Below are 261502 nucleotides of genomic sequence, written 5' to 3'. Positions count from 1 at the left end.
GCACGGCCCTGTAGTTCTGATATGTGGGAGGACCTATCCTTTCCGCCGTTTTAAGGATGAGTAAACTGAGGCACAGGGATGTTCAGGCGCTTACCTAGGGGTCTCCATGGGATGTGCCCCAGTCTGGGGTGAGGGCAGAGGAGTCCAATTGGGCTCCGAGGCGCTAGGAGATGTGACACAGGACCCGGTGGTGGGACCTGAGTGAGCCAGTCTGGGAGGCTGGACCAGCCCAGCCGCCTCCAGTGCAAGGAGGATGTGCGGATGTCTTGGCCAGTATGTGGTCTCAAATTTCTCCCCAATGGTTCCTCTCCCAGCCCCAAGGCAGCAGTCTTAGTGGATTCTGCAGCTCCAGAATCCAACTGGGGCTGCAGAATCCACTAAGCATCTGCATATGCCAACTTCTTGCTCACGTCCCAGGCTTTGCATGCCCAGGCGCCTCCTCCTGATGGCCCTTCTAGCCCTGGTTAGAAAAGGTCCTAGGAACTGGGGGCTGAATAATGCTAGGGCTCAGCTCTACCTCAGGGCCTTTGCATGTGCTGTTCCCATTCCTGTGTATGGGTGCTGTCATTATCCCCCCCTTTTACAGATGAGGAAACAGAGGCCCAGGACTTCCCTGGTGGTCCAGTGGTTACAACTTCACCTTCCAATGCAGGGGGTGAGGGTTCGATCCCTGGTCAGGGAGCTATGATCCCACATGCCTCAGCCAAAACACCAAAACATAAAACAGAAGCAATATTGTAACAAATTCGGACTTCCCTGGTGGCGCAGTGGTTAAGAATCCGCCTGCCAATGCAGGAAACATGGCCGGGCCCTGGTCCGGAAAACTCCCACACGCCGGTGGACTAACTAAGACTGTGCGCCACAACTACTGAGGCTGCACTCTAGAGCCCCCGAGCCACAACTCCTGAGCCCGCGTGCCACAACTACTGAAGTCTGTGCTCCTAGAACCTGTGCTCCGCAACAAGAGAAGCCACCCCAATGAGAAGCCCACACACCGCGACGAAGAGTAGCCCCTCCTCACCACAGCTAGAGAAAGCCCATGCACGGCAACGAAGACCCAACATGGCCCAAAATTAAAATAAATAAGTAAAATTTTAAAAATATGTATTGTAACAAATTCAATAAAGACTTTAAAAATGGTCCACACTAGGCTTCCCTGGTGGCGCAGTGGTTGAGAGTCCGTCTGCCGATGCAGGGGACACGGGTTCGTGCCCCGGTCTGGGAAGATCCCACATGCCGCGGAGCGGCTGGGCCCGTGAGCCATGGCCACTGAGCCTGCGCGTCTGGAGCCTGTGCTCCTCAACAAGAGAGGCCACAACAGTGAGAGGCTCATGTACCGCCAAAAAAAAAAGGTCCACACTAAAAAAGATCTTTAAAAAAGAAAAAGAAAGAAAAACCGAGGCCCAGAGAAGCAGCGTGACTTGCCCCAGTTGCCCAGTGGATCAGTGTCAGATCCTGAGCCCACAGGAGGGAGGCTCCCAGGCTGGCATGTGACACGTGCACACGTGTGTCAGCAGCCCACGCACCTTCCCAAGTGGTCCAGCCACTTTGGCCTGGGAGATGCCAGGTGTAACCCTGGACATCACTCCCTGGTGTGCCCCACCCACCCTGGGTCACCCTTGCTGCAACCTGCAGCCTCCCAGGCTAAAGTCCTTTGCCTCGCCTTTCAGGCTGCTGGTAGCTGCTGGGCAGGAAACGTGAAGATGAGCAAAGACTGGCCGGTTTTTCCACTCCTCTTTGCCTATTTCCAGTCCAGCCCCCATCACACCTGGTCCCCCAGCTCCCGCCCTCACCCCTCACAGTTTGTTTTCCCCTCGATGGTTAGAAGGAGCCTGGCAACACCCAAATCAGATCCGCTCCCTCCTCTGCTTAGACTCCTGCATGGCTCCCACCTCATTCAGAGTAAAAGCCAAAGTCCTCACTGTGGCCCACAAGGCCCTTCATGATCTGACCTTGTCACCTCCCTGCCATCCCCTCCTCCCATTGTCTTCCTTAATCTCCAGCTGCGCACCCCTTCCATGTGGCTCTAAAGACTAGGGCGCAAGTCCAACTCAGGGCCTTTGTACACGCTATTCTCCTTCTCACATGTGGCTGCCATCACCATACCCCTTGTACAGATGAGGAAACTGAGGCTCCGGGATGCAGAGTGACTTGTGCCATTTTACCCAATGGATCTGTGTCAGATCTATCATTCCGGATCTGTGGCCCAGGGAGCCTGACTCCAAAGTGTTTGTCTCTAAATGCCAGCTGGGGGACTTCCCTGGTGGTCCAGTAGTTGAGAGTCCGCCTTCCAATGCAGGAGACGTGAGTTCAATCCCTGGTCGGGGAACTAAGATCCCACATGCCGCGGGGCAACTAAGCCTGTAGGCCACAACTAGAGGGCCCACATGCTGCAACTACCGAGCCCACATGCTCTGGAGCCCACCCGCCACAGCTAGAGAGAAGTCCGCACGCTGCGACGAAAGATCCCACATGCCACAACAATGATTCCTGTGTGCCTTAACTAAGACCCAATGCAGCCAAATAAATAAATAAATAAATACTAGTTGGGGGACTTCCCTGGCAGTCTAGTGGTTAAGACTCTGCACTTCCAGTGCAGGGGGCACCAGTTCGATCCCTGGCTGAGGAATTAAGATCCCAAGTGATGCTCAGGAATGGCCAAAAATAAAAAATAAAATAATAAAATAATAAAATAAAATAAAATAAATACCAGTTGGATCCCAATCCAGGTCAGGCTGTGTGACCCAGAGTAAATCTCTCAACCTCTCTGAGCCTCTGTTTCCTCATCTGCTCAGTGAGGGGTGTGGTCAGCACTAAGCTCCAGGCCCTTGTGGGAGCTGATTCCACACAGGAGCCAGTGGGGGCTATGAGCCCTGTCTTAGTGGAAAAACTTCTTCCAAGATCCCTCCAAATAAAGGTCCTGCTCCAGCTACCTGCCCACCCTGGTGCCCGCCAGACTTGATTAACAAGGCAGTTCCTCTCCAGGGTACGACCAAGCCTGACTCAGCCAGGCGGGGCTGGGGTAACCCTGGCAGCTGCTCAAACAGAGGCTGAGCTTGGTGGGGACTTTGGCCTCCTCTGGCTGGTGTGGGAGAATAGCCTGTGGGGTCTGATGGCAACAGCTTGCAGACCTGGGAGGAGAGACTGCACTGGTCCAGGTGGTGAGTTCAGAGTAGGAATGATCACAGGCAGGGCTTGGAGTCCTAAAAGACCTGGATTCCAACCCTGGCTTGGCCACAGCCAGGCTAAGTGACCTGGATGGGGTGGGGGTGGGGCTCTCTGGACCTCAGTTTCCTCACCTGTGAAATGGGGATGTTATCTTCAGAGCCGACCCTGTGGGCCCATGTTGGGTGCCCATGAGATATTGTCAGGAGAGCACAGGACCTGGGAGATGCTGCCTTGTCTGATTGTTTTTCCTGCTGCTTCCGGAGCCAGGGGAGGAAGCTGGGAGCTGGCTCAGGGTGTCCAGGCCTGCCTTTGGGAGTTTAAGTCACAAAGACAAAGGCTGGGTCCAGAGAGGCCAGAAGGGCAGGCCACAGGCTTCCTGTTTTTCTTTGAACAGATGGTCAAGCCTCCAGACGCTTGTCTGTGTGGATGCTAATCCATGGTCCCTGGTAATCACTTCTTATCCCCCCTGGTGACACTTCTGTCCAGTTTGCTCATTTCCAGTGCTCTTGTCACATTCCAACGTCTGGGAATTTTTCTCCAGGGGTCCCAGACACCCAAGGGGTCCACAAATAGAAGTCAAGGGGGTCCATGAATTTGGAGGGGAAAAACTTGCATCACTCACGCCTGCCCCTGCTTCTAAGGTTAACAGTCATTAGAGCTGCTACCGGGCCTCGCTATTTAAGTGTGAGGTAAGTTGTACAAATTCCATCACAATTAAAGCATATTTTGATAACTGTATCCCATGTAATAGGTTTGTAATGGGTTTCCTTTACCATCTGAGGGGTTTTATTTTAGGCACTTACAAACTTCCACTGATAAGGGCCCACGGCACAAAAAGGCCCCCCTACAACATGCCTTTCCTTTCCTAAAGCCTGCTGTGGCTCCCTATTGCTGCAGGAAGGAGCCATGCTCCTCCCAGTGGCCTACAGACTCCCTCATTTGCCCCATAAGACTGCTCCCCCTTCCTTTTCCCACCTCATTCATTCACTCCAGCAGCATTTTTTTTTTTTTTTTTTGCGGTACGCGGACCTCTCGCTGCTGTGGTCTCTCCCGCTGCGGAGCACAGGCTCCGGACGCGCAGGCTCAGCGGCCGTGGCTCACGGGCCCAGCCGCTCTGCAGCACGTGGGTTCTTCCCGGACCGGGGCACGAACCAGTGTCCCCTGCATCGGCAGGTGGACTCGCAACCACTGTGCCACTAGGGAAGCCCCAGCAGCATTTATTGAGCGCCTCCTGTATGCCGAGCATAGGAAGGAGGTAATGTCAGTGCTGAGACCTGAAGTTCAGGCTGAGTTGGGGTGGGAGGGAGTTCTAGGCAGGGACCAGCAAGGCAAAGATGGAGAGGAGAAGTAGAAGTCACCCGTGTGGAGGGCAGGGAGGAGAGGATGAGACTCAAGGGTGGTGAGTTCCAACACGACCTCCCAGTGGGGGCCTGGGCATAGCCCAGTGGGCAGTGGGGAGCCCTGGAGGGGTGCAGAGCAAGGCAGGGGCACCCTCTGGTTTGTTTCAGGAAGATCTGATTCTTCTATCCGCACTGGCCCCTACAGTGACCTTTTCTCCTCTCGAGTTCCCTGTGTCACCTGTCCCACCATTGAAGCACAAGTGTAAATTGATTGTAGGCAGCTGGGGCACACGTTGCAAGAACTTTCTCACCGACCGACCAGGGCTCCGGGGGACATCTTGCCTCTGTGAGATGGAACCTCTGAGGCACATTCACCAGATGAGCCAACTAGGCTCAGAAAGACTCCGGCGGGCCTTCCCTGGTGGCTTCCCTGGTGGCTTCCCTGGTTGAGAGTCCGCCTGCCGATGCAGGGGACACGGGTTCGTGCCCCGGTCCGGGAATATCCCACATGCCGCGGAGCAGCTGGGCCCGTGAGCCATGGCCGCTGAACCTGCGCATCCGGAGCCTGTGCTCGCAACGGGAGAGGCCACAACGGTGAGAGGCCCGTGTACCGCAAAAAAAAAAAAAAAAAGAAAAGAAAGACTCCGGCGACCCAGCTGAGAAGTGGTGGAGTTAGGACTTGAACCCAGAGCCACCTCTTGCATGAAAGCCCTGCCCTCCATCCTGTGGCATTTCCTCCTTAGCACAACTTTTTGGAGCAGGCGGCAATGACTTCCACAAAATTCTATCTTCTAGATGGAACAAGTTTTCTCAGGCCAGCAACTTCCTGTATCTCTACCACTGCACCTTGCAGTGGTTACATGCTCCGATGCTCAGGTTCAAATCCTGCACCTTGGCTATGATGCCAGCCTTAAAAGACTCATTTCACGCTTATTAGAACAGCTAAACTAAAAATATCGACAATACCAAGTGCAGATGAGGATGCAGAGAACCTGGGCCTCTCAGATGCTGCTGGGGTGAGACAGGCCGGGACCTGGGACCCTTTGTTGCCGTGCTTGCACCTGGACAAACGCCTCCTCCAGCAACAAAATACAAAGAAACTATAAGGGACTAAAAATAACTGCATGCATGCACAGCTGGGGCAAATTATGGACAAGATACAAAAAGACCAAAAACCCACACAGCACCACCGTGGGAGTGGACAGACGGCCTAAGCCACCCCTCCAGGAAACCTGTTACTTGTTTTTGCTCCCTCCTGCTGCAACAGGGGCCCCAGCAAAGCCTTGCCTGAATTTCTTGTCTGGCCTCTTATCAATTTCTATTGATTAAGGAGGCCAAGAACCCTGGCTGGGAATAGTGGGAATGCAAAATGGTGAGCCACTCTGGAAAACAGTTTGGTGGTTCTTAAAACACTAAACATGCAACCACTGTACGGCCCAGCAATCCCACTGCTGTGAATTTAGAAATGAAAATTTATGTTCACATAAAAACCTGTACGTGATTATTTACAGTAGTTTTATTCATAATCACCAATAGCTGGAAACACTCAATTGTCCTTCAGTGGGTGAATATAAAACAAACTTGGGTCCATTCATACAATGGAATATTCTTCAGCAACAAAAAGGAACAAACTACTGATACAGGCAGCAAAGCTTTACGCCCAAATGTTTTATGTTGCAGTGAAAGAGGCCAGGCTCAAAAGGCTGCGTGTCGTATGATTCCAAATATATAACATTCTCAGGAAACAGATGTCTAGCATGAGAGAGCAGATCAGTATTTACCTGGGGCTGACTGCAAAAGGCCAGCATGAGGGAATTTGAGGGATTGTTTTGGAGTTTGGGAGCTCACTGTCAGGACAGCGGATGATGATGACCCAGTAATCAGAGCTGTCGTGGGGGGAATCCCAGGCACTGAGGCACCGAGGGGGCCCTGATGCAATATTTGACCCAGCCGGAGGGCTTCTCAGAGGAGGGGGCATCTGAGCTGAGACTTACAGGCTGTGCTGGAGTCCGGCAGGTGAAGAGCCTTCCAGGCCATGGGAACGGCATGAACAGAGGCCCAGAGGAGAGACATTCAGGAAAGTGGGTGGCATTTATTTGACTGAGTATAGAGATTTTTTTTTTCTTTGAGATTCATCCTTTTTTTTTCTTTTTTCTTTTGGCTGCTCAGCATGACTGGGGGGATCTTAGTTCCCCAACCAGGGATTGAACTGGCACCCTTGGCAGTGAAAGCACAGAGTCCTAACCACTGGACCACCAGGGAATTCCCTCCAAAATTCATATGTTGAAGCCCTACTTCCCAGGACCTCAGAATGGGACTGTATTTGGAGACAGGCGTTGGTTGGTTTGTTTTTTTAAATTAATTTTTATTGAAGTATAGTTGATTTACAATGTTGTGTTAGTTTCTGCTGTACAGCAAAGTGAATCAGTTACACATATACATACATCCACTCTTTTTTAGATTCTATTCCCATATAGGTCATTACAGAGTATTGAGTAGAGCTCCCTGTGCTATACAGAAGGTTCTTATTAATTAACTATTTTATATACAGTAGTGCGTATGTGTCAATCAGAGATAGGGTCTTTAAAGAAGTCGTTAAGTTAAAAAGAGGTCCAGTTAAGACAAAGCCACCCCAGGTTACAGAGGTGTCATGGGTAAAGAGGAGAATCTCAGAGGACTGGGATTACCAGGTCACCTGGAGCGATGCAGAGAGGAGACGGGGTGGGGGTGTCTCCAGGGGGGCAGGGCCAGAACTCAGAGCGACAGAAGCCACTGTGCTTCCTCCAAAAACCCATGAGGAGAAACTTCCGATGTGGGAGGGAAGGGCCCGTGACAAGAACCTGCTCCAAGGGTTCAAGCCACAAAGCAAGGTCTCAGCCTGTTTTCTTTAAGGCCACAGAGGAAATAGTTACTAGATCAGGGATGGGCTGACCTGACCTCAGCCTTTCGGACTGAGCTGTGGGCATCTTCTCTCTCCTTCATCTTTCGTATTTACTCCCGTGGATGGACAGCTGAACTCGGGCTACCCTCAGCCTGCAGTTTCTCCTTACCTCCAGCTCAGAAGCAAAAACTATACTTTAAAAAAAAAACAGCTTTGGGACTTCCCTGGTGGTGCAGTGGTCAAGACTCCATGCTCCCAATGCAGGGGACCTGGGTTCGATCCCTGGTCAGGGAACTAGTACCTGCATGCCACAACTAAGACCCAGAGCAGCCAAATAAATAAATAAGTAGCTATACTGTGGGGGAGGGATAAATTAGGAGTTTGGGATTAACATATACACACTACTGAGTAGATATATGTGTATGTATAACTGATTCACTTTGCTGTACACCTGAAACTAACACAACAATGTAAATCAACTATACTCCAATAAAAATTTAAAAAAACCAAATACGCTACTGTATATAAAACAGATAACCAGTAAGGAGCTACTGTATAGCACAAGGAACTATACTCAATATTTTGTAATACCCTATAAGGGAAAAGAATCTGTAAAAGTATATATATATATATATATATATATATATATATATATATATATATATAACTGAATCACTTTGCTGTACACCTGAAGCTAACACAACTTTGTAAATCAATTATACTTCAATAAATTTAAAAAATAAATTTAAAAATAGCTGTATTGAGATATAATTCACATACCACACAATGCCCCATGTAAAGTGTACTCCAGTGGTTTTTAGTATTTTCACACATGTGTGCAAACTTCATCATGGTCAGTTGTAAAATATTTTCATTACTCAGAAACTCCTGTACCCTTAGCTCTCACCCTCTTGTCTCCTGTCCTCTGTCCCCATCCCCTGAGCCCTGTGCAACCACTAACCTACCTTCCTGGACTTCCTATGACGGGAATAAAATAACATGTGGTCTTTTGCATCTGGCTTCTTTCACTTAGCATAATGTTTTCAAGGTTCATCCTTGTTGTAGCGTGTGTCGAAACTTCGCCATTCCTTATGTGGCTGAATAATAAATATTTCACTGTATAGATATACCCGGATTTGTTCATCCATTCATCAGTGGGTGAACTTTGGGGTTGTTTCCACCATTTGGCTATTGTGAATAACGAACGCTTCTCTGGATATCTGAGTACAAGGTACTTGTGTGTGGTTAGGATTCTGAGCTCTCACTGCCGAGGACCCGGGTTCGATCCCTGGTCTGGGGAACTAAAATCCCACAAGTTGCGAGACGTGCCCCCCCCCCAAAAAAGGAAAAGTCAGCAAAGTACTCGTGTGGACGTATGTTTTCATGTCTCTTGGGTGCATATCTAAATGGGCCAGATGGTAATTCTGTGTTTAACCTTTTGAGGAACTGCCAGACTGTTTTCCAAGGTGACTGTGCCATTGTACATTCCCACCAGCAGTGTATGAGGGCATCTATTCCTCCACATCCTCACGTGAAAACTCTCCTTGAGCCCATTTTGTAGATAAGACTCAGGTATACTGAGGCCAAGCATGGATCAGGATCCCACAGTCAGTGAGGGGCAGTGCCAGGTCTGGCACCCAGATCTTTAGACCCCAGACACAAGGGTTTTCTCATTTCACTGAAGCTTGAATAAAGAGTTGATGGGTCTTTATTGAGCTCCTACCGTGTACCAGGCACTGAAGATATCCAGTGAACAAAGCAGACAGGAATCCTTGCAACTGTGAGGAGTAGGGGCATGGAGAGGACCTAGATTATTTAAAATAATGTTACTAAGGTTAATATAAGGTAGAAAAATTTGGAGGAATATATGGGATTAAAAGGAACTCTTTGGGGACTTCCCTGGCGGTCCAGTGATTAGAAGCACTTTCACGGCCAAAAAAATAAGTTGGGGGGACTCTCTTTTTCTAGGTGGCTATCAATTTTTACAATGTTTGGATGTTTTTACACTAAGCATAGGTTATTTTTTTATGCTCTTTTAAAATTGTGGTAGGATATATATAACACAGAATTTGCCATTTTAACTATTTTTAAGTGCAGTTCAGTCGTGTTAATTACATTCACAATGTCATGCGACCATCACCACTATTTAATTCCAAAATTTTTTATCACCCCAAGCAGACATTCTGCACCCATTAGGAATAACCTCCCTGGTGCCACCCCTGGTAACTTTTATTCTCTCTTCTGTCTCTGTCAGCTTGCCTATTCTAGGTATTTCTCTTTAAAAAAAATTTTATTGGAGTATAATTGATTTATAATTTTGTGTTAGTTTCAGGTGTACAGTAAAATGAATCAGCTATACATATATCCCCTCTTTTTCAGATTCTTTTCCCATAAAGGTCATTACAGAGTACTGAGTAGAGTTCCCTGTGCTATATAGCAGGTCCTTATTAGTTTCTTTCTTTTTTTTGCGGTACGCGGGCCTCTCACTGTTGTGGCCTCTCCCGTTGCGGAGCACAGGCTCCGGACGCGCAGGCTCAGCGGCCATGGCTCACGGGCCCAGCCGCTCCGCGGCACGTGGGGTCTTCCCGGACCGGGGCACGAACCCGCGTCCCCCGCATCGGCAGGCGGACTCTCAACCACTGCGCCACCAGGGAAGCCCCTCTTTCTTTTTTTAAAAATTTATTTTATGCAAGTGTAGTTGATTTACAATGTTGCGTTAATTCCTGGTATACAGCAAAGTGATTCAGTTATACACATATATACATTCTTTTTCTGTTCTTTTCCATTACAATTTATCACAGGATATTGACTATAGTTCCCTGTGCTATACCGTGGGACCTTGTTTATCCATCCTGTATATAATAGTTTGCATCTGCTTATCCCAAACTCCCAATCCATCCCTCCCACCCCCCAGATATTTCACATAAGTGGCATCATAAGCACAGACAGTTTTTGTGATGAAAAATAGCCAGACCTCATTTTGTTTTTAAATAATTGATGCCAGCAGTCACACCTGCCCATGTTAAACACAAAAAAGGTGTCAAGGGATGCCTGTTGGGTCTTCGGGTGTTAGAAGGGCTGCAGATGAGGGGCCAGAGGCTACCCCTGGCAGACTCTGAAAGCCAGGCCCAGGAACAGGAGGTGAGGAGGCAGATGTAAGGCTGGACTTCCAAAGGAGACAGCTGTGGGCTCAGAGTCTCCTTTGCCTCATGGAAGCCTGAGAGTTTCCTGGCCCGAGGAATAAGGGGGTCAGACCGGAGTCCACGAATAACTGACCAAGTTGCTTTGTCAGGTAGTGATATCCCCGTCACCCGATGTTCTCAGAAAGAAGCCAGGTCCAGGGAATTCCCTGGTGAACCAGTGGTTAGGACTCTGTGCTTCCACCGTTGGGGACCCAGGTTTGAGCCACGCGGCACGGCCAAAAAAAAAAAAAAAAAAAACAAAGAAGCCAGATCCAATGTTGTAATTGTCTGTTTACACATCTGGATCCCCAAAATATCTGAGTTTGGGATGACAGGGACTGCATCTGTCTTGTTTGACACAATGGTGGGCATATACTGGGTGCTCAATGGATGCTCTTTGAATAAAAAATTGAATGAGGGCTTCCCCTGGGGGCACAGTGCTTGAGAGTCCGCCTGCCGATGCAGGGGATACGGGTTCATGCCCCGGTCCGGGAAGATCCCGCATGCCGCGGAGCGGCTGGGCCCGTGAGCCACGGCCGCTGAGCCTGCGCGTCCGGAGCCTGTGCTCCACAACGGGAGAGGCCACGACAGTGAGAGGCCCGCGTACCACAAAAAAAAAGAAAAAAAAAAAATGAATGAATTAGAGAGTGAGGAGATGCCACCCATCAGAAAGGAGACTTGATTTTGGACTCAAGAGACAGGCCTTCACATCTCATCTTTGTGGGCTGGGGCACAGGGCTTCTGCCACTGTGCCTCTGGTTTCTTATCTGTAAAATGGGTGTAGTAAGAGCACCTACCTCCAAGGAGGGGAGGGAAGAATCCAGACCATTTGTCAAGCACCTGGCATGGAGTAAGGACTACGGGAAATGTCTACACCAACTCTCTCAGATCTTTTAAGAGAGAACCACAGAAAACAGTCTGAACCCAGACTGAAAAGGAAATTCCTGTGCTGGGCGGGACTGTTTTCCATGACCCCTGAGGTCCTGGCTAAGTTTCGGGTCAGAGCTGTCTTTTGTTTCTGCAGATCATCTCTCTCTCGCATGGTCCAAGATGAAGTCGTGGTTTCCAACATCCCCGCCAGGCTCAGCAAGGAGCATCCGCTGAGATGGTGAGAAAACCCTCCCAGGAATGCAGAGGCCTCGGCCGAAGAGGTCGCCTGTCCTCCACTGCCACGGCCCCCCCGCCCCGCCCAGGCACATTTTACAAACAATCAAAACATCCCTCAAGTTTCTGAACAATTTCTTCTGTATGCCAAAGGAATCCATGTTCACTCTAGACAACTTGGGAACATTTTTCAGAAAAGACTACATAGGAAAAAAAAAGTTGCCCAAAAGCCCACCAATGCTGGCATTTTGGTGAATTTCCTTCTGGTCATTTTTCTCTACAGAACAGTTATCTGTGTGAAGTTTTCAAAAGTTGGGATTGTTCTGAACGCACGATTTTGGAAACTGCTGTGTCCTCTTGGCAACATGACAGGATTTTTCTATGTGGGTTTTCCCCACCATTGACCCTCCAAGGCCTTGGTGGATTCTGTACTTTAAGATAAGAAACACTGGGGACTTCCCTGGTGGTCCAGTGGTTAAGACTCCATGCTTCCATTGCAGGGGACCCGTGTTCTATCCCTGGTCAGGGAACTAAGATCCCACATGCCACGTATGGTGTGGACAAAAAGAAAAAAAGATAAGAAAGACTGTATATTTGTGGGCAGATGGGTGGACGACAAAACATCTATGTGGTGGTTAAGACTGAGGTCCTGGGGTCAGATTCTGGCTACCACCACTGTTGGACTCTGTGGGACAGTTTTTTTGTGTGTTTGTTTGTTTGTTTTTGCGGTATGTGGGCCTCTCACTGTTGTGGCCTCTCCCGCTGCGGAGCACAGGCTCCGGACGCGCAGGCTCAGCGGCCATGGCTCACGGGCCCAGCCGCTCCGCGGCACGTGGGATCTTCCCGGACCGGGGCACGAACCCGTGTCCCCTGCATCGGCAGGTGGACTCTCAACCACTGCGCCATCAGAGAAGCCCTCTGTGGGACAGTTTTAAGCTTTGTGCCTCAGTTTCCTCATCTGTAAAACAGGGATATATTACTCCACTTAATCTCGCAACAACCCTGGCCCCCACAGTGAGTCAACAGCAGAGAAAGGATGTGCTTAAGGATGACACCGCACTGCCTTCCCAGCAAGTTATAAATATCACACCTTCAATGCTACGTTATTTATATAAAATCACAAAACACTCATTAAACGTTGTCTGCTTTGCCATGATTCATTATATCCAGCATACATGCTTTATGGAGCTTTCTGTATTTGTGTTCTATGTCCTCATTAAAAAAAGATTTTTAAAATAAATTAAACGTCAAATAGCACAAATGAGTTTGGAGCAAAAAACAGATGCCATTACCAGATATTTTTAAAAATTAATTAATTAATTATATTTATTTTTTGACTGCATTGGGTCTTCATTGCTGCACGAGGGCTTTCTCTAGTTGCGGCAAGCGGGGGCTACTCCTTGTTGACGCGGGCTTCTCATTGCGGTGGCTTCTTTTGTTGCGGAGCACGGGCTCTAGGCATGCAGCCTCAGTAGTTGTGGCTCACGGGCTCTAGGCACCCAGGCTCAGTAGTTGTGGCACACGGGCTTAGTTGCTCTGTGGCATGTGGGATCTTCCCAGACGAGGGCTTGAACCCATGTCCCCTGCATTGGCAGGGGGATTCTTAGCCTCTGAACCACCAGGGAAGTCCCATTACCAGATTTTTTATTTTTTTAAGTTTCTCACTGATTTTATTTTATTTTGGGGGGTATTTTTTAAAGTATTTTAATTTAATTTAATTTATTTGGCTGCATCAGGTCTTAGTTGCGACAGGAAGGATCTTCGTTGCAATATGTGGGATCTTTCATTACAGTGCTTGGGCTCTTCATTGTGGCACACGGGCTTCTCTAGTTGTGGCATGTGGGCTCACTAGTTGCGGTGCGTGGGCTTAGTTGCCCCGTGGCATGTGGGATCTTAGTTCCCAGTATTTCTTTTCTTATTGAAGTATAACTGATTTACAATATTATATTAGTTTCAGGTGTATGACATAGTGATTCAATATTTTTATAGGTTATATTCCATTTGAAGTGATTACCAAATAATGAACTTTTGTTTTTTTTAATTAATAGAATTTAGTTTTTCGAAGTTTTAGGCTTACAGAAAAATTAAATGGAAAGTACAATTCTCACATATCTCCTCTTTCCCTGCTCACCGTTTGCTTTATTATTAACATCTAGCATTAGTGTGGTAAATTTGTTAAAACTGATGAACCAATATTGATACATTATTATCAACTAAAGTCCATAGTTCACATTAAGTTCACTCTTGGTGTTGTACATTCAATGGGTTTTGACAAAGGCACAATGTCTTGTATCCGCCAGTACAGCGTCGTCGTTCAGAACAATTTCACTGCCCTAAAAATCCTTTGTGCTCCCCGTATGCCTCCCCCCAACCCCTACCCCTACCCCCACCCTGAATCCCTGCTACCCAATGATCTTTTCTTTTTTTTGAGCCTTGGAACATGCGGGATCTTAGTTCTCTCACCAGGGATCAAACCCGTGTCCCCTGCAGTGGAAGCATGGAGTCCTAACCACTGGACCACCAAGAAAGTTCCCCAATGATTTTTTTTCGTTTTTTTGCGGTACACGGGCCTCTCACTGTTGTGGCCTCTCCCGTTGTGGAGCACAGGCTCCGGACGTGCAGGCTCAACAGCCATGGCTCATGGGCCCAGCCGCTCCGCAGCATGTGGGATCATCCCGGACCGGGGCACGAACCCGTGTCCCCTGCATCGGCAGGTGGACTCTCGATCACTGCGCCACCAGGGAAGCCCAATGATTTTTTTTTAATTAAAAAAAATATTTATTTATTTATTTATTTGGTTGGTTGCACCAGGTCTTAGTTGCGGCTCGCTGGCTCCTTAGTTGCATCATGAGGGCTTCTTAGTTATGGCATGTGAACTCTTAGTTGTAACATGCATGTGGGATCTAGTTCCCTGACCAGGGATCAAACCCAGGCCCCCCGCATGGGAGTTTGGAGTCTTATCCACCACGGCACTAGGGAAGTCCCTCACCCAATGATTTTTACAGTTTGTATAGTTTTGCCTTTTCCAGAATGTCACATGGTTGGAATCACACAGTACATAGCCTTTTCAGACTGGCTTCCTTTCACTTAGCAATATGCATTTAAGCTTCCTCTTCAATCAATTCTGTTCCCCAGAAATACTGTCTGAATTAACATATAGCCTCTTTCTTTAACCATCAGTCACAACCAATCCCCTGTGGATGGAATTTAGGTTGCTTCTCCCTTTTCACATTTATAAATAATGGCGTGGTGGACATCTCTAGAGCCACAATTTGGGGCTTCCTTAGGAGAGATGGAATCGGGAAGGTGAATTGCTGGCAGCTGCTGATTTCAATACCCAGTGTCAAACTACCCTTCTGCTAGATGTACCAACTTACACCCTGCTTGACCTTATATCTTAATTCCCCTTGGATAGGTTTCCAGGGACTTATTTGGCCTGGAGTGCTTCCCAAATCTGCTGTAAAATGACCAAGATTCTATTTATTTATTTATTTATATTGGGGTACAGTTGTTTTACAATATGGTGTTAGTTTCTACTGTACAGTGAAGTGGAGTTCCCTGTGCTACACAGCAGGTTCTCATTAGTTATCTATTTTATACATATTATTGTATATATGTCAATCCCAATCTCCCAATTCATCACACCCCTCTCCCTCCCCTCTTGGTGTCCATATGTTTGTTCTCTATGTCTGTGTCTCTATTTCTGCCTTGCAAACAGGTTCATCTGTACCATTTTTCTAGATTCCACATATATACGTTAATATACAATATTTGTTTTTCACTTTCTGACTTACTTCACTGTGTATGACAGTCTCTAGGTCCAACCACGTCTCTACAAACGACCCAATTTCGTTCCTTTTTATGGATGAGTAATATTCCATTGTATATATATGTGCCACATCTTCTTTATCTATTCAGCTGTCGATGGACATGTAGGTTGCTTCCATGTCCTGGCTATTGTAAATAGTGCTGCAATGAACATTGGAGTACATGTGTCTTTTTGAATTACGGTTTTCTCTGGGTATATGCCCGGTAGTGGGATTGCTGGGTCATATGGTAATTCCATTTTTAGTTTTTTAAAGAACCTCTATACTGTTCTCCACAGCGACTGTATCAATTTACATTCCACCCCACGCAGCTTGTGAGACTTTAATTCCCTGACCAGGGATGGAAACCGGGCCCTTGGCAGTGAAAGCGAGGAGTCCCAGCCACTAGGCCGCCAGGGAATTCCTGTGAGAGTGTTCTCGTGGGGGGGTTCTTTAAGCTTTGTGGCTTGTTTCCTTCGCAGCAAGAAGAAAAGGCAGCCCCACCCACTGCCATGAGAGGGCAGTGTCTGGAGGAAGGCCTGACACAGACAGAAGCAATGGTATGTATCCCTAAGATGAGAACTGCTGTGCTAGAAAGCTCTAGGAGGTGCCATTTATATGCTTTTAATGGGAGCAGCGGCCCCTAGAGTTGTACAAGGAGGCAGCTCCAGAATCGACACCATCAGCTGCTGAATCATTCCAGGGCAACATGGCAGTTCAAGTTCACTAGTAAATCTTCCTCCATTTTAGACGAAATTCAACAGCTATGCTGATCGTAATGACTTTGCATTCTTCCCAGAAGGTACAAACATATCCCTTGGCCTGTACAGGCTGGAGCAGGGTCCTGCAATATCTCAGAGACTGATAATAAAAAGAAGTGGAGTGAGTATGCCTTGTTGCTGCCTAACTTCCCTGCCTGGCTGATGAATGACCCTCGGTCTTGAATCTCAGCACGCTGGCTTGGCTGTGGGTCTGTCTCCTGGTGACTGGCTTGCTAGAACCAACAACACAATGACAGGTAGATAGAACCCAGCAAACCATGAGGAGACGTGTGTCAGACAATAAATGATAGCCTGGAAGGCGTGTCAGCAAATCTACTTGAGGAATTCAAATTATAACCGAAGTGAAATGATGAGGAAGAGACACACTTGGTTCAAATCCCAGATCTCCCATTTATTCCCTGGATGAGCTTGTGGAGGTCAGGCACCCCCCTCTGGCCTCAGGTTTCACATCTATAAAATGGGCATAAAAGTAATTCCAGCCTCACAGCTGAATGTCCAATAGCTTGGCTGGACAATGATTTCTCATCGTGAGGCAGAAGTTTTGCCATAATAATCAGATGATGTGGAAGACTGGTCATTGCATTAGTTTGCTCGCTCAAGAAGCATTTATTGAGCACCTACTGTGTGCTAGGCACTTCTCTGGGCTCTGAGGACACAGCAGCTCTTTGTAGGGCATGAGGAAGACTTGGCTTTGCTCTGAGTAAAGTGGGAGCCACGGGGGAGTGGTTCTAAACAGAGGATGAACCCAAACGACTCGGGTGCTCACAGGCGCCCTCTGGCGGCCGTCGGGGAAACACACTGTGGGGGAAGGGGAGGAGCCCGGAGACGAGGGAGGAGGCTACTGCACTGGTCCAGGTGAGCGAGGCCAGGGGATGGACCCGGAAAGGGGTGGAAAGCGGTCGCGTTTCGAAGGATCTTAATGGTGAGTGGACCCCGCCCTCCATTTCCTCTCGAGGAAGAGGAATTCCAGACACTTAGATATCTAACCATCGTCCTTTCTGACCCTTTCTTTCTGCCAGAGGCTGCAGCCAGGTCCTACCTGCGGGGACACCTTTTGGATATCTCAGTCAGATGGCTGTCTTGGCTGAGGGGCCACAACTCAGATGCCCACCTGACGGACAGGTTGCTGGAGGGAGGTGGAGGCACGCCGGCAAACTGGAAATTGACCCTATGCCCCGTCCAGGAAGGGGAGAGCAGGTACTCAGCTCAGCCGCAAGGGGCCACCGGGCCACGGGGCGGGGCGTGGAGGAGCGGAGGAGGGCACTTCCAGCATGATCACATCTCTGGATTTTCCAAGAGAAACTCCAAATCGAGATGTTCAATTGAAAATGTTTAAAATTTTTTTTAAAGCCCAAGTCACCAGCAAGACCTGAACAGCATCCCTATTCTTAGAAAAAGACCCCTCCCCGGACCCTGGACGTGGCCCCTTTTCCCAAACCTTTTGCTTCCCCCCCCCCGCCCCCCTCCCCGCACAGGCAGCTGAAATACATGCTGTCGGCTACCCACTGTTTTTTGCTTCTGTTAGTTTCCTATGGCTGCCATAAATTAACATAAGTTTGGTGGCTTAAAACAATAGAAAGGTATTCTCGCACCTTTCTGGAGGCCAGAGTGTGAAATCAAGGTATCAGCAGGGCCGTACTCCCTCCCGGGACTGAGTCCTTCCTTACCTCCTCCAGCTCCTGGTGGCTCCTGGCATTCCAAGCTTGTCTTCACGTGGCGTTCTCCTCTCTGTGTCTGTGTCCAAATCTCCCTCTTTTTTTGCTTTTTTAAAAAATTAGAACACTATAACCCTAAGCCATTGGGTTTAGGGCCCAAACCCACCCTAAATCCAGAATGATTTTTTTTTTTTTTTTTTTTTTTTTTTTGCGGTATGCGGGCCTCTCACTGTTGTGGCCTCTCCCGTTGCGGAGCACAGGCCCCGGACGCGCAGGCTCAGCACAGGCTGCGGACGCGCAGGCTCAGCACAGGCTGCGGACGCGCAGGCTCAGCGGCCATGGCTCACGGGCCCAGCCGCTCCGCGGCATGTGGGATCTTCCCGGACCAGGGCACGAACCTGTGTCTCCTGCATCGGCAGGCGGATTCTCAACCACTGCGCCACCAGGGAAGCCCCAATCCAGAATGATTTTATCTCAAGATCCCTAACTAGTTACATCTGCGATGATCCTCAAATAAGGTCACATTCGAGGCTCCAGGTCATATGAATTGAATTCGGGGTGGTGGGGAGGTCACTATCCCACCCACTACATTGTCCAAGGTGATCAGCAGGGGATGAAATTCCACAGGAGCTGCAGGAAATGTGTGTTGACATCATTCGCTTCCCTCTTTCCCACATGGAGGCCTCTATTCCTCCTCCATTTATTTATTTCATTATTATTTTTTACTGTGGTAAAATACCCACGACAAAAAATTTACCATCTCTAACCATTTTAAAATGTCCAGCTCAGGGGCATGAACTACAATTCACATTGTTGTGCAACCATCCCCAACACCCATCTCCAGAATTTTTTCATCACCCCAAACTGAACTCTGTCCCCATTAAACACTCACTCCCCATTCTCCCCTCCCCCCAGCCTCTGACACCCACCATACTACTTTCTATGTCTAGAAATTTGCTCACTCTAGGGACACCCTGTAAATAGAATCATAGAGTATTTGTCTTTTTGTGACCGGCTGAGTTGTGTCTTCAAATTCTTATGTTGAAGTTTGAATCCCTAGCATCTTAGAATGTGACTGTATTTGGAGATAGAGCCTGTAAAGAGATAATTAAGATGAAATGAGGTCACTGGGGTGGGCCCTGATCCAGTATGACTGGTGGCCTTATAAGAAGAGGACACACACAGAGGAAAGACCGTATGAGGACACAGGAAGAAGACAGCCAGCCGCAAGCCAAGGAGAGAGGCTTCAGAAGGAGTCAGCCCTGCCCAACACCTTGATCTCAGAGTTTTAGCCTCCAGAATTGGGAGAAAATGAAAGTGTGTTGGTACTTTGCTAAGGCAGCCCTGGCTGACTAATGCACTTGCTTATTTCACCCAGCAAATTTCCAAAGTTCACCTCTGTTGTGGCATGTGTCAGAATTTCCTTCCTTTTTAAGCCTGAGTAAAACTCCATTGTATACATACACATTCTTTTTTTTTTTTTTTTTTTTGCCGTACGCGGGCCTCTCACTGTTGTGGCCTCTCCCGTTGCGGAGCACAGGCTGCGGACGCGAAGGCTCAGCACAGGCTGCGGACGCGCAGGCTCAGCAGCCATGGCTCACGGGCCCAGCCGCTCCGCGGCACGTGGGATCTTCCCGGACCGGGGCACGAACCCGTGTCCCCTGCATCGGCAGGCCGACTCTCAACCACTGCGCCACCAGGGAAGCCCACATACACATTCTGATATTCATTCATCCACTGATGGACACTTGGATTGTTGCTACCTTTTGGCTATTGTGAATAGTGCTGCTATGAACATGGGTGTACAAATATCTGAAGCCCTGCTTCCAATTCTTTTGGGTGTATATACCCTAGGAGTGGAATGGCTGGATCGTATAGTAATTCTACATTTAACTTTTCTATTTTTATTTTTAAAATTGTATTCATTTATTTATTTTGGCTCCACCGTGTGGCATTCAGGATCCTGATTCCCCAACTAGGGATCGAACCTGTGTCCCCTGCAGTGGAAGGGCTGAGACTGAACCACTGGACCCCCAGGGAAGTCCCACGTTTGACTTTTTATTTATTATTTATTCATTGCTGTGCGTGGGCTTTCTCTAGTTGCGCCAGCAGGGGCTACTCTTCGTTGCGGTACACGGGCTTCTCATTCTGGTGGCTTCTCTTGTTGCGGAGCATGGGCTCTAGGTGCACGGGCTCAGAAGTTTGGCATGCGGCTCAGTAGTTGTGGCTTACGGTCTCTAGAGCCTGCGTTCTAGAGCCCGCGCTCTGCAACAAGAGAAGCCACCACAATGAGAAGCCCTCGCACCGCAACGAAGAGTAGCCCCGGCTCCCCGCAACTAGAGAAAGCCCGCGCGCAGCCACGAAGACCCCATGCAGCCAAAAATAAATAAATAAATAAATTTTAAAAATTTCCAAATATATTGGAGTATAGTTGATTTACAATGTTGTGTTAGTTTCAGGTGTACAGCAAAGTGATTCAGTTATATATATACATATATCCATTCTTTTTCAGATTCTTTTCCCCTACAGGTTATTACAGAATATTGATTAGAGGGACTTCCCTGGTGGTCCAGTGGTTAAGACTCCATACTCCCAATGCAGGGGGCCCGGGTTTGATCCCTGGTCAGGAAACTAGATCCTGCATGCTGCAACTAAAAAGATCCCGCATGCCACAACTAAAGATCCCACATGCCAGAACCTTAAAAAAAAAAAAAGAAAAGATCCTGCACACTGTCTTGAAGATCCTGCACGCGGCAACCAAGATCCCGTGTGCTGCAACTAAGTCCTGGTGCAGCCAAATAAATAAATAAATATTTTTTAAAAAAGAATATTGAGTAGAGTTCCCTGTACTATACAGTCCGTCCTTGTTGATTATCTTTTGTGTGTGTGTATATGTGAATCCCAAACACCTAATTTATCCCTCCCCCAACCTTTCCCCTTTGGTAATCATAAGTTTGTTTTCTATGTCTGTGAGTCTGTTTCTGTTTTGTAAATAAGTTCATATGTATCATTTCTTTTGATTCTACATATAAGTGATATCATATATTTGTCTTTCTCTGTCTGACTTCACTTAGTATGATAATCTCTAGGTCCATCCATGTTGCTGCAAATGGCATTATTTCATTCCTTTTTATGGCTGAGTAATATTCCATTGTATACATGTACCACATTTTCTGTATCTATCCATCTGTTGATGGACATTTAGGTGGCTTCCATGTCTTAGCCATTGTATATGTTTGACTTTTTTGAGGATCTGTTTCTTTCTAAGTCTGGAGCTAAACCTGTGTCTAGAATAGGCCTTGAGAGGATATTCACAGTTTTCAAAAGACGACAATTCTGGGTAACAGTGCCTGAGGGCTTGTGCATTGCATGGAAAGCTTTACAATGACTCTGGGAAGCAGATGTTATCATTATCACTGTTTGGCAGGTGAGGAAATCGAGGCCTGGTCATGTGAGTGCCAAGGCTTAAGTCATTTGGCCAACGAGGAGGGACATTAGGATCTGAACAAACCAAGTGTTAGGGCCCAATCTCCTGACCATAAGGCCTCCCTTAAGAATTCCCAACAAGTTCCATCTATGTATCATTGTTTGGGGAAGATCAAAATGTTTCTGCTTTAATCCCACTCCTGGGCATATACCCATAGAAAACCATGATTCGAAAAGATACATGCACCCCAATGTTCATTGCAGCACTATTCACAATAGCTAAGACACGGAAGCAACCTAAAAGTCCACTGACAGATGAATGGCTGAAGAAGATGCAGTACATATGTACAACAGAATATTACTCAGCCATAAAAAAGAACGAACTAATGCCATTTGCAGCAACATGGATGGATCTAGAGATTGTCATACTGAGTGAAGTAAGTCAGACAGAGAAAGACAGATATCATATGATATCGCTTATATGTGGAATCTAAAAGAAATGGTACACATGAACTTATTAACTTATTATAAGAAATAGAGTCACAGATGTAGAAGACATCTACAAACGTATGGTTATGGGGGGGGAGGTGGGGAGAAGCATAAATTGGGAGATTGGGATTGATATATACACACTAATATATTTTAAATAGATAACTAATAAGGACCCACTCTATAGCACAGGGAACTCTACTCAATACTCCGTAATGACCTATATGGGAAAAGAATCTAAAAAAGAGTGGATATGGGCTTCCCTGGTGGCGCAGCGGTTGAGAGTCAGCCTGCTGATGCAGGGGTCACGGGTTCGTGCCCCGGTTCAGGAAGATCCCACGTGCCGCGGAGCGGCTGGGCCCATGAGCCATGGCCGCTGAGCCTGCGCGTCCGGAGCCTGTGCTCTGCAACGCGAGAGGCCACAACAGTGAGAGGCCCGCGTACCGCAAAAAAAAAAAAAAAAAAAAAAGAGTGGATATATGTATGTGTATAACTGATTCACTTTGCTGTACACCTGAAACCAACACAACATTGTAAATCAACTATATCCCAATAAAAATTATGTAAAAACCCTGTTTCTGCTTTTATGGAGCTCAGTGGCTGATTTCTTTCTTTTTAAAATTAGGGTGAGGGCTTCCCTGGTGGCGCAGTGGTTGAGAGTCCACCTGCCGATGCAGGAGACACGGGTTCGTGCCCTGGTCCGGGAAGATCCCACATGCCGCGGAGCGGCTGGGCCCGTGAGCCATGGCCCTGAGCCTGCGCGTCCGGAGCCTGTGCTCCGCAACGGGAGAGGCCGCAACAGTGAGAGGCCCGCATACCACAAAAAAAAAAAAAAAAAAAAAAAAAAAAAAAAAAAATTAGGGTGAAATTCACATAACATCAAATTAACCACTTTAAAGTGTACAATTCTCTGCCATTTAGGACGTTCACCATGCTGGGCAGCCCAAACCCTATCTAGTTCCAAAACATTTTCATCACCCCAAAAGGAAACCCTGTCCCCAGAAAGTGTTCATTCCCATTCCCTCCTCCCCCAGCCCCCAGCAATGACAAATCTGCTTTGTCTCTTTGGATTTGCCTATTCTGGACATTTCATATAAACAATATCAGATAATACATGGCCTTTGGGGTCTGGTTTCTTTCATTCAGCATGAGGTTTTGAGGGTTTATCCATGTTGTAGCATGTATCACAGCCTCATTCCTTTTTACGACTGAATAATATTACACTGTATGGATAGATCACACTGTTTGTTTAAATATTCATTCTGTCCATAGACACGGCTCTGTACTTTATTTCTTCACTTAAGAGACCATCACTTGGAGCTCTTCTCATTTTGATACCAAATTACCTTTGGTACTTCTGCCTTCATTTTCTCAGCTGCAGAATATACCTTCATCTTAGCTCAGGCTACCATAATGAAATAGCACAGTCTGGGTGGCTTAAAACAATTGACATTTATTTTCTCACAGGTCTAGAGGCTGGAATCCAAAAGCAACCTGCCAGGGTTGGTTTCTGGTGAGGTCGCTCTCTCCCTGGATTGTAGATCAATATGAATTTCCGGGGGCGGGGGGTGGCACAGCGCAATTCACCCTGTAACACCTTCCTATGGTTAGACCATGCCGTATTTAACCAGTCCCCTTGGGAAGGGCATGTAGGTTGTTCCTAATCATTCGCCAACTCAAAATAGGCTTTAGAGCAAGTGCTGGCAAAACTACAGCCCACTACCGTTTTTGTAAATAACATTTTGGTGATGTGGCCACACCCATTCATTTACATATATTTACATGTTGCTCATTTACATACTGTGTATGCTACAACAGCAGAGTGATGACTGAGAAATATTTATTCTCTGGCCCTTTCCAGAAAAGGTTGGTTAACTCCTGGTCTATAGCTGTTTGAATACATCTGTAGCAGAAATTCCTAGAGGGGGAAATCTCCCCCATCAAGCCATATACTTTAAAAAGTCCCATTTGCAGTTGTTACAGTCTCCCCTTGAGACATTACACAAAATCTCTGAAAGCCATTTACGAACTTTTCAGTAGAATGGGGACAACAGTCTTGGCCACCGTGCTGGGACCAGCCACCAGGTTAAGAAAGGAAATTATAACCCAAGACCCATATACTAAAAGCAGGAGGCCCTTGAGTGCCACCTGCACCCACTGGCCTGGTGGCCATTTGTGCCTGAACTCTCACCAGGACCCCCAGTCCTCCCAGTCCTATGGGGTCAACATTCCTGACACACTCTGCTCTGTCTGGATCATTGCTTCCTGGGTGGTACTTTCTGGTTGAGTATTTTGAATATCAGCCAGAATCTTTTGGTGCTCCTTCATTTACTCCTCTCCTTTCATGAAGCTAAGACTTTGCTGGGCTTAAGGAGTAAAAATTCCAGATTTTTAGGTAGAGAGAAAGAGAACCTGGGAGAGCAGTGAGTCTCCCCTGTAGGACGGGGGCCTGTCACATCCCAACCCACAGGGCCTCAGCACTCAGAGTGAGCACAAAGGCTCCAAAATAAATCAGAATGGGCTTCCCTGGTGGCGCAGTGGTTGAGAGTCTGCCTGCCAATGCAGGGGACACAGGTTCGTGCCCCGGTCCGGGAAGATCCCACGTGCCGAGGAGCAGCGGCTGGGCCCGTGAGCCATGGCCTCTGAGCCTGCGCGTCCAGAACCTGTGCTCTGCAATGGGAGAGGCCGCACCAGTGAGAGGCCCGCGTACTGCAAAAAAAAAAAAAAAAAAAAAAATCAGAATGTGAAAAAGATTAAACAAATGGAATTATAAAAACAGTTAGGCCAAACAAAAAAATCTCTGACAGTGAAAATGCTGTCTGCCTCCTTTTCAGTTGGCAGCAATGATTGTCACTAGGATCCTCTACTGTCTTGTCAAAGATTTCAGCCCATGATGCTATAACCTGGTGACACCCATACACCCATCCCTGCTGAGGGCTGAGGTCCATGGACTGGGAGGCCCAGAGCAAGTGAATGATGTCAAGGAAGTCGACCAGCCTCAGCATGAACAGGCACCTTTCTTTCCTGTGCTCCAGACTTTTCTGTTGAATGGTGGATTCTGATTTGTCACCTCCTCCCTCAATGATTGTTACTAAAATAACTTAAACCATAAAATGCCTCTTTGTCAGTGGTGGATCCAGGTTTTGTGGGGCCTACACATACAAATACATCAGTGCTACAAATTTTACATGAACAATAGACCTGCTGAAACTATCTCCTGAGTCCTTTGTTGTTGCTATTGATGACAAATACATCATTTTAGGGACAGTTCGAAGACAATTATGGGCTATTGATATAAATATTGTGTGTGTGTTTAAGACTCTGTTTTCCTTTGTTTTTGATTTTTAAATTTATTTTTTATTTTTTATTTGACACTCCATTTTCTTGGAGATCGTGCTTTTAAAAAACTTCTCCTAGGGCTTCCCTGGTGGCGCAGTAGTTGAGAGTCTGCCTGGCGATGCAGGGGACGCGGGTTCGTGCCCCGGTCTGGGAAGATCCCACATGCCGGAGAGCGGCTGGGCCCGTGCCCCATGGCCGCTGAGCCTGTGCCCTGCAGCGGGAGAGGCCACAACAGTGAGAGGCCTGCGTACCGCAAAACAACAACAACAACAAACAAACAAACAAACACTTCTCCTAAAACACACGGAAGGAGACCAAGCATGTAGAGAAACACATTAGGGCTCTCGACACACCCTAATCCCTGTAACTAAGGAAATACTGGAGTGACGCTTCTTTTATTCTACAATGGTATTCCTTTTTTAAAAAAATTAATTTATTTTATTATTTTTTGGCTGTATTGGGTCTTCGTTGCTGTGCTCGGGCTTTCTCTCTAGTTGCAGTGAGCAGGGTCTACTCTTCATTGTGGTGTGCACGCTTCTCACTGTGGTGGCCTCTTTTGTTGGGAAGCACGGGCTTCAGCAGTTGTAGCATGCGGGCTCAGTAGTTGTGGCTTGAGGGCTCTAGAGCACAGGCTCAGTAGTTGTGGCACACAGGCTTAGTTGCTCCGCGGCATGTGGGATCCTCCCAGACCAGGGCTCAAACCCGTGTCCCCTGCATTGGCAGGCGGATACTTAACCACTGCACCACCAGGGAAGCCCTACAACGGTATTTCAATGTCCTCCTAATCACTCTGTGGAGCCCCTTCGAGAGGTACTTTTCACTGTTTTCTAGAACCTTTGAACAGTTACTGATAAATTGCACTGGTTTTCTGCATGCTTTTTTTTTTTTTCCAAATGTCTTGAATTTGCCATACGCCAGATCCCTGCACTATTCTGTCTCTCTGTATCAATTCAGTGGGTGCGTAATGGGGGGGGGGGTGCTGGGGGTGGTTCTTGCCCCTCCATTTCCCCACACGCGAGGGCTGACCAGCGGCTCCGGGGGACGGAGACACATTTGGGTGTGTCTGACGGAGACGCCAGGGTCTGGGTGCACTGCTTCCGCTGATGGACGCCAGGGGGCGCGAGAGGCCGGGACCTGGGCCTCTGCCTTGCCTCGAAGCCGAGACGAGGCTGCCGCGGGGCGGGGCTTCGGAGGGGCTCCTGCCGCCTCCGTCATTGGCTCCTCCTTTGCACAGTTCCGCAAGGGCTGCTAACCTTTGGTGGCAGGCGCTCCACCGCGCCGCTACGTCCACATCACTCTCTGCCTCCCAGTATCCCCGCCCTTATCCGTCCTTCATTTTCCCGTCTTCCTTTATGCCACCCCTCCTGTCCTGCTTTGCTCCCGTTTTCTCGAATTCCTTTGCGCCCCCATTTTTGGGCCCTCAGCCTCTAGCTCTGGGGCTCCTTATTCCAAGTGACCTTTTAGAGAAAGATGTGGAAGGACACACTCCTAGCTGTGAACGTTACCTGTGGTCCCGGGAGGAGACAGCCACGCCTCCATGAACATCTTGCTCAGTTCTACATGTTCCAAGAAGCAGGTAGTTTTACAAACATTCATTAAATTAATTCAAGTGGAAAGTAATGTTTTTTCTTTGAGTTGTTCCCTGGGGATCACAGAAGATCGTGAAAACCCTGAGCCCTCAAGGACCTGGCCACAGACATGCTCCAACCCGGGGCTGGACAGAGGAGCCCAGAGTTGGACCTGGGCGGGTGGGGGCAGGGAGACAATGAGGGCTAGTGGCTGCAGGAGTTGGGCCTGGAGACCCTCAGTGCCCGCATGCATATGTTTTTGCCCTGAAATGCCCTCTGTGCCTCTGTTATCATCAAGAAAGGCCCAGTGATTAATGACACATGAGCGCAAGGACTGTATCTTCATCAGCTGTGGCCAAGCAGGCCTCAGATGCAGAAAGTACAGGCTTTCAGGTGGGAAGGGGTCGGAGGGTCCTACCTCTGTGTCACTCTTGGAGCTCCAAAGGCCAGCCTTGGCCCTGCTTCCTGTGTGGCCTCGGGCAGTTACTCTGGCCTCTCTGAGCCCTGTGAGAAGGGTGAGCCAAGTGAGCTAATGTGTAGGCAGGCACTTGGGGAACATGATGGCTTGTAGCTAGATCCCTGCTTCATGGAACCTCTTCATTCACTCCACAGCGGTTTCTTGAGCACCACTGTGTACAAGGCTTTGGGAACAAAGCCATGAGTAAGATAGTCCAGGCTCCTGTCCACTCGGAGCCTCCAGTCTGGCGGCCGCATCAACCACACGGTGGTCATTGCTGAGCACTGTGCCCACAGGGCCCGGGTGGCATCTGGAGGGGTACCAGGGTGGCACACTGTGCCTCCTCTCCACCCCTGGTGTGGCTTATTTGGAGGATGGCGGATGAGGAACCAGCAGGGCGCAGTTTGGGGCACCTGCTTCCCTGGCACTGGGAACCTTGCTCCAGCATCTGATTGTGATAGGATAAAGGCTGTGACAGCAGAGGGGCAGCCGCTGGGACCCCTCCCCGGCAGAGGATCAGGCAGCCAGGAGAGAGAGGGGCAGAGCAAGGCAGCTTTGGTGCCCTCGACCCCAGACCTCTACCGTCTTGGGAAACAGTATCCCAGAGGTTTAGGAAGATGCTGACTTAAATGGGCTCCCCGGTCTGGCTGACATGGCTGAAACGCACACTCCATATTATTCCTTGAAGAAACTTATCTTTCTTCCACGCTGTTATGGCTGTAAGTATGTCACAACCTGGGCCCTGGGGATTTGCAGCCCTTCCTCCACAACTGGCTCGTTCAAAGACGGAAATAAGTTGATCCAAATTCACTGGCATCCGGATCTGTGGTCCCCAGGGAAGCAGGAGGGATGTAGGGCAGACTGAAAAGGAGCAGGATGCACTGGGAACAGGCATAGCCTCCATCGACCCAGAGCTGCTGAAATCAAGCAGAAGAGTGTGATCTGGGGGACCTGGGGTCCACGGTGGAAGAACTTGGCTCTAAAGAAAATCCTGGAGAAAGCTAAGTTGTTAAGGAAGGCAGGAGGGAATGGTTCTTCTCTTGGTCCTTTACAGTTTTCAAACCATTTTTTTCTTACTATAAAAGTAACCCAGGGCTTCCCTGGTGGCGCAGTGGTTGCGAATCCGCCTGCCGATGCAGGAGACACAGGTTCGTGCCCTGGTCCGGGAGGATCCCACATGCCGCGGAGCAACTAAGCCCGTGAGCCATGGCCGCTAGGCCTGCGCGTCCGGAGCCTGTGCTCCGCAACGGGAGAGGCCACAACAGTGAGAGGCCCGCATACCGCAAAAAAAAAAAAAAAAAAAAAAGTAACCCAAAATAGGCACAGCTAAAAAAGTAATTGCTTTTAATAGTAAAACAGTATAAGAAAAGGCCGCCAGGAAAGAGAAGGAAATTAACTATCACTCTTTACCTGTGGCTGTGTCATTTTGAAGGGAATTAAACAAGATGATGCATTTAAAGGGCTGATGCTTGTCGTCGGAACATGGCTCAATAAATATCATCATTATATCCTTCCAGACTTTTCTATGTAACTTTTAAAAACAGCAAAACAAACATGGGATGCTAATGCTTTACAATCCTCATTTTTTTCTCTTTTAAAAAATTGTAGGGGCTTCCCTGGTGGCGCAGTGGTTGAGAATCCGCCTGCCGATGCAGGGGACACGGGTTCGTGCCCCGGTCCGGGAAGATCCCACATGCCGCGGAGCGGCTGGGCCCGTGAGCCATGGCCGCTGAGCCTGCGCGTCCGGAGCCTGCGCTCCGCAATGGGAGAGGCCACAACAGTGAGAGGCCCGCGTATCAAAAAAAAAAAAAAAATTGTAAGTTTTTCATCCTTTTAAATAGACTTTTTAAAGAGCAGTTTTAGGTTCATGGCAAAATTGAGCAGAGGTACAGAGATGTCCCCTATAAGCCCTGCCCCTGTGCACACAGCCTCCCCTACTGTCAACATTCCCCATCAGAGTGGTACATTTGTTATAATGAACCTACACTGATATCATTAGAACCTAAAGTCTATAGTTTATATGAAGGTTCACTCTTGTTGTTGTACTTTATTTATTTTTTTGGCTGGGGTGCGTGGCTCGTGGGATCTTAGTTCCCTGACCAGGGATGGAACCCGTGTCCCCAGCAATGGAAGAGCGGAGTCCTAACCACTGGACTGCCAGGGAATTCTTGGTGTACATTCCGTGGTTTTTTTTGTTTTGTTTTATGTTTTTTGCGGTACGCGGGCCTCTCGCTGCTGTGGCCTCTCCCGTTGCGGAGCACAGGCTCCGGACGCGCAGGCTCAGCGGCCATGGCTCACGGGCCCAGCCGCTCCGCGGCAAGTGGGATCTTCCCGGACCGGGGCACGAACCCGTGTCCCCTGCATCGGCAGGCGGACTCTCAACCACTGCGCCACCAGGGAAACCCCAAGGGACATTTTTGAAGCGAGTGTTTTCAGCGCCTGTGTGCTTCCCAAGCTGTATGTGAACCTGCATTACTGCATCGTTGTGCCATTCACAGCTAGGTAGTCAGGAATCGTTCTTGGGAAGCCCGGAAGCACCGAACACCTCCACCCTGATTTAGACCTGCTGGTGCTGCCCCAAGACCTCCACTCCAAAGCCCATGTAAGGAGCTAAGTCCTTAAAGACTAAAGAAATACTGTTCCCTGGAAAGACAATAAAGTGGAAATTATACTTAAAAAAAAAAAGATATTGTGAACTCACTCTTAGCTCTTTAGCCTTTTGTCCTGTTTTTTCGTGTGTGTGGTGTGAGGTAGGGGTCTGATTTGATTTTTTTTTTTTTTCCCATTTGGTGACATACTGTTGCACTTACCAACTGGTCCATCCAGTCCTCCTCTGTTTTTGCTAGTTTCCATTATGCTCAAGTCTGTTCTGTGTACACTGCTTTGTTCCATTGGCCCATGTGTATATCCCCCACTACACAACACTATTGTAATTGCCATGCAGCACAAGTACATGTTCAGATACATGGGGTATGAATATTTCGAGTATGATCATGCAAATAGCACGTCACAGATTTTGCATGTCTTACTCATTCTCACATATAGCCTTGGCCAAATATGTCCCCAGAGTCCAGCTCTGAGAGTCCCCATTCCCACTTCCCTAAAAATCTTGTCTGAGCTCATCATCCCACCCAAAGTTGAATCTGTGTCCAGCATCTTTTGTTTTCCTTCCTCCACTGTGTTGCTGCTAAACTACAGCAATTTCAGTTTGGGGGTTTCAGGGAGATACTTGCTCTAGCCATCTCCCAGAGCATAAACAGCCCTGACTGTTAAAGCACCCACCCTCACTTTCCTCCTCCCTGAATCTCCATCATCTCTCATTTTCTTTCTTTCTTTTTTATAAATTTATTTATTTTTGGTGGCATTGGGTCTTTGTTGATGCGCGTGGGCTTTCTCTAGTTGCAGCGAGTGGGGGCTACTCTTCATTGCAGTGCTTGGGCTTCTCATTGTGGTAGCTTCTCTTGTTGTGGAGCACGGGCTCTAGGCTTGTGGGCTTCAGTAGTTGTGGCACGCAGGCTCAGTAGTTGTGGCTCGCAGGCTCTAGAGCTCAGGCTCAGTAGTTGTGGCTAACGGGCTTAGTTGCTCTGCGACATGTGGGATCTTCCCGAACTGGGGATTGAACCCTTGTTCCCTGTATCGGCAGGCGGATTCTTAACCACTGCACCACCAGGGAAGTCCTCGTTTTCTTTCTTAATTACTTCATTCGGCAAAGATTTACTGAACAGGTGCTGTGTCTGCAAGATATCGTTTTCTCTTCAGTAGAATGTGGACACTATTTTATCCATGTTTTAACTCGGAGGAATCAAAGAGTACTCTCTCTCGCAACCCACTGGCAAATCCGATCGACTTTACCTTCAGCGTCTGGTCCATCCAAAGCTGATGGCGTTGGGAGCCACGAAGGGTTCTGAGCAGAATCATGCCCTGACTCAGGTGCTCACACGCGCCCTCTGGCGGCCATGGAGGGAACAGAGTGTAGGGGGGACCAGGGGGGAGGGACTGTATTGATCCAGATGGGAGATGGTGGGGGCTGGACTCGGCGGGGCCAGGAGGGGGTGAGAAGTGGGCAGATTCTAGACAGACTCTGAAGATGGAGCCAATAGGGCTTGCGAACGCCTGGAGATCTGTCCTCTGGACGCTCCAGTCACCCAGAGGTTGGGAAATATTATTTTTCTTTTTAAAAAATATTTATTTACTTGGTTGCGCCGGGTCTTAGTTGCTGGTGGGCTCTTTAGTTGCAGCAGGCAGGCTCCTTAGTTGCAGCATGTGGGCTCCTTAGTAGTGGCATGCAAACTCTAAGTTGTGGCACGCATGTGGGAGCTAGTTCTCTGACCAGGGATGAACCCAGGCCCCCTGCATTGGGAGTGCGGAGTCTCAACCACTGAACCACCAGGGAAGTCCCGGGAAATATTATTTTTAATTATTTTTTATTTTTGGTCACGCAGTGGCGGCTTGCGAGATCTTAGTTCCCCGAACAGGGATCGAACCCAGGCCCCCAGCAGTGGAAGCACGGATTCCTAAACACTGGACCGCCAGGGAATTCCTAGGAAATACTAATATTAATAGGAATTCTCAGAATCTGATACAGGAGCCACATGTCTGCGGTCTCACAACTGCCTTCTTGTTTCTCCCGGTTGACTGTGGGGACCCCTCATGTGTATCCACTGTGCTTTCCTGTCTCTGTGTCAAGGCCAGATAAGCCCAGCCATCGGCGGATCTGGCAACTCAAAGCCTGAATTATCAAAGAGATTTTAATGATAATGATAATAATAATAGGCATAGATAGAAATAGATGAAAGGGGAGACAGAAGCTGACCTTCCTTTGCCCAGGGAAGCAGCTTTTCCTCGATGGATAACTTGAAGTCCCCCCACCCCCGCTTACAGCATTTCCCACTGTTTCCCACCAGGCATGTGAATTTCGTCGGAAACATGAGGCTTCTCTCCTGGCACCCATCCTCCTGTCGTCCGGTATCTCCCCTTCAGTCTGGTCACCCCTCCCCGCAAGTTGTGTTTCTGAGGTTTCTTGGCTCTTCCTGTTTTTTTTTTTTTCGGTACTCGGACCTCTCACTGCTGTGGCCTCTCCCGTTGCGGAGCACAGGCTCTGGAGGCGCAGGCTCAGCGGCCATGGCTCACGGGCCCAGCCGCTCCGCGGCACGTGGGATCTTCCCGGACCGGGGCACGAACCCGTGTCCCCTGCATCGGCAGGCGGACTCTCAACCACTGCGCCAACGCGGGAGCCCCCTTCCTCTGTTTTTTGTTTTGCTTTGTTTTGTTTTTCTTGGCCTTGTAGCACGGCTTTAGGGATCTTAGTGTCCTGACCAGGGATCGAACCGGGCCCTCGGCAGTGAAAGCACTGAGTTCGAACCGCTGGACCACCAGGGAATTCCCTCCTGCCTCTGCTTGGTGCCCCCCACTGTCCCTCCTGCCTTTCCATTGGCCCCTGCTGTCTGCACACACCGCTGGAAGTTGCCTCTTAGGCCTCCCAGACTCTCAGAGAGTGCTGGCTGTGAAATGGGGTTCCAGCTATTATTATTATTTTTTAATGAATTTATTTATTCATTTTTTGGCTGCGTTGGGTCTTCGTTGCTATGCGGGCTTTGTCTAGTTGCAGCGAGCGAGGGCTACTCTTCGTTGCGGTGCGCAGGCTTCTCACTGCGGTGGCTTCTCTTGTTGCAGAGCACGGGCTCTAAGCACGTGGGCTTCAGTCCTTGGGGCACGCAGACTCAGTAGTTGTGGCGCACAGGCTTAGTTGTTCTGTGGCACGTGAGATCCTCCCGGACCAGGGCTCGAACCCGTGTTCCCTGCATTAGCAGTCAGATTCTTAACCACTGCGCCACCAGGGAAGTCCCTCCAGCTATTACTGATAGCTCCTAAGAATATCCCACTGCCAGCATACAGGACAGCATTCAGGAATGGGACACCTGGAAGAAATAAAATAACCACCCCCCACCCCCACCCCCGCCTCCAGGAGTGTTTTCTTTCAAAATGGAGAGGCCACGGTGGCCTGGGGATGGGGTGCAAGGACTCCCAGCAGGCTCCCACCCCCCCACGCCCCACCCTGTGTCTTCCAGTGTTTCTCGGTCATGGTCATCATTCTCATCGTGGAAATCACTGTCGCCGCAGTGGTCCTTGCCTTCTTCCCGATGGTAAGTACAGCTCGGCTTCTCTCGCTCTGCATTAGAGATAAACGGAATCAATAGAAGCCCCGCCCCTCCCCCGGGAGGCTCCCACGCTCGCCAGGATCCGGTCTCCAGAGATAGGGCGAAAAGCCGGAAACCTCAGCCCTGCCTTCAGAGGCTCCCCTCAAGAAACTGCGGAGAGAATTGGACCACCTCTCATCTGGGGGAGTAATGGGGAAAGCTGTGAAGTTTCTTGGGGTTTTGAAATGAGTTCACAATAGAGGGCTAGTTAGCAATATCCATCAAAAGGACGAAGCACGGGCACTTTGACCCAACCATCTGGTCCCTAGGAATTATCCAAGGATATGCTTGTTTGTGTGCAGCATGACATACACACCAGGGTGTGAAAAAGATTGCTGCTGGCCTAGTGAGCATCAGTTTGGGGCGGGGGGAGTTTATAATGTATGATAATCCACACAAGGGAGTCTGATGCAGCTGGAAAGAAGGGAGGAAGAGGCCCTATATGCAGGAGATGGTACATTCTCCAGGACATAGTGCTGTCCCCGTTTGCGTCCCCCCTGAGGCTCACCCTGAGAAAAGGATTTGAAGGCTTATGGTTTCTTTGAGAGGTGATCCCAAGAAGCACCTGCAGGGGACAGGGGCAGTGAGGCAGGGAAGGGAATGTAGCCCCTAAAAGCTGACACTGTGTGCAACTGGGCTCAGTCCTGGTGGGGGATGTCGGGGACGCGGCAAGGAGCACGCCTTCTATGTTCTCCACCCAAGCGACTAGAGAGCTGCATGCAGTATTAATCCAACACCTCTCACCAGTCATTGCCTAAGGGCTGCTCCCAGGGCGCATGCATGCTGAGAGGCCACTGCAAGAACCTCGGCTGCTGGGGGTTTCCCTGGGGGTCCAGTGGTTAAGACACGGAGCTTCGACTGCAGGGGGCGCGGGTTCCGTTACTGCTCAGGGAACGAAGATCTTGAATGCCGCAAGGCGTGGCCAAAAAGTTAAAAAAAAAAAGAACCTCGGTTGCTGGGATTTGAGCAGGTCACCGAGAGCCACTGCTACTCGTGTTGCAAACAGCCGGATGCAGGACAATGAGAATAGAATAAAGCAAGGGGAACAATAATGAGGATATACTTTGCTTTGACACACATAGCATATGTCTTTGGAGACACTGGAAACCGTAACAGTCGAGGTGGTGAAGTGGGAGAAACTTGTCGACTGGGAGAAAAAAGTGGGAGGGAGACTTTTCCTGGCTTACCCTTCTGTGCTTTGTGAATTTTGAGCCGTGTGTGACTATTTCACCTCTTTGGGGAAAAAAATGGTTTTAATTTAGACCTCTATTTAAAAAATAGAAAATTAAAGTAGCCCCTTTTGTGCAGAGAGAAATTCAGTTGCTGAAGATGATATTCGAGTCCCTCATCGAGTTGCAGCCATAATGGGGGCGCAGCAGGCGTGTGGGCGATTCAAAAGAGCAGATGATTCAAAGCCGGGTGTGAGTTTGGATACAACCAGATGTGCTGGGCTCGAGACCTATGCTCTTCCCTGTGCCCCTCTCTCGGGGGCGATGGTAGCCTGAGTTCGTCCTCCTCCGGCGCGGACCCACGGCTGGGGGAGGGGCCATGAAGGAAGCAGAAGGGAAGCCCCCGCCTCCCTCCTGAGTCCCCAAGAAACCTCACCAAATGGGGCACCTTGCTGTTTTCTGTGCTCACCGCTCCCTGTTTCACCTCTGAGGTTAGAGAAGCCGCCTTGGAACACAACTTTGTGACCCTGAGAATTAGAGGTTACAACGAGCCGTATGACTATTCCCTGGAATGGAATTTGGTCATGGAGAAGGTGAGAGTCACATCCTTTTTTGGTTTAATTTCTTTTTATTGTAGTAAAAGATATATAACAGGGCTTCCCTGGTGGCGCAGTGGTTGAGAGTCCGCCTGCCGATGCAGGGGACACGGGTTCGTGCCCCGGTCCGGGAGGATCCCACGTGCCGCGGAGCGGCTGGGCCCGTGAGCCGTGGCCGCTGCGCCTGCGCGTCCGGAGCCTGTGCTCTGCAACGGGAGAGGCTACGGCAGTGAGAGACCCGTGTACCGAAAAAAAAAAAAAAAAAAAGATATATAACATAAGTTTATCATCTTACCATTTTTAAGTGTCCAGTTCAGTGGCATTAAGCACTTTCCAATGGTTGTGCAGCCATCACCACCCTGCGTCCCCAGACTGAAACTGTCCCCATTGAACACGAAGCCTCCTTCCCCCACCCCACCCCACCCCACCCCGTACCCACCATCCTACATTCGACCATTCTCTAGGAATTTGACTCCTCTAGGGACCTCATATAAGTGGAATCATACAGTATTTGTCTTTTTGTGTCTGGCTTATTTCACTGAGCATCCTCAAGGTTCATTCATGTTGTAGCATGAATTTCCTTCCTTTTTTTTTTTTTTTGCGGTACGCGGGCCTCTCACTGTCGTGGCCTCTCCCGTTGCGGAGCACAGGCTCCGGACGCGCAGGCTCAGCGGCCGTGGCTCACGGGCCCAGCCGCTCCGCGGCATGTGGGATCTTCCCGGACCGGGGCACGAACCCCTGTCCCCCGCATAGGCAGGCGGACCCTCAACCACCGCGCCACCAGGGAAGCCCGGGAGTGACAATTTTTTAAAAACATACTTATTTATTTGGCTATGCCAGGTCTTAGTTGCAGCCCACGGGATCTTTGCTGTGGCGTGCAGGATCTTTAGTTGCGGCATGCAGGCTCTTCATTGCAGCATGCATGTGGGATCTAGTTCTCTAACCAGGGATTAAACCCGGCCCCCCTGCATCAGGAGCTCGGAGTCTTAACCACTGCACCACCAGGGAAGTCCCAACAATTTGTTATTAACTCAATCTCCAGCCCCTCATTCCTCCCCGGAGCTCCAACCCAGGGGTTGGGGCTGATGGTCTCAACCTTCTAATCATGGCTTTGTCTTTCTGGCAATCAGCCCCATCCTGAAGCTACCTAGGGGTCCCCAGCCTAGCTTATCTTCTCATTAGTATACAAAAGATGCTCTTATCACTCTGGATATTCCAAGGGTTTTAGGAGCTCTTTGCCAAGAACCAGGGGCAAAGACCAAATATTTTTTTCTTTCTTTTTTTTTTTTTTTTTTGTATCAGACAGGAAAGAGCTGGGTGCGGTAGTAAAAAATTAAAAAATCCCTGCCTTTGAGGTGCAGATATTACAGTGGAGACACTTCTTTAAGTTAAATGAGTAAATTATATAGTATTTTAGATTCTAGGGGCTGTAGAGAGGAGAACACCAGGAAAGGGGCAACAGAAATGCTGCGGGAGGGTTTACAGTCCTAGCCCTGGTGTTGGGGAGGGAGGTGGGTCAACAAGAAGGTGAAATTTATGCAAAGACCTGAAAGAGGGGGTAAGTGAGGGGAGCCATGTGACTCCAGAGGGAACAGCCAGTGCAAAGGCCCTGAGGCAGGGGCCTAGTGTGTTCAAATAGCAGCAAGGAGGGGCAGAGCAAGTTTTGGGGGCAAGTGGGAAGAGGGACAGGGCAGGTGACAGGGCAGGTAACAGGTCAGATCACGCAGGGCCTCGTGGACCCCGGGGAGGACTTAGGCATTTACTCTGAGTCAGGTGGGAGCCATGGAGGGCTCCCACCAGAGGGGCGTGACCTGACTCAGGTACTCACTGGCGCCCTCTGGCTGCTATGGGGAGGACAGACCTTCTTACTAGAATTAGTTGAGGCAACATCATCCTCTTTGCCCTCCATGCAGTGGAACTTTCCAGGGCCAAGGTGGTGACCACGAGGCCCAGCTAGAGCCAGCCCCAGACCTGAGCCTCCCTGTCCTGATTCGGGTTCTGCAGCATCACACATGGCCCTTGCCCAGCTATCTACTTGATTGTGATTTAATTGTCCTCTTCCTGGAGGACATTTCACTAATGGCAATAAAAGAACAACCACATCTGGGCATAACAACTTTAATTTTTTTTTCTTGTGGAGAAAAGAGCACATCCTTATAAGTGGACATCAAAGAATGGCTTACACAGGAGAACCACACCCAGAATATAAATGATCAGGTCCAGAGCTCTCTCTATAGTGTGTTTTGGGATCATTGGGGAGAAGTCAGGTAGCAGAATCAGCACTTCAACACTGAGATCAAATTTCACCACTTACTTGTTTTTTTGTTTTTCAGTGGAGTAGGAGAGAAAGATACAAGAACATGATCCCCAGAGAAGCCAAAGAAAGAAAAAGAAAAAAAGCATAACCCCAGATGGCAGTCATGGCAATTTCCCACTGAAATTGCCTGTGGAAGGACAAGTTGCTGAAAGCAAATGGTAAGAAGGCATAGCACAGATGCAGGATACAGCCTCAAGTGACCTCCCCAGATGCCAGCCTCCCTGGAGTTGGGAAGCTGTTTTCCCACGGCCTTTGGCTTAATTTTTGTTTGTAAACTCAGCAAACTCCCATTCTCTCCTAGTGATCTTTGAGGACATCAGTTTCAGTTCCTCAGAGACCATCAGGAGTTAAAGCTCCCCCCAAAACATCACAAAATAAAAACTTACATTATTTTTAGAAGAAACAAGAAAAATTCTCCTACATCATTCCCAGTCTTAAGAGAACCCAGAGGCAGCTGTCTCAGTTGCTACTTGAAGCTGAACTGTTGAAAAATCTTGTGTAAACAGAAAGCTGAGGCCAGGTCAGGTACAAGATACAGCCAAAGCTGTTCTTTATCACACGGGAGATGACAAAGAAGCTGGTCCCTCAGACAGTGACGCTCTGAACCACCATCTTTTTTCTGGCAGCAGTTTAAGGAAAATGAACTGCCCAACAGGGTCTTGACAGGCCATGATGCATCTTAAGAAGCCATTTTCTAGCTGCTTTCTCTTTTATGTTAAAGCAATTAACATTTTTGACTCCCACCCCAAACCTCCAGATACTCTCTCATGGTGTGTTTCCAAGAACGTGTCCTTTTCATCACAGTCCAGATGTTGGTATACAAAGATATCCCCACTTTGAAGCTCCAAGGACAGCCCGTGGTTTGGGGTGAACAGGGCCCTCTAGAAATAAATTCAATCTCCAGCGTCTATAAAAGTAAGAACTACATTAAACTGGAACCAGACCTTCCCCACTCTTGGAAGGAAGCAGCAAGAGATCCTTAAGACTACGGGAAGTCATCTTGGCGCCAGGGGCTGCGAGACTGGACAAACCATATGCTCGGCCATTCTCACAGCGTCTGTCAAGTTCTGGAGTCTCAGTGTTCCATGGTAGAAGGTCGTATCATGTCACCAGGTTTGGACTCTGGGGGGGCAGGAAGGGCCACTGACCTGAGGATGGGGCTGGGGGTGTGTGTGTGTCAAGATGTAGATCGCCAAAGTGCACACCATCTCTCAGCAGGAGCCCCTAGTAGCTGGGGGCCCCAACCTGGTGGGCTCCCCACCTAGTGCCTCAACCGGGGAGACTGGTTCCCCGCCCATCCCCCATCAGCATGCCACCCCCCAAGCTGCACCTGGGAAATGCGAGCGGCCACAGCGGTTACCCAACCCTGCCTTCTCGCCCCTCCAGCCCAACCCCAAAGCATTCTTTCGAGTGACTCTTCCATTAGCAGAGGACGTCACTGGACCCTAGCAATGACATGGCTCGGGAAGCCAGCGCTGCGTCTTCAAGCTTCTTCAAGTGGAAGGAGCTAAAGTCCTTACATGGAGAGCAACCAGCCAGCACAGGAAAACAGGAACATTGCTCAATTTCCTTTTCTAGCAGGATGTCAGATGTGGAAAGAACCTTGCTAAAACATTACCAGCCAAACAGGGCCCGGGGGAGGCAGGTCTGGGCAAGAGAGCCCAGGCTCCTGACTCTGAGTTAACTTCTGGTAGAAAGTCCCCAGCAGGAACGCCAAGGGTTGGGTGATTCTCTGCCCGGCCCCATGCGGCCCATAGCTCCAGAATTCAATTCTGGATCAGGGATGCAGTGAATAAGCCTAAACAGTGGCAGGGTCGTGGGTGATGTGGAATTCTGGGAAGCTCAGAAGGCACTTCCGGGGTCCTGAAGCCAGGCTGGGGAACAGGGTGTGTGTGTGTGGGGGGGGGGGTCTGACTCCCTCTTCTCTTACAACGGGAAAAGCTGCTTTAATACTGCTTTCACAGGCAGAGGATGTGCAGGCCTGAAAGGAGGGTTCTGGGGGGACGAAATCACCACCCTGCCTTGGAGCCTCGAGGTCTGAGAAGGTTCACAAGCAGACCGGGTGATCCTGAGAAAGGAGCCGCCTTCCACTTCGCCAGGGGTGAAGTCTGAGAATCCCCGCTGCACGAGGGAGAAGAACCGTCTTTGGCCAGCACGTGAGCTCCAAGCAATGCCCGCCAAAGAAACGTTATGTGGATAAGTGGTTCTAACCCAGAAGGCACTGTGGATGCCTTTCCACCAGGCGGGGTGGGACACGCTGCCCGCACTACCCCCATGAAGACGCCTGAAAGCAGCAAGCTCGTGCACGCCCCTATCCCCAGACTCTGCCTGCAGTGTGGAGTCCTCAGGGTCTGGAGCCTGTGAAAGGGGCTGCTGGGGCAGACTGGTGGCCATGGCCAGAGGATGCGCCATGCGGGAGTTGGCAGGGGGCGGGGGGGATGCGGCTGATGGGAGGGGAGGGGGCGCCCTGAGCTTGGAAACAGCCCTTGTGGCTAATGCCTCAGTCACTGCTCCTGCCGAGGCAGGAGGGGGTGGGCGGGGCTGAGGGATCATCTCTAGCAGGGGCAGCTGCTGGTATGCGGCAGCGGGGTGTCCCCCAAGGCCGGGCCTTTCCCATTGCTGCCCGGGCTGGAGCTGGGTTCCAGGGACTCATTCATCTTCTCGCAGATGATGTCCACCAGGCTCTCGAAGACCTGCTTCACGTTGATGTTCTCCTTGGCGCTGGCCTCAAAGAACTTGAAACCTGCAGGGGGACATTAGATGGGAAGAGCTGTGAGACCCTGGGGGGCAGAGCCTGGACTGTAGCATCACCCAAACCTGGGTTCCAAGCCCAGTTCTGCCCTTGGGGCAGCTGTGGGACCTTGACTGAGGGCCTTAGTCTCTCTGAGGCTCAGTTTGCTCTTCGGTAAAGTCGGAACAATGCTGCTGCTGCGACCGCTGATAGAAATCTGTGACAGCGGCCCTTGCCGGTACCACCTTGTGTATCTCTTTGTCACAGGGCAGTGGCAGCAACAGTCCAGGTGGTAACATTCTGGTGTCCAGCGGGTATGGGGGTGCCCCTGTGTAAGTGGAGCTCATCTTCTATTCACTTTCTGCTGCACAGGAAGGCACAGCCAGGGCACCCACAGAGCCAGATATTTATGTGGACCTTTTAAACGGAGCCAAGTATTTCACATGTTCTGGAACATATGTTCCAGGTCCAATAAAACAGAGGACTGAGCACTGGCTGAGGACTACCAGGGGCTACCAGTTTGCAACCTCTGTCAGCCAGATAATGGCAGGCTTCACAGAGTTTGTAGAGAGCATACAGTGCACACGGTTCCTGGCCTACAGAATGCACTAAAAATGATAATAACAATAATAATAGGCAGTGCTTACATCTTGCTTACTACGCAGCAGGCGACTTGTCTAAGCGCTTTACGTAAAGTAACTCATTCAAGGATGCTCTAAGTTTTATACTTCTTTTTTTGGCCACACCGCACAGCTTGCAGGATCTTAGTTCCCCAAGCAGGGACTGAACCCATGCTTCCTGCAGTGGAAGCGTGGAGTCCTAACCACTGGACTGCCCGGGAAGTACCTATACTATTATAGCCCATTTTACAGATGGGAAGACTGAGGCACACGGAAGGAAAGTCCCTCATGTAAATTCATACAGGGAACACAACCAGGCTGCCTGGTTGGAATACTAACAGATTAAACATTTCTAGTGTATCACCTGGGGCCTCGGGAGGGAGGGCAGGCTGGCTGATTCCCTTTGGGGAGGGGGATGCCGAGGTAGCTTTGAATATATTCTTAGCATCATAGTGACCATCATAACTTTTTCTCATTAAAAAAAAAGTTTATCCCCCCTGGAAAAGGTGAGAGGTGGTACAAATGCTTTGGGGAACTGCCCAGGGTCCCTAGGCTATAAGAAGTGGCCCACCAACCTGCAATTAAGGGAATGCATGAGAGACCTTCCTGCACCCTTAAAAGGTCGGTTCAGGCTCTGCTTGCTGGGAGCTGTCCCTGAACGGTCCCCAATGTGTCCCCATCTGCCATCCCCAAGGCAGGCCAGAAATTCAGACAAACGTCCACCATATTACACACATCACAGGGTAAACAGTCCTCTATCCCAGCACTTGTCATTATCATGCAGCACCATAAAAATGTCATTGTAATTAGTTACGTGTGTAATTATCCATTTACTATGTCTCTGCTGCTGGAACACCAGCGCCAAGAGGGCGGGATTTCTGTCTGCCTTGTCCACAACTGCAGCCCAGTGCCTGGCATAGAGCAGACGCTTGGAAACCACTGACTGAATGATTGATTGAACAGATGGGCGGATGTATGTACAGATGGACGGATGGATAGCTGGATGGATAGATGAATGACACAGGCAGGGCACAAACACAGATCTCTATTCTCAGCCTGGCGATCATCACCATCACCCCTCTTGTCTTCCTAGGCAAAGTTGGCATTTCCTTAATTGTGTCTGGCTCTGCCGCTAATAATCTGCGTTCTGTTTTCTTTTTGAATACTTTTTTTCCTGGTTATAAATACTCACTGGAGAAATTCACTGGAGAAACTAGAAACTACTGAAAAATATCAAGAAATATAGAAAAGCTGTGTGTAATCTCATCACCCAGAAACAATTACTATTGGTGTTTTGATATTTAGTTTTCCACTCTTTTTAAAAAATATAAATACGTAGTCGTTGGGGTTCGGTTTGTAGGGGGTATGTGTGTGTGTGCACACGTATGTGCGTTTTTTCTTACAAAATTGGGATCGAATTCTATCTCCCACTTTGTCCTCTAATGTTTTAAATTTAATGCCCGAGTGGGAATCTCCCCTCACCCCCAGGCACTAGATGTTTTCCGTAAGAAGGTGCGGGCAGGGGACTTCTCTGGCAGTCCAGTGGTTAAGACACCGTGCTTCCACTGCAGGGGGTGCGGGCTTGATCCCTGGTTGGGGAACTAAGATCCCACTTGCTGTGCGGCCAGAAAAAAAAAAAAGGAAGGTGTGAGCAGCATCCTCAAGTATTCTAGCCCACGGCCAGGCACCAAAAGCTGACTCCCCAGCACACCTGTTAATGAGACCCAGGCTGAGGTTCCCAGAAGACACAGGGGACAAGGGAGCAGAGTGAAACCCCAAATGGAGACATTCCACAGAACAAAGACCCAGTTTCTCCAACAAACGATGGCAAGAAAAAAAAAAAGAGAAAGAGGACTGTTATGGTCCAGGGGTCTGCAAACTTTTTCTGTAAAGGGTCAGATAGTAAACCTCTTAGGTTTTATGTACAAGCATCAGCAATAGTTCACAATCATGCTAGCTAATGCTTAGATGCAAGCTACGTGTATGCCGGACTCTGATAGAACTGCTTCACACGTCATAACCCATTTAACCCTCCTGACAACCTGATGAGGTGGGGCTGTTATTATCTGCATTTCACACATGAGGAAGTGCAAGCCCAGAGAGCTGTAGTCACCGGTGCAAGATCACAAAGTGATCGAGAAATAACAGGAGTTAATGTTCAATCATGGCCAGCATTTGCTTATTTAATCTTTCTAACAGCCCTATGAAGTAGATGTGGTTTTCACCTGTTTCCTAGATGGGGAAATGGAAGCACAGAGAGGGTAGGTGAGGTGCCCAAGGTCACACAGCTAGTGGGTTGCAGAAGGGGATTCTAGCTCCAGAGTCTGGGTCCTTAACCTGCCCTCCCCCATAGAGGTTACAATGCCTCCCGCCAGGAAAGTCCTGGGGAGGGCCTAGAATACTAGAATACTCCAAGATAAGATTTTCTTTTAGCTTAAACTTTGAATTGATAATCCATTTACCTGATTCAGAAAGGTAGACTGAAAAGTCCCCCTCCCACTCTGGTGCCCTGGCCTGCCAGGTCTCAGACACCCAGGTCACCACTGTTACTAGATCCTTCTGTATCCTTCCAGAGTTCCTTTAAGCAAACATAAGTATAATATCCTTATTCTCACCCTTTTTATACACTAATGCAGGGGTTGGCAAATTTTGAGCTGCAGGCCAAATCTGGCCTGTCACCTTTTTTTTTTTTTTTTTTTAACTGAAATACAGTTGATTTACAGTATCATGTTATCGTGTTAGTTTCAGGTGCTGTTGCCTATTTTTGTAAATAAAGTTTTATTGGCAGACAGTCATGCTCATTCATTGATGTATTATCTATGGCTGCTTTCAGGCAGAGCTGAGTGGTCGTGACACAGACCCTAGGACTGAAAACATTTCCTATTTAGCCCTTAAAGAGAATGTTTGCTGGGGAATTCCCTGGTAGTGCAGTGGTTAGGGCTCCACGCGTCCACTGAAGGGGGCAAGGGTTCAATTCCTGGTCGGGGAATTAAGATCCCACAAGGAGCAAAAAAAAAAAAAAAGAGAGAGAAGAAAAGAAAAGAAAAGAAAAAGTTTGCTGACCACTGGACTAAAGGAAGAAGCCATGCCCACCTTTCTGCAGTTTGCTTTTTCTGCTTAACCATATACCCGGAGACCCCAGAACATAAAGAAGGCCCTCATCCTTTCTTACAGCTGCGTAGTATTCCGCCATGTGACTATAGTTTATGTGTAGCTGCTTTCCCCACTGTGAAACACTTGGGAGGTTGCCAAGGTTTCCCTCCACTAACGGTGCTGCAGTTTGATTTGCCCGCCACTTCCCACATGAGAAGTTGGATGTCTGTAGGATAAATTCCCAGAAATGATTTTGCTGAGTCTGGGTTCCCAGGGCAGTGGGGCAGTAAAGGGTATCTGTTGGGTGAATCCTCTGAAATGAAATGCAGCAGGTGGTATACACGTGGGTATCTTTCTGGGCAGATCTTCAAAGGGCAAAGGGTTGGTGACTGAGGTTGGACCTGGGACTCAAGCACAGGGTTGGAGGTTTGGTTCTGGGAGGTCCCAGGCCTGTGATCCAGGCTGGGCACTAACCAAGGTCGTCAGCGAGCCTCTGGCCTTCCTCAGTGGGCACGACACGCTCGTCCTCCAGGTCACACTTGTTCCCCACGAGGATGACTTGAGCGTTGTCCCAGGAGTAGGTCTTGATCTGCGTGGCCCTGTGGAGTTTGGGGGACTGTGTTAGGCCAGAGATTAGGGTCAGGCGGAGAGGGCGAAGGTCAGGGGGTCAGTGGTCAGCAAGCACTCACCAGTCCTGCACTGCGGCAAAGGACTCCTGGTTGGCGACGTCATACATGAGCAGGAAGCCCATGGCTCCGCGGTAGTAGGCTGTGGTGATTGTACGGTAGCGCTCCTGGCCTGCCGTGTCCTGGGCACACAGTGGGGTCAGGCGTCTAGAAGCCACTCTATTCCCCACCCCACCCCTGCAGGCCCCTGCCTGAGGCTTCTGTCTCCCAGCCTCATAGCCCCAGTTTGATGAGCAAGACATGGATCTGCCCTCACAGTCCCCAGGTCTAATGGGAGAAACATGGGCCTGCCCGTATAATCTCTCTTCTATTGGTGGAGACATGTCCCCTGTCCTTGAGGGGTTCCCGGTCAGAGGGGTCAGTGGCCTTTCAAAGACTTATAAGCCCTTCTGACCTCATCTCCAAGAACCAGCTTCATGACCACAAATAAGATCCACATGGGCCAGGGGCTGCCACCTTGATGCAGAGAGCCTGATGTTCGTTACCATGACAATGATTACCAGCAGGCACTTTGGGAGCAAGGGCATGGCTCTGAAGAGGCTCAGTGGGGGCCTCTGGGCTTGCCCCGAGAGGGTACCCAAACCTCTTCTCCATTGGTCACCAGGTCTTCTAACCCAACTTGGGTGGGTTAGTACTGTCTCCCCCTCAGACCCTACAGGGCTGGGCCTATCCCCCTCATCCTGATGAATTCACCTCGTAGATAATAACCCCTGCTACTCTTCACACCTACTCCAAGCCCCCTCCTCGACTCTGGACACTTGTCCTCACCCAGACCCTCCCCACAGCCCTACACCCTCGCCTGGACTTCCCTGGAGGAAGCCCAGCCCCTGCCTGGCCAGCAGACCCACAGAAAGCCGCCTGGCCCACCCAGATCTGCAGCTTGATCCTCTTGTCGTGGCGGTAGACGGTCTTGACCTTGAAGTCGATGCCCACGGTGCTGACAAAGGCGGGCGTGAAGGAGTCGTCGGCGTAGCGGAACAGAAAGGACGTCTTGCCCACGCTGCTGTTGCCGATGAGCAGCAGCTTGAACATGTAGTCGAAGTTCTGGTCTGCTGCATCGCGCTGGCCCGTCGGGGGATCTCCAGCTGACGCCATCTTGGCAGGGAGCCTCCTGGGAGGGGAGGGCTGGAGCCCTGTAGGGAAAACAACCCACCAGGGATGGCTCCAGTGTCTACACCAGACCTGGGCTCAAATCCCGGCTCTGCCACTTGTAAGCCAACAGACCCTGGATGTATCACTTGCCCTCTCTGGGCCTCAGTGTCCTCTTCTGGAAAATGGGGATGTTTGTCAAATGCAAGGGCCCAGGTTGGGGGTGCCCCGTCTGGCCACTGAGGAACCAGACCCTGCGGAAGGTGCAGGTGTGGACTTTGCCCCGGGGTGAGCAGCTGGTGTGGCCCAGGTGTGAGCTGGGGGGAGGGCGGGTTGCCAGCTGGATAGAGTCCTCCTCAGGGCCTGGGTGTTGACTTTGGCAGGTGTTGGCCACCTGCCTGCCCCCACCCAAGCCAACTTTAACTCCTTCCCTGACCCCCATGGGGAGGGGGCTTTAAGTGGATACACCCCAGGTTTAAAGCCCAGCTCTACCACCACATGGGTACTGCCACCTCCTGCTTGTCCAAGGGGCCGGGCCCATCTCCCTCCCAGTCGGGCTGACTCACCCTAGCCCCCGCTTCAGCCCACGGAGGCCAGGATGACGGTCCTCAAATGCAAGGAGATCGCCCTCAGCCACCACCACGACCACCTGGTCCTGCCTTTCCTGGCAACCTGTCCCCACGGCTGGGCTGCTTCATCTGGATCCAGCTCACCCCCTCAGCCCTCATGGCCTCAGTTTCCCCAGCTGTTTGTGGCTGCTCCCTGAGCCTCACAGGGAGGCTCCAGAAGGCCTGGCTGAATGGGGAAAACCAGCATAGGAATCCCTGGCAAAGCCATTTCTCAACTGCCCCGCGGGGCTTTTTTCCACTTTAAAGGAGGACCCAACTAGCCCCCCTTTCCTGCCCAGCCCTCCGCCCCACCCCGTGTTCCGGGAGAACGAGTTTGAGGAGGGGAAGAGAAAGGCAGGAAGCCTTTCCCCATGCAGGGCAGGGCCACCGGTATGGGGGCCCCCCGCCCCGGGGGCCCCCCGCCCCGCCCCATCCCCCAGCCCCAGCCCACCTGTCAGCCGGTCCCACCTCTTTCTGACCATCTGCCGACTCTCCCTCAAGCCTGGCACTAGGTAAGGGACCCTGGAGGGCTCGGCACTGTCCCCCGTCACTAGATGTGGGGCGCCCCAGCAGGTGCAGGGGAGCTCAGGAGCTTCCTCCCATCACCATATGGTCCCATCTCTTGTCCCCAGCTGGGCTGTCTGCCCCGCCCGCGCCCCATTTACCCTCCCCGATGAGCCCAGCTGGGTGGGGGCGAGGGAGGAGGCGTCCCCCGCTGCCTGCCTTTGTTCCCCAGGCCCCGGGCCTCCCCCTAAGCCCCTGTTCCCCCCAAGACCTGCTGGGACGCGGAGGCGCAGGTTGGGGTGCGCTCCCTCCGACGGGGTCACCTCGCGTGGGGACGCCGCCCTCAGGCGTTCCGCCTCCGAACTCGCTGCGACCTGGCACTGGTTGCGACACGGACCCCGCAGCCGCAGCCACCACCGCTGCCCGCAGCCACCCGGATCCCGCGCCGGCCCCGCCCAGGCGTGGGAGGAGGGGCCCCTCTCGGGGAAGGGCGGGGCGGGACAGGGGCGGGGCCTGTGGAGACAGCGGATTGGGGGGCGGGGGAGGGGTTGGAAGTCGCACCGCGCGCGCAGCTGTCAGTTCCCTGACAATAAATATTTCATTTTCACTAACCATACGTGGAGCTTCTACTACGTGAACAGCAGCTAAGAGCACGGACTCTGGGGCCGGGTTCGCATTTCAACTCCACCACTTTCTAGCCTTGTTGCTTTGGACATGTTAACCTCCCTGGCCTCATTTTCCCCATCCGTCACGTCACGTGGTCGATAATGAGGGTACCCACTTCACAGGGTTGTGTAAGGGTTCTGATCTGGGTTAGTGTTTGTAACGTGCAGCGCCTGACCTAAACTGGGCTAGAGCCCTTTTCCAAATACCCTTAAGGGCCCTTAGAATTAACCACCGCCCGCCCCCCCCCACCTCTTACAGATAAAGAAACTGGAGAGCAGAGAGGGGAAGACGCTTTCCTGAGGCCACACAATTTGGCACCCAGGCCCAGCTGAGGTCCCAGACTTTTCTTCAAGCCAACAGAAGAGAATCTGCAGTTATAACAGTTCAGGCTTGGGACTTCCCTGGCGGCCCAGCGGTTACGATTCTGTAATTCCACTGCAGGGGGCACAGGTTCTATCCCCTGGTTGGGGAACTAAAATCCCACATGCCATGCGGCGTGGCCAAAAATTTAAAACAAAACAAAATACAGTTCAGGCTTTGTTGGGGTTCAAATCCCAGCAACTGCACCTGAAGCCACTTGCTGAACTTCTCTGAGCTCCCATTGCTTCATGGAACAATGTTAGCCACCTCTAAGGGCTGTTGCGGACAAACTGAGATGATGCGCATCAGTCAGGAAGGGTTGTCATATGCTCAGTAACAAGCAGTCCTATAGTCATCATGGCATCTAACAACCAAGGTTCATTTCTCACTCACACCGGTCACTGCAGTGAGGGGAAGATGTGGCGAATCACAAACTGGCTTGTATACTTCTCTTTGGAAGTGACTTTGCTCACATTTCCCTGGCCAGAGCAAGTCACATTGCCACCCCCGATGTCAATGGGGTGAAAAATATGATTGTCCTCTAGGGATCAGAACCAGCTGTTGTTACAATAATACATGATCTGTGCAGTGGTTAGCGCCACACCTGGCACACAGTGGGTACTCGACAAATGGGCACCATTATAGGAAGAGCTTAAGGGCTGCAACAGCTAACTCTCCAAATCATCATGCCACAGGAATGGGGAAACGGAATCCCTCAGCTCTACCCTTGCCTGCCCCTCCCCCTGCTTCCCAGTTGGAGAAAAATGACAGCAGTCATTTCCAAAGAAGTGTTTATTGACATTTGGGGCCCCAGCAGAGACAGAGAGTCAGTGGGGGCTAGAGGCTCCTGAGGCCCAGGGCGAGGCCTACAAGATGAAGCCCATTGCTCAGGAGGCAGCCCAGATTGCAAATGGAGGATAGGCCATGGTAGCGGAAGAAGATCTGGCGGAGGGCACTGTACTTGGGTTCCTGCTCCCGCAGCTGGCGATAGGGGTCTGAGCCCTGGTGGCTGCCCAGTACCTCCCCGCCCAGGCCCCGCTCCTTCTCCATGGTCTGCAGGGCCCACATGGTGGCCGTGGTGCGGGGCTCCAGCCAGCGGGCGTTGATGGTGGCCAGCATGAGGCTCAGAAGCAGCAAGCAGAGCTGGTGGGGCGGCAGGAGGACAAGGTGAGCCATGCCTGGGAGGCAGCAGGGGCTCTAGGGAGGGTCGTTCTGCATCCTCAAAGCCCAGAGAGGAATGGGGGACAGGATTGGGTCAAAGCCAGGCCTCCCTGCTCCAACCTCAAACCCAAACAGAGCTCCAGCTCTCATACCCTGAAACCTGCAGCTCCTAAGAAAAGGCTCCACCACTATCTCCTCTCTCTACCACTGTCTCCTCTCTCTCCCCCAAACCTCCTGAGCCTCCTCTACTCTGATACCCTGACTGGAACTTTCCAGAACACAGCCTGTCTCCTACTTTCCTCTGTTCCCCCAAACTGCGGGTATCTCAGGGCAGAGCCTCTCTTCCCTGAATTGGGACAGAGCACCATAACTGTCCCCTCATTTCCCCAAAATAGAGAGCCTAAGAGAGGGCCCATCTCCTCTGTGGCCCCAGACTAGACCCTAGAAGCTGACATTGGGCCCACAGGAAGTGAATTAAAAGTCCTCGAAGTTCCAATTACCCATAATCCCTCCTGTGTCTGTGGGATTATTGAAACCCCTGTCAGGCCTCACCTGCCCACATCTGAGGGACATAATGGGGACAAGGGGAGGGCAGGATAGAGAAATATGAGATGCACAGATGGTTCCTTGCCTTGTGGCTGGGAAAAATGTGTGGATGAGGGTGGGAGACTGTAAATTCCCAGTCAGGCTGGTTTTTAAACACTGAGCTGGGGTCAGTGCCCCAGCCCAGCTGAGTCACCACAGCTTGGCTGCAGGCCCAGTCAGGGGGAGGAGAGGGAGCAACAGCCAGCAGAGAGACACTGGAGAATAGTCGGGGCTGCTGGGGATGGTTGTGCAGGCTGTGCACTGCTCAAGGGTATCAGGAACCCATCTTTGTATACACCAGGAAGAAGGGGCAGTTTGGGGGGTTTAGTTTTAATTCTCACAAAGGTGTAGCCATAGGTGCTCAGTGTGGTCCTGGGAATAAATCTCCAGAGGGTGGTGGAGCTCAAGCCCGCATACCTGGCTGGCCTCCCAGAATGTGAGCTGAGCCCCAGCATGCTGTGAGGCCAAGATGCAGAGGTTGACGAAGGCACAGCCCATGGAGATGTGAAAGTAGAAAGGGAAGAGTTTGCTCTGCACCAGGCCGAAGGTATGTCGGGGAAGGCCTCGGAAAAGCAGGAAGCCTGTGGGGTGCAGGGTACCACATGTCTGTTACGACACTTCCAAGTCCCCCTCTCATCCCTGTCCCCACCTTAGGCACTCATGATATCCAGGCCGAGGGTCCCTACCTGAGACGAAGGTCACCCACATTTGCATGCCCCAGGCCCCTGACAAGACCAGTAGATGAACCACCTTAGTCAGGCTTTCCGGGTTCCCACCTTCCTCCATCTTGCAGGCCTAGAAGGAGGCACCAGGTGGTCAGAGTTTCACTTTTGCCCTGTGGCCTTCAGACCCTGTGAGCCTGCACAAGGCCAGAGTCATGGTCTGTCCAGCAGAGATCCAGGGATAGTAGCCCAGGAATGGCGGTGGGGAAGACCCATAGCACTTCTGTGACGTCCCCCGACTCCATCTCTCCAAATGTCAGCCCTCAATATCTCTGGACCCCAACATCCATGCCACCTCTGAGACCCCCAAATTTCAGTCCCAGCAGCTCAAGCTCGAAGTCCTAGATCCTCAAAGGTCACCCCAGTGACTCCCAAATATCACCCCAGGGACCGAGTTCTGATATCAAAGACCACTCCTTTCATGACAGGATCCCAGATATCACTATGAAGATTCCCAAAGCACCTCCTGGAGACTCCATCTAATCCTGAGAAACCCTAAATCTCATCCCGAGGACACCGACCCCACCAGTGGACCCGGACATCGACCTGCAGCACCCAAGAGTCCGGGCCCGTATCTAAGGGGGTCACGCGGGCCCGAGGACACCGACCCTACCACTGGACCCGGACCTCGACCTGCAGCACTCAAGAGTCCGGGGCCGGATCTAAGGGGGTCAGGCGGGCTGGGCTCGGTACCTCACTCTCGCGCTCCGGGGTGGCCGCGGACCTCCTCGGCCACCTCCCCTCGTGGGACCAAGAATTCGTCCCGCCTCCCAGCTAAGCCAGAAGCCAATCGGATCGGAGATCTGTACCTCCTGTACCGCCCTCTTAGATATTGACTAATCGATGAACGGAAACCAGCCTGGAATCCCGTCCACTCCTCGGGATTTCACCCAATTACACCACGGCTCCTAAGATCTGCGGAAGCGGAAAGGCGCTAATGAGGTCTTCGGCTGCATCGGCGGGGGAGGAGCTAAAATGCCAGCCACACCTCTCTCTGTGACTCTACCTTTGGGCTGCGCGCGTTTTAATAGGATGGTGTCTCCACGGGATCAAATTTCAGCGTCACAGCTGGGGACTGGCTTCGCGGTCCCTGATGGGAGAGCAGGAGCAGGTTGTATGTGGTAGGTGGGGGTGGAAGGGAGTCGGGAGCCCGGCGAGCGCAGGATTCAAGGCCCCGGCGGGCGGGGCCCAGGCAAATGACCACGCCCCGTTCCTCCGAGAATTCTATCGGGAAGGACTGAGGGAAAACAGGTGATGGGGGAGGGGGAAGGGGAGGGGAAGGGGAGGGGAGGGGGAGGGGAGGGGGAGGGGAGGGGAGGGGGAGGGGGAGGGGGAAGGGGAGGGGAGGGGGAGGGGAGGGGAGGGGAGGGGAGGGGAGGGGAGGGGAGGGGAGGGGGAGGGGAGGGGAGGGGAGGGGAGGGGAGGGGAGGGGGAGGGGAGGGGAGGGGAGGGGAGGGGGAGGGGAGGGGAGGGGAGGGGAGGGGAGGGGAGGGGGAGGGGGAGGGGAGGGGGGGGGGAGGGGGAGGGGAGGGGAGGGGAGGGGAGCTCGACTCGGGGCCTGCCTGCAATTGACACTCAGAAATGCATCTTGCCTTTCCCCCTCCAAGTCTCCCAGGGCTCCTGTGATTCCCAAGTACCAAGTTCTCAGTGTGATGTTCAAGGACAGACACTGAGCTTCCCACTACTGTATATCAGGCACTGGCATGGATTAATATCCTTAATCACAACAACCCAGTAAGGTGGATAGTATGACATCCCATTTTTATAGTTGGGGACAATGAGGCATGGAGAGGTTTAGTAACTCCTCCAACGTCGCACAGCTGGGAAGGGGCAAAGCTAGGATTTGAACCTGGACCATCTAGCTGGAGGGTCTCCTTGCTTAATCAACATGCTGTACTGCCTCTGGAAGTGAGGACCTCCCTGAGGCAGTGACTTTTGAAGTGGTAGCTTAGAACAGTTCAGGCAGAATAATAACTCCTACATTACAGGGTGGGTGTGAGCACCCAGTGAGGGCTTAGGGTGGTGCTCAGCACTCAGCAAGATGCTCAGAAAATGTGAGCTTAAAAAGGGCTTAAGGAAGATTTTACAGAGGCAATGCTGAGTAGGGTTTTGAAGGGTATATAGGAGTCTTCCAGGAGGACTGGGTTAGGGGAAAGATACCAGAGGGCCCAGCAAGGACAAAAGAAGAGAAAGGCGTATACTGTGGCCTTTCTGGCTGAGTGGGACCCATGGCGAGTTGCCCTTCACCTGGAAGTTTTTCCAGACAGGCCTCCCCCAGGTTTCTCCAGCTATGCCAGTCCTGACTACACTGGAAGGGCAGGGGGTGTGGATGTGAGACCCAGAACTGAGTTCTTTCCTGTTTCCAGCTTCACTTAGTACCGGCCTGGGACCCCATTCAGCTACCATATATTAAATAGATATGCTCTGCCTCTCCTGCTCACATTCTATGTCTCCCATTCACTTGGGGAGCCAGTTCCCAACTCCCCGGCTTGGCTTGCCCTGCCTTGCTTGAACTGCCCTGCTAACCTCCTGCTGCTTCCTTCTGGACCCTGCCTCCAGCCACCCTGACTTGACCCGCAAAGAGCACCTGGTTGCAGACTTCCAAGTTTTTGCACACGCTGTTTCCTGCCAGGGATGTCCTTCCTTTAGGGCCCAATGTTAAGATCTTTTTTTCTTTTAGGCTCGTCTCAGACCTCACTGACTCCTGTGGGATCTTCTAGGTCTTTCTCACTGCCCATCCTAAGCCCTGGGGCTGGGATTCTCTTTCACCCAGCTTTGGCTCCTATCATAAATAAGAGGCCTGTGTTCAGGGCTGAGGCCTCTCTGGGGTGTCAGAGAGGGCATGAGAGTGTCAGGACCTGGGATCCGGTCTCAGTGCAGCCCTGTGAACCCCCTCCTCAAAGCAACCCTCTTCTGGCCGGCCCACCCCTGGACCCTGACTCCTGCGTGCCTGGCCAATGCTCATCTCCATCACCCTCCAACGTGTGTCTGCCTGCTAATGAGAAGTGTGACAAGTGCTGCGGCTCGTTGAGGGGCTGCCCTGGGGCTGGGGAGCAGGAGGGGCTGGCGTGCTCTGGGCTGGCTCTCAGGAAACCTTCACCACACACCCCCCTCCCAGGCCCTTCCTCAGAAAAGACCTTGGAATATACATTTCACTGGTCCAGGACCCCAGAGCCAGAGACCTGGCAGCTGGTTGCACCCGAAAACACAGTGACATTTGGAACCTGGAGGTGAGGGAGAGACTCGGGGCCTCAGTCACATGGGTCCCTCCCCAACTCAGACTCACAGGAGCACTGTAATGACCAGGACCCTCCAAAGAGGCATCACAGCAACACTAAGGTCATCCCCACCCGGGAAACCCCTTCCTGCCGCACTGCTATCCACAGCTACAGCCCTTAGGGAGGGAGCTGTGGGGGCAGAGTTCTCCTCGAGACCCCTCACACCCTCTGTCTTCAGCACCCCGAACAGCGCCCAGTGCTCTGCAGGCCTGCACTAAAAATGTCTTGAATTGTGTGTCTTAATGAGGTCCTGTCTGTGATTGTCTCTGGATGTGACTGCCTGTGTGTCTGTGGTTGTGTGTCTGAGATGGGCATGAGTGCATGCCCTGGGTCTTATGACTTAGTGTGCACGGCTGTGTCTGAGGCTGCGAGTCTGTGGTCGTGTTTTGATGCCATGTGTGGCATCAGTGGCTACTGGTGCTCCTTGCAGACATTGTTGATGCCCCTAAGGAGGAGGACCATTACCTGAGCGTGACCAGAGACGTGGCTCTGAAGGCACATGCTCTCAGGGGCAGCCCATGGGCCTGCCACACAAATGCACTTCTGAGCGTGTTCAGGCTGGGGCAGAGGTGGGGGTGGGATGCATGCATATGCCTGGAGGCAGCTTTGCCTGCACTTGGGGGTCTAGGACACCCAGAACTCAGCAGACCCAAATCATGTCTGGCCCCCACACACTGGGTTGGGGTGAGCAAGGAGGCAGACCAGGGGTAAATTATTACTGCTCTCATGCCCACCTTTCATAGAAGCCCTTGGAGACCAGCTCTTCCAAAACCAAAGGTGAGAACCTTCCTGCTCAACAAGACTGTGGGTGGGAGACCTGCCAGTTCCTACCTCCACCCTCTGCCCCAGCCTCAGTGGACCCCCACCTTTGCTGCCCACTCACCCCTGCCTCATTGTCAGCTGACTCTTGCCCCTGACCTCGCCCACCATCCCTGTCCCTGACCTTGACCCCTACTCCTACCTCTACCTCTGCCTCAGCCTACCCCAGCTTCTTGCCCTGTCCCCCCTCAACCAGACCCTGAGCCTCTACTGACCTCTGCCCTGACCTTGCCTCTGCCCCCACCCCTCCCAGCCTCGGCTGACCCTCACCTCTGCTCACAGTTAAGTCCACCGTGATGATTCCCGAATCCCAGAAGCTTCTGAGATGTGAACTGGAGTCACTCAGGTGTCAGCTACAGGCCCAGACCAAGGTGAGCCACCTCAGCCCCGCCCCCAGCAATTGTTCCCCCGCCCCCCCCACTCCACCCCTGCTCTCACCCCCAGGCCTGGCCTCTTCCTCCAGGCTTTCGAGTTCCTAAACCACTCAGTGACCATGTTAGAGAAGGAGAGCTGCCTGCAGCAAATCAAGATCCAACAGCTTGAAGGTGAGAACTGGCCAAAGGTCAAGGTCAGGCTGGAGGCTGCTCCTATCAGGGTCAGCTGAGTCAGGCCAGGGTGAGAGAAGTTGGCTGCGTCTGGGTTCAGGACCAGAGTCTGGTCAGGGTGAGGGCAATCTGGGTTCAAAGCTGGGCTCAGGGTGTGGGTGGGGCTCAGCCAAGGTCCCACCATCTCTGTAGAGGTGCTGGGCCCCACGAGCCGCCAGGCAGACAAGGAGAGACACAAGTGGGACGTGGAGGAGGGACGGCAGGAGCTATAGGAGGCCCTGGCTAAAGGCCTGCAGGGGCTGCAGAAGACCCTGCATGATGAGGAGGTGCAGTGGGCCTGTACCACCCGCTGTCTACAGCTGTTGGCTCAGGAGATCCGGGACGGTGGGTGTTGCCAGGAGGGAGCCTGCGGGAGGGAAGGGAGGCCAGGGAGAGGGAACCACAGGTGGGATGGGGGAAATGGGAGGGGCCTGAGTAAGGGAGTCTGGGGAGCCTTGGAAATCTTGGGGGACAAGAGGAGGGGATGGGGGAGGCAGGAGGCAGTGGGGGGTGTGTGGGAGACTGGGAGGCCAGAAATAGGGGAGACAGGAGGTGGGATGGAAAGGGAGACTGGAGGATCAGAAAGCCGGTGGGGGTGGCATGGGAAGCTGGAGGGTAGAGGAGGTCGAGGGGGGCAGAGGCTGGGGGTATTGGAGGTCTGGGGGGGCAGAAGGTGGGGAGCTGGAAGCCAGGCAATGGGGGGCTGAGGGGATGGGAGGCTGGAGGTCAGAAGGAGAGGACACGGGGCTAGGGAGGGGTAGGAGGTGGGGGAATAGTAGTAGGAGTGGACAGGTGGGTAGGCAGGTATGGGGAGGGAACAGAGCCTGGGGGATGGTAGTTGAACAGATAGAAACATGGGAGGTGGAGGAGGCTTCGGGGAGGCAGGTGGGCAAATGGGAAGCCAGGAGGTCAGGAAATGGGAGGCCAGAGGCTGCACTGTCCCCTCAGCAAGAAGTTCTTGTGGGAGGAGCTGGAGCTGGTACGGGAGGAGGTGACCTTCATTTATCAAAAGCTACGTGAGTGCCCAAAGCCCATGACCAGGAGGGCGGGGGGTCCTTCTGCAGCTCTGGCCCACCTGAGTCCCCTCCCCCTACAGAGGCGCAGGAAGAGGAGCTCACGGAGAACCTGGTGAACATCCAGAAGATGCAAAAGACACAGGTGAAGTGCCGCAAGGTGAGCAGAGAGCACGGGGACCTGGCGTGAGTTGGGGTTATGGGGATCTCTGCTGGCCTCCACCATCAGACTGGAGCCAGAAGGCCTGGGTTCAAATCTCAGCTCTGCTACTTACTGCTGTGTGACTGTGGGCAAGTCACTTCCCCTCTCCGGGCCTCAGTTTCCTCATCTGAATAATGGGTGTAACAACACAGCCCTACCTGACCGAGTAGCTTCATTAACTGAGTGATAAGCACTTTGAAGGCAGCCTGGAGTGTGATAAATGCTATATTATACGTTTCACCATCATCATCATTATTATTATTATCCTCCCATCTCCCCGGCCTCAGGTCCTGACAAAAATGAAGCAGCATGGGTATGAGACATCCAACTGGCCAGAGACTGAGGAGTTGCCACCAGGAGGCAGTGGCTCCTGGAGGGATGACCTCCAGAAGGAGCTGGGTGACATATGGTGATGGCCAGCTCCCACTCTAACCTCTGACCCTCATCTGCCCTGTGCTCCTCCCAATCAGATCAAGCAGCGACCACCAGAACCTGCAACCCACCTGAGTCCAGATCTCCCTCTCCTCCCAGGACTCATCTCCGCCCCTGCCCCCACCATGGCCTCCCTGCCCCAGCTTTGAGCAGTCCAGTGTCCCCCGGGGCCCCCAGATCCCCATCTCCCCACAGGTCCGCTGTGCACCTGCTGCAGAACTCCTTTGGTGGCCTTGCCATATACTCAGGGGGCCGCCCCAGGGCTGCGAGCCTTAGGGGTGAGTGGGGTTGAGCAGTACTCCAGGCTTGGGGGAGGTTCATTCTCCAGCTTCACACATAGAGGTCATGTTCAGAGGCCATATTTGGGGGTGGTTGGGTCTGTTGGGTCTTATTCTGGGGTCACATTAAATAATGTTCTGGGGTGACATTAAAGAGTCCCTGGAGGTTTCATCCAGGGGTCACTCAGGGTCACTGTGATCTTTTTTAAGGGTCAGTGGGGTAAAATTCAGGTGTCATCGAGGTCATACTTTGGTGTCACGTTGGGTCACATTCAAGGGACATAATCAAGGATCGCATAATATCAAGGGCACTAGGCCCATATTAAAAGGCCAATCGAGGGTCACACTCAGGGTTTATGCCAGAATTGCACCTGTCCCTCCTGCAGGCTATAAGGGGCACCGATGCCTGAGCCCTCCACTCACCTCCTGGGACTCGGACTCGGACTCAGACCAAGACCCTTCCCAGCCACCACTCAGCAAGAGCTGCTCCTTCCCTCCTGGTGTGGATCCTCCCCTGCCCCAACCTACCTTTCCCCTCCTGGCCTGCCGTGGAATCCCAAAGTACAGGCCCTTCCAACTCCCAGCCTGGGCATCTGCTCCCTGACCTCCAGCCCTGGGGTGCCCTGGACCAGGCCAGCCTCTGACCCACCCTCTTTCTCCACAGCCTGAGCAGCTGGGACTGCTCTCCCTGAAGACCCCTCCAGAGAGAAAATAAACTAGCTGAGACCCTCCTGTACCTGTGGACTGCTGCTTCCTGTGCTTGAGAGTGACCCCCACAGTTTACTACCCAGTATTGGGGAGGGTGTGGAAACCCCAGGGACTGTTTGGGATATGTGGGCCTAGGGTCAGGGGACAGTGTGAGGCTGGATTTAGTATATGACAAGGTCAGGGGTAACTCTGTCTAGATACGAGTGGCCAGATAGGCCCTTGGTGATCTGGCCTGCTGTCCCTACTGCCCAAATGGGGAAATTGAGGCCCCTGACTCTCACCTGCCCTGCGTTCCTCCTAATAAGATCAAGCAGCGACCACCAGAACCTGGAACCCACCTGAGTCCCTCTCCTCCCAGGACTCATCTCTGCCCCTGCCCCCACCATGGCTTCCCTGCCCCAGCTCTGAGCAGTCCAGAGTCCCCCGGGGCCCCCAGATCCCCATCTCCCCCCAGGTCTGCTGTGCACCTGCTGCAGAACTCCTTTGATGGCCTCGCCATATCCTCAGGGGGCCACCCTAGGGCCCTGAGCCTCAGGGGTGAGGGGGGTTGAGCAGCACTCCAGGGTGTGTGTGGGGAAATCATTCTCATCTCCGCCCAGGGTTTCGGCCCGGGGTCACGCTCTGACACCCCACCCTCCTCTTCCTCTCAGCACCCACCAGGGTCCTGCCTCTCAACCTCCAACCTTCGTTCTCTCCCAAATCTATTCTAAAACGCCCTGCCCCAAAGAGCAAAAGAGGCCCCGCCTCGGATCACGCTAATGAGACTCCGCGAGGCCCCGCCTCACGGGTTATGCAAATAATGCTCCCGGAGGCCCCGCCCCTCTCCCCGCCGCGGAGTCTGCGCTGCGCGGCGCGGCGCGGCCGGCCGACGGCGTCTCCATCTCTGCGTTCGCTCGCTGGCCGGCCGTCTGTCTGTCAGTCCCGCCGCGCCGGGGCCGTCTAGGTGGAGCCGGGGCTCAGGCGGCGGCAGTCTAGACCCGGTGAGGGGGAGGGCCTTGGGGAGCCCCCTGTACCCCTTCTCGCCTGCTTCCGACCCTCGGTCTGTCTGGCCAGGGTTCGGTTCCTGTGGGTCGGGTCCCCTGCGGGTCCAGCGCGGGGAGGGGGAGGGGAGTCTGCGAGCTGAGGCTTGGGGACCGGGCTGGGGGAGGGGAAGATGGGGAGGGGACCCTGGTGAGGCTGACGGTGATTGTGTGGTTGTCGTTATGTGTCAGTGTGTGGCCGTATGAGTGATTGTGTGGCTTCAGGGGTGTCTGTGTGGTGTCTCTGTGACTGTGTCTCCTGTGGCTGTCATTTGCGGCTGTCGCCGTGGGTATCATTCTGATGGTGAGTGTGTGGTGGCCGTGTTGTTGGGGTCGCCTTTGAGTGGCCGTGTGACTGCTGTCACAGTGATTGTGTGGCTGGCTCAGTGTCTGTATGGTTGTGTGCATGTGACTGTCATTGTGTGGCTGCTGTTGTGTGTTCCTTCTGATGGTGGGTGGGGGGCCGTTATTGTGTTCCAGTGTGTGGCTGTGATCATGTGCCTTTCCTGTGTGGCTCTGTGTGCGAGTCTGTGCCGTGGTCCATGTCTGTGCCCTCGTGTGGCCATGTGGCTGCAGTTGTGGACGGCACAGGGCGCTCCTAGGACTGTCAGTGTGGACGAGAGACTGTTAATGTGTGTCATCCTGTGCCTTGTAATTGGGGGTGTGACGCTGTGACCAGTTCTGTGACACCCCCCCCACTGTGTGTGGTGACTTTTTTTGACATGGCTCTTAAGTGTGTTGGCAGCCTTGAGTCTGCCCCTGACGGTGGTGGAGTGAGGGCTGTGTGTGGGGCCGTGAGGTGTGTGAAGGACCTCCTGTTGTGTCCCAGTGACCGTGGCGGGGGGGCATTTGTTTGATCTGTGTGGGTGTCTGTGACAGGCCGTGTGCACACTGTGCTGTGTGTGTGTGTGTGTGCAGTTATGTGTGTAGTGGGTGTTGGGCACCTGTCTGAATGAGCGAGCCTGTCTTGTTCACCACAAGGCTGGCACCCAGCACAGGGCCTGGAACCCAGCAGGCCCTTGATCCTTGTTGGTGGGATGAATGAGTGCTGTGCGATGGTGTGTGTGTGTGTGTGGTGTTTGGGATGGAAGCTCTGGCTGACTTGTGTACTCTGGGGGTGCCGGTGTGTGTTTGTGTCTCTAAGAAGGTGAGGGGGCCATGGCCAGGTGGGCATCTTGGACATCTGGGCTCTCCGGTGACCCTCACCCTCACATGTCACATTGCAGAGCAAGCCACGTGGATGGGGCACTGGACCCAGAGTGCCTACCCTTACCTGCCTGGGCCTCAGTTTCCAAATCTGTGCAATGGGGGTGACCATCCCTGCCCTGCTGGCCGCCAGGAGTGGCTGTGAGTCTGTGGGCGTGGCAGCGGCCTTCAGGAAGTCATAGGGCCCTTTCACAGGTGAGGTTAGGCTGGGAGAATGGGTCAAGCAGGTGTGACTGCGTTGGCCTCTCAGTGCTGGGGACTGAGGTTAGACTGGGGGGAGGGGAGAGCACATTTAGGGGGAGATAGCCCTCTCGTGATACAGGAAGGCAGACGGGCTGGGAGGAGGGGGAAGGAGGGAGAGAGGGAGAGGCAGCTGGGAGAGAAGGAGGGCCTGGCCATCAGCCCGAACCAGTCAGGCACAGCCCATGGGGACAGGAGAGGGAGGCCCCTGAGGGCCATGGGGGAAGTGGTATAGGGAGAGGGGCTGGGTGGGGGTGGGGGACAGGGAACATGGGGTCTCCTGTAAAGCATGTGGGGAAAGAGTATGGGGTCTCCTAAAAACTAGTGGGGGTGAGGACCCTTCTTTGTGGGGGAGGGGTCCACATTAGCTGGAGAAGGCTCTGCTAAAGGCCAAGGGCATGGGTCCCACATGCTAAGGAGGCCAGGCCCTCCTAAAAGGTTTGGGGTCAGAATCTCCTGTGTAGGCTGTTGGGGGAGAAGACCACTATACAATCTGTGGGGACCCCAGCAGAGGCTGAGCTGAGCAGGTTGTGTCAGGGAAGGCTGGTGCCTCCAATGGGCAGGGGCAGGGGCAGGGGCAGGGCAAGACCTGCATATGCAGAGGCGTGGCCAGAAGGCTCAGGGGGCAGAGCCAGGGCTCCTTGGCTGTAGTCCGAGGGGCCAGGGATGGGGGCCAGGTTGTGGCCAGAAGACTCCACAAGCAGGTGACCTGAGCCTCCCCTTAGGCCTCACCCTGGCAGTGCCACTCCCTCCCCTCCTCCACAGGCCCGGCCTTCACCATGGCGGGAGGGAGACCTCAGCTGAAGAGGAGTTTCTCCATCATTCCCTGCTTTGTCTTTGTGGAGGTGAGGAGAACAGTACCTCCCCTGCCCAGACCCTCAAGGGGGAGGAGGCACTTTCGGAAGTGGCAATCCGGGGTGCAACCCAGCTCTGCCCATTCTTACTGTGGGACTCTGGGCACCTCACTTACCCTCCCAAGCCTCAGTTTCCTCATCTGTCAAATGGGCATAATTACAATCCCTCTCTCTTAGGACTGTTATGAAAGTAAAATGGATTAATTCATGGAAGAGGTTTAGTATGATGCCCTGCCCACAATAAGAGTTAAACCTGTGGTAACTCTAGTATTTCTATCAGTAGTATTTTTTCTTTCTCTGTTGGTCTGTTCCTCCACTACCCACTCTCTCTCTCTCTCTGAGCTCTGGCCCTGTCCTCTCGCCCTCTTCCCAGTCCCATCTCCTCTTTCCTCTTCATCTCTCTCTCTATCTCTCCCCCTTGTCTCTGTCTCCATCTGTGTGTCTCCATCTCCATGGCCCAGCTCAGGCCTGACCCTCTCTGTTCTTACTCTGTCTCTCTCCCCACCCTGGCTGGGCGGCAGTCGGTGCTGCTGGGCATCGTGGTCCTGCTTGCTTACCGCCTGGAGTTCACGGACACCTTCCCCGTGCACACCCAGGGCTTCTTCTGCTATGACAGTACCTATGCCAAGCCCTACCCAGGGCCTGAGGCTGCCAGCAGAGCACCCCCGGCCCTCATCTACGCCCTGGTCACCGCTGGGCCCACCCTCACGGTGAGACTGGGGGTAACCTGGCTCAGACTGTGGGAGGGGCCTTCCAGGAGGCAGGAGGGCCAGGTGGAGATGGGTGGAGGGCTGGGCTTGAAGGCCAGGAAGACCACGCCTCGGTCTTGCTCACAGATCCTGCTTGGGGAGCTGGCACGTGCCTTTTTCCCTGCACCACCGTCAGCCATCCCAGTCATTGGGGAGAGCACCATTGTGTCCGGGGCCTGCTGCCGCTTCAGCCCCCCGCTGCGGAGGCTGGTTCGCTTCCTGGGTGAGTGACTCGGTCAGGGGTCAGCCATGCAAAAGGGCTATGGGCCAGGCTCAGATACAATAAGAATTCCAGGGGGGGACGGCCTAGAATTGCCATGATGGTGACTTCATGGGGAAAGAGGGATGTGTGCTGAGGTCAGTCATGGTGGAGGTTCTAGAGACATGGGTGGGGCCTAAGTCAACCATGATGACAACTATAAGAGGAGGGCCCCAAATTGCCACAAGGAGAGTCTCAGGCAGAAAAAGCACAGGACAGACACCAGGGGGCCCTGGGGGCAGGGAGATTAGAATTCTGGCTGCACTTTGAATATGGTCTGAGCCATAGTTGGTGGCCTTGGGGTAGGGCAGAGCTCATCCAAAATGGTGGTCCCTGTGGCAGAGGGCTGGAGATCCAGCCCTGGCTGAGTGGTGCTCCGGGAGAAAAGTGATCAGCTCAGTAATAGCGAGTCCAGGGGCAGGTATAGGAGCCCCAGAAATGCCATCACAGTGGTCCTAGGAGGTCCCTGGCATGGGCCCAATCCTGATGTAATGCTGTTGAGGGGTCCCAGCCCAGCTATCATGGATTCCAGAGGAGGGCACACTCCTGGCATATTGGTAATCCCAGAGGGACAGAGGCCAGAGGCCCAGAATGCCATCATGGTGGTCCCAAGGGAAGAGGAACATGGCCCAGCTATTATGGGGTATGGTGTTAGGGGGAGTCCCAGTTATGCTTTAATGTCAGTCACAGGAACAAGGAGACAGGGGCCTATATGAGCCGTAAGGGGGCTCACAGGAGGACGGCTGCTGGGCCCTGGCATGAACCCCCTTTCCTACCCCACCCCAGGGGTCTACTCTTTCGGCCTCTTCACCACGACCATCTTCGCCAACGCAGGGCAGGTGGTGACCGGCAACCCGACGCCGCACTTCCTGTCCGTGTGCCGCCCCAACTACACGGCCCTGGGCTGCCTGCCACCCTCACCGGACCGGCCAGGGCCCGACCGTTTCGTCACTGACAAGGGTGCCTGTGCTGGCAGCCCCAGCCTTGTGGCCGCTGCGCGCCGCGCTTTTCCCTGCAAGGACGCTGCCCTTTGCGCCTACGCCGTCGCCTACACAGCGGTGAGCCCCGAAACGGGGGCACGGCAGTAGGGGGGCGGCCAGCGGGCAGGAGACCGTCTGGGCTGGAGCCTCCAATCCCTCCCCGAGTGAGGCCACGCATTACTGTGACACCGTCCCTAGGGCAGAGGCTCCCACTCCTCCCCTTGGACCCTGACCACGCCCCCTTGGTGTCTGGCCACGCCTCCTGACCCACTAATGCCACACCCAAAGGAGGCTATTGGCTCAGCACTCTGAAGCCTAGCCAAGTCTCCGCCATGCTACAGGTCCTGGATATTGGCTGGGTGACTCGGTAATGGGCTTTCAACTCCCTCCCCTGGAGCCCTTGCCCTCCAGTTTGCCCTCGCCCTTTATTGGCCTGGCCATGCTCCTGACTCGACTTCACTGGAACTTCCTGACTCTGTCCCCTGTCTTTCCCTGGGTCGTACCCTCTGTTGCTTTGACTCCTTTTTCTGGCATTGGGGACTGTGCTTCTAACCCTGTCAGTGGTCCCCAGGGGTTTGGGACGCCACCTCCTGGAGCTCCTGGACCTGTCACTTGAGCCCTGACTCCACCCTCTGACTTTGTGGCCACACCCTAAGCCAGCAAGCATCCTTCCCTATCCCACCTGGACCTGGGGCCCAGGTCCCCCAGAGACCTGGGCCCCAGACCCTATCCACTGCTCTTTGGTGCTCAGGCCACACACACCCCCATCCCTGCAAAGGCCCACTGGGGGTCCATGACTCCATCCCCTGAACTCCTGTCCCCTGGGCTCTGTTCCCTGGAGCCCCTGGCCGGTGCCTCCAGTCCCATTGCGGCTTCTCAGGATTCTGGCCACACCCCCTATCCCTGAATGCAGTGTCCGCTTGGGTTTGGGAACTGCTGCTGCCATGTCTCCTCTGACCCATCCGGCTCCTGCAGATGTACGTGACGCTCGTGTTCCGCGTGAAGGGCTCCCGCCTGGTCAAACCCTCACTCTGCCTGGCCCTGCTGTGCCCCGCCTTCCTGGTGGGCGTGGTCCGCGTGGCTGAGTACCGCAACCACTGGTCTGACGTGCTGGCCGGCTTCCTGACAGGGGCGGCGATCGCCACCTTTCTGGTGAGCCCCCTTGCCATCCATCCCTGACCCAAGAGGCAGGACTGCATGATGGTGAAGGGTGTGGACTCTGTACCTCGGGCAAGTCCCTTAACCTTACCTAGCTTGGACATTCTCATCTGTGAACTGGGATATCGGGACTGGGACCAAGGTAAGGCGAGTGAGGCATTAGCTTTGAGCACAAAATTTAAGGAGGAGCCAAAACACTCAGTAAACAAGATAAATAATACTTTAATGAAACATTTTTAAAAATCAAAATTAATGCAAAACCTATAATGTCCAAAATACCAAAGGTTTAAATAAGGACCGGATCAGATCCTCTTACACAACTCGGCCTTATTTGCCTCCCCGTGTGGAATAAGTAATAATAGTACCTATCTCTTAGTAAAGTGGAAAGAGCAGTGTTTGGCACATAGTAAGCCCCATAAAAGTGTTAGCTATTTTTGAAATCCTGAGCCTCAGTAGCCTTATCTGAAAAATGGGGATGGTAATTTACCTTATTGGCCTCAGGCCTCAGCATGCCCCCTCCCCCTGTCACAGGTCACCTGTGTCGTGCACAACTTCCAGAGCCGGCCACGCTCTGGCCGAAGGCTCTCCCCTTGGGAGGACCTGGGCCAAACCCCCACCACGGACAGCCGCCTCGAAAAGTTAAGTGTGGCCCAGGTAAGGGGGGCCGGGGGCTGCTCCCGGCTGGAGAGGGTGGTGGGTGGAGGAGGACAAAGGAGGCAGGAAGTTAGGCAGGCAGTGGGGGTCTCAGGGCCATGGAGAGGTAGAAGAATCACTCATCTCTGTGGACCTAGGTCCCGGGGGGACCGTCCCACAGGATGCAAGGGCGGGCCCCCCCTCTCCCTCCCCCCCTCCCTCCCAAGGGAACATGGTTAATCCTGAAAACTTGTTGTCTGTTCCCTTGGGCTCTCTGCCCGATGAGCCCCTTGTGGCTCTGGCCAGTGGGGCCCAGGGGGCCGCTAGCCCCTTCCCTCTGCCTCTTTGTCTCAGGAACCCGAGGCCTGCAGGCCGCATTCGACACCGGCACGGCTCACCCCATCCAGTGAGTGTCGAGGGACTGGGAGGATAAACGGGGGGACTTCCAGATGGCGGTCACTGCCACAGAGGTCTCACCTGTGCTCTCCTGACCCCTCCCAAGCTTCCTAACCCCTTGACTTCTGATCCCTAGAGCCGCAGAACTGCGCCCACCGTGGCCACCTGATCCCCAGCTGCGTGTCCTCCAGGGCTCCAGCCATGTGTTCGTCACCCCGTGTGCCCCGCCCTCGGTTGAGGTCTGAGCCAACGCCCTTGCCTCTGCCCCTGCCCCTGCCCCTGCCCGCACCAACCCCCAGCCAGGGCCCCTCGCCCTCCTCCCCTGGGCTTGGGGGGCTGGGCGGGGGTGGTGGCCGTGGCCGGAAGCTGCTGCTGCCCACACCCCTGCTGCGGGACCTGTACACCCTTAGTGGACTCTACCCCTCCCCCTTCCACCGGGACAACTTCAGCCCTTACCTGTTTGCCAGCCGTGACCACCTGCTGTGAGGCCCAGCACCCACCCAGAATCTGCCCAGTCCCCATTTCTTCCCTGCCACGCGTGTGTGTGCGTGTGCTGTGTGAGTGCCAAAGCCCTTGTCCCCAAACCAGCCAGGCCCAGACATCAGAGGATGGCTGGAAGGACATCCAGGGGACCCCCTGCCTCTCTTGCCCTCTGGGACATCCAAGTGGGCATAATTGGGAGATGGGTCCTTGCCTCCTAGGTTGGCCCTTTTAAGGGCCAAAGCCTGACTCCACTGGCCATTGCCCAGCCAATGGGAGCCCCCCAGTTCTCAGAATTCTGGCCAAAAGGAGTTTACTCCAGCTGATAGGAGCTTCCCCATCATTTCTTAGAATCCTCAGGCAAGAGGGCAACTCTAGCCAGTGTTCAGCGTCTGAACAGTGAATAGGAGTCCTTGGTTCTCAGAATGTCTAGGGTGGGTGGGTATGATTCCAGTCACTGGGGGACCGCCCATGTCTAAGCATGTGCAAAGGAGAGGAGGGAGATGGGGTCAGCTTTTGTCATCGGGTCCTCTCTCCTCAGAATCAGAGAGTCCAACTGGAGGGTGGGGGGCAGGCTCCCCCGTGGCAGGGTCCTTGGGGTACCCCTTCCTCTCTCAGCCCCTCCCTCATGTGCAATCTCTCACCCAGTCCCTCCTAACTCCCAAGTTATGCAGGGCTTGCCCCATATCAGAGGTTTTGGGGTTCAGGGTGCTGCATCCTTCCTTGCCTGTGCCCAGGTCACCTCAAACCCTTCTGTTATTTATTAGGGCTGTGGGGAAGGAGTTTTTTTTTTTCTTAGAACCCACCCCCATTCTTCACACTGCCCCCCATGCCTCAGCCTCATACACATGTGCCATGATAGGGCCACAGGTGGAGCAAAGAGGGCTCCCAACCCCAGGCAGCCAAAGGCAGTGGGCAGGGGAGACACTGCCCCCTTTTCCTGCCCCCTCCTCATCTTTAATAAAGACCTGTTTGTAACAGAAGTTTGGCCACCTGCCTTCCTCCCCCAGGTGGCAGGGTGTGGAGGACTTTCATTTTGGGTCTAGGTGTCAGTGAGGCTGGGTGTGAGTGTATTGTCACAGGGCGATCGTGGAGAGGCAGCACGGGGCTGTGGGGTCCGTGACTTGGCTTTAAATCCTGGCTCAGCATTTCCTGGTTGTGTGGCCTCAGGAAAGTTAATTAACCTCTCTGTGCCCTTGTTTCTTCATGTCAAATTCGAACAGCCCTACAAGCTGCATGTAAGGCACACAGACACACGGTGAGGGGCCTCATAATGACTGCCTTCCCCAGGCGGCTGGCCTGTTTCTGACCATGGCCAGGGTGCAGAGGGCACAGGGGATCGGGCGCGGGGACCCTAAGGGTTCTAATAGAATGGGACGCTGGATGCTGTGGGAACCTCCAAGTTGAATCCCTGACTACATGGATTTGAGCAGAGGTTCTGATTATGAGGTTCTGCTGAGAGCCAATCCCTGAGGACCCAGCAGAGACCAGGGAAGGTAGGAGGGACACGGAGCCACAGACCACCTTCCCCCCCACACACACACACGCTGTGGCTCTTAGGGACTTCAGACAGGCCATTCAGGGCACGGAGTGATCCAGAAACCAGGAAAGGGGAGTCTGCTTTCCTTCTTTCTTGTTTATTCATTCATCCATCCATTCATTCAGCAAACACTATGGAGCACCCCCCACCCCCCGAGTGCCAGGTGCTGTTTAGTTAGGCACAGGGGCTGCAGCAGTGAGCAGAACAGACACAAAATCCTGCCCTCATGGAGCCCACTTTCTAACACCTGAGAGACAATAAACAAGATAAATAAGCTATACACAAAACCACAATTCCAAATTTCACGAAGGTCTGGAAACCAAAATTTGTTTCTCATTTGTGGCAAAACCTGACCCGAACTGACATAGGTTATTATAGCTTTTCTTTATTTAACTTTATGTGACTATTCTTACGTTTTGCTGCAGATAAAGTGTTCGACTTAGAATGTTATCCCAGGTCCAACTCGGGGTGTTATTCAGTGCATAGTATTTACACCGTAGTACCTTTCGAAAATCTGAAAAATTCTGAATTCTAAACTGTCGGGTCAAGGATTTAGGTCAGGGATTGAGATCGCTGATGTGTTAGATTGATAAGTGATAGAGAAAACTCAAGCTAGAGAAGACAAATGGGACAGCTCTGGGATGGGGACACAGCCTGCAATTTAAAGAGGGTGGTCAGGGAAGTTCTTTCTGAGGAGTTGGCACTGGAGATGAGGTGTGAAGGAGGGAGGGAAGGGAGCCATGCAAGTATCCGCAGTGTGGAGCGGGGGCAGCGTTCCAGGCAGAGGGAACAGCAAGAATGAAGGCCCTGAAGTGGCAACGTGCCGGCTGTGTTCGGGGAACAGTGAGGACACCTGTGCGGTTGGAGCTGAGCAAGCGACAGGGAGACGGAGGGGGAGGAGGCGGCGGGGTGGATTGAGGGCTGCGGGGAATGAGATGGACGCATGAGAGGGCTTCAGGCAGAGGAGGAACAGAATCATGGAGCCCCCTGCTTCACCGCCCAGAGCGTCTATTTCCAGGGCTTGCACCCCTGAGGCCCGTGGTCCCTCCAGACGCACAGCGGCCTCCACGCGGGCAGGAAAGAAGCAAAACTTCAGCACAATGGACAGCGCCCTATCGCAACCCAGTTGGCTCTGTCCGTGGTCCTGATGTTAAGCGGAGCCCAAGAAAGGGTAAAGGCGGGGCGGGGCTGCCAGACACAAAGAAGTGTCTGGGCCCGCTACAGAGGGTGGAGACAGCAGCCCTGGCCTTGCACACACCCCCATCCAAGGGTGGACAATTTTAGGTAGAAAACTCAGACTAAGGGACTTCCCTGATGGTCCAGTGGGTAAGTCGCCATGCTCCCAATGCAGGGAGGTCGAGTTCTATCCCTGGTCGGGGAGCGAGATCCTGCATGCATGCCGCAACTAAGAAGTCCACATGCCGCAACTAAAGATCCCACATGCCACAACGAAGATCCCGCGTGCTGCAACTAAGACCCAGTACAGCCCAAATAAATAAATAAATAAACATTTTTTTTAAAAAAAGAAGGAAAATCCAGACTAAGATGTGCTTGCTTATTCAAAAGGCTTCTTGAGGGCTTCCCCGGTGGTCCAGTGGTTAAGACTCCGTGCTTCCACTGCAGGCGGCGCGGGTTCAAGCCCTGGTCCGGGAAGATCCCACATGCCGCGGAGCAACTAAGCCCGTGTGCCACAACTACTACGCTTGTGCTCTAGAGCTTGTGACCCAGAACTACTGAGCCCGTGTGCCACAACTACTGAAGCCTGCGCACCTAGAGCCTGTGCTCTGCAACGAGAAGCCACCACAGTGAGAAGCCTGCGAAGTGCAATGAAGAGTAGTCCCCGCTCGCCACAACTAGAGAAAGCCCGTATGCAGCAACGAAGATCCAATGCAGCCAAAAATAAATAAATAAAATAAATAAATTTATTTTTAAAAAGATCCTCTAATTTTAAAAAAAGCCTTCTCAACATGCCCCAGTAAGTCTTACAACCTCTCAAGCTCAACTCGATCAAAACTGAGCTCCGGGCTTTCCCTGGTGGCTCACTGGTTAAGAATCCACCTGCCAGTACAGGGGACATGTGTTCAAGCCCTGGTCCAGGAAGATCCCACGTGCCGCGGAGCAACTAAGCCCGTTTACCACAACTACGGAGCCTGTACTCTAGAGCCCACGCGCTGCAACTACTGACCCCACGTGCCTAAAGCCCGTGCTCCGCAACAAGAGAAGCCACTGCAGTGAGAACCCCACTCACTGCAACAGAGTGGCCGCTGCTCACCAAAGCTAGAGAAAGCCCACGCACAGCAAAGAAGATCCAATGCAGCCAAAAATAAATAAATGTATTTTTAAAACTGAGCTCTGACTTATAATGTAAGTTAGACCATGACCCTCCTGTGCTCAAACCCTCTGTTGGCTTTCATGGCACACTGTGTAAAAACCAAAGTTCTCCCAGTGCCCCCAGGCCTTTGCACTTGAAGGTGCCTCCACCTGGAATGCTCTTCCCCTACATAACTCCACAGTTCCCCCTCTCAACTCCTTCAAGCCTTCCCTCAAGTATTACCTTCTCAGGGAGGCCTGCCCCTACCACCCTATTCAAAATTGCAAAAACCAAACAAACAATTGGCCCTTCCCTTCCCTGTGCAAACTTTTTTTTTTCTTTTTTTGCACACACTTATCATCTGCCCATAGACTATTTAAACTCTTCATTATCTCCTCCCTCGCTAGAATGTCAGTTCCACCAGGACAGAGATTTTTGTTGTCTGTTCACTGCTGAACACCTGTGCCTCCTAGGCCAGGGCCAGGCACACAGTAGGTGCTCGATGAGTGTTTGCCAAATGAATGAACTAATCACTTGAGGATGCTGATAAACCAGGGAGGAACACAGACTGACCCTGAGCTCTCCACCTCCCTGTCCCCTCACCCTGCGGTCCTGCCTCCTCCAGGGAGTGCCTCTAAGGTAAGAGTCCTTCTGTCAGGACATGAAGATGGGATCCTGAGAAGGGAGGGAAAGAAGTACCATGTGCATGAGATACACCTAATGTCTGCATCTCTGCCAATATACTCACTCAGCTACATTTAGGGGCACCTACTCTGCGCCAGGTACTGTTCTAGGAGCTGGGGACCCAGTAGTGAAAGAAAGAGGGACCCTACCCTGGTGGAGCTGACATACTAGTGGGGAGAGAGGCAATAAAATAAACACATAAGGTTGGAAGTGATAAGTTATTTGAAGAGAAATAAAGATGAATAAGCAATTAAAGAGTGAAGGGTATGTGACTTTACACAAGTGGTCAGGGAAAGCCTAAGTAGGTGATATTTGAGCAGAGATCTGAATGGAATGAAAACAGTTAGGGATGGACGTGTGGGAGCTGAGTGCTCTAGGCAATGGAACAGCAAGTGCAAAGGACTTGAAATGGGACTGTGTTGGGCATACTCCCATGTATTTAACTGTGTGGAACTGTGTGATATGGGTGTCACTACTGGGTGCTGTGTATTTAGAGTGTTGCAAAGTGAGGTCAACCATGGGGCTGAGGTTGTGCATTTGACAGGGGAACGTAACAGCATGTCTCGTGTGTGTGTGTGTGTGGTGACAATGGTATGATTGTATCAGAGTGTGTTTTTGTATGCGTGCAAGGGAAAGGGTGTGGGGGCATGAATGTGGGAAAGAGTGTGTATGGGATGCGTTGTGTCAGGATAGGATATGGCTGTGAGCATGTGAGTGATGGGGATTCTGGAAGTGAAATATATGCAGAGATGCCGTGTGTGTGTGTGTGTCTATGTATTTGTAGAGGGATGTGGGGGTACCTGGCTTTGTGAGTGGGTGTATTGGGGGATGTTGTGGAGCTGTGTTCTGGCCCCAGAGGGAGAGAGAAAGCCCTGGAAATCTCAGTTCGGCCCTGCCCCTGGGTCTCCTGGCAACAGCACCACTTTGAAGTTACCAGGAGACAGAGTTGCCAGGGCAACAGGGGCGTGAGTGGCAGCTCTGGGGAGAAGTCTGGGTGAAGAGACCCAACCAGTGATCACTTGATCATTCACCTTGTTCCTCCTTCTCTCCCAGTTTCTCAACAGTTCTACCTTCCTTTCTTCATTCATTCCTTTAACAAACCTGTATTGAGAATCTGCAATGCCCTAGGCACTGACTGGGCACTGGAGATACCGAAGCGAACGTGACAGACAAGGTCGTGCTGTGGCTCTCCCTCAGTCTCCCAGCCCCTTCATCTTTGCCTCTTCTCTCCTGGCCCTTTTTTTATTCTATGGTCCTGCCTCCCATTGTACCCCAAGCAGGACTCCAGAAGCCCCCAGGCCAATGAGGAGGCCAGCTGAGACTCTTCTTCTTATAGACCTTCAAAGACAGCTGCTTTGCTGTCTGACGGATGTTTTGCACACGAATGTCCTCAAGCCTGCAGCCCTCCCCCGCCCCCATTTGTGCAAGTACTCAGGTACAGAAAGAGACACAAGCACATAGCTCCTCCATCTCTCCCCTTCTTCATTGTCACTGGGTAACATCAGCAGAAATACACACATACACATCACAATATTCCTCTGAGATACCATGTGCTCCATTTTACAGGTGAGCAAACTGAGGTTAGGAGACTTAATGTGTCAGTGATTAGGGCCTACTCCCTCCAACTCTCAACCCTTGTATTGTCTGATTAGCTTATTAGCTCAGAATAATAGTATTCATGCTGCTTCCGCCAGCGGACTCACCCAGGGAAGGGCCTTATCTCCCTCAAAGGCCTCCATTCCTTCCTCAGACTAGGTTATTTGCCCCTTCACCGGGGGAGGAGCTGGGAAACGTCGATCTAGCTTTGATGAACAGATCATTTGGACCAATGGAGAAGCAAAGTGCACTGTAACCAATGCGACCCCGTCCTGGGAGGGATCAAGGGCAGGAACGGGCCGCCGATTGGACAGAAGTACGCTGCGAATGGCGGAGACGCTGAGGCGGGTGCTAAACTCGGGCAGCGCGGCTGGCCCCGGGGAGAACACAGCTGAGGCCGAACCGCCTTTGCTGCTACTTGGCGGTCCCAGCTCTGGAAAGACAGCGCTGCTATTCGCGGCGGCCCTGGAGGCGGCAGGGGAAGGCCGAGGCCCCGTCCTCTTCCTGACTCGGAGGCCTCTGCAAAGCCTGCCCCGCGGGACTGGAGCTGCGCTCGAACCCTTGCGGTTACAGGTGGGGCTGAGCGGGACCAGAGGCGGACCAGCCAGTAGCGAGGCGGATGGAGGATTGAGTGACAGGCAGAGACAGACCAATGGCGGAGACGAAGGGAGGGCAAGCCGGAGCAGCCATTATGGGACGGAGTGTGGAATGAGTTGGGGGTGGGACTATGCGAAGCTTTGTTAAGATTGAGTGAGAAACCATCCAATGAGGGGGCGGAATTAGCAAAGGGTGGTGCCCAAAGAGTGGAGTCAGGGGCGAGTAGGGGCGGGGCTAAACACGGGTCGGGTCTGGACAAGAGTTTCTGGGCCGCTGGAGTCAATGCTGGGGTCGGACGCTATGGACAGGTTTTCCGTGGAAAGATTGCCCTAGAGATTTTACAAAACGATATACCTTGTTGTTAACTAATACTGGGAAGTGATGAGTGCAGAATTAGAAAAACAAAAAATAAAACGGGGTGGGGGGCGGGCGTGGCGAACCGAAGAATATTCGACCACTCTGAGCTAGCTGCTTCACTCTGGAACCAGCGGTCTGGGGAGTGAGAACCACGTCCAGGAAAGTATGCAAGGACGCAGGGCTGCTATAGCTGAGAGCCTGGCTTCCTGTGATGAATCTGGCCGTTTCCTTTTTTTCCTCTCTCTAGAAGATCCGCTTCCAGTACCCACCCTCGACCCGTGAGCTCCTCCGGCTCCTGTGCTCTGCCCATGAGACCCGGGGGCCAGTCCCCTCCCTCCTGCTGCTGGATGGCCTGGAGGAGTACCTAGCGGAAGACCCCCGGTCCCAAGAAACCGCCTACCTGGCCGCCCTGCTTCTGGACACAGCTGCCCACTTCAGTCACCGGGTTGGGTCTGGCCGGGGCTGTGGGCTCATTGTGGCCCTCCAGACCCAGGAGGAGGGAGACAGTGCGACTGCCCTGCAGTTGGCACTGCTTCAGAGGTATTTCCCTGCCCAGTGCTGGCTGCAGCCCGATGCACCAGGCCCAGGACAGCACTGCCTCCGAGCCTGCCTGGAGCCAGGTGGGCTGGGTCCCAGGGCAGAGTGGCGAGTGACTTTCCGACAAGATGGAGAGATGGCAGTCACCCCGTGGCCCACACAGGCTGGTGACACCAGCTTGCACAAGGATTCAAGCTCTGGAGGCCAACCTTGAGGTTTGGAGTGTGACAACCTCTCTATGCTTCAGTTTCCATGGCTGGAATACCTACCTCAGGGACAGATGCAAATTCAGAGACCTAAAGATTATAAAGTGCTTTTTCTCTCATAAATATAGCATTATCCTGTACATATTGTTTAATTTTGCTGTTTTGAACTTTGTAAAGAGTTTCATGATAAATATAATCCGAGACTTCCTTCTTCTCCCGCTCAACATTGTTACTAAGATTCGGCCGTGGGACTTCCCTGGTGGTCCAGTGGTTAAAACTCCATGCTTCCAGTGCAGGGGACACGGGTTTGATCCCTGGTCCGGGAACTAAGATCCCACATGCCATGCAGCACAGCCAGAAATCAAAAAACATTTGGCCACATTTTTTCATTCATTCCTTTTCCCATACTTTGTATAATTCCTTGGGTGACTATACCCCAATTTACTCATCAGATTGACTTATTTACTGCTATTAACACTCTTGTACACATATCCTGGTTCATGTGTGTGAGGGTTTTTAGGGTACATACCCTAGAAGTGGCATTGCTGGAGTAGAAGGTATGCATACGTTCAGCTTTCCTAGGTTATGTCAAACTGTTTAAAAGTGGTTAAACCAGAACTCCCATTGAGCCGCTTGATGACATTTGGCGTCATCAGAGTGCTGTCTTAGGACAGGGCCTGATTCAGAGTAAAGCCCTAGGAATGAATATTATTGGTATTATTATTAGTGGCAGAGACTAGCTAGCAGCTCATTAAACAGCTTTTCTCTCTTGGGTACACAGTTAAACTACATTTCCCAGCTGTCCATGGTGCTTGCTAGGGTCACATGACCATTTCTGGCCTGTAGAATTTGTGAAGAAGAGATGGCGCCCACCTCTAGGCTAGGTCCCTAAAGGCCACAGAATCTTCTGCTGTCTCTCTTGTTGGCTGGCAGGATTCAGAGGATCCATCTAAAGACCCCAGGGGATAGTAAAGCTACAGTCTGGGCTTCTGACTCATCCCAGGGATAGCTGCCCACCTGTTTGAATTGAGAAATGAGAGAGAAAATATTTAATGTGTTAAGCCACTCAGTTTCAGGGCAGCTTTGTTAGGGCAGCTAGCATAACATACTAACTAATTCATTTTATTATTCTTATTCAGATTGCCAGGCCAGAACTTCAGACTGAACTCAAGGCCTTTTACTGCTGCTCCTATGGCCTGCGCCCAGGGAAAAGATGGGGCTTACAGGTATTTATAGAAGTCATGACAGAAAACTTATATATATTTATATATCTACACAAAAGACTGTGCATTTAAAAATACTGCAAGGTTGTGACTTTCTGACCAGGATGAACTGAGCAGAAAGCCAAGGTCAGCAGGCCTCACTGACCCTGCCGGATAAATCTTGGGCCTGGAGTAGCACTTGAGGTCATTCTGGGTCCCCGTGCATCTGACGGCTGGAGTCCTAGGAGCAGGCCACGTAGCTCGGGGGTGAAGGGTCGGGGGCTGGGATGAGGCTGTTCTCATAAGGGTTGGAGTAGGGGCCATTGGATGAGCCCCTCTGGGCTTCCTGGGAACCCCCAGAGCTGTAGTCAGTTGAGATGCCAGAGTCAGACACCACGAGGTACAGGTACTTTAGGTGGGGTGGGGTAGGGGGCAGCTCAGGGGGAAGTGCCCTCGGGCGCAAGAGCTGGGAGCTGGGATCCAGGATGGTGTACTCAAAGCTGGCAGCCGAGGCGCCCTCTGGCCCAGGCTTCAGGGCCAAAGCGGATGAGCAGGAGGATGCTTCTGAGGCTTCATCCACGGCTGCTATGTCCAAATCGCCACCAGGCTGTGGGAGGTCCTCGCTGGGTGGGCTCCGGGGCAGCAAGCACTTGTCCAGCACCAGGTAGCTGTCTTGGGCATGCTCGCTGCCCACCGGCTCCAACAGGGGCCCCTCATCATCTGCCCCTGGCTCCACTGCCTGTGTTACCCCCCAGCAGCGCTCAGAGAGGACCTCCAGGGGGGCAGGTGGGTCCTCTGTGAAGGGGGTGCAGGGGCTCCACCACAGACAGCCATCAGTTTGGTACAGCCACAGCTGGGGAAACAGCAGCAGCCTGCTCAGAGACCGGGGATTCGGCCTCAGGAGCAGGGAAACCCCAGGCCCTGACAGGACAACCAGGCCACCTACCTGGAAGTTACCCTTGTGGGTGGTGAAGAGGCCCTCAAACTCGCTCTCGGGGCTTGGGATGCCAGGCCATATCTTCTGCTTCAGAGTCCTAGTGAAGCCAAAAGAAACGAATACCTGGGCGTGTGTCACTGAACATTCACCAGCACCCCCTCAGCACCAGTCACAGGGCAAAGATACTCCTAGCCCCTTGTGATCATGATGAAGGCAGAGGAGTGCGTGGGGCTGAGGAACAGGGGCTCGGCCAAAGCATCTGCCAGGCTCTACAGAAGGGCAACTGGAACAGTTTTGAAGGATGCATAGGAGTTCAATATGCTCCCTCTAAAACCCACCCAGTCTTGTCTGAAGGTCCATTATGTTACTTCCCTCCACACTCCTTTCCATAGTTCCCCAATGCATTCAGAATAAAATCCCAATTCCTTCCCACAGCCCTGCAGAAGACCCTGCATGGGCTGACCTCTGTCACTTCCTTCATCTCATCATCCACCACTTACCCCCTTACCCCCTTTTCTCTAGCCATACAGCTCTTCTTGCAGCTGCTTCGATGTTCCAAGCTCATTCCCACTGCAGGGCCTTTGCACTTGCTGGTTTTTCTCCCTGCTTTTCATGTGGCTGCCTCCTACCAGACTTCAGGTTTCTGCTCTGATGTCACCTCCCAGAGGCCTTCCCTGACTATCCTGTAATGGCCCCATACCCCATTTATTTCTGTGATATCACTCATCACAATTTATAATCAAATACCTGTTGATTCCCTTATTTGTTGTGTGACTCAGCTATGAGATCCACAAGGTCAGGGATACGTCTGGTTGGTTCTACACTTTCTCCCCAGTGCCTAGCACATAGCTGGCATTCAGTATGTATTTTCCAACCAAGTAAATGAACAGGGCCTTGAAAGACAACTAGGAGATTGCTTGGCAGACATGGCAAGAAGGACATTTCCTGGCAGAAGGAACCGTATGTGCCAAGTCTTGGGGGTGTGAAAACACATGGTTTGTACTTGGAATCACAAAAACCTCAGGATGGCTGGTCATATCGTAAAGCATCTAAGGAGCTTGACAACAGGGGTGGGAGGCACTTGGGGTTAAATCGTTTCAGTAAGCCCATCTGGTTGATTTCGCAGAAGTTGATGAAACTGGGAAAAAGTACTCACAAAGGAATCCAAGAAGGGGCAGTCACTGAGGTAGGAGGGAAACCAGGTGAAAGTATGCCCAAGAGCAGAGAATTTTAAGTAAGAGTCTGCGTCTGACCTGGCTTGCATCCCAGTCCTGCCACTGACTCCTCATTGTGTGACCCTGGGCAAGTGCCTGCCCCACTTTGAGCCTAGGTCTCCACAGGGAAAGGAGAACGTTGGTGGGCGGGAGTCTGAGCCAGGTGCCGAGTGGGGAGCTCACCGGCGGTGGGAGAGCAGGGTTAGCACGGCCAGCAGCAGCAGAATGAGCACGAGGACGAGGGAGAGCGTCAGGATGAGGGGGTCCAAGTCTGGGGAGCAGGCAGGAGGTCAGGGCGGTGAGCTTGCCCCATGCTCCGCCCAGCCCCTTCTACACCCCTGCTTGGGGCCTCACCACTAGCCGTCAGCAGCGACACAGCCTCGGACCAGGCGCTCCAGAAGCCGCCGAAGCTCGGCTCGGCCATACGCGCGCGGACCCTGAAGGTGTAGCGCGTTCCGCCCCGCAGGTTGCTCAGCACGCACTCAGTGCGGCCGTCGAGGATCTCCACCTGGAGGCGGGGCCCAGGTGAGAGGTGGCGCCAATAGGGGCGGGGCGGGCAAAGGGGGGCATGTGAGGGTGGGCCCTGAGGGACCGAGCCAATCAGAGAAAGGAAAGACCGAGCCCAAGCATGGGGAGGCGGGCAATGAAAGCAGGAGGCCAGGCCCAGGAAGGGTCGGGGCCAATCAGGATGGGGCCCCAGGTCGAAGAGGGCGGGCTCGGGCTATTTAACTGCGGGGCCAGAGCGCAGAGGGGGCGGGCCCTGAAGAAGTCTAGGGTTTGGGACAAGGGTTAAGTGGGATTGAGTCCAGGTGGGCTGGGGAAAGGGGACATTGGGAAAAGGGACAAGTCAGTGGACGTGGAGCTGTCTTGGGCCGGAGGTGGAGGGGCGAGGCCATGGGGGCTGGGCCGTGGTGACCGTCTGGGTGGGACCTAGAGGGCCTGTCGACTCTGGAGCCCTTGGGGCTAGGCCTAGGAGCGAGCCTCACCCTCTGCGCGCCACCAGCGGCGTTCTCTGCCGAGATGTTCACCTCATAGCGGATGAGGCTTGCCATGGGTGCCCCAGGAGGTGGGAGCCAGCGCAGTACCACATGGCCGCCCTCATCTGCCCGCCGCGCCAGCAGCCCAGCGGGAGGGTCTAGGAGCACTGTGGAGAGGGGTTGCTCAGGTGGGCGGAGACTGGGACTCCCTCCCGACCACTCTCCCGTTCCCAGCGCTCTTACCCACTTCGTTGATGTGGATGATACGGCGGTAGCGTGAAGCGCCCGAGGAGGCCGCAGTGACGCGCAGCTCTAGGGGCACGAAGCTCGACGTGTCGGCTGTAGGCAGCGAGCACCAGAAACGCACCAAGCCGCGGGTGGTGGGCGCCTGATGCAGGCGGCACGGCTTCCACGGCTCACCCCTGTTCGCCCAGGAACCAGCGAGGGTAGGGAGCAAGTTGGGAGGCATTGCCGGGACGGAGGGAGCGTTCTGGACACTACCACCAGGGGGCGTCCCAGCCCCGACGTACGCGACGCCTTAGTCCTGCTTTGGAGCGGTGTTGTCCCAGCCCTGAAGTTTGGGGTCGCACTCCAGCAGTGATCACGGGAGTGTTCCAGCCCCGACCACTAGGCAGCGTGTCAGCCCTGACCCCGTGGGCTTCGCAGTAGTGACTACCAGCGGAGGTGCCATCCGGCCCCTGGCACCAGAAGTCCCAAGGTGCGAGCTCCGGGGAGCGCTGCTCGGCCCGCCCGCCCCCTCCACCTGTGGGGCGCTCCAACTGCCCCGTCGGACTCACTCGAGCTGGTAGGAGAAGCTGTAGTTGTCCGGGCCGACCCCGGCGCTTGCCGCTTCCTCCCAGAAACACACCAAATCCTCCAACCTCTCGGTGAAGCACAGAAACTCTTCAGGCTCGCGGGCTGTCAGCAGGGCCGCTGGGGATGGGGGCCGGGGGAGGGGGTCAGGAGACCCGAGCCCCGTCCTCGGGCCACAGCATCCTCCCCTCCCTCCTGCCGCCTGTGCGGACCGATAAGAAAAAAGCCCCGCCCCTCTGTCTACCCCAGCGGGGCCCTTCGAGGGTCTGCAGAAGTGCTGCCCCCTGAACTCCCACGCGTAGGTTGAATGTCTTATTGTCTCCCCAGACACGCCCGCCCACCCCGCAACCGGCTGAGCTGAGCGCAGCATTCAAGGCCTCCGCCTCCCGCTGTCGGCCCCGCCCCAGCCCAGGACGTGCGTGTGGGTGAGTGTGTGTGCAGGAGGCGGGGTCCCCTATCAGCCCCGGCAGGCTCCCGGCTGCCCGATAGCGCCAACCGTGCCCCCCGCCCCCGCTCCCTCAACCCCGCGGACCCAGGGATATGGCGTCCGCATGCAAACAGTGTTTACAGACGCCTGCGGCCCGGCCCCTCTGACTCGGACCCTGGTTTTAGCCTCCCTCCCCCACTGGAGGGTCGGCTAGGTCCCCTCCCCTTGGGGACTCTAGACTACAGGGCCTAGAACCAGCACCACCCCTGCCCCATTTAGTGTTTAGCATGTCCCAGACTCCTTGAGAAGATAAAACAGGACTCTTACGCCCCTCTCTAGCTTCTCCCGCAGGACGCAGTCTGGGGATACAGACCCGCAGTATGCCATATCAGGTCCCAGTCTAGGGTTCAGATGCCAGCTTGGGCTCCAGAATACAGACTTGGGTTCAGAACCTGGCATAGGACCCAGGCTGGAAGTTCAGGCCCCAGCATTGCCCTCCAGGACCTAGTGCAGGGGTCCACACTCAGCTCCACCCTTACCTTTGCTTTCAAACTTGGGGTCCGGTGGGTTGGGTGGGGGAGCCCAGGTTGCCCCAGTGAGTAGGAGACAGAGGAAGCCAACTCCAGGCCAGAGGGGTGCCCCGAGATGATACATGATGCAGCCCCTGCCACGGGAGGCCCAGGGCTCCTGCCCCCCCTTCCTCCGCCCCAGGCACAGTCCACAGCTGGGTCAGCAGCTGCCTCCGCCGGACACAGCTGGCCAGGCCTTCCCGGCCAGGCGCCTCCAAGTGGCAGCTCCCCCGAGGGGGCGGGACCAGCAGGCAGCCTGGGCTGAGATAAGAGGGAGGCAGCCAGCCCTGCCGGGCCTGGCTAGAGAGGGCAGAGGCCCTCCAGGGCCTGGGGGCCCCTTGAGGGGTGGGGTTGGGGGGGTGGCGGGAGCAGCTCTGGTTTCTGTGTAGGACCCACTTTCTTGCTGTGTGACCCTGGACAGGTGACTTACCTTATCTGAGCTTCAGCCTTTTCATCTGTAAAATCCGACTTGGCACATAGCAAACATTCCAAAAATGTAAGCTACTGATATTATCGTGCTAATCAACATCTCTTCCCAGTCTGGGTAGGAAAATAATAATCGTAATAGTGAGTAGCGGTTGAGTGTTTGCACAGTGTTGGGCAGTGCTGCCAGCCAGTATGTGAGACAGGCTGCATTTGTAAAACTACATATATTCTGCAGTGTGAGGTTTCATTTGTGATATTTTTTCTGCTTACCTTTGTATACTATTGGGATTTTATTTTACAAAGAGTGTGCAGTTCTTTTTTTTTTCTTTTTTTTTGCGGTATGCGGGCCTCTCACTGTTGTGGTGTCTCCCGTTGGGGAGCACAGGCTCCGGACGCGCAGGCTCAGCGGCCATGGCTCACGGGCCCAGCCGCTCCGCGGCATGTGGGACCTTCCCGGACCGGGACACGAACCCGTGTCCCCTGCATCGGCAGGCGAACTCTCAACCACTGCGCCACCAGGGAAGCCCAAGTGCAGTTCTTTTAATAATCTGGAAAGTATAGAACAAACTATAAGAGCTTTTCACCTGGGCTGAGCTTAAACTGGGTAAACACCCTCCCCACAGAGGTACATGCCTGGGGAAGGCGCAGCGGGTGTTGCTGATACCTACCTCATTGCGGCAGCCCGCCCCAGATTAGCCAATCAGAGAGCTCCATTTCGGGACTTCCCTGGTGGCGCAGTGGTTAAGAATCCACGTGCCAGTGCAGTAAACACAGGTTCGAGCCCTGGTCTGGGAAGATCCCGTATGCCGCGGAGCAACTAAGCCCGTGCGCCACATCTACTGAACCTGCGCTCTAAAGCCCGCGACCACAGCTATTGAGCCCGTGTGCCACAACTACTGAAGCCCACGCGCCTAGAGCCTGTGCTCCACAACAAGAGAAGCCACTGCAATGAGAAGCCCGCCCACTGCAACAAAGAGTAGCCCCCACTTGCCTTAACTAGAGAAAGCCCGCGCCCAGCAACGAAGACCCATAAATAAATAAATTTATTAATAAAAAAAAAGAGAGAGAGATCTCCATTCCCTGGAGCACAGTGATTGGTTCAGGGATGGCATGTGACCGAAAAGGATCCAGTGAGCTTTCATCATAGGACTTTCCCTGGAGTTACTGGGAAATGGGGTGCCGCTTTCTGTTGGATGATGAGGTGAGCAGATGAGTAGCCAGAGACATCTTTGCCATTAGGAGGGAAAAAATTGCCTGATGATGAAGCTAATGTGGGCTTCTGAATTGTCTGTTACCTCCACCCATAGACTCTTCCTCTAAATAGACATGGGGCTCACTCCTTCACTTTACTCAGGCTTCTGCCTAAATGTCACCTCCTCAATGAAGCCCTCCCTGATCACCGTATTTAAAATAGCAAGCCTCGGGCTTCCCTGGTGGTGCAGTGCATAAGAATCGGCCTGCCAAGGCAGAGGACACGGGTTCGATTCCTGGTCGGGGAAGATCCCACATGCCGCGGAGCAACTAAGCCTGTGCGCCACAACTACTGAGCCCATGTGCCACAACTACTGAAGCCCATGCGCCTAGAGCCCGTGCTCTGCAACAAGAGAAGCCACTGCAATGCGAAGCCTGCACACCGCAATGAAGAGTAGCCCCCGCTCACCGCAAGTAGAGAAAGCCCGCGTGCAGCAACGAAGACCCAACACAGCCAAAAGTAAAAATAAATAAATAAATAAATAAATAAATAAAATAGCAACCCTCTAGCCCCACACTTCCCATCAGCCCTTAAACGGCTTAGTATTAGTAGTAGTAGCATTTTGCATTCCCTGTATTTATTATATCTAATATGTATTTGATGCTTTGTTATTGATTCACCACCTTCACTAGTCTGTTTTGTTCATTTCTGTATCCCCAGCACCTAGAACAGGGCCTGCCATACAGTAGGAGGTCAGGAAATATTTGTGGAGTAAAATATTAGTGAAAAACCAAGCTGAGAGATGTAGAGAAACAGTTGACTTTGTGTTAGCCACTGGATAGAGCTGTTCCTGAGTACTTCTGCACTTAAAAAAAATTTATTTATGTATTTTTGGCTGTGTTGGGTCTTTGTTGATGCACGCAGGCTTTCTCTCCTTGCGGCGAGCGGGGGCTACTCTTTGTTGCGGTGCATGGGCTTCTCATTGTGGTGGCTTCTCTAATTGCGGAGCACGGGCTCTAGGCGCGCAGGCTTCAGTAGTTGTGCCATTTGGGCTCAGTAGTTATGGCTCGGGGGCTTAGTTGCTCTGCGGCACGTGGGATCTTCCCGGTCCAGGGCTCAAACCTGTGTCCCCTGCATTGGCGGGCGGATTCTTAACTACTGCACCACCAGGGAAGTCCTGTCCTGCACTTTTAAAGTCGGAGAATTCCCTGGTGGTCCAGTGGTTAGGACTCCATGCTTCCCCTGCAGGCGGTACGGGTTCCGTTGCTGGTGGGGGAACTCAGATCCCACAAGCTGGGCAGTGTGGACAAAAACCAAACAAAAACAGAAGTCAGTGAGAATCTCTTCCTCGGGAAATTGGCATTTGGATTGAGTGTGTGTGTGAGAGAGAGAAAGAGGGAGAGAGAGGGAGAGAAACTGTAAACTGTGATTGTGAGAGGCCAACTAGCCCTGTTGGTAAGTGCATGTGTTCTGATGTATTGCAGACCGTTCAGGTTTGAACCCCAACCTTGCCATTTACCATGCCACCTTGGATAAGTTACTTAACCCTCCCTAGTCTCAGTTTTTCATGTATAAAATGGGCATAATAATAGTGCACCCCTCCCCACCCCACATAAGGCTATTGTGAGGATTATGAGATAGATTATGTCAACTTCTGAGAACATGCCTGGTGCATTGAAAGTGCTCAGTAAGGATAGCAATTATTTGCTTAAGCTAACTTAAGAAGGATGCTGTTACTTACATCTGTTTGGTCTTTTTTTTAATTAAAAAATTTTAAATTTTATTTATTTATTTGTTATTATATTTTTGGCTGCGTTGGGTCTTGGTTGCTGCACGCAGGCTTTCTCTAGTTGCAGCGAGTGAGGGCTGCTCTTCGTTGCAGTGCGCTGGCTTCTCATTGTGGTGGTTTCTCTTGTTGTGGAGCACGGGCTCTAGGCACGCGGGCTTCAGTAGTTGCAGCATGCAGGCTCAGTAGTTGTGGCTCACGGGCTTAGTTGCTCCGTGCCATGTGGGATCTTCCCGGACCAGGGCTCACACCCATGTCCCCTGCATTGGCAGGCGGATTCTTAACCACTGTGCCACCAGGGAAGTCCCAATTGGTCTTTATGTCTTAATACTTAGAGACAAAAAAATCCTGTAAAGTAGCGTGGTGTGTGCTTAATGGAAATGTGCTTTTTACTCTGGGTAGCCAGCTAAAAATCAGTGTTTCCATTACCATAGAAGAAAGTGAATGGATTTAGGGAGACAATGGACAGTCTCATTCTCAGAGCAAATCAGAGGCAAGAGATTTTGTTACAAAGTCCTGGTGACATCTTTTGGGTCCCTGGATCCAACTGTGCCTGAAGCTGGACCCATGGAACTTTTCAATTACATGGGCATTCATTTCCTTTTTTGCACATACCTGTTTGATTTGGGTTTTTGACCACTTGACACAGAAAGAACCCTGATTAATACAGTTAGATATAAAGCCCCTAGTTGATGTCTGAGTGGGAGTTCATGAGTCAGTATCATTATTGTTGTTGCTGTTGTTGTTATGATTGTTTTGCAGGTGGCCCTACAGCTCACTTTGTCTGTGCCTTCTCTACCTGTTTCTTCATCCTACTCCAGTACCGCTAGCTCACCCCTCTCATCCTCACAGCCCCTAATGACTCATGGGTGATGATGTTATTTGTCTCTGATTCCAATGAAATTTCTTCTTCACTCTCCCATATACATGGCAGAAAAGAATCATACCACCCCAACAATGTTGAGGGAGGGGATCCTGAACCCTCTGTTTGTGACAGAGACCCCCCTGGATTCAAGTCATGCCTCACCCAACCCCTTTCTTAGGGCTCTTAAGTTTTTCTCCCTTTCTTTCTCCTTTCTTCCTTCCTTCCTTCCTTCTTTCTTTCTTTCTTTTCTTCTTTCTTTCTTTCTTTCTACTGTCTCTTTCTTTCAATTCTTATCTTGATGAAAAGTGAACATGGAGCACAGGCGCAGAACAAACAAGACTGACTCCTGTTTCATAACTTTGATCACTATTTTCATCCACTTCTGTCGCTTCCGATGTGTCTCCAACAGTTACAAGATTTCTCTGGGGGAGGGTCTGACCCCGCACCCCTTTCTATGTTTATGGGATGAAGCTCTCCACCAGCCACCCATGGGCTGATGTCTTTGGAGTAGGGGTCTGGTGCCAAAAGGGTCACAGGGAGGAGGTCCAATCAAGTTGGGGGGGTAGTTTACAGGGTATGGAGGACAATGGCCTCTACTGGGGAATGAGAGATTTCCAGAGAAGAGCTCCCTCCCCGCCCCCTGGTGAGAGAAGCCAGGCCCCTTGCTGCCCATGGGGCCCATGTCCTGGAGGAGGGGGAGGACCACCTCAACTTGGGGAGACTGAGGTTGTGTGCTGGGCCCCCTCCTTCCGCCGCAGCACGAAGTCTCCAGGGGCGGCTGGGCTCATTGCGTAGAAGACATTGGCATTGTCAGGAATCAGGAGCTCTGACCAGGTGCGGAGATGATGGTGAAAGTCCCACACAACCTCATACTTCCCTCACAAAGGACCTGGGTAACCTTCCACCATTCACCTTGGAGCCTGAACAACCTTGGGTCCCTTCAGCTAGTGCTAAGCCAACCTCATTCTCCTCCCTTTGTGAACCTAGACCACTTCCCACTCAAAGCCTGCACAACCTCACGTCTCCCCCCACGTCCAACCCCACGAACCTGGCAAACTCCTGCTATTTCCCCCTGGAGTCTAGACAACCTGCACTACAAGCTTGAACAGTCAGGCCACCCAGCCCAATCAACTTCCTGCCCACCCCACCCGTCCCCAGCAGCCAACTCCCAGCCATTTTCATGCTGCTCTCACCATGAACTTGGGCAACTTCCGACCTCCCACTTCCAGCCTGTACAAGCCTCACACTTGACACGTGAACAACCTCATGTATCCTTCCTAATGTCCAGCCAACCTCACGACATGCCCTTTCATATGTCGTTCTCTCTCTGGTTTTTTTTGGCCACACTGTGGGGCTTGTGGGATCTTAGTTCCCCGACTAGGGACGGAACCCATGCCCCCTGCAGTGGAAGCCCAGAGTCCTAACCACTGGACTGCCAGGCAATTCCCTAGCATGTCAATCTCTTGCCTCTCTCTCTCTTTCTTCCCTACATTTTTTTTCTCCATTTAAAAAACTTTTTAATTGAAGTATAGTTGATTTACAATGTTGTGTTAATTTCTGCTGTACAGCAAAGTGACTCAGTGATACATATGTACATGTATTCTTTTTCATATTCTTTTCGATTATGGTTTGTCACAGGATACTGAATATGGTTCCCTGTTGCCTCTCCCTCTTGAAAACCGGACAACCTCCTACTCACCTGTACACTGAACGAGCTCGTGCTTCCCTACCCTGAATTTCAGCACCATGTGGCCCTCGCCTGCCAAGTTCAGGTAAATTCAGAGTCCCCGTGCTGAGCCCGGACAAACTCATTTCCCCTCAGATCCAAGCCCAGACCCTGCTTCAGTCTTGTGCTCCACCAGGTTGAGCCCGAATAACCTCATGATTCTACAGATTTAAGCCCGGATGACCTTCTACACTCCCTCTCCACTGGACCCCGGACAATCTCATTTCCCCATAAATCCTAGGAAGTCACCTTTGGTGCCCGCTTCCCTCACACAGAGCCAGGACAACCTCATGACCCCACCTAACGGAGGCACCGATATCTTTCTGCCTCTTTCCCCCAACCCTGCTTCATCTCACCCCTACTCTGTGCCAGAACCATCCCCCTCAGCCTGCCGCCCCCCTCCTGAAGCTGCCCCCCAGCTCTGGCTCCAAACTGTCCCTGCTCACCCCTGTCCCCAGGAAGGACTTGGAAGAGCTGATAGTCCCGGGCCCAGGGCTGAGCCACATTGTGCTTTTCCAAGGCTCGCTGTACCACGCTGGGGGCCTTGTCCTGACTAGTGAGCTGGGAAGAGAGGGCAGGAGGTGAGGGGTGACAGGCCAGGCCCCAAGGGCAGGGCTGCCACCAGCAGGTCCCAGGCACAGCCCCTCACCAGGATGCTCCGATACAGATTTCCATGGTCGTTGTCGATGCTGACTCGGATGACACAGGCCTCTGAGCCCTGCTGCCCCGGGAGGGCGATGTGAGGGCCACTCGAGGGCAAGGCCAGGGTCCGGGGGCCTGACAGGTCTGGACTCAGTGGCAGCTGTAGGCAGTGGGGTGGGGGCTGAGCGGTGAGAGCACGAGGCCCCTCCCTCATTGTATTCAACACGTCTTCCTGCACATCCCAAGCCTGGGACGTGCGATTAGGGTACATGCACAAGCCCACATCTATGCAATCCCATCCCATACAGACTTTCACGCCCTGTTACATGAATTCACACATGACTCATGTTCACACACAAGAATCCCTGTGTAACCAGAGAGCAGCGACTGCACCCATTTGCTCACAATTGTTGGATCTGCACAAGCCCATGACCATGAAAAACCCTGCACGTGGTCCTGTGGATATTGTGGATGTTCATGTCCGTGTTTCCCCTCCAGGTATGCAAATTCCTAGGAAAGTGCATATCTGTGCAAAAGTGGGTGATTGCACCCCACAGCGCCTTGTGGGTAAGCGGAAGCTCTGGTCCAGATCTGAGCATAACTGATGGACAGTCCCTCAAATGGGGCCATGGAAATGCACATGGCTTCCTGGACATATCCCTAGAGTGTTCAGCCAACTGTGTGCATAGTCTCCTGTGTACATACCTAGCCCCCAAATCCTGTACACACACACACACACACACACACACACACACACACACACACACACACACACACACACACACACACACCCTGGGTGCCTGCAGTCCCACACGTACACGTAGTCCTGGTACCTTGGTGCTGGGGCCCTGGGGCCCTGGAGAGGCCGGAGGACTGCCGGGAGGAGGGTCCCTCGTTCTAGGACTGGATGGGGGGGACGCTGGGGACAGACTGGGGGAGACACAGAGTCTGAAGTGGGGTGGCTGCCCTGATCTCTGATCCTGTCCTCTCCAGCCTTTACCAAATGGGGTGCTCACCTGGAGGTGGAGGATGAGGGATCCCTGGGACTCCCACCAGGGGAGGAGCCTCTCTCTCTTCTCTCTCGGGACAGCTTCCTGAAAATAGAGACAGGGGATGAGGCTGAGACCAGACTCAGTCCCAGGAGCGGATACCATCTCTGCCCACGTCACTCCCCACATACTCCCTGAGACTCACGCGCTGAGGCACTTGGTGAGGCTGATTCGCCGCCGGACGCGTGGGGAGCTGGGGCAGGAGGCGGCCGGTGGCTCAATGACCCGGGAGATGCGGTAGCTGAGGGGTCAAGATGCAGATGGGATGGGGGGGTTGGGAAATGAGTTAGAATCGGTCGGGAGCTGGGTTTTGGGGGAGTGTGTGGGGGGGTGCCCAACCCCTGGCAGGGGTTGGGCACCCAATGGTGGGGTCAGGGTCATTACAGCTGTGGGGTCTTATCAGGCATGAGATGAGATGGCTTGGTTGGCAGGTCACACAGGGGTTTACAGAGTGGGACTGAGGAGTCAAATTGGGTCAAGGATAGAGTTCAAGGTCAGATAATCACTGAGGTCAATTGTTAGGATCATGGATTCAGTAGAACGAAAAGAAACCATTGGGACAGTTGAGTTGGATGCTCTGACATAAGAGTCAGTTGCTCAGAATTGGGGGTCAGTGATTGGGTTCAGAGAGTCAGATGGGGGTTATGAATGGGGTCATGGGTCAGATAGGGCCAGAGGTGGGGGAAAAGAAAAGATGGGGGGGATGGTTGAATGGAATGGCCAGCTGCATGTTAAAGGTTGAAGTCAGAAAGTCAGATGGGTCAAAGTTTGGGGTCAGAGGTCAACTAGGGCCCTCAACTGGGCCACAGACAATGCCAGGTGACAGGCTGGGTGGGGGGGTGTCAGGGTTCAGGAGGGGGGTCTTAGGAGGAGCTGGAGAGGTGCATGGGGGAGGTGGATCCAGTGTGTGACTCAGGGTCAGCGGGTGGGGATTGGTCAGGCAAGGCCGTATGTTGGTCACCTCTGTTCCTCGCTGAGCTGGCGCTGGGTACGCAGGGCAGCCAGGATGGGCAGGTGGGAACTCAGGCAGTAGCTCTGACAGCGCCTCTGCAGCTGCTGGATGTGAGCCAGGATCTCCCACTCCTGAGGGCGTGGCCTCTGAGACCCCGCCCCTGCTCAACCCCCATCCTGGACCCCCCCCCCCGCATGCCCACCCCAGTGCCCACTTACCTTCCTCCTCTTCTCAAAGTTGATGAGATCCCCCTGGGGGCAAATATTGTCTGAACTGGAGCCTCCAGGGTCAAGGATCAAGGGTCAAGGTCAGGGGTTGGGATGTCAGGAGCCCCACTGCACTAAGGGGGCTGGGGTCAGGAGCGCTAGGCAGGGTCACGGGTGTGCGGTCAGGAGGCCCTCTGTGCTGAGGGTGAGTGAGGCTGGGGTCAGGAGTCAAGGGTCAGGGCTCAGACCTCCAGCATGTCCGGCAGGGCTGTATCCAGCATAACCAGGTCCGTGAGAAAGGTGCCAAGGTAGGGGATGGGGCCTGGGGGCAGTTTCTGTGGCCCCCAGAGCTCCAGTCACTCTCAGCCATCACCGACCCCACCAGGCTCCACCCCCCACCCAGGATCCTGTCTGTCCCTCATCCCAAACCACCTCACTCACTGAGGGCAGGCTTCCTGGGGGGGCATTCTCCTCGGTAGCCTCCTCCTGGGGGAAGGGGAAGAACTGAGCAGTCCTGGGGTCTCTTTGACCCCTCCCTCGGGGAAGGTGCCTCCATCACAAGCAGTTGTAGAGGCCATACCCAAGGGAAAGTGAACAGGGAGGGGGAGAGAACAGATAAGCAGCAGCGGGCAGGGCTCACTGGGGATGATGGGAGGTGGGGCTAGTGGGTGCCTTGGCCTCCAAGGCTGGCCTTAACACAGGTGAGAATCCTTGTACCTGGAGATCCCCCAGAAATGCCCTGAACCTTGTTGGCACTTTTTTTTTTTTTTTTTTCAGTTTTTCTTATGAAAGTCAAGTCCGTGGCAGAATTTTTTTTTCTTTTTTCACTCTTTGCTGACTCTGGCCTTCAGTGACCTTTTCCCTGTAACCTCTGTTATTTGTTGAATGAATAAATAAGGCAGCCACCAAGTGTGAGCTATAATGAGGGCTGCAGGGGGGGTAAAAACGCAGGGCTGCCCACGAACAAGAGGAAGGTCATTCTCGAGGCCACTGAATGTTATGACAATGACAAACAATGCCCTGCCCGGCCCCGGGTCCCCTTCCTGGGCCTGGGATCTGAGCGCTCCTCACCCATCTGTACCTGGGAGAGAATCTCTCTGCTGCTGAGGTGATTGTTCTCATCGGAAAAAATCTGCGAAAGCTTCCTGAAAGTGGATAACGGTTCCCTGGGGGGACAGGAGAGGGGTGAGGGGTGGCCGCGGGGAGAGTCAGAGCTGGGATGAGGTGGCCAAGGAGTCCCGCGCCAGCACCCCGCCCCTTGCTCACCGGCTCACGGCACCCCAGCTGTGCTTGAGCCGGTAGATGGGGTTAGACTGCAGGGCGGACAGGATGGCGCGCAGGGAGGAGAAGTTCCGTAGTTGCCGGCAGCGCTGGGGAGCGGGGTGGGGGACCGCTGGTCACACCCCCAAGCCTGAACCCCAAGTATGATCCACCTTTGATGCCGTGACTTGTGACCCCAGGTTAGATCCTTACAGCTCGCCCCATATCTGACGAGCTACCCAGATTCAGCCTCCTCCCCCAGGGGCCCCCTCCCCCTCCCCAACCTGCAGTCCCAGCCCCTCCCCCAGCTGCCCCTCCATTCCCTTCCTCTGACCTTGGCTTCCCGTGTCCCCACTCCTTACTTCTCCCTGGGCCGCAGACGGACCCGTAGCATCTCTCCTAGACCCAGACCCCTCCTCCCCAGCCCAAGTCTCACCCCAGGTGTCAACCTTCTTCCCCCTTCGCCTCGCCACGCCCCCACTCTCTTTCCTGGCCCCCGCCCCGCTTCCATCCAGTCTCTTTCAGGACCTCTGCCTCCGTCTCTTGGCTTTGGGCCCTCCTCCAAGCCTATCCCCTCCCCAGAGCCCCCATCCCATCCTTACTCCTAGACCAGCCCTGCGTCCTTCTGCGGTCCCAGGCGCCAGACCCGCCCAGCCACGTCCTAGGCTTTCTCTTAGGCCCCTCCCAGCCCCAATCCGAGTATCCCCAGACCCCAGTCCTCGGCCTTCCGCCCGCCCCCGACCTCTCTCTGGCCTCGGTGCCCCATGCCCCCTTCCACCCGCCCCCCGACAGGCACCTGCGCGATGCGAATCCACTTCTCCAACCGCTGCGCCCTCTGCGGGGCGGCCAGGCCCGGCGACCCGAGCACCGAGCCCAGCACGCAGCCGGTCACCGTGTTGAACTGGGTCACAGTGGCGCGCACAGTGGAGGCGGTGCCTGTGGCCCCCGGCCGGTCCCGCTGCGACCACACGGAGCCCAGGCACTCGAAGGGCCGCACGCGCGAGAAGAGCTCCTGCGCGCAGGGGTTGGGGGTGGGTAGGATCTGTGCTCGGCTGGGCCTCTCCCCCTTCCCCATCCCCTACGCCCCGCCCCCTCCCGGCCGCGCGCAGCCGGGATCCTCACCGCATCCATCAGGGTCAGCTGCTCGGCCACGTCGTCTACACTGAAGTCCAGGAGCTCAGGACCTTCCCGCACGAGTCCTTCCACCTCTTCCAAGCAGCCTACCGGGGAGTCTGGACGGGGTATCTGGGCACCCCTTGGATGTCCTGAGGGAGCATTAGAGGGGGTTAAAAACTCTGAAGTTTGAATCCAGGACTGGCTGCGTGACCCTTGGGCATCTGTGAAACAGAGATCTCCTTGAGTGTTTTTAAGAACGTCAGAGCAGCAGTAACTGTTCATTGAGCATCTTGGGTGGATTAACGGGGAAATCTATACACTAACCCTGCGAGGGAGGTACTATTATGCACCTTCTTAAGGGGGAAACGGAGGCAGGAATTTGCTCTAACTCACATCTTCAGTAAATGGCAGGGATCTGAAGCCAGGTGCTCAAAGGCTAGAATAGAAAATAGAACTTTTTGACTGTGAACCTGTATTAGGATAGGATCCATCTGGCCTTTTCTGGTGGTTAGAGGTGGTATAACCCTGTGGTTAAGGAAAGGTTATCGTCTTAACGTCCCAAGTTCAAATCCAAACTGGTCCACCGGGGTGCTGTGCGAAGTAAGCAAGATTTTAAACCTCTCTGTACCTTGGTTTCTTCACCTGGATTTTTTTTAATCAAATGAAATCATACATACCAGATGGCTATAAAGTACTCAATAAATAAATTTTTCCGAGGTGGCGGTCAATGGTGGCGCCCCCTAGGGGACATTTTGGAAGTTGAAATCTTGCCACATGAGGGGCTAGGCACGCATAGTGAAGAATTGTGCCACCAGCCTCCAAACGTCCCTCCAAGAAACTTGTGTCCTTGAAAAACCTGTTTACAATACTTGGCACCTAGAACTCAACCATCTTGCTCATAAACACTAATTATTTTGGCTCTAGAAAGGCAAGGACTGTGAAAGTGTGGACTTTGTTTTGTATGGAAATGGCAAGTGTTGTTCACCATTTTGGAAATTGATGTCACCAACATCTATGCTGCTGCGTCTGTGTCGCGAGTGCACTCGCCTGCATTAGTTTCTGGCTGCCATATTCACCATGATGCTATGGCAGGTGAAGGCACTGAACAACTTTATCATGTCTCCTGGTGAGGCATGTCCGGACATTGACATACCAACAAGTATAGTTGACTGTTGTGTAAATTGCTTTTGTTTTATTTCTCCTTCCTATTACAATTCCAGCATCGTATTAGTATTTTAAAATTATCTGTGTAAGTCTGTTTAATTATCTGTCTTTCATTTCGTATTAGGACAGGTAGCATTGCAAAATATTACTTTATTTTTATTTTTTTGGCTGTGCCATGCTGCATGCAGGATCTTAGTTCCTGGAACAGGAATCGAACCTGTTCCCCCTGCAGTGGGAGCACAGAGTCTTAACCACTGGACCACCAGGGAAGTCCTGCAAAATATTAATTTTTAAAAGTGTGCATAGGGGGAAAATTAGCCATAAAAAGGAACGAAACTGGGTCATTTGTAGAGATGTGGATGGACCTAGAGACTGTCATACAGAGTGAAGTAAATCAGAAAGAGAAAAATAAATATCATATATTAACACATATATGTGGAATCTAGAAAAATGGTACAGATGAACCTGTTTGCAAGGCAGAAATGGAGACACAGATGTAGCGAACAAACGTATGGACACCAAGGGTGGAAAGGGCGGGGTGGGATGAATTGGGAGATTGGGATTGACATATATACACATATATACATATAATACATATAATATGTATAAAATAGACAACTAATAAGAACCTGCTGTATAAAAAAATAAAATAAAATTTTTAAAAATCCCATAACTTGAGCACCAAAAAATAATAAAATAAAAGTGAGCACAGGGGAAAAAATTGCACATAAATCTAATCAAACCTTTAGCTCTAACAGCAAATATGGTGAATAGAGGAACATGCTTCAAGTCACCATGAGAAAGCTAACAGGTAAATGGAGAAGAATGTGAGACATTCCTCAGGACAAATGACCCATTACTTTTTCCTAATGCCATTAATCAAAAGCCAAAGAGGAACTGTCATAGAAAAAAAGAGATCTAAGAAATGAACACTTGGGACTTCCCTGGTGGCGTAGTGGTAACAATGCAGGGGACACGGGTTTGAGCTCTGGTCCAAGAAGATCTCACACGCCGTGGAACAACTAAGCCCATGCGCCACAACTACTGAGCCTGTGCTCTAGAGCCACAACTACTGAGCCCGTGTGCCACAACTACTGAAGCCTGCACACCTACAACCCATGCTCCGCAACAAGAGAAGCCACCGCAATGAGAAGCCTGCGCACTGCAACGAAGGGTAGGCCCCGCTCGCCGCAATTAGAGAAAGCCCATGTGCAGCAACGAAGACCCAACACAGCCAAAAGTAAATAAATAAAATATATAAATTTATTTTTTTAAAAAAGAACACTTTAAATGGATCTTTGGTTTTGGAAGAAACAGCTATAAAGAAGACAACTTAGGAACAATGGGATTTGAATATGAGTATTTTTTGATATTGAGTAATTATTGCTGATTTCGTTGGAAAAGATTGTGGGCACGAAGGTCATATATATTTTAAAGTCCTTGTCAATTACCAGTGAGAACCGAACTATTTGTGTATGAAGGGATGTAAGTCTGGGATTTGCCTTCAAATCATCCTGAAAAAAAAATTTGGGGGGGGGTCAAATTGATAATTGTTGAAGATGAGTGATGGGTGTTTCAGTGTTCTTTACATTACTTCTCTCTACTTTTCTATATGTCTGAAATTTTCCACGGTAAAACGTAACCCCCAAACAAGGATGTTAAGGTTCCCAGATCCTGGCATAAAGTCAGTGTTCAATAAATGTTCATTTTCTCCTCTTACCTCAAGAACTCATAGCTTAGGGCAGCACTTTCAATAGAATTTTCTGCAGTGGTGGAAATCTTTTCTACCTGTGCTGCCCGATGTGGTTACTGAGCACTAGAAATGTGGCCATTGTGACCAAAGAACTGATTTTAATTTTTATTTAATGTTAATTAAGTTCAATTTTAATAGCCACATGGGGCTAGTGGCTACCCCACTGCCCTGCATAGCTCTGATGACTTGGAATCAGCTGGTGAAATCTTGAAGGCAGAGGAAGAAAGATACTTGGTAACCAGGAGGAAAGATGAAGGGATAAAATGTATATAAATAACTCTCACCAGGGGAGAGAAGTGGTTGCTACTTTGTAAAGCAGAGAGGAATGTGGCCAGTTTAAGGATTAAAGAATGGATTAGGGATATAAAGCTCTTGTGACAGGGATCAGATCAAACACAGATGGGTGAAAGATGATACTTTATAAGCAGGATGCAATTATTCAGTAGACAAATCCGTGTTGTAACTGACCCTGGGGATAGAGTTGGGGACAAGACCAATGGGTTCTATGCAGAAAAATAAGGCAGGTAATAGGACTCAGCCTGGGAGGCTGTATTTGTTGGGAGAGGATTTGAGAAGGCATGTCTGAGGAGATGACAACTGGAAAAAGATCTCAATGAAGTATGTGGATAATTTTCCTTCCCCCCAAAGCTCTCTACAACAGAGGTTGGCCAACGTGGCATGTGGGATCTTAGTTGTCTGACCAGGGATTGAACCCATGCCCCCTGCAATGGAAACGCAGCATCTTAACCACTGGACCACCAGGGAAGTCCCAGCAAACTTTTCTACAAAGGGCTAGATAGTTTGCTGACACCCACCTCACTAGAAAATATCAGTATGATTTATTGTATCGATTTCATTATAAGTGGTAGATTCTGATAAGTAAGAATCTGTGATAACAACAGTAACGAAACTAATACTATTTGCAAAGCCCTCATTATTTGTTTATTTACTTGTCCACTAATTGTCTTCCCCAGGGAACAGGGAGCTCCTGTCCACTGTTATGTGCCCAGTGCCAGTGGCTAAATATTTATTGAATGAATGAAGAAGCCAATGAGGTAAGTAATGTCATTTGCCCCCGTTTTGCAGACCAGGAAACAGGCTCAGAGAGGTGATTTATCCAAGGTCGCACAGTCAGCAAATGGCAGAACTAGGATTTGAACCCAGGTCTCTGTAGCTCCTGAGGCAAGTAGTAATAGATGATTTGTAGCCAAAAACGCAGGGTATCCTGACCCAATGATGGACTATCTTTGTAGTTGGGATGTGTTTTGGGGGAGGTGATAGACAAATGCCAATACTTTAAACAAAGGGCTATTATCCCCATTTTACAGGTGGGGAAACTGAGGCTCAGACAGGGTTAAGAACCTTGCCCAAGATCTGTAGCTCCTCCGTTAGGGGAGAAGACCCCTGGGGGAGGGAGAATGCCTGTTCCGGACACTATCAGTTCCCCAACCCGCTCACCTGCCCGTGTCTGGGACTGCTCCTCTTCTTCTTGCTGTGGCTCAGCATCCTTCAGGAAATCTCCCAGCAGCTTTTCTGCCTCCCGGGCCTCAGCCCCTGATGGGGCTGCCCAGCCCAGAAAGGTGCAAACACTGCCTAGGTCCGAGTGGGCAGGGGGGTCCCAGAAATCCTGAGGGTAGTACCGCAGCCAGGAGCCCAGCACTGACACCACAGCCCTGGCCAGAGGGGTGGGGCCTCAGAGCCCAGCCCAGAGTTCTGGACCTCTGGAGCCCCTACACTTCAGAGCCTTTTGACCTCTATGCCCCCCTGCCCACACCCGACGGGAGACAAACCTCAGGTTCTTGTTGAAGGTCAGATCTCTTCCCTCTGTCTTCTTGATCTCTACCCTGGAAAGACATCCCCCCCTCCGCCATCAGGTGAAGAAGAGGGCGGCTGGAGGGGACTCAGGGGTTGGAGGAGGGGGGGGTGTCCTGGTTCTAAACCGGAGGGAACAGAGGGAGTATCGAGGTGAAGGTCTGGGGTGGGAACATGAGAGTCCCCCGTTGGTACTGACCCCGGCGGCAGGGGCGGCGGCGGCGGTGGCAGGAGAAGGCCCAGCACGCGGGCAGTGGGCACGAAGGCCCGGTGGGTGGCCAGGAAGGCAGGCACGAAGCCTGGGTCCTGCTCGCGGTCTCCAGACACCAACTCCCGCACCAGCCGCTCCAGCCGCGCTGCCCTCAGCGCCCGCACCTTGCTGGTGCGGTAATGGAGGAACGTGTCGGCACCGGGGCTGGGGGCCTGCGGGGCAGGGTGACCGCAATGAGACACAGAGGGGTGGGCCCCGGCGTCCCATTCCAATCGTGTCTTTGGGAAGCACCGATCTTGCATCTGATCCTGTCCATTCTTCTGAATCCTGCCCCCTGAGTTCATTATTCTTCCCCATTGCACAATCGACCCCCGACACCCGCCTGGAGAACATCCTCACCCGCCCAGGCCCCGCCCTGCCCTCTGCCCCATTTACAAGCCACCCCTACCTCACCCCCACCTCCGCCCCCAGGCTGTTCCCAGCTCTCCTGCCGCGCTTCACTGGCCCGTTCCCAGGCTCTCCGCCCCACCTCGCTCTCGCCTGGTCTCTTCCAGAGACCACTCCTCCTTCTCCAGCTCCGCCCCACTAAACCTGGCTTACCTAGGCCCCGCCGCCCAGTTCCGTCCCCTAGTCCTGCGAGTCACCTCGGCCTCACCCGGCCCCGCCTCCTCACCTACCCCACTCTCCTGGCCGCCCCCAGGCCCCACTCCACCCTTACCAGGTCGCCTCTAAGCCCCGCCCCTCCTTCGGGCCCCAGTTCCTCCCCTCCACTCAGCCCCGCCCTCACCTGGTCGCCTTCCGCTCAGCCCCAGCCCCCTACCCCTTCCTCACCTGGGGGCCCCGAGGCCCAGCTCCCGGACTCAAGCGCTGACTGCGCTGCCGCCGCAGGGAGACGCTGTACACCGCGCCGTCCTCGGTCTCCTCGCCCCAGTCCTGCAGCGGCGCCTGCACGCGGAGGCGGGCTCAGGACGCCGCAGGGGGAAGGCTCCCGGGACCACGGCCCCGCCTCTTCCGCGGACTCCAGCCTGATCCCTCCAGTTTTATCCCCCTTTGCCGGCCAGAGTCAGTGAGACTCGGGGTAGGGGCCCAAGCTCGGGAAGCCCCCTCGGCGCCGCGGGTACCCTCCTACCTAGTCCTTGCGAGGGTGGGGTGGCATTTGGGGACGTCCCAGGGTCCCGTCTTAGCGAGTCTGTCTCTAGTCCCTCCCGCAGATGCGCTCAGAGACACTCCCGCCACCAACCATCCCTAAAAGGAGCCAGCCGCTTCACTGGGTCAGGGGCCGGGAGGCCAGAGGTAGGGACTCCCAGGCTGTTCCGAAGGGTCCGATTTGAGGGGAGACAGGATCCAAGAGGCGGTCGGGGGACCTGGAGTTTCTGGACTTGAGGGTCGCCAGGGATGTGGGGTCCTGGGACCCCGGGTCCCCTTACCAGGGCGAGCTCCTTGCTCGTTGTCCGCTCCATGGTCCGCCCCCGTCCCGCTCTGCCGCGCGGCTGACTGAGGCGGAAGGGCCGGTCGGGGAACAGGGGCCGGGAGTCGGGCCGGCGGGGCGGGGCGGCCGGGCAGCGCGGGGGCGGGGCGGGGTGGACCCACGGCTCGCGGTTGCCCCTGCCCGACCCCAGCGCCCAGCCCAGGGCCCTGGGGAGGAGGTCCGAGCTCTCCGGATAAACGTGTATCAGTCTGAGCCCGGGAGAAAGGACACCTCTCTCTCTCCCAGGGGAGGGCTCTTTTTTGGGTCCCCAGGTGTGGAGGGGCTAATGTGTATAGGTTAAGTGGGGTACAGGTCTGCGTCCTCAGAAGGAGAGTCTGCTTGCTCAGACGGGGAGGGCTGGCCCGCCCCAGGTGTGGAGGTATTTCTCATTTCTCTGGAGGGATGAGGGAGCTCTATCTGTGTCCCTAGCTTATGGGAGGCATCACTCCCCAGGTCGGAGGGGGCTGAATCTGTGGCCCTGGTTTGAGGGGCAGCCATCTATGGGGTGGTGCAGGATCAAGGAGAGGCGAATACTCAGGGGGCTGGTGGTTGACCTTTAATGCGCGATTCCGAGGCCGGCGCGGACCAGCCTGGGGAGATTTACTGTGGGAACGTCCGGCAACCCAGCCCCCTTCTCTACTCCGGGCATCGCCCGCCCGCTCTGCTCCCTCGTCCGGGCCGCGTTCAGCCCTTGAAGGGTCCCCGTGGGCCCGCCGCTGGGCCCAGAGGGGTTTGGGGGCTCCGCAGGGGGCCCTGAAACGCCAGGTGGGCGCGAGGGCGAGTCTAGGACCTCCGCGAGCGACTGGTCTTCTTGCTGCGGGATTCGATTAATTTCTGGGAGCGCCTCTTGAGCTCCGCACGGGTCACCACGTTGCTGTATTTGTCCTCGCTCTCCTCTTCGTCTGCAAAGGGCGATGAGGGGATCAAGGTTCCCATTCCCGGCTCAGATGTTCCTTCCCAGCCTTTACCATCCCACCACCACCTTGGCCCTAGGTCCGGCCCCTGACCACCTCCCGATGCTCTGCTTGGGCCCCCGGCTCCGCCCCCTTTCCTTGCCCGCACTGACCGAAGAACCTGTCCTTGCGACCGGCAACAGGCAGGGCGATGCGGGTGTTGTACTTCGGCAGCTTTCCCTCTAGGGTGGAGTAGAACTGGGGGAGGGGGGAGCGGGAAAGAACAGTGTGAGTGGGCAGAGGCTGCAGCGAAGTCCGTTCCCCCTCCTCCCCAGCCCACTCTGAGACATAACCTGATTCCAATTCAGCACCTCTGCCCACTGCTGTAAAGTTTTCTTTGGTCGCTGCCGCGTCATTTGTTCTCAGCGTGCATCCTGATACCCACACCCCTCCCCACCCAGGCCCGCCCCGCGGTCTCTAGGTCCCACCTCTTGTCCTCCCGAGGCCCGACCCTTGATCCCCCCAGCCTTGACCTCTGGCCGGCCAGGGCCCTCTGGGAACTCTCGTGGTTCATCCCTAGCTCCTTAAACCTCACGCCTTGTCCCTAAGGCCCATTCCCGGCCCATCGGCCTCCTCTCTGGTCTCCAGGGGGATGCCCCGACCCCCTGGTATTCCACCCCAGCCCCTGCACCCTGAGCCCCACCGCCTGGCTGAAGGGGTACCTCGCGGTCGGCGATGTGGCGCAGCATCTCTGGCACGTTGTGGTTCTGGAGTTGCGCCTGTAGCTTCAACAGTTTTTCCTCCACGAGGCCCAGTAGGTTGGGCAGATAGTCACCTGCCTTGGGATCCAGCTCCTTTTCCGCAAAGCGGCCGGCCTCCTGCGGCCGGGGGCGGAACCAGGTGAGTTGGGAGGGGGTGGGGCCTCTGGGGGCAGGCTCCACCCAGGGGCAGGGCTTTCCCCCCAGGGACCAGGCCTTTGAAGTTGGGGGGTCACCAACCGGAGTGGTGCTATCCTCTGTGGGGTGGGGATTCTGTGGTCAAGGGCCACGCTTATGAGGCAATTGCCTCTGAATTCCAGAGACCCAAGCCAAGGGATCGGGGGCGGGGGGAGTCTTTCAGTGGGAGGGCAGGGATACTAACTGGAGAGAGGCCATTGCCGGATGACCTTAAGAAATGGGATTCTGCTGCAGGCAGGGCGGGGCTTCTCTTATCTGTGGTCGCTCCAGGATTGGAGCGGGGTCTCTGAAGTTTTGGGGGTGTGTGTGTGTGGGGGGCTGAGTGGCACTTTGCCATGGGGGCGGGACTTGAAATGGGACAGGGTCTCTAAAGTCCTGGGCCTCTTGAGGAGTAAGGGGGTGCCCCCTGAGACGTGGGGTGGAGACTCAGGAGTGGGTTGAGGTTTCCCCTGTGTCCAGGCCTCTCATGTCCTGGACAGGGCCTGTGGTAGGTCCTCTCGAGTGGACGGACTACGGGGCAGAACCCCACACCTGCGTGCTGGCACCGCCTCTCACGTCTTGCAGGGCTTCCTCGTGGGCGGGGCCTGCCACTAGGATGTGGTTCAGTTTGCCAGCCAGGTGTTCCAGGCCCTCTTTGGCCATTTGCATTGCCTGCATGGAGAGCTCCAGCCGATCCTGTGTGTCAGCGCACCGCTGCTCCCCAGCCTTGATGCGCCCCTGCAACTCGTCGTGCAGCCTCTGCTCGCTGCAGGGAGCAGGGAAGCCACCACTGGAGCTCCACCGACCCCGAAGGCCCCGCTCTCGCCCTCGGGCACCCGGAACCTCACCTCACCAGCATGGCCTCCCCTGAGTATTTGAAGTCTTCGAGCTCCCGCTGCAGCTGCTGCTTCTCTTGCTTCAGCCTCATCAGCGTCTGCTGGTTTTCGTTTTTGAGCGTCTCCAACTGCGTGAAGTTGTCGCCCTGTGCCAGGAACCGCCGCACCACCGCCTGGGGGCCGCCCAGCCCGAGTCAGAGCCAGGGCTGGGGCAGGCAGGGGTGCCCTCCTCCTTCTTTCCCCCCCCTTCTTTCCCCCGGGCACGCAGGACAAGTGGTTGATCTGATGGCTTCTGCATAATGGTGTTTAGACGCTCTGTGAGTCCGACCCAGGGCTGCCTCGAGGGTGTGCAGCCCCGAAGAAATGATTTTTGCGGGCCCTTCCTTGTCTATATAAGGAAATTGAAGCAGCTTAAATCAGATTGCGGGGCAGTAATAGCAGTGAGCACAGCTGCTTTCCAAAATCAACATGCCAGCAACGTTCTGGCAATGAATCTTGCCCACCCCCGTGAGGAAATACGGCTGGGAAAGGCGCCTGGCCACAGTGCTCTAGATGACCCCATATGTCCAAGTCCCGGAACTCCTCGGAGGCTACCCCATAGGAGGAGTAGTGGGTTGGAGAGCGCCGTAAGTGGAGAAACCCAACAGGGATCCAGGGGAATTAGTGTTCCCCAGCTGGGGACATAAAATCTTAGAAAATTTCAAGGAAGACACTGCCAAGCGTGGGCCCCAGAGCAGGGGCCCAGCTTCTGTGGGACTGAGGCTGGCACTGGGCATTTTACTGCGCCCAGACCCAGCTACAGGTGCAGGAGACACAGCAGAGAGAAAACACTCATAGTTCTCCTAGAGCTGATATGTCAAAGACGTCAGCACCAGTGTAAGCAGGAACAGGAGAGGATGATGGCCAGTGTAGATAACTCGCGTGGCTTTTGCTGAGAGAGGTAGCAGAGAAATGAGGCGGTAGCCGGAGGAGGAAGGGGTGTCTTTTGTGCGCTGAGGAATTGACCCGGCACAAAGGGGAGGCTGGGTATGTTGGCTTCCCAGGCTCAGCTCGGGCATCTGGGAGCTGGGAGGGCCGAGGGCAGCACTCACGTGCGTTTCCGCCACGCCGGTGGCGTCCTTGACCTTGCCGAAGAGCACCTCCATCTGGTACGTGTTCCAGAGCCGCCGCAGCGCCTCCTCTTTGGAGCGCATGCTGTCCTGGAGCCTGTCGTCGGACTGCAGCAGCACCTGCTCCTGCTGGGTCTGCTGGTGGGTTGAGGTCAGGGCCAGGGTCAGCTCGCAGACAAGGGCTTAGGGCAGAGGCCGCGGGGGTTGGGGAAGTGTCCGCACGCGGGTAAGGGAGGGGGTGGGGCCCAGGCGTGGGTTAGGACACACAGGCAGGGGTCAGGAGTGCTTGACAGGGCCTTGGTCGAGAAAGGGAGGCCTCAGAAGCAGCGCAGAGGGACGGGGTACAGAGTGAGGGGGCGGGGCCTGTCGGATAAGGGGCGGGTTAGAGGCAGGATCAAATTTCCGACACAGGCAAGTTTTGTGGGGAAGGATGAGGATCGACCTGAGAGTAAGGGGAGGGCTGGAGGGCGGAGTCAGGGATGTGAGAGGAGCCCTGGCGTCTAGTGGAGATGGGGGCGGAGTCAGGAGAAAAGTCAGAACTGCCGAAGGGCCTAGGGCCTGGGGCCAACGTAGTGGCGCGGCCCAAGACCCAGCAGGGCTGCATCTAAGCAGGAGCAGGCTGGGGTGGTCGCAGCCCCGTACCCCTGGTATGCCCACTTTGCGCTCCATGCGTTCGTTCTGCAGTTTCCTCTCCTCCGCGCGCTTCTTGCACTGTGTTAGGTAGCGTTCGCGCTTTTTGCGCTCTCGGAACACTGTCTCTTCCAGATGCTGCAGCTGGTTCTAGAGGGTGGGAAAGGGGGACAGGGGCACCTATCCGGGCTCTGGGCCAGAGCCGCTGGGTCAGGCTGTGGGGTCTTGGGAGAGAGATGGGACGGGTTCCGGGACAACTGAGGTTCAGATGCTGGGGCCAGAACAGAAGACCATGGCGGCATCGGGGGTCGGGGGGGCAGGACCTCCCCCCCCTCCAGGACCCGACGGGCTGGCACCTTGGCGATGTCCCTCGCGTTAAGCGCCTCCTGATTCATTAGGTTCAGTTTCTCCAGCTGGCGTTTCGTTCTCACCACCTCAGCCTCCATGAAGTCCAGCCGGTTCTCCAAGCGAAGGCTCTCCTCCTGGAGCGTGAGGGGTGAGGCAGGCCTGTGACCGCTGTCCCTAGCAAGGCTGGCCCTCCCACTTGCCACCTCCCACCCCCACTCGCCCCGGTCCCTACCTGTAGATAGGCCTTGAGCTGCAGGTACACATTGGTGATGTGTTCGGCCTCCTCCACCTTCATCTGGGCCTTCTCCAGGCGGTTCTCCAGGTTCCGCATGGTCTAGAGAGAAGCAAGGCTGGGCTGGGTCCCTTCCCCCCTCAATTCCTCCCCCAGGATCAAGGCCTCTGCAGACCTCACTGGCCCCACCTTGGCCACCTCTGTGTTGCTATCTTTCGCCTCTGCCATCTCCAGCTCACGCAGACTGTGCTGCAGCTGGAGCTCCTCCAGCCACTTCTGTCGCAGCCCCAGCTGGTACCGAAGAGCATTCAGCTGCTTCACCTTCTCGCTCAGCCGGTGGTCCAGGTGCTCCAGAGCCTTCTGAGGGAGGGGAGCAAGAGCGGGGGCCTGAACCCCTCACCTAGTCCTTCCTTCCTTCTCCTATATTTTTTTTAAAAAATTTTAATTTATTTTTCGGCTGTGTTGGGTCTTTGTTGCGGTGTGCGGCCTTCTCATTGCGGTGGCTTCTCTTGCCATGGAGCATGTGCTCTAGGCACGTGGGCTTCAGTAGTTGTGGCTCACGGGCTTAGTTGCTCCGTGGCATGTGCGATCTTCCTGGATTAGGGATCGAACCCGTGTCCCCTGCATTGGCAGGCGGATTCATAACCACTGCACCACCAGGGAAGTCCCCCTTCTCCTATATCTTTGTTCTCATCTCCCCTGACTCTTGGTAGCATCTGGCCTGGTTGATCCCCCTCTTCCTGCAGATTCTCTTTTTTTTGTGGCTTCCAGGACCCCCACTCCTTGGTTTTCCACCCACCTCCCTGGCTGCCCCTTCTCCATCTCCTTTGCCTTTGAAGAGGCTCTTCTCTCCTCTGACCAACCTTACCCCCTTGGTGATCCTATCCAGTCTCAGGGTTTCAAAAGTCACATATACACTGAAGACACCCCAATTTAGCCTCCCTCCTGAACTGCAGGCTCGTTTATCCATATCTACACTGCCTTCCAGATGTTCCCACAGGCAGCTGAAAACCATCGTGTCCAAAACTATGTCCTTGATCTTTCCCCAAACCTGCCCTTCTCGAATCTTCCCCATCTCAGCTCATGGCAGCTCCACCCTTCCAGGTGCTCAAGTCCTAAACCTTGATGTCATCCTCACCTTCTCTTTTTCTCTCCCACCCGCATCCGGTTTGTTAGCAATTCTCTGTTCTATTTCAAAGGTTCCTCCAGAGAGATCTCTTTCTTCCTATTTCTACCCTTTTTGTCCTAGTGCAGCCAATACCATCTTTCACCCGGTTGATCTCCTCCTGGCTTCTATTCCTGCCTCCTAACAGCCCATCTTCCATTTCTCTGATGCTTAGTATAAAATCTGCACTCTTGCAGTGAAGGCTGCTGCAAAGTTCTGCCCCTGCTGACCTCCCTGACCTCACCTCCTACAGAGCCCCCCTCACCCACTACCATCCCGCTACACTTACCTCCTTTGTGTCTCCAACACTCTACTTTTGTTCCTACCCTAGGGACTTTGCACTTCCTATTCCATCTGCCTGGAATGCTTTTCCCCAGATCATTACCTGCCTGTCCCATTCTCAGCTCAAATATCACCTTCTTAGAGAAAGCAAAGACCCCCATCCTGGAGTCTAAAAGGCAAACCCCTGCCCCCATCCATCTCTAGTAAGTCAGTCTGTTTTATTTTATTCGTTTCTCTTGTCACCCCTGGGAATTACTTTCTTTCTATATCTGTTGTTGTTATTGTTGTTTTTTTCTGGGTGGGGGGAATCTGTTTTCTCCACCAAGATATGAGATTTTGGGGAGTGGGGTCTGTTTTTTTCACCTCACGGTGACCGACACCTAAAACCATGCCAGGCACATGGTAGGTGCGTGATAAAGATTTAGAAATAAATGAGTGACGCCAGGTGTGGAGAAGGGATTGGAGAGGCGAGATAGTGGGCAGGGAGGCCAGTCGGGTGGGGACCCAGGCTGGAAATGAAAGGAGATGGTCAGTGGAATGGGAGTGGGGCAAACCTGGCTTGTCCTGTTCTTCAGGTACGGCTTCTCTGATTTCCATTTCCGAATCACTGCCTGGATCACTTTCTCATCTCTCTGCCGAGAGAAGAGCCCAGTCACACTACTGATTCAGGCCACTTCTACTTGAGGTGGTGCTCTGCTCCTGGGGATGCTGCTCTCGCCCCCTGAAACCTCTTCAACCTCACCTGGAGCAGGTCTGTCAACTGTAATTGCAGCGCCCTGGTCTCCTCATGGAGCTGGTTGATGGTCTCCTGATTCTTTTTGATGCTGCACTGGGTGCTCTCATAAAAGGCCTTCTGGTCACCCTCTGGGGTCATGTGAGGTGGGTAGGCAGAAGCAGAGCATCATGGGAAGGGGGGACTTCCCAGAGGGAAGATCTTTTAGTAATTGTCAACCTAACATTGTAACAATATTTCACTTTGAGCATTTGTTATGTGTTGGATGCTGGACTAATAATTTTCGAGGTATTAAATAGCGTGTGCCAATAGGTACCTATCCATATACATATTATACCCATTTTACTCATGAGAAGACTCAGGCTTATTAGATTGTTCAAGGTCACAAACAGTTGGACTCCCCAGCCCATACCTTCAACCACTATGAAAAATTACCTCCTAATAATAAAACAATAATGGTTTATACCAGGATTTCCCAACCTTGGCACAACTGACATTTGGGATGGATAATTATTTACCGTGGTGAGCTGTCCTGTGCATTGTCAGACGTTGAGCAGCATCCCTGGCCTCTAGATGCCAGTAACCGCCCCCCCGCCCCCAGCAATGTGACAAACCAAAATGTCTCCAGACATTGCAAAATAGCCCTATTCCATTGAGAACTACTGGTTCACACTTTATAGTGTTACTATGTGCTAGGCACTGTTCTAAGCACCTTACACATTTCAACTTCCTATGAGGTTGTACTGTTACTATCCCCATTTCATGGTTGGACAAACTGAGAGCAATTAGGTTACTCTTAGTCCCCGAAAGTCAAACAATTAGTATATGTAGAGCCAGGATTTGAACCCAGAAAATCCAGCTCTAGAAATCTATATTCTTTAGCACTCCATGCATGATAGAAGAGTTGAAATTACATAAAAGTATGAAATGCAGTCCAGTCAGTTCTGAGCTCAGGAAAACTTTTACAAGAAAGATGAGGAAAACCATGAACCAGTATGAGTTTTTGCCTCCAGAAACTGGCCCCTGGATGAAGGCCAGTGAAATGCTCCTGCCAGGTCAGAGGACTGTTGACTCTTGACCCTTCTGTGCCCTCTGGAGCCATCTTACCTAACAGTTGTATCTTGCTTTGTAACTCAGCCACCTGCGTGTACACAGCGGACTTCCCCTCGCGGGAGTGGAAAGGTGCCGCCTTGGAATAGAGTGAGTGCCAGGCCTGCACCGGGCCCTTGCCTCGAGGGTGGTAGGGCTCGCTCTGAGCCTGCCTACCCTTGACTTTGGAGAGAGCTGAAATCTGGCCCTGAGAAGGCATGGAGTTGGCGGAGGCCGCCCAGCACAGGGGAGACGTCATGATTGGGTTGAGGCCAAGGATCCCTGGGGGTTAGGGGATCCACTAGGAATTGCCTCTGTCCGGGATCCGTCAGCTCCTGTTCCTCGGGCTCTGGGAATGCACTTGTCTACCGCTTGGCGGGGCCTCCCAGCATCTCCGGTTGCTAGGTAACCTTCCCCGCCTCCCTACAACGCTCTCAAGGCAATCGCCTGCGTTCCAATCTACGGCTCTCATTGGCTGACGCTGAGCTCAGGGGCGGTCCCAATAGGGGACAGAGCGGACCAGCTCCGCAGAAAAATGGGGGAGGGTACTTTGGAGTCACGTGCTCATCCCTTTTCCTCCCGACCCCTCCACCCTAACCCCGCCGAGGAGGTTCGCGGGCATTTTTCAGGAATTTTCTGTTCCGGCTGCAGAACCCGACACTCCCAAGATGGAGGCACCTTACGCCGCCATTAAGCGCTAACCTTCAGAACTATTCCCTTTAAGGCTTCACAGTCCTATCCAAGATGGCCGTCTCGGTTCCGGCCCCGCCACTTGCCACTCACAACATGGCGGCCACGAACCGCCGTTCAGGGAGCGCAGCGTGATACCGGAAGTGATGCTTCCACACATTTCCGCTTTCTTTCTGCCGGAGGAACAGTTGACTGCTGGGTCGGGGGGCGCGGTGGATATTGACCTTTGCCCCAGTCTCGTGTAGGTGGTGAACTAGTGGGCGGGAGGGCACCCCAATTTCCTCTTGGGGCAGTCGAAGGCGGGAATTGGATAGCTAACCACCCCCTACTCATGGGGAGATCCCCCCACCGTTGATTTGTGCCAAGTGAGATTCCCCTCCACTGGGCAGGATTGGGCAGACACCCCCCTCGCCCCCAGTATGGGAAGCAAAGTGAGCCCTCATTGCCCGGAAGCGATGGAGGAATCCAGTTGGCTGGAGGGAGAGGTGCCTTCCTCGGCTGGAAGTAGCCCTCTCCCACTGACGGGCCGCCCCTCTTTTGCTGCAGCGCGAGGGCACAGCGCACCTCCCAGCAGCCTCCTTCCTCTGACAGAACCCGTTTCCGGCCTCCGAGGCTCCAGCGAGATGTTATTAGTGCTGCTGCTGCTGCCCATGTGTTGGGCCGTGGAGGTCAAGCGACCCCGGGGCGTCTCCCTCACCAGTGAGTCGGCCCCTGGAGGTGGTCAGAGGTGGGGGTGGGGTGTGGGAGGCTCCTGGGAGAGGCATTTAACAGCCTTCGGTCTCAGTGTTCTGGTCTCTGGGCAGGGAAGGTGGCAATGCTCAACTGGTGGGTCGGGGGAGAGGAGCCATTGGGTGGAAAGGGCCTCTTCCTGCCCCGGGCTGAGCCCCTTGCCCCCCTCCCCAGACCATCACTTTTACGATGAGTCCAAGCCTTTCACTTGCCTGGATGGTTCTGCCAGTGTCCCTTTTGATCAGGTCAATGACGATTACTGTGACTGCAAGGATGGCTCAGATGAACCAGGTGAGCTTTTTCTTCATTCTTTCATCCATCATGCATTTATTGAGCAGCTGGTGAGTGCCAGGTCCTGTGCGGTGACCAAAACAGACCCAGTCCTGTCCTCAGAGAGCTCCCTGTTGAGTGGGGGGAAGCGGGCACAGAGGCGAGTGGGTCAGTGGTTTGGTGAGGAGAGCGGGAGGTGCTGTGGGAGCCCGGAGGGGGAGGGGGTTGGCAGGGCCCTGTTCTGAGGGCCTCAGGGAGGAGAGGCAGGAGGGAGCACTGGAGAATTTTGTTTCAGGCCCCGAGCGTGCAGTTGTCTTTCCTCCTCTTGCTTGGGATCAGTTACTCTCACATTCCTTGTTCGTTCTGTGGGTGTGACACGCAGGATTCTGAGCGCACTCCACAAACCCTCCCTCCCTTCTTCCCCCCAGGCACAGCCGCCTGTCCCAACGGCAGCTTCCACTGCACCAACACTGGTTACAAACCCCTGTACATCTCCTCCAGATGGGTCAACGATGGAGTTTGTGGTGAATGAGATCACCCTGGGGTTGAGAACAGGGTGCTGGGTGGAGGGAGGGAAGAGGCACTGCCGGGTCCGATGGTGCCCACACCTCTGCCCTCAGACTGCTGCGACGGGACAGACGAATACAACAGCGGGATCGTCTGCGAGAACACTTGCAAGTACGTAGGTGACACCCCCCCATCCCCCCCTCCTCCAGACCTTGCCTTGCCCCACTGGGCGCACCAGGTTCCCTCTCTTTTCTGTTTTTGTGTGCTGAGTGCTCACGCCGTGCCAGGTGCCTTGTGAACGCTCCATCAGCAATTTCCTCTCTGGCCCGGAAGCAGGTGCAGTTTGCCTAACAACAGATGAGGAAGCTCAAGCTTAGAAAGGAGAATGACTTCCTCAGGGTCACATAGCTAGGAGATAGCAGAGCCGAGACTCGAACCCAGGTCGGTCTGACTTGAGACTGCATGCTTTTAACTGCTATGCTCTGCAGCAGGACCTGAAAACTGAAATGCCCACAGGTAGGTAATCTAAACAGCACAAGCAGGCTGAGTACAAGGCAGTAGGGAGTGGTGGGACTGTGACATCTAAAGGCACAGCTGCTCTCCACCCCTGTGAGTTGAGGGCAGGTGGCAGGGCTGGATTTGTTTTTCAAAGAAGCTGAGAGTCCCAATACTTATGTAAGCTCTTTTGATGGAAGATCTTTTAAATAGAGAGTGGATTAAGCAGAACAGTGCTTACGGGCCAGATTGCCCTTTGTGTCTGGGGGTCTGTGACTTCTGTGCTTTTCTCTCCTCCCTCTCTTGGGAGCCACCTTCCAGCCCCACATCCCAGCACCCCCCAGTCCCTCCCCTGACCCTGAGGGTGGACGAACCCTGCCCGTTGTCCTTCCCTGCAAGGACAGGGATGAGGGACTCTGAGGCCAAGAGAGCCTGGGGAGGTGGGGGGAGGAGGGTTTGCTCTCCTGTCTTTGCCCACATAGGGGGTGTGAAGGCATGGGGGTTGAACCCTTTTGGAAGAAGCAGACCTGGTGGATGCTAAGTGCCCCCGACCCCATCGTGCCTGGTGTCCCCTCCCCCCAGAGAGAAGGGCCGTAAGGAGAGAGAGACTCTACAGCAGATGGCGGAGGTGACCCGCGAGGGGTTCCGCCTGAAAAAGATCCTAATTGAGGACTGGAAGAAGGTCCGAGAGGAGAAGCAGGTGAGGGGCCCGGTGGGGCTGACCCAGGACAACCTGGAGGTATGGGCTGAGGAGGCCGGCTGGGGTTGACGTCTGCTCCCGACTTGTGGTGTCCTGGGGCCAATTCCTGTCTCTCTGGGCCTTTGATTCACTCGTTTGTCCGCTTGGCATTTAGTTGTCGCTTAAGCGGGTACCAAGCGGGCAGCAGCCAGTACAGGCATCGACCTGGGCCTTGGGTGCAGACTGAAGTGGGCTCGGAGGAGCTCTGCTGCCCCTAGGGCAGGAGGGACACCTCTGCATCCCGGTCCCAGGGTTCTCTCATCTGTAAGTTAGGGCTAATGGCCGCATGGCTTCACAGTCTGGGGGAGGACTCGAGATGGGGGTCAGTCAGTCGCAGTCAGGTTAGTTCAATAGGGTGGGTGCTGGGGGGGCCAGAAGAGGGTGTGCCCCCAGGGGTGTGTTTCTCCCTCCCCTGTCTGCTGCCCCCTTTGCTGTTTGATGGGTCAGAGTCCTCAACACTCCTCCTGGGCTCTTGCCCGACCTACCGAGTAAGGGCTCCAGCTCTGTTTCTCTGCCCTGGGCAGCTTCCAGGTTTTTCTCTCCCACCCCCATGGCCTGGCTAGTGAGGTACCTCCCGAATTCCTGGGGCAGTGAATTCAGGGCCAGTGAGATACTGCCCGAGTTTAAGGGATACTGGGGGAGCTGCATGGTGAGGCTGACTCCACGTGACCTTTGCCCTCCTAGGCAGGTGGGAGGATGCTGGCAGCAGACCAGGCTGAGGTCTTGGGAGGAAAGTGATCCCGTGCGGGCTTGGGCTAAGACCCTACAGCTTGGGCACCCCATCCCTAGGCTGGAGTCCACCCAGCACACACATTCCTGTTTGAAATAGGCACAGAAGCCCAGGATGCACTGGGCTTGTGCATCATGACTAGAAGCAAATGTGGAACTAGATGTGGAACTGCCTCAAGTGTGCATGAACTAGTGGGAGGGACACACAGACAAAGTGATAGCCAAGGCTGAGGGGAGAAGGGATGTTCGGGGCTGTAAGGCATAGAGAAGACTCTTGCCCGGTCCCTCTGTTCCCCGAACCCATCTTGGGGGTAGGAAGCAGGGAAGACTTCCTGGAGGAGGAGGCCTCCTTCTAAACTGAAATCTGTTGGGTAATTCAGTTAGCCAGGCAGAGTGTTCCAGACAGAAGGAAAGCACGTGTGAAGAACTGGAGGCAGAGAGTGGGGCTCTGAATGTTGTCAGGGCAGTTGGATCTTACAGTTTAAGATAGCAATGGGGTGGATGGGGCTGGAGAGGTGGGCAGGGGCCTGGTCATGCAGGGCCTCGGGGGCTACATTGACGTCTTTGGGTTTCTCTCCAGTGGGCTGCAGGGAACCACAGCAAGGGGGAGACCCAGAGAGGGGTGTGTATTTTGAAAAGATCCTGTGGCCACCCTGTGAAATAGAGGCAGGGAGATGGCAGTCTGTGAGGAAGAGGGTGGAACAGGAAGAGAGCTGGCCCCTGTCTTCTGCCTACGCAGAAAAAGCTCATTGAGCTGCAGGCTGGAAAGAAGTCACTGGAGGACCAGGTGGAGTTGCTGCGGACACTGAAGGAAGAAGCTGAGAAGCCAGAGAAGGAGGCCAAGGACCAGCACCGGAAGCTGTGGGAAGGTACATCACTATGTCCCAGGGTGGCTGTGACTTGCCCTTGGCTCCTGGCTGGGAAGAGTCTGGGCCCAGGAGCCTCTTGCTTGTTATCTCTCGTCCGTGGTTTTGCTGATTTTTAAAATCATGGCACTTTAGTTCCCCGCGTGCCCAGTTATCTTTGACTGTATGTTGGTCACTGTGTTTAAAGGTCATTAATAGGAGTAACTTGCAGTCTAGGATGAGAGGTCCTTCTCTAGAGAGGAGGGGCTTTCTTTCTGCCATCTCTGAGTACTACCATTCAGGGATCCCTTGAGTCCAAATTCAAGGCTGGAGATTCTTCCAGGCAGTGTGAGCCGAGGTCTGAGCATAGGCTGGGTAATTTCTGGCCCAGCTTATCCCTGAGGGGAGCCCCATGGGGTCACAGTTATGCTGGGGGGGGGGGTCCACCTTGGACTTTGATTTTCATTTCTCTTCCCTCACAAGTTATCAAAATGGACATCCACATTTGCCAGGATTGGCAAAATCTCTTAGGGCGAAAGCGGCTTCAATAGTCTCTCACCTTCTTTTTTTTTTTTTAAAGCCGCTCCGCAGCATGGGCATGTGGGATCCTCCCAGTCCGGGGCACGAACCCGTGTCCCCTGCATCAGCAGGCGGACTCTCAACCACTGTGCCACCAGGGAAGCCCTCTCTTACTTTCTTGATTTCTTCTTGGTCCTGGAAACTTCTACTGTTTTGGTTGGCTTTAAGATGATTTTCTTATGCTTTGTCCAGCATTTCCTTGCTGTTGGTCGATTGTGCTGCCGTTACGGGAAATCTGAAGCTTTGGCATTTGTTCTCAGTCTGCGCTGTGTAGGGGCACATGGTGGGAGGAGGATAGAAGGGAGAGGGGGGACAGAAACACGTTGCCGGCTAGTTGAAAGACCAAGCATTGCTGGGAGGATTTGGAGGTGTGGCTCCAGCTGGTCACCGGGCTGGTGACCAGGAACTGGCAGTCTTCCCTCTGAGGCCATTCTGTGATCTCATCCATCTCTTTGAGCATCTGCTGCATTCTCCCTTCCTTTCCTATCTCTGCTCTGATTTCTCGTAATCAGTAATTCAGTCATTCATCTAACAAGCATTTGCTGTGTACCTGTCATGTGCCAGGTACACCCCAGGTGCCAGCAATACAGGATTGGACAAGACAGAGAAAGCCCTCCGACCACAGAGGGAACAGGTGCAAAGATTCTGAGGCAGCATCTCGTCTAGTTTTTAAGGAGCAGCAAGGAGGCCATGTGGGGGAGTGAGAGGACACTCTCCCCTTTATTTACATAACATCAGCTGCTTTTGTGATACAGCTACAGAGCCGAGTGGTTGCCAACAGAGACCTTATGGGTAGCCAAACCTAAAATATTTAGCATCAGGCTCTTTACAGTAAAGTTTTCGGACCCCTGATAAAGACACTGATATTCTCTCCCACACTGATGATAGCTGGACCAGAGCACCCAGTGCTTGTTTCATAAGGATCGTCGTGTCGCTCCTGCCTCTCTTCCCTATGAACTGCACCCAGACGTAGCCCTGTTTCACAGTTGAGGAAGCTGAGGCCTTGCCCAGCTGGGCTGATGCCCAAATCTCTCTGATCGCAGACCCTGTCCCTTAACTGCAGGCTTGAGTCATCTGCCTGTTCCGCCTGGCTTAGGGCCCAGCATTGCCCTGGCCTCCTGATGGCCTCCCTCCATCAGGGCAAGCCATTCTTCTGCCCAGCAGTTTTCCCGGCTTCCCAGTGCCTTGGATGGGACAGCATTTGGGCCACCACTGCCTGGTTACGATGCCCCCTGCATCGAGAAGTCGAGTACTTTTCCCTGCCCTGCACCCTGTGCACTCACCACGTTGGTCTGATTGCCTTTCCCCTGAAACTGCTGCCCTTTATTGCTCCCAGGCCTCTGCTCCAGCCGTTCCCACCGCAAATACAGAGGTGTCTATCCAGAGGTGTCTAGTGGGCTCTAGGCCCAGTGCTCAGCAGTGACACATGAGGCCCTGTCCTGCAGCCCTGCTCACCTTGAAGTGGGAGCAGCAGATCAATGAGTCTGTCCCACTGTGCCCCACGCCCTCACATGGTGCTGCCTCCACAAAGACTTTCCAACTTCCTTCCTGAGGGAGCCCTTCTGATCACATGTGACAAAAACCCAACCTGAACCCACTTCATAAAAAGTGGAAGCTTTAGGCCCAGTGGGACCCTAGGCTCCCTGGATGGCAGGAGTCCTCCCTCCACCTCTGGGCTCTGCCTCCTTCTCTGTGGGCTTCCTTCCCAGGCGGACTCTGCCCTCCTGTGCCAGCACAACCACAGGCAACACTAGGTTTATTTCCTTCTGGCTCAGCAGTCCCAGTGAGTAGAGAATACCACTTTCCCACAAGTCCCAACACAAATTCCAGGGCAAGCTCCTATTGGCTTGTCCCAGGTCACGTGGCTGCCCATGAACCAATCCCTGGAGCCAGGAGGTGCAGCACAGGTTCTGATTGGTCAGGCCTGAGTGTCAGGTGGGTAGTTGCCCACAGGGAAATGGAGGAGGGGTATTGTAAGCAGGTGCAGTTGTTTGCTGGAAAGTTAAAGCTGAGGGTTGGAATTACCCTCCTTTGCTGGGGTCTTATTGCTTCTACTATTCTCTGCCCTCTTGGGTTTTGGAGTGAGTAGCTGGTGACCAAGTCAGACCTGTCAAGGGCCAGGCACAACGTGGGGTCACACAGCTCGGACTTTTAAGGGTGGTATGAGTTCCAAGGCCAGATCATCGGAGGTGGGGTGTGCGAGTGTGTGTGAGAGACGTGGGATGTGACTGGGGCCTTGAAAGAAAGCTGGGAGTTCCCTGCTCTATTTCTTCCTAGTTTCCATGTGATTTTAAATATTCCATCTGACTTCCATATTCTCTGTTAAAAAGATTTTTGAGGGTAACAATCCTGAAAGTAGTAAAGTAGAAAGGGAGAGAGTTTTTCTCCAGGTTAACCTTTACCAGGAGGCATGAAACCTTCCAGACCTTTCTTGTCCACCCCAGGCAGAGATGCAATTCTTCAGAGGGTAGTAACTCTGGGTGTCGACCCCAAAGCCACACTTCACGTGCTCAATGGCCACGTGTAGCTGGTGGCTGTCGTTTTGGCCAGCAGATGAAGACCATGTCCATCTTTGTAGAAAGTTCTGTTGGACAGCACTGGTCTACATGCTGTATGGGTGTTGTGCTATGTCTATGTGTATGTACCTCATTTCCTTTTTTTTCACTCTGACTCTTCACTTTTTTTTTATTGTGGTAAAATCCACAAAATGTACAATTTACCATTTTAACCAATTTGAAGAGTACAGTTCAGTGGCATCAAGTACATGCACAATGTGCGACCATCTCTGCTATCTAGTTCCAGAACATTCCCATCACCCCAAAAGGGAATCCCATGCCCATGAAGCAGTCAGTCCCTCCCCATCCCCCCACCCCCCAGCCCCTGGCAGCTACTCATCTGCTTTCTGTTTCTATGGATTTGCCAGTTCTGGATGTTTCATATGAACAAAACCAGGCAGTGTGTGGCCTTTGTGACTGACTTCTTTCCCTGAACATCGTGTTGTCAAGGGTCATCCACATTGTAGCCTTGTGTCTGGACCCTACTTCCGTTTAACAGTTGTGTCTGTTCCGGTGGATGACCCTGGCAGGATTTATTTAATCCAGGTGCCATTTTTTTCTATCAGGTTCGCAGGGCTGGTCTTCATCGTTTGTAAACGCCTGTTGTGTATTAGGGCGTTGGCCCGTTGTGACTGAAGTTGCCTGTGTTTTCTTATCATTCATCTTTGGTGCCAGGTTCCTGGCGTTTTCTTGCTGGGCCACGTGTTAGAAAGTGAATTCAGGGACTTCCCTGGTGGTCCAGTGGTTAAAACTGCGCTTCCACTGTAAGGGGTCGTGGGTTCGATCCCTGGCTGGGGAACTAAGATCCCTCATGCCGCACAGCGGCCAAAAAAAAAAAAAAAAGAAAAGAAAAGAAAGTGAATTCACTCTTGTCTTCTGTTTGCTAGTTTCCACTGTTTTGCACCACGGCGAGCGTCCTTTCACACAAGGCTGGGCGTACTCGTGCCCCGTTTCCCTTAGCCCAAGTTCTCAGCATGGAGTTGCCGACTCCGGTTCAAGGGTGACATGCCAGGGTTTGACCCAGATTCCCCGAGGGTGGTGGGGATCAGCACAGGCTCTGGAGGCAGACGGCCCGGCTTGGGCCCCCGGCTCTGCCCCTCGCCACTGGGTGACCATGGGCAGGTCCCTTCATCTGCCTGAGCCTCAGGCCCTCATCTGTGAGGACGGTGTTGGCTGAGTCTGCTGGGGTCTTGTGGGGTGTCCTGGGACACAGGCCACTTGTCCTGATGCAGAGGGCTGAGCTTCATAATGGAGCTGCCCTTGTGGCTGCTTTCCTGAACCCCACCTGAGCTGGCTAGTGATGAGACAGACAGGCAGACGAGGGACCGTCAGCGCAGATACGGGGCTGAGGCCCTGTGGCCACTGGCCACTCCCTGTTCCCCTTTTCCGTGCAGGTGGCCTCTCCCCGTCCCAAGACACTCCCCTGGGCCCCCAGCACGTCTCCCTCGCCTGGCTGCCCTCCCACCCCAGTCTCCGTCCCCTGACCTTTCTCCTGCTTGGCCTCTTCGCGTGGGGGCCTCCCGGACATGGCAAACCTAACGCACGGTCCCCCGCCTGCCCCGCACAGCCACCGATCATCCAGACCGTCCGCAGACCCCTCAGGATCTCCCCCCAACCCGGCACTTGCTACCTCCTTGGCCCCCGTGCCCCTGCACCGGCCAGCCCTTGTCACCTCCTTGCTCCCACCCCCATAGCGGCCTGACTCAGGGCCCCAGCACCCAGTGGAGGGCTGGGCATTCAGCGGCGCCCCTGGGGCATTGGGGAGGGCAGATTTTGGGGGTGGCGGGAGCTGTAGGCGGTGCAGAGGATGATGGAGCTGGTCCCTCCACAGAGCAGCTGGCCGCCTCCAAGGCCCGGCGGGAGCAGGAGCTGGCGATCAGTGCCTTCCAGGAGCTGGACGACGACATGGATGGGGCGTGAGTGTGCGGCGCTGCCTGCCCTGGGCTCCCTCCTCCCTCTCCCCGCCTTTAGAAACCAGCCAGAACCCACCTCCTCGCCCTGGGGCCCCCAGGGCCCAAGCTGGTCCCAGGCCCTCTCTAAAGGAGCCTCTGCTTGCTCCTGTAGAAGATGGGGGGTCTAGAGCAACCCCGGAGGAGGAGATGAGGGAAACCACCGCCTCAAGGAGCTGGGCAAAGGGCCTAGGGATCCCATTACTTTTCACAAGCCTACTCTGTGGCCTGGGACACTTGGGTGAAAGTCAGAATCCCCCCCTGCGCCCCTGAACTTGCCGGCTGACCCCAGGCAAAGGGTTCGGTGGAGGGTGGGCTGTTGGGAACGAGGAGGCTGGGTAGCCCCCTGGTGGGAGGCATGGGACTTCGGAGGGACCAAGGGGGCAGAACGGGCAGGGGCAGTCCGCGCCCTGTTTGGCGATGGTGCAGGTGGAGGGACAGGATGTGGCGCCTGGGCCGTTGCGGGTATTGGGGCTCGGCCGGGGGGAGGGCGCCAGGCCACGGGCAGATTCGCCGTGTTGGGCTCTAAGGGTGGAAGGAGGTGGAAGCTGGGTCTCGGGGGACACAGGGTTGCCCGGGTGTCCTTCCCTCCCTTGAGCCCCTCAGCGTTGTGGAGCCGCAGGAGGGGGCAGGAGGGCGGGGACTGGGTGGCTGCTTCTCCTGGAGGGTGGGGGCCAGAGGGGGCCGAACCCCAGACTTCATCTTCTCTCAGCTTCCTGCTGCTCTCCCCTCCCTGCCCCAAGGTCCTGAAGCAAGTTCTCGGAGGGTGGGGGGAGGCAGGCAGCTGGCCAGCAGCCGGTTGGGCTCACCCCTCCACTGGCTGCTGCCTGTGCCCCTGCAGGGTCTCCATGGCCGAGCTGCAGACCCACCCGGAGCTGGACACAGATGGGGACGGGGCATTATCAGAAGGGGAAGCCCAGGTACCCAACCGGCCCCTTCACTTGGGACTCCTGGAGGGGGTTGCCCCACGGTGACCTCAGGGCCAGGGGGCCCAAGACAGGCTGGCCGTGGGCTACTCCCATGGATGGTTCCCGGCTGGCCCCAGGCCAGGGCTGCTGGGGTGCCCACCGTGGCTGATGCGGCCAGGCCTCGTGAGTGAGCAGGAGGGCAGCCTCCCAGGGCCTCTTCTCCCTGCCCTTTGGGACCTGGTGGGGTCACGCAGGTGCCCAGGGGTGTCTGATCGGGACGGAGCCGGGTTCTGCGTACGCGTGCCCCACCTGCTCCGCCAAGTGCACTCACGGCTGGGCCTGTAGCTCTTTGTCTTTGCTGGTTTGGTCCCCCGTCCATCGCTGCCCTGCTGGTCCCCACTGCGCCCCCCTGCCCCTCTGCCTGTATCTCAGAGAGCCTGGGCACCTCTGGTGCCCCTGCCTCTCAGTTTCCCTCCCTGGTCTCTCCAGTCCCCACCCGACACCTCTCTGGCCCCCCTCCTTTCCCACTGGCCTGTGCTGCCCCCTTCTGGCCGCCGCGTCTCACCCAGCCCGGCCCCGGCGTGGCCATGGGAATGGTCAGGGCGTGCTGTGCCTGGCACCACAGCCTGAGGGACCCCCCCACCCCCCTCCGAGAGTGCCTGGGGTGCAGGGGGCACGTGGAGGTCCTGCTCCTGACACCACCCCAACATATCTCACACAGACCCTCCTCGGGGGAGACACGCAGACAGATGCTGCTTCCTTCTCTGACCGCATCTGGGCTGCCATCCGGGACAAGTACCGGTCCGAGGTCAGTGGGGGGAGGGGAAGGGATGTGGTCCTGCCCCCCCCGCCCCGCTCCTCGATGCCTCACGAAGGAACTGCCTCTGTTTCTGGCGCTGGGCCACCCAGGCCAGCTGGGCAGCCCCACCCCCCGGCTGTCTGTCCCTCCCTCCCGCCAGGCTCCTGGGAAGGGCTAGAGACACGAGGCCTGGACCCGAGCCCTGGGGGTGGGAGGTGGACTCCCGAGTCCACAGCACCGACCGCGCCACACGTCTGCCAGGTGCTGCCCACCGACCCGCCGTCGCCTTCTGCACCCGACTTGACGGAGCCCAAGGAGGAGCAGCCCCCGGTGCCCTCACAGCCCACAGAGGAGGAGGACGAGGAAGAAGAGGAGACAGAGGAGGAGGAGGAGGAGGGGGAGGAGGGGGAGGAAGAGGATTCCCAGGTGCCAGGGGAGCAGCCCAAGGTGTGTGTTCAGGGAAGAAGGGGGTGATGGGGTCGGGGTGGGGTCACTCGCTGACTCTGTTCCCCCCCACCCCCCAGGAGACCCCTCCTCCAGTCGTGCCCCCCCAGACAGCCAGCCCCACAGAGGAGGACAAAATGCCACCCTATGATGAGCAGACACAGGCCTTCATCAATGGTGAGGGTGGAGCCTGGGAGGGATGAACGCCTCCGCATTGCCTGCACCTGCAGGGGCCCAAGAAACAGGCCTTACCTGCTCCCAGAGGCGGCCGGTGCTGGCCCCGAGCAAGCCCAGGGGACTTCGGGTGGCCTGGAGGGGGCTCCTGTGGCCTGGGAAGGGCTAGCACCGCCTCCACCGGCCCCAGGGGCCCTCCTGCCTCCTCACGGGCTGCTGCTTGTTTGTTTCACCCCTGGCAGGTGAGGAGCCGGCTGGGCCCCGGGAGCCCTGGCCCTGCTCCCTTGGGAGCCGAGAGCCGAGGCGGTGGGAGGGGGTCTGACCTGGGGTTGGCGAGGCCCACACAGTCTTCCTGGGCCCAGTCCTCGCCCAGAGCAGGCCTGGGGGCTGGGGGAAACCGGCGTGTCTGCCGCATCCCCTTCCCTCTCTTCCTGGCTGGGAGCGACGGCACCTCTGACTTCCTTCCCCACCCCCACCAGCTGCCCAGGAGGCCCGCAACAAGTTTGAAGAGGCTGAGCGGTCCCTGAAGGACGTGGAGGAGTCCATCAGGTATGGGTGCCTGTGTGGCCGCAGCAAGGCCACGTCTCCACTGGCCCCGCAGCCGCCTGCTGCTGGGCTCCCCAAGGGAGGTGGTAATGGGGAGTCGCCCGGGCAACCTCGGTCAAGGTGGCAGTGGTTCCTGCAGGGAGGGTCCCCAGGTGATGGGGAGCAGAGCCCAGCCCCCAGGAGGCCCTCTGCCACCGGAGCGGGCCTTCCTGTGCTGTCCTGAGTTGCTCTGGGGCCTCCCCAGCTGCTCCTCAAGCTCCCGGCCTCCCCTTTTAGGAACCTGGAGCAGGAGATTTCCTTTGATTTTGGTCCCCACGGCGAGTTTGCCTACCTGTACAGCCAGTGCTACGAGCTCACCACCAATGAGTGCGTCCCCCACGGACAGGCCGGGTGGCTGGGCTGGGAGGTCCTGGGCCTGAGCAAGGGCGGGGGGAGTGAGGGGGGTGGGCTTAGAAGCAGTCACTGGAGTTTGAGGTACCTGTGTGCCCCCTGCGGGGTGGGGGGATGTCATGGAGGTTGGGGCCCGGATTCCCCCCCACCCACACACCCCATCCCATGACAGGTACGTCTACCGGCTCTGCCCCTTCAAGCTTGTCTCGCAGAAACCCAAACTCGGTGGCTCCCCCACCAGCCTCGGGTGAGTGGGCTCAGGCTGGGTCCCCCTCTCAGCCCCTGCTCCCACCAGCCGCCCGACCGGGCCCCTTCAGCACCCCTCTCTCCCGCAGCACCTGGGGCTCGTGGGCCGGCCCCGACCACGACAAGTTCAGCGCCATGAAGTATGAGCAGGGCACGGGCTGCTGGCAGGGTCCCAACCGCTCCACCACTGTGAGTGCCCGGTGGGTGGGGCCGGTAGGGGAGACCCAGGCCCGCCGAACCTGAGCCCCGCCTGCCCGCCACCCGCCCCAGGTGCGCCTGCTGTGTGGGAAGGAGACAGTGGTGACGAGCACCACGGAGCCCAGCCGCTGTGAGTACCTCATGGAGCTGATGACACCGGCCGCCTGCCCGGAGCCGCCACCGGAACCGCCCGCGGGCGACCACGATGAGCTCTAGCCCTGCCCTGCCCCTCCCGGCCGGGCCCAGAGGTGGGTGAGGAGGTGAGACCCCTACCGCCTCCGCTGGGGGATGCAGGGGGTGGTCTAGGTCGCATTGATGCTCCCCCCACCCATCTCCCTCTGTCTGTGTCTCATTTGGTTTCTCTGCAGCCCCAGAACCTCAAGACGTGGAACCAGCCCCCAGCGGTGCTGCCCGCCTGCCCCTCAGTCTGTAGACCAAGGCTTGCCCCTCTGGGTCTCCTTGCCCTCCCCAGCGGGCAGGAACCGGGTGGGGCTCCATGCCCTGCTCTGGGGGCAGGCGGGGCAGAGCCAAGGTCCCCACAGGTGGAATAAAGGAGCTTGCCCTCCCTGGGCCCCCGCCCTGGTGGCCCCACCCCAGCCCACCCTGTCCCCCACCCAGGGCATCTGCCTCCCCTCCTGGTGCGAAAGAGTGACTGGACCTGTGACCTCCAAACAATAAACGTGATCTCCCCACCTCATCTGTCTGCCTGTCTTTGCTCAGGTGTGGAATCAGCCAGGGGTGCGAGGGGGCTAAATGCAGGGGAAGCAGTTGTGCAGATCCTGTGCGGGCCTCCTGCCCCATCAGGCTGGCTCCACAGTTGGGGGTGTCTCACCTGAGATGCCCTGTGGACAGCATAGCCTGGCGCCACGGGACAGACGGCGCCTGGACTTGTCTCCCACCCGCTAATTACAAGAGTGCTGTGGGAAGGCCAAGAGGCTCCAGATGAGATTCAGGCCCAGAGAGGGGCAGCAGCTTGCACTCAGCCTCACATCGGGGCTGTCGACACGTGCTCCAACACTCCCCACACGCCGTCGTACATATATCTGAGGCCATAAGATTCTGAACTTTTATTTTCTGGCATGAAAAGTACAAATAATTAAACAATTCCATGTAAAAGTCTGTTACCGCGGCCAGGCCTGTAATCCCGGTAATAAATAGTGTCTAAACTCAACGCAAAGTGTTCTTGTTGGGTTTTGGGTTTGGTTGGTTTTTTTTTTTGTCTTTTTTTTTTTTTTTTTAAACAGTTCTTTATCACCTCCAACATGGACTCTGTCTTGATTTGAAACCATCCAAATAAATAACAGGATGAAGGGAGGGCTGGAGGGGCTGAGCCCCTTCCCCATGGGCCCTGCCCCTGCCTCCCAGGGATGTGGAAGACCCCAGGCCCCGTCCCCTGGGGTGAGGGGCTGGCCTCCAGGAAGGGGGCCTGGCTGGCTGGGCTGAGTTCTGTGTTTTAGAAAAAGGAGTCCCCTCCCAGTCTTGGGGGTGGCAGGGGCTCAGGCCTCTGTGAGGGGGTGTGGGGAGGTGCCCCCCTCTCCAGAGCCCGGCCCCCCCCAGGGTGAGGGACAAACCCAGCCCTTATTGCTCACAGATGCCTCCGCCACGCTGACCACGTGTGGACACGTGTCACGGCCGCGCGCGGAGTGCAGAGGGGAGAAAGCCCCAAGAAAACAGAGGGAGAGGGATGGACCCGCTGCGGGGCCTGCCCTGCTGGAGGGGAGCGGGGAGGTTGGGGAGGACTTAAAAACCACAAGAATAAATAGGTTTGTGTATCAAGAACAAGCTAGGGTTTCACCAGCTAAATAGGACTGAAAAAATTCTCAAGACGAGCAAAAATAATCCCATTAAGACCCCGGACGTCGCTGGCCGTGGGGACCGCCCTGCAGAGCACAGGTCCCCCAGGGCGCCGCTCGGCTACCATTACTGTTATTAATAATTATTATTACTTTAATGATTCCACTTCCCCTTTTATAAATAAATTAGGCATAACCACGTCTCGGCAAAACTTAAAGAAACAAAGAGAACATCGTGGTTCCTTTAAACTTGCAAACTGGATGAAGGAACAGAAATATACACAAATGTCCTTACAGGGCAACAAGGAGGATAAATAGTTAACATAGCAATAAGTTAAAACTACAAGAAGCTCAATTCGGCAAAAAAGTACAAGAAAGTTAACTGGTGCCAGTTTATGTCTGTTTTGTTGTTTTTTTTTTTTCCTTTTTTTTTTTTTTTAAATCTCTTCTGTGTGTGTGGTTTTGTTTTGTTTTGTTTTTCTCTTCCTTTTTTTTTTTGTCGCTTTTTTTCTCTTCTGTTTGTGTTTTTTTGTCGCTTTTTTGATTTTTTTTTTTTTCTTTTTGTTCCTTGCAGCAGAAGCTCCACAGACGTTTAATAACAACACCGGGAGGGGTGGGGGAGAGAGAGCTGGGCAGTCAGATGGGGCCATGGCCAGACACCAAACGCAGGGACACCACAGAAAGGGCACTGAGGCTAAAATCGGGGTTCGCCATTCTCAGTTCTGACTGGGCCCTCTGCGGGGGGTGGGGGCTTCAAGGGCTCCCAGGGGGCTCCGGCTTTTGGCTTCTGTTGGATTTTTTTTTTTTTTTTTTTTTTTACAAAGAGTGAAAACTAGGGGGATGGAAAGTCCAGACAGAAGCCAAGGCCGGGGCTCGGGAGAGGGGCTGCGTCCACTGCCCTCACCGATCTGGAAAGACGGAAAAACCCAACAAACTGAAAGGGGGTGACGAGTGGACGGAAAGGGAATGCGGGGCTGGGCCCCTGGGCCCATCCACCCTGGGCCTGGTGGGGAGTGTCGGGGCACTTGCTGCTGGGGAGGCTCTGGAGTGGCCTGGCCACTCCTGGCCCCCCCTTTGGCCTCGTGGGCCAGGGCCTCGGCCCAGGGAGGCTCAGCCCCAGGGATGGGGGTCCTTTGGCCTCAAGCGTTGGGTGGGCTGCCTCCAGCCCACCATGATGCCAAAAGGACAACGAGGTATCGTGTGTCTGGATGTATGGACGCTGTGTGTGCACGCCTGTGTTCGTGGGCGGCAGGGACCATTAAGGAGCCAGGAGAGAGCTCTGCAGAGAACCTGGGGCAGGGGCGAGCGGGGCTGAGTGCCAGGAGGAGGGGCGGGCCGGCCTCGCTGGAGGAAGTGGGCTATGGACTGGGCTGGGCTCTGGGCTGTGACCTCTCGCCTGGGCCTGAGGGATGCTGTGGGCATGTCTGTGTGTCTCTGGGTATTGTGGCTATGTTTCTCCATGACTGGGTGTCTAGATTTGTGTGTCCAAATGTAACTGTCTCCACTTCCATGTGGCCACAGGCACATGTGGAAATGTTCCCATATCCACGTGTCCACATTTGTCCCCGGCCACATTCACCAGTGTCCACATCTGCCTGTGGCCGCATTTGCCCACGTCCACCATGGCCACATTTACATAGCCCCATACTTCAGACGTCTGTCGTTTATACGTGTGTTTGTCTACGTGTCTGAATTGGGCCAGGGAGTTCCTGAGGCGTGTCTCTGGGTCCGTCTGTGCTGCTGTGTATCCCTGGAGGGGGTGTGTGTGGGGGTGTGCCCCTGTGTGTCTTTGCGTGGCTGTGTTTCTCTGTGTGGCCCCGTGGACCCTCAGCTCCTAAGCCCTGCTCCCTGCCCCTGCCCCAGTTGGTAAACATAACCTGCCAAAATATTTTCTTTTTTTTTTTTTTGTCTTTTTTTGTGTTTTTTTTTTCAAGTTCAAGAATCCCCAGTAAAAATTCTCCACGAGGTCTTTTTTCCCTTTTTACAAAAATAGAGTTTTTCTTCCCCTCCCACCCCCCCTGTTTTTCATTGTGTTTCTGTTTCCAGCCCCTCCCCCTACCCCTCACATCCCACCAAGGGGCTCTGGGCCAGGGATGCCCACACCCCTCTCACGTTTCGCTTTTTTGGGGATTTTTAAACCTGTTCCCCCCTCTCAGGCTCACCTAGGTGTTGGGGAGGCCTGGGCAAGGGGGCCTGGGAGGGCACCCCCAGCACCCCTTCTCCAAGCCATCCACGGAGGGTGGTTGAGGGTGGGCTGGGGGCACATCTCTGCTTTCGCTTTAGCCGAAAAAGGAAACAAAAACCTTCACCATGAACAAAACCAAGACGAGAGAGTGAACAGCCCAGCCTGGGGGGGAGGGGCAGGAGGACGGGGTGGGGGACCCCCAGGAGCCCTCCCATTCCCTGCAGACCCTCCCACCGAGTGCTCACCCTGTGGCTTCTGCAGGGACACGGGGCCCTCGTGCCGTCCGTGGTCTGCCTGCGCTGTCTCTCTCGGGCCCCTGTCTCTCTCTCTCAATCTCTCTCTCTCTCAATCTCTCTCTCTCTCTCTCTCTCTCGCTCTCTCTCTCTGTCTCTGCTGCCCGGGAAGGGTGGGGAGGGCGGCGGTGGCTCAGGCCTTGTGCTGTTTGCTGGTCTTGAAGGACACCTGCAGCACGCGCTCGCCCAGGCGGTAGCCGTTGAGGCTGGCGATGGCCATGGCCGCCTCGTCATAGTTGGTCATGGTGACGAAGCCGAAGCCCTTGCACTTGTTGGTGGTAAAGTCGCGGATGACCTTGACATTGGTGACTGCCCCGAAGGGCCCGAACAGCTGCCACAGCACACTCTCATCTGCCTCCGGAGACAGGTTGTACACGAAGATGCACCAGCCAGCGCCCGCCGCACCCCCTGACAGGCCCACGCCCGCGAGACCACTCATGCCGTCGATGGCGATGGGTGAGAACCTGGCGATGAGCGACAGGGGACTACTTTGGGGGTCACGCGGGCTCTGCCCTTACCCCCGGCATGCCCCCTGACCCTGTCATGACCTCTGACCGTGTGGAGACCTCGGGACTGTGTGACCTCTGCCTTGGCCCCGTGACCTCCATCTGTGACCCCGCCTTAAGCCCCAGACTCTGAGCCACTCTGATACACCAGCTCCCGATCTCCATCCTGACCTGGAGCCCTGTCCTGACCTCTGACCCTCCCTGAATGTTAGGTCCTCACCTGCGATCTTGCCCTGAGCCCCTATCCACCCTGACTCCCTGATCTTATACCCTACCTGGTCCTCAGCCCTGTTGACCCTGACCCCCTCCCCACACCTGGACACCACCCTTCCCTTGACGCCTCTTCCCACCCAACTCCTGCCCTCACCCCCACTCGGGCACCACCCTGATCCTGCCCTTGGCAATGCTGCCCCTTTTGCTCCACAGGCCATCCTGCCAGGTGGAGGCCCACCTGGAAGGGCAGCGCTGGAACCAGGGTGCGAGCGAGGCCTTTAAGCACCCTGTCTCGTTATTCAGGTCTCAGCTCAGCTGTCACTTCCCCGGGGTGGTCTCCTTTGACTCATAAAGTGGCCACCTCCGCTCTCTGGCCCTCTCTGGCCTTTTCCTATGTATGTATGTATGTATTGTTTGGCCTCACCACGCGGCATGTGGGATCTTAGTTCCCTGACCAGGGATCGAACCAGTGCCCCCTGCAGTGGAAGCTCAGAGCCTTAACCACTGGACCACCCGGGAAGTCCCCAGGCCTTTTTCTATTTAAATCATGTATTTATTCTCAGCTCCATCTTCCCTGCAAGGTTCTATTCCCTCGGTGTCCCGGCCCAGAACAGCTCCCGGCACCAGGAGGCCCTCGGGGGGTGGGGGTGGGGTCTGTGGAGTGAACGAATGAGTGAAGGGGCATTGGCTCCCTGCCTTCCTGAGCCGTTCATTTGATCACTGGGCTCTCACTCCCTCCTCCTGGCCTTTGCACAAGCCGTTCTTGCTGCCAGGAACTCCAGTTCTGCTCTGGCCCTGTCTCCTGAGAGATGTCTCCGCTGGATCCTTATCACCCCGTCTCCTGCCCCCTTCACAGCCCAGATCACGGTTCATCTCCACTGTCTCCTTCCCCAGTGGACTGAAATAAGTAATAACAGTAACCATAATCATAAGAGACACCGCCTTTTAAAACTGAGTCAGCCTGCACTCCGTGCCAAGCACCACGCTCAGTATCATTCCATCTCCACCAGGGGCCAAGTCTGGCCGGGCCACGCTGGCTCCCCAGCCCAGAGCCAAGCTCCTGGCACTCAGCATGTGCTCAATAGCTCTTGATGCTATAAACACGGGGACCTTCAGAGGATCAGGGATGTGGACAATGGAGTGGGTGGGGGGCCTAAAGGTTCACCCCCAGCTATGAGGCAGAAGGAGGCATTCTGTGACCCTCAGCAAAGATGATCAATAGTGGCCAGTGGGGGCACAGCTGTGACCCGGTCAACACTGCCTGCCTTTCAATGGGGCGGAGAAGGCCGCAGACAGCCCCCCCCCACCAGATCCAGATTCTGTAGTAGCACTTTCTAGGCATTTAGTAGGCTCAAGAGCCTCCAGATCTCTTAATGGCCACACTATGCCCAGACAGGGGCGGTCCTGGGGGGGGAGGTGGGGGAGGGGGGCCATAAGGGCAAAAGGGTCCAAGGAAGGACGGCGAGGGGCTGGGGGCAGTGGGGCGGGGGCACTGTTACCTCTTGACTCCGTAGGCCATGTTGAGCAAATTGTCCAGCCTGTGGAGGCAGAAGGGGTGGTCACTGCTGGCTTCTGGGCACACCCCTGGCTGTGACGCCAGGCAGCCAGCCTGCCCTCCCCGCCCCCACCCAGCCATCCAGCAGTGCCAGCCCTGCCCCCGCCTGCCTGCTCCCCGCCAGGCTGGACACTGCCTGGCACGGAACCGTGGTCACTCGGGCACCGCCTCTTGCCTGCCCTGCTGCTGCCCAGCTTGCCCTGGCATCCTCATCCTCCCCCTCCCGGCCACCCAGCCCTGCTCGCCTGCCCCCCCACGCCCCAATCCGGGGCTTGGGTCCCGAGAAGGGAAGTTTCTTCTCCAAAGTGCCTGGGCCAGGCAAGTGACAACGCCTCTCTGAGCTTCAGGGTCCCCGTCCGTAAAATGAGGACAAGTTCTGTCCTCACGGGGTCGCTGCGCAGAAAAAGTAAGGGTGCCTGGCCAGCAGGGAGCTGAAGCCACGTGCCCTTGCCGGGGTGGGGGAGGGGTGGGTTGGCAGTCAGAGCTGGGCCTGGTCAGGTGATTCTAAAACTACTGACGCCAATAATGCCACTCTTAGCGGCCTGCACACATGGAGCGCCTGCTGTATACAAGGGTCTGGCCTCAGCATCTGACAGACCCCCACGTTTCCCCTTCCGCCCTGGTTTCTCTCCGCCCTGCAGGAATGGGGTTCGGCGAGGGCACCTGCAAGCCTAGGGCACCCGGCCCTGGGGGTCTGGGACGTCCGGAGGGGGGGCAGGGAGCAGCAAGGGGCTCACCGGAAGCGCTGTGTCTGATGGTGCAGGGGGCCTGCGTAGCGCCTGGCGGAGGACTGGTAGAGGTGAGTGAGCAGGGCCTGCCCGGTCTTCTGACTCGGGTTGTTGGCAAACTTGACCGTGATGGGCTCGGCCGCACCCAGCGGCTTCTGCCCGTTCAGTCCTTTGATAGCCTCCTCGGCCTCGATCCTCTTGTCAAAGCGGATGAATCCCACACCCCGAGAGACACCTGTCGGAGCACGAGGGCGTCATGCGGAACCGCCCCCTCCCTGCGTGACCCCGCTCCCGCCCCTCCTGCGTGACCCCGCCCCCTTCCTCGCTGCTGTTTCCGGTTTCTCCACTCTGGTCCCACCTGGGCGTCTTAGCCCAGCGCCCCCCTCCGGCCCCCCCGCCAGGTGCACTCTCGCCGGCCGCCTGACCTGTGACCTGGTCCACCAGGATGCGAGAAGTGATGATGCGGCCGTACTGGGAGAAGAGCTGCTCCATCTCTTTCTGGCTCATGGTCTTGGGGAGCCCGCTGACGTACAGGTTCGCATCCCGGATGGAGGCGGAGCTGGGTCTGGCATAGGACACCTGGGGGAGGGGGTCAGGCGGACAGGGGTGAGGGCAAGACCCATTTCAAATGGGGAGGGAGAGGCCACATTCAAACCGCCACTGAGCAACACAAATCCCTCATCCGTTTATTCAACAAATACCGCGAGTAGTCACCATGGGTGGTGGGTGGGTTCAACCAGGGCTTGGGGGAGGGGATGGGGCTGTGACCAAGACAGCGTGGCCCTGCCCGCGTAGAGCGGTGAGAGGGACCTGTCATCCGAGGTCAAAGGAGCAGCGCCCTTGGGGGTCACATGTCTCCCTGGGGGCCTCAGGGACCCTCACATCTCTAGCTCATGTTCTCAGGCTGGATATTCCATCAACAGTGACACGTCCCACTCCCTTGGAAAGTGAACCTGGGATGCTGGCCCCTTCTCTTCCCGACTACACTGGACCCCTCACATCTTAAGAGCCCAGCTCAACCCTGACAACTCCCAAATGTCCGAGCCCAGCATGGGCCTGGCCCCTGAGCTGCACACCTGCGTGACACCCGCCTTCAGATACCTCACGAGGAGGCCTCATGGGGGATCACACTCAGCACCCCCGACTTGCCCTAACTCAGTAATGACAGGTCTGTCCTCCTGGGTGCTCAGGTCCCCAGCCTCGGGTTGTCCTCGATGCCTGTCTGTCACACCCGCATCCAACCACCATCCATCCTGTCAGCTCCACCTTCCTCATTATCTGGATAGAATTCACACACTTCTCCCCATTTCCACTGCCCTACCATTGCTCACCCAGACCAGTGCAGCAGTCTCTGCCCTGGTTCCCTGCTCCACCCTCGTCCCCCACAGGCTGTTCCCCCCACAGCAGCCAGGGGGCACCTGTGAGCATCTGAGCCAGGTCACATCTCTCCTCTGCTTAGAACCCTCCATGGCTCCCACCTTCCTGAGTTAAAGTGCTTCCCAGGGCCACAAGGCCCTGCACGACCTGCCCCATCACCCCCCTACCCTCATCTCTGCCCACCGTTCCCCTCCACATCTCTATTCCAGGCACAAGGGCCTCCTCCACGTTCCCCAAACACACTAGGTGTGCTTCACCCTCAGGGCCTTTGCACTTGCTGTTCGCTGTGCTTGCAACTCTCTTCCTTGTTTTTCTTCTCCAAGTCTCAGTTGAAATATCCTTCCTGTCCTTTCCCATCTGAATTTGGTCCTCCACCCTTATCCCTGTTACTCTCTGTCAAAGCCCTTCTCTCAGCTGTGAATTAGACACGTTTTAGTACGATCCTTCGATTCATGTCATTAATTATGGTCCAGCCCAACAATGAAACTCTCTGCAGCTGTTTAAAAAATGGTGGACGTGTATATTTATTTCCCCGAAACAGTGGTGAGTATTGTAAAGTGGGGGAAAGAAAAGTCCATTTACAGAGCAGCGAGTATTGTGTGACCCCATCTCATTGTGTGTTTATCAATGTCCTGGAAACATGGTCCGGAGGGCCCACCCCTAAACACTAACAGGGTGACCCAGAGCTGGCAGGGGAGGCGAGGTGGGATAAGCTCCGTTCCCCCTTATTTCTGCTGATGTCTATTCTCCGTTTCTTCTAAATTAACCTCTGGGTAGATGGGGGTCATCGTAAAGGGTCTGGCTTTTGTTTGGGGTGGTGAGTTGTGAGGACATGTTACTTCATTAGAAATAACTAATTAAAAAACGAACAAAATGAATAAATTGGGCCAAGGGCGGATGGGTGGTGAGGGTGTTCATGGGGTGGGGGCAGGGGGATTCTAACTGATGCAGTTGTGCACACCTGGGGTCCTCCAGAAAAAAGACAAACACCACAGCTGCTATTATTTCTGTAATAATAATGAAAATTTATGGCCATATATTTGATGGTTTCCACTCTCCCCTACCCCGTGGGGCTGTGAGTTTTGAGGGGTTAGGACTTGTTGATGGATTGGAGCTGGGGGGAGAGGGGAGGGGAGCCTCAGCTCCGGGGTGGGTTTTGGGGTCAGGGGTCATCTGAGGCACAGAGTAAGTGTTCAGGGGCCTTTCCCATCCTTCCATGACATGGGCTGACCCAGGTCCCTCAGCTGGGTATGGGCTCCTCCCACACCCCCTCACTAGCATGGGGCCTGGCACACGATGAGTGGCTGGAACTATTTTGGGCAGAATCTGCTGGAACACCTAGTCAGGACCAACCACACACCACAGCCACCCAGGCAGATGCACACGCACGCACATACACACACACAGAGGGCCACGCTGCGGTATTCACTGCACAGCTATGGTGACTACACCAGCAGGAGGGTGACACAAGGCCACCACCACATTCATGGTGACTCTGGGGGTCTGGGATAATTGCAGGAAGAGTCACAGAACCACACACCTGTCACACCACTGCACAAGCCCTCAATGTCACACACGTCCCATCCTGAATGGGGCACAAGTAGACACACCCACACAACTTCACCGTAACACACAAACACCCTGTCACAGCCAGACACACCCACGCAGCCCCACCAGGTCACAGCTGGAGTCGCAGTGCATCACAAAGCACCCGTCAAATAAACACCACATCTCACAGACACAAGGTGACACACCCTTGTCTATAACAGCTGGACCCACGTGGTAACAGCCACTCACATAGCCACGGGGTCCTACAAACACCATGTCTTATAGCTCAGGGTCCCCCCCCAACACACGCACCACATCACACGCACACAGTGGCCCTCTGGGTCATACAGTTCATCACTAGGGTCCACTCTCACAACCTGGGGGCTTCTGGGTCTACTTGGCCATGGAGGGACCCATCAGGCCCTTGTCAGCCTCCACACCAAGGAGAGGAAGAGATTCCGGCACCTCTGTTCCCATGGCAAACTGGGGGCCAGATGGGCGTCCTCCCCAGCCCAGCCTCCCCCAGGGTTCAGGAGCAGATTTGTGGGGCGGAGCCCAGACACCCACAGGCAAACCTAGAGAGGGGGTTTCCATGGTGATTCCCTGCACCCGCCACGGCCCCCCGGGAACCTGGGCTCGCAGGGTCCCAGCTGCAGCTGCTGAGAGGGGAGGTCATGGGGCGAGGGGCATTGTACAAAGGTGGGGGAAGGGCCCACCCCTAATCCCACCCTCCCAGACCCTAGTTAGGCTCCAGATGGCAGATGGGCCCCCACCTCTCCCCCATTTCCATGACAAAGACAAGGAGAGGGCTGCCCACCAGACCCTGGTCACTCTCTCCTACTGCTGAGGGGGTGGGTACCTCCAGGGCCTGGCTGACTCCTTGAGTTGCCGGAGAATGTGGGGCTGATCATCTCCCCATTGACAAGAGAGGAAACTGAGGTTCAGAGAGCAGAGCCATTGGCTCCAGGGCCCCAGCCAGAAAGCCTTTGGGGATTGATTTGAACCCCTTAGGGGATGAGCCATGGGGGAGGATGGGCAGCAGTGGGGGGAATGGATGTATGGGGAGGTATGGTCGTGGGGGGCTGGGTGGCCGTGAAAGGGTCAGTCCAGGTGGGCGGTAATAAAGAGGAAATGGGCACAGCCAAGATGGGCAGTCACAGGGATGGGTGGCAGTGGGGAACGAGGGCGCTGACCTTGATGGTCTTCGTCTGCAGTTTGAGGCCGTTGAGGGTGTTGATGGCTTTGTCTGCATCGTTGGGGTCAGAGTAGTTCACAAACCCGTAGCCGAGGCTCTGCCCTGCAGGCAGGACCAGGACGATGACCTCCCTGGACCTGCCAGTGTCCTCCCAGACCCAGGCCTGAGAGACTGACCACCCCCCTCAAGGTTATGAGAACCAAGATTCCACCCTTATTTGTTCCCCCAGAGTACTGCCATATCCCGAGGACAACTGAGACCCCCCAGGGTCCCACCTGCTCCCATCACCTCCCACCTGGGGTCACACCTGTCTCTACACCACACCTGTACTCCTGAGGCTACCACCTCTGTCCCCTATCCCCACCCCCACCTGACAGCAGCCACACCTGTGATCTTGTCCCGAACCAACTTGCAGGACTCAATGTCACCAATGCTGCCGAAGAGACTCTTGAACTCATCCTGGGTCATGTTCTGGGGCAGGTAGTTGACGATGAGGTTGGTCTTGCTGTCATCACTGGCTCCGTTTGTACCAAGGAGTGGCCCGTTGGGCAGGGCCGGGCCAGCCGGGCCCCCCGCCACCTGAGACTCCATGGCCCCGAGTATCTGCTGGAGACAACAGGCCGCACCCACTCACGGCCCAGTTCCCACACCAGGGACCAGTGGGAGTGAGGAGGGGCTTGGTGGTGACAGATCAATCAGGTCTGCATAGGCTTGAACATACAGAGGGGATAAGGTATTATTCTTATAGCCCCTTCCACTTCTTGAGCACTGGGCAAAATACTTTACAGGTGATTTTAGTCTGAAAAAGTCCATATATTAATGCCATGTATGCCCATTTGCACGTATGCTTGCCTGTTTGTCTAAAGCCAGTCTGCATTTTTAGAATAATGAAATTAATTCTGAATACTTTGTATTCAGAATAAGAATTACAACATTTTTATTAGCTTTGAAGCCCTCATAATCCCATCCCTGACCATGTACTTTGCTCTTCCCACAAAATGTAATACCTATCCCAAATGTGTTAATGTTTCTTTTGCTTCATGCATAATTTACCCCCACAGGTTTTCCAGAGCCATTTTTGGTTTTTTATGTATATCATAATAACACCTGCAAATATAATGACAGTTTTATTTCTTCATCTCCAATCTTTACCTGTTATTTATTTTTCTTGTCTTATTGCAGGGGCTACATTGTGACATTGGCTTCTTTATTCTTGACATTAAAAGAAATGCTTTAAACATTTCACAGCTAAATATGATCTTTACTATAGGGTTTTTGGCAGATGGCCTTTATCAAGTTAAGAATGTTTAATTTTATTCCTAGTATCTTAAGATATTTTTTTAAGGAATGGATATTGAAATTTATTGAATATCTTTTCCTGCATCTATTGAGATGATTTTTTGCTTCAATATTTTTTTAACAGATAGGGAAGAGGGCTTTTTATTTTTATTTTTAAAAATTAATTAATTAATTTATGGCTGCGTTGGGTCTTCGTTGCTGTGTGCAGCTTTCTCTAGTTGTGGCGAGCAGGGGCCACTCTTGGCTGTGGTGTGTGGGCTTCTTATTGTGGTGGCTTCTCGTTGTGGAGCATGGGCTCTAGGCGTGCAGCTTCAGTAGTTTCAGCATGCAGACTCTAGAGTGCAGGCTCAGTAGTTGTGGTGCATGGGCTTAGTTGCTCCACAGCATGTGGGATCTTCCCAGATCAGGGATCAAACCTGTGTCCCCTGGCAGGCAGATTCTTAACCACTGCACCACCAGGGAAGCTTGCTTTAATATGTTAATGTAATAAATTACATTAATTGATTTTCCAATATTGTCAACTTTCCTAAGCTAAACTAAACTTGGTCATGTTGCAGTTTTGTTTATATACATTGTTTGATTTTCCAAATTTTTTACAGTTCTTTGTTTAGGATGTTTAACCTCTATATTTGGGAAGATATGCTTTTTTAAAATTTAATTCACACAGAAGCTCAGGTAGAAGTTTATTATGCTATGACAAATAAGGAACTTGAGGCTCCGAGATGTTAAGGAACTTGTTGAAGTCACACAGCATATCAGTGGTGGCACTGGAATGCAACCGCAGACCTGTCTAGACCTGAAGACCACTCTACCATTCTCTATGACAGTCAACCAGGCAGGTACCAGCTCTGATAACTCTTTGCTGTGTGTCCTTGTATATGCTCCTTATCCTCCTAGGGCCTCTGATTCACTTTGCCGAAAATTCAAAACAATTAGTAATGGCTATCTTAAGGGCCATGCAGAGAAGAATTTTAAAGCCATATCTGGGCTCAGAACGAAAGAGTGCTGGGATTGATTGGTATTGTCTGTCATGGGCATGGGAAGGGAAAGTAGCCAGCATTTCCTTAGGTCTTCTCCTCTGTCACAGTTGGTGAATAGGTTGCTCTTACCTAGAAACCCGAATAGATTGGTAGAGTCTTCCTAGACGGATGAATTAAGAAGGATTTAAAGCTATATTCAGTTTCAGCAGGAAAGATGACTGTGATTGATTAGCAATATCTGTTGTGGCCACAGAATTAGAAAGAGCCAGCAGGTACACATCATCTCAGCCATCCCTGCCCCAAAATTCAATACCATAATTGTTCTCAAATATTGCACATACTATGTGCCAGCCAGGCACAGTGCAACGCCCTCTACAGGGAATGTTTCTTTTCTTTTTCACCACTCTGAAAGGAGGAGGGTTTTATTACCCCTGCTTAAGAGATGCTATGGACTAAATGCTTGTGCCCCTCCAAATTCATATCTTGAAACCCTGCTCTCCAGTGCAGTGGTATTTGGAGGTGGGGCCTTTGGAAGGTTATTAGGTCATGAGGGTGGAGCCTTATAAAAAGGGACGGGAGAGAGAAGATCTCTCTCTCTCCACCATATGAAGACAGTGATAACACAGCTGTCTACAAACCAGGAAGCCTGCCCTCACCAGGAGCCGAATCAGCCCACGCCTTGATCTTGGACTTCTCAGCCTCCAGAGCTATGAGAAATACGTGTCTGTTGTTTAAGCTACCCAGTTTATGGTATTTTAGTCAGCCTGAGCTGAGTAAGACAACAGATGAGGAAAGTGAGGTTCAGAGATGTTTGAAAAATTACCAAAGATCATGCAACCCATAAATGGTGAAACAGGGATTTGTGCATGAGCTTTTCTGATTGGGCATCTGTATTTCCAACTGCCACTGCCAACCAAGACTAGTGCTGACTCTAACACTTCCCAGCTGTGTGTCCTCAGGTATGCTACTTAACGGTATTTATGCTACGACCTCTGCTCCACTTTGTTGAAAACTCCAAATCACCAGCATAGTGACCAGAGACCCATCTAAAGCCAATTGTGGGTGCAGCTGGAAAGCATTCTGGGATCAGTTAGCTATGTCTGACACAGACAGTCATGAGAAGTGGAAGCGGGCTTGTCTTGTCCACAAGACAAGCCCTGCCTCATAATGCTGCTATTAATAATCATCCTGCTCCATTGACACCTACCGTGTCAGGTACCAGGGAAATAACTCAGAGACGTTGGGTGATATAAATGGGGAAATTGATTTCAAACCTGGATATGTTGGACTTCAGAGCCGTTTTTAATGACTGGCCGATACATTGGGGGCAGCTCTGCCACCATATAGCTGTATGTCTTCAGAGACAAACTTAGCTCTTCTTTGGGCTTCTGTTTCCTTTTCATTTATTCTTATTTAAAGGATAGTACAGAGGGTCAACTCCCCTGCAGCTCCATTTGGCTGGGAGTGGCTGTCTGGGGGAGCTGCCTGGAGGATTCTTCTTCTTCTTCTTTCTTCCATTTTTGGCCACGCCATGTGGCTTATGGGATCTTAGTTCCCAGACCAGGGATTGAACCCAGGCCCTCGGCAGTGAGAGTGCAGAATCCTAACCTCTGGACCACCGGGGGAATTCCCTGGAGGATTATTCTGAAGCCACAACCAGGCTCACCAGGAACACAAACTGGGTTGCTTAGCAATGTCTGCCACAGGCGCCTGAAATATAGCAGTAATGTACCCTCCACACATCTGCATCCTGGTCCTGTAACATTAATACTTTACGAACAACATGGCCATGTATTGAGGGCCTGCTATGTGCCAGCCAGAATTCTTTATGTGAACATTTCCAGGCAGTTCTCCCAAAATTGAATGTTATGGGACTCTTTTCTTCATTTAACAGATGAGAAAACCGAGTCTCATTGAAGGAGGAGGGATTTGCACAAGTTTGGGTAGCATGTAAAAGGTGGACCAAGAATTCCAATTCAGGGTTTAGACTCTAGAGCCCACTCTCAATGAAAAGGCTGATTAAATAAAATAATAACAATAAAGCAAAGCAAAGCTGAGCACCCACTCTATGCCAAGCCCCGGGCAACACTACATTTAAACCCACTTTGGGGGCTTCCCTGGTGGCGCGGTGGTTAAGAATCCGCCTGCCAATGCAGGGGACATGGGTTCGAGCCCTGGTCCGGGAAGATCCCTCATACCGCGGAGCAACGAAGCCCGTGCACCTAGAGCCCATGCTCTGCAACAAGAGAAGACACCGCAATGAGAAGCCCGCGCACTGCAACGAAGAGCAGCCCCTGCTCGCTGCAACTAGAGAAAGCCCGCGCACAGCAATGGAGACCCAGCGCAGCCAAAAATAAATAAATTTAAAAATAAATAAACAAACCAAAAAGAATAAACAAACGAACAAAAATAAACCCACTTTGTTGGCCGAGTCTGCTCATTCAACTCAACAAATATTTACTAGGTGCCACCATATGCCAGCTGCTGGCTCCACCCTCCTGTGTATCCTCTGACACTCATGTTGCCTCTCTAGGTCTCTATCCCACTACTAAAGATAGTGCACAGAGGTCCCCCATGTATGGGGAGATGGAGTCTGAATTCCTGTCTGGGCTCAGCGAGCTAGAATTTTGTGATTGGTTGATAATGTATATTATGGGAGCCCCAAAAACAATCAGCAGTACATAAGCCACTGTTTCAGAACACATCAGACCCCAGCTTTGGAAGCCCTACTATGTGCCAGGACCTGAGCCTGTGCTGTTTTCATTGCCTTTCCACAACCACCCTGAAAGCTGGATATAATCTCCATTTCTCAGATGGAGAAATTGAGGGTAAATGGGACCTATGACTTGCCCAGGATGACAGGAAAGTAGTAGTGATGGTGTTAGGGTTTGACCCCTTGATCTGATGACCCTAGAGCCTACAGGGTTACTGGTCCTCCACCCCCGGAAATGCTGTCCTCAACTTGGGTGGGGTTAAGAGGTGACTGGGGGGTTCCCACTCAGGATCTTGAGGCCCAGCCCACTAATCTCACCAGCACCCCATCTCCCTCCCATCTGTGCCAGAGCTTAGAGGGATCAGTGTCGCATTTCCTCCGAGGCTGAGCCGGCTGAGCTGCTAATGGGGATCGGATTGGTGGAGGCCACACCCGCCCTTCCTCAGCCCACGGCAAATGCGCGGCCTGGGATGACACAGGGATCACAGGGACCTTCGAGGGCTGTCCCAGAACAGGGATAGAGAGGTGAAGTCAGAGGGGAGGAAGGCAGATCAAAGATGGAGCAAGGGAACCCCCCCTCCCACTCTCTCCAGCTCTTCCTCTGGGTCTCTCCCTCTTTCTGGTTCTCTTTCCCTCTTTTCCCCTCAGTTTCTCTCTCTGTCCATCTCTCCCCTCTGAATGCTTCTCTTTCTCCCCCTCCCTCTCTCTCTCTCACCCTTTCTCCAACTCTTTTGCACCATTATACAAACATCTGACATGGATTTTGCAATGAACACACCTGAGGTTACTTGCTGTGTCAGACCCCCTTGGCCCCCAGCTGTGCCCCCTTGGCCCTAGTCACAGTGACAGATGCCTGGGTACTGGCAACAATAGGGCATTGAGTGGCTATGCATGGTAAGGCTGGGCCACCACGTGGTGCTAAGTGAGCCTCCTACTTCTGGGCCCTCCTCCCTCCATGCAGGGCCCTCACTGTCTCAACTCATCCCCTCACTTCCTCCCAGCCTGTCCCTGTGATAGGTCTCTGCCTGAATACTCTCCATTGGAGTGACCAGGACTCCAAGGGCTTCAAGGCCCTTGTGTGACCTCTGACCACACCCTCTCCCCTTTGTGCATCAGCTTCCCTTTCTCAAATGAGGGCACAGATCGGAGCAATGTATGCTGGACTGCTGTGGGGGTGCTGAGGGTCCTCAGGAGCCCTCGCTCACGTTCCTACATCAGGGTGAGCAGCGTGAGGCACAGAGAGGGGAAGGAGCTGCCCTGAGGTCACACAGCAGAAAAGGGTGGTCTCTCTCTGGCCTTTCTCAGAGCCAGGTGGGTGGGTCCCAGGGTCTAGTAGGGGAGAGGCCCAGGCGTGGAGGGAGTGCTGAGCATCCCCCCACCCACTGTGCTCGTTACTACTCGAAAAAGAGATCCAGGAAGAGACACAGTGTACAGAGACACACACACAGAGACCCGAGAGACAGAAAGAGCGGAAGAAGGAGGCCCCGGCGCCAGGACCAGACAAAGGACGCTCGGCAGCGCGGGGAGCAGAGTCGCGCGGCGGGGGCGGGGGTGGAGCTGGGGTGGGTCTAGAATTGGCCAGCCCCGCCTCCGGGATACGCCCGGGCTGCCAGTGGAAATCCGAGGGCTCAGAAGAGGCAGGGCCCCTGGGGCCCCTGGGGCGGGGCCTAGATGGGCGGGGCAGGGGCGTGGTTAGTAAGGGCGCGGCCGGGCGTGGCCGGGCGCTCGGGAGCTGACCAGCTCTGTGGCTGCTGAAAGCCCCGAGCGCGGGGCGAGTGGCTTGGGCGGGCGGGCGCGCTCAAGGTCATCCCGCGGCCCAGAGCTCTGGCGGGGTGGGGCGCCTGAACCTGGCCCAGGGGGCCTGCCTGAGCCCCTTACCCCATCCCCCGGGGGCGGGGGCCCAGGAGCGGCGGAGCACCCGCTACGAGCCCTCATCTCCCCTCCCCCTCCCCGCAGCCTGAGGCGCCCGCGCGAGGCTACGGCCCGCGAAGAAGCGCCGAGAAACAAAGGGACGCGGCGGCGGTGGCGGCGGGCCCGCGGGGCCGCCGGGCGCGCCCCCTCCTCTCCCCTCCCCGCTTGCCGCAAGGTCGACGGGCTTGAGGACGAGACGCCCGGATCCAGGGCGCGGTCGAGGCCCAGGGCGCGCGATCCGACGCCACCCCTTCCCTGGGGCTCTCGGGGACTCCTTGCCGCCTTGTCCTGGCCCAGCACCAGTGATTGGGGCCCTGCGTTTGCCTGGGAGGCCTGCTGGGTCCGGGCCTGGATGGAGGAGGCATCCTACGCCGCGGCGTCCCCTCCCCCATCAGGCCTGCTGAAGGGGGGGCAATCCCAACCCCCAGGGCGCCGTAGGATGTCCCCCGAATCGCAGCTCGATTCCCTAAGGCCTCTCAAGCTAGACTCTTAGAGCCCCCAGCACTCTGGGCGCGGCTCTGTCCACTCTCAGGCCCCGAGGCTCGGTCCTACCCCCCCACCCGGGCCTAGCTAGGCCTGGTCCTACCCCCCCTCCCATCTCTTCGGAGCCTTTGCCTAACCCCTCTCCGACCAGGTTCCCTCTCAGCGACAGGGGAATACCTACAGTGACCATTCTTGTGTGCCCGGCGGGCGCGGTCCGTGTTGAGGGTGGCTCCGGGGGTCGTGCACTCCTTCGGGGGCGCTGGATGCTCACGCCGGGGTCCTGCCCGGGCGGCCTCTGGTGCGGCCGCTGCAGAGGTCTCGGTGAGGGAAGCGACTCCCTCGAGGGCCGGGGACGGGCCCGAGCCCGGGTACGCGCGCGCGGATAACCGGGCCCCGGGGTGGCCTGCGGGCGGCAGGGGATGGAAAGAGGGAGCGGGCGCGGGATTGAAAACGCCCCCTGCGCGGCCCCGCGGGGCCCGAGGAGGTTGCTTTTCCCGACAGAGATCGCTGCGCTCTGCCTTTCGCCGCCGCCCCTCGGCCCGGCCCGTCTGGTCCCCGGTGTTCAGTCCTCTCCCCTCGCCCGCCCTCCCTCCCTCCCTCCGGCCCGCGCTGCGCGCTCCGCGCTCTGGGCCGCGCCGCCGCCGCCCCCAGCCCTTTATAGCAGCAGCTGCCAGCGCCGGCGTCGTTTATTGGCTACGGCAACCGAGCCCCGCCTCCTCGCGGCGCCCGACGGCGCGGCAGGTGGAAGAGAGGGCGCGCTGGCCAGGACTTCGCACGCCCAGAAGGCACATCCTGGGGCCTCGGGTTGCCAGATTAGGGCCCTTTTGCCCTCACGGATCCTACTTCCTGCGTTGGCGCCCTTTCTTGGGCGGGCTTTCTGCCCGGAAGACAGGAAGTGTCCCCCTCTGTCCAGCACCCAGAGCTGGAGGAGCAAAGAGGGCGAGGAGGTATTGATGGCTCGATTTTACTACCTTCAGGAGGTGCTGTCCACCAAGAGCACTGCAGAGGGACGAGGAACCTAGACTTCATTGAGCAGAGGCCTGAGTCCCCACGTTTCGGAGGACCATATGTAGTCCCAAGAGCAAGGGAGGAAGGTGGGGGTGGCTGGGGACCTAGTCAGCCTGCAGAAGGAATTGGGACCCTGTGGATTTTGAGCAGGCTAGGTGTCTCTAAGGTTTAAAGGGGGGGTGGGGAATGGGCAACCCACAGTGCAGGGGCACTGCTCCAAAGGGAGTGAAGAAGTTTGGGGCTTAGGGTTCCAGGCAAACCCCTTCGGTGCCCTGAAGACCCAGGAAACCATCGGGCCATCTCGGACCCCATAAACTTCGTGTGGACGGTTTTGCCATGTAAATGTCCTGGCTTCCCGGGCTCGTGATTGGTCCGCCTGTGAGTTCCGCTCCCTCTCTGCTAAGCGGGACCTGACCTTTCTGTCAGGCTATAGGGGGTGGCGCAGTCTCCTCTGGTCTGCGGGCGCGAGTGCACGTTTTTGTCGGGGCGGTCACCAGGCGCGAGGAGGTGTTCTCACTAGAACACTAGGGGAGCCTTTGAGTGAGGCTTCAGCACCACAGACAGCGGTCCGACGGCCCTGTCCAGGACGTTGAGGGCTGCGTAGCCCGAGTCCCCGAACCCGAGAGTCGTAATCCAAACTCTGTCCTCGTCCGTGCACGCCCTTTTAAGCTCCAGACTGTCCGAGAGTGCCATCAAACCCAGCGAGGAGAGCCTAATTTGACCAATCAGGGATGGCCCCCTAGAGGACCAATTGAGGGAAGATGCCTTCGAGATTGAGCCAATGGGAGCGCGAGCAGCAGACAGCGCTGCCACGACGATGGAAAGGGAAGGCCAATCATAATGGCCCGCGCAATCTGGGCGGTGGCGATGCGGATCCCCGGTTGTCCCTTCTTGGATTTGCCAGGGCGACCTGACTGTCGACCCCGGGGACTCCGAGCGATGGCTTGTTCCCCATCCCGTGTTCCTCCTCGCTCCTGTCGGGTCGGAAATTGTGCTTGTGCCGGGAAGGAAGCTACTCCTGGGCGCGCAGACCAGGCTGCAGTTCCCATGGAAACTGCTGGCTCTCGGTTGTGCGGGGATAGCGAAAGGGTACTGAGCCTTGCGGGGAGACTCGCGGGGGCGGCCCCAGTAGCCGGACTCGCTCATCCTCGCCAACTCATCCGTCCCCGGCTGGGGTAGCTCCCAGTCCGAAAAATAAAATGAAGCCTAGCTGCTGCCCCGCCCCCACGAGCTGGTGAGGGGCCGGCGGGGCCATTCTACGCGTGGCGCCATAGAGCTCCCCCGGGCACGTGCCCTGGCTCGCGGCTGCGGTCCCCGGAGTCACGTGGCTGCGGCCACCAGGGCCCACGAGGTTTGCGCGCCATCTGGCGGCCGCGTGGCCTGGAATCGCTCCCTGTCCCTCTCCCAGAAGGCCCGCATAAGGAGGAGGAGGCGGCCTCAGCATCATCCTCTGGGAAATGGGGCCAGGGCAGTCGCCCCGCCGCTGCCAAATCCCCTCCCCCGTCTCTCTTCTTGTTCCAGGAACACGCCGAGCCCGTTCCACCTCGGGGCTTTGGCACTGGCTGTTCCTTCGACCTGGGATTTGCCTCCCCCATCTTTCTTCAGGGATGGAACCTCTTTGTCATTCTGGTCTATGCTCAAAGGCCTCCCCAGAGAGGCCCTCCCTGACCACCAAGCTAAACAGCACTCCCAGGAACTAGCATATCATTCTATTTTCTGCACCGCGCTTGTCACAGCCGTAGATGTTTTACTTGGGGGTTTACTGGACCCTGAGCTCTCTGAGAATGAGGAATGAGTGTTCTATGAGGGATTAGGAGAGGGAGTCAGGATCCTGAGACCTGGGACATGCTCAGTAGCCTCCAGGGCCCCCAACCTTCCACACCTGACCCTGTCAGAGGAGGGGGTGTTCAGGGTTGTCAGGCCCAGGTAGCCGAGGCAGAGCGGAGGTTGACAGGAAAGGGCAGGAGCGCTGTCTGGTGTGTAGGGGCATCTGTCCCTGACCCCGCCTTTCTCGGGAAGGAACCAGGCTGGAGACAGAGAGGGGCCCACCTTCCCCCAATCATCCAGGCCTAGGGGAAGAGCAGCTCCTTTCTCGCTCTTTAATCTCGTTCTGCTCTCTTAACACAGTCCCAGCAGTGCAGCCCCAGGTGCCAGCTCCAAAACTCGGGCGGGGTGGGGGTGGGGACCTGCCCTGAGGGCCCAGCCCTGGAGCCGGGCAGAGGCGCCTCCTGGCCCGAGGTCCTGGCGGCTGGCCGCGGCTGGCCCGGTCCTGGCAGACTCGGGCATGGTGTCCGATGGGATGAATAAATAGGGGCGTTCAGTGGTTGGGTGGATCAGGCGGGCTTGTGGTCCGGGTGGCTTTTGAGCGTGTGGAACTTGACGCTGTCCAGCTTCTCGAAGCGCTTCCCGCAGCGCTCGCACGTGAAGTTGTACTGCACCTCGGCCGTGTGCTTCTTCATGTGCCAGTTGAGCGACGCGCGCTGTCGGCACTGGTAGCCACAGATCTCGCACCTGCCGGGGAGCACGCGGGAGGCACGGGGGGGGCGGGGTCAGAGAGGGCGGGGCAAAAGGGAGCAGCACCGGGGAGGGGCCGCCTCGGGGACGGGACCCAACCACTAAGGCTGGGCAGACCCCTGAAAGGTGGGGCACCATCTGGGGTGGAAGCACTCGGGAAACCGCACAGATGCAACGCTGGGGACGTCGCCCGCCCTTGGGAGCTGCCCTGTGAGAGTCCAGCCCCGGATGCCCTCCCTCCCAGCCCCTTGCAGGAAGCCCGTCACTCACTGCAGAGGCGTCTCGCCTGTGTGCGTGCGCCGGTGCACCTCCAGGTGGTTTTTCCTCTTAAAGGACTTGCCGCAGGTTTCACAGGTGAATTCACGGACACCTGGGGGAGACGCGGGGCTGAGCAGGCCGCCGTCGAGAGAGGGGTTTGCGGGGTCACTGTGGCATTGCCGAGACCCAGTGGTGCGCAAGGCCTCTGGGCGCAGGCAGACTAAAGCCCACATCCTCTGGGCGAGAATGCCGACTATAATAGCTAAGGCAGCTAGAACGAAGGACAGCTACAGGCTCGCACGAGGCTCGGAGGCTGCCCAGGAAGGCGACTGCGCAGAGCAGGAATGCGTACTCCGATCCCTGAGGGACACAGGGTGCAAACTGCCAAGCTAAAGTGGGCCTGAATTTGACTCTAATGTTTCACGTATTGGGGCGATCTCACATAAAAATCCAAAGTTCCGCCCTCTCGAAAAATCTGAAGCCGTGCCCTCCTGCTGGGCATAGGCACCAGCGCTCCCTGTGAGGCCTGAACCCTGTGTCCTGGGTTGAGGCGTCTGGAGCAGACAGAACAGAAATCCTGTCCCAAGTTCACTTCCCCACCCTGCCCACCTGGGTCCACTGTCCCCCCTCAGTCCTGGAACTGAGTCCCACGTGAGAATTGCTCATGGAAGTGGGGAGGCCAAGGGCCAAGTTGGGAAAGAGACAGCCAACCCCTGCCCAGCTCCACATGACTTAGAAGAGCAGATGTCCCTGTGACCCATGTAGCGACAGCTTACTGACTACTTGGGAGGTGCCCAGTGGGCACTAAGTCAAGCACTTTACTTCCACCGTCTCACACCAGCCCTTGTGGTGGACATGGAGGAGGCTCAGAGAGGGGCAGTCCGTGTCTGGGTTTCACCCTGCCTGCCCCAGCCCTGGCCCCAGCTCCCAGGCCCAGGCCACTGTGCCTTTGGCTCAAGCTGCCAGCCCCTCCCCGGCCTGACCTGAGTGGATGATCATGTGCCGCCGAAGGTGGTTGGATAAATAGAACTTCTTGCCACAGCCGGGGTGAGGGCACACCTTGGTCTTCCCTTTCCGATGCACAAGGTTGACGTGGTTCTGGGGGCAAGAGGGGCAGGAGTGGGGCTGCGGGTACCATGGGCCCGCCTCTGGAGCTCTCCAGGGTGGGGACAGATGAGGGCCAGCTAGGGCTGGCCTCCCTGGAAGAGGAAGAGGAAGAGGGGTGCCCTTGCCCTTGGGCAGGGACTCCCAGATCCGAGCTGGGGGCCAGGGGCACAATTGGGATCAAAGAGCAGCTTACTGAGCCCCTGCTCCAGCCAGGCTCTGGGCTGGGGCATCAGTCAGCCTTGTCAGAACCATGGGAAGGGGCTCAGCCATGAGCCCAGTTTGTGGATGCAGAAACTAAGGCTCTGGAGGCTTAGTGGTTTGGCCCGTGTCTCACAGGTGGGCAGTGGCAGGGCTAGGACCGGAGTCCAGGGCTGTCAGCCCCACAGTGGCACTTTGCATAGTGCTGAGCTGCCCTTAGCACCTGGAGCAGGCAGCCCCCGAGTCATTCATTCTTTTGTTCTTTTATTCTTTAACTCACTAGCACAACTGCTCCAGTGCCCGGCACGGGGCCCGGCACCCGGTAGGTGCTCAACACGTGCTTAATGAAAACATGACTTGGCAAATTCAAAGTTCTCCTGGTGCCACATCCTGCACCAAGAGTGGGGATGCGACGGGACCCTGTCTCTGCTCTCGGGGCACCCCGTCTAGACCTCAGAGGGCAAACGGCAGGTATGTCCTGGTAGTGCAGTGACCCGGGGCTGGGGGGACTAGGGTGGGCTTCCTGGCGGAGGGGCATCCTCAGTTGAGCTTGGAGAGGAAGCATCATGAGCTGACAGGGTGGCCTGTGCAAAGGCGGCTGGAAGAGGGGTAGTCTGTGGGGAGCCACCAGGACCAGGCAGGCCCCCCGGGTGTGCAGAGAGAGGCCGTGGCTGGTTGAGGAGGCAGGATGGCTGGGGCTAGAGAGCAGGAGGGGAGGGCACAGAGGTGACGGCTGCCTCTCTGTGGCTGAGGCTGAGATCAGCCGGGGCTGGGTGGGTGCATGGCAGGCAGGCCAGTGGCACCTGGAGGGGCCGGGTGGGGCCCTCCACGAGCCGCGCTGCCCAGACCCAGCGCGCAGGCAGCCCGACACAGAAGCAGTCCCGCCCGGCCCACTTGGATGGCGGCCTCACCTGGAAGCTGCTGAGGGCCACGTAGACCTGGCTGCAGCCCTCGTAAGGGCAGTGGAACATCTCAAGCAGGCCATCGGCGTCCATCACCCGCGATCGCTTGCTTCGCCGCCTCCTGGAGGGGAAGGGCCCATGGCGTCGGGGCTCTGACACCAGGAGGGCTGCGGGCCCGAGGGCCGCTCCTCGTCCCTCCTCTCCCCCGCCTGCCCCGGCACCCACTTCTCGGGCTCCTTGGGGATCTCATAGATGATGGCTGACATGTCGCTGCCGTCCAGCTCCTCCGCATCTGCCTCTACCTCGGGCTCTGCACTCTCAGGCACCGTCGCAGCCAGCTCTGTCAGTTCTGGGGCTACGGGCTCCTCCTTCTCCTCCTTCTTGAGCACGTGCAGGTCCTCCTTCTCTACGGGGGTGGACACAGGGTGGGTGTCCGTGGGGACTAAGGCTGTTGAGGAGCTTCCTCTGGGGCCATTACTTGCCCTCCCCTTCCCAGGTCCCATCATGGCCCCCCAAACCCCCCAGACTGGCACGGCCCCCCAGACCTTTCTTGGTCTCAGTGCCTGTCATGGCAGCGGGGTCCATGGTGCTGGGCTGGCTGCCCTCTGGCTCTGTCTGGGTGTAGGCGGCCACACCCTCCATCATGGCACAGGGCACCTCGTCACCCAGGCCCCCTCCGGGGGCACCGCTGCCTGCTGCCACGTTGAGGTGGATGCCCTCCGCCGTGAGGGCATCGTAGCCGGGGCCGGCAATGATGATCACCTGCGAACCGGGCACCATGCCTGGCATGGGACAGCTGGCCACCACCTCACCCAGGGCCTCCTGGGGCACGTTCTCGAAGAGGGTGCTAGGGCCCGGGCCCACTTGCACGGGCACTGGCACGCACACCACTGTCTCCAGGGCTTCGGGCCCGCCGCTGGCCGGGTTGGGGCACAGTGGGGTGCCCTGCTCAGCCAGGCTCTCCACGTGGTGGACATCGAAGGGGATGTGCATGCCCTCCTGCGTGATGAGCCCGCTGCTGCCCGCTGGGCTGGTGGGGGTGACTGCCGCCATCGCCACTGTCGTCTTGGCCTGCTGGCCCTCAGGGGGCTCCTCGGAGCCGGAGCCGGAGCTGGAGCTGGACGAGTCAGAGCTGCCGGCCACCAGGCCATTGCCCACTGTGGTGACAGAGGAGAGGGGAGAGTTACGACAGTGGCGGCAGTAGCTGGTATTTCTTGAAGGCTCCCCAGGGGCTGAGCGCTGTGACTCCCCTACCCCCATAAGAGCGGTCAGCTCGGTCCATATCCTCCACAGCGGCCCCTGCTGCTCCTTGAGGTGCTCTCCTGACTCAGCCTCCAGACCCACACTCAGGTTCCTGGCTCCTCCCTGGCGGCCCCTTCTCAGCCTCTTCTGTTCTTATGGGCCTGGGAGGCTCTCACTGGGGCCTCTCCTCAGCGCTGCACTCGTCCCAGGGTATCCACCAGGCTCATACCACCCTCATCCTTGACACCAGCTGGGTGTCCAACAATTCGATTCAGTTCTGACACTATCTGTCTGGAGACAGTGTCAGACTCTGAGGGTTAAAGAGCTCAGTTCCACAAGACTGCCCCCACTTCACATGCCAGCCACAAGTCCCGGGTCACCCGTACTTCCGGCTATGAAGTGGAGGTGCCCACAGCGCCCTCCTCAGCTTTGGTAATTTGCTAGAACAACTCACAGAACTCAAGAAAGTGCTCTACTTCTGATTACAGTTTTATTATAAAGGATACAACTCAGCAATGGCCAGATGAAGAGATACACAAGGGAAGGTAATTGGTCGGGGGGCAGCGGGAGGTTGGGGGTTGCCACGGAGCTGCCATGCTCTCTACAGACATGTCAATCTCCCAGCACCTCAACGTGTCCACCGACCTGGAAGCTCTCGGACCACTGTTTAAGAGTTTTTATAGGGACTTCCCTGGTGGTCCAGTGGTTAAGACTCCACGCTCCCAAAACAGGGGGCACGGGTTCGATCCCTGGTCGAGGAACTAAGATCCTGCAGGCCACACGGCGTGGCCAAAATAAATAAATAAATAAAATAAACAAAAGAGTTTTTATAACCCAGTTTCTAGCCCCCATCTGCTCCTGGGGGCTGGGGGTGGGGCTGAGAGCTGCCACCCTCTAACCCTGGGTTTGGCCTTTCTGGGGACCAGCCCCCATCGTAAAGCTATCTAGGGGCCCCTTCCTGAGTCACTTAATTAGACTCAGGTGTGTTCCCAAGGGGCCTCTTGCGAAAGGGGCTCATTACAAACACTGTTTACAAACTGAAGGTCTGTGGCAACCCTGCCTCAGGCAAAGTCTAATGGCACCATTCTTCCAACAGCACATTTGATCACTCTGTGTCTCTGGGTCACATTTTGGTAATTCTTGAAACTTTTTCATTATTATTATATTTGTTATGGTGACCTGTGATCAATGAACTTTGATGTTACTATTGCAAAAAGATTGCCACTCACTGAAGGCTCAGATGATGGTGGCATTTTTTAGCAATACAGTATTTTTATTTATTTATTTATTTATTTATTTTTACTTATTTATTTTTTTTGCGGTACGCGGGCCTCTCGCTGTCGTGGCCTCTCCCGTTGCGGAGCACACGCTCCGGATGCGCAGGCTCAGCGGCCAGGGCTCACAGGCCCAGCCGCTCCGCGGCATGTGGGATCTTCCCGGACCGGGGCACGAACCTGTGTCCCCTGCATCGGCAGGCGGACTCTCAACCACTGTGCCACCAGGGAAGCCCTATTTATTTATTTTAAAAAACTTTCTTTCTATCTATCTATCTATCTATCTATCTATCTATCTATCTATCTATCTATCAATCATTGGCCGAGCAGCATACTGGCCATGCGGGATCTTAGTTCTCTGACCAGGGATCGAACCCGTGCCCCCTGCAGTGGGAGTGCAGAGTCCTAACCACTGGACAGCCAGGGAGTTCCCCAGCAACAAAGTATTTTTAAATTAAGGAATGTACCCTTTTTTTCCCCCACAATGCTATTGCACACTTAATAGACCACAGTATAGTGTAAACATCTATATGCACTGGGAAACCAAAAAGTTTGTGAGACTCTTTTTATTTTGATATACACTTTATTGCGGTGGTCTGGAATCAAACCTGCAATATCGCCTAGGTCTGTCTGCATCTATTTTTATTATACTGTCACCACCCATACCCTGGTGTCTCCAGTGGACAGGTCTTGCCTAGACCTCCCACGGAGCTGCAGCCCATCACGCCCCACTGCTCCCTCTGAGGGGTCCTACAGGCATCTCAGACTCTGGGTTCCGAATCTTCACTCAGAGAAAGGCTGCACGGCTCACAGACATCCCCGTCTCAGCGGGCGGCAGCTCTGCCCTTCCAGTTGCTCACGCCAAAGTCCTGGGGCTCTCCTTGACTTCTCCCTTTCTCTCACACCCACTTCCAATCTGTCAGCAAAACCTGTTGGTGCTGCTTCCAAAATACATCCCCAGGCTGAAGGCTTCTCCTACCTCCCCCGCACACCCTGGTCATGGCCCCGCCAGCCCTCTGTCGGGACCATGCAGTTCCTTCTTCTGGGTGCCCCTGCTCCCATCCTTGCCCACCCCCAAGTCTGTCCTCCCCTCACTGGCCAGGGGGAGCCTGTGAACACCTGCTCAGGTCACGTCCCTCTTTGAGAATCTGCTCATCGCTTCCTGTGGAAGAGATAGGCCAGCTGCTCACCAAACCCCCGTCTCTTCCTCCTGACACCCGGTGGACTACATGTCCCAGCATCCTTTGCCATTAGGTGTGTGATACAGCTGAGTCTCACCAGAATGCGGGGGCGGCGGGGCGGGGGAAGTGAGCTGTGTTAGGTCACAGGAGCTGGGGTGCATCTATCTTGGCAGCTGGCCTTACCTCAGTTAATGCCCTTCCCAACTCACTTGGCATAGCAGCCAAAGCCCTCACCATGGCCACACAGCCTGAACATGTGCCCTGTCACCTCCTCTCCAGCCCCACTGACCTCTCTTCTGTGCCCAGGGACACTAGGCAGGTTTCTGCCTCAGGGCCTTTGCACTCGCCACTCTCTCTGCCTGAACCCTCTTTTCTCAGACACCTGCGTGGGCTCCCTCCTTCACCTCCATCAGACCCTTCCTCAAATGGTATGTTTTCAGGGAGGCCTCTGACCACTTGGCCTCAAATAGCACCCTTTTCTCTCCTTTATTTTCCCCCCAATACTTACCGCCTTCCACTGCACTCTAGATTTTACTTGTTTATCTTGTTTACTGTCTGCTTCCCCTTTATACCGTAAACTCCACAAGGATGGGGGTCCCTGTGCACAGGCCCCAGTGCCCAGGTACACAATGCTGCTTGGTACACATTGAGTGCATGTTTATAAAAATGAATAAACCCATGACCGAGGCTGTGATGAAGGCCAAGAGGGCTGGCATCTTACCTAGGTGTTTGGTGCTAACGTCCGCAAGCAGGGAGAAACTGGGGACAGGAAAAATGAATGACTGTCCCTTAAGTTACACACTCGTGACACAGTTGGGGTATGCTGTCTGGCTACTACGTGTTCTACACTCCCAGAAGGTCACATGGAGAATGCACGCTCTGGAGCCTGACCGCCGGGGTGGGATCCTGGTTCCCACTCCTCCAGCTGTGTGAAGGGGGCGTGCCTTATAACTTGGTACCTACTCAGGGGGTGTTTGGGGTATTTAATGAGTAAATAGGACAGTAGAACTTACAGTAAGCACCCTATCAATGTTTCCCATTATCGCTATTATCCTAACACCCCAACCCTGACTCAGCCCTGGGGCAGCAGCAGGGGCAGGGTAGGGGGATCGCCCCTCCTTCTAACACCCTGTAATCTGCAGGGTGGGTTGAGCCCCGTGGCTCCACCCTGAAGGAGGAGGCAGTTGCCTAGTGAGCTGGGGGCACGGCCAGGGCCTGTGCCCGGATCCCCAATTACAGTGTCCAGCTGTTAAGCCGACACTGGACTTCTTGCCAGTTGATAATGACATTAATGACAGAATTGGCAGGGCACCCACTGGCCTCCCACAGTCCTGGTGCGAGGCCTTCTTACTGAATGCGAGGTGGCAGGGCCGCCCTCGGCAGAGAGCTGGTGAGGGTGCTGCTGAGGGACCAGGCTGGGACAGGGACACAGCCACTCCCTCACAGCAACCCCCCCGCCAGTGCCCAAAGCAGATCTGGCTAATTGATCCCAGCATTCATTCCCAAGAGCCCAGATCCAGAGGCCACTGGTATCAGAGTTGGGTTGGGCTGTCAGGGGACTCCTCTGCGTGCCACCCCCATCCCAGCCAGACCCAGTGCCAGATGGGCCAGTCACATTACTCTCAGGGCCTTGGTTTCCTCAACTGCTAATGACAGGGCTGTGAGGAGGATTCAGGGTGGTCTGGGGCAGGGTCTGGAGTCGGGAGGACAAGACGGCCGAGAGGCTGGCTGCATACTGGGAGCCTGGCTGACACACAACGGGACAGCCGTTGGCTGGGGTGCCCACCTGGAACACCTCTCGCCCACGGCTTCCCCTCGGCCAGCTGGGATGCCACCTGCTCAGAGATGCCTGCCAGCGCGGGCTCAGCCCTGGTGACTGACCCCACCCTCAGCTCCGGCAGGGTGCCTGGCAGAGGGCCCCGTGCTCCCCCTGATGCTAAGCCCCCGAGGCAGGCGGGCAGCCCCTCACCACCCATGGCATCTCCTCTGCTCCCCTACCAGGGCCAACTGGACCTTCATAAATGAGTCCCTCCCAGTCCTGAGAAGGACTCCAGCTCATGTGTGTGTGTGTGTGTGACCAACGTGGGATGGCAGGGGTGGGGCTGGGCAGTGAGAGATGGGGAGGGTGGGGCCATGGTGTGGAGGAGAGAGAAAGGGATGAAAATGGGAGTGAGAGAGTGAGATGGAGGAAAGACAGTGGGAAGAAGAGAGAACAAGAAAGGAGATGTGAAAGAGGAGAGAGAGAGAGAGGATGAAATACAGAAAGATGAAAGGAGAGGATCAGGAACGAGAGAAAGCTCAAGAGCAGAGAACGGGGTGTAGGGAGAAGGAGGACAGGCTGGAGGGAGGGAAAAGAGGATGAGGCTGCGAGAGACAGGCCAGAACCTGAGAGAGGGCCGGAGGAAGTAAAGGGGGACAAAGAGGCCAGGAGAGGCCCAGCACCTGCCTGTCCCTCCAGCTGCTGAGCCAGGTTCCTGGACCTCAGCCCTGCCTGCGACTGACCTCAGGCCCAGATGGGCAAACCGCGCCGCACCTTGGCTGTCCCTCCGCAAAACGGGGACCAGCTCTCGGGCTCTGCAAGGACTCAAAGACTGCAAGGCCATCCAGCGCCAGGGCCACGTCAGCTGCTGTGAGGTCCGCGATGCTGGCCTGAGGCTGGCAGGGCCCAGGAGGGGCTGTAGAGCCCCAAACACCGAAGGCTGCTGGGAGCCCTCCTCCCGCAGACCCACCTTTGTCACTCTCGGGGTCGGAGTCGCTGAGCGGCTTCAGCGGCGAGTGCAGGTCTTGGAAGTAGCGGTGCCCAGCCTCGCACTGCCACACAGCCGTGGTGTACAGGCCAAAGGTGGGGTCCAGCTCGGCGAGGTGAGGCTCGTAGGGGCAGCGGTGCTTGTGGTCCTCGTACCAGATCACCACGTTCTTCAGGCAGTTCACGTTGCGTCGCCGCCCTGCACACGCGGGGCACGGGCGGGCATGAGGGGCAGGGCTCGCTCCTACCCCCCTCTCCGGGCAGCACGGCCCCCAGAACCACAGGGGTCTTATAGCTCTGGGGGTTGAGACACCCTACTGAGTATTACCCAGGCCTGTCCCCAGTTTACAGATGAAGAAACTGAGGCTCAGAGATGTGAGACGCGCCCTGGACACAACAGAGACTGGCAGGGAATGTCCTCATTGTTTGAGTCAAGTCATACACATAATAAAGTCTGGTGTATGGCAGGTGCTCACGCAACGACTGTCAGCTGTTAGTTACAGTTATAATCATCCTCATCAACTCAGCGTCTCCCGCCTGCACCAGCTCAGTCCCTCGGCCCTCCCTAGTCTCCCAGCTCTCACCCTTGCCCCCGGCAGCTGACAGAGGGCGCCTCTGAACACTTGAGTCGGGCCACATCCCTTCTCTACTCAGAATCCACCAGGGCGGACTTCCCTGGTGGTGCAGTGGTTAAAACTCTGCCTGCCAACGCAGGGGACACGGGTTTGAGCCCTGGTCCGGGAAGATCCCACATGCCGTGGAGCAACTAAGCCCACAAGCCACAACTACTGAGCCCACGCACCACAACTACTGAAGCCCGTGCGCCCAGAGCCCGTGCTCCGCGACAAGAGAAGCCACCGCAATGAGAAGCCCGCGTACTGCAACGAAGAGTAGCCCCCGCTTACCACAACTAGAGAAAGCCCGTGCGCAGCAACGAAGACACAATGCAGCCAATATAAAAAAAGAAAAAATCTCCCAGGGCTCCCACCTCAATGGGAGTAAGAGCCAAAGTCCTCCCTGAGGTTCACCAGGCCCTGTGTTTTCTGCTCTGTCACCTCCTGCGCTCACCTCCTCCTACTGCTGCCCTGGATCACTTCAGTCTAGCCTCAGGGCCTCCTCCCTGTTCCTCAACTAGGGCAAGTATGGCCCTGCCTCAGGATCTCAGCAAGGGCTGTGCCCTTTTCCTCTAGATACCTGCCTTGCCCCTCGCCCTTCACTCAGCTCTGAAGGTGTGTCCCTGACCTTCCGGGCTGGGAGATGACAGGTGGTGGGGGGGGGACCCAGGAAAGGTCCTTGGGCCTAGGGATGGTGCCTGGGGCCGCCAACCCAGTGATGACCACAGGGACACCAGCAGCCACTTCTCGGGCCCCCTCATCCCCCTCCCCACACCTCTGGGCCTGCGGGTCTCACTTTTAGCTCGGCTTCTGCCTCTGAGCACCGTGGTAAGTAGAGAGGCTCACTGCCATCAGACGGCCGTCCCTGGACCACCGGCCCTCACCCTGCTGGACATGGCCTGGGACCCACAGCCCAGGGCTCAGGGGTCATGGTCAGGGGGTGGGAGTACGCACTGCAGCCTCTGCTCCAACCGCCCACGGCCGGCTCCCCTTGAGCCTGGCGCACCACACAGCCTTCAGGCCTGGGCACAAGCTGTTCCCCGTGCTCTGCTGGCTCTTCCCCGGCTGACTCCCACGCACCGGGCAGGAGAGGAACAAAGGGGACCCCTCGGGAGACGCATGGCCCTGGGTTTGCAATTTGGCCCGGCCACTTTCTGGCTGTGCAGCCTGGGGCGGTGACTCACCCTTTCTGTGTCAGGTGGGGATGATGAGAGTACCCCCGGTACGCACAGCACAGGTTCGGGTCCCCTCCAACCCTTCCTATCCCATGCCCAGCCCCGACCCAGGCTGGGTCAGACCCCTCCTCTGGGCACCCCCGTGCCTCTACTTCCCCACCACAGCCCTGCTCAGCCTGTCCCCCCTCTTTCCTATGAGACTGTGGGCTCTGGGAGGGCAGGGCTGGGTCTGTCCCAGCCTGCACGGCCCCTGGCACATGCGGACCCTCCACAAGTGGTCCCCGAGGGAGGGAGGGAACCAACCACAAAACAACTTACTCCCAACGCCACCTCCACCCTGGTTGCAGCCCCACTTACTTTTCTTCCGCTTTGGCTTTTTGGGGACTTGCTCCCAAGGCTTCCTGTAACAGAGAGAGGGGGCAGTGGGGAGTGAGCTTGGGGCCTGATGATGAGATGCCAATCCTGCTGGGGTAGAATGTGGGCTCCTGCTTCCCAGGCCAGGTCTACTTCCCTTGCCCCTTCACTTGGGCTCTCCTGCACCATCAGCAGCCCTGGCAGGAGTCTACTATCATCAACCACCTCACGGAGTGGGAAACGGAGGCCCTGAGGGTGAAGCCACCTGCCCAGGGTCCCGTGGCTGGGGAGTGGCTTATCAAGAGGGAGCTCATTCGGGGAGCCTGACCTAATCAGGGGAGCCTTTAAAAGGGCCCTGCTGAAGTCAGAGACTGGGGGCTGAGAGCATGAGGGGGCCTGTGAGGGACCAGGACCTGAGAACGGCCTTGTGGAGCTGAGAGCAGTCCCAGCTGATGGTCAGCAAGACCACAGGTACCCCAGCCGTATAGCCCGGAGGAAATGGATTCTGCCAATGCTCTGAACAAGTCTAGAAGCAGATCTTTCCCTGGGCGAGCCTCTAGGTGACGCTGTGGCGTGCTGATACCTTGACCAGCTAAAATGTGCCAGATTCCTGACCTGCAGAAATGTGAGACGATAAATCTGTGGGGTTTTAAAGCCACTAAGTCTGTGGGCATTTGTTACCCAGTAGAACAGTCATGGAGTTGACTTTGGACTACCCCCTCCAAGGACCTGCAGATCCTGGCCCTGAGGCTGGCCCAGAGCTCTGGGGAGATGGTTGGACCCTAACTGCCTGCTCTATGAGGGTCCTGACCCTGCAGCCAGATCAAGCCTAAAGGCCACGCCATCATGTCCGCCTACCTCTAGGGCCTTCCCCGCTCTGCCTGGGTCCCAATACCCTGACTGTGTGTCCCAGTGAGACATGGCCTTGGGGAGCCCAGGGCAGGGTCGGACCCTAAGGCCAGGGGCTCCCATGGCCTCCCACACCAGGATGGCCACCAGATCTGCCAAGCAGGTTCCTGACCCCACGTGGCCCACTCAGCTGTGGCCCAGCCCAGCCTCCAGGCAGGTGCTTTGGAGCCATCTCTCCTGGACCTGTTAGGGCTTCCCTTTGCCTTCCTGCCACCATGCTTCAGGGTCTGCCCACTTGTCTCAGACTGCTTCCCTGCTCTTCCTCTTCTAAGCCACAGCAGCAGGCTCTGTGACCCTGGGTGAGTAACGCTGCCTCCCCGTGCCTCAGTTTCCCCATGTGTAGTGTGGGCTGATAACAGTACCTTCCTCATGGGGTTGGCATGGGCTCATATGCATTGTAAAGAGCCTGGTAATTAAGAATTACTCAGCAAATGGTAACGATGACCATTATGACTGTCAACATTATCACAGAGCCAGGCACTGGAACACGGGTCTCCTCGCTGTGGCTGGGGCCACGCTCTTGCCACCAATGTCCTGACAGCCAGTCCAGGGTCTCTCCTCAGCTCCACTGCCCACCCTAACTGACTCTTGTCCAGCCTGATAGCAATCCTCAGCCCCAGCACCTCATGTCTAGCCCAGGACAGCTCCTCGGGGCTCCTGCCCAGGCTCTGCCCTCTGCCCAGGAATACATGTCCCCTTGTACCATCCCGGGAGCCTCTATCCCCTCCCAAGGCTCCACTTCCCCTCCAAGGGGCCAGGCTGGCTGCCTAGATCCTCACCCAAACCCAAAGCCAAACACCCGTGACCACCTCCACCCATTCATTGCCTCGCCACGGCTGGGGTGCGGGGAACGCTACATCGCGGTGGAGACAGACTTGGCGTCAGTCAGATCCGAGTTCAAGTCTTATCTCTGCTAGTGACTGGCTGTGTGACCTCAAGCAGGATTGGGCCCCTCTGGGCCTCAGTTTTCCCATCTGTGAAGTGGGGATAACCACAGTGCCTCCCACACAGAACTGCCATGCAGTTTGAGGAATAAATACCCCTTAGTGTATTTTCCCGACTACTCATGTGCCCCAGGGTCAGGTTTTGTCACATACTGCCTGGGTTGTCTCAGTGCCCCTGCCCCAGTCCTGCACAGCTCCCACACACCTCCAGCTCAGCCAGCCAAGCTTCTGTAAATACCACTTTCAGCTTCGGAACCTCCAGGGGCTCCCTCTGGTCAGTGGTTCTCAACTCCAGCTGTACATCAAGTCTCCCTGGAAGCTCTTCAGAAAAAAATACAGGGTCTGCAACGCCACCCAGACTAACTGAATCAGAAACTCCAATAGCTGGGACACTGGCTTGAAGTTTTATAAGCTCCCAGCATTCCCTGCCCTGCTCTTGGGCCTATAAACTAGCCTGCCACCCTGGGGAGGGGGTGGGTACAATTCAGCAGGTTCTGGTTGATTCTTGGCCCTCAGAATCTCCCCTGAGAGAAACATGTGAATGTGTACAAGTGAAAACCAGGACAGAACAAGGGTTTTGTTGCAGCACTGTTTGTGACAGGAAACAAACATCATCATAACAGCTAATATCCGGACTGCTCACATTGTGCCAGGCACTGTTCGAAGCCCTCTGCTGTATTTTAACTCATGTAATCATCACATCAACCTATAAGGCAAGAACAGAAAAATTCCTTCCATACTGCTCTTTCTCGAGATTGAGATTATGCAGAGGCCTCTGCCCTGCACCTGAGCAGCTAACTCTGGGTTTCCTCTTCACCTGAGTCTCCCTGGGCAGAGGTGTTCCGCAAGAGCCAAGAGATTTAGGGGAGTGAGATCTGGATTGTGAGGGGTGCTCTGGGAGTGTGGGGCCTCCGCAGTGGCCCCATTCCAGTGTGGGAATGGGGCCACACGCAGTCCCAGGTAGGTCACTGGAGTCTCATGAGGGGTAGGGCTGGGTGACCCGGGGTGTCCAGTCACAGCCCCAGGCTTCATTGTGGGAGTTTTAGGGAATGAGGCATGTGAGATGCCGGGGACCAGCAGGGACCTCGGGCCCCTCAGACCTCAGGAGGCGGGGCCACCCCTCCAGGGACTGGGCCGTTAGAATGCTTGGAGGTGGGGCCCGTACCAGGATTGGGCAGCCAGAGCTCTAGGGGGCAGGGCCAATCGCCCAGGAGGCGGGTCGAGAGGCTGGGCGTATTCTAGGATTGGGCAGTCGGAGCGACGGAAGGCGGGGCCGCGAGCCAGGCGCGTCCCAGGACCAGCAGTCGGAGACCCAGGCGGGCAGTCGGGGCGCTGGGCGGGGTTCACAGGTGCCAGGGGCGGGGCCCTGGGGGGCTGAGGGGGCGGGACCAAGCTCAGCGGGGGATGGGGGCGTCTCCTCCCTCGCTCCCTCCCTCCATCGGGCCGGGCCCCCTCACCCGTGGCGGCTGCTGCGTTGGCCGCGCTCCAACGAGATGAGGTAGGCGGCGAGCTTGGCGTCGCTCCAGCCGCTGCGGCGCCGCAGGTCCACCCAGGGCCCGTGCGCCTCGCCCAGGTACACGCGCCGCACGTCGTACTTCTTCCGGGACTCGAGCCGCCGCCGGGCCCGGTCCGACTCCGTGAGCCGCGGGCGGCCCCGCGCCTTGCGGCCCGCCGCGCCCTCCTCGGCGGCCACCTCCCCGCCCGCGCCCGCCTCAGCCTCCGCCTCCGCCTCGGGCTCCGGCGCCCGCTCCGCCATCCCCCCCTCCCTGGTTACCAGCCTCCCCCGTTGTTAGGAGCCCGGCCGGAAATGGCGCGCATGTTCCGCGCCAACGGGAAATTTCTCATGGACTCTCACTGCCTCGCGGCGCCAAAACAAGATCGAGAGCGGAAGCTGCGCATGCGCGCAGTAAGCGCCAGCAACAACCCCCTCTCCCCTTACTCCCTTTTCCGTTAAACTTTCTGACTAGGCAGAGACGGAAGGGGTAGCTGAAGGTTTGAGGCTGATCCGGGAAGAAAGAGCCAGAAGAGCCCGTAGACCCTGGGGTGATGGGGGCTTCTTCCTCTGCACCTTTATCCTGAATGCATTGTGGGGATGACAAGGGAAGGGTGGGAGCTGTCCAGGAAAGGCGGACGGAAGGCCAGCGGCTCGACCCGTCAGTTCTGGATGATGTCTCTATCACTTGAAAAGACGTGACACCAGGCATTAAAGGGGCAGGGACGCTACACTGCCAGAGAGGAGGCAAGGCAGCCCCAAGCCGGAAAACTTTTATTTGCTGTACACTAAAAGGTCATCTCATGCGTTCACATCAGTCCACAGCCTGTGTTCCTGTGACTGCTCGGGCTCAGCTCTGGCTCTGCTGTCGCTGCTGATTGTTTTCCTCTTCTTCCTGGCCCTCGGGTGGGGTCAGGGGTGGCTCCTCCAGCCCTGAGGAGGATGCCAGGAGCTCCCCGGAGGACCCTGACAAGCGGAAGACCACCGGGATGCGGGCCAGGGCTGGGTTGGTCTCCTGCAGGCCCTGGATCCACTTGGCCAGCGTGGCCTGGTCATGGGCACCCGCCATGCATATGGCGAAGACAGGGCCTTCCTCCACTGTCGGGAGAGACAGGCCCTCAGTTTGTGCAGTAGGGACTGGAGCAGCCCCCTCAAGCCCACACCCCTTCCAGGCCAAGGATGGGGGCTTTAAGCTCCCTTTTGCCTTTTGTGTGTGTCCAAGCCTTTGCACATGCTCTGCCTAGCCTGCCTGTCCCACGCTTCAGCTAGGTGACACCTCCTGGCTCAAGTTTCCAGTAGAAAATCCTCCTGACTCCCACCTGAGGCTGAGTTGTGTGCTCCTCCCCTGGCACCCCAAGAATGTAACTTGTCTGATCCACCGCTGGCCTGAGGGGAGGGACTGGGCCTGTCCTGGTCATGCCCAGTAGCCAGCACAGAGGTGCTCCATAAATATTTGAAGGAGGAAATGACTGAGAGCTGACAGGTCTGGAGCCCCTGAATGGTGAGTTTCATGCTTTAGTGGGCTGTGGTGGTGCGGGTGGGGTGGGGTGGGGTGGGGTGTGTGTGTGTGTCTATGTGTGTAGAGAGACTGTGTATAACTGGACTAGGTCTCAGCCTGGGACCCATCCCTCGACTCCAGAGGTGGCACCCCATCCCATGCAGTGTTCAGAATCCTACCCATCCCAGTTTTTACCTTCATCGATGTTAAACTCGTAGTCATCCCAGCTGCTCCTCCCGTAGGCCAGGTCTAGCTGCATCGGGTAGTAGAGGTTCCACTCCTCTGGAATCTCCTCCACTTCCTAACCCCGGGGCGGGGGGCGGTGGGGGGAGGAGGTGCAGGCAGAGTCAGAGGCCCAGGATGTTGCAGCCACCTGCCGCCTCTCCCCGGGCCCCTGCCCCACCATCCCCCCACCCTCCTCCTCACCTTTGAGCCAACTCACTCTTACCACCCCCGACTCCCGCTTTGGGCCCTCACCCTCTCCTCGGGGGGCAGCAAGTCAGCTCTGAGGATGTGGTAATAGACGCATTTGTCTCGAAGCCACAGGGAGAAGGGACCCTCAATGAAGATCGGGCGGGCTGGGTCGTGGTGGGCCAGGGCGGCCTGCTGATCAGGACTCTGGATTCCTGGTGTGGAGACACACATTCCCGGGGCGTCCTGGCTGAGGGGCTGTGCCCAGAGGCCCAGGGAGCCCACCCAGCAGGCCTGCTGAGAACCTGGCGCTCACTCCCTCCTTCCCTCCGCAGGACCTTACCTATGATGTGGGGCTCCGTGGGATCCTTGGCATCTGTGGAGTCTTTGGACAAAGGCATCTGCAAGGAAAGTCGGGGTGGAAGCTTGCTGCCCCCACAGCCCCTACGGAGGAGCCCGGGAGAGAGAAATGGGGATTTGAGTGAATTCAGGGCCCCTCCTGGATCTGTCTACTGGGCCTCCCAGAATCACTCGAGCCCACCGCCTTCTTGCTTCTATCTAATTGGGTAAGAGCCACTGACCCTGGAGATACTCACATGGAGGGAACTCTGGAGCTGGCCCACCTGTGTTAAAATCCCGGCTCTGCCACTGTCTGCATGACCTTGGCTAAGTCACCGTGTGCCTCAGTTTCCCCAATTCAAAATGGGGGCAAGAACAGCACTTAATTGAGATGGTTCTAAAATGCCAAGAACGATGCCTGGCACGTGCTAAGTGCTCAGAGTATGTGAAATTTTAAAAAGGAAAAGAATTTCATGCAAACAGAATATGCCAGGAAGGAGACACAAGAAGCAAGTCACAGCATTTGCCTCTGTGGAGGGCAGGGAGGGAAAGAATAGCCTTTTGCAGTTTTCTAATTTTACACTCTGAAATGTGATCTTAAAAACTAAATGAAGGACTTCCTTGGTGGTCCAGTGGTTAAGACTTCGCCTTCCAGTGCTGGGGGTGTGGGTCGATCCCTGGTTGGGGAGCTAAGATCCCACATGCCTTGTGGCCAAAGAATCAAAACATAAAACAGAAGCAATATTGTAACAAATTTAATACAGATTAAAAAAAATTGGTACACATTAAAAAAAAAAAAACACCAAAAAACTAAATGAGGGAATTCCTGGTGGTCCAGTGGTTAGGACTCAACACTTTCACTGTGGTGGCCCAGATTCAATCCCTGGTCGGGGAACCAAAATCCTGCAAGCCAAGCAGCGTGACCAAAAAACAAAAACCAAAACTAAATGAAATTCATTTTTGAAAAAATGCACATACTCTGACGGAAATACCTGTAAGTGGACAACTGTTTGCATACATATCCTCCACCCTTTCAGGTTAAAAAGAATAGACTCCTTTGGGACTTCCCTGGCGGTCCAGTGGTTCAGACTTCGCCTTCCAATGCAGGGGGTATGGGTTCGATCCCTGGTCGGGGAACTAAAATCCCACATGCCTTGCGGCCAAAAAACCAAAACATAAAACAGAAGCGATACTGTAAGAAATTCAATAAAGACTTTAAAAATGGTCCACATAAAAAAAAAAATCCAAAACTACTTAATTAAAAAAAAGGGGGGGGGGCTCCCAGCCATATCATTAAGTGAGAACAGCAAAAGGTGAGGTGCAGAATATGTGTATGTATAATGCGCTGCCATTGGAGAAACATCTTTAAAAGTGTAGGTTTTGCTCCTGGGCCCTTTTACTGGACAATATATTTATACTGATTTTTTCATTTCAAATTTAACACTATGGACTTTTTTTTTTTTTTTTTTAACATTATGATTGTACATCTTTTTCTCTCACACTCAAAATCTTGGTTCCTATTACAAGTGATACACATGCTTATTTGACTTATCCATCAGTGTGCATAAATGACTCTGATATTACAGCTGACCGTAACGCTACGGGATTAAGTTCAGGATTCTCAGAATGCAGGCCACTAAGGATGTCAGGCAACAGTGACTCAATTTTTTTCTCTCACTGGTTATGCTGTCAATTGGATATTTAGCCACATATGTTTGTTTTCAACTTTGGTGGGTTCTTTCCCCTCTTTTTTGATTATATATATATATATATATATATATATTTTTTTTTTTTTTTTTTTTTTTTTTTTTTTTTTGCGGTATGCGGGCCTCTCACTGTTGTGGCCTCTCCCATTGCGGAGCACAGGCTCCGGACACGCAGGCCTAGCGGCCATGGCTCACGGGCTTAGTTGCTCCACGGCATGTGGGATCTTCCCGGACCAGGGCACGAACCCGTGTCTCCTGCATCGGCAGGCGGATTCTCAACCACTGCGCCACCAGGGAAGCCCTATATATATTTTTGATAGTCTAAACATTTCCATAGTTTAGAAGCCAACCCATATTAAACAGATGTCTCCCTCCCATTCCTTTTCTCTCTACCCCCATCTCCTCTGCCCGTCCAGAGATGACCATTTTTACACATAACTGACTTATCTTTGTGTTACTTATTTTTAAAAATTTTTTATTTTTTGGGCACACCGCGTGGCTTGCGTGATCTTAGTTCTCCGACCAGGGAGTGAACCCGGGCCCCTGTCAGTGAGAGCTCTAAGTCCTAACCACTGGACCGCCAGGGAATTCCCTGCATTATTTATTCTTGTGAAAATAAACAAATAGTTATATGCCTTTTAATTTCTCCTCCCTTCTCACACTTTAGGTGGCTTACTACAACACTGTGCGTGCCTCACCCTTTTGCTTTTTTCACCAGTCTTTGAGGTGCCACAGTGGGCATGGACAAGTCCCTCTTGATGGATACTTGGATTGTTCCCATTCTAAATCTAAGTGGTGTCAAACAACAAGGTCCTACTGTATAGCACAGGGAACTATATTCAAGATCTTGTAAAAACTATAATGGAAAAGAATCTGAAAAAAAATATGTATACATATATATATATATATATATATATATATATATATATATGAATAACTGAATCACTTTGCTGTATACCAGAAACTAACACAACATTGTAAATCAACTATACTTCAATAAAGAAAAAGTTTTGGGACTTCCCTGACAGCCCCGTGGTTAAGACTTCGCCTCCCAATGCAGGGGGTGCAGGTTCGATCCCTGGTCGAGGAGCTAAGATCCCACATGCCTCGTGGCCGAAAGACAGAAGCAATATTGTAACAAACTCAATAAAGACTTAAAAAATGGTCCACATCAAAAAAAAAAAAAAATTAAAAAAAAAAAAAGTTTAAAAAAAAAATCTAGGTGGTGCAGGTGATCATTTTACCATGTTTTCAACCCTTCTGTACCATGTTTTCAACCCTTCTGTATGCATTTTAAATAATGAAACGGGAAAAAAGGGATATTTATAATACAAAGGCTATATATGCCAAAAAAAAAGTATACATCTGCATGCAAATGCATAGATCTCTTGGGAAGGAGACATGGAAGTGGTCACCTCTGGGGAAGTAGCCTGGGGGCTAAAGGGTCAGGGCAGGAGAGGGGAACTCTTCACTGTGTGTTCCTGTGTACCTTTTGGCTTTTTTTTTTTTTTTTCCCACTGCGCTGCGTGGGCTTGCAAGATCTTAGTTCCCTGACCAGGGATCGAACCCGTGCAGTTCCCTGTTTGGCTTTTTAATGCATTACTTTTTTGGGGGGGCGGCCTGCTGCCCGGCTTGTGGAATCTTAGTTCCCTGACCAAGGATGGAAACCAGGCCCTCAGTAGTGAAAGCGCAGAGTCCTAACCACCAAACCACCAGGGAATTCCTTTTAATGCATTACTTTAAAAAACGAAGAAATGAGTTAAAAACTGCACTTCCTCTGCAATATGTTCTCTCACTGGGACACCGCATCACCAACTCTCCTAGCCCCTCTGTCCTCTTCGCCTTGCCCCCAATCCAACACTATCCACCAGGGGCCGCCAGGGGGCGCTTTCAAAAGCGCAAATCCTTCCAGAAACTTGACTTGCACCCCAATCCTCCTCTTCTTAAAACCTCCCCGTGGCCCTCTCATCACTAACTCGGTGTACTACATGCCTCTTCTCTCTCATCCCAACTCCCTGCTCCAGCCAAAGGAAGCCCTTTCAGCATCTCCAGCCACTCCCAGCCGTCCTCGAGCCCTGGCCCATGCGGGTCCCTCTGCCTGGAATGCTCTCCTCACCTCTTCTCTTCTGCCTGCGCCCAGCTCACCCTCACCTCCTCCAAGAAGCCCTCCCTGCTCCCTTTTGGGCTCCCACAGCCCCCAGGGTTTCTCTATCTCCAAACCAGCAGTTCTGAGGGAAACCATTAACTGGGGTCTGCCTTCAGGACCAGACGACAAGTGCTATGAGGGGCTCTCTTCTGTTCCCCCTGCATGAGTGGGACCCCCAGGATATGGGGAATATTTCATTTAGTCATTCGACAAACAGCTGTGGAATGTCCTCTTTGTGCCAGAACCTGTGCTGGGCCTTGGGAGACACAGGGGAAACTGAGTCACGGGGAACCAGGCTTAGCCAGGGTGGTCATGAAAGAGGTCCTGATGAAAGGTCAGTGGAACTCACACCTGAAGGAAGTGAAGTCCCGGAGGAAGGGTGTTCCTAGCAGAGGGAACAGCAAGCACAAAGGCCTCGGGCGGGAGCTGCCAGACTGCTCAAGGAACAGAAAGCCAGGCCCGGAATACAGTGAATGTGGGGAGAGGCGCCGAGGTCAGAGGTCAAGCGGTGCCAAGGGCCCTGGACTCTAGCGTAGGCTCTGCCAGCGAATCACGGCCTGTCTCACCACGATCACTTGGGCTTACTGAAGGGGGCCCTGCCCCAGAGGCGGCCGAGGATATGGACGGGGTGAATACCTGATAGACGGTGACCCTGGCGCTGAGGTCGGGCTCCAAGTGTCGCAGGGCCAAACTGGCCAGGTCCACTGGGTCCTGGGGCAGGTCCCGGGGCACGGGGAAGGGGTCGATATTCTTGAAGCGCGTGAACCACAGCTTCATGCGCACAAACTTGCGCATGGGGTGGCTTTTGCGTCCAAATATCTGAATGAGCAGGAACTCCGTCTCCTTGTTGGGCATCACCCCTGTGCCAGGCAGATGGAGGCTGAGCCTCAGGGAGGGAGCAGAAGAGGGAAGGGATGATGGGAGAGAGAGATGAGCAAGAGATGGGGGTGGGCGGGCAGAGGAGGAAGCCAGACAGAGGGACAGAGAGGAGAGGAGTCAGAGCCAAAGAGCCATGGAGGGCCCCGCGACCCTGGAGAGGGAGGTGGCCCCCGCCCCTGCCTGAGCTGGCCTGCTGGCCTCACCGTGGTTCTCCATCTGCTCCAGGACAGCGACCCCGCACTCCTGCTGCCGTGGGTAGTGGAGGAAGATGCTGTGGAAGATGTTGCGAGGCCGGAAGACCTCCTTGGGGAAGATGTCGAGCAGCAGGTTGTAGACAGCCAGGTCCCGCTCGACGCCGTACTCCCGCATCTTGCGCAGGGCCAGGTAGATGAAGTCGACGTGGCCCCGCTTGTGCACGTTGTACTGCGTAAAGTTCTGCACCGCCTGCACGAAGCTTGCCTTGTCCCGCACCCTATCTGGCGCCTGCCTAAACAGCTCCTCGTGGGGTGGCAGGGCCTTGACCGACCCCCTCGGGGGTTCGGGTGGGCGTGGGACCAGTGACGAGTCGGGGTTGTGGGCGGCTGTGCTGCAGTGGAGGCCCCGCGGGGCCTGGGGCAGCACCTGCGGATAGAGAACCACTGCTGGAATGTGGGTCTCCCAGTACCCCTGGGGGACTGCCGAGCTGGCCCCTTTCTGGGAAAGGTGCCAGCAGGCCTCCCTAAGGGCCTCTGAAGAAGTGTGGTGCGCTGGTTACAGACCGATGATCAGGCACCATCACAAAGTGTGAGAGAGCAATGGTAACACCCCAACGGAGGCAATGTTAACCACGATGACAAACACACACCCTCTGACGCAGCAGTCCTGCATCTGGTATTTAAACTGGATAGCTCTAAAAGCACCTGCACTAAATGACTTTTGTGCGTCTGCTGCGTCAGTGGAAATGGCCCAAATGTGCATCGGCAAGGAAGTAATTTCGCAAATGGCCAAGAACCTGGACAAGGAGCACCTACCTCTGTAAGGCACACTGAGGAGGTCTTGTGTGACCTGGAGTGAGCTCCAAGGTGTATCATTAAATGAAAAAAAAGCAAGGTGTGAAGCGGTGTGTACAGTAGCTTCCCATTTGTGTTAAAAAAAAAAGGAAAATAACAACAGCTTATATATAGTTGGTCCTCATTATTTGCGAATTCCATGTTTGCAAACTTGCCTACTTGCTAAAATTCATTTATTCTCCCAAAGCCAATACTTTTGGCACTTTCTGGCCATTTGCAGACATGTGCAGGGGGGTGGAAAGTTGAGTTGCCCAGCGCCTATATTCCCAGCTGAGATGGAACAAGGCAATGCTCGGCCTTCTTGTATCAGCCCCCATGCTGTCAACAGTGTCCTTTTATTTTATATTATTTTCTTTTATTTTTTGGCCGTGCTACATGTCTTGCAGGAACTAGTTCCCCAACCAGGGATCGAACCTGGGTTCCCGGCAGTGAAAGCACTGAGTCCTAACTGCTCGACCGCCAAGGAATTCCCAACAAGTGTCCTTTTAGAGGTTTATTTATTATTATTTTTAAAAATTTATTTATTTATTTTTGGCTGTGTTGGGTCTTCGTTGCTGTGTGCAGGCTTTCTCTAGTTGTGGCGAGCCAGGGCTGCTCTTCGTTGAGGTGCACGGGCTTCTCATTGCGGTGGCTTCTCTTGCTGCAGAGCACAGGCTCTAGGCATGTGGACTTCAGTAGTTGTGGCTCGCGGGCTCTAGAACGCAGGCTCAGTAGTTGTGGCACACGGGCTTAGTTGCTCCGCAGCATGTGGGGTCTTCCCAGACCAGGGCTCGAACCCGTGTCCCCTGCATTGGCAGGTGGATTCTCAACCACTGTGCCACCAGGAAAGTCCCTAGAGGTTTATTTAGTATATGTTTTCTGCATCTTTTTTGTTGATTTGTAGTTGAAAAGGACCCCTAAGCCTGCCTAGTGTTCCTACGTGGAAGAAGGTCCTGCTGTTCCTTAGAGAAGATACATGTGGTAGGTAAGTTCAGGCATGAGTTATAGTGCTGTTGGCCATGAGTTCAATGTTAATGAATCAAAAATCTATATTAAATAGGATGTCTTTAAACAGAAACACACATACAACAAGGTTATGATTGATTGGTTGATGAAAATGTTATGACCTGAGGCTCACAGGAACCCTATCCCGTATCTCCCCTGGCAGCAATGGTTTGGTATGTGCTAATTCAGCGTATGACTTTCTAGAACGTTACTGTGAATAATGAGAGTCGACTGTATGGATACCTATTTTTTGCTTTTGTGAAAAACATCTCTGGAAGGAAATACAATAAGCGGGCAACATCTTGCCTCTAGAGAAGGGAGCTAAGCAGTGGCCATGCAAGAGAGAGAGAGACCCTTATCAGGGTACAGCCTCAGAACTTTTTGAATTTTGAACTATATTGTCTGCTGTAATTACCTATTTAAAAGATAGATTTCAAAAACTGAGTTGAGGGAATTCTGTTGCAGTTCAGTGGTTAGGACTCCATGCTTTCAATGCGGAGGGCCTGGGTTCAATCCCTGGTCAGGGAACTAAGATCCCACAAGCCGTGTGGCATGGCCAAAAAAAAAAAAAAAATTGAGTTGAAAAAAGAAAATGCAGATTCTGGAGTCAGCAGGAGCCTCCGCTTGACTGTCCTCCACCCGGTGATACCCACATCCCACTCTACTGCTCAGGCCTCTCTCCCCATCTATTATGATGGTACCTCCCTTGGGTCAAGGAGATCTTATTCCCCAGAGTGGAAGTGCATACTACTGGGAGCAGGTCAGGTCCCTCTAGAACAGAAGTTGACAAACTACAGTCTGTGGGGCAAATCCAATCAGCTGCCTGCTTTTGTCAATAAAGTTTTATTGGAACACAGCCATATGCCTTCATTATGTCTGGTCTGGGGCTGCTTTGTGCTGCAGTGGCAGAGTTGAGTAGTTGTGACAGAGACCACATGGCCTACAAAGCCAAAAGCATTTACTGTCTTACCCTTTATGAAAATGTTTGCCAACCCCTGCTCTAGATGGTACCCTAATAGATTTATTTTCATTTAAATTGAATGTTTAAATTAGAATGGTTATACATAAGGCATCTTTTCAAATATATGGCTAATAAGAGCTAACATTTACAGAATATATATATATATTTTTGGCCGGGCTGTATGGCTTGAGGGATCTCAGTTCCCTGACCAGGGATCGAACTTGGGCCCCCTGCAGTGGGAGCACAGAGTCCTAACCACTGGACCACCAGGGAAGTCCCTTATGGAATATTCTTATGTTCCAGGCATTGTTGAGCACTTTCTGAGAGTGAGGCTCATTTACTCTTCTCAACTGTCCATTGAAGGAGTGCCTCTTCATGTACCCATTTTACAGATGAGGAAACTGAGGCCCTGGGAGAAGAAACAAGATGCCTGGTGCCACACAGCAGCAAAGCAGCAGAGCTGGGATTGGAGCCCTCTGTTCTGCTGCACCCAGTAGCCATCCCAATATCCTGCTTAGGTAAGGAGATGTTTTCTTAAAAAATGGCATTCATTTAAAGTGAAAGTGTGGAAGTTCCCTGGTGGCGCGGTTAAAAATCCGCCTGCCAGGGCTTCTCTGGTGGCGCAGTGGTTGAGAATCCGCCTGCCGATGCAGGGGACACGGGTTCGTGCCCCGGTCCGGGAAGATCCCACATGCCGCAGAGTGGCTGGGCCCGTGAGCCATGGCCACTGAGCCTGTGCGTCTGGAGCCTGCGCTCCGCAATGGGAGAGGCCACAACAGTGAGAGGCCCGCGTACCACAAAAAAAAAAAAAAAAAAATCCGCCTGCCAATGCAGGGGACACAGGTTCGAGCCCTGGTCCGGGAAGATCCCATGTGCCACAGAGCAACTAAGCCCGTGTGACACACTACTGAGCCTGGGCTCTAGAGGCCGCGAGCCACAACTACTGAGCCTGTGTGCCACCACTACTGAAGCCCACGCACCTAGAGCCAGTGCTCCACAACAAAGAGAAGCCACCACGATGAGAAGCTTGCACACCACAATGAAGAGTAGCCCCCACTTGCTGCAATTAGAGAAAGCCTGCGCGCAGCAACGAAGACCCAATGCAGCCAAAAATAAATAAATAAATAAATTCATATTAAAAAAATAAAGTGAAAGTGTAGGCAACTAATACTACAGGTGGTATGTGCATAGGGCAGAAAGCAGAAAAGAAGCTCTAGAATGCCCCAAAGAAGGGGAGACACCACAAATGAGATAATGCAAGTGAAATGCATAGCACAGGGCCTGGCCCAGAGGAAGTGCTCAATAAGGGAGCTATTAATATTGTCACCATCATCACCATCCTTGTTATAATTTATGGCCGTTGATCAGCCTGGTCACTTAGGGTAAGGGAACGAAATTCAATTCACATCTTTACAAGTGAATACAGGAGTCACCCAGAGTCACCACCCAAATCTACTTAGCTCAGACCTTCTTGATTTCAAATTCAAGCCCCTCACTCATGGGGGCACCAACAGTTCTTAAAATGAGAAGAGACATTCAACTGGCCCTCAGAGCAGACAGGCCAGCCTAGACCTCCCCACCCCCACCCCCGCCACCCCGAGCTGGCTTCACTGGGAGGGCTTGTGAGCAAATCCCAGGCCTGCCTGCCTCTCTCCACGCCATGACTGGCAGTTACCTGCGAGAAGGGCGCTCCGGTGAGGGCAGTGCTGCAGACACCTCCCCAGCCCCGAGAGAGGCCCCGGGCCAGCAGGATGGCTTGGGCCCAGCTCATGCCTTTGCCTGTTGGACAACCACCTAGGAAGAGAGAAGAAAGAGCATCAGCCTGGTACCCCACCCGCTAAGGGCAATGAGACCCCTCTCTTGGGGGCAGAGGTCACATCCCAGACTGCATGGCTGACTCACCAGCTCCACTGGTCTCCTCATGCATAGGGTGGAGCAGAAGTGACTGTTACAATCAAGCGTCCCTGTTCTCCTGGGCCAAACCCTTCACTATCCTGAGGAATCTGCTCCTGCGTTCGTCCCCCTCCCTACCAGATCATTCTGTTTTGCTGAACAGCTTTATTTGTGTACCATACAGTTGACCCTAAGTGTAAAATTCAATGTGTTTTCAGTAGTTGACCCTTGAACAACACTGGTTTGAACTGCATGGGTCCACTGACACGCTGATTTTTTTTCAGTAAATATGTACTACGGTACTACACGACCTGTGGTTGGTTGAATCTGAGGTTGTGGAACCGTGGATATGAAGGGTGGACTATAAAGTTATATTTGGATTTTTAACTGTGACGAGGGTCGGCACCCGTAACCCCTACATTGTTTGAGGGTCAATTGTATATTCACAGAATTGTGCAACCATCACTAAATCTAATTTTAGAACACTTTTGTCACCCCCCCCCACCAAAAAACCACCTATACCCATTAGCAGTCCCTCTATTTCCCCTCACCCTCAACCCTAGGCAACCCCTAATCTAGTGTCTATAAATTTGCCTACGCTGGGAATTTCATATAAATGGAATCATATAATATGGGCTTTTTTGTGACTGCCTTCTTTCACTTAACATGTTTTCAAGGTTTATCCACATTGTAATATGTATCAGAGTTCATTCCTTTTAATTGCCAAAAATTTTTCATTATATGGATTTAACCATATTTTATTTACCCATTCAATTGATGAACACTTGCAGTTCTTCCCACTTTTTTACTATATGACTATTGCTGCTGTGTAGCTTTTGTATGAACACATGTTTACACTTCTCTTGGGTATATACTTAGAAATCAAATTGCTGGGACATATAGTAACTCTATGTTTAATCATTTGAGAAACTGCCAAAGTGTTTTCCAAAGTGGCTGCACCACTTTACATCCCCACCAGCAATGTATAAGAGTTCCAGTTTCTCTGCATTCTTGCCAATAATGGTGTTGTCTTTCTTTTTTTTTTTTTTTTTTGCGGTATGCGGGCCTCTCACTGTTGTGGCCTCTCCCGTTGCGGAGCACAGGCTCCGGATGTGCAGGCTCAGCGGCCATGGCTCACGGGCCCAGCCGCTCCACAGCATGTGGGATCTTCCCGGACCGGGACACGAACCTGCGTCCCCTGCATCGGCAGGCAGACTCTCAACCACTGTGCCACCAGGGAAGCCCTTGTCTTTCTTTTTGATTACAGACATCCTAATGGGTGTGAAGTGGTATCTCATTGTGGTTCCGATTTCCCTAAAAGTTAATGATGATGAGCATCTTTTCATGGGCTTATTGGCCATTGTGTATCTTCTTCAGAGAAATGTCTATTTAGATCCTTTGTCCATTTAAAAATTAGGTTATTTATCTTTTTATTATTGAGTTGTTTATATATTCTGGATACTAGAAGCTTATGATTTACAAATACTTTCTCCCATTCTTTGAATTGTCTTTCACTTTCTTGATGTTATCATTTGCAGCACAAATGTTTAATTCCAATGAAATCCAATTTCTGTTTTACTTTTGTAGCTGTGCTTTTGAGGTTTTATCTAAAAAACCATTGCCTGGCCCAAGGTCATGAAGATTTACTCCTATGTTTTCTTTTAGAAGTTTTGTTTGTTTGTTTTGGCCACACCTTGTGGCCTGTGGGGATCTTAGTTGCCCCACCAGGGATGGAATCCGTGCCCCCTGCAGTGGAAGCTCAGAGACCTAACCACTGGACCACCAGGGAATTCCCCTCTGATCCATTTTGAATTAATCTTTGTGAATGGTGTGAGGAAGGGGTTCACTTCATGTAGATATCCAGTTGTTCTAGTACTGTTTGTTGAAGAGACTATTTTTTCTCCTTGTCACTCTTGTTGAAAATCAATTGACCATAAATGTAAGGGTTTACTTTTGGGCTCTCAACTTAATTCTATTGATCTATATGTTGAGCCTTATGCCAATACTACACTGTTGTGATTATTGTAGCTTGTTGGTTCTGAAATTGGGAAGTGTTACGTCCTCCTATTTTGTTCTTCTTTTACAATATTATTTGGCTATTCTGGATCCCTCACTATTACATATAAATTTTAGAATCAGCTGTCAATTTCTGGAAAACATCCAGCTGGGATTCTGGTAGGGATTGTGTTGAATCTGTAGAACAGTTTGGGAAATATTGGTATCTTAATAATATTGTCTTCTAATCCATGAACATGGGATACCTCTCCATTAATTTAGATCTTTAATTTCTCTTAACGATGTTTTACAGTTTTCAGTGTAGAAGTCCTTTACGTCTTTTGTTAATTTATTTGTAAGTATCTTATTCTTTATGAAGCTATTGTATAATTTCATTTTCACATTGCTCATTGCTAGTGTACAGAAACACAATTTATTTTTATGTGTTGATCTTGTATCTTACAACCCTGCTGAACTTGCATTAGTCCTAATAGTTCTTTTTAAAAAAATTGGATTCCCTGAGATTTTCTACATACAAGATCATGTCATCTGCAAACAGAGATAGTTTTACCTCTTCCTGTCTAATCTGGATGCCTTTTATTTCTTTCTTTTGCCCAAGTGTCCTTGCTGGACCTCCAGTGCAGTGTTGAATAAAAGTGGCCAGGGTGCACATCTTTGTCTTGTTCCTGATCTTAGCGGGGAAAGCATCCAGTCTTTCATCATTAAATATGATGTCAGCTGTGGGTTTTTCACAGATGACCTATCAGGTTGAGGAAATTCCTTTCCATTGCTAGATGCTGAGTATTTTTATAAGAAAGGGCATCAGATTTTGTCAAATGCTTTTTTTTTTTTTTTTGCTTCTATCAAAACTAATCATGTGTTTTTTGTCCTTTAGTCTATTAATATGGTGTACTACATTAACTGATTTTCAAATGTTAAACTCATATTGCATTCCTCGGGCAAATTCCACTTGGTCATGGTGTATAATTCTATTTATATGTTGCTAAAATTGGTGTGCTAGCATTTTGTTGAGGATTTTTGTATCCATGTTCATAAGAGATATTGGTCTGTAGTTTTTGTTTCTTGTCGTGTCTGTTTGGTTTAGTTTCAGGGTAATGCTGGCCTCATAAAATGAGTTGGGAAGTATTTGGATCACTCTTATCACCGTTTAAACTTTCTCTAGCATCTTCTTCCGCCTCTGCTCCACATCTCTGCTCCATTTATAGCACAGCTTCTCCCAAGAGATGTCTACACGCTGTGTTCCCTCCTCACTCTCTCCAACTTGGCTGCTGCCCCAACCACTCCACTGACACCACTCCTGTAAAGACCCCTTGTGTCTTCTACATTTAACAAAGCCAGTGGTTATTTCTTTGGCTCATTTTGCTCAATTTCTCAGAAGGATTTGGCATAGGTGAGGTCCTCCTCCCACCTTGACACTCTTGATTTTCTTCCTAGCACCCAGGTCTATTTCTCAACCATTCAGTAACACCTGCTTCCTTCTCTAAAGTCTGCAGTGTTTGCAAACTTGAATTTGCAGATGAATCACCAAAGATCTTGTTAAAATGCAGATTCTGATTCAGTGGGTCTGGGGTGGAGCCAAAGACCATACCTCTAACAAACTTCCAAGTGATGCTGATGCTGCTAGTCTGGAGACCACATTTTGAGTAATAAGGCTGCAAAGAGTCCCACGTTCTGAATTTATCTGTCTGCTACCCTAAGGCATCATTCAGCTTCCAAGAGAGGTTCCTCTCCTCTCTGTATTCCTGTAGGCAGTTCTAATGGTTCTTAAACTTTGTTCATATTAGAATTACCTAGGGAGCTTTAAAAATTCCCTTGTCCAGGCCATACCCCAGATATACTGAATCAAAATATCTAGAGGCATGGCCCAGGTATCAGCATTTTAAAGCACTCCAATGACTCTAACATGCAGCTGAGATTAAGACTTTAATCTAAACCTTTGCTATTCAAGATGTGTGCCAGGGACCAGCTGCATTGGTATTATCATCTGGGAGCTTATTAGAAATGCAAAATCTCAGCCCTAACCCAGAGCTGCTGAATCAGAATCTGCATTTTAACAAAAGTCCAGGTTTCTCCTCTGTGTGTTAAAGTCTGAGAAATGATGATCTATGCCCTGAGCTCCAGCCTCCATACCTAACTGCCACTTTGGTGTATTCTCCAGCCATCTCAAACTTATGTTGCTCCAAATTATATACCTGCTGAAACTTGTTCCTCCTCATCCTAGCCAATGACTTCACCATTCCTAGTCATTCAAACCACAAACCTGGGAATCCTGAGTCCACTGTGTCCCTCACTCCCCCATCCAATCCATCAGCTACTCCTGTTGACTGCTTCCAAATCCACCTCAAATCCATCTATTTCTCTCCATCTGCAGGCCACCACTCCAGTCCATGACCTCTTCCCTCTACCCAGCCTCACACTTCTTTCCTTACCTGCCTCCACTTAGTTCTCCCCGCAGTGGTCAGAGGGAGCTTTTAAAATGTAAACTAAATTCAGAGTTCTCTGCCTAAAATAACTAATGTTATATCACACAAGATAAAATCAGACAGGGTCCGCCCGTCCAAACTCAACGCTTAGTACTGGCAGCTCTAGCTACACCGTTTCTTAAACAAGCTGACTTTATTCTAGTCTCCGAGCCTTTGAACTTGCTTCTCCTTCTGTAAATTTCTCGCCCCCCCCCCCGCCCCCATCAGTCCAGAGCTGTCTCTGGTTATTCAGGTCTATAGTCAAATAAGAAGCCTTCCCTGACCACCGCCCCACTCCCAATCTAAAGTCCCATCACCCTGATGAATGCATTTTTAGCAATTATTAGCATCTGAAATCACATGTTTCATTTACTTCTAATTTGTTCAATGTCTGGCTTCCCGGGGAGCTCGGGGATTTTTGTGTGCCTTATTGCTGCGTCTCCAGGACCTGGGACAGTGCCTGGTATATGGTGGGTACCCAGCAAGTATCAGTTAATGGGAAGAGCTAAATTTCTACAAAACTTCTAAAAATCTTAATCCCTAGGCAGGGTGTACCTACAGTAGGTCCGAGGCTGGCTGCCAGGATTTTGAGTCTCTTCGGAGAAAGGGACAGACGTGGGGTCGAATTCCAGCCTAGCTGCTGATTTGCGGCGTGACCTTGGGAGAGGGCTTTAACCTCTCTGAGCCTCAGCTGTCTCATCTGCAAAAGTAGAGATTCGGGATGCGGGGAGGCGGGTACAGAGAGGGCGGCTTTTTCCGGCACATCCCCGCCCCGTACCCGGAAAGGTCACGGTGCCCTGGCCCTGCAGCCGCGGCCCTCCGGGGCCGCCCTTCCGCACTGCCAGCACAGAACGGGCCGCCCCGGGGCCCAGATGTTTGCGCTTGCCTCCCCACGCACGACCTACCTACTCACGCGGCTGGCCGCGGAATCCGGGCCGGTTCTACCTTGCCGCTGGGCGCCGCCATGTTGCACTATCCGGGTCATGGGCCGCCAAGGAGACAGCAAATCAAGAACACCGGTTTCGAGAGGTCCCGCCCTCAAGAGAGAAGCACCAATAGGAAGGTGGAAAGGCCTTGGTCCCGCCTCGTAATGTGCCAGGCCCCGCCCCCAATGAGGCAAGCGGCACCTCCTACCTAGGAATTAAGGAGTTTTGGTCCGGGCAGGAGTGACTGCCCCATTCCCGGGCTGGAAGGCTGGACTTGGGGTGGGTGGGTGGGGCCTGTGAATCCAACTGGCAGCCCCAGTTTTCCCACCTGAAATGTGGGAATGAAATATTAAAGGTGGAAGTGATGTGGATTCCTTCACTTGTTCAACAAACATTTGAGCCAGGCGCTGAGGATTGGACAACTAACACTAGGGAAGGTGGCAGGCTCTGCTAATCTAGCTTCATGGGTCTGGGCTAGTGCTTAACCCATTTGTGCATCGATTGTCTCAACCCTGAAATGGGCCAATTATAATCTCATGGATTTTTTTGTTTTTGAGATTTAATTGAGTTTATGCAGAACAGCCATATAAGTGTATGCTGGGGATTTTTTGTTTGTTTTTTGTTTTGGCCTCACCACACGGCTTGTGGTATCTTAGTTCCACACGCACCACCCCCCGCCCCCCCGGGACGGAACCTGTGCACCCTGCAGTGGAAGTGAGGAATCCTAACCACTGGACCAACAGGGAATTCCCTATGCTACTGTTATTATGGGGGACTCACCCTAGCACCTCCCTCTACCTCCCTCACTGGAAGGGCATGGAGGCTGGTTTGACACCCTCATGGAGAGCTGAGGGTCCTGTAGTGTTGTGTGCATATTCATGATTTTGTGTGTGTGTGTGACTGTGGTGTTGGGGTGATAGAGTGTGGAGGTTTTCATGTGTCTTTGTAGTGTCTCAGAACTCAAGCAAAGGTGTGTAGGTTTGTGTGTGGCTGTGTGAGTGTAGGTCAGGGGTGGTCCCCATGTGTGTGTCAGTGTGAGCCAGGCCAGTTGGGACATTGGTTTGTGGGTGTCTTTGTGTGTTCACATGCCATTAGCTGCATGTGCTTCTGTGATTGTACCAGCTTCTGGGCGTTTGTGTGTGTGTAAGGCTGTGGAATTTGTCCCACAATTCTGAGGGCTGGGAGTAGGTGTGTCAACATTTCTTTGATGTTCCATGCAATAATGCAAGTGTAATTGCATGTCTGAACACCAGTGGATTGATGACTGTGTTTGTGACACCTCATGTGTTCCCAACTTGTGGATAAATGATTGTGTCCCACTGTGAAAACGCATGTGACTGTTACACCCCATATTGGTCTGTGTGTGGTTGTGTGTACCAGTGTGTGTCTGTGACTGTATGAATCTCTGACTTCATGTGTGCATGGCTGTGCTCATGGCACCCTGTGTGTCTCTGACTGTGTGTGCCTCTGTGTCCCAGCAATGGTATAAAGGTCTGACCATGCCAAGTCGAGGAATGGTCTCTGACGTTGTGGGACTCCACTGTGTAGTTGTGTCCAACCATTGGTATGTGTTTGTAACACTGTGTGTCTCTGACTGGTATGGGTGTGACTTGTATGGGTGCCCCCCACCATCGATGTGTCAGTGACAGTATATGACACTGTGTGTCTATGACGGTGCCTCAATATTGGTCGATTATGACTGTGTTGATCTGTCTGTGTGTGTGACAATGGTGTGGCATAGGGACATGCCTCTGTGTATGACTGTCCACCCAACCATACTGGGGGCTGTCGCTGTATTTGTAGCTCCCTGAGTGTATCTGTGTGTGGCTGTGTGTCTGATTTCCAGGGTCTACTCACGCTGGTTGTACCCACGAGTGTGTGTGAGAGACGCAGTGTCTGGGTCCCCGGATTTTACTTCTTCTCCCCTGTGTGTGGCAGACCTGTGATCCCCAGATAATTTCCTTGCCTCAGGGTATGGCAACACTGGAGATGGTGCAGCTGGCGTCTGCCCCGTTGGCTGTAGGAGCTGGGCCTCCGGGCAGAGGAGGTGCCCGAAGCGTAGACGTGGCCACAGCCACAGCTCAATAACCACCCCTACCCGTCTCTATGGCGGCCCCCCCCCACCCACCGTGGTTCAGCCTCCTGGCTTCGTCTTGCACCAAAGGAGCTCCTAGGCGCTCAGCCAGCGCGCGTTCAGCAGCCTCCTGCCAGCCTGGGAGCGCGTTTGGACTCACGCAGACTTGTCCAGTGGGACTCCAGGTGGTGCGGGGGCGGGGCTTGAGGGGCGGGGCCACGCGGAAGAGAGGGGCGGGGCCTAATTTGCCTTGCCCACTCCCCAGGTGTGTAGCCATCCTCCTCTCCCTGGCCATCAGTACCCTTTGCTGGTACAACCTGCTCTCTGTGGAGACAATCAACATCAACCTTACTCTGTAAGGGTCAGCTGGGCCCAAGTGGACATTCTCCACTTCACTCCATCCCTTTTCTAGGCTCCTCTAGGGATGGGGGAGTCGGCAGCATGGGGAAAGGGGCTGGATACTGCTGAGGATGTCCAGAGGAGGGAGAGATCCCTCCAGGAAGGTTCTCTGAGCGAGGCTGCCCCAGCTAAGGAGCCTCATGGGCCAGCCCACTGTCTGTCTTTACCTCAGCCCAGGCAGAGCCCAGACCTGGGCCTTGACCCCTCCATGCCAGACCCCCCAGCTGCCCTGTCCAGAGATGTCCAGAGTGGGGGTCCAGTGGTGCCCCCACTCCTCCCATCCCATGGACTGTGGCTGATGACTCTGGTGACCTGCTCTGTGGTAGATGGGGTCCAGCTGTGTGCGACTGGGGGTCACATTCCCTCAATCCCCTGTCCACTTCTGAACCCTGCTCCCTTCAGACCTGGCGGTGATTCTCCACAACAGGGATCAGTTGTTCCCGTGTTATCATGCAGTTTCTCTCTTCGGCTTCTCCTGCTTCTGTAAAGACCCTTGGAGACACCACCTCTCCCACTACCCTGCCCGCATGCGTTGAACATCTCCTGTGGGCTTGGTTACCATAAGCTCCAAGAGGACAGGAAGATTTTGGTTGTTTGTTTGGTGTGGTGTCCCCAGCATTAGGGACGGAGGCTGGAACACGGGAAGTGCTTAATAGATGTTAGCTACAAAAATGAGTAAACGAATGGGTGAATGTTCCTGAAGCTCACCCAAACCTTTAAAGCCTGCAAACGGTCCCTTGTGACAGCCCCATGTGACCGCCTTCGGCATGCCCGACTAATTACCCTGCCACTGCCTTCGCCCCTCTTTCTCCAGCCCCGGGACAGGCTGCATTACCTTGTAGAATTCTATGCCCATCTGTGTCTGTCACAGCTTTTTGTCAATTTTGGGCACTTGGGTCTGGGGGCCATGTGAGGGCCTTCCTGACCCTCTCTTGCATTCACCTTCCTCTCCTTCACTCCTGATATCCCCCCCCTTCTCCTGTCCACAGTTGGTTCCTGAGTATGGTGAGCTGCCCCCAAAGCTCACCAATGGCCTTGCTGGTGTGGCCATGGCTGGAGTCTATATAGCTGGCAACACTGTGATATGGTTCTAAAATTCGAGGGGTGATGACCTTGGCTATTGCGGTCCTGGACATCCTTAACATTCTATGGATATACCACATCCTGTCCGGGGCCTGAGGCTAGGGAACCTCTCAGAGTGCCCCAGAGCAGGGTGTGGGAAGGGATTGAAGCAATCTGGAAGAGCTTCCCTCAATCCTGCTGCAGCCTCAGACCCAGGACCAAAATAAGGGAAGCTCTGCATAGGGTCCTGAGGCTGTGCCCACCCCATCACGAGAAGGCTCAGAGTCACTCAACAAGCACTTATTGAGGGAATTCCCTGGCTGTCCAGTGGTTAGGACTCCACACGTTCACTGCCAGGGGCCCAGGCTCAATCCTTGGTCGGGGAACTTAGATTCCGCAGTCTGGGTGGTGCGGCAAAAAACGAAACAAGCAAACAAACAAAAAACCACACACACACACACACAAAACACAAGCATTTATTGAGAGCCTCCTTTGTATCAGGCACCGTTCTAAGTGTTGAGGAAAAGCAGTAAGCAAAACAAAAAAAGATTCCTGACCTGGGGTAGCTGGCATGCTCGTGGAGGAGACGGAAGAAAGACTCATGTTCTTTTCTTTCCTTTTTAAAAAATAATTAATTAATTATTTGTCTGTTTTTATTTTGGGCTGTGTTGGGTCTTTGTTACTGCACGCGGGCTTTCGGCGAGCGGGGGCTACTCTTCGTTGCGGTGCGCAGGCTTCTCATTGCGGTGGCTTCTCTTGTTGCAGAGCGCGGGCTCTTGGCGCGTGGGCTTCAGTAGTTGCGGCACATGGTCTCGGGCTCTAGAGCGCAGGTTCAGTAGTTGTGGCACACGGGCTTCGTTGCTCCGCGGCATGTGGGATCTTCCTGGACCAGGGCTCGAACCCTTGTCCCCTGCATTGGCAGGCGAATTCTTAACCACTGCGCCACCAGGGAAGTCCGAAAGACCCATGTTCTATAGAAATATTTTCATAACTATATGCAGCTTGAAAAAATATTAGGTGCAACTTCAGAACTGTTTAGGATATGATTTTGTCTATCATCTTGTGAATCTTCAGTGATTTTGAACATAGAACATGTAACCTTTTGTAATTAACAGCAATGTTTAGTCCCTTTTTTGCTTGTGTGTAGAGCTTGATTCTTTGTGTTCCGTGTATTAATTTAGGTATTTAGATTTATGCCTTCTGTCATTCTGCCATCTCAAACAAAGCATCAGAATACTTTCATTAATTCAACAAATTAATTGAAACAAATACGTGTTGTGTGCTAGATCCAGAAAGAAATATGAAATTAATTTGAAAAAGGAAAGGAAATTTAAGTTCCCCAAGTACTTAGAATCTGTTTCCAAGAAAGGGTATATTTTCATGAAGTAAAAATGTAAAATGCTACATGTAATTAACAAAAGGGCTGATATTAGTAAACAGATTAAGAATTGTTTAAAAAGAAATATTTTATAGCTTGAGCTGTGCATGGTGATTACATGGGTGTATATGTATATAAAGATTCACTGAGCTCTCGATTAAGATGTGTGCATTTTACTTTAAGTAATATCTAAATTAAAAATATTTTTAAACTGGGCTTCCCTGGTGGCACAGTGGTTGAGAGTCCGCCTGCCGATGCAGGGGACACGGGTTCGTGCCCCGGTCCGGGAAGATCCCGCATGCCGCAGGGTGGCTGGGCCCGTGAGCCATGGCCGCTGAGCCTGCGCGTCCGGAGCCTGTGCTCTGCAACGGGAGAGGCCACAACAGTGAGAGGCCCGCGTACCGGAAAAAAAATATATATATTTTTAAAGTGATAATTGATTCATTGAGCTATAATTTGTATACTTTTCTATATATATGATATACTTGTAAAGTCTATGTAAACACTTCACAACCATTAGGGTGGCCATTATCAAAAAAATAGAATCTAACAAGTGAAGAAGGTGAAATTCTTGTACACTCCTGGTGGGAATGTAAACTGGTTCAGCCACCATGGAAAACAGTATGGCAGTGCCTTAAAAAAATTAAAAATGGAATTACCATATGCTTCAGTAATTCCACTTCTGGGTATATGACTGAAAGCAGGGACTTGAACAGATAGACACACACCCATGTTCATAGCAGCATGATTCGCAATAGCCAAAACAACTCAACTGTCCAGCAGATGGATGGATAAACACAATATAGTATATACATACAATGGAATATTATTCAGCCTTAAGAAGGAAAGAAATTCTGACACATACTACAAATAGATAAACCTTAAGGACTTTATGCTAAGTGAAATAAACCAATCACAAAGGGACAAATACTGTATGAATCCACTTATATGAGGTACCTAGAGAGTAATCAAATTATCATGGAGACAGAAAGTAGAATGATGGTTGCCAGGAGTTGGGGGAGGGGGAGAGTGGGGAATTACTGTTTAATGGGGGCAGAGTTTCAGTCTTGGAAGATGAAAAAAGTTCTGGAGATGGATGGTGGTGATGGCTGCACAAAAACATGAATGTACTTAATATCACAGAATCGTACACTTAAAAATAGTACATTTTATGCTATGTGTTTTACCACAATTTTGAAAAAGTCTACTTAAAAATGATAAGTGATACAGAGAACAATGAATTAGAAAAAGGGAGGAGGTGCAAGAGGGGTTTGCAGTTTGAAACTGGCTGGTTAGGAGAAGGTGTCACTGAGCAGGTGATCTTTGAGTAAAGACCTGAAGGAGGTGAGTGAACCATCTGGAGATTTGGGGAACACTTTGGGCATAAGGAGCAAGTGCAAAGGCCTTTGGAGTGGAGTGAACTGAGGGAAATACGAGGAGGTCAGAGTGGAGTGGGGGGGGGGGCTCCTGGGCTCCCCCAGAAAGCCCTGGTTTTAGGCTATTTAATGACCCCAACAGATTAGCACATAAAATGGGGGGTTGGCAGTGGCAGAGGCTCCAGGCGACGACGTTTCTCCGCTCCCATAAAGCCACTTCTGCAATCTCTTGGCCTCCATGACACAGGGTGCTGGCAGGAGGACAGAAAGATACTCAACAGCCCTTAGGATGCCTCCACGACTCTGCGCAGCCGCAGCACATCTGCTATCGAGATTCCTGTGATTGGCCGATCTAAGAGGCTCTCCAGCCAATCAACTGCCGGTCCAGGAGGTCTTGCGCACCCTCCCCAGCACGTTGACAGCCACGTGGGCAGCTGCTGGGAGTGCTACTGCCCTCTGCTGGGCGTGCCCAGCTATAAGTAGGCGCAGTTCGATCTGCTTAGCTGGGTCTGGGTGAAGGCACGCGTGGGCGGTGGTGGGCTCACAAACCTGGCCGCAGCCTTTACAGCTCCCATTGTTCCTCTTCCTACTGAGGCAGTTGCGGCTCTCATTTTCTAATTTATCCTTCCAGAAGTAGTTGATTCAAACACAGACATGTACTTTTTTGGGGGGGGTATTTTTTTTTTTTAAACACAGAGCCCAGTAGTATGTGTGAAGCCCTGATGTAGACCCTTTAACATGCAGTCCTCAAAACAACTCAAAGAAAATAGCTTCACAGTGGAGGGTCCTGGCAGACATTACTTTAACCAAGGGGCCAAGGTAAACATCACCAGCAATAAGTCATAGTGACATCAGAAGCCCTTGGTATGGGAAGGGAACATCACCTTTCTGGGATCCTTCTCACTAACGCAAAATCCCCACTCTAATCAAGACAAACCAACTTGAGAGACAGGCTATAAAAAATTACTAACCAGTACTCTTCAAAAGTGTCAAGGTCGTGAAAGACTAAGGGACTGTCACAAACCAAGGAGTCTAAGAAAACATGACAACGAAATGCCATGAGGGATCTTGGGTTGGGTCCTGGAACAGAAGAAGGACATGAGTTTAAAAACTGAAGTCTGTAGTTTATTAATAGTATTGTGCCAAGGTTAATTTCTTGGTTTTGATAAGCGTACTATGGTTATGTAAGATGTCAACAGTAGGGGCAGCAGGGTGAAGGGTATTTGGGAACTCTCTGTGCTATTTGTTTTGCAACTTTTCTGTAAGCCTAAAATTATCTCCAAACAAAAAGTTAAAAAGAAACAAGCCTACTGAAGCAGAAACTATTAATATGCCCATTTTCCAGAGGAGGAAACTCAACAACAGAGACGTTAAGACACCTGCCCAAGATCACACAGCCAGGAAGCACCAGGGTATGCCCTAAACCCATGGAATACGGATCCAGAGCCCCCCCCCAACACACACTCTTAACCACAGCACCACAGTGCCTTTATTTAATTGAAACAAAGTGCTGCATATTCTGCTGTCATCTTTGTCTATCTCATGTGTTCCCTGTTGATAGATCTACTGGGTGACTTGTTATTAAAAGACCACTTCAATAAATGTGATTCTTCATACCTACACTTGTACCTCTTAGGAATATTCTAAAAAAGAGATTTGCTGGTTCAGAAGGTGTATTACATAGGTAGGGTTCTCCAGAAAAACAAAAAAAAATTATGTACATATACATATATATTGATATATATGAGAGAGACGATTTATTATAAGGAATTGACTTATGTGATTATGGAGGCTGAGAAGTCCAAGTCCAAGATCTGCAGTTGGCAAGCTGGGGACCCAGGAGAGGAGATGATGTAGTTCCAGTCCAAGAACAAAGGTCTGAGAACCAGGAGCATCAATGGTATAAGTTCCAGTCCAAGAGCTGGCAGGCTTGAGACGAAAGAAAAGCTGGTGTGTTTCAGTTCCAGTCTGAAGGCAGGAAAAGACCCATGTCCCAGCTCAAGGCAGTCGGGCAGGAGGAGTTTCTTCTTACTGGACGGGGGAATCAGCCTTTTTGTTCTATTCAAGCCTCCAAGTGATCTGATGAAGCCCATCCATATTGGGGAGGGCAATCTGTTTTACTCAGACTGCAAATTCAAATATTAATCTCATCCAAAAACACTCCTGAAGACATACCCAGAATAATGTTTGACCAAGTATCTGGGCACCCCCTGGCCCAGTTGACTTGACATGTAAAAGTAACCACCAGAAAAAGTTAGGACACTTATCATGTTGAAAGCTATCAACAAACTGCCCATACCCATCACCGATGTTCCCTAAGCCTCCCCAGCATTTGTTGTTATGAGGTGTTCTGATTTTTTGCCAATCCAGGCCACTCTTTTATTTTTATTTTTTTCATTTTTTTTGGCCACGCCATGCGGCATGCAGGATCTTAGTTCCCCGACCAGGGATCAAACCCGCGCCCCCTGCAGTGGAAGCACAGACGTTTAACCACTGGACCACCAGGGAAGTCCTGTGGAGGGGGCTTTTAATTTTTCAAATTTTATTATTATTTTTTAAAATTTATTTATTTATTTTTGGCTGCGTTGGGTCTTCCTTGCTGCATGTGGGCTTTCTCTGGTTGCAGCGAGTGGGGGCTACTCTTCGTTGTGGTGCACAGGCTTCTCATTGCGGTGGCTTCTCTTGTTGCAGAGCACGGGCTCTAGGGCACGCAGGCTTCAGTAGTTGTGGCACGCGGGCTCAGTAGTTGTGGCTCGCAGGCTCTAGAGCACGAGCTCAGTTGTTGTGGCGCACGGGCTTAGTTGCTCCGCAGCGTGTGGGATCTTCCCGGACCAGGGCTCGAACCCATGTCTCCTGCATTGGCAGGTGGATTCTTAACCACTGTGTCACCAGGGAAGTCCGAGGGGGCTTTTTAAAAATCTCTTGTTCAAATGGAAGTTTTTATGGAGGCAGACGTCTGTACCCACTGTCAGGTGCAAACACTTAAGTGAATAGCTCCCTCCTGCCCATCCTCTCACAGTCTGGGGGTGTGGGATACAATACGTTAGAGCAGGTGGTCAGGGAGGGCCTCTCTGAAGAGGGGACATCTGAGCAGAGGAAATGAGGGAGAGGGCTCACAGGCATCTTGTGGAAATGTGCCGAGGCAGAAGGGACTATAAATATGAGAGTGCCCTTGGGCACTCAGGAAGTACATGTGGAAGGATGTGGAAGCAGCAGGAGCAGCGTGAGCCTGGGAGAGTGACTTGGTTTCTCTGAACCTTTTCCTTATCTATGAAAGGGTCTAAGGGACTTCCCTGGCGGTCCAGTGGTTAAGACTCTGTGCTTCCAAAGCAAGGGGCTCCGGTTGATCCCTGGTGGGGCAACTAAGATCCCACATGCCCCACCGCCCCACCCCAATCCCCCCCCAAAAGGGGTCTAAGACTTTCCCCCTCAAGAGGGTGGTGGTGAGGATTAAGTGAGATTGTGCCTGGCACAGTGCCTGGCATGGAGTGAGCCCTCCAGAAACAGAAGGCATCTGGGGAAGGGAGAGCTAGGTAGGCGGTGGGTTTGGGGGCGCTGGCAGACACGGTCTGCCAAGATAGGCAAGTGAAGGGGGTGAGACTCTGCCGGACACAGGAGCAGAGGTGTGTGTGTGTGTGTGTGTGTGTGTGTGTGTGTGTGTGTGTGTGTGTGTGTGTGTTAGTTCTGCGAGTCAGAAAGTTTCTGGGGGAATCTCCTAAGATTGAGGAAAGGCAGAGCTTTTCCTTTATGACTGTCCTGGACTCTTCGAGAAAAGAAACTCTATTCCTTACTAAAGCCCATCCTTCTCATTTAGATGGCAAACTGAGGCACAGAGGGGCTGCGGCCTAGAAAGCGCCAAATAGGAGCTGAGACGGGGGTCTGCACACCGGGCAGCCAGTGATGGGGGAGTCCCCTGGGGCTGGGGCCTCGGGATGGGATCAGTCCCCTCTCTCCGCCTCTACCCCCATCCATCAGACAGAAACAGAGAGACACAGAGAAAAACGGTGACCAAGAGGCGCGGAACAGTTTGAAACTGAGACGCAGAGACGGCGAGATAAAGAGAGAGGAGACATGGGGACAGAGAGAAACACAGAGACAGGGAGATGGACAGATTCATAGAGACGCAGAGAGAGACAAAGGCTGAGACCGAAAAAGGCTAGGCGACGCTGAGAGACGGGCACAGAACGACCAAAAGACATTTCAAGAGATACAGACACCGACCCAGAACTGGAGGGACAAACGGACCCAAAAAGGGCTGCCCCCTAGGGAGACCCCGGGCTGCCCCGTCTGGGGGCAAGCCAAGTGCTCCCCCACCCCGCCCCCGTCGTGCCTGGGCAGTGACTTCAGAGCCGGCGCGGATTCTATAAATGGCCAAGCGATAGCGGGCCGGGGGGCGGGGGCCGAATGAGTCAGCGCGTTGCGTCATCGCCGCCTGTTTGCCGCCAGGCCCCGCCCCCTCCCTCTTGGTCCGCCAGGGGGCGCCGGCCGAGAGCTAGCCGAGGCGCGGGTCCTCTCATGCGCAGTAGCGACCTGCGGCCCGCTGCGGGCCGCTCAGCGTGGGCAGGATTCAGCAATCTACGCGTTTGAATCCTGGCTCCGTCACCCTGGAGCTGCGTGACTCCTGGCAGTCGGCTTCACCTCTCTGTGCAACATTTAGACCCCACATCATAAGGCTGCTGTGAGGAATGAGTTAACAGATCCAAAGCACTCAGTACGTAGTAGGAGCTAATTACTCATTTTATGTATTTTAGCGTATCTTCAATATACCATTACACGCTATCAACTTGTCGGTAGTTGCCTTAGCCCAGTCGTTCTCAAATGGGAGCGATCTGCTGCCGACCCCTCCCCCCCGCAGCTTTCCAAGGGACATTTGGCAACCGCTGGAGACATTCCTGTTTGTCAAGGCTAAGGTGGGGCGGGGGGAAGGGAGGAACGACTTCCCTGGCGGTCCAGTGGTTAAGACCCCCTAGGGGGTTTGGGTTCGATCCCTGGTCGAGGAACTAAGATCCCGCATGCCATGCGGTGCGGCCAAAACAAAACAAAAAAGACTAAGGTGAGGGGGGGCGTTGCTTCTGGCACTGAGTAGGTAGAGGCTGGGGATGCTGCTGAAAGTTCTGCAATGCCCAGGACAGACCCCCGCCCCCACGATGAATTATCCAGCCGGGATGTCAACAGTAGCAAGATTGAGAAACCCTGCCTTAGCCTCATAGCATTAGGGGCAGCGGCCCGGGTTCAAATTCTGCTCTGTCACTAGTGAGCTGTGTGACACTGGGAAAGGGATTCCACACCCCCGTGCCTCGGTTTCCCCATCTGTAAAGTGCATATAATAGCAGCACCCACTTCTGAGGGTGTTGTGAGGTATGAGTGGATACATGTACAGCATTTGGACCAGGGTCTAACATAAGGGCTGTTGTCATTATTAGTACATCACGGCTGTGCCCTTAGCATGTGGCCAGCAAATTGCATGCCCTTGATGTATCATTAGTGTATGATATGGTTGCTGACATGTTATCCAAGTGTCACTAACATGGCCTAAACATACATGGCATGACGTGGGCATGTCATCCACCCCTATGGTACAGGGGTGAGATCTGGACAGGCAGGGCTGCTTGCAGGTGTTCCCTCCAGGCCAGCCTGGCTGGGACAGGAATATATGGGGGTGTCCCTGGCCTGGAACCCACTAACACAGCCACTCCGTGGTTCAGGAAACCCACAGGTGGATGGGGAGGGTGAGATCCAGGGTCTCTGCTCCCCCAGGTGCTTTTGAGGGGATGGAGGGGACAGAAGTGGGGTACCAGATTCTCAGCAGAAATACTGCTATTCCCTGTCCTTCCCTGGGCCAGGCACTGCCCTGGGCATATTGGAGGCATTATTTTTTGGCTGTGCCGCCCGGTTTGCGGAATCTGAGTTCCCTGACCAGGGACTGAACCCGTGCCTCCTGCAGTGGAAGCACAGAGTCTTAACCACTGGACCACCAGGGAAGTCCCAGGCATTATTTCTCCTGATCTTCACAACACCGTCATGAGCAGGCACTATCATTAGTCTGTTTTACAGATGTGGCAACAGAGGCTCAGAGAGGGGAAGGGGCTGGCCTACATTTATAGACTATTGGTGTCTGGACTTAAAACCAGGGTGGCGCTCCACAAACTACCACAGGTGGTAGTCCTGCCTTAAGACAGGAGAGAAACGAAGAAAGATGACCTCAGAGATGTGGGGAGATGGCCTCAGAGACAGACACAAAGAGACCAGGAGACCCAGCCAGAGGCCTAATGAGCAGTGGGGAGTGGGGAAAGGTTGGTCTCTGTCTGGCCAAGCTGCCCGCCGCCCCAAAAAAGAATAACCCAGGCCGCCCCCCTAGGTGGAAACAATGACACAATCAGCTCCCAATACCAAGGCCCTGACATCACGAAGGGGGGCTGGCCAAGGTGGGGGGCGCCCCGCCCCTTGGCAGGCCTCTGTGGCCAATGGGACGGCCTTGGAAGAGGCCCGGGCCGCCTCCCGAGCTTCAAAAACATGTGAGGAGGGAAGAGGGTGCAGACGGAGCTTCAGCTGCTGCCGCCTTCTTCAGAGCTGCTGCCACCGCTGTCCACCATCAGCCAGCATGTCCTCTGCTCACTTCAACCGAGGCCCCGCCTACGGGCTGTCAGCTGAGGTCAAGAACAAGGTAGGGCTGCAGGGCCTCCCCCTGACCTGGCCCACTTGCCCTGCCAGGCCAGAGGCTCCACACTTGGGGTTCCCTGGACCCCCTTCCTGCGTATCCCATATGACTTGGAACCTGAGAGAGAAAAACGACGAGTATGGGGCAGGGGCTGCTTTCCTCCCTGGCTTGAGCATCCCAGAGCCCTCAGCTCCTGTTGGGGTGTGAAATGGGGAGCATGCAGGCAATCACAGGTAAACTGAGGCGCTTGGCCCATTGTGCAACTCCACTTGATTAGAGTCTCCTGTTAACCCTTTTTGTTTCTGGGGGTCTGGGGGAGGACTTGATTTTGCCCCCACCCCATAGCCTGACAAAGAGTTTGCGGAGTGCTCCAGAGCTGGGGTTCCTGGGAGGTGAGGCCCCAAGGTGCTGGAGATCGTGAAGGAAACGGAGACAGCTGGGGATGGGCAGAGAGTGGGCATTAGGGACAAAGCAGGGGTCTCCTAATTCCGGGGGTGGGAGGACATGGGGACATCGCCTTCATGCTATGGATGGGTAAACTGAGGTTCAGAAAGAAGAGGCAAGTAGCTCAGGTCCTATATAAGAGAGATTCAGAACTGAGCCCCTGAACTTGCGGCCCGAGCCCCCCATGGGATCAGCTTCTCCAGGGCAGCGAGCTTGAAGTCCCCAACCCACTGGAACAATCCCTTGAGCGCTGCCCGGGGAGGAGTCCCAGCCCCATTTGACAGAGGGCAACACTGAGGCTCAGGGTGGCTTTTCCCAGGGTTCCACAGGCAGGAAATGGGGAGCTGGGATTGGGAACCTGGGTCGGGGGGATCCTCGGGGGCTGGAGGAGGGGGCGGGTGCTCGGGCAGGAGACAGATCCCAGCGTCGCCCCCCCTCCCCCCAGCGCCTGCCCAGGAGCCGAAGCGGAGCCGCCGCGCCATATAAGGCGGCCTCGGGAGCCCGGCCCGCGGGGCCGCGCTATATAAGGGCCGGTTTGCTTTATAAAGCCGAGCTGATGGGGAGGGGGGCGGCAAGGCCGGGGCCAGGTGAGGGGGCCGTCCTCTCCCCTTTCCCCTCCCCCAGGAGAAGGGGCGACCGGGTCTCCCCGGGGCCCGGAGCCTGTCTGGGCTGGGGTAGAGAGTTCTGGGGAAACGGAGGCGGGGCAAAGTGGGAGAGGAGAGGTGAGGGAGAGACGCAGAGATACTGGAAGCCTGAGACTTGAGAGGGACGGATGGGGGAGGGTGAGCCCGGAGCAAGATAAGACTGAGACAGGGATGGAGAGGCGGAGAGACAGCTGAGCCCCATCCTCACCCGAGGCAGGGAACCTGGAGTCCGAGAGATGGAGAGAGACCTATGAAAGCAGAGATGGACAAGCTATGAGCCCCACCCGCAGCCGGACACGAAGAGATGGGGACAGGATGACAGGGCCTAGGAAAGACAGACAGAGCTGGGAGAGAGACTGAGGACATCGTGCCATGGGGAGAGAGACAGAGAAATACAGACATGCATGGGGCCAGGAATAAGGCAAAGACAGGCCCTCGCCCCGAGCCAGAGAGGGGGCCCCAGGGATGAGGACCTGGAGAGACACTGAGACAGAGATGTAAGACAGAGCAGTCCCCTGCAAGGCGGCATCCGGGGGGCACCTCCTTAGGGCTCCTCCTCCCCTGCCTGAAGCTCCCAGGATGGGGGCAGGGCCAGGGGAAACTAAACCCCAAGTTTGGTCTGGAGGGGGAACCAAGAGGCCAGGCGCCGCCCCCCAGCTCTGAGTATCTCGTTCTCCACCCCTTAATCCACATTCTGTGGTGCCAAACCTCAGAATGCCTGGAATGGCCCCCTGGGCAGGTGCCACCTCAACACTGGCCCTCAGCACCCCCCCCCCCAACTGGACATCGGGACAGAACTGCCTTAGTTGGGAAGGGACGAGAGAAGAGATCAGACCTAGGGAATCTTGGATTGGGCCTGGGAGCCAACCCTGCTCCCCGCTGCGTCCTCACCACCTTCTCTGTGTCCCCCACCGCCAGCTGGCCCAGAAGTATGATCACCAGCGGGAACAGGAGCTTCGAGAGTGGATCGAGGGGGTGACAGGGCGCCGCATCGGCAACAACTTCATGGACGGCCTCAAAGACGGCATCATTCTTTGCGAGTGAGTGGGGCGCTCACGACTCAGACCCTGCCTTGGGCTGCCCCCAACCCCGCATCTCTACTACCTGAGCCCCTCAAATGACCAAGAGCTCAGAGCTGGATTGGGCACTTAATATCTGATACCTTTGTTTTGAGGTATCAGATATAATCACTGTGCCCACTTAACAGTAAAGAAAACTGAGCCTCAGGTAAAACACGTCGCCCAAAGTCCCACGCTGTTCCAACAGAAATGACTTCCGAATCTAGTCTGAACAGCCACGCATACGGGGCAGCCACATGTATGGTCTCTAGAGTGCCAAGAAAGGGAGGTCACGGCGAAAAGGCACTGGGCCACATCAGCTGTCCACTGCTGGCTTGGTGACCTGAGGGATGTGCCACAGTAATTTAAGTGGGACCTCATCTCCTCCCCCTCTCAGAACCTAATCACTGAGGGAGAGGAAAAGCCTCAACAGCTCCCAAGCCCCGATTCCAGATTCCACCTCCTAGATTTCACTGCAACCCTATTTCTGGGCGGGGCCTGAGCCCAGCTGGGGTCCTGTCTCTTTCTCTGAGTTTGACCCAGGGCAGGGTGACCCTAAGAGCCAGAGCTTGTGCTAGGGAAGCTTCCCGAAGGCACAGCGTTACCAAGCCCTAGCTGCTGGAAAGAGAGGGGCTGGGGGATGTTGTTCTACCATATCCAAGGAATAGGGGGACGGTCTGGTGTCCCAGGCCTTAAAGAGTGCAGGGCCACCCACCCATTTATGGAGGAGGTGCATTTATGGAGCACCTGCTGCGTGCCAGCCAGGTCTAGGCACTGGGGATAGCGAACAAAACAGACTCGACTTGGGGCGCTTACAGAGCTTTAGTCCTGGTGGGGGTGATTGAACAAATAATTGATGAAATAATCACATACTTGCCTGTGGTGGGAAATGCCATGAGGAAGAGTCAAGCTGGGAGGGATGGGGGGGGGGCGTGGGGCGTGGGGTGAAGTGTTGCTGGTTTGTACAAAATGGTCTGGGAGGTCTTTCTGGAGAGGTACTATTGAAGCAGAATCTTGGATGAAGTGAGGGAAGTTGCCGGCAGGACATCTTAGGGAAGAGTGGGCCAGGCGGCGGGGACAGCCAGTGCAAAGGCCCTGGGGTGGGAGCATGCCTCAGTGATCGGGGCAAGTGGAGGGAGTTAGCTGGGGGCCAGATGGTACACGGCCTCTTCGTCCTTCATGCTGTGGAGTTAGGCTTTTATTCTCAAGGCGATAGGAAACCATGGGAGTGCTTTGAACTGGGGGGTAACTGGAAATTTTTTTTTAATTGAAGTATAGTTGATTTAGAGTTGTGTTAATTTCTGCTGTACAGCAAAGTTATACAAGGTCCTACTGTATAGCACAGAGAACTATATTTAATATCCTAGGATAAACCGTAACGGAATTGTTTTAAGAAGGCCATTTTAGCCATGGGATGACAAGCATCCGGAGGGGATGAAGTGGAAGCTGGGAGCCCAAGGGGAGGTCAAGGCAAGAGCCCAGGAAAGAGACACTGGTGGCTCAGAGCAGGGCGGAGGTGGCCTTCTGGAAGTCTTCAGCAGGCAGAGTAAAAGGAATTGCTGAGGGATGGAATGTGGGGGTGAGAGAGAGGGAGAGGAGAGTCAAGGGCGGCGGAGGGCTTTGTCAGAGACCTGGAGGGCTGGGTTTACTGAGCCGGGAAGGATGGAGGGAGTTCTGTGGGGGGGAAGTGGGTGTCAGGAGTCCAGGTAGGGTGAATTTGATTTGAGACACCCATGTGGGGAGCTGGAATGGAGAGTAAGAGGTGGGCTGCAGGAAGATGTTGGGGAGTTGTTGGCATATGAATGGCATTTAAAGTCAAGAGAGGACTTCCCTGGCCGTCCAGTGGTTCAGACTCTGCGCTTCCACTGCAGGGGGCACGGGTTCGATCCCTGGGCGAGGAACTAAGATCCCACATGTCGCGCAGCGTGGCCAAAAAAAAAAAAAAAAAAAGCCAAGAGACTGGATGAGATCAAGGGGGTGAGTGTAGCTAGAGAAGAGGCCCCAGTTCTGAGCTGCGGGCTCTCCGAGGTGTAGCAGTTCGCAGAAGAAAAGAAGATTGAAACATGGTCACGAGCGAGGCAGGTGCACCCAGGAGACTCCCCTACACCCTCCATCGGGAGACTTTCAGACCTGAACGAGTCTAGCTCCCCGAGGCTGGTCTCCCATCTGGGTCCTGCCTGTGTGTGCGGATGGTCTGTGGTGGGGCTGCAGCTGGGGGCTGACTGTCGCGGGAAACAGAAAAAGGGATACTGCCCACTGACTGTCATCCTGACCCCTTGTCCCGCTGGGCTGGGCTTGGGTGGGTGCAGTAGGGGTCCCCTTCCTCAGCGCCCTCCCCTGCTCCCTGCAGGTTCATCAATAAGCTCCAGCCAGGCTCTGTGAAGAAGGTTAATGAGTCCACCCAGAATTGGCACCAGGTGAGCCCAGACTCTCTTAACTCTTTCGATCCCTGGCCCGTAGCCCCTTAGAGCTCCACCCAGACCCCCCCCCACTCCCCTCCCACCCCTGACCGCCCCCGGCTCCCCTCCCAGCTGGAGAACATCGGCAACTTCATCAAGGCCATCACCAAGTACGGGGTGAGGCCCCACGACATCTTTGAGGCCAACGACCTGTTCGAGAACACCAACCATACCCAGGTGCAGTCCACCCTCCTGGCTCTGGCCAGCATGGTGAGCGTGGCTGAAGGGTGGGCGTGGGGCCGGGGGGCTGCGGGCGCTCGGGGCTGGGATGCGGGTGGAGCCACTTGTGCCCCCTGAGCCCCGCGTGGGTGGGAAGGGGAAAGCACGTGCTGCTCAGGGTCTCCGAGGGGACGGTGCGGCCCAGGGGCTTCCTTGTCAGTCCCTGCCCGCCTCGCCCCCCCCAGGCCAAGACGAAAGGGAACAAGGTGAACGTGGGAGTGAAATACGCAGAGAAGCAGGAACGGAAATTTGAGCCAGAGAAGCTAAGGGAAGGGCGGAACATCATCGGGCTGCAGGTACTGCCTCTTCTTCACCCGGGTCTCACCGCTGAGCTGAGCCGAGGGTCGGGGAGTGGAGGAAGCTGGGAGGGCACCCCGGCCCCTGCAGGCTTTGGCGGGGCGGGGTGGTGGCGGCAGGATGTTTGGCCTTTACTAGACTACACGCTTGGCATTTTCCCATACCCTAACTCGCTCCTCCGACAGCTGTAGGGGGTGGGTACTGTTATCAGCATACCCTTTATACAGACGGGAAGTCTGAGGCCTGGAGAAGATAGCTTACTTGCCAGGATTGCCCACGTGATGAGTGGCCGGGCTGGAACTTGAACCCTGGAGGTCAGGCTACCTATCAGTCGTGTGACCCACCTTCTCTGGGCCTCAGTTTCCAGTCTGTAGCCTGAGGGTGGAAACAGTGCCTCATGAGAGGGCCATGTGAGTGTCTGCTGACGTGAGTTACATCTCGCGGCCCACCCGTGAGATTTGTAAGCCTCGGGGTGATTCTCCTTCTGGCTCCCTAGATGGGCACCAACAAGTTTGCCAGCCAGCAGGGCATGACAGCCTACGGCACCCGGCGCCACCTCTACGACCCCAAGCTGGGCACAGACCAGCCCCTGGACCAGGCCACCATCAGCTTGCAGATGGGCACCAACAAGGGAGCCAGCCAGGTGTGTGGGGGGCCGTGGGGCGGGCTGGTGGGGCTGTGCCCCTCGCCGTCCCCTCGGCCTGACCGCGCTGCCCTCCGCAGGCCGGCATGACTGCTCCCGGGACCAAGCGGCAGATCTTTGAGCCGGGGCTGGGCATGGAGCACTGCGACATGCTCAATGTCAGCCTGCAGATGGGGAGCAACAAGGGGGCCTCGCAGCGGGGCATGACGGTGTACGGGCTGCCCCGCCAGGTCTACGACCCCAAGTACTGCCTGACGCCCGAGTACCCGGAGCTGGGCGAGCCTGCCCACGACCACCACCCGCACAACTACTACAACTCCGCCTAGGGCCCTGGGCCTCCCGCCTTCCCCCGGGGAGGCCAGCTGCTGCTCTTGGCAGGGCCCAGCCCGGCCCGCCGACCCCCTCCCTCTGCATGGCTCCTCCAGCCCCCTGGCACCTGCCTACAGGGTTAGCGTTTGGGGGGGGCAGACTTGGGGGGGCCTGTGGCGGGGGAAAGGGGGCTCCTCCCTGGGTCCAACATAGAGCCGGGTGTTCCCGACAGCACCCAAAGGACGCACTGAGCAAAGCTACCCCGCTGTGCCCCACTCCCCACAGGTGGGTCCCCCCAGGACAAGAAGGCCCCCCAAGCGAAGCCCCCAGAGCCCAGGCTCGCCCCCCTCCCCCATTCCCACAGTGGGAGCAAACTGCATGCCCAGACCCCCAGCGGACACACGCGGTTTGGTTTGCAGCTGGCGTTAAGGGATGTGACAGCGGTGTTTGTAACGCGAGCACTTTCTTTTTCTACTTCACTGGAGCACAATAAATGGCTGTAAAGTCATCTGAGGACTCAGGGCTGCTCTGTCACAGAGGCTGTGTGGCTCTAGCACACGCGTAAGTGGTCTTGCTCAGATATACCCCATCTCCCACCACACATCTGCACAGGCACACACACTCACATGCACCCTAAGATACACACACAGAGCTCACAGAGCTCGCTGGACCCAGGACGGGCCGCCCCGCCCCCAAAATCCACACGCACGCACACTTCGTGTGTATGATGTACACACGCTCTCTACAGCCTTAACGCACACACCCTTTCACACACAGATACACATGCAGTACACACTCCTACTCAAGGCACATAAAAACATAAACCCTCACACAGGTACACAATACACACACACACACACACAGACACAGGCTCAGCACCCATGTACCTTCCCTGGGGGCCTGTGGGTTGCATTGAGGCCAAGCGCTGGGCCCGGGCTAGATGGGATGTAAATCACAGTTCTGCAGCTTGCCAGCTAGGTGACCTTGGGCAAGTCACTTCCCTTCCCTAGGCCTGTTTTTGCATTAGGAAAATGAGGACATGGAACCTTGTGGGGTCACAGGGAGCTTAAATGAAATGATGCCTCCAGACAGGGGATGGCATTTGGTACTGACCATGAGAATGGACAACCAGCCAGGTCCTGGAGGCCCCTGTGGGCAGGGAGAACCCTTTAGCCCTGAAGTAGACCGTGGGAAGGTGGGAGGGGACAGGGCAGTGGGGAAAGATGGGCCCACTTTGGATGGGAACAGTGGAGGCACTTTGGCAATGGCCCTTTACCAACTGGCACAGAGCAGCTAAATAGCTGACTGCAGGGTACAGCTGGCCCAGGCGCCTGGCCTGCCAGCCCAGGATCCCAGAAGTCTGGACAAGGTCCCAACCTCCCCACATTTCAGAGGGGACCCTGCTCTCCCGGTGATGCGGGCCCCAGCTATCCTGCCCGGAAGCTATCGAATGCCACGGTTCCAATAGGAGGATGCGGCCATGCTGGGGGCACAGCGGTCTTCTCCCCTTCCCTCCCCAGGGCAGGGGTCGAGGCTGGAATGTGGGGACCTGCAGAGACAGACATCAGAAGACCCGCTCGCACAGACGCACACGGTCCCTGGGGCCTCGTAAACTGGATTCCAGGCGCTCTTGGCCTGGCTACCCTAAGTCCTGCTACCCTAAGTCCTGCTACCACGGGGCCAGCTCGGGGAAGCTATGCTGAGGAGGATCCATGCCTGGCCTAGGGCCCTGCCTTCTTGTGAAAACAGCACCATATTAGCACTTGGTCTGTAAGACTGGGGTGGGCGGGCCCTGGTTGGCAGGAGCCCCCTTTCCCTGGACCCCAGAGGGCATCCCCCCCCCCAACCCCGGCGCCTGTCCACCACTCTGTGTCTGCTGGGTCCTGCCTCGGCCAGGGGACCCCACCTGGGGCCTTGGAGGGGGAGGTGGGAGCACCAAGGAGGGGTATGTCAGGGTAGAGAGGGCCCTGGGGGACACATGCTGGACTCAGTGGCTGGGCCTGGTGGCCAGGGCTTCTGGCCTGGTCAGCATCTTCTCGGCCGTTCACATCCCTCGCCGCCCTGGTGGGTCCGAGTCTGTTCGAACGGTGCCAGGAATCATGATAGGTGCCTCCATCCTCAGCGTGGCCCTGGGAGGAAGGTTCCATCATCCTTCCCACTGTACCAACAAGGAAGCCAAAGCACAAGTCACTTGCTGCCCAGGCTCACGAGGCCAGGTGGAGGGGATGGACCTGCTCACACTGCCAGAGTGTCAGGACCTCCACACCGCGAGACCATGTGGGCTCTCACCATCAGCCTTGTCAAGGTGTGTTTTGTCCAATACCACCAAGCAATTAACGCAGTTCTGACACCCTCTACCTGGAGAAAGCATCAGACCCCACGGGGTAAGGGTTCTGTCCAAGGCGGCCCCTCCCCCACTTAGGCTGCCAACCACAAGTGCGGGTTGTTACCTGTGCTTCTGAGCAACCAGCTGGAGATCGGGGGTTCACCCCCCCTCCACCCGCCTTCTCAGATTTGGTTAATTTACTAGAGTGGTTCACAGAACTCGGAGAAACATTTTACTTATTACATCAATGGTTTATTATAAAAGGATGTAACTCGGGAGGAGCCAGATGGAAGAGGTGCCCAGGGCAAGGTATGGGGAAGGAGGGTGGAGCTCTCATGCCCTCTCCAAGTGTCCCAGCACCTCCCTGGGTTCACCAAGGGTGGAAGCTCACCAAATCTTGTCCTCATACCACGCTTCATCTGTAGGTCCCCTCCCCTTCCCGAAGCTTGGTGGGTGTGGCTGAGTTCCTACTCTGCATCCTGCCCTTTCCCGAGACTATCTAGGGCCCCAATCTAAGTCACTTCATTAGCATAATCTCACCTGTGATCAAAAGGGGCTCTTTATGGATGACAAAAAGTACTCCAGTTGCTCAGGAAATTCCAAGGGTTTTAGAAGCTTCCTGCCAGGAGCCAGGGACAAAGCCCAAACATTTCTTCTTACACCCTACACGTGCATCTGGCTCCACTTCCAGCCTTCCGAGACTCCTCGCGACCCTAGGACAAGGGTCCCTTACTCTTCTCCAGTGCTCCCCACCGCCCCCCACCCCCCAGGAAGCCAAGAGCTGTTCCCTTAGCCTGGATCCTGGACTCAGGAGGAAGTAAGATGCTGGGCTGTGAAGCCAGGCCTCCTGGGTTCAAGGCCCGGCCACAGTCTTCTGGCTATGGGACCTTTGGCCGGTGACCTCCTGTCTCAGGCCTGCTTCCTCATCTGCGAGCATCTTCCTCAGGGCGGCTCTCGCGACATGGGGGCAAGGCAGGCAAACCTGACGTTGGCCTCTGGCACAGTGTGGCCACTGAGCCTTAGCTCCTTCAAGCTGTCCCCCAGGAAGCCTTCTCTGACCCCCACAATGCCCACCCTGGGCTCTGCTGGCCCCGGTTTCTGCTGTGACTGTAAACGCCTGCCCAGATGTCTGTGGGTTCATCCCTGTCCCCTGAGCCCAGCACTGCCCTGCTTTCACCTTGAATGCTCGTTGAGTGGATAAAACGTTGGACAGTTTGAAGGACTGACCACTTCCAATGGCCTACCAGGCCCCCTCTGAATGCCTCAGTCTCCCCTGTTCCCTCGTTGAGCCCCTGGGTCTGACCCAGAGCCCAGGAAACCAGAGAGCTGGGAGTTTTGCGTTGACTGTTTTATTTAAGGGCTGGTGACTGACAGCTATCCCCAACCCAGCCCCTCCCTCCTCTACAAGAGGCCAAATGTGAAAACAGGCTGCCCTGCCAGGGGGCCTGTGGGGCTGTGGCTTGAATCCCAGGCCACAGGCCTTGGAAGGCAGGGAAGGAGGATGGGCAGTCGGTCCAGTTCAAATGGACAAGTGCTGGTGAGGTGGGGGAAGGCGCTGGAGAGTCCCGAGGCAGCCTCTGCTCGGCTTGCCCTCACCTACGCTGTCAGGACACAGGTCCCTGGAGGAGCCAGGGCCCCAAAGCCAGGGGCCCAGGTGCCAGAGGAGGGAGCAAGTCAAAGGCTTTCGGAGCCAAGGGAGGCAGTTCAGGCCCCTGGGGCCCAGCAACCCTTCAACTCTACCCCATGCCCACGAGGACACCCCCACAGTCACACCTGCAGCCACACACACTCACACCCATGCCCACACCCACTCCACACACACACACACACACACACACACACACACAGGGCTGCAGAGACTCTGGACCCACACCCTGGACCCTGGAATGTCTCTGGATTGGTACCCGGCAGGTGAGGCTGCCAAGGGAGTGGGTCCTCTGCGTTGCTACTGATTGGCTGCCTCGCAGGCATCTATCCAATCGCTGTACACGTCCACTGGTTCCGACAGATCTGAGCCGCTGAGGTCAAGGGCAACTGGTAGCACTGGACCCCTTTCCTATACATGCTTCTGTTGCTCACGCTGTTAGCCAGACCCCTGCCCTGAAGCCTGTCACCACCCGTAAGTCAGCATGTGGCCCTGGTTCCTCTCGGTGGCCACACCAGCAGGGCAGGCAGCAGGGCTGGGTGCCCTTGAGCAGCCCACTCTGGGCTGAGCAACCCTGACGCCCCGCCCCCGCGCCCTGGGAAAAGCCCGGGTTCCCAAGGATACAAGTGATGGGCGTCTGGAATTCTTCCAGGCACACGGTACAAGAGATGACTCCGGTGTTGCGGGCCCGGTCCCTGGAATGGGAGGAGATGCAGGGACTTAGTGAACGAAGGGGCCTGTGTCTGTGGGTGACAATCCCCCTAACCAGGAAGGCTGGGGACAGAATGGAGGACAGTGGGGGTGGGGGTGGGGGTAAGCCACCACCCAACTGAGGAAGGAGAGGGCTGGCCCCATGAGGCGGGATCCTGGGCCCCGCTCACATTTTCACATCACAAGACTTCTCGTGGTTGCAGAAGGGGCAGGTGAACTGGGTCTCTAGGGTGCCTGTCATCTTCTTCTTGGGGGGTGGCTTCCGTTTTGACTTTCTGCGCCCCATGTCTGCAGGAGGGCAAACCTGTGGGAGGATGGGGGCAGAAGTCAGCGACTCGTGGGATCCACGCGTCCCTCTGGCTCGACGCTCTAGGAATCGGTCAAGTGCCCCCCCCCCACACCCTGATTCTGGCATCATTCTTCCGTGACAGCGGAGGTCAGCAGCCTGCCAGATAAAGACCAGAGTTTCATTTATATTTAAGACCACTCTCTACGCAACATCCTTGTTCTTAACTAAGGGTGCTTCCAATTCACTGAGTAAACGAAGCAGTCAGACAACATCCACAATCCACAAGTCCCCAGGACCACCCACTCGACCTTCTCTCCTTTGCTATGGAAGAACGTCCACACTCCCCACAAAAACAATTTGCTACCTTGTGCCTTGGATCCTAACATCACATTTTCTCTCTCTACTGGATCATTAACAAACACACTTGTTATGATCTCTCCCATCATTAAAAACCACCCCTTTGTTCTCCGTGAGCTTTTCTAGCAGAGCTGTCCGTGTTCCCTCCTGCCCTCTCTCCACAGCCCCTTCCATGCTGTCCACCCCAAGGGGCAGTCCTCATTCCTCAGGGTACTGGACACACCGGCTCCTCCTCCCACCATTCTCACAGGGCTCTCCCACCTTCCTCAGTGGCAGCTTCTCGCAGTCTCTGCTGCTGCTGCAACCCCATCCTCACACCGTCAATTCGCTAATGATGGGGAGTCCACAAGCTCAGTCTTTGGACCCCTCTCCTCTCCATCTCCACTCATTTCCATGGAGATCTCACCCAGTGTCAGGGCTTCAAATGCCTCCTCTACAGCGATGTCTTCTCTGAACTGCAGGCTCCCCTGGCCACCTGCCTCAGCCACACTCCTACCCGGTGCTACCAAACGTTTAAACAACCTGTCCACAACCGAGCTCCAAACACCTCAATGTGTTGTCCCACAGGCAGCAAGTCCATCTTTCCAGAAACCTTAGACTCATCCTCAATTCCTTTCGCCCTCTCTCACACCCCTCATCCCATCCTGATCCTACTGTCCTACCTTTTAAAGACATACAGCATCTGACCACTTCTTACCACTCCCAGGGCCAGCTCCGTGGTATGAGTCTTGAGTCCCAGTCATCTCTGGCCTGTATTATCACAACAGCATCCTCACTGGTCTCCCTGCATCTCTAACTCTGCCCAGTACCCTCCGAATGTGAATTCCTCGAGGGCAGGGATTTCTTTTCTTTGTATACCCAGCGCCTAGAACAGCTCGTGGCATGGAGCTGGCTCTCAACAAAGATTTACTGAATGAATGAATGACCAATGCCAGGCCTACAGTAAACCACAGCACTGCTGCAATCAAGGCAGGCAAGGTATCTGCTCTTGTACAACTGATATTCTAGCGGAGGAAGACAGACCCTTCAGCTAATTAATAAGGGAGATAATTTTCAATATTGGTAAGTGCTATGAGGTTAATGAAACAGGGCTAAGTGAACACTTCTGGGATGGGGCTACTTAAGGTTGGAGCTGGAAGAACCCTTGGGTAAGAGTCATGTAAGCTGAGGCCTGAATAAGAGAAGGCGACCATGCATGGTAGTCCAGGCAGAGGAAATAACAACTGCAAAGGCTCCAAGGCAGAAGAAGCTTTTCTTGAGAAAGAGAAAGAAGACTGGTACAGCTGAAGCCCAGCGAGTAGTGGGGAGATGGGTGTGAGATGCAACAGAAGAGCAGCAGCCAGACCCTACAAGACCCAGTAGGCTTTAGTAAGGCGTAGCCAGTTCTGCAACCCAGGCTCTCACCTTCGGGGATACAGGGGTAGTGTTCTGTTGAATTTTTTTCCCCAAAGCCTGGCCCTGGTTACCACCTGCACCAGAATCACCCGGGGGTGCTCAAAAAATGCAGATTTCTGAACCTAACCCCAGATCTCCCCGCACTAGAATGTCAGTTCTGCGGGTTCGGGTGGGAGCATGATTTGCCCACTGCTGAATCCCCAGCACGCACAGTACCTGGTATGCATTAATAGCTCAATAACTGTTTAATATAAACAAGTCTCCTGAATCAGAAGCTACAGGTGGGCCCCAGAATCTCATTTTCCCCGATGACTACAGCACCCTCCAACCACACTCCAGAAAAGGGAATCTGGCCTGCACATAAAACTCCAGGAGCCTCGGACTGTACTTCTGTGGCGATCTACCTTCCAAGCGCGCCAAGGTGGGGGCTGGAAAAGGGCTCAGCCACCGATCCTGCCGGGACTCAAGAGGAGGAGGGTGGGCCGTCCCTCCAGGCTCACCGAGGCTTCGGCTCCGCCTCCCGCCGGCCGCCGGTAGAAGCCAGGCCTCCAAACAGCGGGCTGGGACCCGCTGGGACCCAGGGGAGTTAGGTTCCCCGATGGGCCGCCCCCCAAGCCCTGGGCCCTCGGCGCCTCCTCCAGGACCCCGTCAGCGCCCCGGAGTCGCAGAGCGCCCAGTCCCACCCAGCCCCAAAGCCCGCCCGCGCGAACCTTCACCTGCACTCGCCGACGCTCTTTGCGACAGCCTTGTTCACCCGGGAGACAGTGACTTCCGGCTCCCGGTGGAAGCGGAAATCCCTCCCCTCCCCTCCCCTTCAGTCTCACCCACCCGAGGCCGGTACCTCCCAGCGAGTAAGCCCCGCCTCCTCCAGCGTCTGTGTGCGCACGCACAGAGAGTACGTCTTCTCTGTACTCTCATTCCGGGCCCGGAGACGGGATCGTAGTGCGCGCGCGCGAGGGCTGGACCGCATTTCACAGTTGGTGCGCAAGTGGCCGCTACTTCTAGTGAGTTTCCGCGGTGGCAGTTCCCGCGTTTCAGGAGCGGTGGACCGGGCCATAGCAGCACTGGAAAGGCAGCCTCTCCCTTGGGTGCAGCATCTTCACGTGCCTTCGCTCCCACTTCAAGCCCCAGCTCCTCGCAGCTCACCTGGGTCTCCCCGATGTCGGGCACATTCAAATATCTCAGTGCTAAGAAACGGCAGATACCAGTATGGCTGAATCAGAGTTAACGGGGGAAGCTTGTAAGAAGTTCTTCTCAAACTTTAACAAGAACCTGTGGATCTTACTATAATTCAGGTTCTGGTTCATTAGGTTTTGAGTGGGGCCTGGAAGTCTGACTTTCTAACTAGGTGCCCAGTGCCATACGTGCTGTTGGTCTGCGGGACCACACTTCGCGTGCCGAAGTTATAAAACATGAGATTGGACAGGCAGGTAGGGGCTGGGGGAGGGGAAAACAAAGCTCCACAATTCCCACCATGTAGTGAAGAGGCTGGACAGAAATATAAAGGATCAGTTGCTACACTGTTCAGCGCAGCAGAGGGGAGTGTGTGGATCTCAGAGCATGTGATGGTGGAGGGGGCTGCCAAACTAGTACGAGAGGTTAGAGAAGGCTTCCCTGGGAGGCCGATGCTCAGGATGGAATCCAAAGCCTGAGTGGAAGTCACAGACAGACAGAAGTAGCACCTATAGAACTTAAGAGGGAGTGAAGGAGAGAGGAGTGTCAAGGGTGGAGACCCTGGGCGCTGCCTCTTACTCAGATGAGGAAGGCTCAAGAGAGATAATTTGGAGGAGCAGTCAAGGGTTGTGTTTGGCTGTGATTAGTCTGAGACAAGCAAGAGGGGCTCTGGAAGGGGCCTTTGGAAGGGAAGCGAGGAGCTCAGGAGAAGTATCTGGATGTGATTTTGAGAGGCATTTGCATATGGAGGTTATTTAAAGTCTTGGGGGCCAGAGGAGGTCACATGGTTTCAGGGGTAAGGGGCAAAGTGTAGCAAAAGAAGAGGGCTAAGAAGGACACCAGGGCTCTCTAGCCTTAGAGGTTAGGAAGAGGAGGAGCCAGCAAGAGACTGTGCAGAACAGTGAGGTAGGAGGAGGAAGACGTGGGTTGCCCTCTCCCAGAAGCCTCCAGAGGCAGGTATTTCAAGACGAGGAGAGTGATCAGCTGTGTCACATGTGGCTGCGAGTTTGAGTAAGATGAGGAAAGAGAATTGACTGTTGACTTTGGCAAGTGTTTGGTCTCTGGCAGTCTTGATAAGAGCTCTTTCATTGGAGCGTTTAGGAAAATAACTTGTCAAGAGATGTATCGATGTATTCCCAATAGACCTACCTCCAAGAAGTCCTCTAGAGGGCAGTGTTACTCTCAGAACGGCCAAGCTTAAATCTCGGCAGTGAGTGCCTGTCTAGAGGATCCCTTCTCCGTGCTTGTACAAACCTGGATACACACAGGATGCGATCATACCATACATGTTACCTTGCAACTAACTATTTCCACTTAGTGGTCAATACACATACAGATAATTATTGTGTGACTCTGCCGTAGTCATGATTGCCAGGTTCACAGGTTTTCTGTGTCTTTTCTTTCCCTTTTCCTTTCTTCTCTCTCCCGTTCCTTCCTTCCTTCCTTTCTCTCCTCTCTTTCTTTCTCTGTCTCTCCTTCCCTCCCTCCCTTTCTTCCTCCCTCCCTTCCTCCCTCCCTTCCTTCACATCTTTATTGAGATATAATTGACAGACAATAAACTGCACATTTTGACATATACATACACCTGTGAAGCCATCACCACAATCATGATAGTGACTGTTTCCATCCCCCCAAGAAGTTTCCTTATTTCTCTTTGTAGTCAATCCCTACCCCACCCCCAGCCCTTGACACCAACTAATCTGTTTTCAGTTACTATAGCTTTGTGTTTTTGAGGAAGTCACATAAACAGAATCATACAAAACGTAGCCTTTTGAATTTGGCTTCTGCTACTCCTGCTCAGTATGTTTGCGATGTGTCCATTTTTTTTTTTTTTTTGGCCACACTGCTTGTGGGATCTTAGTTCCCCATCAGGGATTGAATACATGTCCTCGGAAAGCATGGAGTCCTAACCACTGGACTGCCAAGGAATTCCCTATGTCCATGTTGTGTTTATTAGTAGTTGTTCCTTTTTATCATCGAATTGTATTCCGTTGTATGGATGGACACAGTTTGTTTATCCTTTCACCTACTGATGGACATTTGGGTTGTTTCCATTTTGGGACAATTATGAATAAAGCTACTAGGTACTGTCTCATTCAGGTCTTTGTGTGGATGTTCGTTTTCTACTGTATTTTTTTTAATTTAATTTTTATTTTACTTTGGAGGGTAGTTGATTTACTCTACTGCATTTTATTTCTACACCAAAACATGTGATTCCTCTGGAATTCATTTTTGTATACGGTCTGAAGTAGCGTTCAGGTTGTGTTTTGTTCTGGGCTAACCGACAAGGCAGATAACATCTTTCCTGGGAAGTTGTAATGCCGCCTTAACCCACATCACGTTCTCACATGTTCTTGAATTTGTTTCTGGATTCCCTCTGGATGTTTTCCTGGAGCCAGGGTCATGCTGTTTTGATGACAGTGCGTTTTGCTGTTTGGCAAGGCAGCTTTCTCACTTTGCTATTCATGAGTCTTGGCCTTGGAGGCTGTTGAGAGGGTGGATGTGGCCTGACTCTCCATTGACAACCTCCTGGCTGAGTGAGGGTGCCGGTGCCAGGCCCAGCACCTGGTGTGAGGAGGGGAGTGGGGAGATGATAATATCCATGACGGTTGAATCAGATGCAGTTGCTCGGGAAAAGCGGGAGGAGATGAGACTCTGTGCCTGGTCTTCAGGAGTTCTGCCATCTTATTTCCTGTAATTTACAAGGCATTTTTTTTAAAAAAAAAATCTTTATTGGAGTGTAATTGCTTTACAGTGTTGTGTTAGTTTCCGCTGTATAACAAAGTGAATCAGCTATATGCATACGTGTATCCACAAATACCCTCCCTCTTGCATCTCCCTCCCACCCTCCTTACCCCACGCCTCTAGGTGGTCGCAAAGCACCGAGCTGATCTCCCTGTGCTATGCGGCTGCTTCCCACTAGCTCTCTGTTTTACACTGGGTAGTGTATATATGTCAATGCTACTCTCTCACTTCGTCCCAGCTTACCCTTCCCCCTCCCCTTGTCCTCAAGTCCATTCTCTACGTTCTCTCTCTGACTTACTTCACTCTGTATGACAGACTCTAGGTCCATCCACCTCACTACAATTAACTCAATTTCATTTCTTTTTATGGCTGAGTAATATTCCATTGTATATATGTGCCACATCTTCTTTATCCATTCATCTGTCGATGGACACTTAGTTGGTTTTTTTTTTTTTTGCGATACGTGGGCCTCTCCCGTTGCGGAGCACCGGCTCCGGACACGCAGGCTCAGTGGCCATGGCTCACCGGCCCAGCCGCTCCGCGGCATGTGGGATCTTCCCAGACCAGGGCACGAACCCGTGTTCCCTGCATCGGCAGGCGGACTCTCAACTACTGCGCCACCAGGGAAGCCCCGATGGACACTGAGGTTGCTTCCTACAAGGAATCTTTCTACCCATGGCCGTGTGCTGGCTGACATTGTCCCCTGAGCTGGAAGGAAGCCCTCTAGGAGGGCATGTGTCTACCCTGCCTTATTCCTTTGGGTGCTCCTTGAGTTGGCACAGGACTTGGTCCTTGGTGCTTGGTAGACATGCTTGGCCATTGTGGAGGAGGGGGGCCAATCGCCCTCCCTGCCACTAGTTCCCTGTGTCAGCTTGGATGTGTCACTTCTCCTTTCCACCCTCTGGGCCTTGCAAACAGGGACACTGGGCTGACTTCTGATTCAGACCCCTGCCTGCTTGGAGCCTCTGAGTCAGTGGGAAAAGGCAGGGTGGCCATGAGCTGCCTTGACTGTCGTGGTTAAGATTGAGGGTCTGACGCTTCCTGGATATGACCTTGGGCACCTGAGTTAATCTGTTGAGCTTCTGTCCTCTGAGAAGCCAGGATAACGCTGGCCCTTTCCTCCTGGGTCAGGATTAGAAGGGATGGCGGGTTAATTTGGCATAGAGCTTGGTGGGTGGTAATGTCAGCTGGAAGGAACTCAGAGTTGGCATTCTGGTAAGACAGCTTTGCTTAATTTTAATAGTAACACACGTTACCTTGTAACAAATTCAGCAGTGTTGACTGCTACAAAGTAGCAAAACAGAAGGTGCCACTTCCATCGAGTCCCTTTCCCCAGGGAGGTGAGGCAAGGGATGCTCATGACACACGTTCAGGCTTTGCCGGTATTCTTTTTTTTTTTTTTGCGGTACGCGGGCCTCTCACTTTGGGGGACTCTCTTTTTTTTTTTTTTTTTTTTTCGGTACGCGGGCCTCTCACTGTTGTGGCCTCTCCCGTTGCGGAGCACAGGCTCCGGACGCGCAGGCTCAGCGGCCATGGCTCACGGGCCCAGCCGCTCCGCGGCATGTGGGATCCTCCCGGACCGGGGCACGAACCCGTGTCCCCTGCATCGGCAGGCGGACCCTCAACCACTGCGCCACCAGGGAAGCCCTGCAGGTACTCTTTTATTGACTATTTGGCAGTAACCAAAGGATGCTTGATTCAGGAGACAGCTGCACCCCCATTGCCCAGAACTCAGTAACCTCGCTTATTCTACCCAGGGTGCTATTTCATTCTATTTAGGTGGGCAGGCAGCTGGACCCAAACAATTGGGTCCCTGGCCCCGTAGCAGCTGAAGTGGCCGCTGAGGGTAGGCCAAGAGAGCAGTTCCTGTGACTGGCTGGCTCAGGCTGTTTGTGGTGGGTGTTAGTCAGCTCAGAAGCCCAGACGGGGACTGGGTTTCTCTGCAGCTTTCAGTTCAGGGTGAGCATTCTGCTTTCAGCATTCCTCGGCAGGAACAGACCCTGAAATAATTCTGCTTCTGGAAGTTCTCCTCCGTACGTACTTGCACAGATGTGCAAAAGCATGTGTCTAGGTGTGTCCACCGCCACTATGTTGGTAAGAGGGAAAGATTGGCAAAGATTTCCGCAGGCCCCAGCAAGGAGCTGGTGATACAAGGCAGGAACTCCGTGGCTGTCAAAAAGCAGGGCAGTCCTGCTCTTGGGAATGTATTTGGTTTATCCTACAAGCGTAACTGCATATGTAGGAAATGAATGTGTGGGTCATTTATGGCAGCATTGTTGGAGGATAGAAAATTATTGGAAGCAATGCAGGCAACCCTCAGTAGATGGCTGTGTAGATAGACAGTTGGGAGCTGGCACACAGTGGGCCCTCTGCAGCTGCCGAAAGCAGCTCCCCCAGAGGGCTGGTGGGCAGATCTCCAGGTACAACAGGCAGAAACAGCAAATTGAAGAAGAGAACCTTTGAGGGTGCAGGAAATGCTTTTATCTTGATTGTGGTGGTGGGTCTGTGGGTGTGTGCCTTGGTCAACATTTACTGAACTGCAGACTTTCAAAATGTGTCAGTTAGACCACAGTGAAGTTGATTTGAAAAAGAAAACAAAACCCAAACCTAAAAAGCAAGGTGCAGATCAGTGGGAAAGGGGAGGAAAAAAACCGTTCAGGTTTGCTTTCATTTGCGCACAGAAATCCTGCCAGGAAGCCCAAGGCATTTACAAAAAGCGATTTCCTTTTAGGAAAGGTGGAGGGACAGATGGGAAGGGGGTGAGATATTTTACCTTTCTACAGTTTAGCTTTTCGAACCATATGGATAGCACCGATTCCACAGTGAAATGAACAAAAATGAATGTTCTGATACGAACAGTCCACTTGTGGTTAAATAGAACCCCCCACCCCAGAAGAAAAAAAAAGAACCTCCCTGTCAGTCCAGTGGTTGAGACTCTGCGCTTCCACTGTGAGAGGCATGGGTTTGATCCCTAGGAACTAAGATCCCGCAAAAAAAAAAAAGGAAAAAAGAAAAAAACGCATGCAGAACTGCGTATACACTGTGACGCTCTGTGTGAAAAAAGGAGGATGTTTTTATTATGGAAGGAAAGAACATGATGATGGCTGTCCCTAGGAAGGTGAGCATGGGGGAGAAAGGCTTGCTTCACGTTGGACCCTTCTTTGTGTTTGGTCTTTACTTAAAATTGCATCCGTGTATGAGGCCAGTTGGTTATGGATGAGGCTTAGAGATGGAGACGCAGACCAGCAAGTGGGAGAGCCCCGACCCTTTCAAACCCAGGTGATGCATCTCGCCAGTGAGGTGAGGAAAGGGGAGGCTCACGATACAAGTTCAGCCTTTGCAACTATTTTTTTTATTGACTATTTGGCAGTGACAGAAGGATGCCTGATCCAGGGGAGGGCTTTCCCTCCCTGTCCCCCAATGCCCGGAACTCAGGCCGGGCGAGCCTGGCCAAGGGGCCTGGCACTCTGGCCAGAACACGTGTCCATGCTTCTTTCACGTATGTGGGCATCCTTGTCACAAAGGCCATGTGGCACCACAGTTTCTCATCTGTCCTTCTCCTTCCTGCTCTGCCGTAGCACCACCGGCCCTTGAGAAAGCCTGCCCATGGGCAGGGGGTCCCAGCGGGGCCCACCCGCCCACCAGCAGGGAGGCGCCCCTAACTCAGGCCCCAGCGTGGAGCCCCTGTCGGTGCTGGTACTCAGACCTGGCTTGCCTTGGCAACTTGGTCTTGAAGAGGGACTTGCCCGAGGCCTCGATGTAAGTGATGCTCATCTCTTTGGGGCTGATCTCAACGTAGGCGAAGCCACCCAGTGAGTTCTCGGCCCCGTAGTGGAAGCGCAGGTAGCCGTTGGGGACCTTGCGCAGGTGCTTCTTGGAGGGGTCCATGAAGTTCCCGGACCCGCTCAGCACAAAGCCCACGCCATTCTCATCCTGAAGGTACTGTGGACAGAGGAAGCAGGGTCAGTGGAGCCCCCAGCCCCTCAGTGAGGTTGACCGCGGGCTTGGTGTCTACCTGTCTCGCGTCCAGGGTCAGGCCTGTGATGAACCACAGAGTCACCCTGAGCAAGGGACATACCCCACCCCCTCCTGTCCCGGGCCTCAGCTCTCCCACGTGTTCGAGAGTGTACTGATCTGAGCAATCAGTAGTCGACTGGGACCCGTGAGATGGCTTTTAGGGAACTTTGGGCTGTTTTCTGGTTAGCGAGCAGAGAGTTTGAGAGAGAGTGACATTCAGCGGGGCTCCCAGACGGAAGGGGGACCCCAATATGCCATGTGGCACAGTGGCCGGGCTGGGGACCCCTTACCAGGCTCCCGCCCCGCCCTCAGTTCCCTCACCTGCAGGTTGTGATCGTGGCCGCACAGGTAGGCAGTGACCCTGTGCGTGGTCAGCAGCGGCAGCAGTTGCTTGACCAGGCAGTGGGTGGGCCCGTGCTCGGCGACAGACCACACAGGGTAGTGGCCGGCCACCAACACATAGTCCTCCTTGGCCGCCGCCAGCTGCTTCTTGATCCAGGCCAGCTGCGTGCGGGCCACCGCCAGGTTGCGGGGCCTCTCGGGCTGCTGGCTGGCAAAGTCGTCCGAGTTGCCACACAGTGCCACCGTGTCCAGCATGAAGATGGCCACGGACACGTTGGACCGTGGGACCTTGAAGCGCAGGCGGTAGTAAGGGCTGGGGAAGTTCCTGTGGATGGGATGGAGGTGGTGGGCGCCCGTCTTGGGCAGAGAAGCCCCGGGCTCAGCCCTGGCTGATAGGTCCCTTTGCCCACCCGAGCGAGGCTGGCGGAGGGATAGAAGCAGGGGCAGGCTCACCAGCGCTTGGAGATCCTGGAGTAGGCTATCTGTGCCGAGACGTTCCCCAGATGGTCGTGGTTGCCAGCCAGCACGTACCAGGGCACGTTGCGGAGTGAGGAGGCAGAGAACACGTCCTCAAAGGTCTCCTGCAGCAGACAGAGAAGGGAGCCCCCCCACCCCCGCAGGTTCAAGCAGCCGTCGGATGCTCCCACCAAGTCAGGCGCTACGTACAGGGGAGACGCTGAGGGTGCTAGGTGTCTACAAGTGTCAGCTTCTCTCTCTGCCCTCTCCAGAGTCAAAAGGTCGACTGGCTTCTCCATGCGTCCCCCCCCGCCTCCACACCTACTCCAGGGGCGCACACCTGGAACCTCTTGTCGTTGGCATCCTGCACGCCAGTGAAGTAGAAATTGTCCCCCAGGGACAGGATGAAGTCTGCGCCCAGGAGCTGCACGGTCCTGGCGATCTCCTTGGCATTGGCCATTTCCCGGGCTGTGTGGAACGGGGCATTGGGGACCCCTCCCCAGTCACCCACGGCAACGAAGCGCAGGACAGGGGCGGGGGCGGTGCGGGTGTTGGTACTGATGCCGGCAGCCCAGGGGAGCACCAGGGGGAGAACCAACGAGGCTTGCAGGACGAGCAGCACCGTCCACGTGTCCATCTGGGAGGGGAGAGACAAGCGTCTGGGGCATGGGCAGCATGCCCCCCCCCAAACCCCCCCCCGAGATCCCCACTTGCCCTGTTCTGAGAAAGGAGGAGACGGCTCCCTGCAGGGATGGCCTGGCTCCCCAGTTCCCGGGACTTGAGTGCAAGAGCCGGCTGGGAGGGTCAGGGGTCGGGCAGGGTCCAGCCAGCGGGGCGGGGAAGGGGGTGTATGCGGGGCCCAGCACTCACCCTGGGGGAGGCACAAGCCAGTCGGCTGGGGGCTCAGAGAGGCAGGTGAGCTCCAGAGCAGAACTGGCCGGCACTGAGCCTTTATTCCCTGGGGGCGGAAATGGATCATTAGAGAGGATGATGCAGTTTCTCCGCCAACTGTTCCAGAAGCCCTCCCCTTGGGTCATGTGAGCCTTGGAGTTAGTTCCCCGGCAGCCCAACATGGGATTCGAGGCCAGAGCGGGGGGGTCTGGCCTATGAGTGCAGCCGCGCCTGCCCCACAAGCTCTGCGCCTGCCCACGGGAGCGCGTTTGTGTCGTGGGCCTCGTGTGTGCTGTGTGCGCAGCTCTATCTGTGCGCTCCGGCCAGGCACCTCCCATGTGTGTGTCCTCCGCGGACGTGTTTGTCTGCCAGTGCCTGGGTGTGTCTGAGCTGTTTTCTGCGTGTAGCCAAGCGTGCCTGCCTTGGTCACATGTCTGCCGTGTGCCTGGGAGTCCCATGTCCCCGTGGCCGTGGACACTGAGCCGGCAAGGCCTGTGTGGCAAAGCCTGTGACGCGCGCCTGCGTCCTCAAGTGTAACTGTGTGTGTGAGACGAGGACTTGTGTGTCCCTGTCTTGTGCCCGAGCCGAGTTGTGTGTCCATGTGTTGTGTCTCTCAGCTGAGCCGTAGGTCCGGTGTGTGAGGTGTGTTTGACAACATCTGAGCGCGAGACCCAGGGTCAACCCCCCTCCCCCAAACAGCAGGGGCTCCCTTTTCCAGGAAGTCCTGCCCACACCTTCCTCTCTGCCCCAACCCCCCATTCCCGCAGGAGGAACCCAGGCAGGAGGCAGCAGGTGACAAGCCGTGTGACCAGACTTTTGACCCTCTGACCTCGAGGGCAGCGGGGCCCCTGCACTTGAGGCCGCTCTGACCTGCCCCTCTCCTCCCGGCCTCCTTCCTCCCGGCCCTGATTGCCCCCTGCACACTCACGCTGGTTCCCTACAGCCTCTTGCGAGAGTGGATGGGGGCCCCTCATTCGCGGCTTGAGGACACAGGCTGGCTGTTTGCTCTTCCCGCCCCCGCAGCCCCGACAAACAGGAAGTGGGTCACGAGGGCAGGCGGAGACCCCTCCTCCGGGTGGAGACCTCCCGCCGCCCGGTCGGTCTCACCTGGCAAACGCTGGGCCAGGGGTCAAGGCCAGGCGCAGCCGCGCGAACCGAGCTGCAGGAGTGTGGGGTGCTAGCCGTCGGGGCTGTCCCGGCTTTAAGGAGGCGGCAGCTATCCGCCCTACCGGCGGGCAGGGGGCGGCCCAGGTGATCCCCGGCGGCAAGCGCGGGCGCCTGGGCCTCCTGGCCCGGCCGCCGCGCCCGGGGATGCTGCTGGGCCACTGCGTGCCACCACGCCTGCGGGGTGCACTTCTGTAACAGGAGGTAACTCTCCCTGGAGGGCGGCCCAGACCTGCCGATTGGGCTGCAGCTCGGCCGGGCAGGGTGGCTCGGCTCGGGGACCCGATTTCCTCCCCCCTGTCCCCATGCAGGCAGAGTCTCCACCTGCCTGCGCACTTGGGGCGCCCACGGCCCCCACGATCGCAGCGATGGGTGGGGCCTCAGCCCCGGGCTGCGCCACCCTCTAGTGAGGAAGTCTGTCATCTTCAACCTCAGTTTCCTGGTCTTTAGGTTGAGGGCAGAACAGTCCAATCTTACTTAGAATTGCAAATAATTTAAGTTGAAACACCCCTCCAGGTGCTGGGGCTGCAACCCTTCCCGCCTCCTTTTGAAGGTGGGCGGGAGGCAAAAGAGTTAGTCTTATCTGAAGAGTAAAATATGGGAAAGCAAAAGATGAGAACTTTCTGGTGGAGATACCTGGCAGACACCGCCCTAACAGGTGACCCAGGTGAACAGCATAGTGATGTCTTATTGATATCATGTGGCCCTGACATAATGTCATGAGAAGGGCCCCTCACCTCCTGGGTTTCTCCCCAGTCACCTGTAACCACAGGCTTATGATGAGAAAGATACCAGATACACCCAAATCCAGGGATATTCTACAGAATACCTGCCTAGAACTCTGCAAAAATGGCCCAGTCATGAAAAAGCAACCTTTGAGGGGCTGTCGCAGACTGGAGGAGACCCAGGAGCCGGGAGGACGAACTGAATGTGGGATCTTGGGCCAGAAAAGAGGCACTTGTGGAAAAACTGGTGACATCCAAACAAAGCCTGGAGTTTTGTGAATAGTAACACAACTAAGAAACATAATCGCGTATAGGTTCCAGGTATATCATGGTTCCAGATGATGCTGGCCATAGAGACAACAGTGAGGTGTATGTTGGAACTCTTTGCATTTTTTTTTTGCAATTTTCCTGTAAATCTATAATTACTCCAAAATAAAACAGTCTACTTGGAAAATAAGCACGATCCAAGAAACTTAAACGTGGATTTGACATGCACTGAGCACTTGCTGTATGCCCAGTACTGGCAGACCCAGCAGAGAACAAGACGGATAGGAAACACCTGCTCTGCTGGGGCCCCACGTGCTGGCGAAATTTATATTCTAGCTGTTAATTACTTTCCATTCTTTGGGGGTGGGGTGGGGCATTCTCTTTCCATTTTATACTTTATGTATTGTTTGGAGTTTTGCTTGAAAAGCACTGTTATTTTGCCAGCAGAATAAATGCAAACTTCCTCCTAACGTATCTGTGGTCTGAATGTAAACATGGGAAACAAAGACCTCATCACAGATCCAGGGCAGTGACTGTTTTCTGGGGAGACAGGAAGAGGAATGGAATTGGGGCTCAGGGACAAGGTAGTGTCAGGAAGGGGGCTTCAACTTTATCCCTACTGTTTCCTTTCACAGAGAAGGGGAAAAAAAATTATCTGAAGCAATTAGGACCAAATGTTTGGAACATTTGCTTCTTCATGTGGCAGGTCTGGAACATTTGCTTCTTCATGTGGCAGGTCTGGAACATTTGCTTCTTCATGTGGCAGGTCTGGGGGTGTTTGAGGGATTATCTTCTATGCTTTCTGTAATTTTTTGAGATCACACAAAATTATAATATTTATTATCATATCGTATTACCTGGTCTTTAAAGAAACGCTGGAAAATACTGAAAAGCACAAGGAAAATGATTACACTCGTCTGCCTAGCCACGCCCGCCGCAATGGAAGCGTGGAGTCTTAACCACTAGACCGCCAGGGAATTCCCTACTGATACCATTTTTTAAGTTTGTCAAATGTTAACATTTTCTATATCTTTTAAATTAAAAAGCACAAAAGCACATGCACAGGAAAAGAAATCAGACTTCTTGCGGAGTGTGTAGTGAAACTTGTGAACCCTTGGCTATATCTCTCTGGTCACCTCTGGGGTTCGGAGTAAACTCTTTTCCCTGCATTCACCCAGGGGAGCCTGCTTCTGCGATTTTCTGTGGAGGTGGATCAGGATTTGGCTCTGAGCCTCCCTCCCCCTCCACTCCTGCCTTGCTTCCCAACACCAACGTCAATCCCATGGCTGAGTTCCTCCCTGCCCTCCCCTCCCCTCTCTGCCCCAGCTCTCACCACTCCTCTGGCCTTCTCACCCTTCCTGGAATAGGAGCCCTCGCTCTGACTTCAGGGCATTGGCACTTGCTGTTCCATTTTCCTAGAAGGCTCTTCCTACTCCAGCTAACCCCGTGGCTCCCTCCCACTGTATTTAAGTTCCTTTAACTTATCTAAAAAGCATTCCTCCCACCCCCATCCTGACACCCTCTTAACTTGCTGTAGTTTTCTCAGTAGCCCTTATCACTGCCTGATGAACCAAACTCTGCTTATCTTGTTTTCAGTCTGTCTCCCCACCCGAATGAGGCAACAAGAACTGTCTGCAGTCGGTGGTGTTTGCTGCTGTTTCTCTGGCGTTTAGAATCTGGGGCCCACAAAGGCAGCTGCTCAGGAATTATCTGGGGAAGGATGGAATGAAGGTTCTCGCTTGTCCGACACACTCTTCCCTCCAGTCTGAATGTGCAGCTTCCCCCCACCCTCCTGGCTTCTTCCCTTGACTGGATACCACTAACTCCTTTACACCTTGCTTCAGATCTAAACGTTGTGGTTTTGCTGTTGTTGTTTTCTTTGTTTTTTGGCCAAGCTGCGTGGCATGTGGGATCTTAGTGCCCCGACCGGGGATTGAACCTGTGCCCCCTGCGTTGGAAGCAGGGAGTCTTAACCACTGGATCACCAGGGAAGTCCCAAATGTTGTTGTTTCTGATAATCTGTCCAGGACTCTTGGAGATACGTCAATGTGTGCATCTCCTTCGTGTTGGGGCCACTGCCCACAAGTCACACTAAGGACAGTGTATTCTGACCTCAGGGCCTTTGTACTTGCTGTGCCCTCCACTGGCCCACTCTCCCCCACCTTCTTGTCCTTGAGCACTTGGCTTCAACGCCACTTCCTCAGACTACCCTGACACCCTGACTCAGTTAGCACACACACCCAACACCTACTCCCTTGTCTCTACTGTTGTCAAGTCCCCGCGCCGCCCCCCCCCCCAAGGAATTCCCACAAAAGCAGGTCTGGGTGGACAACAGATGTCCACTCGAGGGGGTCAGAAGGGGGGCAGGCGGTTAGCATTACTTCTGACAAGCACGGTCAGTGAAGGGAGGTGTGCAGCAGATTGGTACATGTGGTGAGGAGAGCCTGAGGTGGGAGGTATCAGGAGCTAATGGCCTGGAGCTCCAGAGTGTGGACTCGATCTAGAGGGTGACAGATTTGGAGGATAGGGTCCAAGCTGTGTGTTTACAAGATCAGTCTGGAAAAACAGCACGTCACAGACAGATCTATATCGTCTGTCTCTCTATATCTATTATTATTATTATTTTGCCTGCACGGCATGTGGGGATCTTAGTTTCCAGACCAGGGATCGACCCCATGCCACCTGCAGTGGAAGTGCAGAGTCTCAACCACTGGACCGCCAGGGAAGTCTCATTTCTATATCTATTTATATCTATCTATCTGTATATCCATTTAACTACATCTATCCATCTATTTATCTGTATCTCTATCTATCCATTTATTTTTATCTATCTATCTATCTACCTATCTATCGGTCTATCTATCCATTTATCTATATCTATCCATCTATCTGTATCTCTATCTATCCATCCATTAATTTTTATCTATCAATCAATCATCTATCTATCACACTATATCTTGATACAAAACTACAAGTGCTTGGTTGCTACTCACCAAGAAGAAATAATTCTGGCGCCCACAGGAACAAAATTAAGAGTGGTATCTTCCGGGGATGGTTGCCCTGGGAAATTATTAATTTCTACTTTCCTGAATTCATCTTTAAAAATTAAAAGCTAGTAAAGATTTTGTAATCAGGAAAACAGGATTTACCTAAATAACCATTCTGATGAAGGCACGGATGATTGTTGATGGAGGGTGAGCCTACATTGAGGGGGACACCTTCCCCCCCACAAGTGGCTGGTATAGTTGGGTCAGCCCTCCAGGATGGCTGTTTAAAGGTGGTTGAGCGAGGGGGCTCTGCAGCCATCTGCCTGAGTTCAAATTCCAGCTCCTCTGTTGTTATTTAGCTGTGTGACTGTGGGCTAGGGGCTTTACCTCTCTGTGCCTTATTTCTTCATCTTTAACACGGGTGATGTTACAGTTATTCAGTACAGAGTGTCGTGTGCACCAAAAGTCCTGCCACAGATGGAACATGCGGAAGAGGACCTTGTTCATAGCCAGCACCCCCTATAAGCTAGCTGCCACTGCTTGTTATTATTATCATCACTATTATGTGTATTATTATTATTATAGACTAGGGCGGTGGCAATTTGGATAAACTGAACGTGTTTAAGAGGCAGAAATAAGAAGTTGGGGGACCAACTCATCCCAGTTTGCCGGAGACTTTCCTGATTTTAGCATAGAAAGTCCCACATCCCAGGAGCCCTCTCAGTCTTGGGTAAATCAGAAGGATAGTTGGTCACCCTAAGATAAATCTTGGGACCCGGTGAGTGGTTAGAGGGAGGAATCTCTGGCAAATTCCAGCTTTCAGGTCTGGAGAATGAGAACCCAGACCCAAGGAAGAAACTCAGGGAGAGGAACCATTTTTTTCGGAAGTGGACAAACCTTAGCGTGCGTACATTGAATTTGAGGGGCCTCTTGTTTGTCTGGGTGGGAGAAGACAGGTTTCCCTGTGGGGATCACGGGACAGAGGTCCCAGTATCTTATTCTGTAATATTTTGAACACACAGCAAAGTTGAGAGAATTGTCCAGCGAACACCCACACACTTGCTCCTAGATACTGCAATTAAGATTTGCATATATTTGCTTTAATATCTATCCATCCGTTCACTCATGCATCTTACTCTTTACCTATTTTAATATGTTGCGGACATCTGCACACTTCCCTGCCAAGGCTTCAGTGCTCATACCATTAACTAGAATTCGATATTTGTTTACAGTTCTTTTCTCTGATGTGAAATTTACATACAATGATATGTACAAGCCTTAAGTGTACACTGGGCAAGTTCTGATAAACCTCAGCTACAGTCATGAAAGAAAGAACTTACTCAACCCCCCGTGAGATTCAAAACAAAAAATAGAAGTAAATGGAGGCAGCTCTGGTTCTGCTACTTGCAAAGCTCTGTGACCTGGAGTGAGTGTCTTAACCTTTCTGGGCTTCAGCTTCTCATCTCCAAAATGGGCAGAGTAAGGGTGCCTGTCTGAGATCTGATTGTGGTTGTCGTGGGTATTGAACACGTGAATTCGTGTAGAAATACTGAGGAGTGCCTGGCATGTAAGGAGTGCCTTGAGGGATAAGGCACATGGGTAAGATACCCACATGGGTAAGATACCCATGCTCCCAATGCAAGGGGCCCGGGTTCGATACCTGCTCGGGGAACTAGACCCTGCATGCGTGCCACAAGTAAGAAGTCTGCATGCTGCAACTAAGAGTATACATGCTGCAACTAAAGATCCTGCATGCCTCAGCGAAGATCCTGTGTGCCGCAATTAAGACCCAACGCAGCCAAAATAAATGAATAAATATTTTTTTAAAATTTAAAAACTGCCTTGAAAACACTCACTTATAATATTACCCGGTTGGAACAGTGAAAAGAATTACTCTTGGTGGAAGAATTAATAAAGAGGTAAGTATATTGCTGAAAAATTTCAAAGATGGCCATCAGAGGAACCTAAGCATGGGATCTACACTGGTGTGGAAGGCAGGTGGAAGGAAAGGGCGGCTGTGAGCTAAATCCTGATCCGTTGCTGCAGAAAATCAGCAGATGAGAGCTCCATTCACCTGTGGGTGATGAGAGGGAGAGGAGTGTATTCAGTATTCAGAATCGTGGAGATGCCCAGAGAGTAAGGCTTCATGCCCTGCAAAAGGTCTCATTTGTTTTAATCATGTGCATGTGCTTTTGTATTGTTTATAACGTGCTTTTGTATTTTAATTTAACTGTAATTTGTAAAACATAGACAAGATTCTGACACCTGCTCCAAATGGATGAACCTTGAAGACATTATTATACTCAGTGAAATAAGCCAGTCAGCAAAGGTCTGTATGATTCCACTTCTACAAGGTCCCTAGGGTGGTCAGATTCATAGGGACAGAAAGTAGGATAGTGGGTGCCAGGGGCTGGGGGCGGGGGGAATGGGGTAATGTTTAATGAAGACGGTTTCAGTTTTGCAAGATGAAAAGAGTTCTGGAGATGAATGGTGGTGATGGTTACACAACAATGTGAATGTATTTAATGCCACTGGACTGTACACTGAAAAATGGTGACGATGGTAAATTTTATGTTATTTGTATTTTACCAAAGTTGAGAAAAAAGAAACCCAGAAAAGCATAGAAGATAATCCTAAAACACCCCTGTACCATCACATGAAGAAGCAAATGTTGTAATTGTTTCAGATATACATTTTCCTTTTTATGAAAGAAAAAAAAACCAGTAGAGATAAAGTTGAAGTCCTCTCCCCCTTGTAATTTCAATTCAGTGGCCATGGTTTTTTTTTTTTTTTTTTTTTTTGCTGTACGCGGGCCTCTCACTGCTGTGGCCTCTCCCGTTGCGGAGCACAGGTTCTGGACGCGCAGACTCAGCAGCCGTGGCTCACGGGCCCAGCCGCTCCGCGGCATGTGGGATCTTCCCGGACCAGGGCACGAACCCATGTCCCTTAAATGGGCAAGCAGATTCTTAACCACTGCGCCACCTGGGAAGCCCTGGGCTGCTAACGGGAAGCCCTGGGCTGCTAACTTTAAGTTGAAAAGTCATATGATAATTTGGCTGAATTAAGAAGCAGTATCAGAATGTTTAAAAGAACATATTTCAAACTCCTATTTATACGTTTAATTTTTCGATTTGTTAGCAACGCTAAGGACTTCAGAAGCATTTGCTTGGTGGAGGGATTTAAGATTAAAGAATCAAATGTAACACTTTTATAAATGCCATCTGCAATATTTAAGAGATTTCAACCCACTGCATTTCTAAATGGACCCAAAGATGTATCCAATGACCTCTCTGAAAGAGATGGTCCACTTTGCCAGGTATATAAGTAACATAATAGCTGTAATTGGAACCGACGACTTAAGAGAAACTCTGTTTTTAAAGGTATAATTTAAATTGACTGTATACTTGCAAAGTAACCGCAAAGATGGCTTTTTCTAGGCACCAAAGCTGCCCCAAATCCAGACACCGTCGTGAGTTTGTTTGATTTGAGGAATGCAAAGACCAGTGTGGCTGGAGCAGAGGGGAAAAGTGGGAGGAAACGAAGGCAGGGAGGTAAGGGGTGCGTGCGAGTGCTTTGGGGGCTGCAGGAAAGAGGGTTTTTATCCCCAGGGAGGTGGGCGGCGCGGAGAATTCTGAGCAGAGGTGGGACTAATTAACAGGTTTTGCATAATTTCCACCAGCTGTTGGGCTGTGGACCACAGCTACTTGGTGGGTGCTGCCGGTGGGAAAAACCGGATCCTGTTGGTTTTCCCCAAACCCGGTAAACAAAGTCTTAAAATCTTGACCTCGGAAGCTGCCCGGGACCCCCAGCAGGGGCCAGAATGCCGGGCTCCTTTCTCAGACTCTTGACCTGTCCACTGCTGCTTCCGCGTGGGCAAATCCTGAACTGCAGCAACGTCCTGAAAACCGTGTTTCCTTTTTGGTGCGCAAAGGCCGCCCTTGTGCGGGGTGCGGAGGGTCGGGCAATGGATTCAGCCAAGGTCTGACCCCCCTCCCCCGCGAGAAGCTCCGGGTGTGTGTGGGAGGGATGAGTGAGCTACACGGGGATTCAGATGTTTACAGGGTAATCTGTTGAGCAGCCCGCGTCTCAGAAAATTGCAAACCAGATTCTCAGAGGAGGGGTCTTTGGGCAGAGTCTCCAAGGGCCAGTAGGAGTTTTTTTAGGAAGGCACAGTAAGAAAAGACATCCTAGGCAGAGGGAAGGGTATGTACAGAGCAAGCTCAGAACTGAAATCCTGATCTAACTCCCACCCCCCCTTAACTGCTCCTCTCAACCTGGGTCATCGGGTCACCATGTGAGCCCCACACCTAGTACTTGTCCTGAATGTGTCTCTTCCTCTCACTCCCCCCATCCCATGGCCATCACCCAGGGCCAGACAGCCGTCACCTGGGCCATAGTTGTGTGTCCCAATTGCCTTCAATTCCTAGTCATCCATCCCAGTCCCCAAAGAATCTCTCTCCAGCTCTCCCCTGCTCACACACCTCCCATTGCTCCCTAGTGCTCTGGAGAGCAAGTCCAAGCCATTCAGCCTGGCATCTGAAGCCGTGGAAGACCTGGCCCTGCCTGCTCCACTGTAGAGTTAGCATGAACAATAATAACAAAAATAATAATAACAGCAAATACCCACTTTACATGCTGCCAGGCCATGGGTCATGCAGTATAAAGGCAGTTTCAGGGAGTTCCCTGGTGGTCTAGTGGTTAGGATTCCGGGCTCTCACTGCCATGGCCTGGGTTCAATCCCTGGTCAGGGAACTGAGATCCTGCAAGCCACGTGGTGCAGCCAAAAGGAAAAAAAAAAAGGCTCTTTCACAACAGCCTTATTATCCTCGTTTTACAGAAGGACATTCTGAGGTTCAGAGAAGTCAAGGGACTTGTCCAAGGTCACTAGCATGCCTGTGAACTCAGTTCTTTCCAACTCCAAAACAGAGGCTTAACTCCAACTCTGTCCGCTCCATGGCACATCTCTGGTGTGATAGGTTTAACTTCTTTGCTAGTCCTCTGTCTTAGCTCAGGCTGCTATAACAATACCATAGACAGGGAGGCTTGAAACAGACATTTATTTCTCCAAATTCTGGAGGCTGGGAAGTTCTGGAAGATCTTGACACCAAGATCAAGGTGTCAGCCTATTCAGTTCCTGGTGAGGGCTCTCTTCCTGTGTTGCAGACGGCTACCTCCTCTTTTTTTTTTTGGCTGTGGCTTGCAGCACGTGGGATCTTATTTCCCCAGCCAGGGATTGAACCTGTGGCTCCCTCAGTGCAAGCATGAAGTCTTAAGCACTGGACTGCCAGGGAAGTCCCCCATAAGGGCTTTATTCTACCTTGAGGGCCCCACCCCCATGACCTCATCTAACTCTAATTACCTCCCAATGGCCTCATCTCTAAGTACCATCATATTGGGTATTAGGGCTTCATAAAAATTTCTGAGGGATGCAAATATTCTGTCCATAACATCCTCCCTTCAGATAGCGGGGCCTCATTGCCCTTGCCTTGAGTGTGGGTCAGACTTAATGAAGCACTTAAAAAAAAAAGACAAACTTTTTATTTCAATACTCTAGTAGATCCACATGCAGTTTTAAGAAATAATACAGAGATTCAGTACGACCTTCACCCATTTCCTCCCAATGGTAACATCTTGCATAACTGCAGTGCAATATCCCAACCAGGAAATTCATACGGTCACTGACCTTATTCAGAGTTCACCAGATTTACGTGCACTGGTGTGTGTATGCGCACGAGTGTGTGTGTTTAATTCTTTGCAGTTTGTCACATGACTAGATTTGTGTGACTACTACCACAGCCAGGATACATAACAGTTCCATCACAAGGGTCCCTTGTGCTACCCTTTTGTAGCCCCTGTCCCCTCCCCCTTCCAACACCTGGAAACCACTCATCTATTCTCCACGTCTACAGTTTTGACATTTCAAGACTGTTATAAAGTATATCCATTCAATGAAATATTACTCAGCAATAAAAAGAAATGAAGCACAGATACATGCTACAACACAGATGAATCTTGAAAACATTATGCTAAGTGAAAGAAGCCAGTCACAAAGGACCACATATTGTAGGATTCCATTTATATGCAATATCCAGAATAGGCAAATTTATTGAGACAGAAGGTATATTAGCGATGCCTAGGGCTGTTGGATTGAGAGTAGGGGGTGGGGTGCCAGGGATAAAAGGGGCTGACAGATAATGGTGCAGGGTTTTTATGTAAGAGTAATGAAAATGTACTGAAACTGATTGTAATGATGGTGCACAGTTCTGTGAATATACTAAAAGCCATTGAATTGTACACTCTAAATGGGTGAATTGTATGGTATGTGAATTCTATCTCAAGTGGTTTAAAAAGAGAGCATTGTATGACTGGAATTATACAGTATGTAATCTTTGACATTGGCTTTTTATTTTCACTCAAGATAAATCTCTTGAGATATGTCCAAGTTGTTGCGTGTATCAATAGTTAGTTTCTTTTTATTTTGACTAGTATTTCATGGTTTGTACCAGTTTGTCTAACCAGTCACCCACTGAAGAACATTGGGGTTGTTTCCAGTTTTTGGCTATTACAAATAAAGCTGTTACGAACATTTATGTACAGGTTTTTATGTGAATTTAAGTTTTCATTTCTCTAAGATATATGCCTAAGAGTGTAATTTTTGGGTTATATGGAAAGCACATATTTAGTTTTGTAAGAAATCACCATATTCTTTTCCAGAGGGGCTGTACCATTTTACATTCCCACCACCGAAGCACGAGTGATCTGGTTTCTCTGCATCCTCACCAGCATTTGGTGATATTGCCTTTTATTATTTTAGCCCTTTGAAAGGGGCACAGTGATGTCTCATTGTAGTTTGAATTTGCATTTTCATAATGGCTTATCATGTTGACATTTAAAAAAAGGTGCTTACTTACCAACTTTATGTCCTTTTCCATAAAATGTCTGTTCATGTCTTTTGCCCATTTTCTAATTGGGGTCTTCTTCTTCTTCTTTTTTATTTTTAAATAGTTGAGTTTTGAGGGACTTCCCTGGTGAAGCAGTGGTTAAGAATCTGCCTGCCAATGCAGGACACAGGTTCGAGCCCTGGTCCAACAAGATCCCACGTGCTGCGGAGCAACTAAACCCATACACCACAACTACTGGGCCTGCGCTCTAGAGCCCACAAACCACAACTACTGAGCCCACGTGCCACAACTACTGAAGCTTGCACGCCTAGAGCCCGTGCTCTGCAACAAGAGAAACCACTGCAATGAGAAGCCCGCGTACCACAAAGAAGAGTAGCCCCCGCTCGCAGCAACTAGAGAAAGCCCGTGTGCAGCAACGAAGACCCCATGCAGCCAAATAAAATTTATAAAAAAATAAAAATAGTTGAGTTTTGAGAGTTTTTAATATATTCTAGATAAGAGTCCTTTGAAGATATGTGTTTTGCAAATATTTCCTCCCAGTCCGCAGCTTGTCTTTTCATCTTCTTGCCAGGGTATCTTGCAGAGCAAACAATTTTTTACTTTTGATGAAGTCTAATTTATTGGTTTTTCCTTTTATGGATCTTATTTTTGGTATCAAGTTTAAGAACTCTTCACTAGTCCTAAGTCCCAAAGATTAGATTTTCTCCTTTTTTTCCTAAAAGTGTTATGGTTTTATGCATTACATTTTCATTTCGTCCATAATTTGAGTTAATTTTGGTACGAAGTGAAAGATTTAGATAGTGCTTCTTCCCTCTCCCTCCCATAAATGTCTAGTTGCTCCAGCATTATTTGTTGAAAAGTCTATCCTTTCTCCATTGACTGTTTTTGTGTCTTAAAAAAAAATCAATTGGGCATATTTTTGTGGGTCTATTTCTGGGTTCCCTATTCTACTCCATTGTTTTAGGTATCTATGCTTTTACCAGTACCACCATATCTTGATTTCTGTAGCTGTACAGTAAGCCTCAACATTGGGCAGAGTGATCCCTTCCATTTTATACTTTTTCCAAAATTGTTTTCAGCTATTCTGTGACCTTTGCCATTCCATATAAATCTTAGAACAAGTTTGTCTATGTCTATGCAAAATCTTGCTGGAATTTTGGCAAAAATTACTTTAAACTTATCTATCAAGGGGAGAATTGTCATGTTTACTATGTTGAGTCTTGTAATCCATGGACATGGTATGTCTCTCCATTTATTTAGATCTTTGATTTCGTCTGCATTTTGTAATTTTCAGGATACATATCCTGTACATGTTTTGTTAGATTTACACCTAAGTATTTAATCTTCTTTGTTGCAGTTGTTAATGGTATTCTGTTTTAAATTTTGGATTCCATTGGCTCACTTAAATTTAAAAAAATATTTTAAAATTGACGTATAGTTGATGTACAACATTATGTAAGTTACGGGTGTACAGTATAGTGATTCACATTTTGTAAAGGTTATATTCCATTTATAGTTATTATAAAATATTGGCTATGTCCCCTCTGTGGTACAATGTGTCTTTGTAGTATATTTTATTTTATTTATTTATTATTATTTTTTGGCTGTGCTGCGTGGCTTGAGGGATCTTAGTTCCCCAACCAGGGATTGAACCTGGGCCATAGCAGTGAAAGCCCGGAATCCTAACCACTAGGCTACCAGGAAACTCCCACCTTGTAGTATATTTTATACATAATAGTTTGTACCTCTTAATTTTTCCTTGGGCATCTGCAGTCACTTTTTTTTTTTTTAACATCTTTATTTGAGTATAACTGTTTTACAATAGTGTGTTAGTTTCTCCTTCACAACAAAGTGAATCAGTTATACATGTACATATGTTCCCATAACTCGTCCCTCTTTTGTCACCCTCCCTCCCACCCTCCCTATCCCACCCCTCTAGGTGGTCACAAAGCACAGAGGTGAACTCCCTGTGCTATGCTGCAGCTTCCCACTAGCTATCTAATTTACATTTGGTAGTGTGTATATGTCCCTACCACTCTCTCACATCGTCACAGCTTACACTTCCCCCTCCCCATATCCTCAAGTCCATGCTCTAGTAGGTCTGTGTTTTATTCCCATCCTACCACTAATCTCTTCATGACATTTTATTTTTAGATTCCATATATATGTGTTAGCATACGGTATTTGTGCCGTCACTTTTTAAATTCTGTCATATATCTGGTTGCCTGTGAGTATTGTAATCCTTAAATCAAAAAGGTGAAAAAAGGAAAAAGAAACAAACAAAAAACACAGATACTGTTCCTTAAAATCTCCTGGAAGCCACTTCGGCTGGTAGGGGTTGAAACAATGCTAGCCAGCCTCAGTGTCTGCACCTCAGTGATCAAAAGCAGTAATCAGCCATCAGAACATAGAACCCAGATAATTGGAGGACAAGGTCTTTTTGTCCCACCCTGGGTCTAGCAAGCCATACCTGGCATAGGTGCCACTGTCTCCAAAGCTGTGTGCCATGGGCTGAGTGGTGGGGGATGGGTAGTCACTCTTGCACTAAAGGCTGAAATTGACTGAAATTGCTGCAGTGGAGTAGCCAAGATTTCCCACGGAAGCCACGAATTCAAATAAAACTCCATCGTTTCAAAAGAGTTAACTTCAGAGAGTCTGTGGCAGTACAATTGTTGTCTACGTGGGGAATCAGGTACCTGGTGCTTCCTTCTCCACCATCATCCCTGACATTTTCTACACAGCTGCTTTTCTCTTTTCCTTTGGCCTGCCACTCGGCTTGTGGGATCTTAGTTCCGCCACCAGGACCAGGGATCTAACCCGGGCCCCATGCCGTGGAAGCGCGGGAGTCCTAACTACTGGAAGGCCAAGGAATTCCCTACACAGCTGCTTTGAATGTCCCAATATCTCAAAGAATCTCACTCCAGCGTCTCCTCCAGAATTTGGGCAGTCTATGGTATGTCTAAACTCCATAATCTCTTGCCCCAGATATTTGTGGGTCTCAGTCTGCTGTGCAGCTTTACGAGCAGTGCCTGCTGCTTTTCCTACCTGAGAGTTGAGTTAGGCTCAAGAGAGACCAGCGCCTTGCACCTGTCCTCCAAGCATCTCCCAAACAGGTTAGAACAGACTTACACAACAATTAGTGGGTAAGGTCTGCTTTGCTCCCTACGGTTCAAGGGCCAGGTTCCTGAAATTGGGCAATGGGCTACTGTCACAGCCCAAAGGGAAGAAAGGCAGAGGCCACAGTAGAGAGGGAAGATGTAACTCAGAGACAGAACTGGCCAACACAAGGGATCAAAGACCCCATCAAGAGACTGGTCCAGTAGAGGTGAGGTCTGTTTGAATTCAAACTCCCTTGGCACCTAAGGCTGGTAAAAAGTGCCTGGACTTAAGGGAGTTGGAGGATGGGCTTTGTAAAAAAAATTATTTTATTCAAATATAGTTGATTTACAATGTTGTGTTAATTTCTGGTGTACAGCAAAGTTATTCATATATATATATATATATACACACACATTCTTTTTCATATTCTCTTCCACTGTGGTTTATCACAGGATATTGAATATAGTTCCCTGTGCTATATAGTAGGACCTTGTTGTTTATCTGAGGATGGTGTTATAGCATCTACAGTCCAGTCAGAGCATTTAGATTTCCCTGGTGGCGCAGTGGTTAAGAATCTTCCTGACAATGCAGGGGACACGGGTTTGATCCCTGGTCTGGGAAGATCCCATATGCCACGGAGCAACTAAGCCCGTGCACCACAACTTCTGAGCCCGAGTGCTGCAACTACTGAAGCCCGTGCGCCTAGAGCCTATGCTCTGCAACAAGAGAAGCAACTGCAATGAGAAGCCCATGCACTGTAACGAAGACCCAATGCAGCCAAAAAAAAAAAAAAAAAAAGAGGGATTTGATATAAAAATTATTGGCCAGTTAAAAAAATTTTTAGTTTTATTGGAGTATAGTTGATTTACAATGTTGTGTTAGTTTCCGGTGTACAGCAAAGTTATTCAGTTATACATATACATATATCCATTCTCTTTTAGATTCTTTTCTCATATAGGCTATCAAAAAATATTGAGTAGAGGGGGCTTCCCTGGTGGCGCAGTGGTTGAGAATCCGCCTGCCGATGCAGGAGACACGGGTTCGTGCCCTGGTCCGGGAAGATCCCACATGCCGCGGAGCGGCTGGACCCGTGAGCCATGGCCGCTGAGCCTGCGCGTCCGCAGCCTGTGCTCCGCAATGGGAGAGGCCACAACAGTGAGAGGCCCGCATACCGCAAAAAAAAAAAAAAAAAAAAAAAAATATTGAGTAGAGTTCCTTGCGCTATACAGTAGGTCCTTGTTGCTTACCAGTCTTACGTATAGTATAGTAGTAGTATCTTATATCTGTCTACCTATATATAGTTTCAATTTTAGGAACGTGGAAGACGGGTCCTGTGGGGTTGGAACACAGAATCCTGAGAGAGGGAGAGAGGGGTGCAGCTTGACTGGTGCTTGTTTCCCTGAGCCTCAACGAGGCTGATTCTGCGAGCGATGAGAAAACTACGAGCTGGAGTTAGCAGCTGTTGCTAGGAGGACTTGCCTCTGCCAGCGTGAAGAAGCTGGTTTGACCAGAAACTGGAAGAATCAAGTCCCTTCTCCCGCCTACAGCCTTTCAGGCTCTCTATCACCCTCTATTTGTAGCCTCTAAGAGAGAGCCTGCACCAAGGCAGAAACATGGTTTGCTGAGACCCAGTTCCAGCAACACACGCAAAAATCTGTAGGGATGAGATTGAAGCTGAGAGACAGTAGCTTTATAAGTGATTCCCACTCTGCTTGAAGGATACAACCCCCCCGAGGAGGTGGTAAAGCAGAGATTTTCAGGTGCTGCTGAAAATTTGTGTTACAAATGACCTGCTCAATTCAGTAAAAACTCATATGTGTACTGTCTTTTGTAAGAAAAGCATCCATCTGATCTTTTTAGCCCCTTTCCTTTCCCTGGTAAAAGGTCCCCTCTCCTAAACTCTCATGGCTATCCCTGAGTTAGCCCCAGGATACCAGGTGACAGGTAAGAGAAAGGAAGTAGGAGTTGAGGCAAAGGTCTCCCCAGAGATGTTTGTGAGCCATGCACAACTGGGGCCAGTGCTTGTCGTGCCCATCCCAGTGAAGGCTCTGTGAAAATAAGGAACACTGCAAGGAGATGAACCTAGGGTAGAGTTCTGCCCACAGAAGAGGAATCGGTTCAGGAAGAGGAGACCAAGCATCCTGGGGGTAAGGGAGATCCTGGAAATAAGAGTGAGGAGGAGGAATAGCAGGGTACTGTGGTGTGGGGGATGGAAGACCAGAATGGGAGGAGTTATGTAGGATGGAAGAGCCAGGGTCCCAATTGGATAGAGTAGTAGGGAAGAGGAGAGCCACTGGGTTTCAGAGAAGATGAATGGGATCTAGAACAGGAACAAGTTAACTGTAGTACATTTAAAAAAATACTACAAAGCTACAATAACCAGGACAGTGTGGTACTGGCATAAGTTTAGACATATGGATCAATGGGACAGAATAGAGAGTCTAGAAATAATCCCCTACATTTATGGTCAATTGATTTTCAACAAATGGCCCAAGAAAATTTCATGGAGAGGGACTGCCCTGGTGGCCCAGTGGTTGAGAATCTGCCTTCCAACGCAGGGGACATGGGTTTGATCCCTGGTCGGGGAACTAAGATCCCACATGCCATCTAAGCCCATGCACCACAACTAGAGAGAAGCCTGTGAATGGCAATGAAGAGCCTACAGGCTGCAATGAAAGATCCCATGTGCTGCAAGTAAGACCTGATGCAGCCAAAAATAAATAAATAAATATTTTTTTTAAAAAAGAAAGGAAGTCTATTCCACTTGGTGCTGGGGACAGTTGTATATGGACTGGTAAAAAGATGAACTGAGACTCCCTACTTCACACCATACATTAAAATTAACTCATGCTGAAATGTTGAAAAGTAAAAATATAAATTTAGTAGCAGACATAGGAGAATATCTTTGTGACCGAGGTGTGGAGAAGGAATTTGTGTGTGTGTGTGTGTGTTTGTGTATGTGTGTGTGTTTAAAGACCAAAAAGAAACATCCTAATTCAAAAACCCCTGATGATGTCATAGAGCCACTGTGAAGAACCCGACCCATATATTCTCTACCTTGTGTTTGAACTGCTACACACAAATTTTGGTGCATGTGCCTTTTGCAGTCCCCAAATTTCCCACCAAAATGTGGTTTCTCAGAGCTTACCTCCAGCTCTATACCTACAGGTTTCTTACCTCTTCCCTGGATTTGTCTGATAATTTCTTACAGGAATGATCATTCCTGACTTTTTTTCCCATCATGGTAATGTGAACGTTTATTTTTGTCTGAAATCTTTTATAAACATTTAAATCAACACAATAGTCAACTATTTAATTGCTGCAATCTGTAGACATATACAAAAGCCGTAAATAAACATCCCCCCTCGACATAGTTGGATACACTGTCTTTTCTCTAAATACCTCTCTGGGAACAAATAAACATAACATTATTCCTGGGGCAGTTAATGTGAGTAGTGAGAAGTGCATCTTACAGTGTGGTATATTATCCTTTTGGTATGGCGAAGTGTCCTCTGATATTAGTGTGTGTGAGTGTGTGTGTGTTTAATTTTCAAAAGAAACAGGATCATTTACTCATTTGTTATACTCATTCATCTTGTCTTATTTTCCAAACATGTCCATTTTGTCTGATGGAAAATGCTACAGCTTTTACGAGTGGATTAAAGGTGTTTTAATCAATGACCGTCTGATATTTTGACTCCTTTACTTTAACCGTGGGTTTCAGCATCCAGCTCATGATGGTTTAATGTCTGGTACTTTTAATTAATAAATGATAGGGAAACCCTAATATTTTAAAAATTCAAAGTCCAAAATCTGTCTTTTGATTGTAGGATTGAATCTATGAACATTTAAAGTAAACATTTTACTTTAAATAAGGAGGGACTTAACTTCTGTCACATTGCTATTTGTCCTCTATATGCCTTATCATTGTTTTTTATCCCTCATTTCCTGCCTTACTGTATTCTTGGTGTTTAGTTGATTTTTTTGTAGTATAATGTTTAAGTTTCTTTCTTATTCCCTTTTGTGCATATTTTATAGCTATTTTCTTTTTGGTTGCCATGGGGGTTACATTTATCATCCTGAAATTATAACATTCTAATCTGAATTTATGCCAGCTTGATTCCAATAACATACAAAACTCTGCTTTTTTACAGCTTCATTCCCCACCCCTTTCAGTTGTAGATGTCACAAAATTACAACTTTATACATTGTATGTCAAAAATATAAATTAATAATTAAAAAATACATTAACCTCATTGGACTTCCTTTGTGGCGAAGTGGTTAAGAATCCGCCTGCCAATACAGGTGACACGGGTTCGAGCCCTGGTCCGGGAAGATCTCACATGTCTCAGAGCAACAAATCCCGTGCGCCACAACTACTGAGCCTGTGCACTAGAGCCCAGGAGCCACAACTACTGAACCCGCCTGCCATAACTACTGAAGCCCGCGTGCCTAGAGCCCCTGCTCCACAAAAAAATAAGCCACTGCAGTGAGAAGCCTATGCACCACAACGAAGAGTAGCCCCTGCTCTCTGCAGCTAGAGAAAGCCCGTGCAGCAACGAAGACCCAAAGCAGCCAAAAATAAATAAATAAATTTATATAAAAAATGCATTAGCCTCTTAAATTATGTAAAAAACAAAATGCAGAGTTACAAACTAATGTTACAATAACAGTAGCTTTTAGACTAACATTTGCTTTTTAAAATGTATTAGTTTTTTTGTGTGTTTTTTTAATTTTGAAAAAATAAGCTTGATTCTCTTTAACCGTTGATGTGTGGAGAAGGACATGTCCTTGATAAAGGATGGTCAACTTTTGCATTTTCTTTATTTAGGGCAGCATTTCTCAAACCTCAGGTTTTTTAACAAAATATTTATTTATTTATTTGGTTGTGCTGGGTCTTAGTTGCGGCAGGTGGGCTCCTTTGCTGCGTCGTGTGAACTTGTAGTTGCGGCATGCATGTGGGATTTATTTCCCTGACCGGGCCCCCTGCATTGAGAGTGCGGAGTCTTAATCACTGCACCACCAGGGAAGTCCCAAACCTCAGTTTTTGTTTGTTTGTTGTTGTTTTAGAATTACCTTTACATTATTTACCATTGCCTCATCTTATAACTATTTTTAAAATTTTATTTTATTGTGGTAAAACACTTACTATGAGATCTACCCTCTTAACAGGTTTTTAAGTTATGATACAGTCTTCTTATCGGTAGGCACAATGTTGTACTACAGATCTCTAGAACTCATTCATCTCACATAATTGAAATTTTATACCCCTTGATTAGCACCCCCCTTCCCCCCTCCCCTCCAGCCCCCAGCAGCCACTATTCTATTCCTTGTTTCTATATGTTTGACTATTTTAAATATCTCATATAAATGGAATCTTGCAGTATTCGTCCTTCTGTTACTGGCTTATTTCTCTTAGCCTAACGTCCTCAAGGTTCAGCCATATTGCTGCATATTGCAGGATTTCTTTCTTTTTTATGGCTAAGCAGTGTTGCATTTTATGTATATGCCACAGTGTTTTTATCCATTCACCTGCTGATGGGCATTTAGTTTGTTTTGACATCTTGGTTATTGTGAATAGTGCCACAGTGAACATGGGAGCTCTAGCTCCTTGAGATCTTGATTTCAATTCTTTTGGATAAATACCCAGAAGAGAGCTTGTAGTTTTATTTTTTAAAAATTTTATATAACACACTCATATAATTTTGTATATAAGAAAAGTGTGTTGAAATATCTGAACAAAATTTTTCTTTGTTTTCAGAAACTTCTGTTTTCCTTCAATATATCTAAACGTAGGCACTCATAGATCTATTTATAAAACATAGAAGATAAACCATAACGGAAAAGAATATGAAAAAAAGAATGTGTATATGTGTATAACTGAGTCACTTTGCTGTACAGCAGAAATCAGCACAGCATAGTAAATCAACTATGCTTAAATAAACAAACAAACATAGAGGGAAAGCTGTCTTAGTAAAGTTACATTGCAACATAATATTCAGGAAGCCGTTTCATAAACATGCAAAAGAGCTTAGTATTTTCTCAAATCTCAGGACTTTCATTTTCATTCTTGAAGTAAGCTGTAATGGCTGGAACTGAAAAGCTCTTAATACACAGGAAAAGAAAAAAAAGTGGTTACATGGTTTCTTTTAAATAGATTTTAAGCACAAGTAATAAAATTGTATATTATTGGGTTTCCTAATGTTGAGACATTAATGAATTTGTAGGATACATTTTACTTATTTACGGTGTTTCATTATGGAAAAATGTGTATTTGTTTTATTAAAGATAGGGCTGGATGGGGAAGCAGCTGGGGAGATAGGACCATAGCTCTTGCATAAAGTGCTATGTTGATACGAGGCAGAATAAAATGTAAGAAAATGGCTAGGCTTTTGAAATCTGACAGATATGAATTTAAAGCCCAAATTTCAGAAATGCCATTTACAAGCTATTTGAACTTGGCCCGTTACTCAGCCTCCTCGAGACTGCTTTTTATTCTATGCTAATAGCGGTACGTATTTCACAGGGCTGTTGAAGCATTAATGACTGTGCTAAGTACTTAGTTAACTTAATGCCTGGTAAGTAGGAAGCACATAGTGAATGTTAGATATTATTATTGTTGTTTTCATTGACCAGTAATTATCAACACATTTTGCCTTAAGTAGTACTACTATATTAGGTTTGTGTCTTCCTTATGGTTTTTCCCCTTTGCTCCAGCTCTTATTATTTATTTATTTCCCAATCATTTAAAAAATTTGACACGTAGTTGATCTACTATATTGTATTAGCTTCAGGTGTACAACATAGTGATTCAAAAATTTTATAGATTATACTCCATTTAAAGTTATTATAAAATATTGGCTATATTCCCTGTGCTACATGTGGTAGTTCTACTTTTAATTTTTGAGGAACTCCTATACTATTTTCCATAGTGGTGACACCATTCTGTGTTCCCACCAACAGCATACAAGTGTTCCAATTTCTCTACACCCTTGTCAACGCATGTTGTCTTTTTGTGTCGGTTCTGCAAATCATGTAGAAAACAAAAAGTGGACTTATAAGCCAATGTTACAATAAAGCTAACATTTATAATCACCCATGTATTTACTTTTACTGAGATCTTTATCTCTTCATACAGCTTCAAATTACTATCTTGTATCCTTTCATTTCACCCAACAGGACTCTCTTTAGAATTTCTTGCAAGGCTGGACTAGTGGTAATGAACTCCCTCAGCTTTTGTTTATCTCAGAATGTCTTAATTTCTTGCTCATGTTTGAAGGACAGTTTTGCTGCATAAAGGATTCTTGGTGAACAGTTTTTTTGTTTTAGTATTTTGAATGTATCAGTCCTCTGCCTTCTGGCCTCCAAAGTTTCTGATGAAAAATCTGCTGATAATCTTACTGAGGATCCCTTGTAGGTGATGAATCACTTCTCACTTGCTGCTTTCAAAATTCTCTGTCTTTGGTTTTTGACAGTTTGATTATAATGTGTCATGGTGTGAGTCTCTTTGAGTTCATCTTACTTGAAGTTTCTTGATGTTTATATTCATGTCTTTTATTGAATTGGGGAAGTTTTCAGCCATTATTTCTTCAAATATTTTTCCTTCCCCTTTTTGCTCTTCTACTTATGGGTCCCCCACAATGTGTATATTTGTCCATTTGATGGTGTCCCACAGGTTCCTTAGGTTCTGCTCACTTTAAAAAAAAAATAATTAATTAATTAATTTTTGGCTGTCTTGGGTCTTCATTGCAGTGAGTGGGGGTTACTCTTTGTTGTGGTACACAGGCTTCTCATTGTGGTGGCTTTTCTTGTTGTGGAGCATGGGCTCTAGGCTCGTGGGCTTCAGTAGTTGTGCCTTTTGGGCATAGTAGTTGTGGCTTGCAGGCTCTAGAGCACAGGCTCAGTGGTTGTGACACAATGGCTTAGTTGCTCCACAGCATGTGGGATCTTCCTGGACCAGGAATCGAACCTGTGTCTCCTGCGTTGGCAGGCGGATTCTTAACCACTGCACCACCAGGGAAGTCCCAGGTCCTGTTCACTTTATTTTTAAAAATTTTTTATTTATTTCTTTAACATCTTTATTTGAGTATAACTGTTTTACAATAGTGTGTTAGTTTCTCCTTTACAATAAAGTGAGTCAGTTATACATATACATATGTTCCCATATCTCATCCCTCTTGCATCACCCTCCCTCCCACCATCCCTATCCCACCCCTCTAGGTGGTCACAAAGCACAGAGATGAACTCCCTGTGCTATGCAGCAACTTCCCACTAGCTATCTAATTTACATTTGGTAGTGTGTATATGTCCCTGCCACTCACTCACTTCGTCACAGCTTACCCTTCCCCCTCTCCATATCCTCAAGTCCATGCTCTAGTAGGTCTGTGTTTTATTCCCATCCGACCACTAATCTCTTCATGACATTTTTTTTCTTAGATTCCATATATATGTGTTAGCATATGATATTTGTTTTTCTCCTTCTGACTTACTTCACTCTGTATGACAGACTCCAGGTCTATCCACCTCATTACAAATAACTCAGTTTCATTTCTTTTTATGGCTGAGTAATATTCCATTGTATATATGTGCCACATTTTCTTTATCCATTCCTCTGTGGATGGACACTTAGGTTCTTTCCATGTTCTGGCTATCGTAAATAGAGCTGCAGTAAACATTTTGGTACATGACTCTTTTTGAATTATGGTTTTCTCAGGGTATATGCCTAGTAGTGGGATTGCGGGGTCGTATGGTAGTTCTATTCGTAGTTTTTTAAGGAACCTCCATACTGTTCTCCGTAGTGGCTGTATCAATTTACATTCCCACCAGCAGTGCAAGAGGGTTCCCTTTTCTCCACACCCTCTCCAGTATTTATTGTTTCTAGAGTTTTTGATGATGGCCAATCTGACCGGTGTGAGATGATATCTCATTGTAGTATTGATTTGCATTTCTCTAATGATTAATGATGTTGAGCATTCTTTCATGTGTTTGTTGGCTATCTGTATATCTTCTTTGGAGAAATGTCTATTTAGTTCTTCTGCCCATTTTTGGATTGGATTGTTTGTTTTTTTGTTCTTGAGCTGCATGAGTTGCTTATAAATTTTGGAGATTAATCTTCTGTCAGTTGCTTCATTTGCAGATATTTTCTCCCATTCTGAGGGTTGTCTTTTGGTCTTGTTTATGGTATCCTTTGCTGTGCAAAAGCTTTTAAGTTTCATTAGATCCCATTTGTTTATTTGTGTTTTTATTTCCATTTCTCTAGGAGATGTGTCAAAAAGGATCTTGCTGTGATGTATGTCATAGAGTGTTCTGCCTATGTTTTCCTCTAAGAGTTTGATAGTGTCTGGCCTTACATTTAGGTCTTTAACCCATTTTGAGTTTATTTTTGTGTGTGGTGTTAGGGAGTGTTCAAATTTCATACTTTTACATGTAGCTGTCCAATTTTCCCAGCACCACTTATTGAAGAGGCTGTCTTTTCTTCACTGTATATCCTTCCCTCCTTTATCAAAGATAAGGTGACCATATGTGTGTGGGTTTATCTCTGGGCTTTCTATCCTGTTCCATTATTGATCTATATTTCTGTTTTTGTGCCAGTACCATACTGTCTTGATTACTATAGCCTTGTAGTAGCCTTGTAGCCTTGATTTTCGCCGTTTGATATTATGTGGAGTTGGGAGGTCCTTTGTGGACCAGTGTCCTGAGGTTGGTTCTCCCACCTCAGAGACACAGCCTTGACACCTGGCTGGAGTGCCAAGAGCCTTTAATCCACACGGCTCAAAATAAAAGGGAGAAAAAAATAGAAAGGAAAGAAAGGAAGGAAGGAAGGAGGGAGGGAGGGAAGGAAGAAAGGAAGAAAGGAAAGGAGGGAGGAAGGGATGAAGGAAGAAAGGAAGAAATGAAGGAAGGAAGGAAGGAGGGTAGTAGGAAAGAAAGAGGGAAGAAAGGAAGAAAGAAAGGGGGAAGACAAAATAAAGTAGGATAAAATATAGTTATTAAAATAAAAAATAATTATTAAGAAGAAAAATTTCCATTAAAGAAAAAAAAACAAAAAAAACACCACGGGTCGGTCTAACCCTAGGACAAATGGTGAAAACAAAGCTATACAGACAAAATCTCACAGAGCAGCACACACATACACACTCACAAAAAGAAAAAAAGGGGAAAATAATAGTATATCTTGCTCCCAAAGTCCACCTCCTCAACTTGGGATATTTCGCTGTCTATTCAGGTTTTCCACAGATGCAGGGCACTTCAAGTTGACTGTGGAGCTTTAACCCGCTGCTTCTGAGGCTGCTGGGAGAGACCACCCCCTCTCCTCTTTGTTCGCACAGCCTCTGGGGTTCAGCTTTGGACTTGGCCCCGCCTCTGCGCGCAGGTCGTTCGAGGGCGTCTGCCCTTCGCTCAGACAAGACAGGGTTAAAGGAGCAACTGATTCGTGGTCTCCGGCTCACTCAGGTGGGGGGGAGGGAGGGGCACAGATGCGGGTCGAGCCTGCGACGTCAGAGGCCGGCGTGACGCTGCACCGGCCCGAGGCGCACCGTGCATTTTCCCGGGGAAGCTGTCCCTGGATCCCGGGACCCCGGCAGTGGCGGGCTGCACAGGCTCCCGGGAGGGGCGGTGTGGAGAGTGACCTGTGCTCGCACACAGGCCTCTTGGTGGCGGCAGTAGCAACCCTAGCGTCCCACACCCATCTCTACTGTCCGTGCCAACAGCCGCGGCTCGCGCCCGTTTCTGGAGCTCCTTTACGCGGCGCGCTTAAACCCCTCTCCTCGCGCCCAGGAATCAAAGAGGGAAGAAGAGGTCTCTTGCCTCTTCGGCAGCTCCAGACTTCAACCGGACTCCCTCCCGGCCAGCCGTGGCGCACTAACCCCTTCAGGCTGTTTTCACTCTCCCAACTCCAGACCTTTCCCTGGGATCCGACTGAAGCCCGAGCCTCCTCTCCCGGCCCCGCCCGCCCCGGCGGGGGAGCAGACAAGCCTCTCGGGCTGGTGAGTGCCGGTCGGCACCGATCCTCTGCGGGAATCTCTCCGCTTTGCCCTCCGCACCCTGTGGCTGCGCTCTCCTCCGCGGCTCCGAAGCTTCCCCCTCCGGCGCCCGCAGTCTCCGCCCGCGAAGGGGCCTCTAGTGTGTGGGAACCTTTCCTCCTTCCCGGCTCCCTCCCACTGGTGCAGATCCCGTCCCTATTCTTTGTCTCTGTTTATTCTTTTTTCCTTTTGCCCTACCCAGGTACGTGGGGGAGTTTCTTGCCTTTTGGGAGGTCTGAGGTCTTCTGCCAGCGTTCGGTGGGTGTTCTATAGGAGAAGTTCCACGTGTAGATGTATTTCTGATGTATCTGTGGGGAGGAAGGTGATCCCCGCGTCTTACTCTTCCGCCATCTTCTCGCTCCCCCCACCCTGTTCACTTTAATTCAATTTTATTTTTTTCTGTTCTTCAGCCTCAATAATTTTCATTTTTCAATCTTCAAGTTTGTTGATTCTCTCTTCCGTCTGTTCAATTACGCCTTTGGATATCTCTCAGAAAATTTTTATTGCAGTTTTGGTACTTTTCGGCTCGAGAATTTCTTTTTTCCCCCTAGGTTTATTTTTTCCCATCTTCTTTGACAAATGAAGGTATAATTGACAAATGAAAATTGTAATCAGAATTTCCTTTTTAAATTGAAGTATGGTTGATATACAATATCATATTAGTTACTGGCATACAGTATAGTGGTTTACAATTTTTAAGATTATATTCCATTTATAGTTATTATAAAATATTGGTGATATTCCCTGTGTTGTTCAATATATTCTTGTAGCTTATTTTATACAGAATAGTTTGTACCTCTTAATCCCCTACCCCTATGTTATCCCTCCCCATTTCCCTGTCCCCACTGGTAACCATTAATTTGTTCTGTATATCTGTGATTCTTTTTTGTTATATTCACTACTTAGTTTTATTTTTTAGATTCCACATATAAGTGATATCATACTGTATTTGTCGTTCTCTGTCTGACTTATTTAACTTAGCATAATACCCTCCAAGTCCATCCATGTGATATATATATCACACCTTCTTTATCCTCTTCATCCATTCATCTGTAGATGGACACATTTAGGTTGCTTCCATATCTTGGTAATTGTAAATAATGCTGCTATGAACCTTGGGGTGCATGTATGTAACCAGAATTTCTTTCTTTTTTTCAAAAATATTTTTTAGAATTTTGAGATATTTATTTATTTATTTAATTTTATTTTTTTTGGCTGTGTTGGGTCTTTGTTGCTGCATGCGGGCTTTCTCTAGTTGTGGCGAGCGGGGGCTACTCTTCATTGCGTTGCATGGGCTTCTCAGTGCAGTGGCTTCTCTTCTTGTGGAGCATGGGCTCCAGGAGTGCTGGCTTCAGTAGTTGTGGCACACGGGCTCAATAGTTGTGGCTCGTGGGCTCCAGAGCGCAGGCTTAGCAACTGTGGCACACGGGCCCAGTTGCTTCGCAGCATGTGGGATCCTCCCAGGCCAGGGCTCAAACCCATGTCCCCTGCATTGGCAGACGGACTCCCAACCACTGTGCCACCAGGGAAGCCCCCTCATTGTAGTTTTGATTTTCATTTCTCTAATAATTAGTGATGTTGAGCATCTTTTTATATGCTTCTTGGCCATCTGTATGTCTTCCTTGGTGAAATGTCTATTTAGGTCTCCCACCCATTTTTTAACTGGATTTTTTTTTTTTTTTTTTTGATATTGAGCTCCATGCTGTTTGTATACTTTGGAGATTAATCCTTTGTCTGTTGTTTCATTTGCAAATATTTTCTCCCATTCTGAGTGTTGTTTTTGTGTCTGGTTTATCGTTTCCTTTGCTGTGCAAAAGCTTTTAAGTTTAATTAAGTCCCATTTATTTATTTTTGTTTTTATTTCTGTTACTCTAGGAGGTGGGTCAAAAAAGATCTTGCTGTGTTTTATGTCAAAGAGTGTTTTTCCTATTTTTTCCTCTAAAAGTTTTATAATGTCTGGTCTTACATTTAAGTCTTTAATCCATTTGGAGTTTATTTTTGTGTATGGTGTTAGGGAGGGTTTTAATTTCATTCTTTTACATGTAGCTGTCCAGTTTTCCTAGAACCACATATTGGAAGGACTGTCTTTTCTCCATTGTATATTCTTGCCTCCTTTATCAAAGATAAGGTGACCATATGTGAATGGGTTTATCTCTGGGCATTCTATCCTGTACCATTGATGTATATTTTGGTTTTATGCCAGTACCATACTGTCTTGATTACTGTAGCTTTGTGGTATTGTTTGAAGTTGGGGAGCCTGATTCCTCCAACTCTGTTTTGCTTTTTCAAGATTGCTTTGGCTATTTGGGGTCTTTTGTGTTTCCATACGAATTGTAAGAATTTTTGTTCTAATTCTGTGAAGAATTCCATTGGTAGTTTGATAGGGATTGTGTTCAATCTATAGATTGTTTGGGGTAGTGTAGTCATTTTCACAATATTGATTCTTCCAATCCAAGAACATGGTGTATTTCTCCATCTGTTTATGTCATCTTTGATTTTTTTCATCAGTGTGTTCTAATTTTATGCATACAGGTCTTTTGTCTCCTTAGGTAGGTTTATTCCAAGATATTTTATTCTTTTTGTTGCAGTGGTAAATGGGAATGTTTTCTTAATTTCTCTTTCAGATTTTTCATCATTAGTGTATAGGAATGCAAGAGATTTCTGTGCATTAATTTTGTATCCTGCAACTTTACCAGATTCATTGATTAGCTCTAGTAGTTTTCTGATGGCATCTTTAGGATTCTGTATGTATAGTATCATGTCATCTGCAAACAGCAACAGTTTTATTTCTTCTTTTCCAATTTGTATTCCTTTTATTTCTTTTTCTTCTCTGATTGCTGTGGCTAGGACTTCCGAAACTATGTTGAATAAGAGTGGCAAGAGTGAACATCCTTGTCTTGTTCCTGATATTAGTGGAAATGCTTTCAGTTTTTCACCATTGAGTATGATGCTTGCAGTGGGTTTGTCATATATGGCCTTTATTATTTTGGGGTAGGTTCTCTCTATGCCCATTTTCTGGAGAGTTTTTATCATAAATCGGTGTTGAATTTTGTCAAAAGCTTTTTCTGCATGTATTGAGATGATCATATGGTTTTTATTCCTTTATTTGTTAATGTGGTGTATCACATTGATTGATTTGTGTATGTTGAAGAATCCTTGCATCCCTGGGATAAACCCCACTTGATCATGGCGTATGATCCTTTTAATGTGCTGCTGGATTCTGTTTGCTAGTATTTTTTGTTCAGTATTTTTGCATCTATGTTCATCAATGATATTGGTCTCTAATTTTCTTTTTTTGTGATATCTTTTTCTGGTTTTGGTATCAAGGTGATGGTGGCTTCATAGAATGAATTTGGGAGTGTTTCTCCCTCTGCAATTTTTTGGAAGAGTTTGAGAAGGATAGGTGTTAGCTCTTCTCTAAGTATCTGATAGAGTTCGCCTGTGAAGCCTTCTGGTCCTGGACTTTTGTTTGTTGGAAAATTTTAAATCACAGTTTCAATTTCATTACTTGTGATAGGTCTGTTTATATTTTCTAATTCTTCCTGGTTCAGTCTTGGAAAATTGTACCTTTCCAAGAATTTGTTCATTTCTTTGTGGTTGTCCATTTTATTGGAATATAGTTGTTTGTAGTGGTCTGTTATAATCCTTTGTATTTCTGTACTGTCTTTTGTGATTTCTCCTTTCTCATTCTAATTTTATTGATTTGCATCCTCTCCCTTTTTTTCTTGATGAGTCTGGCTAAGGGTTTTTCAATTTTGTTTATCTTCTCAAAGAACCAGTTTTTTTTGAAATTTGCTATGGTTTTCTTCGTTTTTATTTCATTTATTTCTGCTCTGATCTTTATGATTTCTTTCCTTCTACTGACTCTGGATTTTCTTTGTTCTTCTTTCTCTAGTTGTTTTAAGTGTGGGGTTAGATTGTTTATTTGAGATTTTTCTTGTTTCTTGAGGTGAGATTGAATTGCTATAAATTTCCCTCTTAGAACTGCTTTCGCTGCATCCCATATGTTTTGGGTCATTGTGTTTTTGTTGTCATTTGTTTCTATGTATTTTTAAAATTTCTTCTTTGATTTCTTCAGTGATCTCTTGGTTATTTAGTAGCACACTGTTTAGCTTCCATGTATTTGTGTTTTTTACAGTTTTTTTCCTGTAATTGATTTCTGATCTCATAGTGTGTGGTCAGAAAAGATACTTGATATGATTTCAGTTTTCTTAAATTTTCCAGTACTTGATTTGTGACCCAAGATGTGATATATCCTGGAGAATGTTCCATGTGTACTTGAGAAGAATGTGTTTTTTGCCACTCTTGGGTGGAATGTTCTATAAATATCAATTAGATCTATCTGGTCTATTGTGTCATTTAAAGCTTGTGTTTCCTTATTTATTTTCTGTTTGGATGATCTGTCCATTGGTGTAAGTGTGGTGTTAAAGTCCCCTACTATGATTGTGTTACTGTCGATTTCCCCTTTTATGGCTGTTAGCATTTGCCTTATGTATTGAGATGCTCCTATGTTGGGTGCATAAATATTTACAATTGTTATATCTTCTTCATGGATCGATCCCTTGATCATTATGTAGTGTCCTTCTTTGTCTCTTGTCATAGTCTTTATTTTAAAGTCTATTTTGTCTGATATGAGAATTGCTACTCCAGCTTTCTTCTGATTTCCATTTGCATGGAATATCTTTTTCCATCCCCTCACTTTCAGTCTGTAAATGTCCCTAGGTCTGAAGTGGGTCTCTTGTAGACAGCATATATATGGGTCTAGTTTTTGTATCCATTCAGCCAGTCTCTGTCTTTTGGTTGGGACATTTAATCCATTTACCGTCAAGGTTATTATCGATATGCATGTTCCTATTACCATTTCTCAATTGTTTTGGGTTTGTTTTTGTGGGTCTTTCTCTTCTCTTGTGTTTCCTGCTTAGAGAGTTTTCTTTAGCATTTGTGTTAAAGCTGGTTTGGTGGTGTTGAATTCTCTTAGCTTTTGCATGTCTGAAAAGCTTTTGACTTCTCCACCGTATCTGAATGAGATCTTTGCTGGGTAGAGCAATCTTGGTTGTAGGTTTTTCTCTTTCATCACTTTAAGCATATCCTGCCACTCCCTTCTGTCCTGCAGAATTTCCACTGAAAAATCAGCTGATAACCTTATGGGATTCCTTTGTATGTTATTTTTTGTTTTTCCCTTGCTGCTTTTAATATTTTATCTTTGAATTTAATTTTTGGTAGTTTGATTAATATGTGTCTTGGTGGGTTTATCCTAGGGTTTATCCTGTATGGGACTCTCTGTGCTTCCTGGACTTGGGTGACTCTATTCTTTCCTGTGTTTGGAAAGTTTTCCACCATAATCTCTTCAAATATTTTCTCAGGCCCTTTCTTTTTCTCTTCTTCTTCTGGGATGCTTATAATTCAATGCTGGTGTGTTTAGTGTTGTCCCAGAGGTTTCTGAGATTGTCTTCAATACTTTTCAGTCTTTTTTCTTTATTCTGCTCCTTGGCAGTTATTTCCACCATTTTGTCTTCCAGCTCACTTATTCGTTCTTCTGCCCCCGTTATTCTGTTATTGATTCCTTCTAGTGTATTTTTCATTTCTGTTATTATGTTGTTCGTCTCTGTTTGTTCTTTAGTTCTTGTACAGCTTTGTTAAACATTTCTTGCATTTTCTCAACCCGTGCTTCCATTATATTTCTGAGATTCTGGATCATCTTACTATCATTACTCTGAATTCTTTTTCAGGTAGATTGCCTATTTCCTCTTCATTTATTTGGTCTTGTAGGTTTTTACTTTGCTCCTTCATCTGTAACATATTGTTTTGCTGTCTGTCTCTCTTTTTAAAAAAATGAGTGGGATTGTATTCCTCTTTTGCTGGTTGTTTGGCTTGAGGCTTCCAACACTGGAGTTTGTAGGCTTTGGGGTAGAGCTGGGTCTTGGTGCTGATATGAGGACCTCTGTGAGACCTCACTCCAATGAATATTCCCTGGGGTCTGAGGTTCTCTGTTAGTCCAGTGGTTAGGACTCAGAGCTCCCACCGCAGGAGCTTCCGCCCAACCCTGGGCTTATGAACCAAGATCCTGCAAGCTGTGTGGGGTGGCAAAAAAAAAGAAAAGAGAACAATAAAGTAAAAAATAAAATTAGATCAGGAAACTAACATATATGTTAGAAAAAATGTAAAAATAAAAATATAGATGAATCAACAACTGGAAGGTACATCAGTACCACAATAGTAAAAAAGAGGCAGAGGGAAAAGGAAAAAAAAAAGGGGGGGTTGGGGGAAGGGCTTTGGCTGTGGAGACAGGGGCCTAAGCAAGGGCGAGGTTTGGGTGGTGGGCAAGGCCAATGCTCAGGACCTACAGGGCTGGAAAAGGCCCTGGGGGCTGTGGGCGGTAAGGCTTAGGCTCAAGGAACAAAAGGGGCCCAGAAGTCCCCCCACTCCTGGTCTCAGAGGGCAGGGGACCTCACCTGGGAACCCAGCATGCTTCCTGGGCTTGAGTGGGCAGGGCATATGCCCTCCTCTCCTCTATTGCTTCTCTGGTCTGGAGTCTGGGAGGGCCCCTCCTGCCTGCCTCTCCTGATCTCCCCAGCCTCCCTCCTATGCCCCTAAGGATGATGCAGCCTAGAGAGGGCTTTGGAGGGCAGGGGACTGACCTGGGAGCTCAGCAGTCTCCCCGGGGCCCCAGTGGGCAGGGCAATCGCTCTCTGCTCCTCTCCCGCTCCTCCTGGAGGGCCCCTCCCACCTGCCTCACCTAATCTCTGTGGCCTCCCTCCATTGCCCCTAGGACCCACGTGGCCTGGACAGGGCCTTGGGGGGTGGGGAAACCAGCTTGGGAGCTCAGCAGGCTCCCCAGACCTAGTGGGCTAGCGATGGCCCTCCACTCCTCTCCCACTCTTCCTGGAGAGTCCCTCCTACCTGCCTCTCCTGATCTCCCCCACCTAAGTGGTGCCAATCTTGTCTGGCCTCCACTTCTCCTCCCCCATCAGTCCCCCTACACCCTACTGGTTCATTTTGGGGTTCCTCATGTCTCCTTGGGCGTCAGAGTCCCCACCAGCAGCAGCATGTGCCCTAGTTGTGGCTCTCAGGCCCTAGAGCAGAGGCTCAGTATTTGTGGCATATGGGCTTAGTTTGTCTGCAGCATGTGGGATTTCCCGGACCAGGGATCAAACCCATGTCCCCTGCATTGGCAGGCAAATTCTTAACCACTGTGCCACCAGGCAAGTCCCTTTTTGGTTTCATGTTTTCTATTTCTTTGTTGATATTTCCACTCAGTTCATATATTGTTCTTTGTCAGACATATGTTTTACAAATGTTTTGTTCCAGTTTGTGGATTGTCTTTTCATTCTCTTAACAATATCTTTGGAAAAACAGAAAAATTTAATTTTAATGAACTTTAATGGATCAGTTTTCTCATTCATGGATCATGCTTTTGGGGTTGTATCTAAAACCTCATTCCCAGACCCAAGGTCATCTCGATTTTCTCTTATATTATCTTTTATTTAAAAAATTTTATTATGTATTTATTTGGCCACTCTGTTTGGCTTGTGGGATGTTAGTTCCCCCACCAGGGATTGAACCCAGGCCCCTGCAGTGAAGGCATCGAGTCCTAACCACTGGACTGCCAGGGAAATCCCTTATATTATCTTTTAGATGTTTAAAATTTTGCATTTTACATTTTGGCTTATGAGGTACATTTGAGCTAATTTATGTGAAAGTTTTAAAGTTTGTGTCTCATTTTTTTGCTTATAGCTATCCATGCATTCCATTGTCATTTGCTAAGAAGACTTATTTGTTGAAAAAACTTTCTTTCTTCATTGAGTTGCCTTTGCTTCTTTGTCAAAGATCAGTTGAGTATATATGAGTTTATTTCTTGGTTCTCTGTTCTTTTTTGTTTTTAAAACATCTTTATTGGAGTATAATTGCTTTACAATGGTGTTTTACTTTCTGCTTTATATCAAAGTGAATAAGTTATGGGTTCTCTGTTCTGTTCCATTAATCTGTCAATTCTTTTTTTTTTTAAGATTTTTTGATGTGGACCATTTAAAAAGTCTTTTTATTGAATTTGCTACAATATTGCTTCGTTTTATGTTTTGGGTTTTTGGCCCTGAGACATGTGGGATCTTAGCTCCCCGACCAGGAAACGAGCCTGCACCCCATGCATTGAAAGGCAAAGTCTTAACCACTGGGCCACTAGGGAAGTCCCAGTCTGTCTATTCTTTCACATTGTTTTGATTACTGTAGCTCTCTATTAAGAGACTATCTGTCTTTAAGTCAGATAGTCCTGTGACTTTGTTCTTCAGTATTGTGTTGATCATTCTAGGTCTTTTGCCTTTCTGCATAAACTTTAACCAGTTGTCATTATCCATAAAATATCCTTGACTGGGATCGTGTTGAATCTATAGTTCAAACTGGGGAGAAATTACATCTTAATAATATTAAGCCTTATGATCCATGAACATGGGATTTTTTTTTTCGGTACGCGGGCTGCTCACCGTTGTGGCCTCTCCCGCAGCAGAGCACAGGCTCCGGACGCACAGGCTCAGCGGCCATGGCCCACGGGCCCAGCCGATCTGCGGCATGTGGGATCCTCCTGGACCGGGACACGAACCCGCATCCCCCCACATCAGCAGGCGGACTCCCAACCACTGAGCCACCAGGGAAGCCCCGGGATATTTTTCCATTTATTTAGATTTTAAGTTTCTTTCAACAAAGTTTTGTAGCCTTTAAAAAAAATTAATTAATTAATTTCTGGCTGCGTTGGGTCTTCGTTGCTGCACGTCGGCTTTCCCTAGTTGCCGCCAGCGGGGCTACTCTTCATTGCAGTGCATGGGCTTCTCATTGCGGTGGCTTCTCTTGCTGCAGAGCATGGGCTCTAGGCACGTGGGCTTCAGTAGTTGCAGCACACGGGCTCAGTAGATGTGGCTCACGGGCTCTAGAGCGCAGGCTCAGTAGTTGTGGCACATGGGCTTAGTTGCTCTGTGGCATGTGGGATCTTCCCAGACCAGGGCTCGAACCCGTGTTCCCTGCATTGGCAGGCAGATTCTTAACCACTGTGCCACCAGGGAAGTCTCAACGTTTCGTAGTTTTAAGAGTATAAGTTTTGCACTTCTTTTGTTAAATTTATTCCTATGTATTTTAGCATTTGGGTGTTGTAAATTAATTTGTTTTCTTAATTTTATTTTAAAATATTTTATTGCAAGCATGTAGAAATACAATTGATTTTTGTATATTAATTTTGTCCCTCCAATCTTGCTGAACTCATTTATTAGTTATAATAGATTTTTAGCAGATTCCTTAAGATTTTCTACGTACAATATCATGTCATCTGTGAATAGAGATAATTTTACTTCTTCCTTTCCAATCTGGATGCCTTTTATTTTTTATTTTTTCCAGTCTAATATATGATAAATAATGATAAAACATCTGATATGTTCAATAAAAGCAGCAAGAGTGGACATTCTCAATATTATGACATAGTATGAGTGTGTTTCGTGTTTGGTAATTGAAATCATTGTTGCTTTTGTTGTGGTCATCCATTTACAATGCTTGGTGTCAGTTTATTAATCTCTTGTAAAAATAAAATACAATGTGTGTGTGGAAAAAAAAAAAAGAGTGGACATTCTTGTCCTGTTTCTGTTCTTGTAAGGAAAAGCATCCTTTCTATCACCATTAAATGTGATCTTAGCTGTGGGTTTTTCATAGCTCTCTCTTGTCAGCTTGAGGAGGTTCCCTTCTGTTAACAGTTTGCTGCAGGAACTTCCCTCGTGGTCCAGTGCTTAAGACTACGCCCTTACACAGCAGGGGGTGCGAGTTCAATCCCTGGTTGGGGAACTAAGGTCCCACATGCTGTGCAGTGTGGCCAAAAAAAAAAGTTTGCTGCATGTTTTCATCATGAGACAGTGTTTCTGTGTCTATGGAGATGATCATGTGATTTTTGTTATTCTATTGATATTATGCATTATAATAGTTGATCTTGGGATGTTAACTCAACCTTGTGTACCTGGAATAAAACCTACCTAGTCATGTATAATTTTTTAAAAAATATTTATTTATTTATTTATTTATTTTTGGTTGTGTTGGGTCTTCGTTTCTGTGCAAGGGCTTTCTCTAGTTGAGGCGAGAGGGGGCCACTCTTCATCGCGGCACGCGGGCCTCTCACTGTCGTGGCTTCTCTTGTTGTGGAGCACAAGCTCCAGATGCGCAGGCTCAGTAGTTGTGGCTCATGGGCCTAGTTGCTCCACGGCATGTGGGAACTTCCCAGACCAGGGCTCGTACCCCTGTCCCCTGCACTGGCAGGCAGATTCTCAACCACTGCACCACCAGGGAAGCCCTAGTCATGTATAATTCTTTTATATGTCCCTGAATTAAGTTGTCTAGTACTTTGTGGAACATTTTAATATCCATATTTATAAGAAATCAGTGTGTAATCTTAGTCTGATTTTGTTATCAATGTAATACTGGTTTTGTAGAATGAGTTGAGAAGTGTTCACTCCTCTTTTATTTTTTGGAAGAGTTTGTGAAGACTTCGTATTAATTCTCTAAATGTTTAGTAGAATTCGGCAGTAAAGCTCTCTGGACCTGGGTTTTTGTTGTTTTTAATGGACTTTATTTTTTAGAGTAGTTTAAGGTTCACTGCAAAATTGAACAGAAAGTCAAGAGTTTCCATGTGCCCCTGCTCCTCCCACATGTGCTCCTCCCCCACTCTCAGCGTCCTGCACCAGAGTGGTATGTTTGTTACCATCAATGAACCTACGTCGTCGACACAACACTATCACCCACAAGTCTGTAGTTTACATTAGAGTTCACTCTTGGTGTTGTACATGCTATGGATTTTGACAAATGCATAATGACATGCATCCACCATTATGGTAAAATACAGAATAGTTTCACAGCCCTATAAATCCTCTGTGCTCTGCCTATTTTTCCCTCCCTCAACCCTACCCCGGTCAACCACTGATCTTTTCTTTTCAACATCTTTATTGGAGTATAATTGCTTTACAATGTTGTGTTAGTTTCTGCTTTATAACAAAGTGAGTCAGCTATATGTATACATATATCCCCATATCCCCTCCCGCTTAGTCTCCCTCCCACCCTCCCTATCCCACCCCTCTAGGTGATCACAAAGCACCGAGCCCTGTGCTATGCAGCTGCTTCCCACTAGCTATCTATTTTACATTTGGTAGTGTATATAAGTCCATGTCACTCTCTCACTTTGTCCCAGCTTATCCTTCCCCCTCCCTGTGTCCTCAAGTCCATTCTCTACGTCTTTATTCCTGTACTGACCCTCAATTCTTCAGAACTATTTTATTTTTTCTAGATTCCATATATATCTGTTAGCATATGGTATTTGTTTTTCTCTTTCTGACTTACTTCACTCTGTATGACAGACTCTAGGTCCACTCACCTCATTACAAATAACTCAATTTCATTTCTTTTTATGGCTGAGTAATGTTCCATTGTATATATGTGCCACATCTTCTTTATCCATTCATCTGTTGATAGACACTTAGGTTGCTTCCATGTCTTGGCTATTGTAAATAGTGCTGCAATGAACATTGAACCACTGATCTTTTATTGTCTCATAGATTTGCCTTTTCCAGAATGGTATATAGTTGGAATCATACAGTATTTAGCCTATTCAGATTGGTTTCTTTCATTTACTAATATGCATTTAAATTTCCTCCATGTCTTTTAATGGTTTGATAGCTCATTTCTTTTTTTTTATATCTGTGGTTTTTACTACAGCTTTAAGCAAGGCCACACACACACACACACACACACACACACACACACACACACATTTCCCATACACAGTTCAATAGATGCCCATAGATGCAATTAACAAACATGTGGTTACAGGTTCCTTGGAAAAACCTGGAATAGATACCATGCTGCCTTTACATACAACAGCATAAGAGTATGTATATTCATTAACATGCTAACATAGAAAGCTGTTCACAATATAGTAAATTTTAAAAAGCAGATTGGAAATCAGATTGTACTATGTGATCCTATTTTTGCAAAAATACATGCATAAGTGTATAAGAAAAATTCTGTAGGGGTAAATACAAACAATGATGTAACAGTAATAATCAGTGATATTTTTTTAACATCTTTATTTGAGTATAACTGTTTTACAATAATGTGTTAGTTTCTCCTTTACAACAAAGTGAATCAGTTATACATCTACATATGTTCCCATATCTCTTCCCTCTTGCATCACCCACCCTCCCACCGTCCCTATCCCACCCCTCTAGGTGGTCACAAAGCACAGAGGTGAACTCCCTGTGCTATGCGGCAGCTTCCCACTAGCTATCTAATTTACATTTGGTAGTGTGTATATGTCCCTGCCAATCTCTCACATCGTCACCGCTTACCCTTCCCCCTCCCCATATCTTCAAGTCCATGTTCTAGTAGGTCTGTGTTTTATTCCCGTCCTACCACTAATCTCTTCATGACATTTTTTTTCTTAGATTCCATATATATGTGTTAGCATACGGTATTTGTTTTTCTCCTTCTGACTTACTTCACTCTGTATGACAGACTCCAGGTCTATCCACCTCATTACAAATAACTCAGTTTTATTTCTTTTTATGGCTGAGTAATATTCCATTGTATATATGTGCCACATTTTCTTTATCCATTCATCTGTTGATGGACATTTAGGTTGCTTCCATGTCCTGGCTATCGTAAATAGAGCTGCAATAAACATTTTGGTACATGACTCTTTTTGAATTATGGTTTTCTCAGGGTATATGCCTAGTAGTGGGATTGCGGGGTCATATGGTAGTTCTATTTGTAGTTTTTTAAGGAACCTCCATACTGTTCTCCATAGTGGCTGTATCAATTTACATTCCCACCAGCAGTGCAAGAGGGTTCCCTTTTCTCCACACCCTCTCCAGCATTTATTGTTTCTAGAGTTTTTGACGACGGCCAATCTGACCGGTGTGAGGTGATATCTCATTGTAGTTTTGATTTGCATTTCTCTAATGATTAATGATGTTGAGCATTCTTTCATGTGTTTGTTGGCAATCTGTATATCTTCTTTGGAGAAATGTCTATTTAGTTCTTCTGCCCATTTTTGGATTGGGTTGTTTGTTTTTTTGTTACTGAGCTGCCTGAGTTGCTTATAAATTTTGGATATTAATCCTTTGTCAGTTGCTTCATTTGCAAATATTTTCTCCCATTCTGAGGGTCGTCTTTTGGTCTTGTTTATGGTATCCTTTGCTGTGCAAAACCTTTTAACTTTCATTAGATCCCATTTGTTTATTTTTGTTTTTATTTCCATTTCTCTAGGAGATGGGTCAAAAAGGATCTTGCTGTGATGGATGTCATAGAGTGTTCTGCCTATGTTTTCCTCTAAGAGTTTGATAGTGTCTGGCCTTACATTTAGGTCTTTAACCCATTTTGAGTTTATTTTTGTGTGTGGTGTTAGGGAGTGTTCTAATTTCATACTTTTACAGGTAGCTGTCCAGTTTTCCCAGCACCACTTATTGAAGAGGCTGTCTTTTCTCCACTGTATATCCTTCCCTCCTTTATCAAAGATAAGGTGACCATATGTGTGTGGGTTTATCTCTGGGCTTTCTATCCTGTCCCATTGATCTATATTTCTGGTCTTGTGCCAGTACCATACTGTCTTGATTACTGTAGCCTTGTAGTAGAGTCTGAAGTCAGGGAGCCTGATTCCTCCAGCTCCATTTTTTTGTTCTCAAGATTGCTTTGGCTATTCGGGGTCTTTTGTGTTTCCATACAAATTGTGAAATTTTTCGTTCTAGTTCTGTAAAAAATGCCAGTGGTAATTTGATAGGGATTGCATTGAATCTGTAGATTGCTTTGGGTAATAGAGCCATTTTCACAATGTTGATTCTTCCAATCCAAGAACATGGTATATCTCTCCACCTATTTGTATCATCTTTAATTTCTTTCATCAGTGTCTTATAGTTTTCTGCATACAAGTCTTTTGTTTCCTTAGGTAGGTTTATTCCTAGATATTTTATTCTTTTTGTTGCAATGGTAAATGAGAGTGTTTTCTTAATTTCCCTCTCAGATTTTTCATCATTAGTGTATAAGAATGCCAGAGATTTCTGTGCATTAATTTTGTATCCTGCTACTTTACCAAATTCATTGATTAGTTCTAGTAGTTTTCTGATAGCATCCTTAGTATTCTCTATGTATAGTATCGCTCATTTCTTTTTAGTGCTGTGTAATATTCCATTGTCTGGAGGTAGCTCAGTTTATTTATCCAGTCATCTACACCAAGGACATCTCAATTGCTTCTGTGTTTAGGTAATTATGAATAAAGCTGTGATAAACATCCACGTGCAGGTTTTTGTGCAGCCCTAAATTTTCAACTCATTTAGGTAAACCCAACTTGGGCATTGGTTTGGGGACCAGGAGACTCCCCTCTACCACATGGGATGGAGGTAAGAACAATTTACTCTGTGAAGATCAAGTAGATGTGGGCCTGTGATAAGGTTTGTGTAAAAATCCCAGTGCTGGGACAACTGGATAGCGACATGCAAAGGCAAGAAGTTGGACTCTTACTTCATACCACACACAACAATTTACAAAAAATGGAACAAAGACCCAAACATAAGAAGTAAAACTACAATACTCTTAACAAACATAGGCAGAAATATTCATGACCTTGGATTTGGCAAAGTATTCTTAGATATGACACCAAAAGCAAAAACAGCAAAAAAAGATATTTTGGATTTCCTCAAATTAATAAGTTTTGTGCACCAAAGGACACCATCAAGAAAGGGAACACACCCATTAGAATCCTTGTGCACTATTGGTGGGCATGTAAAATCATTTTGCTTTTATGGAAAACAATATGGCAGTTCCTCAGAAATTATACAGGTACTATTTGATCCAGCAATTCCTCTGCTGGGTATATACCCCAAAGAATTCAAAATATGGACAGATATTTGTATATTTGTTCATAGGACCATTATTTGCAATAGCCAAAATGTGGAAGCAACCTAGGTGTTCATCAAGGGACGAATAGCTCAACAAGATGTAGTATATATATGTAATAGAATAGTATTCAGCTTTAATGAGAAAGGAAATTCTGATACATTCTACAACATACATGAACCTTGAGGACATTATGCTCAGTAAGATAAGCCTGTCTATAAAGGACAACTACTTCATGATCCCATTTATATAAGGTTCCTATAGCAGTCGAATTTATAGAGACAAAATAGAATGGTTTCAGGGGCTGGAGGAGGGTGTGAATGGGGGGTTGCTGTTTAATTGGGTATATAGTTTCAGTTTTGCATGATGAAAACTCTGGAGATTGGTTTCCCATAGTCAATGTACTTCACACTGCTGAACTGTACACTTAACAATAGTTAAGATGTAAATTTTATGGTATGTGTATGTCATCACAATTAAAAGTATAAAGTTTTAAAGCAAGAGAGTGAAAACACTACTCACAGAATGGAATAAAAATTTGAAAATAATATATCTGATAATGGACTTGCATCAGGAGTAAATAAAGAACTCCTATAAATCAATAACAGAAAGCCAGATAACCCAGTTTAAAAGTGGCAAAACACTTGGGACTTCCCTAGTAGTCCAGTCGCTAAGACTCCACACTCCCAGTGCAGGGGGCCAGGGTTTGATCCCTGGTCAGGGAATTAGATTCCACATGCCACAACTAAGCGTTTGCATGATGCAACTAAAGATTCCACATGCCACAATTAAAGATTCCGCATGCCACAACTAAAAGATCCTGCATGCCACAACTAAGATCTGGTGCAGCCAAAAAACAAGTAAATAAATATTTTAAAAAGTGGCAAAACACTTGAACAGACATTTTTCCAAGGAAGATATACTAATGGTCAAGAACATATGAAGATTTCTGAACACGATTACACATTAAGAAAATGCAAGTCAAAAACACAACGAGGGTAGGGGCTAGGTGAAATGCACGAAGGGGGTCAAAAGATACAAATTTCCATTTATAAAATAAGTCACGGGAACGTGACATACAGCATGTCAACTGTAGTCAATAAACTGTATTGCATATTTGAAAGTTGCTAAAAGAGTGGAGCTTTAAAATCCTCATTGCAAGATAAAAATTTTTTTGTAACTATGTGTGGTAAGAGAGGTTAACTAGACTTATTGTGATCATATTGCAATATATACAAATGTGGGATCATCATGTTGTACAGCTGCAACTAATATAATGTTATATGTTAATCATAACAGGTAAAAAACCCCATAAGATACAACTTCATACCCACTAGAATGGCTAGAATCAAAAGTGTACATGAGGATATGGAGAAATTGGAACCCTCATACACTGCTGGTGGGAGTACAAAATGATGCAGCCACTTTGGAAAACAGTCTGGCATTTCCTCAAAACTTAAACCTGGAATTACCACATGACCCATCAATTCCACTCCCAGGCATATGCCCAAGTGAAATAAAAGCACATGTTTACCCAAAAACTTGTACATGACAGCACTGATTTGAAACAGACTGTCAGCTATTTCTCCAGCAAAGATGGGTTTATTCAGGATCAGCAGAGAACTGCAATTCAGGGTGTGCAACCACCGCAAGCTGTGTGCAGGTCTCCCCAGAGCAAGGGAAGGAGAATGCTCTTACATTACAGAAGGGAAAAGGACTTTGGGAGGGTTATAGTAAACAGTCTACGGCTTTTCATTGACTGAATCTTTGCCAAGAAAGGAGTCTTTCTTCTTCCTTTTGGGCTCTGCTATGATGCAGTGTGTGCGAGCTCCTCCTTCTGCTCTCCTGACTCTATTTAATTAATTCGTTTAATTAAACAAGTTTTATTTAAACAAATAAATGTTTATTAATTTTTTAATTAATTTTTTTACAAATGCTATAGCAACATTTTTCATAATAGTCAAAAGGTAGTAACAATCCAAATGTCCATTAACAGATGAATAAAGAAAATGTGCTATGTCCATATAATGGAATATTATTCAGCCATGAAAACAAAGGGAGTATTGATACCTGGATACCCCTTGAAAAAATTATGTTAAGTAAATGAAGTCAACAACAAAGTCCACATACTACATAATTCCATTCATATGAAGTCAGCGAATACTGAAATCTATAGAGACAGAAAGTAGATTAATGACTGCCTGGGGCCTGAAGGAGGAAAATGGGAAGATACTGAGAGCTAAAGGGTACAGGGGTTTCTTTTTGAGATGGTGGAAATGTTCTAAAATTGACCTCAGGGACTTCCCTGGTGGTCCAGTGGTTAAGACTCCACATTTCCACTGCAGGGGGCACAGGTTCCATCCCTGGTTGGGGAACTAATATCTCGCATGCTGTACAGTGGTGGCCAAAAATAAAATAAAATAATAAAAAAATAAAATAAAATAAAATTGACCATAGTGATGAATATACTGAAAACCACAGCACTGTACATGTTAAAGTGGTCCATTGTATAGTATGTGTTGCATCTTAACAAAGCCTTTCAAATAAATGGCTAAATGCATTAAGAGTTTGCAATCCAATCTCTTAAGCATATTAATAGTTTCTGGGTACATCCCACATTTATATGATGTGGGACATTTATAACAATTATAATAATGTGGGACATATATGACATTTATAATTTATTGTTTTTCTTTTATCAGTGAAAACAGGAATTTTGCTGTAGGGCTATTACAGTTGTTTACATCTCCAAGTGCTTTAAGAACACACTGAAAAACTAATGTAAAACATACATCTAAGAATTTAATGAACATGTCTCATAGCTTGTGACTGGTGAGAGGAGATCCTCCTGCTCCAGTCTGGCCTGGCCCTGGCAACCCATTTACTCTGGACTTGCTCCTCAAGGGATCGGTCCATCTAGAAACAGCTTTGAGTAACCTGCTTACACCTGTGCCCCATTCAGGTCCGAAGCAGGATTTGGTTGAAAGCAGAGATCCTTGGAGGGCCAGAGCAGAAGCCGGCTCTGCTTGGCCACGTGACCTCTACCTGCTGTTAACTCTGGGGGCGGGATGGTGGTGGTGGTGGTGGTGGTGAGAGGGGGTCTTTGCGAACAGTCCTCTAGGGGGCACATCAAGGGCAGGTGGGTGGGGCGACGCTCGGCTGGGCGTGGACATCGCTACGCCTTGTGGATGCGCCGGGGATCGCGGCTCACCGGCACTTAACCGCCTCAGGTGTCTCTGCTGGACCGTCTGTTGCGCCTTGACCTGCCCGGGCCGCGGGAGTGGAAGGGAGGACGCCGGGGACCCCAGAAGTGGGGAAATGGTGAGTGTGTGGGGCCATGTGTCCCAGGACGGGTAGGGGGGGTTGAGTCGGAACCTGGCGTGGCGGGACGCTGGCCTCCCTGCAGTCAACTCTGTAGTCTGCGAACTCGCGTGGGCCGGGGGCGCCGCTCGGACCTCAGTCCCCTCCGTCTTGCTAGTGGGGGCGGGGACGGCAGCCGGGACCCCGGGAGTCCTGTCCCGTCGCTTCGCGCCACGACTTCGGCTCCTGGGCAGCTCTGCGCCCGCAGCCCCCGAGTCCCCCAGATTGTACGGTAACCTTGGGGGGGGGGTGTCATCAGGGGACAGTCGTGACTCGGTTTCCGGGGTTCGTGCGTGGGAGGAGCTGTGGCCTGTGGTGTCCCCAGTCCCTGTTTTCTTCCCAGGCGGCACCCATTCTCTTTCGAATTTTTAAAAATTTTAGGAAGCAGGACCTCAAATCCATGACACTGTCCCCCCAGCCTAGCTCTTCCTAGGACTGGCAGTAAATCCCTAAACTTTCAGATCCCTCCCATCTTCCCAAGGCCCACTTGCCCTCTCGCATTCACAGCATCATTATCAGCTGTTCGTTCTCCGTGGTGCATTTCAAACGGACCCAATATTTTAATTGTTTATTCTCCACAGCCGATGGATGGCTCTTTTTAAAAGACTTATTTTTTTTGTTTGTGGATATTTTACATGAAAGGCAATCAGAGAATTACCAGCTGGAACTACTTTATATGAAATCCTTGTGTCTCTCCCCCTGGATCTTTCCTGGATACCTATATCCTATGGGAAGTCTTTGGGGCAGAGGTACGTCTTTGGAAACTTTCCTGGGTGTTCTCACCTGTCAGCCCTACCCCTCTCTGTGTTTGTCACCTTGAAAAATTTATTCACTTATTTGAGTCTCAGTTTTTCAATATATAAAATGTATTTAATTAATAGATCTTGAAAGACAGTATAAAATATTTACAAAGAAGTGAGTTTCTAAAAAATGAAATAATGTATTTCAGTATTATTACATTACGTTTGTTCCATTTATTTCTTGTTTCCCTTTTTTTTTACTCCCCTGGGAGTGTGTATAAATATTCTGAGGTCTTGTTAGGAGCCAAACTCGGGTCCACTCGCCCACACATAGTAAAGCCAATCTCCTGACACTGGGATGTGGTGAAGGAAAGTGCAGCATTTATTGCAGGGCACCAAGTAAGGAGTCCAGGTAGCTAGTGCTTAAAAGTCCTGAACTCCCCAAAGGCTTTCAGGGAAAGATTTTAAAAGATGGGGTGAGGGAGAGGGTGTTGTGGGGGTGTAGGATCAGCTTGTGCACATTCTTCTGATTGGTTGGCAGTGAGGTAATTGGGAGTCAGCATCATCAACCTCCTGTTTCCAGCTGTGCTGGGATCTAGGTGCTGGTGGGCAGCATACAGTTAACATCTCCCACCTGGTGAGGATTTCAGTATCTGCAGAACAGCTCAAAGGACATGGCTGAGAATATTATCTATAGCCCTTGAGGAGGAACTAAAGGTTCTTGACTTTAATGGCTAAACTGTTATTATTTTATATTGCGTGACTGTTCTTTTTTTCTGCATTTTCTCACTTCTCTGATTAAATTTATTCTTTGGAACTCTGGGAAGGCCTAGGAGGCTAAAGTTTTTCTACAGACAAGAGGCAGGTGGAGGACATGGCCAGGGGTGGGGGGAGGAGGTCTGTTCCAGAAGGTCCCATAGGGTCCTACTTGGTTACAGTCTATCCTTATTTTGGGGGCGTTTCAAGTGGAATATCAGGTCTTACACTTGCAACACTTAGAAGTGTTCAAACGTGATTGTTTTCCAAGCAGTTTCTTGCTGTGGAAATAATAATTAACTGTTATATTCATTTCTGAAGGGAATAGATATTTGTGAGTTTTCTCATTGAACTAGCCTTGCAATTTTCTTCCCTCCTTTACACATAAACACTGTTTTTTGAGTGACGTTACTGGATTCTCCAAACAGTGAGTTTGTCACTTTTAAAATATCAGTGCTGGTCCAGAGCAACTTGGCTGGGAGCAGAGTTTGAGGTCAGTGTCTCTAAACGAAGCCCCCGCCTTGAGGCTGCAAAGGGAAGGACTTGAAGGCCAGTCGGTTCTTCCTGAAAGCCTCCCCCTGAAGATGCTTACTTGCTCACACCCACCTGAGAAGGAGCCCTTTCTACTGAGAGAAGCTCCAACCCTGGAAAGCTGGGGATGCACCTGCGATGGGGGTGGCATGGTGGAGTGATGCCCTTTTTGAGGCCGTAACTGTAGTTCCTCTGTGCCTGTTTCTAGATGTAGGTTGGAGTTGTGCGTCCACAGCTTAGGCATGATCCAAGTAATTTGTGCCCATTGAGAAAATCTGTGAAGGTCACGCATTCTGTCTTCTGACAAAGGGTCTTGAATTTGGAAGTTCTCTGGGTCAGAACCTTTAGTTGAATTTGGGTAAGAGTTTCCTCATTGTGAGAATGGAAGCCTGGGGGAGGGAGCTTTTTCCATTATTCCCCAGGGAGAGGAGGGCAGGCGGAGCTCCCAGAGTTTATTTTTGTGACTGCTGTGGTGTCCCCACCCTCCTTCTCCAGGGACTGACCTGGCCTGGTGGTTCTGTCTCAACCAGGAGAGTCTGGAGCCCAAAGCTTGGGAAGGTGTTTCACTTTCAGAATCTAGCTTTTGCTTCTGAACTGTAGGGCGCAGGCTGCTTATTTCAGCTGATTCGAATATTTGTGATTCTTTCCCTTGATTCCTTTATCTGTTGATTATTAGGGCCCTGTAAATGATTTCCCGTAGCAGTTTGTAATTTTATTTCCTGTGGGAGTGTGTGAGACTTTTAATTTCTTGGGCTTTGAGAATGTAAGTTGACAGAAAGATACAATGTGAGTTGGATGAGAAAATTCTGGAGACAAATAGAATATTTGCTCCTTTTAGGGCAGAGAACCTCAAGATGTGAGATGGGTAAATTTAAATTTTCAGGCACATTTTCAATTTTTAAATTAGGTTTTCTATGTGCATATCCCTGAGAATTTTGATATTTAAAAGGCTATACTATTGCCAAGCCAAATGAATTTCCTTTAATTGATGGGAGGAAAACTACTCAAAGCTTACTTAAATCTTTCAGAATCATGCTATGTTTATGGGATTAGGCCCAAACCTTTAGTGCACTATAATATGCAACCCATTCCCCCAAAGACCCCCCAGTTTGATATATAAGGACAAACTCTGATGCCTCCTATTATTTTTTTTCATTTTTAAAGTTCACTGTTTATACCCAACCTTGTTCCAGAAAGGGTTTAAGGTGGCTTAAAATATCCTCTTCAGTTAGGAAGAGACTTGAAAATTTTCATTTTTTTATGGTGTAAGCTTTTATAAATTAAGGTTTAAAGGACTATATCTTAGAATGGTTTCCTATGAAGAAAAGTTAAAATTAATGAATTTTTAAAAGCAAAAGTAAGTTAAAATACAGGCTAACAGATAGTCAAGTAGGTAATAAATTACGTACTGTTTATTTTTATTTATTTATTTAGCGACATGGGCCTCTCACTGGTGTGGCCTCTCTCGTTGCGGAGCACAGGCTCCGGACGCACAGGCTCAGCGGCCATGGCTCACGGGCCCAGCCACTCCACGGAATCTGATCTTCCCGGACCGGGGTATGAACCCACGTCCCCTGCATTGGTAGGCGGACTCGCAACCACTGCGCCACCAGGGAAGCCCTGTACTCTTTGTTTTGATAATGCATGTTAAGGTTAAAAAACCTCTGTAAGATATGAATCTAACTTAAGATTCTCCACCAGCATATCCTGGTCGCCTCTAGTGCTCTTGCTTCAGCCACCCCAATACCTGTGTTGATCATTTCTTGAGCTTCTTATAAGTGTTTCTTTATATAAAAACAAGCAATTGCAAATGCATTTTTTTCTTAGACGTTTGTGCTTGTAATGAGCAGACTCCCCATTTTTTTCTGTTTTTGGCTGCGTGGCTTGTGGGATACTAGTTTCCCGACCAGGGATCGAACCCCAGCCCCCTACAGTGGCAGTGTGGACTGGACTCCCCGTTTATGGATGTTTGGCAACTCACAACTTAAGCCTCACCCCGCCCTCTTCCTCTCGTGCCCCCACCTGGACAAGCTGATGAGAAAGCCTGGGTGGTCTCTCCCTCAGAGCACGAGATTCTACCCGCACAGGCCCCTGTGTGCAGAACACTTGCCCTAGCCTCACTCCTCAACCACAATGAACACCCAGGCCAGGCTCCTCTCTTTGTTTTCTGAAGCCATTTCTGAGCTGCTTGAGAGGCCAGCCCTGCCCTTTCCTGAGACCTCAATTGTGTGAGTTGTAGGCCTTTTCTTACCCTTTTGGTATGTGTGCATGTGTGTGCACATCAGCATCAATCTCAACAAGGGAACCCCACCTCTGCAGGTGACCACAACAGCTGGCACCATGAGCAGCACATCCGGACATGACCACCCCGCCTCGGGTCTGTCTTCTCCTGCTCTGACTGGCTCACCTGCTCTGCTGTCTGATGGGGGCCGGTGCTGTGGGCTGCTGGGTGCTGGGGAGCTCGTGCTGTGAGCTGTGCTGCCCTTTGTTGCATTGTTGACCCCACCAGGACTCAGTTCTATGTTCAGCCAACCAGAGATGGCAGTTTTGAGAATTCCTAGAGCTTTTAGGAGCAGGAGTGTGGGATTGGACCTCTCCTTAAAGTAGTCCTGGGTTGATGTCTTTGCCGGATTTATCTGAGTGTTAGAATGAAGCGATGACGGAGGCTGGTTTGGCCCTGACACACCCCAGGATTTGGGTGGCAGAGGGGGACTATACCCTGGAAAAGGGGTGGGTCCATCAGATAGCCACTCCTGAAACATCTGCCATTTAAATAGGGAGAAAGAGAAGAGAGGGGGAACGGCAGCCAGTAGATGGCAGCTGAGTTCACCCTCCTAATTCTAGGGGCTCACCAGGACCCTTGGGTAGCTCTGCTGCTGTGGCCCCTGCCTCTACTGCAACAGAGGTCCTACTCTTGGGGTTATAGGGGACAACACCATGGCACCTCTGTGGCCAGCAAAGGTACTAGTTCAAACTCAAACTAAGCCCTGGGTCCTTAAACCCTACAAAGCAACCAGTTGTCATGGGGGAGACCCCTAACCCTAAGGGCACTGGTGTGAGGCTCTCTGGAGGAAAAAAAAAATGATAAGCACCAGGGAAGAGAGGACACCTCTTCCCCTGAAGTATATCCAGGGATGAAAATACAAAAGGGGAAGAAAGGAGGGAGGAAGCAAAAGAAAAAAAAAATACTGAAACAATTTGACCAATTGGCAGTCCAACATACACTAAAAGATTTTACGTAACAAAAAAGGTGAAAGGACACTGCTTGGCTTTTTCCCTCTACAACATAGGTTCTGAATTAATTTTGCCATCTGGTATAACGCACTAATTCAGAAATCTTCAAGCAATTAATCAATACTAGATCTCAAAGTAGAGTCATATGGGGGTCCCACTAGATTAAAGGAAGGTACTCATGATCATCTTAGAGGAGTTACTGAATAAACTATAGGGGACAAATAGGTATGCCTCACCTTAATCACCAGAAAACTACTGTCTTGCCTAAATTCCCCATGGTCATAATACCCAGTGTCCTAAAATATCCCATACCAAGCAGGGAAACTCTACACTGATGAGTCACTAATTAAATTTATTAAAAAAATTTAAATTTCTGCTATTATATTTTATTTCTATTTAAAAATTAAAAAAATATTTTATATTGGACTATAGTTGATTTATAATGTTGTGTTAGTTTCAGGTATACAGCAAAGTGATTCAGTTATACATATGCATATATCTATTCTTTCTCAAATTCTTTTCCCATTTAGATGATTACAGAATGTTGAGCAGTGTTCCCTGTGCTATACAGTAGGTTCTTGTTGGTCATCTATTTTATATATAGTACACTGTATATGTCAATCTCAAACTCCCAATGTATCCCTCCCCACCGCCTTTCCCCTTTGATAACCATAAGTTTGTTTTCTATGTCTGTGAGTCTGTTTCTGTTTTGTAAATAAGTTCATTGGTATCATTTTTTTAGATTCCACATATAAGTAGTATCATATGATATTTGTCTTTCTCTGTCTGACTTACTTCACTTAGTATGATAATCTCTAGGTCTATCCATGTCGCTGCAAATGGCATTATTTCATTCTTTTTTATGGCTGAGTAATAGTCCACTGTATGTATGTACCACATCTTCTTTATCCATTCCTCTGTTGATGGGCATTTAGGTTGCTTCCATGTCTTGGCTGTTGTAAACAGTGCTGCAATGAACACTGGAGCGCATGTATCCTTTTGGACCATGGTTTACTCTGGGTATATGCCCAGAAGTGGGATTGCTGGATCATATGGTAGCTCTATTTTTAGTTTTTAAAGGAACCTCCATACTGTTCTCCATAGTGGCTGTACCAACATGAATTACATTTAAATGAAGTCTTTAGCACTTCCAAATTGTCTTGACAAAAATGGAATTCCACAGACCTTACCCCCGCCACGGACCCCCCCAATTAAGTTACTTAATCTGTCCCAAGGTAAGCAGGACTTTGAAGGATTGAAAACCATTGTATAACACCTATTTAATGAAGAAGTGATTATCCACTGTTCTTCTCCTTTAATAGTGGAATTTGGCCTGTTCTTAAACCTGGAAAGACTGAATGACACCTCACAGTGCATTACTGAAACCTGGGGGCTGTGGTCTCACCACACAAACCCCTATTCCCAGTCCCCAACATTATGGGGATTACTGACTCCATCCACTCAGCAACTGGTAAATATCCTGCTCTCCCAGATTTGGCTAAGTGTGTTCTGTTCAGTGCCTGTTTGAATAGCCTCTCAGCTGCAGTTGGTCCCACCACTGAAGGGACATGATACACCTTTACCTGGTTATCCTCAAGGAACCTCAGCACAGTTACCACTGCACACAGTCTCTGCAGGCAGGAACTGAACCACAGGTCTGACATGACGCCAGTGATCTCCTCCTCTGAGCACACTGGTTTGACATTCATTCAGGAAGAGAAATAATGAAAAAAGGAGTACCTCCCCAAATGGATGGGTCATTGTCCCACACATAATGTGAGGCCATAACACTGGTTAAGTTCCTGAAAATTCTTTGTTAATGAGACGGCTTCTCCCTCCCTGACACTGTAAGAAATAGCTCTTGTCTCTCTCAGCATCCAAAGCATCTACTTGGTTCTTTTGATGCTCAGAGGCAATGTATTTCTTGTTTACAAATTTTACTTGAGTACGTTTATGCTGTTACTTGCAAATTGGCCCACCATGAATGGGCACCCCTACCATAGAAAGGTCTTTACTGTGTTTAAATTGCCACACAGCAGGCGCTCACTGTAGAGGGTGTAACAGCTTCTCTCATGCCTCCTTGAGTTACGCATCGTGGCCTTAAGTTGTCCATAGGGTTTTTTTTTTAAGATTTTTTTTTTTTGATGTGGACCATTTTTAAAGTCTTCATTGAATTTGTTACAGTATTGTTTCTGTTTTCTGTTTTGCTGTTTTGGCTGCTAGGCACGTGGGATCTTAGCTCCCTGACTAGGGATTGAACCCACACTCCCTGCATCGGAAGGCGAAGTCTTAACCTCTGAATCTCCAGGGAAGTCCCTGTCCATAGGTTTTATTTACTTCTTTATTTGGTTGGTTGTGCCGGGTCTTAGTTGTGGCGGGCAGGCTCCTTAGTTGTGGCTCTTTGGCTCCTTTGTTGTGCCATGTGAACTCTTAGTTGCAGCATGCATGTGGGTTCTAGTTCCCTGACCAGGGATTGAATCCAGGCTTCCTGCATCGGGAGCGTGGAGTCTTAACCACTGCACCACCAGGGAAGTTCCCCTGTCTATAGATTTTAAAAAAATTTATTTATTTTTGGCTGTGTTAGGTCTTTGTTGCTGCACGCAGGCTCTCTCTAGTTGTGGCGAGTGGGGGCTACTCTTCATTGTGCTCAGGCTTCTCATTGTGTTCGTCTCTCCTGTTGCAGAGCATGGGTTCTAAGTGCACAAGCTTCAGTAGTTTCAGCACGTGGGCTCAGCAGTTGTGGCTCACGGGTTTTGTTGCTCCGTGGCATGTGGGATCTTCCTGGACCAGGGATTGAACCCGTGTCCTGTGCACTGGCAGGCGATCTGTACCACCAGGGAAGCCCTGTCCATAGGTTTTTGATGTAAAGAATTGCTCTCCTCTGCCCCACACTATATATCATTAGAGCTGCATTTCCACCAGGTGCTGTGCTTTCCTGAAAACAGAGGCTCTCCCAGGCCCTGAGCATGTGATCCTCCACCCAGCTGCTCATTATGCCTTGGGATCTGGAAACAGCACCCCATGAGCTCAGCACGGCTACTGACACCTCCTTGCAACTTAATAGAGCCAAACCTGGGCCCTCCATATTCCTCCCTGCAAGAGCGGGTGGCCTCCCCTCTCCTCAGTCCTCTGCCAGGTACCATGATGCTGAAGGAGGTCACCCCTTCCCCAGACTGCTAGGCTCCCTGGAGAGCTCCTTGGGATTAACTGAATGAAAAGCAGTGAGGTGCAGCAGTATTTGCAATAGCCA

At 51.8% G+C, this 261502-nt stretch overlaps 15 protein-coding genes, 1 long non-coding RNA gene and 1 pseudogene across 48 annotated transcripts; 6 read left to right on the top strand and 11 right to left on the bottom strand.

Moving 5' to 3' along the window:
• Nucleotides 1-37263: 37263 nt before the first annotated feature.
• On the bottom strand, nucleotides 37264-47302 carry RAB3D (RAB3D, member RAS oncogene family). 3 transcript variants are annotated; one of them, XM_059061079.2, is made up of 5 exons: nucleotides 47079-47302; nucleotides 45474-45739; nucleotides 44610-44728; nucleotides 44395-44519; nucleotides 37264-40219 (listed from the first exon to the last, which is right to left on the bottom strand). In XM_059061079.2, the coding sequence occupies exons 2-5, from the start codon at nucleotides 45699-45701 to the stop codon at nucleotides 40032-40034; spliced, it is 660 nt and encodes a 219-aa protein (XP_058917062.1). In that variant the 5' UTR covers nucleotides 45702-45739; nucleotides 47079-47302; the 3' UTR covers nucleotides 37264-40031. The 3 variants fall into 3 exon arrangements, with proteins under 3 accessions (XP_058917062.1, XP_058917064.1, XP_066888847.1); XM_059061081.2 differs by having other exon boundaries at nucleotides 47131-47264; XM_067032746.1 differs by lacking the exon at nucleotides 37264-40219 and adding an exon at nucleotides 42979-43804 and having other exon boundaries at nucleotides 47079-47254.
• A 1308-nt stretch (nucleotides 47303-48610) lies between these two features.
• TMEM205 (transmembrane protein 205) lies at nucleotides 48611-51075 on the bottom strand. Its single transcript, XM_059061083.2, has 4 exons — nucleotides 50995-51075; nucleotides 50266-50374; nucleotides 49997-50160; nucleotides 48611-48976 (listed from the first exon to the last, which is right to left on the bottom strand). The coding sequence occupies exons 2-4, from the start codon at nucleotides 50363-50365 to the stop codon at nucleotides 48671-48673; spliced, it is 570 nt and encodes a 189-aa protein (XP_058917066.1). The 5' UTR covers nucleotides 50366-50374; nucleotides 50995-51075; the 3' UTR covers nucleotides 48611-48670.
• Nucleotides 51076-53797: 2722 nt separating this feature from the next.
• On the top strand, nucleotides 53798-57643 carry CCDC159 (coiled-coil domain containing 159). The gene is given in 9 exon segments (XM_067032747.1): nucleotides 53798-54356; nucleotides 54686-54769; nucleotides 54862-54943; nucleotides 55136-55331; nucleotides 55931-55998; nucleotides 56079-56155; nucleotides 56485-56606; nucleotides 56825-56907; nucleotides 57294-57643. Coding segments are annotated over 9 exon segments (981 nt in total). The 5' UTR covers nucleotides 53798-54305; the 3' UTR covers nucleotides 57512-57643.
• A 779-nt stretch (nucleotides 57644-58422) lies between these two features.
• On the top strand, nucleotides 58423-66572 carry PLPPR2 (phospholipid phosphatase related 2). 11 transcript variants are annotated; one of them, XM_059059782.2, is made up of 10 exons: nucleotides 58423-58595; nucleotides 59861-60035; nucleotides 60846-60925; nucleotides 61456-61644; nucleotides 61771-61906; nucleotides 62729-63000; nucleotides 63898-64074; nucleotides 64612-64718; nucleotides 65068-65119; nucleotides 65246-66572. In XM_059059782.2, exons 3-10 carry the CDS (start codon nucleotides 60860-60862, stop codon nucleotides 65276-65278), a joined length of 1032 nt encoding a protein of 343 aa, XP_058915765.1. In that variant the 5' UTR covers nucleotides 58423-58595; nucleotides 59861-60035; nucleotides 60846-60859; the 3' UTR covers nucleotides 65279-66572. The 11 variants fall into 11 exon arrangements, with proteins under 11 accessions (XP_058915765.1, XP_058915762.1, XP_066888840.1 ...); XM_059059779.2 differs by having other exon boundaries at nucleotides 58433-58595; nucleotides 64612-64734; XM_067032739.1 differs by having other exon boundaries at nucleotides 58442-58595; nucleotides 59861-59981; nucleotides 62777-63000; nucleotides 64612-64734.
• Nucleotides 66573-72039: 5467 nt separating this feature from the next.
• Nucleotides 72040-78985, top strand: SWSAP1 (SWIM-type zinc finger 7 associated protein 1). 2 transcript variants are annotated; one of them, XR_010840436.1, is made up of 5 exons: nucleotides 72040-72293; nucleotides 72922-73426; nucleotides 74557-74643; nucleotides 77095-77295; nucleotides 77982-78985. XR_010840436.1 is itself a non-coding variant. In XM_059059787.2 (2 exons), the coding sequence occupies exons 1-2, from the start codon at nucleotides 72048-72050 to the stop codon at nucleotides 73423-73425; spliced, it is 750 nt and encodes a 249-aa protein (XP_058915770.1). In that variant the 5' UTR covers nucleotides 72040-72047; the 3' UTR covers nucleotides 73426-73908. The 2 variants fall into 2 exon arrangements, 1 of the variants encoding a protein (XP_058915770.1); XM_059059787.2 differs by lacking the exons at nucleotides 74557-74643; nucleotides 77095-77295; nucleotides 77982-78985 and having other exon boundaries at nucleotides 72922-73908.
• Nucleotides 74797-79641, bottom strand: EPOR (erythropoietin receptor). The gene is made up of 8 exons (XM_059059776.2): nucleotides 79527-79641; nucleotides 78545-78680; nucleotides 77991-78169; nucleotides 77757-77914; nucleotides 77125-77278; nucleotides 76954-77041; nucleotides 75566-75653; nucleotides 74797-75472 (listed from the first exon to the last, which is right to left on the bottom strand). Exons 1-8 carry the CDS (start codon nucleotides 79639-79641, stop codon nucleotides 74861-74863), a joined length of 1530 nt encoding a protein of 509 aa, XP_058915759.1. The 3' UTR covers nucleotides 74797-74860.
• A 4533-nt stretch (nucleotides 79642-84174) lies between these two features.
• On the bottom strand, nucleotides 84175-97221 carry RGL3 (ral guanine nucleotide dissociation stimulator like 3). 6 transcript variants are annotated; one of them, XM_067032721.1, is made up of 19 exons: nucleotides 97144-97221; nucleotides 96548-96661; nucleotides 95705-95928; nucleotides 95484-95537; nucleotides 95152-95366; nucleotides 90783-90925; nucleotides 90457-90672; nucleotides 89667-89770; nucleotides 89482-89566; nucleotides 88842-88886; nucleotides 88649-88735; nucleotides 88413-88445; nucleotides 88204-88325; nucleotides 87388-87483; nucleotides 87210-87287; nucleotides 87012-87123; nucleotides 86201-86353; nucleotides 85998-86112; nucleotides 84175-84651 (listed from the first exon to the last, which is right to left on the bottom strand). In XM_067032721.1, the coding sequence occupies exons 1-19, from the start codon at nucleotides 97174-97176 to the stop codon at nucleotides 84533-84535; spliced, it is 2148 nt and encodes a 715-aa protein (XP_066888822.1). In that variant the 5' UTR covers nucleotides 97177-97221; the 3' UTR covers nucleotides 84175-84532. The 6 variants fall into 6 exon arrangements, 5 of the variants coding, with proteins under 5 accessions (XP_066888822.1, XP_058918418.2, XP_066888823.1 ...); XM_059062435.2 differs by having other exon boundaries at nucleotides 87027-87123; XM_067032722.1 differs by having other exon boundaries at nucleotides 87027-87123; nucleotides 88204-88298.
• Nucleotides 97222-97719: 498 nt separating this feature from the next.
• On the bottom strand, nucleotides 97720-105763 carry ODAD3 (outer dynein arm docking complex subunit 3). 3 transcript variants are annotated; one of them, XM_067032725.1, is made up of 13 exons: nucleotides 105455-105763; nucleotides 104357-104478; nucleotides 104169-104246; nucleotides 102357-102527; nucleotides 102168-102269; nucleotides 101944-102069; nucleotides 101600-101737; nucleotides 100940-101095; nucleotides 99861-100021; nucleotides 99565-99778; nucleotides 98800-98955; nucleotides 98251-98335; nucleotides 97720-98086 (listed from the first exon to the last, which is right to left on the bottom strand). In XM_067032725.1, exons 1-13 carry the CDS (start codon nucleotides 105693-105695, stop codon nucleotides 97968-97970), a joined length of 1869 nt encoding a protein of 622 aa, XP_066888826.1. In that variant the 5' UTR covers nucleotides 105696-105763; the 3' UTR covers nucleotides 97720-97967. The 3 variants fall into 3 exon arrangements, with proteins under 3 accessions (XP_066888826.1, XP_066888827.1, XP_066888828.1); XM_067032726.1 differs by having other exon boundaries at nucleotides 100940-101092; XM_067032727.1 differs by having other exon boundaries at nucleotides 97729-98086; nucleotides 98800-98931.
• A 201-nt stretch (nucleotides 105764-105964) lies between these two features.
• On the top strand, nucleotides 105965-119925 carry PRKCSH (PRKCSH beta subunit of glucosidase II). 5 transcript variants are annotated; one of them, XM_067032728.1, is made up of 18 exons: nucleotides 105965-106367; nucleotides 106673-106825; nucleotides 107030-107146; nucleotides 107554-107649; nucleotides 107746-107803; nucleotides 108710-108827; nucleotides 110335-110464; nucleotides 115406-115490; nucleotides 116365-116443; nucleotides 117153-117239; nucleotides 117492-117677; nucleotides 117755-117851; nucleotides 118328-118397; nucleotides 118671-118760; nucleotides 118957-119031; nucleotides 119120-119219; nucleotides 119301-119476; nucleotides 119597-119925. In XM_067032728.1, exons 2-17 carry the CDS (start codon nucleotides 106750-106752, stop codon nucleotides 119442-119444), a joined length of 1608 nt encoding a protein of 535 aa, XP_066888829.1. In that variant the 5' UTR covers nucleotides 105965-106367; nucleotides 106673-106749; the 3' UTR covers nucleotides 119445-119476; nucleotides 119597-119925. The 5 variants fall into 5 exon arrangements, with proteins under 5 accessions (XP_066888829.1, XP_066888831.1, XP_066888832.1 ...); XM_067032730.1 differs by having other exon boundaries at nucleotides 106273-106367; nucleotides 106718-106825; XM_067032731.1 differs by having other exon boundaries at nucleotides 106273-106367; nucleotides 119301-119488.
• Nucleotides 119926-121657: 1732 nt separating this feature from the next.
• On the bottom strand, nucleotides 121658-122695 carry LOC131755834 (uncharacterized; annotated as a pseudogene).
• A 256-nt stretch (nucleotides 122696-122951) lies between these two features.
• Nucleotides 122952-138636, bottom strand: ELAVL3 (ELAV like RNA binding protein 3). 4 transcript variants are annotated; one of them, XM_067032734.1, is made up of 7 exons: nucleotides 138189-138636; nucleotides 131008-131227; nucleotides 130620-130723; nucleotides 126927-127080; nucleotides 126511-126736; nucleotides 125718-125756; nucleotides 122952-123963 (listed from the first exon to the last, which is right to left on the bottom strand). In XM_067032734.1, exons 1-7 carry the CDS (start codon nucleotides 138195-138197, stop codon nucleotides 123633-123635), a joined length of 1083 nt encoding a protein of 360 aa, XP_066888835.1. In that variant the 5' UTR covers nucleotides 138198-138636; the 3' UTR covers nucleotides 122952-123632. The 4 variants fall into 4 exon arrangements, with proteins under 4 accessions (XP_066888835.1, XP_066888834.1, XP_058915772.2 ...); XM_067032733.1 differs by having other exon boundaries at nucleotides 122952-123984; nucleotides 138189-138634; XM_059059789.2 differs by having other exon boundaries at nucleotides 131008-131224; nucleotides 138189-138633.
• A 2464-nt stretch (nucleotides 138637-141100) lies between these two features.
• On the bottom strand, nucleotides 141101-156189 carry ZNF653 (zinc finger protein 653). Its single transcript, XM_059059771.2, has 9 exons — nucleotides 155891-156189; nucleotides 152584-152627; nucleotides 150421-150636; nucleotides 144540-145151; nucleotides 144220-144400; nucleotides 144004-144115; nucleotides 142771-142885; nucleotides 141800-141899; nucleotides 141101-141526 (listed from the first exon to the last, which is right to left on the bottom strand). The coding sequence occupies exons 1-9, from the start codon at nucleotides 156187-156189 to the stop codon at nucleotides 141349-141351; spliced, it is 1857 nt and encodes a 618-aa protein (XP_058915754.1). The 3' UTR covers nucleotides 141101-141348.
• A 113-nt stretch (nucleotides 156190-156302) lies between these two features.
• LOC136794103 (uncharacterized) lies at nucleotides 156303-164031 on the top strand. Its single transcript, XR_010840434.1, has 3 exons — nucleotides 156303-157426; nucleotides 158170-158400; nucleotides 163130-164031. It is a non-coding gene; the product is annotated as an uncharacterized lncRNA (long non-coding RNA).
• ECSIT (ECSIT signaling integrator) lies at nucleotides 156637-173285 on the bottom strand. 2 transcript variants are annotated; one of them, XM_067032718.1, is made up of 9 exons: nucleotides 173175-173285; nucleotides 172829-172969; nucleotides 167574-167692; nucleotides 163108-163525; nucleotides 162662-162885; nucleotides 158178-158235; nucleotides 157901-158049; nucleotides 157619-157724; nucleotides 156637-157023 (listed from the first exon to the last, which is right to left on the bottom strand). In XM_067032718.1, the coding sequence occupies exons 3-9, from the start codon at nucleotides 167667-167669 to the stop codon at nucleotides 156776-156778; spliced, it is 1299 nt and encodes a 432-aa protein (XP_066888819.1). In that variant the 5' UTR covers nucleotides 167670-167692; nucleotides 172829-172969; nucleotides 173175-173285; the 3' UTR covers nucleotides 156637-156775. The 2 variants fall into 2 exon arrangements, with proteins under 2 accessions (XP_066888819.1, XP_066888820.1); XM_067032719.1 differs by lacking the exons at nucleotides 162662-162885; nucleotides 163108-163525 and having other exon boundaries at nucleotides 173175-173270.
• A 12693-nt stretch (nucleotides 173286-185978) lies between these two features.
• On the top strand, nucleotides 185979-192723 carry CNN1 (calponin 1). Of its 2 annotated transcripts, none has more exons than XM_059059790.2 (7): nucleotides 185979-186148; nucleotides 188149-188270; nucleotides 190639-190705; nucleotides 190820-190957; nucleotides 191152-191262; nucleotides 191760-191906; nucleotides 191987-192723. In XM_059059790.2, exons 1-7 carry the CDS (start codon nucleotides 186086-186088, stop codon nucleotides 192230-192232), a joined length of 894 nt encoding a protein of 297 aa, XP_058915773.1. In that variant the 5' UTR covers nucleotides 185979-186085; the 3' UTR covers nucleotides 192233-192723. The 2 variants fall into 2 exon arrangements, with proteins under 2 accessions (XP_058915773.1, XP_066888821.1); XM_067032720.1 differs by having other exon boundaries at nucleotides 185990-186148; nucleotides 190820-190924.
• Nucleotides 192724-194771: 2048 nt separating this feature from the next.
• On the bottom strand, nucleotides 194772-199726 carry ELOF1 (elongation factor 1). 3 transcript variants are annotated; one of them, XM_059059791.2, is made up of 4 exons: nucleotides 199655-199726; nucleotides 197068-197201; nucleotides 196811-196881; nucleotides 194772-196551 (listed from the first exon to the last, which is right to left on the bottom strand). In XM_059059791.2, exons 2-4 carry the CDS (start codon nucleotides 197181-197183, stop codon nucleotides 196487-196489), a joined length of 252 nt encoding a protein of 83 aa, XP_058915774.1. In that variant the 5' UTR covers nucleotides 197184-197201; nucleotides 199655-199726; the 3' UTR covers nucleotides 194772-196486. The 3 variants fall into 3 exon arrangements, with proteins under 3 accessions (XP_058915774.1, XP_058915775.1, XP_058915776.1); XM_059059792.2 differs by having other exon boundaries at nucleotides 199649-199699; XM_059059793.2 differs by having other exon boundaries at nucleotides 199439-199680.
• A 6459-nt stretch (nucleotides 199727-206185) lies between these two features.
• Nucleotides 206186-210054, bottom strand: ACP5 (acid phosphatase 5, tartrate resistant). Of its 2 annotated transcripts, none has more exons than XM_067033442.1 (6): nucleotides 209670-210054; nucleotides 208542-208629; nucleotides 208012-208308; nucleotides 207669-207796; nucleotides 207195-207540; nucleotides 206186-206798 (listed from the first exon to the last, which is right to left on the bottom strand). In XM_067033442.1, exons 3-6 carry the CDS (start codon nucleotides 208306-208308, stop codon nucleotides 206520-206522), a joined length of 1050 nt encoding a protein of 349 aa, XP_066889543.1. In that variant the 5' UTR covers nucleotides 208542-208629; nucleotides 209670-210054; the 3' UTR covers nucleotides 206186-206519. The 2 variants fall into 2 exon arrangements, with proteins under 2 accessions (XP_066889543.1, XP_058915768.1); XM_059059785.2 differs by having other exon boundaries at nucleotides 209491-210052.
• Nucleotides 210055-261502: the final 51448 nt, after the last annotated feature.

This window comes from Kogia breviceps, chromosome 4, assembly GCF_026419965.1.
Source record: "Kogia breviceps isolate mKogBre1 chromosome 4, mKogBre1 haplotype 1, whole genome shotgun sequence".
NCBI lineage: Eukaryota > Metazoa > Chordata > Mammalia > Artiodactyla > Physeteridae > Kogia > Kogia breviceps.
The sequence above is the reverse complement of the archived record's forward strand: the minus strand, read 5'-3'. Positions and strand labels throughout refer to the sequence as shown.

What these genes read in the sequence shown, in the direction of transcription:
- RAB3D (XM_059061079.2), bottom strand. Translation starts at nt 45,701, where the DNA reads ATGGCGTCAGCTGGAGATCCCCCGACGGGCCAGCGCGATGCAGCAGAC. An exon ending in GGATCAAGCTGCAGATCTGG is followed by an intron (nt 44,729 to 45,473) that starts GTGGGCCAGGCG and finishes CTGTGTGCCCAG; the next exon opens with GACACGGCAGGCCAGGAGCG. An exon ending in GAGGCTCGCTGACGACCTTG is followed by an intron (nt 40,220 to 44,394) that starts GTTAGTGCCCAG and finishes GTCCCCCTGCAG; the next exon opens with GTTTCAAGTTCTTTGAGGCC.
- TMEM205 (XM_059061083.2), bottom strand. Translation starts at nt 50,365, where the DNA reads ATGGAGGAAGGTGGGAACCCGGAAAGCCTGACTAAGGTGGTTCATCTA. An exon ending in GTGGGTGACCTTCGTCTCAG is followed by an intron (nt 50,161 to 50,265) that starts GTAGGGACCCTC and finishes TGCACCCCACAG; the next exon opens with GCTTCCTGCTTTTCCGAGGC. An exon ending in CATTCTGGGAGGCCAGCCAG is followed by an intron (nt 48,977 to 49,996) that starts GTATGCGGGCTT and finishes CCGCCCCACCAG; the next exon opens with CTCTGCTTGCTGCTTCTGAG.
- PLPPR2 (XM_067032745.1), top strand. Translation starts at nt 59,939, where the DNA reads ATGGGGGTGACCATCCCTGCCCTGCTGGCCGCCAGGAGTGGCT. An exon ending in GCTGGCCGCCAGGAGTGGCT is followed by an intron (nt 59,982 to 60,845) that starts GTGAGTCTGTGG and finishes CCTCCTCCACAG; the next exon opens with GCCCGGCCTTCACCATGGCG. An exon ending in ACGCCGTCGCCTACACAGCG is followed by an intron (nt 63,001 to 63,897) that starts GTGAGCCCCGAA and finishes CGGCTCCTGCAG; the next exon opens with ATGTACGTGACGCTCGTGTT.
- SWSAP1 (XM_059059787.2), top strand. Translation starts at nt 72,048, where the DNA reads ATGGCGGAGACGCTGAGGCGGGTGCTAAACTCGGGCAGCGCGGCTGGC. An exon ending in TCGAACCCTTGCGGTTACAG is followed by an intron (nt 72,294 to 72,921) that starts GTGGGGCTGAGC and finishes TCCTCTCTCTAG; the next exon opens with AAGATCCGCTTCCAGTACCC.
- EPOR (XM_059059776.2), bottom strand. Translation starts at nt 79,641, where the DNA reads ATGTATCATCTCGGGGCACCCCTCTGGCCTGGAGTTGGCTTCCTCTGT. An exon ending in CATCCACATCAACGAAGTGG is followed by an intron (nt 77,915 to 77,990) that starts GTAAGAGCGCTG and finishes CCCTCTCCACAG; the next exon opens with TGCTCCTAGACCCTCCCGCT. An exon ending in CCGCTGGTGGCGCGCAGAGG is followed by an intron (nt 77,279 to 77,756) that starts GTGAGGCTCGCT and finishes CCCCGCCTCCAG; the next exon opens with GTGGAGATCCTCGACGGCCG.
- RGL3 (XM_067032721.1), bottom strand. Translation starts at nt 97,176, where the DNA reads ATGGAGCGGACAACGAGCAAGGAGCTCGCCCTG. An exon ending in CCCTGCCGGACATGCTGGAG is followed by an intron (nt 88,446 to 88,648) that starts GTCTGAGCCCTG and finishes ATTTGCCCCCAG; the next exon opens with GGGGATCTCATCAACTTTGA. An exon ending in CTCACCAAGTGCCTCAGCGC is followed by an intron (nt 87,288 to 87,387) that starts GTGAGTCTCAGG and finishes CTCTATTTTCAG; the next exon opens with GAAGCTGTCCCGAGAGAGAA.
- ODAD3 (XM_067032725.1), bottom strand. Translation starts at nt 105,695, where the DNA reads ATGACGTCTCCCCTGTGCTGGGCGGCCTCCGCCAACTCCATGCCTTCT. An exon ending in CCGGCGTGGCGGAAACGCAC is followed by an intron (nt 100,022 to 100,939) that starts GTGAGTGCTGCC and finishes GGCGGCCCCCAG; the next exon opens with GCGGTGGTGCGGCGGTTCCT. An exon ending in TCGCAAGGACAGGTTCTTCG is followed by an intron (nt 98,087 to 98,250) that starts GTCAGTGCGGGC and finishes CGCCCTTTGCAG; the next exon opens with ACGAAGAGGAGAGCGAGGAC.
- PRKCSH (XM_067032728.1), top strand. Translation starts at nt 106,750, where the DNA reads ATGTTATTAGTGCTGCTGCTGCTGCCCATGTGTTGGGCCGTGGAGGTC. An exon ending in GCACCGGAAGCTGTGGGAAG is followed by an intron (nt 110,465 to 115,405) that starts GTACATCACTAT and finishes GTCCCTCCACAG; the next exon opens with AGCAGCTGGCCGCCTCCAAG. An exon ending in GACGACGACATGGATGGGGC is followed by an intron (nt 115,491 to 116,364) that starts GTGAGTGTGCGG and finishes GTGCCCCTGCAG; the next exon opens with GGTCTCCATGGCCGAGCTGC.
- ELAVL3 (XM_067032733.1), bottom strand. An exon ending in CCTGGTGGACCAGGTCACAG is followed by an intron (nt 126,737 to 126,926) that starts GTCAGGCGGCCG and finishes GTGCTCCGACAG; the next exon opens with GTGTCTCTCGGGGTGTGGGA. An exon ending in CATCAGACACAGCGCTTCCG is followed by an intron (nt 125,757 to 126,510) that starts GTGAGCCCCTTG and finishes CTGCCTCCACAG; the next exon opens with GCTGGACAATTTGCTCAACA.
- ZNF653 (XM_059059771.2), bottom strand. Translation starts at nt 156,189, where the DNA reads ATGGCGGAGCGGGCGCCGGAGCCCGAGGCGGAGGCGGAGGCTGAGGCG. An exon ending in AGGCACTGAGACCAAGAAAG is followed by an intron (nt 144,401 to 144,539) that starts GTCTGGGGGGCC and finishes CCACCCCCGTAG; the next exon opens with AGAAGGAGGACCTGCACGTG. An exon ending in GCACATGATCATCCACTCAG is followed by an intron (nt 141,900 to 142,770) that starts GTCAGGCCGGGG and finishes CGTCTCCCCCAG; the next exon opens with GTGTCCGTGAATTCACCTGT.
- ECSIT (XM_067032718.1), bottom strand. Translation starts at nt 167,669, where the DNA reads ATGAGCTGGGCCCAAGCCATCCTGCTGGCCCGGGGCCTCTCTCGGGGC. An exon ending in CCGGAGCGCCCTTCTCGCAG is followed by an intron (nt 163,526 to 167,573) that starts GTAACTGCCAGT and finishes CTCTATCCGCAG; the next exon opens with GTGCTGCCCCAGGCCCCGCG. An exon ending in CCAGGGTCACCGTCTATCAG is followed by an intron (nt 158,236 to 162,661) that starts GTATTCACCCCG and finishes CTTTCCTTGCAG; the next exon opens with ATGCCTTTGTCCAAAGACTC.
- CNN1 (XM_059059790.2), top strand. Translation starts at nt 186,086, where the DNA reads ATGTCCTCTGCTCACTTCAACCGAGGCCCCGCCTACGGGCTGTCAGCT. An exon ending in CCACCCAGAATTGGCACCAG is followed by an intron (nt 190,706 to 190,819) that starts GTGAGCCCAGAC and finishes CTCCCCTCCCAG; the next exon opens with CTGGAGAACATCGGCAACTT. An exon ending in CCAACAAGGGAGCCAGCCAG is followed by an intron (nt 191,907 to 191,986) that starts GTGTGTGGGGGG and finishes TGCCCTCCGCAG; the next exon opens with GCCGGCATGACTGCTCCCGG.
- ELOF1 (XM_059059791.2), bottom strand. Translation starts at nt 197,183, where the DNA reads ATGGGGCGCAGAAAGTCAAAACGGAAGCCACCCCCCAAGAAGAAGATG. An exon ending in AAGTCTTGTGATGTGAAAAT is followed by an intron (nt 196,882 to 197,067) that starts GTGAGCGGGGCC and finishes CTCCCATTCCAG; the next exon opens with GGACCGGGCCCGCAACACCG. An exon ending in ATTCCAGACGCCCATCACTT is followed by an intron (nt 196,552 to 196,810) that starts GTATCCTTGGGA and finishes TCAGCGGCTCAG; the next exon opens with ATCTGTCGGAACCAGTGGAC.
- ACP5 (XM_067033442.1), bottom strand. Translation starts at nt 208,308, where the DNA reads ATGGACACGTGGACGGTGCTGCTCGTCCTGCAAGCCTCGTTGGTTCTC. An exon ending in CCAACGACAAGAGGTTCCAG is followed by an intron (nt 207,797 to 208,011) that starts GTGTGCGCCCCT and finishes TGTCTGCTGCAG; the next exon opens with GAGACCTTTGAGGACGTGTT. An exon ending in TCCAGGATCTCCAAGCGCTG is followed by an intron (nt 207,541 to 207,668) that starts GTGAGCCTGCCC and finishes TCCCATCCACAG; the next exon opens with GAACTTCCCCAGCCCTTACT.